At 49.9% G+C, this 273703-nt stretch overlaps 17 protein-coding genes, 4 non-coding genes and 1 pseudogene across 22 annotated transcripts in view; 11 read left to right on the top strand and 11 right to left on the bottom strand.

The window, feature by feature from the left end:
- Positions 1-223: 223 nt before the first annotated feature.
- Traf4 (TNF receptor associated factor 4) lies at positions 224-5766 on the bottom strand. Its single transcript, XM_051158037.1, has 7 exons — positions 5581-5766; positions 2681-2732; positions 1954-2058; positions 1720-1881; positions 1471-1632; positions 1229-1384; positions 224-995 (listed from the first exon to the last, which is right to left on the bottom strand). Exons 1-7 carry the CDS (start codon positions 5721-5723, stop codon positions 363-365), a joined length of 1413 nt encoding a protein of 470 aa, XP_051013994.1. The 5' UTR covers positions 5724-5766; the 3' UTR covers positions 224-362.
- A 728-nt stretch (positions 5767-6494) lies between these two features.
- Positions 6495-20249, bottom strand: Nek8 (NIMA related kinase 8). Its single transcript, XM_051158453.1, has 15 exons — positions 20158-20249; positions 14897-15102; positions 14488-14720; positions 14136-14267; positions 13415-13623; positions 13202-13281; positions 12933-13114; positions 12689-12839; positions 10730-10806; positions 10277-10394; positions 8581-8731; positions 8226-8389; positions 7962-8120; positions 7627-7836; positions 6495-6658 (listed from the first exon to the last, which is right to left on the bottom strand). The coding sequence occupies exons 1-15, from the start codon at positions 20202-20204 to the stop codon at positions 6495-6497; spliced, it is 2283 nt and encodes a 760-aa protein (XP_051014410.1). The 5' UTR covers positions 20205-20249.
- Positions 20250-22354: 2105 nt separating this feature from the next.
- Tlcd1 (TLC domain containing 1) lies at positions 22355-24513 on the top strand. Of its 2 annotated transcripts, none has more exons than XM_051158040.1 (4): positions 22355-22899; positions 23042-23124; positions 23215-23297; positions 23652-24511. In XM_051158040.1, exons 2-4 carry the CDS (start codon positions 23061-23063, stop codon positions 24030-24032), a joined length of 528 nt encoding a protein of 175 aa, XP_051013997.1. In that variant the 5' UTR covers positions 22355-22899; positions 23042-23060; the 3' UTR covers positions 24033-24511. The 2 variants fall into 2 exon arrangements, with proteins under 2 accessions (XP_051013997.1, XP_051013995.1); XM_051158038.1 differs by having other exon boundaries at positions 22396-22731; positions 23652-24513.
- Positions 24511-27687, bottom strand: Rpl23a (ribosomal protein L23a). The gene is made up of 5 exons (XM_051158041.1): positions 27607-27687; positions 26897-27080; positions 25125-25301; positions 24831-24900; positions 24511-24694 (listed from the first exon to the last, which is right to left on the bottom strand). The coding sequence occupies exons 1-5, from the start codon at positions 27629-27631 to the stop codon at positions 24680-24682; spliced, it is 471 nt and encodes a 156-aa protein (XP_051013998.1). The 5' UTR covers positions 27632-27687; the 3' UTR covers positions 24511-24679.
- Positions 24977-25041, bottom strand: LOC127200873 (small nucleolar RNA SNORD42). Its single transcript, XR_007832096.1, has one exon. It is a non-coding gene; the product is annotated as a small nucleolar RNA SNORD42 (small nucleolar RNA).
- On the bottom strand, positions 25391-25462 carry LOC127200881 (small nucleolar RNA Z17). The gene has a single exon (XR_007832101.1). It is a non-coding gene; the product is annotated as a small nucleolar RNA Z17 (small nucleolar RNA).
- On the bottom strand, positions 27154-27222 carry LOC127200872 (small nucleolar RNA SNORD42). The gene has a single exon (XR_007832095.1). It is a non-coding gene; the product is annotated as a small nucleolar RNA SNORD42 (small nucleolar RNA).
- A 5967-nt stretch (positions 27688-33654) lies between the features above and the next one.
- Positions 33655-37828, top strand: Rab34 (RAB34, member RAS oncogene family). The gene is given in 12 exon segments (XM_051158042.1): positions 33655-33756; positions 33759-33821; positions 34635-34709; positions 34911-35002; positions 35549-35614; positions 35688-35789; positions 35877-35941; positions 36124-36175; positions 36666-36747; positions 36824-36914; positions 37044-37151; positions 37243-37828. Coding segments are annotated over 12 exon segments (951 nt in total). The 5' UTR covers positions 33655-33669; the 3' UTR covers positions 37311-37828.
- Positions 37829-41401: 3573 nt separating this feature from the next.
- On the top strand, positions 41402-52670 carry Proca1 (protein interacting with cyclin A1). Its single transcript, XM_051158043.1, is given in 6 exon segments — positions 41402-41617; positions 49034-49108; positions 51332-51464; positions 51674-51741; positions 51744-51831; positions 51913-52670. Coding segments are annotated over 6 exon segments (1092 nt in total). The 5' UTR covers positions 41402-41526; the 3' UTR covers positions 52550-52670.
- Positions 52671-54174: 1504 nt separating this feature from the next.
- Supt6h (SPT6 homolog, histone chaperone and transcription elongation factor) lies at positions 54175-94156 on the bottom strand. The gene is made up of 37 exons (XM_051158052.1): positions 93995-94156; positions 80493-80631; positions 79641-79790; positions 79470-79546; positions 78992-79181; positions 78772-78856; positions 77892-78165; positions 76512-76613; positions 75976-76092; positions 75774-75863; positions 75442-75584; positions 73289-73437; positions 73073-73171; positions 72598-72727; positions 72362-72512; positions 72090-72244; positions 71623-71818; positions 70790-70929; positions 70563-70680; positions 67911-67987; positions 67546-67681; positions 67282-67419; positions 66913-67080; positions 66023-66150; positions 64781-64988; positions 64100-64247; positions 63213-63355; positions 61767-61907; positions 59750-59945; positions 59144-59382; positions 58577-58690; positions 58291-58415; positions 56097-56209; positions 55837-55914; positions 55588-55754; positions 54820-55007; positions 54175-54617 (listed from the first exon to the last, which is right to left on the bottom strand). The coding sequence occupies exons 2-37, from the start codon at positions 80599-80601 to the stop codon at positions 54431-54433; spliced, it is 5169 nt and encodes a 1722-aa protein (XP_051014009.1). The 5' UTR covers positions 80602-80631; positions 93995-94156; the 3' UTR covers positions 54175-54430.
- A 70-nt stretch (positions 94157-94226) lies between these two features.
- On the top strand, positions 94227-106776 carry Sdf2 (stromal cell derived factor 2). The gene is made up of 3 exons (XM_051158051.1): positions 94227-94628; positions 100990-101186; positions 106147-106776. The coding sequence occupies exons 1-3, from the start codon at positions 94478-94480 to the stop codon at positions 106432-106434; spliced, it is 636 nt and encodes a 211-aa protein (XP_051014008.1). The 5' UTR covers positions 94227-94477; the 3' UTR covers positions 106435-106776.
- LOC127200865 (U6 spliceosomal RNA) lies at positions 101450-101551 on the bottom strand. The gene has a single exon (XR_007832090.1). It is a non-coding gene; the product is annotated as a U6 spliceosomal RNA (small nuclear RNA).
- A 4782-nt stretch (positions 106777-111558) lies between the features above and the next one.
- On the top strand, positions 111559-118007 carry LOC127200009 (protein KIAA0100-like). The gene is made up of 11 exons (XM_051158046.1): positions 111559-111726; positions 112633-112762; positions 113838-113887; positions 114162-114309; positions 114902-115020; positions 115407-115467; positions 115942-116131; positions 116869-116992; positions 117121-117245; positions 117684-117751; positions 117842-118007. The coding sequence occupies exons 1-11, from the start codon at positions 111659-111661 to the stop codon at positions 117989-117991; spliced, it is 1233 nt and encodes a 410-aa protein (XP_051014003.1). The 5' UTR covers positions 111559-111658; the 3' UTR covers positions 117992-118007.
- Positions 118008-118337: 330 nt separating this feature from the next.
- LOC127200007 (protein KIAA0100) lies at positions 118338-142735 on the top strand. Its single transcript, XM_051158044.1, has 28 exons — positions 118338-118563; positions 118669-118832; positions 118985-119243; positions 120594-120799; positions 122605-123697; positions 124079-124270; positions 124406-124608; positions 124752-124870; positions 124999-125219; positions 126065-126255; positions 126379-126478; positions 126603-126805; positions 128728-129022; positions 130956-131113; positions 131687-131893; positions 134036-134135; positions 134539-134721; positions 135129-135250; positions 135920-136075; positions 136159-136280; positions 136960-137140; positions 138461-138547; positions 138870-138980; positions 139102-139237; positions 139334-139464; positions 141192-141293; positions 141556-141690; positions 142024-142735. Exons 1-28 carry the CDS (start codon positions 118422-118424, stop codon positions 142201-142203), a joined length of 5499 nt encoding a protein of 1832 aa, XP_051014001.1. The 5' UTR covers positions 118338-118421; the 3' UTR covers positions 142204-142735.
- Positions 142736-142940: 205 nt separating this feature from the next.
- On the top strand, positions 142941-147657 carry Rskr (ribosomal protein S6 kinase related). The gene is given in 13 exon segments (XM_051158048.1): positions 142941-143079; positions 143672-143818; positions 143820-143918; positions 144003-144086; positions 144208-144276; positions 144656-144725; positions 144965-145069; positions 145228-145268; positions 145788-145815; positions 145904-145993; positions 146067-146155; positions 146259-146369; positions 147132-147657. Coding segments are annotated over 13 exon segments (1221 nt in total). The 5' UTR covers positions 142941-143022; the 3' UTR covers positions 147363-147657.
- An 8525-nt stretch (positions 147658-156182) lies between these two features.
- On the top strand, positions 156183-172398 carry Spag5 (sperm associated antigen 5). Its single transcript, XM_051158053.1, has 24 exons — positions 156183-156317; positions 156533-156685; positions 158935-159902; positions 160008-160185; positions 162523-162597; positions 162855-162947; positions 163021-163155; positions 163316-163435; positions 163688-163780; positions 163867-163980; positions 164243-164336; positions 164569-164716; positions 164799-164901; positions 165067-165200; positions 165389-165530; positions 170112-170223; positions 170466-170552; positions 170811-170931; positions 171032-171143; positions 171492-171572; positions 171684-171839; positions 171920-171994; positions 172096-172176; positions 172326-172398. Exons 1-24 carry the CDS (start codon positions 156267-156269, stop codon positions 172395-172397), a joined length of 3498 nt encoding a protein of 1165 aa, XP_051014010.1. The 5' UTR covers positions 156183-156266; the 3' UTR covers position 172398.
- A 786-nt stretch (positions 172399-173184) lies between these two features.
- Positions 173185-177139, top strand: Aldoc (aldolase, fructose-bisphosphate C). Its single transcript, XM_051158049.1, has 9 exons — positions 173185-173350; positions 174882-175001; positions 175093-175304; positions 175403-175457; positions 175565-175725; positions 175842-175925; positions 176171-176345; positions 176465-176664; positions 176783-177139. The coding sequence occupies exons 2-9, from the start codon at positions 174890-174892 to the stop codon at positions 176873-176875; spliced, it is 1092 nt and encodes a 363-aa protein (XP_051014006.1). The 5' UTR covers positions 173185-173350; positions 174882-174889; the 3' UTR covers positions 176876-177139.
- Positions 177140-178784: 1645 nt separating this feature from the next.
- Positions 178785-193251, top strand: Pigs (phosphatidylinositol glycan anchor biosynthesis class S). Its single transcript, XM_051158045.1, has 12 exons — positions 178785-178848; positions 179091-179230; positions 179337-179448; positions 183428-183517; positions 184009-184100; positions 186755-186962; positions 187960-188102; positions 189049-189163; positions 190510-190655; positions 191158-191258; positions 192421-192631; positions 192920-193251. The coding sequence occupies exons 1-12, from the start codon at positions 178815-178817 to the stop codon at positions 193193-193195; spliced, it is 1668 nt and encodes a 555-aa protein (XP_051014002.1). The 5' UTR covers positions 178785-178814; the 3' UTR covers positions 193196-193251.
- On the bottom strand, positions 182622-182876 carry LOC127200014 (NADH dehydrogenase [ubiquinone] 1 alpha subcomplex subunit 3-like; annotated as a pseudogene).
- A 1576-nt stretch (positions 193252-194827) lies between the features above and the next one.
- On the top strand, positions 194828-200561 carry Unc119 (unc-119 lipid binding chaperone). Its single transcript, XM_051158050.1, has 5 exons — positions 194828-195140; positions 199090-199203; positions 199674-199776; positions 199932-200104; positions 200381-200561. Exons 1-5 carry the CDS (start codon positions 194921-194923, stop codon positions 200491-200493), a joined length of 723 nt encoding a protein of 240 aa, XP_051014007.1. The 5' UTR covers positions 194828-194920; the 3' UTR covers positions 200494-200561.
- Positions 200562-214059: 13498 nt separating this feature from the next.
- On the bottom strand, positions 214060-238022 carry Foxn1 (forkhead box N1). Its single transcript, XM_051158055.1, has 9 exons — positions 237629-238022; positions 229206-229337; positions 228151-228612; positions 225874-225984; positions 223803-223933; positions 222500-222596; positions 217392-217599; positions 216753-217244; positions 214060-214503 (listed from the first exon to the last, which is right to left on the bottom strand). The coding sequence occupies exons 1-9, from the start codon at positions 237671-237673 to the stop codon at positions 214184-214186; spliced, it is 1998 nt and encodes a 665-aa protein (XP_051014012.1). The 5' UTR covers positions 237674-238022; the 3' UTR covers positions 214060-214183.
- Positions 238023-256793: 18771 nt separating this feature from the next.
- The window catches only part of Slc13a2 (solute carrier family 13 member 2), a 26506-nt gene continuing 9596 nt past the window's right edge, over positions 256794-273703 (bottom strand). The window contains exons 2-12 of the mRNA XM_051158056.1: positions 267344-267472; positions 264915-265051; positions 264623-264822; positions 262696-262867; positions 262461-262583; positions 259733-259951; positions 259441-259529; positions 259037-259158; positions 258229-258390; positions 257467-257604; positions 256794-257068 (exon numbers count right to left, since the gene is read on the bottom strand). Of these exons, the coding sequence (XP_051014013.1) occupies positions 256901-257068; positions 257467-257604; positions 258229-258390; positions 259037-259158; positions 259441-259529; positions 259733-259951; positions 262461-262583; positions 262696-262867; positions 264623-264822; positions 264915-265051; positions 267344-267472 (1659 nt within the window). The 3' untranslated portion in view covers positions 256794-256900. The remainder of the gene's footprint in view (positions 257069-257466; positions 257605-258228; positions 258391-259036; positions 259159-259440; positions 259530-259732; positions 259952-262460; positions 262584-262695; positions 262868-264622; positions 264823-264914; positions 265052-267343; positions 267473-273703) is intronic.

The following is a 273703-nucleotide window of genomic DNA, read 5'->3' on the forward strand; positions in this document are numbered from 1 at the left end:
TTTCCTGTTTTCTCCCACCCCCACTATGGCTCTTGGGACACAGCACCTGAGCAGGCACCTCAGTCCAGGTAGAATGTGGCTGGCACCAAGGCATGTCTGCCCTGCCCAGGAGGAGAGACAGGCCCTGGGATCACTTGTTTCCAGCCCTTGATAACCCTGAGACCTGCTCCCCCCAGGGGCCAGGGCTGAAGCACCAGTTGGAGGCACCTAAGGGTTAGGGGTGGTGGTGGTAGGGAGCGAGTGGGATAGCAATTAGGCAAAAGAAGCCGGAAGGGGGTCCGGCCCCCAGTCCAGTTTCAGCCAGTGTCTTAGATCCTGTCCTGCCTCCCCCCCTTCCCACGTGAGCCCAAAAGGCTCTACTCTCAGCTGAGGATCTTCCGGGGCAGTTCCACAGAGGCACGGATGAAGACTGCGTCATCCCGCACGTAATTCCGCTTCCGGATGTCCTGGTGGGAGATGAATTTGGGGTAGCCAAAGCCCAGAGAGCTCTCATCCAGGGAGCCTCGCCAAGTGCCGGGCTTCTGGAAGTTCTTCCAGTTTGGATCAGGGTGGAAGGTCTCAGTGACATGCTGCGGCTTAGCTAGGCCTGGGTCGCTCTGATCCAGCAGGGAGAAGGTGACCCGACGGGCAAAGGGCCACTCGAGGAGATTGTCAAAGGCGCCCGGCAACACGCGGATGTAAATGGAGAGGTGAGTGCCCTCACCGCTGCCGTTACCGTTGAGGAACGCGGACACCTGCAGCTTGTAGCCGTACTTGTGTGTGTAGAAGGCCGGGCTGAAGCACTCCAGGTTAGGCTTGGCCTTGGCCTCCTGCAGACGCCGCCCATAGCTGCCAATCTTCCAGATGAGCACGCCATCACTGCCTATGGACAGCTCCTCCAGCTCCCTCCTCAGCTCCTGAAGCTCTTGCCGTTGCCGGCTCACCAGGGCACACATCATCGCCAGGTGTGGCTTGACACTCTCCTCCACATGACGTGCCATCGCCAGTTTAGGGCACTGTGTTGGCAAAACCCAAGGCAACGGGGGAAGGAAAAAGTTACCAAAGGAGGAAGGTCTAAGGGAAAAAAAAAAGCGAGGTAGGCAGGGGGAGCAGGCGCCCAATTCCACAGGACGGCGGCAGAGAGAGTGCTGGGAAGAAGCGTAAGTTGGCTAGTGGGACCCACTGAGGCCTCGGCTGTGGCAGCAAACTGATCTAGGACCTCAAGGGCTACAGGGAAGGGGCATCTCACCCTGTGCTTGCAGCCAGACTCTTTAAAGGGGCAGAGCACCAAGGCAGTGCTGCAGCTGTCCTTCAGGTGGCTGGGCAGGTCCTCCCGAGCCACAGTGCCCACACCACACTGGTTGGGGCAGGGAACGGGCAGCCGTGGGCACTGGTACTGGTGGCTCTAGGACCAGAGACAGAAGAGGAGTGGTCAGTAACCTGACTCCCTGCTAGCCAGTCCCACAGCCTTCTGGTCAACAAGGGCCTCACCTGGATGGTGTCAAAAACAAACTCCTTGGTGCAGTAGGCACAAGGCTGGGTGCGCTTGGGGCACTCAGTAGTGGCGTGCTGGGCCAACAGGCGCCTCATCATGCGGGCGCCACACTTGTTCTCACAGTACACACTCTCTTGGGGGCACATGCCCTCGTGACTCTGAAAACACAACAGGGGAAAAATGAAGAGATGCCCGGGCTCCCAGGTCACGCATCCTCCCTTCACTGTCAGCTTGGACCCACCTACCTCATAGGCCTCCCCACTGAAGTCACAGCCACAGAATTCACACTTGAGGCGGCGCTTAGGGCAGTCGTGCTGCAGGTGGGCAGGCAGATCGCGCCGGCTCAGCTTGGCTGGGCAGCGATTCGGGCAGGGGACCACATTGAAGCTGCAAGTGTTCAAGTGGCCCTGGTGGGGGACACCGCAAATCAGCACCCGGCCAGTAGGGGCTAGTCCCAGCTTGCCAGCCCAGAGTCTCACCTGCAGATGGCGAAGCGGCCCGCTCCAGCGGCAGCCCTCCTCACTGTGGATGCAGCGTATAGGCAAGCCTAACACCTGGACCTCCAGCTCCGGGTCTGGGTAGATCTGTGGGCAGGGAATGGGAGAGTCAGCAAGGGCCACAGCCTGCCGTAGTCACCATTCACCTCCACTTTCAGCGGAGCTGGCCATGCCTATAAGCCAGTAAGCAGTATAGCTTCTAGAGCCAACACCTCCCCCTCAGACGATGTCTCTGGGCCGTAGGATGAAGGACACAGTAGGTGTCATCTACTTTGACTTGGAACCAGCGCTGCTGACATGTCTGCACAGAACATGCTCCCCTCAGGGAGGCGGTCCATCAGCCTTCTCAGTCAAAGGCTACCCCCCGCCCCCGTGCCTTGCTTCCTTCCTTAGTGGAGGGGTCCTGGCCCCTAGCCACAGATCTAACTTGCTACAGGAAGAGGAGGGAGCACTTTCTGCAGGCACAGAGCAGCTCTGTGCACCCCTACAGGCTGGGCATTATACGTGTCCCCCAGGGCAAACACAGCCTTCGTTTGCAAACTGGCCTGGTGGACAAAGAACAGGCTACCTTTGTGGGGGCACCACGAGTTCCTGAGGCTTGGGGGTTGACATTGGCCCTGTGCCTGCTGGCTGCCAACAGCTCCAGCGTCCAAGGGCAACAGTCTATATACTATGGATCTGGTCTTCCAACCTAGCAGTGTGGACTCACCTTGGCATAGTCCAGAGGAAGCTGGTCCTCGGGGCATTTGAAGACTCCTTCACTGAAAGGGAAAAGGGCATGGGTCAAGGCTCCTCAGGCCCTGGGCCTCACCCCCTCAACCAGGAGAGAGCCCCCTTCCTAACCTGCCATTGCGGAGACAAAGGGATGAGCAGAGGTCAAGGGCACCCCACTTTTCAAGGATGCTAGACAAAGGGTATTCTAGGTCCAGTGCAGACAGACACAGCTGCCTTAGGAAACACTTTACCCAACAGGTGGCAGCTGGCATTCCCCTCCCCCCAAGGACAGCAGCTGGACTTGAAAGAAACAGGCAGCCTGCCACCCGTTCCCCCAGAATGGTTTTCATTGGCTATTCTGAAAGCTGATGGGAGGGTATACAGGGATGGGCTAAGATTAAGTGCCAGGGCTACCCAGCCCCCATGACAGTGCCAGGCTGAGAAGGGAGGCTAAGGTCATCTTGAGGCTACTTTATGCTATCCCTTCTCTTCCTTGAGGGTGTGTCTCCTAAGGAGCGGAAAGGAAACGCAAAGCCACTCACTCAGTCTTCACATTCCCACCTGGCCTCACCACTTGCCTGAGAAGGGGTTAGAATCTCCCTACTCAGAGATGGGGGGGTGGGGGGAAACAAAACACAGACTCCCCAGCGAGGCAGCACCTGGGCATGTCTGTCTGGGGTAACTCCATAGCCCAGGCTTTAACCACAGACAAGGCTTCTGAAACTTGGTGGCCCTAACCCCTGCTGCTGTCCTTCCCCCCCTTTCCCCAAATCTCCACTCAGATATTAACACTCAGCTTGGTGGCATGCTTTTTCCTGCCAGTATGCCCTAGCTGACCCCAACAAGACCTGTCACACACGACTGCCATGGCCCAGGCAAGGCAAGGGCTCACCCAGCGGGACTGAAGGCCCCTAGGCACGACATTCCTGGCAGATCTGAGTCAGGTGGGCGGGAGGCAGGCAGGCCTCAAGGCGGAAGCAGAGGCTAGGCAGCAGCCCTGTTGTGAAAGCACTTTCAAGAGGCTGGGCAGTCCATATCCCAGGTGCCCAGTCCACTCCCTAGCACCTCCTCTTGGCCCCACTACTGCTGGCCAAGTCCCCAATGCCAAGAACAGTACATGGTTGGGCACTGAAGAGGCATGTCTGCACCCATGGGGCAAGCAGCCTTCCTGGCTCAACCTGAGTAATAGCCACAGCAGGAGTGGGAAAGAGGGGTGGGTCATGGGGGAGGGGGGTCCACTTAGCTGCTTCAGGAATGTGCTGACCCAGTGGTTTTGAAGACAGCAAGGGGACTAAGGCATGTCCCTAGGCTTCAGGCATGGGAGGCTAACTCTGCAGCTTGGGGCCCAGCCAGGACAAAGGTTTGGCCAAGGCTATGGACAGCCTAACTTGTAGGGTAGGGGTGATAGTGGGGGGCAGAGCCAGCTCAACCACCTCTCCCCTCCAGAGGCCACTAAACACCACTCGGCCGATGGGGGAGGGGAGAAGACAGAGGCAACTCAACTCAAGGCTGAGCAGTGGAAGCCCGAGCCCAGGGGAGAAGACAGGATGGGGGGAGGGGGCAGAAGGAAAGGAAGAGGGGTATTTCCGGGAGGAGGATGGGCTGGGCTGGGCAGAAGCAGCCTCGAGGGGACTGAGAAGGTGAGGGAGGAGGGAACCGGCCTCCTTCCCCGAGGCAGTAAGGGTGGGTCAGCTGGAGGAGGGGGCTGGCTCAGCTGGCCTCATCTGGAAAGCAGAGGGCCGGGGAAGGGAGCTGAGGAAGACAATGGGCCCGTGTGTCAGCAGAGGAGTTAAGTGTGTACATTGCAGGGAGGGGGAGGGAGAAGGGAGGGGGGCAGCCGGAGCATATGTGAGAGCAGGAGCCCGCGGCTGCTAGGAACAAAAAAAAAAAAAAAAAGAAAGAAAAAAACCACAAAGGGCCTGCTGAGATTTCCGCCAGCCAGGAGCTTCGGCAGGGCAGGCAGTGGGGACGGAGCACTGAGGCAGAAGTCCCACATCGCTCTCCCTGCCTGTCCCCCTCGAGGGACCGCGGCAGATCTGGCCTTTCCTTGTGCTCTAGGGCACAATGCTCCACAGGCCGTCGGGGCTCCCCTATCTTCCCTCCTTACACGGCAGCCCTCAGGAGCTGGACACTCGAGACCACACAGGGTGCCCAAAAATGTGACGGATGCCCGAAGCGGCAAGGCAGGACCTGGGTCTTGGGAGTGCAGTGTACATTAGTACCGGCACGGGGCACGGGGGTACTCGAGACCCCAGGGAGAGTTCCCACTTAGGAGGCGGGGAGGGCTGCAGGTCACAGTCCAACCTCTACTGCATGACTGCGCGCAGCCCGGGCTGGACTCCCAGCTACCACTTGAATCCTGGGACCCTGGGCAAATCGCAGCCTTTCTTTGAATCTCTGTAAAATGCGAGAACAATAACGGCCGATCTCTCAACGTCAGAGAGAAGAAGAAGAAGAGGTTGGATGAGTGAAAACTCCAGGGAGGCTTGGAGTGCCGCGCGGGAGAGGCTTTGTCCTTCCCTCCCCTGAAGGATTCAAAGTTCAAGGCTGCGGCCGCCCGGGCTCCCAGGTAGCGGGGAGGGGGAAGGGCCGGCCACGGGTCGGCAAGGGCGTCTTTCCCTTCGCCGCCGCCGCCGGGCGCGGAGGCAGTTTTTGTCACCTGGAGCTGGACAGGTAGGACCTGAGACCTTACGCCTGGGTGCGTGGGGTCCTCCCCAGAGCCCTGACGTCACTGCCGCCCCTTGACATCATGGTGGGCGCTCCTGAGGTCACCGGGCGGCCGCGCAGACAAAGGCCCGACGTGTGTGTGTCTCCGACCCGAGCCCTTTCCCCATGCAGTGCCCTCGCCCCCTGCACCCCCGGCCGAGGCCCACCGCCCCCCACCCGGGGTCGCACCTGAGGAACTCCTGCAGGCAGGTGTCGCAGAAGCGGTGGCCGCAAGTAGACACCTGCACAGGCTCGCGCATGGGCTTCCCGCACAGCGGGCACAGCAGCCGCCGCTTGGGCTTCTCCAGGAACTTGTAGTCGAAGCCGGGCATGGCGGGCTGGCGGCCGGCACGGGCAGGCGGGGCCGGGCACGCGGCGGCCCCCCACAGCCCGCGCCTCACTCCGGCCGCGTTCCCCGGCTGCGGGCGGCGCCGACTGGCGGCCGCGACCGGCCCGGGTCCGCAACCCCGCCCGCCGGAAGCGGGGGCGGAGCCGCGTCCCCGTGGTCCTAGAGTCCGCCCGCGTGCCCCGCCCACTCTACAACCTCTGAAAGGCGCTCCAGCCTTCGAAAGTTTTAAGTCAGGCTCACCCCCACCCCTACTAACCACCACCCCCCCAAAAAAGAAAAAACAACTCCGGAAGCCAGGGCTTCTCTTTCCCGCTGGAACTGAGAGCGTGGCTGAGATTCTTCCAGAAGTGGGGGCCCCCTTGCGCTATGATGGTGCCTGTCGGGTCGCACCCAAAGACTTGACTCTTCAGAGGCCAACTTAAGGTCTCCTGCGACACGCGCCGCCCAGGGACCCGTGGCCCTAGCTTCCAGGTGCTAGGCAGCAGAGCCAGGCAACAGGATCCGAGAAAGCCCGGCTGGTGCAAGGAAACTGGGCTGGGCCCTGGGCCAGCGGAACCTCGGTCCCAGCCTCGGGCCTCTGGCTGCGCCTACATTCCTCCAGGCCACTGCCCTGCAACCACAGTCGGGCCCAGCCCAGTCTTGGGGTGTCTAGCGGCCACCTCCACCCCTGAAGAGACCATATGCCAAGCAGGCATTTGATATTTTTATTGGCGCTACTTTTCAAACCGTTGAGAAACTGGTCGGGTCTGGCCTGCTACCTTTCCCCCTGAGTCTCTAGGTCTGGGGAATGGCGAGGGGCAAGGGCAGCTTTCAGCAGGATCTCCTCAGTAACCATTCGACAGCTCCAGCATTCCTCTCCTCCGAGATTGTGCAAACCCGGCCTCAGGATAAACCAGAAAAAAAGGGACTGCCTCCGACCTATCAGCCACAAGCTAAGCAGAGATTAGGCCGGCCCACTGGCCAGTCCAAACAAGCCCTGGCTTGCCCTACTCAAAAGCATGGCACCTGTCTCTACCAGGACACCAGCGGGGACTTGCTTTCCAATTGCCCTGCAGGGGGGGGGAAAGGTGCTTTCTTAGCAAAGGCTTTGAAGGCCACCCTTGGTTGATTCCTGCCAGACGGGAGCCTGGGGACACTAAGATGAGGCGTATAGGGCGGGGGCTTGGGGAGAAAAGAGTAGCCTTCACCGGCCTTTCCACCCCAGTGATGACACTAGCCAGGACGCGGCAAACTGTAGTTCCTCCGGCACTTGTGCGTTTTTCCCCCCAGAACCCTCAGAGGTGGCCTCTTGGATAATCCTGTTGTCTCAGGGGGGAACTGGTTCATCTGTGACTGCTGAGGAGGATCAGAGAAAAGCTTTCTGGAGGCACTGCCTACAGCGAGCCCCGCCCACCTTTGATCTCATTGGGTCCCCGGAGCCAGGACCCTCCTGCCAGCCCAGAAATGGAGTTTTAATATCAACTGGATCCAGGAATTATTAGAAGAAAGAATTCAAGTGAGGCCTGGAGAGCAGTAGGGGCAGCTGTTGCTCAGACAGGCAGGAGGCTCGGTGCTTTACACATCCCTCCCCCCCTCCCCACAGGGTCTACTTTCACTTGTCTGGGGGGCAGGAGATTGTTTTGGGTAATCTGCGTTGTAACTACTGAGGACAGAATAAAAGAGTAAATGGGCGCTGAAGAGATGGCTCAAGGGTTAGGAGCATTGACTGCTCTTCCAAAGGTCCTGAGTTCGATTCCTAGCAACCACATGGTGGCTCACAGCCATCTATAATGAGATCTGGTACCCTTTCTGGCATGCAGGTGTACATGCAGGCAGAACATTGTATAAATAATAAATAAATCTCTTTTTAAAAAAAGGGGGGGGGAGTAAGTAAATGAGAATAGAGGAGAGTCGGGTTAGCCCCAGTGGTGTGGATGAGACAGGAAAAGAAAACTCACATCGAACAGCCAGCAGAGTGTTCCCATGGCAGCAGGACACTGAAGTCACCATGTAAGGATGAGTTTCCTCAAGCTGCACTGGCCTAGGGAGCCCAGCATCCTCATCCCTCCTTCCCAGTCGGCCTCGGGCTCCTTTACCCCAAGAATACACTTCCCCCTCTGCCAAGAATTCGAAAGAGTAGGGCACAACCTAAGCAAGCGGCCAAACACCAGACAGCAAGCAGGACTCCAAAAGGACGGGACTGAGCATAACCCACCACATGCTTGCCCTGGGCCCCCCTCACCTGCCCCAATGACTACAGTGAAGGCATCCCCACAGGCCACCATCACCATCCTGATGCCCTCTAGGCCTTGGACCCGACAGGGTGCCCTGCTGACCCGGCGGGAACTGGTGCCCAGCTGCCCATGTTGATTGCTGCCAAAAGTATAGCAGTCACCAGAGGCTGTAGGGATGGGAAGACAAGAAAGGAAAGGGCAGCACTTGAACCGAAGTGTGGAGGAAGCCTGGAAAAATCCCCCTCAGGCCTCCCATCCTGTGTCCCGCTCACCAGTCACTGCAGCCGAGTGAGCGGTGCCCAGGTCCACACACAGCAGGGGCTCCTGGTCCAGGGGTGCAGAGGCCAGCGGGGTGAAGCTCAAGGCCTCCTCCACTTGCTGGTGGGGAACAGGCTCCTCCTCTAAGGATAAGTGGTCCAAGCCTAGCTTGTTGAACCTAAGGATGGAGCCAGAAGCTTGTATAGCCCGCCTTCCCCCCCCCCCACTAGTCTCTGCGGGGATCCTGCCCTGAGCTGAACCAAATAGTAGTTCCATCGCTTTAGTTCTGAACCTTGGAAGGAGGGAGGCACTAAGGGTTGAAAGCATCCTTTGCATCCCAGCACGGCAGGGAGCCAGGCATCTATCCACCTGTTACTTCCACAGGCCAGGGCCTTGCCAGGCAAGGTGAGGATCATGGAAGTGTCAATGCCACAGGTTACTCTTTGAGCTTCCTGTCCTGGGGGCACAGGCACCTGCTGGGGGCAGTTATGAGACTCTCTGGTGCCTAGGCCCAGCCTACCTACAAGAAAAACAAAACAAAGAATGGGGTTAGTTGGAGCTTCAGGGATGGTAATACCAGAATGAAGAGTGGATGGAGCACTCGGGGAGGCAGAGGCAGGCGGATCTCTGGGAGTTCGAGGCCAGCAAGTGGAGGAGGCCTTGAGCTTCACCCCGCTGGCCTCTGCACCCCTGGACCAGGAGCCCCTGCTGTGTGTGGACCTGGGCACCGCTCACTCGGCTGCAGTGACTGGTGAGCGGGACACAGGATGGGAGGCCTGAGGGGGATTTTTCCAGGCTTCCTCCACACTTCGGTTCAAGTGCTGCCCTTTCCTTTCTTGTCTTCCCATCCCTACAGCCTCTGGTGACTGCTATACTTTTGGCAGGACAAACAAACAAAAGAAACGTGGCTGAGTCTCAGCCAGCATGCTTCTCCTGGGCCTCACTGCTGGTCAGAGTCACTTAGAGGTGCCTCATCCCAGCTGCAGCTGGGTGTGTGATGAAGCACGCCTCTAGTCAGTTAACCACAGCACTCGGTGCTGACACACGAGGATGCCATGAATAGGAGGCAAGCCTGGGCTACAGAGTGAATCCCAGGCTAGCAGAAGCCATAAAGCAGGGTTGTGTCTCACAAAAACAAAAAACAAAAACAAAACAAAGCCCGGCGTGGTGGCACAGGCCTTTAATCCCAGGACTCCAGAGGCTGAGGCAGGTGGATCACTGTGAGTTCAAGGCCAACCTGATCTACAAAGCGAGTTCAGGATAGCCAAGGCTACACAGAGAAACCCTGCCTCGAAAAACCAAAACCAACCAGCCTGGACTACAAAGCGAGTCCAGGACAGCCAAGGCTACACAGAGAAACCCTGTCTCAAAAAGCCAAACCAAAAAAAAAAAAAAAAAAAAAGAAAGAAAAACCAACCCTATCCAAAGCCACCAGCTTCCCCAGGTGGACAGTGTCCCCTTTAATTCCAGTGTTAACCTTTGCTATAGCCCTGGTGTCCTCTAGTGTCCCTCCTGTAACACACATGCTTTACCCTTGAGTCCTCCGGGACAGGAACCCATCTATGACATCACCTGTGTCATCACCTAGCCGGGTGGGCTGGGGGTATAGGTCATAGGTCACTGGTAGAGCCAAGAGCAACGTCTTGGTTCCTAGCATTGCAATAAATGGTAAGTACTGTTGGAACAAAATCTCCCTGGTGCCACAAGCCTGAGTGAATCTACCTTTTGTCTGTTTGTTTTCGCTTTGCTTTGCTTTGCTTTTAAGCAGGGTTTCAGTAGGTAGCCCTGGCTACCCTGAAACTTGCTCTGTAGACCAGGCAAGGCTTTGAGTGCTGGGTTTAAAAGCTCTATGCCATCCTATGTGGCAACATCTAAGCACCTAACTAAGGATGAGCACATGGTAAGTATGAAATAATGGTTTGTCCAATGAGTGGACAGAATTCGAGAAAAAAAGAGGAAGGAGACAACAGGCCGTGGAGAGGAGGGTGGGCATGACAAGGAACAAAGCATGACAGACACAACTGGGAGAGGGACCCTAAAGGCTGGAGCTGGGTGGTGGGCTTACCACCATCTCCTCGGCCCCAGGCAAACAGTTCTCCATCTGTAGACAGGGCCAGCACATGAGAGGCCCCACAGGCCACCTGTACCATCTCGTAGCCTAGCAGGGCTTCGACAATGGTGGGCTAGAGACGGGAAAAAAGCAAAGCATAAGTGAAGGTCCCTACCATGGTCCCGGCCCACCTCTCTTGCAAGACAAGCTGAAAATTCTCAGAAGGTAACTGTCGCTTTAACTCCAACCACACACATGCACAGCACGAAGACACAGCAACAGGTGGATGCCATGGAGGGGGATGCTTCCTGGACTTCCCCCTATCTGACCCAGAGCAGGTGCAGCCTGGGAACTATTGGGACATGTGGCTTCTGGGAACTCCCCTACCCCCAATCTGCTCTCAGCTCTCAGAAGAGGGCTCCCTGTCATCCTCTCACTTCCTCTCTCTGGGGCACATGGAACACCCACCTGGCTGATGTCAGTGACGTTGCCATGGCCTAAACAGCCGTTGCTGCCACTGCCAAAGGTCATGATGATGCCTCGGTCTGGGGAGGAGGGCGGTGAAAGGCAGGAGAGGTAAGCAGGTGTGAGACTGCATTTCAGGCAGGTGGCTCGCTTAGAGGTTGGAGGAAGAAGATCAACCCGGAACTAATGCTGGGCTGGCAGCAGGCACCAGGGCTACTGAACCTACTCAAGTTGAGGGAGACTTGTGAGTCTGGCTGGTCAAACTTAGTGAGATGCTACCTCAAAACAAACGGACCTCAAAAGAGTCAAACGCCTGTGTGGTGGCACATGCTTTTAATCCCAGCACTCAGGAGCAGGTGGATCTCTAAGAGTTCCAGGCCAGCTAAGACTACATGGCAAGACCTTGCCTCAAAAATAAATAAATAGATAGATAGATAGATAGATAGATAGATAAGGGAGCTGGAGAGGTAGCTCAGAGGTTAAGAACACTGGCTGCTCTTCCAAAGGTCCTGAGTTCAATTCCCAGCAACCACATGGTGGCCCACAACCATCTATAACAAGATCTGGTGCCCTCTTCTGGTATGCAGGTGTTCATGCAGGCAGAACACTGTATATGTGATAAATAAATAGAACTTCAAAAAAATGCCCTGGGTTGTAACTCAGTAGAATGCTTGCCCATCGTGTACAAGGCCCGAGGTTCAAGCACTAGTACTGAGGGGCGGGGGGGGGGGGGGGGGGGGGGGGGGGGGGTATTGAAGTATTGAAAAGGGCCTGGACCGTAAACTTTTTTTTTTTTTTTCGAGACAGGGTTTCTCTGTGTAGCTTTGGCCATCCTGGACTCACTTTGTAGACCAGGCTGGCCTCAAACTCACAGCGATCCGCCTGCCTCCACCTCCCGAGTGCTGGGATTAAAGGCATGCGCCACCACGCCCGGCTAAAATAAATCTTTTTCATTTTCTTTTTTTTCCCTTTTTTTTTTTTTTTTTTTTTTTTTTGGTTTTTCAAGACAAGGTCTCTCTGTGTAGACTTGGCTGTCCTGGACTCACTTTGTAGACCAGGCTGGCCTCGAACTCACAGCGATCCACCTGCCTCCCGAGTGCTGGGATTACAAGCATGCACCACCACGCCTGGCTCTGGACCGTAAACTTTAAACCCCTACCCAGATCTAGCCAATGGACAGGACATTCTCCACAGTTGAGTGGAGAGTGGGGTATGACTTTCGCACGTACTCTGGTGCCTCATATTTGACCATGTCTCCTGGGGGTGGGGGGGGGGAGACCTGGTGGCACTCAGAGGAAAGATAGCAGGTTACCAAGAAGAGACTTGATACCCTATGAGCATATACAGGAGGAGGAGATCCCCCTCAGTCACAGTCATAGGGGAGAGGAGTAAGGGGAAAATGGGAGGGAGGGAAGAATGGGAGGATACAAGGGATGGGATAACCATTGAGATGTAACAAGAATAAATTATTTAAAAAAAAAAAAAAAGGAAGCCGGGCGTGATGGCGCACGCCTTTAATCCCAGCACTCGGGAGGCAGAGGCAGGCGGATCGCTGTGAGTTCGAGGCCAGCCTGGTCTACAGAGTGAGTCCAGGATGGCCAAGGCTACACAGAGAAACCCTGTCTCGAAAAACCAAAAAAAAAAAAAAAGGAAAAATAATAAAAAGCAAGCTAACACATTAAAAAAAAGAAAGAAAAGGGCCTGGAAGGGCAGGCAGGATTGGGGGCAGTCATAGGTGGCCTCCTTACAGTCTGTGATTCTGAAGTAGTCAGAGCCTTACTTTCCCTGTCTACCAAATGAGGATGACACATGCACTGCTAGGCCTAGTGCACCAGGGAAAGGCGTTCAGCCTCTACTAGACAGAAAACAGTAACCCTTTAGGCATTGACCGATTTGGGATAAGAGAAGTTGCACTGTCTGTCTTCCTCCCGTCCCCACACAGCACTCCCCTGACAAGCTCACCAGTCAGGCAAGCCGTGAACAGGTCCCCGCAGGCCACATGCTTGATGGTCACACCCGACTGGCCCTCCAGGAAACGTGAGACAAACTGGGGCTGAGGCAGCTCTACAGCCCCCGGGAGGAGTGTGCCTCCTCCAGCGCCCAGGGGTGGAGCCTGCAGAGGAGTGAGTGGGTGGTGCCTGAGGATCCGAACTCCACTTCTGGGGTCTCACCCTGACCCAGCCAAGCCCACTGCCAACATGCTCACCTCCCACAGGATGAGGCGGCCAGAGCGTGTGACGCCAGCCTTCTGTGTGCGCCCTGCGGCCACCTGGACCACCTCAGTGTTGAGCATTGGCAGCCTCAGCGGAACGCTAAGGCCACCACCCCACGTGTACACGGAAGACAGTGGAGGTGGGATGGCCGGTCTCACAGGTCCCCGGGGGATGCCTGCGAGAACAGAGTTGGAGGCCAGTTAGACTAGTGAAAAAGGTAGGGTGTCTCCAGAGCTCCAGCCGCAGGTCCCAACCAACTCACCCCTGCATCGAGCACTGGCGGCCCTGCTCCCTGTGCCACCAGGGACCATGGGTGGTCCTGCGGTCAGTGACTTTTCTGCCCTGTGGGATACAGAGAGAGGTCTTAGCACAGTCCTATGTCAGAACTATACACAAGGAAGGCTTAGCCCTAGATCTCTCATGCTCCCACTGGGTGCCCACCCCTGCTGCCCAAGGTCCATCTCCCTTCACAAGCCTCCTCATGCAGACGCTGCCCACATCGGTGTGGAGGTTGAGGAGGGCCCGGATGCAGAGGGGTTGCGCCATGATGTGGCTGAGGGGTGGCCTCTGCGCAGGCTCCAGGCTGAGCAGACTCAGGACGAGCTGGCGCAGCTCCGGGCTGTACCGGTCAGAGATGGGTGCAAACGTACCACTCATGATTTTGAGCACCAGGGCCGGCAAGTTCTGTGAAAGAACATGGAGGGATGGCCAGGTGCTGGCTCTTAGGTAGGGTAGCTCCCCCACTGACGTCTACCCTCAGGACGGGATGCTGCAGGTTCATTAGAGATGGTAGGAGAGCCTAACACTGCTTTCAGAACTTCCTAGTCTGAAACAGAAGTTTCGTCCTTGAACCTTCCCCCCCACCCCAACCACGAGAGGAGAGGGAGGGGTTGGTTTTGGGAGACTCCAGGCTTGCTCCTGGGAATGTCTCTAATCTGATGGGAGAATCCAGGATCACATTTATACCCTCAGGAATTCTCAGACTAAAACAGGACTCCAGCCCTCCCCAGGCTGAGCTGAGCAAGGGAGAAAGGCCCAGTCCTGCCCTGGGTAACCCACCAGCAGGTGTAGAGACTGATAATGACTCAGCCAGCCACAAAAGAAGAAACAGAGAAGTGGCCAGAGCTACGGCAAAGGAACTGGAGCTCTGGGTCCCTTTGTGGTGTCTGGACTCACCTAGCGGGGTCTGTACTCACCGCAGCCTCAAAGGCTCTCTTGAGGCTGGCTAGCTCATATAAGACACAACCGAGAGCCCAGATGTCACTCTTCTGGTTGTAGGGCTTGCCCTCACACAGCTCAGGGGAGATGTAGCATGGGGTACCCACCACCTGCAGGAGGGGAACCCGTGTGTCACAGCCCTGGGAAGAAACAGGCTCTGACTGGAGACTCTCGCCTGTGGACAGCTTCTGAAAGCAGGCCGCGCAGCCAGGGACTAAGGGAAGGGGAAGAGGCAGGGATGGAGAGTAGGGTGCAGCTATGAAGAACCGCGAGGTGTCCCGTCCTCTCCGCCCCGCCCCCCCCCCCCCGCCCCACCGCCCATCCAGGCACCGTGTAGGCCTTGCTCTTGCTGCTGAGGATCTTAGAGATGCCAAAGTCACCGATCTTGACAACCATACGGTGCTTGTCGAGAAGGATGTTCTGCGTCTTGAGGTCCCGATGCAGAATGAGGTGCGTGTGCACGTGGTGCAGCGCCAGCAGGATCTGCACGAAGAAGTGGACGATGGTCTCCTCCTCCAGCAGAGAATTGCAGCGCTTCTGGATGAACTCAGCCAGGGTACCACCTGCGGCCCAGAGAACAAAGCAAGACCTGGACCTATCCCACACTGGGGTGGGGGAGGGGGGACAACCCATCGCTTTTATAGAACAGGACACTGAGACCAGAGAGGGCAAGGAATGGCATCCAGCTACCCTGGAGGGGAAAGGGCCCGCTCGGCTAAGGAACGGACATCTGGTCTACCTGGGGCGTATTCCATGGCGATCATGAGCGCCTTGTCCTCCAGGAAGTTCTCATAGTACTCGATGACATTGGGGTGGTTGAGCAGCTTGAGCACCTGGCACTCGTTCTGGGCCGCCTGCCGCTCTTCTTTGGTCATCTGTTCCACTGGGATCTGCTTGATGATCACCAGCTTCTGGTCAGCCTTTCGAAGGCACAGGTGCACGATTCTAGGGACACAGAGCGCACACACACACAGAGCGAGCACCAGCTAAGCTTCCGGCCACACGCTAGGGCGGCCCAGAGCCCACAGGTGATTACGCTGGGCATGGTGGAGGCTGAAGAAGGTCTAGCGTTCAAGGCCGGACTGACAGGACCTTGTCTCACAAACAGAAAGTGCTCTGGGGGCTGGAGAGATGGCTCAGAGGTTAAGAGCCCTGGCTGCTCTTCCAGAGGTCGTGAGTTCAATTCCCAGCAACCACATGATGGCTCACTACCCTCTACAGTGAGATCTGGTGCCCTCTGCTGGCCTGCAGACGTTATATTCAGCCCAAACACTGTATACATAATAAGTAAATATGTCTTTAAAAAAATAAAAAATAGGCTGGGTGTGGTGACACACGCCTTTAATCTCAGCACTCAGGAGGCAGAGGCAGGTGGATCGCTGTGAGTTCGAGGCCAGCCTGGTCTACAAAGCGAGTCCAGGACAGCCATGGTTAGCACAGAGAGACCCTGTCTCGAAAACCACCCCCCCCAAAAAAAGAAAGTGCTTTGGAGAGATGGCTTAGCACCCACTTCAATAAGCTCAAAACCACCTAGAACTGCAGCTTCCAAGGACCTGATGGCCTCGTCTGGCCTCCACAGGAGGCACTCGCTCACACACAAATGTAAAATAATAAAAAGTAAATCAAGAGCTGGAGAGATGGCTCAGTAGTTAAGAGCACTGACTGGCTGCTCTTCCAGAGGGTCCAGGTTTGGTTCCCAGAACCCACATGGCAGCTCACAACTATCTGTAATTCCAGTTCCAGGGGCGCCAGCTCCATCTTCTGGCCTCTACCGGCACTGCATGAACATGGTACATATGCATATATTGTATGCAAAAGACCCAGACATATGATAGAAAGTACACACACACACACACACACACACACACACACACACACACACACACACACACACACAACGTAAATAACAGTGGTGGTGCATGTCTGTAATCCTAGCACTCTGGGAGGCAGAGACAAGAAGAAATGTATTTCAGGATTTCAAGTCCATTCTTAGCCACACGGTGAGCCTGAGGCAGCCTGAGGTCCAAGAGACCCTGTTTCAAAAACAGCAAGCAGGGTGCTGGAGAGATGGCTCAGAGGTTAAGGGCACTAACTGCTCTCCCAAAGGTCATGAGTTCAGTTCCCAGCAACCACATGGTGGCTCACAGCCATCTGTAATGTGATCTGATGCCCTCTTCTGGCCTACAGGTGTACATGCAGGCAAAATACTGTATACATTAAATAAATAAATAAATCTTAAAAAAAAAAAAAAAAAAAAAAGCAAGGTCAGCAAGATGGCTCAGTGGGTGAAAAGATGCTTACTGACAAGCCTGGGAACGCAGACCCGCCCATGGGTAAGAAGGAGAGAAGCAATTCCCATAAGTTGTCTTCTGACCTTTACATGTATATGAAAGACCACACCAGCCAAGTGGTGGTGGCACACACCTTTAATCCCAGCACTTGGGAGGCAGAGGCAGGTGGATCTCCATGAAGGAGTTCCATGACAGCCCAGGCCTCACAGAGTAAACACTCCCTGGAATGCCCCGCCCCCCAAAAGGAAAGAAAAGCTGTTTTAATCTCCTTTGTGACCTACATAAAGCTAGGAATTTTACTTTTATTTTTTTAAACCTTTATGTGCATTGGTGTTTTGACTACATGTATGTCTGTGTGAGGGTATCGGATCCCCTGAAACTGGAGTTACAGACAGTTGTGAGCTGCCATGTGGTTGCTGAGAATTGAACCTAGGTCCTCTGGAAGAGCAGTCAGTGCTCTTAACTGCTGAGCCATCTCCCCAGCCCGAAATTTTACTTTTTAAATGCCTTCCCCATATGTAAATCTGTAAAATGCATTCATAAGCAGTTTGTAATCTCATTTACAATAGAAATTCCTTGTTTTTGTTTTGCTTAAGGTTTGGCATTTAAAAATACATATTTTCAGCCAGGAGGCATGGGGTCACATGCCTTTAATTCCAGCACTCAGGAGGCAGAGGCAGGTGGATCACTGTGAGTTCAAAGCCACCCTGGTCTACAAAGTGAGTCTAGGACAGCCAAGGCTACACAGAGAAACTCTTGTCTTGAAAAACCAAAAATTATTAAGCCGGGCGTGGTGGCACACACCTTTAAATCCCAGCATTCAGGAGGCAGAGGCAGGTGGATCGCAGTGAGTTCTAGGCCAGCTAGGTCTACAAAGCGAGTCCAAGGACAGCCAAGGCTAACACAGAGAGACCTCGTATCAAAAAACCCAAAATAAATAAATAAATAAAATTAAAAATTAAATAAAAGCACATACTTTATATGCATAAATGTTTTTGCTTGCGTGTATTTTTGTGCCCATAGAGGCCAAAAGAGGGTGTTGGATCCTCTGGACCTGCAGCTCCATATGGTTGGGCCACCATGTGGATACTTGGAATGGAGCCCTGTCATCTGCAAGAACAAGTGCTCTAACCACTGAACCATCTTCCCAGCTCCTGGTTTCAGGATTCTGAAAACACAGGATGGGAGGCAGAGGCAGGCGGATCGCTGTGAGTTCGAGGCCAGCCTCGTCTACAAAGTGAGTCCAGGACAGCCAAGGCTACACAGAGAAACCCTGTCTCAAAAAACAAAACAACCACAAAAAACAAAACAAAAACGAAACAAACAAACAGCCTGTCCCTTGGCCTTCTGAAGCCATCCCTGTCGCTCCCGTCGTCACTCTGAGATCTAAACTCCACATAGCAGCCATAGTGACACTTAGCTGTGTTTCCTTTTCAGTACTGCAGATCAAATCCAGGGCCCTCTACCACCGAGCTGCAGCCCCAACTGAAAATATCCTTGTAAAACCCACATGGGTCAGATTAGCTCACTCCTTTGCTTTGTTTTGTCTTCAGAGACACACTCCCACATAGCCCAGGCTGACCTTGAACTTGCTATGAAGCACGTCGATTTAGCGGAAGACCCCGGACTTCCTACCCTCACGCACTTCTCTCTACCTCCACTACCATTGCTGAGAGTCCTGGCATGGGCCACTACACCCCATCCCAGAGTTTTAAAACTCTTCCCTGGGGTGTAGCTCTGTGATACTGTGAGTTCAACCTCTGTTACAAACACAAACAAAACCCTCCTAGCCTTCAGACCTTAAATCAGCTTAACCTCTTACTTCATTTTTTCAAGATCATAATCTGGTCCCCACCCTCCAGGACAGGCTACAGCAACCCTTCTCTCAGCCTCTTGAATGCTGTAACAAGGGAGGATCTTAGCAAATGTGACTTTACCTACCAGAAGGACTCTGCCTGACCCTCATTTCTTCAAGTCTTTGGTTTCTGTTGTTGTTTTTTTTCTTTCTTTCTGTTGTTTTTCTTTCTTTTTTTTTTTAATATATATTTATTTATTATTTATCAGTATTGTGCACAACAGAAGAGGGCACTGGGCCGGGCGGTGGTGGCGCACGCCTTTAATCCCAGCACTCGGGAGGCAGAGGCAGGTGGATCGCTGTGAGTTCCAGAACAGCCTGGTCTACAAAGTGAGTCTAGGAAAGCCAAGGCTACACAGAGAAACCTTGTCTCAAAAAACCAAAAAATAAAAAAAGAAGAGGGCACCAGATCTCATTACAAATGGTTGTGAGCCACCACGTTGTTGCTGGGAATTGAACTCAGGACCTTTGGAAGAGCAGCCAGTGCTCTTAACCTCTGAGCCATCTCTCCAGCCCTTTCTTTCTTTCTTTCTTTCTTTTTTTTTCAAGACAAGGTTTCTCTATGTAGCCCTGGCTATCCTGGAACTGGCTCTGTAGACCAGGCTGGCCTAGAACTTACAGTGATCTGCCTACCTGTACCTCCCAAGTGCTGGGACTAAAGGTGTGGGCCACCCCCACCCAGCCTGCCTATGCTTTTTATTTTAAGATTTATTTATTATTATGTATACAGTCTTCTGCCTGCTTGAACACCTGCACACCAGAAGAGGACACCAGATATCATTATCTCCCTATGCTTTTAATGTTAGTTACATTAAAAAAAATTTTTAGATGTATTTTATTTTATTTTACTTTGATTTTTTGAGACAGGGTTTCTCTGTATAGCCTTGGCCATCCTGAATTCACTTTGTAGACCAGGCTGGCCTCGAACTCACAGCGATCCGCCTGCCTCTGCCTCCCGAGTGCTGGGATTAAAGGCGTGCACCACCACCGCCCGGCTAGATGTATTTATTTTATGTGTATCAGTGTTTTGCCGGCTTATATGCCTGTGTACTAGGTAGATACCTGGTGCCTGCTGAGGTCAGGAGGGGCCCAGCCTCTTGGGTGGACTCCTTAAGTTGCCTTTTGGTAGTAAGAAATTAACCCTCAAGCATGTCAGGCAGGAGCTCTACCACTAATCTACATCCTCAGTCCCCCTTTTTCTTTCTTTTTCTAAAATGTGAGATGGGTAGCGCTAAGTTGCTCAGGCTGGCCTTGAGCTAGTTATGTAGTTCAGGCCTGCCAGGCATGTACCATAAAAAAAAAAAATTGGCTTCCTGGCTTTTCTTTTGGAGACATTTCTGTGTAGGCAAGGTTGGCCTCGAATTCACAATAATCCTACTCCATCTGCTCCCAAGTACTGGACTTACAGGTTTGTACCACCCACCCCACGTGGTGCAAAGACTCTTAATAACCGTCCACATCTGCTCAGACTTCAGTGACTGCTTTACAATATTGTTTATTTGCACCAGTTTCCTATGGGCTAAGTTCGTAAAGGGGATGGTACCTCGCCTGTTTCGGTCATAACTGTATACTCCAGGCAGTCTGACCGGTGCCACCGACGCTCTTTATCAGCTATAGCAAAGAAAAAGTAATCTCAGAGAACTATCTTCCAAGGGCACAGGCTGGCCTGGTGGGCGTGGTCTCTCCGGGGGCGGAGCATCCCGCCTAGACCTAAGGACCGGATGCCTAGGCGGGGCATCCCATAGAGGTGCTCTGGCTCCAAGGCGGGGCCAACAGGACCATGATTTCTCGCTTGGAATTGGGACTTATTTTGTTTCTCCCTTAGCATTTCCTCCCCAGCGCCCTTTGGCTCACCCGAAGGCACCTCTTCCCACCACTCGGATCCGCTCGTACTTGTCCATCTCTTTTTCTCAGTTACGCTTCTGGAATTCCCCATGGTGCGCGTGCGCGGACCCTCCCACCCGGGGAGCTCCTCCTCCTAGCTGTAAGACTTTTTTTTTTTTTTTTTTTTTTTGCAGGGCGGAGCTGACGGAACAGGGGCGCCAGTCCTGCCCCCCCCCCCCCACCCCCGCCTTTTCTCTGACTGTAAACCCAACCCGGACGCTAAGTCGCGTTCCTCTAACGGTCCCGCCCCGAAAGAGGGATCGAAAGATCACGGTTTCTTGACGAGCCCCTTTTGCTCAGCACTGTACCAAGCACTTTGCACACGCGTGGTTTGGGTATAGGTAGTTTAACTGAAACGTTGAGGCGCCCACTATGCTGCCCCGCGCAAACAAGATTGTCTCCCAAAGGTCAAATACGAGTGGGAAGCGCAGAGTCCCCGCTGCGCAGGAGTGACACGACTTCAGAAAGATAAAAAGGGATTCCCTAGTGACACCTGCCACGTTAAGGATAAACCACCAAAACGGAAGCCAAGAGCGCGCTCTGTGCGGGGTTGTTAGGTGTTTGCCTAGGGAGGGACCGGGAAAACCCCAGTTGGACAAACTGATTCACGCGGAGAGTAGGTGACGTGGTCCCCAGGTTGTCACAACTACTGAACCAGCGTTCTCGGCCTTTCAGACACCCCCACCTCGCACAAAAATGCTGATTTAGGGGGACTCAATCCCTGATGCTCATCTCGAACCTCCTTGGGGGTGAGATGGAAGTGAAAGTAAACCTCTACCCGAAAGAAAGCAGCAGGTTGTGGGAAAACCCGAGAAGGTTCTATGTGACTGTCCAGAAATAGTGGGCTGTTCAGCATCACTGTTAGGGTTTCGACCAAGGCGAATTTAATCCTGATCTCTTCATGAAGCCTGCTGTTCTAAATGAGTTATAAAACTTCAGTATCCGGTCGTTAGCTAAGGGTTACTATTTCTGAATGGGTGAGGGAGACGAGGGAAGGGATGTTTATCTTTTGTCCCTGCCTCACCCCAAACTAGCCTACGTGGTGGAATGACCAGAGAAAACCTGTGGTCACTGGCTCAGGCCGGAATCGCCCAGTGGACAACGAGGAAAGAGGGAGTGCAGGAGGTAAACTGCTCACCCAGCAAATCACACCGTGCTGTCACTTAGTAACCCACTGGGGCTTTGAGTGACTCTGGAGCCCCATGGGGGTTAATGTGTAACCCTAGAACCATCAGGGAAAACAGCAAACACCCAAAAGGCTTTGGTCCCCGAGTGTCTACACATGGGTTTCTAGTCTGTTTGTTTTCTTTTTCCTATTGAAGAAACACCGTTCTCCTAGTCTCCACTTTGTGGTCGCGTCCTCTACTGCCACCTCCCTAAATGCACACGCCCCTTTACTTTCCCTCTTCGGCTCTCGGCTGCTCCTTTTCCTCCGGAACCCTTGTGGACCCCGCACCACAGTAAGGACAGGCTGACACCTAGTGGCCAGAGGCCGCAATTACTCTAGGCCATGGCCCTGGAGAGGGTCACCCCAGCTGTCTGGGCAAATCCGCAGCCTTCCCCGCCCCAGCCTCTAAGGAGCCAGAAGAGAGTTGGGACTGTCTGAGGGAGGATTGTGACAGCCGCTGGGCTCCAGGAGCCCAAGAGTGGTGGGGGCGAGAGGTGATGGTGAGTGACTCAACAGTTCCCAAGCACCACTCTTACGGGGCGCGGAAGACGCAGGTAAACACGTCGGTCTCCTTCCTCGCAGAAGAATCGAGTCTGGGAGGAGCCGTGGTCCAAGGCGGCGCTGCGGATCCCAGGACCAGGGTTTGGCAGCCCCGTTTGTATGATGGTTCCGCCCAGCTCTGTCCTGAAGAAAGTTGAGAGCGGAGGGTTCTCGCGGTACCCACCCAGAGTGTGGGAGCCGGTGGCGGCGGAGAAAGTGGGGACGTGAGCTAGTGGGGCAGTAGGCATGTGGGCACCCCAGGGCGCCTTCGGCTGTCGGGAGGCGCCAGACAGGGGTGCTCCGGCGGCGATGGCGGGGACAGCCCCTTCGCGCTCGAAGTCGGCGGGATCCGGGCGGGGCCCCGGGGGACACAGGGCTCGCGCCCTACTCGCGGCAGAGGCGCCCGAGGGGGCGGGGGCAGGCGGCGGGGCGGGGCGGGGGCGCAGGCGGCAGGGGCGGGCAGAGGCCTCGCCGGGAGCGCGGGGAGGAGCGAAGGGGCCTTGAGGGCTCCGCGAAACTGTGGGGCTGGCGGCCCGAGGCAGAGACGGTCGTGGCTCGCTGTCCAGAGACGGAGCGGTGTTCCCAGAACTGCCGGAGGAGACGGCTTAAAGGGCGGACAGACGGACGGCAAGGAGGGCCAGCATGCCCCTACTGTTGCACCCCGCCTGGCCGCTGCTCCTGGGCGCCACTCTGACCTTCCGAGCACTCCGGCGCGTGCTCTGTCGCCTGCCCCTGCCTGCACACGTGCACACCGACCCCCTGCGCACCTGGCGTTGGCACAACCTACTTGTCTCCTTCACCCACTCCATTGTATCAGGGATCTGGGCACTGCTGTGGTGAGTGAACAATCAAGGGTAGTGAGGTGGCCGTGGGATCTTTCGCGGGGTGCTCGGGCTGGTCTCCCTGTTGCTATTCCCATCACTCACGAGTGAACAGACGCCAAGGAGCTCACCTGATTGCGTTTGGAAAACTACCCAACCAAGAGCGGCTGTGGGAAACCCGAGGTACCTGGGCTTAGGCCAAGCCCCTCCTCGCTCTCCAGTCAGCCAATAGCAGGCACCTAAAAGCCCTGGGACTAGCTAGAGTGTTGGGGGAGGCAAGGGTCCTCGGGGAGGCTGCAAGCACAAGGTCCCTTTTCTGTTCCAGCATATGGCAAACCCCTGAAATGCTGGTGGAGATTGAGACGGCGTGGTCGCTTTCTGGCTACTTGCTTGTTTGCTTCTCTACAGGTAGGCTGTGCCCAAAAAGGCGGGGATTAGGAGATTGTTAAGACCACTGAGCCTGTTCAGTGATTTCCTCTTTTCCTACCCCTCCACTAGGATACTTCATCCACGACACTGTAGACATCATTGTTAGCAGACAGACTGGAGCTTCTTGGGAATACCTTGTCCATCATGTCATGGTAAGTGAGAAACTGAAGTGAATACAGGCAACATGGTCACAACTCTGAGGTTACCTAAGAGTTCTGCTTCCTCTGGAGCCAGCTGGCTGCCTGGGCTCACCTACTCTATGTAGGTAAACAGACTAGGAATGTCACCCAGAGCTAGACCGTACTGGACCAAGTCCACCTTTAATTCCAGCATTTGGGGAGGTAGAGGCAGGTGGATCTCTGTGACTTTGAGGCCAGCCTGGTTTACAAACAAGTCCAGGACAGCCAGAGACAGAGAACCCCTGTCTTGAAGGAGGGGAGAAAAAGTGCCTAGGAATGCATGGCACCTGTTTTCAAACACTCTTCTCCTGTCACTTTGCCCCTTAGGCTTTGGGCGCCTTCTTCTCTGGCATCTTTTGGAAAAGGTTCGTTGGTGGTGGCGTCTTAACACTACTGGTGGAGGTCAGCAACATCTTCCTCACCTTAAGGATGATGATGAAGATAAACAACGCCCAGGATCTCCTCCTCTACAGAGTCAACAAGTATGTGAACTTGGTCATGTACTTCCTCTTCCGCCTGGCCCCCCAGGCCTACCTCACCAAGCTCTTCCTCCAGTATGCTGGCCAGAGGACCCTGGGGACCTTCTTGCTGGCCATCCTGCTCATGCTGGACTTGATGATCCTCATCTACTTTTCTCGCCTCCTCCGCTCTGATTTCTGCCCTGAACGAGCTCCCAGACGCCAGAAAGACAAATTCTTGACTGAGTGAGAAACAACCCAGGATATGTGGCAGGGACAGCAAGCACAGCCAACAACTTTGCAACATAAACCACGGCTCTGTCCGCCCCGAGCCTGGGTGTACTCTGGAGCCAGCCTTTCCACCTTTAGCCTACACCCACACTGTTGAAACACTAATGAAAGCTCCCCTCTGAAGTCCTCTTCTTGGGCAAGGGGTGAGGGAAGCAGACCAACCGGTTAGGCACGGTAATGGGCGAGGACAAGACACTGTTAAGAGCCAGCCAACCCACACCACCCTGAAATGGATGCTGACTACTCTAAAATAACCCCTCTGCTCTTCCAGACTCTGGTATTGGTTTCACAACTGCCTCTTCCAGGGATAAAGGAAGGAAGTCTTGTAAAGCTTGTCCTCTGAACTTGTGATGGAGGCATGTCCCAGGACAACTAACACCTGCCTGAGTAATAAACACCTGTCTTGAGCTCTAGCGCGGCACAGTAACAGTGGCATCTTAGTAGATGACGTCTTTTCTGCTCAGAGCTGGGAAAGCACTGTGACCCAGCACCCACCTTCCTTTAGTATGGCCTTGTCCCCAGCCCAATCAGAAAGCGACAAAAAGACAAGCAGCCTTATTTATGGTGAAAAAAGTGTGTATTTAGAATTAGCCAGCTGGACTCAGTTTAGATGATCCCAATCTGAAAAACAAGAAAGGGAGTGAAGTTAATGGAGCTGAAGTGTTTAAAGTGAGTGGGGAGGGCAGCAAGGGGGGAGGGCTTGTTGGAGAAAGTAGTCAGACTTTGATGTGAAACGCTGACTGTGCAGGGTCCTTACCTTGTTGGCAACATCCAGAGCATCATAATCAGGAGCCAGTCGAACATATGCCTTCTTCTCTCCATCAGGCCTGAGTGGAGAAGGAAGTCTCAGAGCGGGATGCCCTCATAGCTCCAGTCCTCCCACATGCCTCCCCTAGGCCTCTGCTACATCAGTGGTTCCTTTGTTGGTGTCATTCTTTTCCAAACAGTGAGTTTTCCATCATTTGCACAGAGGGGCTAAGAGTCGCTTTGAAGCGGGCAATACTTAGGTAACCCGACCCGAGCCCTTTGGTCGCTGCCTGGTTCCACTCACCTTATCAGGGTGTTGACTTTGGCCACGTCAATGTCGTACAGTTTCTTCACGGCCTGTTTGATCTGGTGCTTGTTAGCCTTGACGTCCACAATGAACACAAGTGTGTTGTTGTCCTCTATCTTCTTCATGGCTGACTCGGTGGTCAGGGGGAATTTGATGATGGCATAGTGGTCAAGCCTAGTTGGGATGGGAGATGGAGTAAACTGCCCTGGGCCAGTATTCAATAAGGCAGGCTTTACTTTGGAACCCAAGGCTAGGAAAGAGTAGGTGCATCAGACAATAGGATAGCAATCACTGTTATCAGACTTTGGTCGCTACATGGTGTCATCACATGCACCTGAACCCCAGGGAGCTGAAATCTCCATTTAGAAACAAAGCTTGTATATTGTTGAATCAAAGGGTTCTCACCCTTTGTTTAACGAAAGAATCATGCTTAGCCAGGTGTGGTGGCCCACAGCTTAAATCCCAGCACTCAAGAGTCAGCAGCCTGAGCCGGGCGTGGTGGCGCACGCCTTTAATCCCAGCACTCAGGAGGCAGAGGCAGGCGGATCGCTGTGAGTTCGAGGCCAGCCTGGTCTACAAAGTGAGTCCAGGACAGCCAAGGCTACATAGAGAAACCCTGTCTCAAAAAACAAAAACAAAGCCGGGCGTGGTGGCGCACGCCTTTAATCCCAGCACTCGGGAGGCAGAGGCAGGCGGATCGCTGTGAGTTCGAGGCCAGCCTGGTCTACAAAGTGAGTCCAGGATGGCCAAGGCTACACAGAGAAACCCTGTCTCGAAAAAACCAAAAAAAAAAAAAAAAAAAAAAAAAAAAAAACAAAAACAAAAAAACAAAACAAAAAACAAACAAAAAAAAAAGTCAGCAGCCTGCTCCAACAGCTAGGACACAGAGAAACCCTGTTTGGACAATCTCCCCCAAAAGAATCATGCCCAACCAATGCACGCTAGTCCACTGAACTATATAATAGCACTTTCCTATGAGCTACATTCTAGGATAGTAAAAAAAGACATGGCCTGCCGGACGTGGTGGCGCACACCTTTAATCCCAGCACTCAGGAGACAGAGGCAGGCGGATGGTTGTGAGTTCGAGGCCAGCCTGGTCTACAAAGCGAGTCCAGGACAGCCAAGGCTACACAGAGACCCTGTTTTGGGCGGAGGCGGGGGAGACATGGCCCTACAATACAGCACAAGCTGGCCTAACACCCAACAGCAACCAATTTCATATACACCCCCTTCTGGTCTGAGAAAGGGCCCCATATATCCAAGACTGGCCCACCAGAGATGGCCTTGACCTTCTAGCATTACAGGTTAACCACCACACATAATTTATACAGTGCTGGAGACTGAACCCAGGCCTTCAAGACCTTTGTTGAGTAAATACATTCCGAGCCCCAGGGCCTACTGCAACTCTGTTGCCTTGAGCAGTCAGTAAACAACTTTTCTTTAAATTCTGAAAAGCTAACCGTATCCAACTATTTTCCCCGGTAAACACTTCTTACCCAAACTTACTGGTAGTTTAAAAGCTTTGTTTCATTACACCATTAGCAAGGCATCACGCCCAATGCAGATAACCCACACCACTCAACTTTCACGTGTTGCTTCCAGCAAGTGTCATGACGTTTGGAACCAAGCAGCTTCCCTTTGAAGTCAACTTCTAAACACACACGGACGACAATTAGCTTACGAAGACCTCACATCTTCACCAGAGCAGCACACTGGACCATTAGGACAGGCCACGGGTGAGAAATGACAGACACTAACTAACGCCTTACTTGTTCCTCCTGGGTGCGCTCTTTCGAGGGTATTTGGGCTGCCTCCGGAGCCGCAGGGTCTTGGGCCGCCGGAAAGTGGGTGACGTGCGGATCTTCTTCTTCTTGTGGCTGTGGACGCCTTTCAGCACTGCCTTCTTGGCTTTCAAGGCCTTCGCTTTGGCTTCGGCTTTGGGAGGGGCGGGAGCTGCGAGAGAAGGAAATAAACCTAGCACGCTAGACACATAAATCGATCCCTTCCGGCGGCCCGGCCAGCACGCGCGCATCAGTGGTTCCTTTGGAGACATCATAGGTCTCAGGAGACGTTAACTTTTTTCCATCATATGCACGACATTGCAGGCGAAGATAAGACGGTGTTAACATAAACCCCATTTAACGTGGATAAAGGGCGATGGGTAAGGCGTTCTCTTCGTCCCTTCTAAGTGGGGGGACAGGCGGCGCCACCCCGCGGATGTTAAGTAGCTTCCCAAAGCCACCGGGTTGGCTATCGGTGGTGGGTGATGCCAGGCGGGTTTGCCTACCCAACCCCGTCACTGTCACCGGCTCATGAGGCTTGGCCCACGCGGTCCTCCTACACCGCAGTGTGGGCCTAACTGCAACACGCAGCGACACAGTACGTAGCCTACGGCTTAGCCCGGCAGCCGTCTGCCCCGTGAACTCGCTCTGCGAGTATTCCCAAGCCAACCCCGCCGCAGCCCCATGCCGCAACACACCTTCCTTCTTCGCTTTCGGCGCCATCTTGGCGAAAAGGATTACCCATCCTCGTTCCCATGAGCTTATAGAATGAATTCTCATCCAAGTCTCGCGATAGTTTCTACGTAGCGCTGATTGGATAATTCATAGTTCTTGGGCTTCCTGGGAACTGCAGTTCCTTTTCATTTCCTAGTGAGTGAGATCAAGCCTGCGCCGCACCTGCCTTCGAAACGCCCTACGGCTTCTTGGGATTTGTAGTTATTTTGCTTTGGTTTGTTTTGATTTGGTTTTTCAATAAAGGGTTTTTCTTTCCTTTCTTTATTCTTCGTTTCTTTGTTTCTTTCCTTTCTTCCTTCTCCCCCCTCCCTCTCTCTGTCTTTCTCTCTGTCTCTCTTTCTCTGTAGTTAGTTAGTTAGTTAGTTAGTTAGTTAGTTAGTTAGTTAGTTTGTTTGGTTTTTCAAGACAGGGTTTCTCTGTAGCCTTGGCTGTCAAGGACTTGCTTTGTAGTAGACCAGGCTGGCCACGAACTCACAGAGATCCGCCTGCCTCTGCCTCCCGAGTGCTGGGATTAAAGGCGTGCGCCACCATGCCCTTACTGTCAGAGTTTTCCTATGGAGTTGTAGTTTTTAAAGATACATGTTTTAAAATAAATACAATAATTTTTTAAAAAGATACACGTTTAAACTGGGCGTAGTGGTACATGCCTATAGTCCCAGCATTTGGGGAGGCAGGCAGATCTCTGTGAGTTCGAGGCCAGACTGGTCTACAAATGACAGGACAGCCAGGGCTATTATTACACAAAGAAACTGTGTCTCAGTCAGGCACATTGGAGCACACCTTTAATCTCAGCACTCAGGGGGGCAGAGGCAAGCAGATGGCTGCAAGTTCAAGGCCAACCTGGTCCTCAAATTGAGTCTAGGACAGCCAAGGATACACAAAGAATCCCTACCTTGAAAAGAATAAAAGAAGCCGGGCGTGGGTGGTGGCGCACGCCTTTAATCCCAGCACTCGGGAGGCAGTGGTAGGCGGATCGCTGTGAGTTCGAAGCCAGCCTGGTCTACAAAGCGAGTCTAGGACAGTCAGCTAGGACTACAAGAGAAACCCGGTCTCGAAAAACCAATAAACAAATAAATAAATATTTTAAAAAAGAAAAGCAAGAAACCATGTCTCCAGGAAAAAGTAGATAGATAGATAGACAGACAGACTGACTGACTGGTATAGATAAATAAATAGTCTGAAGCCCTTTTTAGTCCACATCTGTTATCCCAGCACACAGAAGATAGGAAGACTGACACAAAGTCAAGGCCAACCTGCTTTACCCAGTAAATTCCAGTGCAGCCAGCGCTACATAGTGAGAATGTGGCAAACAAATAAATTTAAAACAGAATGCAGTTTGGCTAGTAGAGGTGAAACAAAGATTTGCAATGTTAGAACAGGATTTCCCATAACTTCTTCATATAACACCTGAGGAAAATTAAGGTGCCAGAGTTGAATTTGACTACCAGAGTGATTTGATGGCAGGGAGGAAAAAACAAAACAAAACAAAGGGAGCACACGCCCAGCACTCAGGAAGGCAGAGGCAGGTGTATCTCTGTGACTTTGAGGCCAGCCTTGTCTACAAATAGAGTCTAGGACAGAGAAATAATGTCTCAAGAACAAAAACGAAAAATAAGGGCTAGAGGTGTGGTTCAGCAGTTAAGAGCACAGTCTGCAGCCAAGCATGGTGGCGCATGCTTTTAATCCCAGCACTTGGGAAGCAGAGGTACGCAGATCACTGTGAGTTCGAGGCCAGCCTGGTCTACAAAGTGAGTCCAGGACAGCCAAGGCTATACAGAGAAACTCTGTCTCGAAAAAAACCAAAAACAAACAAACAAAAAAAAGCACAGTCTACGTCTGCCATTCTGAAGGTCCTGAATTCAATTCCCAGCAACCACATGATGTCTACAACCATATGTAATGGTATCTGATGCCCTTTGTGGCATGCAGGTATACATGCAGATAGGGCTCTCATATTCATTAAATAAATGAATCTTTTTTTTTTTTTTCCAAGACATCAAGACAGGGTTTCTCTGTGTATCCTTGGATGTCCTGGACTCGCTTTGTAGACCAGGCTGGCCTCGAACTCACAGCGATCCGCCTGCCTCTGCCTCCTGAGTGCTGGGATTAAAGGCGTGCGCCACCACACCCGGTTTAAATAAATGAATCTTTAAAAAATAAAATAAAAAAGGCTGGGCTTGGTGGCACACATCTGTAATCCCAGCTCTCGGGAGGCAGAGGCAGATGGATTGCTGTGAGTTCGAGGCCAGCCTGGTCTACAAAGTGAGTCCAGGACAGCCAAGGATACACAGAGAAACCCTGTCTCGAAAAGCAAGAAAAGAAAGAAAGAAAATAAAGAAAAAAAAAATTTTTTTTAAATCAAGTGTGAAATGGAAAACAGGGGCTGGAGAGATGGCTCAGAGGTTAAGAGCACTGGCTGCTCTTCCAAAGGTCCTGAGTTCAATTCCCAGCAACCATATGGTGGCTCACAACCATCTGTAATGAGATCCGGTGCCCTCTTCTGTTGTGCACAATATTGTATAAATAATAAATGAATCTGTTAAAAAAACAAACAAAGCCGGGAGTGGTGGCGCACGCCTTTAATCCCAGCACTCGGGAGGCAGAGGCAGGCGGATCGCTGTGAGTTCGAGGCCAGCCTGGTCTACAAAGTGAGTCCAGGATGGCCAAGGCTACACAGAGAAACCCTGTCTCGAAAAACCAAAAACAAACAAACAAACAAACAAACAAACAAACAAAAAGAAACGGGAAACAGTTCCAGAAGAGCTACAAAACAGCTACACACACAGACACACACAGACATACACACACACACACACACACACACACACACACAGAGAGAGAGAGAGAGAGAGAGAGAGAGAGAGAGAGAGAGAGAGAGATTTTTTTCCAAAAAATTTTTAGTGTAATTTTTCTTTTGTTTTTTGTTGTTGTTTGTCCTGGCTGTCCTGGACTCCCTTTGTAGACCAGGTTGACTTCAAACTCACAGCAATCCGCCTGCCTCTGCCTCCTGAGTGTTAGGATTAAGGGTGTACGCCACCATGCCAGGCTTCTAGTGCAATTGATAGATATTCTCCACTGATGAAATGAGCCAATTCGACCCAAAGTATATAAAGGCAAGTTTATTGGGCACAGCTCCCCATGCAGTCTGGAATATAGAAAAGTGGCAGAGTCAGAGGCAGGGGGCGGGCTGGAGAGATGGCTCAGAGGTTAAGAGTACCATCTGCTCTTCCAGAGGTCCTGAGTTCAATTCCCAGCATTCACATGGTGGCTCACAACCATCTACAATGAGATCTGGTGCCCTCTTCTGGCATGCAGCTGTACATGCAGTCAGAGCACTGTATACATAATAATAAATAAAATCTTTAAAAAGAAAAATGGAGGGGAGAGAGAGAAGAGAAATGTAGAGACAGACACAGAGAAAGCTGGAAAGTTCTGGTAGGGATTGAGGGATTCTAGCAAAACCTGAAGGCCAGGTCCACTTTGGTATGTTAAGTAGGTACCACTGCCTGGTCTATATAATAAGTAATAAACAAAATTTAAAAATTTTAAATTAGCCAGGTATGGTGGCCCATGCCTGTAATCCCAACACTTGTGAGGCAGAGGCAAGTGGATCTCTGTGAGTTCCAGGCCAGCGTGTTCTACAGACTGAGTCCAGGACAGCCAGGGCTACACACAGAAAAATCTTGTTTCAGAAAAACAACTACAAAAAGATTTTTTTTTATTTACTTATTTTTTATTTATTTTATTTTATTTTTTGGTTTTTTGAGACAGGGTCTCTCTGTGTAGCCTTGGCTGTCCTAGACTCAATTTGTAGACCAGGCTGGCCTCGGATACTCACAGGGAGTCGCCTGCCTCTGCCTCCGGAGTGCTGGGGATTAAAGGCGTGCGCCACCCCACGCCCACTTTTATTATCACTGTGTGTGTGTGTGTGGTGGTGTGTGTGTGTGTCTGCATGTGTGTAGTCAGCCACAGACACCAGAAGGGCCGGATATCCTGGAGCTGGAGTTAGTTGTGGCCCACTGGATGTGAATGCTGTGAGCTAAGCTCAGGTCCCCAGCAAGCACAGCACGCACTGTATTAACCATTCTACAGCCCTTAATATTTAAAACAATTTCATGTGTATCAGTATTTCGCCTACATGTAAGTCTGTGCACCACATCCATGCCTGGTGCTGGTGCCAGTCTCTGGAGCCCAGAGGAGGGTGTTGGATCCTCTGGAATGCAGTTGCAGACTCAGTTGTGAGCTCCTAGCTGGGAGCAAGTTGCCTTTTTTTTTTTTTTTTTTTTTTAAGTTTCGCTTGTTTTTTTTTTTTAAAGACAGGATTTCACTATGTAGCCGTGGCTGTCCTGGACTCACTTTGTGGATCAGCCTGGCCTCAAACTCACAGAGATCTGCCTACCTCTGCCTCCGGAATGCTGGGATTTAACAAGAACGCCACCATGCCCAGCCTGTTCTTAATTCTTGATCTTTCTCCAGACATAATCTGGAGACAGGACCTTGCTATACAGCTCTGGATTGCCTGGAGCTCTCTATCTCTCTTTGTAAACAAGGCAAGGTCATGCCTATGCCTCCAAGTGTGTAGGTCACCATACCCATTTGTTTGTTTGTTTTGTGTTTTCAAGACAGGGTCTCTCTGTGTAGCCTTGGCTGTCCGAGATTCACTTTGTAGCCCAGGCTGGCCTCGAACTCACAGTGATCCACTTGCAAGAGCCACCACACCCAGCTGGATTTCTTTCTTTCTTTCTTTCTTTTTTTTTTTTTAAGGCAAAGTCTCACTCTGTAGCCCAGGCTAGCTTTAAAGGAGTCCTGCCTTGGCCTCATGAGTGCTGGAATCACAGGTATGAGCCAACAGGCTAGACTTCAGTACTATTCCTTCAAGTGGCTCTAACCACAGCTGAAACAACTTAGGGTTTATCTAGAATAACCCGGTTTTTGCTGTGAATAAGTCCTCAACCCTGAACCAGTTCTTCTCTCCTAACACTGTGTTCCACTCCTTTTTGTTTTTGTATTTTTTGGGACAGGGTTTCTCTGTGTAGCCCTGGCTGTCCTGGACTTGCTTTGTAGACCAGGCTGGCCTCGAACTCACAGAGATCCGCCTGCTTCTGCTTCCCAAATGCTGGGATTAAAGGCCTTTCGAATCTTTTTTTTTTTTTTTTTAAGATTTATTTATTATTATTATGTATACAGTGCACATTAGATCACATTGTGAGCCACCATGTGGTTGATGGGAATTGAACTCAGGACCTTTGGAAGAACAGTCAGTGCTCTTAATCGCTGAGCCACCTCTCCGGTCCCTCTTTTATTTACACAGTATTCTGCCCACACGTGTGCCTGCCCACCACAAGAAGGCACCAGATCTCATTACAGGTGGCTGTGAGCCACCATGTGGTTACTGGGAATTGAACTCGGGACCTTCGGAAGTGCAGACGGTGCTCTTAACCTCTAAGCCATCTCTCCAGCCCCCACGCCTTTAGAATCTTTAACTTTAGCTCCAGGCACAGTTTTTTCCTCCTCCTCCTCTTCTGTGTGTGTGTCTGTCTGTCTGTCTGTCTGTGAATGTGTGCACACGCACAAAATGGAAAAAGTTGTTCTGGTTTAGACTTCTTTTGGGGGAAGAAAAATGAACACCCATATTAGAAGGGAGTTCTAGAGTCCCAAAGTGGTGACCACGCAAAAAGATGAAATTTCGGTCTACCTAACATTTTTTTTTTTTTTTTCTTTCTGAGACAGGGTTTTTCTGGGTAGGGCCTTGACTGTCCTGAACTCGCTTTGTAAACCAAGCTGGCCTTGGACTCATGAAGATCTACCTGCCTCTGCCTCCCAAGTGCTGGGATAAAAGGCCTGAACCGCCATGGCCACCACCAGGCTACCTAAAACTTCTCTATACTCCATGGAAGGAGGCTGGATCCGGAAAACAACAGATCTGGGACGTCTGGTCCTTGGTGGATACTTCGTTCCGATCTTGGCACCCCCTTTAGAGCTTCCTTCCACCTCTCGGGGCAGAAGGGCGAGCAGGGGCAGACTCTATGAGTCATGTGCCAGGCCTGAAGTCTTGGAGGGAAGCACCGCCTCTCCTTGGTCCCCTTCTCTCCCCCCCTTTCCCCTCGGCGTCACCGGGTCTTGCCAGATGCTGCGCTACAGTCATCGGTTCCCCATCACCAGTTCCGTTGGGTAAGGGGTCCCGGGAAAACGCAGCCCCGACAAGGAGATGAAAGGGAGAGAGACTTAGGGTATCTCAATCTGGAAATGCTCCAGCCTGGGTTGAGGCGGTGCTGGAGTAGGGTAAGGCAGCTGGCGGGCGAGCTGGAGCCCGGGCAGCGCGCGGGGAGGAGAGGAGGGGGTTGGCGAGGGCCCCGGCGAGGGCGGTTGCAAACCCGGGAGCGGCGGGGTGCGGGGCAGGGGGCGGCCCTTTTCCAGGAATTTCCGGGGATCGTGTTACAGCGTTCACAGAGTAGGAACGGAGTGGGACCGCAGGCCTCGCCGCGCGTCCAGGGTCCTGGCCCCCTCCTCTCAGCGCTCGCGGGCGTCGGCAGTGCCGCCCTTGCGCGCATTGACCCCGTGTAGCGGGGCGGCCCAGCGCCCCAAGGCCTCTCTGTTATGGTAGGGCCATCTCAGCCCCGAGTTGTCGTCGGGTCTCCGCGGCCCCGGGTTATCGTAGGAGCTATCCGACCCCGTGTCATTGTAGGGTCCGCGCGGGCCCGGGCTCCCCGGGACGGGACTGCCTGCCCACAGCTAGCGGCCGGGGCATCGCCCCGCCCCCGGGTGGTCTTCGGGACGCCCCGAGCTCGGGTGATCGTGGGCTCTCCTAGACCCGGGGTGATCGTCTCATCCCCTTGGCCCGCGGTGGTCGTAGCATCTCCGAGACCGAGGGCTCCCGCAGGCTCCCCGTGGCCTCGGGTGATTGTAGGTACCCCACGGCCGCGAGTAATCGTCGGGTCCCCACGGGCCCGGGCCGCCGGGGCGGATCAGGCCTCCGCGTCTTCTCGGGGAGCCCCGCCAAGTCGCAGACAAGATGAACATTCTGGCGCCCGTGCGGAGGGACCGCGTCCTGGCGGAGTTGCCCCAGGTAGGCAGTAGCGCCACGTCGGGCCTCTGGCTGTAGTGGAATGTGGGCGGAGAGAAGGTGGCACCGGAGCAGCAGGATTGGGCGCAGCCCTGCCGCCCAGCAAGACCCGCTGCTCCTGGGTGGTCCGCTTCCCACCCCAACCCCCACCCGGAGCTGCTTGGCCGCGGGACAAAAGCTCCATTCTCACTATGTCCCTCTCAGTGCCTGAGGAAGGAGGCCGCTTTGCACGTGCGCAAAGACTTCCACCCCCGCGTCACTTGCGCCTGCCAGGAGCACCGGACAGGCACCGTGGGGTGAGTTAGGGACACCCCTAAGCAAAAAAATACTCAAGAAACTTTGAAGTCATGACCTCTTTGAGGCTACACGGTTTTGCCTCAGTTCTGACGGCCCTTCGTCCCTTTCCTCCCTGCGAGGTTATTGTAAGCCTATAGAGAAGAAATCGAACATTAGGGGGGTCAAGGTCATACACACACCATCCATAGCTGGGGCCGGGGGTGTGTGGCTGGAGAGAGAAAGAGAGGGGGTGGGGTGGAGGGTAAGAGAAAGAGGGGTCCCGGGCCATCCCCAGCACTACAGGACCTCCCGAGCTCCCCCCTCTCAACACACACACCCCAGAGAAGGTGAGAGAAGTCTGAAAGTCCCTCCTGTTGAACACTACCCCGCCCCTCTGCTCCCTCCCTCCCCCAGCGCATCTGTGCAGGACCTTCCAGGCTCCAGGGAAGCCTGCCTGTATATCTCTAGCTCTCTGCTTAAGTGCAGCTAAGACTAGGTAAGAGTATCAACACTGCCTTAGAATGAAAAGTCGACACCCTCTGTCCATCTGTTCTTCTGCCCAACAGATTTAAGATATCCAAGGTCATCGTTGTGGGGGACCTGTCTGTGGGGAAGACCTGTCTCATTAATAGGTAACTGGGTGCTGGACCTTGGCTGGGCAAGGGCTCAGCCTGATCCATCTTTACAAGGTGGGCTGTGCTACAGGTTCTGCAAAGACACCTTTGATAAGAATTACAAGGCCACCATCGGAGTGGATTTTGAGATGGAACGATTTGAAGTCTTAGGTGTCCCCTTCAGTCTCCAACTGTGAGTGTCTCTTCCAGCCCTCCCAGCTAGCCTTGTCACCCGCTCTGCACACCGTCTTAGCTCAGGTCTCCCTCTCCTTTCTTTCAGTTGGGACACCGCTGGGCAGGAGAGGTTCAAATGCATCGCTTCCACCTACTACCGAGGAGCTCAAGGTAGGGGTGTAGTCAGTCTAAGAGTGCACCAATAGCAATAGTGGCGATGCAGGCAGCCTGAGAGCACACCAAGCTTCTGAGTAGAGCTAGTGGGGGTGGGGTGAGGGTGGGGGCGGGGATGGGGGGGGGGAGACGAGCCAAAGGCATCTTTCTATCAACCTGCTGCTGTTTCACTCTTTCAGCCATCATCATTGTCTTCAACCTGAATGACGTGGCATCCCTGGAGCACACCAAGTATGTGTGGATGTCAGGACACAGTGGGGAAGGTTCAGAAAAAGAGAGTTTATCTAAGGGCGGCTGCCTCTGGAGCTCACTGGTGGAGACTTGTCAGCAGCAATGTATAAGAAACTCCGGTTGGGCTGGAGAGATGGCTCAAGAGGTTAAAGCGCATTGGCTGCTTTTCCCAGAGGTCATGAGTTCAATTCCCAGCAACCCCATGGAGGCTCACAATCATCTATATTGAGATCTGGTGCCCTCTTCTGGCCTTCAGGTGTACATGCAGTCAGAATGCTGTATGCAAAATGAACAAATAAATATTTTAAGAAAAAAGAAAACAAACAACAACAACAAACTGGGATTAATCCTCTGGGATAACGGAGGTGGTGGTGGTGGTGATGGGGGAACCAGGAAAACAAACCAGAGCTAGTAACTGGGTATGGGAAAGCTGGTGGCTGGGGCCTGTCTGCCTCACTCAGTCCTTACGTCTGTCCACCATCTGTGGCAGGCAGTGGCTCGCTGATGCACTCAAGGAGAATGACCCGTCCAGCGTGCTTCTCTTCCTTGTGGGTTCCAAGAAGGACCTGAGTGTGAGTGTGCCAGTGGAGGAATTCCCCAGCTCGGTGAGGGGACCCACCCCCAGCCTGACTCTGGTTTTCCTCACAGACTCCTGCTCAGTACTCCCTGATGGAGAAGGATGCCCTCAAGGTGGCCCAAGACATTAAGGCTGAATACTGGGCTGTGTCCTCCCTTACTGGTGAGTCGGGGACCCTAGATGCCTGCGGTGTGCACCTGCCCATCTCTCCTACGTCATAGCTGGTTGGTCTAGTGTTCTCGGCATACTGCTCCCTCCCCCCTGAGCACCCCTCCCTGCTCCTCATGTCAGGTGAGAACGTCCGGGAATTCTTCTTCCGCGTGGCGGCATTGACCTTTGAGGCCAATGTCCTGGCTGAGCTGGAGAAATCCGGGGCTCGGCGCATTGGGGAAGTTGTCCGTAAGTGCTCACCTGGTTGGAGGTGGCAGAGAGCAAGGGTAGTGAATACACCCTTAATCCTAGGTTCATATGTTTCCTCACCCTTTTTCAGGCATCAACAGTGATGACAAAAACCTCTACCTAACTACCAGCAAGAAAAAGCCCACATGCTGTTCGTGAAAAGTGGGGGTTATCCAGAGACTTCCCATTCCTGGGGTACATGCCACCCCAACTGCTCCAGAACTCGACCCCTGGATATTTGCACTGACGATTTCCCGACCAAAGAGCTACCCCTTGGTGTCAGTGCCCCCAGAGGGTAACTAAGTCCATGCTAGTCACGTCCTGCCCCTAGGCACCATGCCAAAGACTGGATGACCCTCTGCTCCTCTGGGGGCTCTCCAGGGTGCCTGGTGGGGGTCAGTGCTATCGCTGCTTTTGCTCAGCCTGCTGGGCCCTTTATACGTAAGGATGCTTGGTGATTCTAGCCTTATACTGTGCCTTATGCATTAAAATCTGTTATTAGAATTTTCTGGGCTGGAGTTCTTTACTGCGGATAGAGACATGTAGTGATTTGGGGACAGGAACCCGTATGGGGAGTCTCTCCATTTCTGGCCCTGTGACAGGGCTCATACTGGCTGATATCTCAGAGAGCAAGTTTTAGAAAACTAAATGTATCCTCTTTGGGCTGAAATCTGAATTAACTACCTTTTTATTCCTCACCGTTGTTTTTTCCTCTCTGTCTTCGTCTCCCTCTGAGGCAGGGTCTCTTGTAGGCCAGCTTGACCTCAAAATTACTGTACGAGTATTGTGTGACAGTGTCCTCAGAGAGACAAGAACGAACATCTGTTTGTCCCAGACAGGGAGTTGATGACAGACCAAAGTTAAGCCCAACTTAGTGAACCAATGGGTTTAATCAGGTTACTTACAGGTGTATGGGTAAGGAGCTACTTACAGAAGCAAGAGGGACTCAGATACAGATGCATCACCACAAGCCACCCCAGTATGAGTGACAGCTTTTGAAAACGGGACACCTCACTCGGGAGGCAGAGGCAGGCGGATCGCTGTGAGTTCGAGGCCAGCCTGGTCAACAAAGTGAGTCCAGGATGGCCAAGGCTACACAGAGAAACCCTGTCTCGAAAAACCAAAAAAAAAAAAAAAAAAAAAAAAAGAAAACGGGAAACCCCGAGCTTGATGCATGGCCTGCAGACAGATGGACAGGTCGGAGGAACCTTCTTCCAGCCAGCTCCGTTTGAGGATGTCTCTCAAGTAGCCCTGGCTGTGTAAATATGCTTGGGTAAGGAAGAGCCTAGTCTACCTGCTTGGTTTCAGGGACATCCTGAGGCTTCTGAATTGTTTACGTCCTGAGTTTAAGGAGCTTTCCTGAAGGATGGAATGTTTGAGCTCTCTGTAAAACATCTTATGTCTTTGAAGGGCTTCCCTCTAAGATGGAAGGTTTTGGGTTGGGTTTGGTTTGGTTTTTAGTTTTTAAAGACAGGGTTTCTCTGTGTAGCCCTGACTGTCCTGGGACTCACTCTGTAGACCAGGCTAGTCTCAAACTCAGAGATTCCCCTGCCTCTGTCTCCCAAGTGCTGCTGGGCATGATTAAAGGCATGTGCCACCATGCCTGACTTAAGATGGAAAGTTTTTTGTTTGTTTGTTTGTTTTTTCCCGAGACAGGGTTTCTCTGTGTAGCCTTGGCCATCCTGGACTCACTTTGTAGACCAGGCTGGCCTTGAACTCACAGCGATCCGCCTGCCTCTGCCTCCCGAATGCTGGGATTAAAGGCGTGCGCCACCACGCCCGGTGGAAAGTTTTTTTTTTGTTCTTTTGTTTTAGTTTTTATTTATTTATTATGTATACAGTGCTCTGGCTGCATGCCAGAAGAGGGCACCAGATCTCGTTATAGATGGTTGTGAACCACCATGTGGTTGCTGGAAATTGAACTCAGGACCTCTGGAAGAGCAGTCAGTTCTAACCATTGAGCCATCTCTCCAGCCCAAGATGGAAGGCTTTATATCAGAGGAGATTGCTACGGAACACTCCTCCCCTTCCTCAGGCTCCTAAAGCTTTCCAGCCCTCTTTTGTAATGGGCACTGATCCTTGGAGGAGGTTACATAGAAGTCTGACTATGAGCCAGGCACGGTGGCTCATGCCTTTAATCCCAGCACTTGGGAGGCAGAGGCAGGTGGACTCGTTGTGAGTTTGAGACCAGCCTGGTCTACAAAGTGAGCCCAGGACAGCCAAGGCTACACAGTGAAAGCTTGTCTCAACATAAATAAATAAAATAAAATAAATTTAAATAAATTAAAAAAAAAAAAAAAAAGGCTGGAGAGATGGCTCAGAGGTTAAGAACACTGGAACACTGGCTGTTCTTCCAAACGTCCTGAGTTTAATTCCCAGCAACCACATGGTGGCTCACAGCCATCTATGATGTGATCTAATGCCCTCTTCTGGCCTGCAGGCAAAACACTGTATACTTAATAAATAAATCTTTGTTTAAACAACCAAACAAAAAACAAAAAAAGAAGTCTGACTGTGGTCATCTAACTCTGGTGGGATACTGATGTCTTTCTTTTTTTTTTTAAAGATTTATTTATTTATTATTATGTATACAGTGCTCTGCTTGCATGTACTCCGGCAAGCCAGAAGAGGGCGCCATATCACATTACAGATGGTTATGAGCCAACATGTGGTTGCTGGGAATTGAACTCAGGACCTTTGGAAGAGCAGGCGGCGCTCTTAACCACTGAGCCATCTTTCCAGGCCCCTGATGTCTTTCTTTATCGCCATTTTTTCAGAGCATAGCTAGTGGTGAGTCTTGGCAGTATTTCTTTTGCTATAAAACACAAATGAGGAAAAGGCAGAAAATGACCTGTGGTCATAAGTGGGATACTGGGGAAAAGCTTAGCTGGTTCATCATATTTTGTTTACCAAACCAATAGCTGTTGTCTTTCCACCAGGGCCTATGACTTCTCTGGCCACAGGGTTTTTGTCTAAAGCTCATATTAGATGTGAATTTTCCTTTTTGGAGGAGGCTTTAAGTACCGCCCGGCTTTAGCTTCTGCTTTTTGAGGCACACATATTCTGGCTTTGGAAACTGCTTGGAGGGAAACTGAGAGGTGCGCTGTGTGAAATATCTGCAAAGCAGTTTTCATTCACACTGTCCTCTGTTTTCCATTTCTGTTCACATAGCTCCAGATTCCGGCTTGTACAGAGCTGCCTAATTCAGTGTGCATGTGACCTCAGTACTGAGATGCTCCCGGGGAGCCGCATGTGTAGGGGCACAGGTCCATGTGTACTTCCTTTTTTTTTTTGGTTTTTTTTTTTTTGGTTTTTTTGAGACAGGGTTTCTCTGTGTAGCCTTGGCTCTGTCCTGGACTCACTTTGTAGACCAGGCTGGCCTCGAACTCACAGCGATCCGCCTGCCTCTGCCTCCCGAGTGCTGGGATTAAAGGCCTGTGCCACCGCGCCCGGCCATGTGTACTTCTTATGTTAGGTCTCTGTGCTGTCTGGAGACTTTTGGCATCATCGTGTGTGATATACAAGTGACGTGTGGCCGGGCGGTGGTGGCGCACGCCTTTAATCCCAGCACTCTGGAGGCAGAGGCAGGCGGATCTCTGTGAGTTCGAGGCCAGCCTGGTCTACAAAGTGAGTCCAGGATGGCCAAGGCTACACAGGAAAACAGTGTCTTGAAAAACCAACCAACCAACAAACAAACAAAAAACCAAGTGAAGTGTGGACGCCATGTTTGAGGATGTGAAGGGTTTGTACTGGGACGAAATTACCTAGAGTATAGGCCACCTTACTTTCTGGAGCGAACAGTGTGGCATCTAGGACAAGTGGCCTATGAGACCGGGAGGAAATCTGAAGGGTGGAGCTAGGGAAAGATGGGTCTAGGGATCTAGGGTTGGGGGTTGGAGGGGTGTACCATACATAGTGGAGGAAAGCCATCAGGCCATCAAGGCCAAGATCTGAAGCCAGGATACCGGCAGTGTCACGTTCATGAAGAGTGCTCAGGGAACTGTCAGGGGCGGACCTCTGAAGGCAGAGGGGCAGGGCCAGCACCTGCCGGGATCAGGGCTTAGTCTGGGGTTTTCCTAGAAGGACCAGCTAAGTACGAGACTGAGTGCTGGGTCCGTAAAGTAAAGGCAAAGGTAGGTACTGGCGTTAAGGGTGTGACGAAGGAGCCCCGGAGCTCCCGGATGAAGAACACGACTGACGTTTAGACCCTGGCTGGAAGACCGGAAGGGGGGAGGCGGGCGGGGGGGTTGGGCAAGCATGAGGCGGCTCTAGGGGCTGGACTGGAGTCTACAGCTGGGCGGAGGGCTCCACCCAGCTGAGGTTCAACGTTGAACTCTGCGAGGTAGAGTCCTGTGGAAGAACTGGACTGACGGCGATGTGGGTCAGGACGACACTAACGATTAAAAGATGGACTGAGGAAAAGAGCGGCTACAGAACTGAAATTTGGGACGAGAGCGAGATCACAGGTAAAGGGGCGGGGCAGAGGCACGGGGGCGTGGCCGGGCGTGGCTCTGGAAGATTGCCTGCCTTGGCTTAGAGCAGGCTGCCCCAGGGGCACTAGACTCGCCTAGAATCCCTGGCCCACCAGGGGCTGGGCGGTCAGTTCCATTGACCCTGAGCGTGGGAAACAGTCTGAGGATTCCACAAGTGACATCATAATCACCTCCAAGATGGGGCTGTGTCGGGAGACACCTCCCAGGAGAGGACTCACTGCCCCTCTCTTGCACCTTCTTCTGTTTCCTTTTTCTTCCTCACACTTTCTCCTTTTTGCTGCTCCTGTGCCCATGCTCGGGGGCCTCAGAGGAGGGGAGGGGCTTCGCAGGACAAGGAGGCTCTTCTACAAATGAGCATGACCAATGCGAAGTGAGTTTTGAGTTAGGTCCCTGCTACCTGTCCCCAGGAAGTGACCACAAGCTTTTCTCTTCCTTTCAAGCCATTGCCCGTCGTCATTCTGCTGCAGGGGCCTCTGGATGCACTTCTCGGTCCTCTGTGCCTTTTATTTTTATTTATTTATATTTATTTTTAAATATTTATTATGTATACATTGTTTTGCCTGCATGTACCCCTGCATGCCAGGAGAGGGCGTCAGATCTCATTATAGATGGTTGGGAGCCACCATGTGGTTGCTGGGAATTGAGCTCAGGACCTCGGGAAAGAGCAGGTGGCGCCCTTAACCTCTGAGCCATCTCTCCAGCCCCCTCTGTGCCTCTTAAGTCCCACTCCTCTTTGACCCTTCCTGCTTTCCCTCCTAAACAGCTACTGCTGTCAATATCTATTAAGGGTATTGGTGGAAAAGGGACAGGTTTCAACCCTGTACAAAGCCTGTGCACAGCAACAGGAGGAACCGTAACCAGCGCAGTTTGATCCTGACCTAGGCATAGGCCCTTACTGGAATAACTTTAGGATTCAAGCTGAATAGGCTATGTATCAGGGCTAAGGAAAATCAGATGTGAGGGATTAGCACTGTTGGGGATTAAAAACAAGTGTTTTGGGGGATGACAACTGGTTAGGGAGCTGACTCTAGTTTCAAAACTTGGCTTTGGAGCGTATGACATAGGGTGACCCTTAGCTTCTATGTGTCTCCTTAACCAGCAAAGCACACAGGTTCCCAGCTTTTAGCTCTGCCTCTGCTACTGCCTCTCATCTTGAGAGTTACTGAGTCTTTCTGGGCCTGGGTCCCTCCATATACAATTTAGAATCAAAGGCATACTTATTTTATTTTATTTTATTTGGGTTTTTCGAGACATGGTTTTTCTGTGTAGCCTTGGCTGTCCTGGATTCACTTTGTAGACCAGGCTGGCCTCGAACTCACAGTGATCTGGCTGCCTCTGCCTCCCAAGTGCTGGGATTAAAGGCGTGCGCCACCACACCCAGCCTCAAAGTCTTACTTTAAAAGCCCACCCTAGGGTCTAGCATTGTGAAAGTGTACATCCTGGGTGATTATCTCCCTAGTAAAAGCTCTCAGGGGGGCTGAGGGCTGGGGTTATAGTTACAGGTAAGAAAGCTTGCTCAATGCCGGGCGTGGTGGTGCACGCCTTTAATCCCAGCACTCGGGAGGCAGAGGCAGGCGGATCGCTGTGAGTTCGAGGCCAGCCTGGTCTACAAAGCGAGTCCAGGACAGCCATGGCTACACAGAGAGACCCTGTCTCAAAAAACCAAAAAAAAAAAAAAAAAAAAAAAAAAAAAAAGAAAGAAAGAAAGAAAGAAAGCTTGCTCAGTGTGCCTGAGGTCCTGGATCTGACCTCCATAGACTTCCTGCAAAAACATCCCCAGTCAAAAACATAAAAGTGAGCAGCAGGGTCCATGTTGGTCATTATCGTATTTGGCAGGTTAAGGCAGGAGAATTACTATAAATTCAAGGCCAGCCTGGGCTACATGAGGAATTCTAGGCCAGCCTGTGGCTATGTGAACCGGTCTCAGAAGTAAATACATAAAAAGATAAAAACACAGTACCCAGGATTGAACCTGAGATTTATGTATTAAAATAGGACACTGGATATATACAGTCACCCAACAATTACTGGGAAATTTCCATGGCTCTGTGCATACAGAGGCAATGAAACACAGGCATTCTTTTTTTCAAATTAAAAAAAAAAGATTTATTATTTATACAGTGTTCTGCCTGCATGTGAGCCAGCAGGCCAGATGAGGGCATCGGTTCTTGTTATAGATGGCTGCGAGCCACCATGTGGTTGCTGGGAATTGAACTCAGGACCTTTGGGAGAACTTAACCTCTGAGCCATCTCTCCAGCGCCCACAGGTATTATTCTTAAGGGACTATGGAGTAAATACAGTAATGTCACAGGCAGCAGAGCCGCAGGCACACAAGGCACACAGTTTCACTTGCACAGTGCTGTTTGCCTGAGACAAGGTCTTGCTGTGTTGCCCAGGCTAGTCCTCTGTTTCTTTCTTTTCTTTCTTTTTTATTCTTTTGAGACAAGGTTTCTCACTTTTGTAGACCAAGGAGGCCTCGAACTCACAGCAATCGCCTGCCTCTGCCTCCCGAGTGCTGGGATTAAAGGCCTGCGCCACCACGCCCAGCCTCAGGCTAGTCTTTAGCTCAGCCTACCAAGGTCTGGGATAACAGATGTGTGTGCCATAAGAACGACAGCATTCCCCACTGTGTTGAGTGGGTAGCGCTCTAGGAGAGAGTGTCATGGGGAGAAAGAATGGTAAGGTGAGGGGTGGAAAGAGCTATCAGTGAGGAAAGAACCAGGTCCTGACTCCTGAGGGACACTTCATTCTAAGGAAGGGTGTAACAGAGGCCTGGTAGCGCATGCCTGTAATCCCAGTGCATGGCAGGCAGGAGGAGAAGTATAGAAGGCCAGTTGGAATTCTACAAAACTCAACTCAACTGTATGGCGAGGAGTGAAGAAAGGTAGGACCAGAGGCAGGCAGACCAGGCAGGAAGTTACAGCAGCATCCTAGGTCAGAGGGAATGGAGGTTTAACTTGGCATATGGCACAGACCTTTAATCCCAGCACCCCGGAGCCAGAAGCAAGCAGTCCGGGCCAGCCAGGGCTATACAGTGAGCATCTTACCTCAAAAGCAACCAACAAACAAATGACAATAGGGTCTAAACCAAAGTACAGGAAGGCACAGGGGTCAATAGGGCAAGAAATGGCCTGGAAGTCAGGGAGGATGGTCCCTTGGTTGCCAGCTGACATATCTGCTGTCTGAAAAGGACCAGCAGGTGGCAGGAAGATGGCAGATGTGCATGGGGAAGCCAGCTAGACGGTGGTGGCGCACGCCTTTAGTCCCAACACTCTGGAGTTAGAGGCAGGCAGAGTCTGAGGCTATCCTGGTCTATAGAGTGAGTTCCAGGACGGTCAGAACTACACAGAGACACCTTGTCTTGAAAAACCAAAGACATGCCAGGGGATGGTGGCACACGCCTTTAATCCCAGCACTCGGGAGGCAGAGGCAGGTGGATCGCTGTGAGTTCAAGGCCAGCCTGGTCTACAGAGTAGGTCCAGGACAGCCAAGGCTACACAGAGAGACCCTGTCTCCAAAACAAAACAAAACAAAAACGAAAAACCAAAGACAGAGAGACAGACAGACAGACAGACAGACAGACAGACAGATAGACAGACAGAGGATGTTGTTGGCTGTGCATACTCAGGAAATGAGTCTGCAGTTGAGCATGTGGCTCAGTGACAGTTTTTCTAGCATGTGTGAGGTCTAGCCCCAGCACTGTGGAACATCAGGAAAGCAGCAGAGGTTAGACTCAGGTTGAGACTTAGTCTATTGTTTTGTTCTCTGGGTTTTTGTTATTGTTGTTTGCTTTGAGTCTGGGTTTTGCCATGTAGTCCAGGCAGGCCTTGAATGTCCTATGTACCCCAGGGTGGCCTCAAGCTTGTTGAGTCTCCTGCCTCAACCTCCCCAGTTTTGGGATTACAGTTACGTACCACCACACTTAACCAGATTTATGTCACTGAATTGATGGAATGTTGACACCACGGGGATGCATAGTTTTATCCAAAGCTTAGGGAGCTTTTTTGAGCAGATGACCAAAACCCAAACCCTAGTGACCACCAGTTTAAGAGGTCTAGTGGAGACAAAAAAGCCAGAGCCAGGTGGAGTGGGCCACACTGGTGGACTCTGTCATAGCTACTCAAGGCTGAGAGGAGTGGCAATACAGAGCAAGCCTACAGCCGCCATTGTGCTGACTAGAGAAAACCTTCAAGGCGTTTCACAAAGACCAAGAATAAGACAAAAGGGAGTCGAGTCTCATTTTCTCCACTCTTTTGGAGACAAGTTCTCTCTACATAGCCCTGGAACTAACTATAGAGAGCAGGCTGGCCTCTTTGAACTCATAGAGGTCTGCCTGTTTCCTGAGCGCTGGGATTAAAGGTGTGCACAACCACCCAGCACCCAACTCATAATAATAGAGCTTGAAATCTTAGCTAGAGCAATAAGACAAGAGAAGAAAATAAAAGGGACAATAATACGTATTGTTGTTTGGGGGATGACCCTAAACATAAGAGACAAGAAAGACCCCACTGGAAACCGTGTAGTACAACTGATACTTTCAACAAAGTAGCTGGTTCAAATTAATATACAAAAATTAGTGTCAAATAGTAAGATGCGCAGAAGGTAAAGGCACTTGCCACCAAGCCTGATGGCTGGGGGTTTTTTGTTTTGTTTTTCAAGACGGGGTTTCTCTGTGCAGCCTTGGCTGTCCTGGACTCCATTTGTAGACCAGGCTGGCCTGGAACTCACAGCGATCCACCTGCCTCTGCCTCCTGAGGGCTGGGATTAAAGGCGTGCGCCACCACTGCCTGGCTCTGCTGGAGGTTTTTGTTTTATGTTTTGTTTTGTTTCAGAGACAAGGTTTCTTTGTGTAACTGCCTTGGCTATCCTGCACTCTTTGTAGATCAGGCTGGCCTTAAACTCACAGAGATCCACCTGACTCTGCCACCTGAGTGCTAGGGTTGCTATCCCTAGGACCAACATTGGTGAAGGAGAGAGCTTATTCCTGTAGAGTGTCCTCTGCCCTCCATATGCACACCAAACATAGACTCACAAATAAATGTTGGGGGGAAAGGAAATAAACCCACTCATAATGACCTAAAATAGCAACAAGAAATCCTTGGAATAAGCCTGATGCATAAAGTGAAAGACCTTAACAGTTAAAAATGTTATTTATTTATTTATTTTTAGTTTTTCAAGACAGGGTTTCTCTGTGTAGCCTTGGCTTTCCTGGATTTATTTTACAGTGATCTGCCTGCCTATGCCTCCTAAGTGCTGGGATTAAAGGCATGCGCCACCACCGCCCGGCGTCATTTGAAAACTTTAAAACACTGATTAAAGAAACTAAAGATGGTTGGAGAGATGGCTCAACGGTTAAGAGCACTGTCTGCTCTAGAGGTCCTGAGTTCAATTCCCAGCAACCACATGGTGGCTCATATCCATCTATAATGAGACCTGGTGCTCTCTTCTGGCATGTGGGCAGAATAGTGTATAAATAATAAACAAATAAAGATAAATCTTTTGAAAAAAATCAAGACTAGCATGGTGGTACACACCTTCAGCCCTAGTGCACTGAGTTCAATGCCAGCCTGGTCTACATAGTGAGTTATAGGACAGCCAGAGCTACATACAGAGACCCTGTCTCAAGACAAAGATGAGGGCTTTCATGGAAGGCCAAAGAACAGTTTGCAAGTGGCTAACAGTTAAGAGGAAAAGGCTGTGGCTCTTGCTCCTTTCACTAATGCTCAGTGGAGTTGACCAGTGAATGAATAAACCTGACTTGAAAGGAAAGGGCGGGGGGGCATGCATGTGGTAGAAAGTTTTGAAGGAGTTTTCCATTGGAAAATGTTCATAGTGGGCTTAGAGAGATGGCTCAGCGGGGAAGAACACCAGCTGGTCTCTCAGAGGACCTGGGGTCGATGCTCAGTGCCCACATGACAGCTCAGTACTCTTTATAGCTCTAGTTCTAATGTCTTCTTCTGGCATTCACAGACAGTGCACACATCTGGCGCACAGACATTCATGCAGGCCACACAACCATACACATAAAAAGAAAATGAGCCGGGCGTGGTGGCACATGCCTATAATTCCGGCACTCAGGGAGGCAGAGGGTGGTGGATCTCTGTGAGTTCGAGGCCAGCCTTGACAGGACAGCCAAGGCTACACAGAGAAACCCTGTCTCAAAAACAAAACAAGAAACCCAAAAAGTTTGTAGTCTGTCACAGAGAAAAAACAGTAAAGAGGGAGGTTATATACAGGAGACAGGCTTAGGCAATAGGACACGAGGTACCTCTCCCCAGGCTGGAGATGCAGGTAGAGGCAGCCAGAGGAAGTGACTGACATTATCTGCACAGCGGGGTTAACTTTTTGAGGTTTTTGTTTTGTTTTTTTGAGACAGTGCCTTACAATGTGGCCCTGTCTGGTTTGGAATTTGGTATGCTATAGACCAGGCTGGCCTTGAATTTAGAGATCCATCTGACTTTGCCTTCCTGTGCTGGGAAGCACCATGCCTGGTGTTATTTGATGAATTTTAAGGACTTAGTGTGAAGTGTATGCCACCACACCTGGCTCTGTGTGTGTGTGTGTGTGTGTGTGTGTGAGAGAGAGAGAGAGAGAAAGAGAGAGAGAGAGAGAGAGAGAAGGTTCTCATGTAACTCAGACTGTCCTCAAACTGATGTGTAGCTCAGGATAAGCTGTGACCACCTGACACTACCTCTAGGTGCTGGGAGCACAGAAAGGCTTCACTTTCTAAGGAGGGTGTCCTGTAACCCTGTGGTAGGAGCTCAGTGGCAGAGCCACTGGTTTAGCATGCCTGAGGCTATGGGTTCCACCCTCACCCCTACAAAAAGGAGGTCTGCTGAGGTCCACCCACTGAGCAGGCTCTAGACACGTGGGACAAGTTCTGGCACTGCCTCCCTGCCTGATTACCCCACTACTGCTGCGCTTCCTCTGCATGGGCCACAGTCCTCAGCCCTCCAGTCTTAGCAGATGGCCCTTGTTCTGCAGCCTACCCCCTTCCGTCATTTTATTATGTATACAGTGCTCTGCCTGCATGTACACCTGCAGGCCAGAAGAGGGCACCAGATCTCATTACAGATGGTTGTGAGCCACCATGTGGTTGCTGGGAATTGAACTCAGGACCTCTGGAAGAGCAGACAATGCTCTTAACCTGAGCCATCTCTCCAGCCTCTTCCATCATTTTCAACACGCTGCTGCAATGATCCTCTTTGCCTCCCTCTTTTTGCCCCTCCCTCAGCCTCTGGAGGACAGTGACTTGGCTTTCCAATTCCTGCATCACCAGGATAGAGCTGTGCCCAACCCCAAAGTTTTTTTTTTTTAAGGAAATGTTTGGTGAAGGAATGATACAGGGAGGTGGCTGTTGTCACTGTTGCCATTTTGTACTCTCTCAGATATAAGCAGGTTGCCCAGCTGGAAGAGAGGAGGAAGTATGGAGTCCATCAGCGATGTGTCTTCCTTCTCTGAAGGTGGGTCCAGGGTACCTGTGCTCTCCAGGGGCCTACAATACCACTTATCTGTAAAAGCTGACACCTTGGTGGAGGGGAGGGATTTTTGATGGGATTACCCAGATGCCCCAGCAATGCAGTGAAATGGCTCAGTGGGTAAGGATGCTTGCTGATAAGCCTGGCAACCTGAGTGTGATTCCCAGGACCCACGTGGTAGAGAGAACCCAGACGCCCCTTTGTCTTCTACAATGCCAGAGAAGGCTTTTCTGCGAGGCCATGATCCCCCTTTCCTTTGTAGAATATTTTATGGCACACAATTATCTTTGAAACATGAACTGAGTTCTCCTAACCCTGCATAGTAACTACCGCTGTGGGTAAGGGAGGCTCAGAAAATGAAATTGTCTTAGGTTACTCTAGTTAAGTGACCGTCATACCTCAGGCCCCAGTGACTCCTGGTTCAGAACATAAGCCTCTATGCTGCCCTTTGCCTTGATTTAAGAGTGAAAAACAAAGCCGGGCGTGGTGGCGCACGCCTTTAATCCCAGCACTCGGGAGGCAGAGGCAGGCGGATCGCTGTGAGTTCAAGGCCAGCCTGGTCTACAAAGCGAGTCCAGGACAGCCGCGGCTACACAGAGAGACCGTTTTGAAACACAAACACACACACACACACGCACACACACACACACACACACACACACGAGTGAAAAACAAACAAAAAAACCAAAAACAACCACCACCACCACCAAGCAGGGGTGAAAGTCCAAGGTCCTGCTGCACACACCTCCCCTATTTCCCCTGGGAAGAAAAGGCACAGAGAAAGTAGGTGAGGGGTCTTATGGGAATGTGAGTCTGTCTTGTGAGTGAAAAGGAAGGAGGAATGCAGAAGAGAGCCTCAGCCTCACTACTGTCGTCTCTCTAATGCGCTTTAGTGGACCCTCGGGCTTCCATACCCTCTGCCTGGGTTAAGTCCTGCTGCCTGATGTCCTGCCCAGTTCTACCACTCCCAGGGGCTGGATAAAGGCATGATCATCATGGCCTCTTGGGCCAACCACAGCATTCACTGCCTGGATGTGGAACTCATCACTTCCTCCTACAGCAGAGCTGTCCCTGATACCCAGGAACCTTCAGTAGGGTCCCTCTGTGAGACTGGGGGGCTGTTGAGAGGCATGTCTACCTTTAAAATGGGAGTGGTGAGGAAATCAGGTTGCCCGGAGCTCCAGGCAGAGTCAGAGGAGAAGCATTGGGGGCCCTATGAGAAATCCATACAGTTCAGGAAGAAGTGGGAACCTTTGCAGCTCCACCCTGCAGCATTTCCCATGACTGGGAAAAGGGACACAGTACTGCGCTGCCTAATTTGTAAATGGGTACAGATGGGGGCAGGTTGTTCAGCATTCTGTGGTTCTGGGAGTTGAGAATATGATAATTAAAGAAAAGTTTAAAAAGGCTTATTTGGGGCTGGAGAGATCGCTCAGCGGTTAAGAGCACTGACTGCTCTTCCAGAGGTCCTGAGTTCAATTCCCAGAAACCACATTGTGGCTCACAGCCATCTATAATGTGATCTGATGCCCTCCTGTGGCCTGCAGATGTACATGCAGGCAGAGCTCTGTATACATAATGATAAATAATAAATCTTTAAAAAAATAAAAAATAAAAGGCTTATTTGTGTGAGTTGTGGACTCATGGCGTGCATGTGGAGGTCAGAGGACAGCTTGCAGGAGCCGGTTCTCTCTTTGTACCGTTACCCGCTGAGCCATCTTTCAGCCTGAGACTGGGAGGCAGAAAGGGTTTGGAGGAAAAAGCAGACACAAGAGCCAGCACGCACATGCCATCCAAGTACAGTGGAGGCCGCCGGGGCCTGTGCAGGGGCACATGCTAGCACTGAGGCTGCAGTGTGGGCTTGTCTGCCAGACAGGAGGGCACTCCCTACCTGGCACACTGTGGAGTGTGGTGGCTGGTGAGGGCATAGGCAGTGGATTCCACAGGAAAGCAGAAGTGACAAGTATTATGGGACGGCATGGGAAGCGTGGGGGTATCTTCTGTACTCCCACGTGGCATGCGGCAGCACTGTGCAGTGGATAAGGGGACAGAGCAGTACAGGGACCTGAAGTGACTACTTACTGGACTAAGTCATCACCTCTGAGGACAGTTGTTGGCGGGGGACCAGGTGGCGGATGAATTTGATGAAGCTTTCAGACTGAGGTGTGCTCGGCTGCCTTCCAGTGACCCAGACCCCTCTTCCCTCAGGTGAGTGCAAGGAGACTGACAGATGGTGCTGGGCACACCAGCAGTGTGCTGGGCATATCATCCATCCCTTCTCGGACTGTGGCCATCACAACCTGCACATGTATGCTGCCAACCACTGCGACTGTGAATCTAGGTGAGGGCCCCCTTCATGGGGACCCATTCCCTTCAGGTTTCCCTCTGGCCTGGTGCTGCCAGCCTAGCCCCAGCTTTTAATCCCTGCTCTGCTCCAAGTACAATGAATGGGCAGCCTGGGCCAAGCCCAGAAGCAGCTGGCTGTCCCCTCTGGGCCCCTGGGGAGTCGTGTAGGTACGGGGGCCAAGCTTAGAGTCTAGTGTGTGGCAGGCTGAAGAACTGCTCAGAGAAGACAAATAGTAGCAACTCCCAAGATGTAGGCCCAACCTGCTCCAGAGATGGGGCTCAGCCTGCTTCAACATCATCCATGCCCCTTGCTTTGAACTCATCCCAGAGGACGAGTGTGTGGAGCAGATCTGGTATAGCTGGTGAGTGGCAGCTGGCCAGCGGGACAACTTCAGCATGTCCTGTTTCAGCCCCATTAATTTCTTCCTGTTCCTTCCTCCCAGGTACAAAAGCTACAGGCCCATCTCTGTGGCCATCATCCATCATCCCATGCACCACAAGTGTTGGACAGATGACCTAAATGAGGATGAGGGTGATGATGAGCAAGAGAGCCCGTCTCCCATTCCAACTCAGCGGAGTCCCCCTGCCATCCCTACTGAGCCAGACACTGAGTCAGCACCCATCACCATCTGGCGTTCTGAGAGCCCCGTAGACAAGAGTCAAGAGGACAAGGCCACCAAGATAAAGAAGAAAAAGGAGGAGAAAGAGAAAGACGAGGATGAGGTGGTGGATGAAAAGGCAAAGGTGAAGAAAAAAGCCAAGCACTGCGGCAAGCTAACGAAGAAGAAAAGCCCAGTGAAGTCAGAGGCTTCCCCTCCAGACGTAAGCCGGTCACTGAGCCCAAGAGAACTAGTCAGGACATCAGGGTCCAGCCCAGAAAGCCGGGAAGAGCTGGAGAGTGAAGGCAGTTACGCACGGGGCAAAGAGAGGCCCTCCAGTGGACAGATTGTAGAGTCATCATCACCCAGGAAGAGAGAGAAGAGCACTGCCCAGGCCAAAAAGAATGGGATAAAGACCTTACAAACACGGAAAACGACCAAGAGAAAATGTCCCCCAGTGCCCAACCCCAATCTCAGTTGAGGCCTGGGCAACCAGAGTAAATAAATCAAGCCTGTAACTGACCCCTACTGCTATTCTCTCTCCCTCCAACAGGGCCTCCTCTTGGGGGAGGTGGCTAGCTCTGGGCCTGCTACAGCCAAGGGGCCAGGTACTGCTGGAATTCTCAAAGGGCAATCCTGCTTTCAAGGAGGAAGTCTATGTCTATGGGAAGTTAGGTAGGAGGGAGAGGGCACACCTCCTAGGATCAGGTGGAAGAATCCATCTGGGGAGCGGGTGGGAGGTGGGAGATTAGTGTTGTTGTCAGCCATTCTGTGGTGGGCAGCACTACCTTTAATAAACTGAACCTGCCACTCACTAGGTCTGCCTCTCCCTTCTCCAGTGGCCCCAAAGGAAGGGCTGTGGCCCCATGGAGGATTTGGTCTTCCCAGCTGGTGGAGTCCCAGTCCTCCCCCTGTGCAGCAAGACCTGTTATGCTGGAGAAAATAGAGTCCAGTACAAGGCCAGCCCTTTCCCACCAATGCATTCAAATAAAGAAGTGGCTATGAGCTCAAATGCAGGCAGCAGTGGTGCAACCCAAGCAAAACTCAAGCTCCCAATACCCGTGTCCAGCCTCAGTGCCTCCTATTATTCCAGTTTCAAGGGTCAGGGCTCTCTTTTGGTCTTGTGTGCACACATCCACATGTGCACTTAAGAACTGAAAACAAGCCCAAGCGTGGTGGCCTTTAATCCCTGCACTCGGGAGGCAGAGGCAGGTGGATCTCTGTGAGTTTGAGGCCAGCCTGGTCTACAAAGTGAGTTCAGGACAAGGAGGGCTACGCAGAGAAACCCTGTCTGGAAAAGCAAAAAGAACCCCCCCCCCAAAGTATTATTATTTTTTGTTTTTGTTTTTCTCGAGACAGGGTTTCTCTGTGTAGCCTTGGCCATCCTGGACTCACTTTGTAGACCAGGCTGGCCTCGAACTCACAGCGATCCACCTGCCTCTGCCTCCCAAGCGCTGGGATTAAAGGCGTGCGCCGCCGCCGCCGCCGCCGCCACCACCACCCGGCCCAACAATAATGCTCTTTAAGTGCAGGTGTGTGGCATTCAGGAGAGCAGGAGTGTTCTAAGTCCAAGGGAAACCTGGGCTAAAAGACTTCACCTCAACACAGCCAACAAAAGAGGTAAGAAGCCACGGAGCTCAGAGCAAGCAAGGAGGTGAGCCCAGGCCATCTGAATCCTGGCCCGTCTGATGGATTATGAGAGGAAGTGTTTGGAGTTCTGAACTGCCTTGTAGCAGCCTGTCAGACCAGGGAGCTGGACAGAGGCCCCGGCAAGTGCTCTGTAGAAACACTGTTTATTCAAATGACAGGAGAGAAGCAGGTGGCACAAGGTGAATGAGGGTAGGCAGGCAGGGGCTGGCAGGTCAGCACTGCTCCATATGTTCCCCCCGCCCCACAAGTCCTGGTTGTACAGCCACCAAGGTGTTGACATTAGGACCAGAAACACTTTCCCTCCTGTCTCAAACTGAATAAATAGCATCATTCTCCCCACAAGGCCTGGGGACATGTACAAGCTGAGCTTCATGCCTCATTAGAGCCTGTGTTAGGTGAGGGTAGAAACTCAAAATGGCATACAGGGAGATTACAGATGGCTCCGCTTTCATTTGCCTCCCTTCTGCTACGTTCTTCTCCCAGCCTGCTCTCAGGGTAGTGGTTGGCACAGGTCTGGAGTGGGAGAACTGCTGCTTGGTACACACCAGCTCACAAGGCTATCCATCCTGCCACCCATCCAGGCTGACCACTAAAGAGAATGTCATTTCACGCCACTTTATGGACAAAAAAAAAAGAGGGGCAGGGAGTGAGGCTGTGCATGGCCAGGCCTCTTGGAGCCTCAGGGGTAACCAGAGTCCGAGGAATTGACCCCCTACCGATCCATCTCATCCAGGAGTGGGGTCGCATCGCCAGCAATGGACATGGGGGTGCTTTCGATCATGGGGCTGGGAGAGGGTCGAGGGGTCAGCCGCTGTTTCTGTTTCCGTCGTTCTGCCTCTTTCTCCTGTAGCCACTGCTCGGCCATCTTGCCCCAGTCGATGGCCGCATGGCTGTTGGACCTGGAGCAGGAAAGGCGGGCCTTAGAGACTAGGATTCTTCTGGGACTTGTGAGAAGGAAGCCTTCCCACCAGGCACTGGTGAGAGGTCACCTTCCCAGAAAGAAACCTGACAGTTACGCCTCATACAGAACGAAGGCTCATGTTAGGTCTTCAGGCCACATGACCACCCATCCCTATTAGTAACCACTGTCCATGTACTTACTTTGGCTGCTGTTGCCGTTGTCGGGAGCTGGAGGAAGGCTGTGGCTGGGCCTGGGTAGACTGGGGGGTAGTGCTGGCCTGGAGCTGGTGGTATTGTGGGGTGGTAATGGGCTGGCTCGGGGTTGTGTAGGAGTAGCTGGGCGTCATTAGTGGTGTGGCCACTGGCTGCTGGGCTGGTGTTGGGAACACCTGAAGAGGGGTGGACAGAGAAACAGGTTATGTTGTGGATGACCTTGACTTCATTGTGAATCTGACAGGCTGTGGGAGCTGGCTCTGAACAGTGCTTTCTAGCTGACCCAGCTGGAAGCATCATTTTAGACAGCGGAGGGAACCCAGCATACAAAGTTGCCCACCTATCTCCAACACCCCAGGTAGCTCGAGGGTTCCAAATATCCCACAAGGCTCTGTGCAAAGGCTGACGCCAACCCCACCCCACCCCCTTTCTTTTTTTTGAGACAAGATTTCTCTGTGTAGCCCTGGCTGTTCTGGAACTCGCTCTGTAGACCAGGCTGGCCTGGAACTCAAGGATCCGCCTGCCTCTGCCTCCCAAGTGCTGGGATTAAAGGCGTGCGCCACCACTGCCCGGCCAGGCCCTTTCTTATTCCCTCCTTGTCAAATGTGCTAGAGACAAGGGGTGTCTTTTAGACGGTTGCTAGGCTCGAGCACATGAAGCTCTTGGTGGTGGTCATGGCCAGAGGCGTCTGTCTCTAGGACCTGGGTCTGTATATAGGTGTCTATAGGGTTGCTCATTCTCCTCCCAAAAACATACATGGTAGGCGCTGCTGCCTCCTCCACTACCACCATAGCCATACTGGCTGGATGCCCACTGGGCCGGGGTAGCATTGGGGTTCTGTCCTTGTCCTGTCACAGCAGCAATGGCACTGAACATCTGCGAAGTCATGTTCTGAGGTAAGGCATTCACAGCTCGGGTCAGATCTGTTAACAGAGATGTCCATGTCAGAGGAGTAAATCCCTTTAGTTCCCTCTGCACTACAAGTCTCAGCCCTAAGCATCCTACCTGCAAGGTTGATGTTGGCTGGAGTAGCATTGATAGATGCAGGGGTCCGTGTCCTGCTGCTGCTGCTGGGAGTGATGCCTGTAAAAAAGTCATGTTCCTCAAGAAAGCTACTTCTGGCTTCCTAGTTTAGAGTCAGAAGAAGAAAGGAAGAGAGAAGCTGCACAGGCCATGGATGGAGAAGCTCCGTACTGCTGCTGTTGGACCAGGGGTGAGGACCTGGTCCTCAGCACAGCCTCAAGTCAGGGGATGGCAGAGCTCACCTGGTACAGGATCCTGATAGTGATCCTTAAACCACCGGAAGAGTCCATTCACAGTTGGGAAGATCTGGCCCCGGTACCGGAATCCTTCAGGAGTCACCGTTACATACTCTATCCTGAGATTTTATAAGTAAACAAGGATTAAATGCCGCTGCCTGTGTGCCGGCTACTTTATGTCAATGTGACAGAAGCTATAGTCACCAGAGAGGAGGGAGATCAAGAGATAAAATGCCTCCATAAGATCAGGCGGTAGCCAAGCCTACAGGATGTTTTTGTTTTTGTTTTTTTTTAAATTAGTGGGGGAGAGCCATCACTGGGCTGGTGGTCCTGGGTTCTGTAAGAAAATATACTGAACAAGCCACAAGGAGCAAGCCATTAAGCAGCACCCTCCATGGCCTCTGCATCAGCTCCTGCCTTCAGGTTCCTGCCCTGCCAGAGTTCCTGTCCTGACTGCCTTCAGTGATGAATTACAATGTGGAAATGTAGCCAAATAAACCCTTTCCTCCCCAAACTGCTTTTGGTCATGATGTTTCATCACAGCAATCACAACCCTGATTAAGACACACTTGGGGCCACTGTGAGAAAGTGACCAAAGAAAAGGAACCATGTACATTATTAGCCAATGGGTGCTAGAGGAGGAGAGAACATGGAGAGGCTGCAGGTGAAAGGGCAGTCAAGGCTAAGGAGCCTGTGGCCTTGGGTGTTGAGTACAGGCTGCCAGAGGAAGCCTGCTGGAGGCAGACTGGAGGTGGGATGCCTTCACTGAAGATAGCAAGCTGCAGGTGAGAGTGAGACCAAGGTTACAGCACATAAGATGGGAAGAGGCCTCCCTGGGCAGCTCCAGATAAGCAGGGAGAATTCTTGGCACTCTAGAAGGTGGTTAGTCTGCCCTCATTCAATATTTCTGAGAGTAGCAGAGTGGCTAAAAGGTTGGGCCTAGCTTTATACTTGGTTCTAGTTCTAGTTAAGTGAGCTCTGCACTTACTACCTATGTGGTACCAAGCACCAAGCACAAGAGCCTTTAAGGCCAGTCACAAGGAAAGATGGAGCATGATCACACCTAACAGAGTGCTGTGCTCATTTGGGGAGAGCCAACAACAGCTGAGAGACACTGCGAAGCATGGGGAAGTCCTTACTTATACTCAGTCAAGACTTGCTTCCTAAATCGCCACATGAGGATGCCAGTCAGGAAGTTGGTGCTCCTTTCTGTGGGAAGCCACTGTGTTGAGTCTATTGTTTCAGTCCCTGCCTTTCTAGGGTAGCCTTCATAAGACATTGCCAGTCTCACAGGGTGCGGGCTGCCACTCGTTGGAAGGTACTGATGTGGGAGGAAGGTCAGAAAGATCATGATGGTCCAGGTGACAAGTGTGGCACAAGGGCCCCAAGGCCCCCGAGCCCCACTCAATGGTCCTAGCCAAGCATCATATGTGGCCAATACAGAGCTAGAGCACACATGCATTTCTCTGCTGGGGAAGGATGGCTGGTGGGACCACTAGAGTGTGTAGCAGACCTAAGCAGATCAGCCTAAGGAAACTGGCCACTGCCCTAGGCTCAGGGTGAGCTAGAGGGGTGCAGCCTCAGAGGCTACCATGTGTGGCAGCCTGCCAGTCACACACAGAAGGGAACAGAGTAGGTGAAACCTCTACCTTAGCCACCACTCAGTAGGGCACAAGAGATATATATTGTGGCATCGGTGAGCCACCATGTGCTGGAAGTTCTGGAAAGGTGGAAGACAGAAGCAGAAAGGCAACCAGCATGGCATTGTTGCCTTAGCCCACCCTGCAGCGCCTGGGAGAGGTGGTGAAGGAGACTCCTTTTCTAGTGTTGATGAAGGAACCTTTCTAGGCGACTCTGCTTTTTGTCTCTACCATGCATGTCCAACCTTCTGACACTGTGACACAGCACCATCATTTACAAAGTTCACACTGGAGAACAACACAATCGACAAGAAAAAAAAAAAAAAAAAAAAAAAAAAAAAAAAAAAAAAAAGCAAAAGCAAACCAAATTCTGGTGAGGTCCATCATTCTGTGCTGGCCAAAGCCTGGCCACGCATGCATCATGACCCTCTTTCCCACCGCCAACCACCACTGCTGTTCTGAACAGGTAAGAAAGCAAAGGAGGTAGAAGCAGGGTGGTGCGCCTCTTCAGGCCTGTGTGTGGACCCCAAGAGCAGCCGCAGTTCAGCACCAGTGCTCACCTGGGTTTACCCCGGGGCTGGTACCCCAGGAGGAACTTGCCAGGCAGCTCCTTGCAGGCACAGATGAAGTAAGGGATGAAGGTGGGCTTCTCCTTCTTAGTTTTGATGAGCAGCTCCTCTAATTTCTGGGGGTAGAATGAGGGGAAGAGGGCAGGATGGCGGCATGCTTCGTGTACAACGACTGGTGCACACACATATACACTTCTTTTACCACTGAGTCCTCAACACTCAATGCAAAGTGTTCACCCTTCAGAGCCTGGAAGGTTCCAGAGGGTCCCAGGCTTACCTTTCGGTCCCCACCACTACAGTCCTGGTAATACTTGTGGTTCAGAAGATCTCGAGCAAAGGAAGCCATGGGCTGGACATAGCGGGCAACAATCTCATCCAAGTCTTCAAATTCCTATAGGAAGAACATTAAGGCCTCACACGGCACATCCTGCACTAAGACCGCAGCCCTTTATCAAACCTACCCTGAAGAGACGAGACAGCAGGGCTGATGTCCTGATCCTCTTGACCTCACTGCACCACAAAGTCCCCTCAACTATCAACTGGCTTGGTTAAACCCCAGACCCTGGCATGCCGTTAAGTACTGACTGTACTGCTCCCCTGGTGTTAGGAACAACAGGGACCTTCAGATTTCTCCATCTGGAACACAGAGACCTTATGTGTGTATATTTTCTCCCCTTCCTCTTTAGGCCATTTTAAAATTTGAACTATAGAGAAAATAAAGCCAGTAATTTATTCTACAAACTACCCCACTTTGTTGCTCTGCACAACAAAAATGTGAATAATGTGTCCAAGTTACTGTCAGGTGAAAGCAAGCAGAAAGAATGTGCTTAGGCATGACTCCCACCTCACTGTTGATCCAGAGAGTGGCTCCCAGGCTGAAGGCATTTTCCTTGCCCTCCTCGCGCACATCCACATGCTGGTAGATGCCATCGCTGACTTTCCAGGTGACTGTCAGGTGGTTCTCGCCCTTGCTGCTGGGTCGAATGATAACATCCCCTTGGTCCATGGTTTCCATCATCTTTTCTGCTTGCTTGAAATTTATGTTATGGAAAGATGGGTGCGCAATCACTCGCTTGATGTATGCTGAAGAGGGCGGGAGGGATAGACCATGTGATGACAGGTTAGGGCTGATGGCAACAGGACAGACAGGGATAGGTTCTGACCCATGGCGGGACTCTGAGACTCTGTCACATTTTCTGGGCTTGGATTCTCTGGTGTGAATGAGGTGTTAGCTTCAGTTCTTAGGTTGTTTAAGGAAATGAAGTTTAGCAAAATGTAGGAGTAGGAGATCCTGGGTTCAGTGCTGCTCATGCCTGCGTTTCTTGCTTTAGGCCTCAGTGCCTTCAAACTGGGCACCCACCCTCTGGGAAACTGATACACAGCAACTGTGCAGCCTAGGCCCCTGAGTGTAAGCTGTATTCAGGTGCAAGGCCCACTGCAGGGCACTCACTGGTCCGTTGCTGCTTTCGTTTCATGTCCTCTTCCTGCTTGTGGTCAGCGGCTTCGGCATCGAAGTCGTAGTAGGTGTCCTTGGGCAGTTTCCACTCGTTGTTCCTGTCCATGAGGTCCGAGGTCCGGCAGGTCAGGTCTGCACTGAACTTTTCGATGTCGATCTTCATGATACGGCAGTGAACGGTCATTCCCACCTACATCCACAGAACATGTGAGCTAGGAGGGACAAAAACCATCTATCTAGCCCAGTGCTTTATTTCACACAACAAAAGACCAAGTCCAGACAGAAAGGTAGGACTTGTCCAAGGCCAGCCACCAAATGGCAGAGCAGGAGTGTGGGGGTGGGCGTGCGTGCCCTGTACAAATGTCTCCTGCTCTTAGGTGGGAAACAGGAGTATTATCACAGGAACTCCCCCCATGTTGCTATCTAAAGACCATGCCCTTTAGGTCGCAAAGTAACAGCAGTTTTTGGAATCTTTTACGATGAGCCCTTCCCTGTAAACATTCACTGAAGGCAGTCTGCTTGGATCCTGTTGAAAAGTCTGGCTTCATTATTAATAATGTCTTTTTTGGGGTGGGGCATGGTAGCGCACGCCTTTAATCCCAGCACTCAGGAGGCAGAGGCAGGTAGATCACTGTGAGTTCGAGGCCAGCCTGGTTTACAAAGTGAGTCCAGGATAGCCAAGGCTACACAGAGAAACCCCGTCTCGAAAAACAAATAACAAAAAACAAAACAAAAAGGATCCCACAGGCTGATATATTTATATGCTTAGTCCTCAGCTGATGGACTGTGTGGAAGGACTGGGAAGTATGGCCTTATTGGAGGAGGTCTGTTAGCTTCAAGGCTTCAAAAGCCCAGGCCAGGGCCACTATCGTCTTCTGCCTGTTGCCTGCGGATCAGGAGGTAAAGCTCTCAGCTCCTGCTCTGGAGCCACGCCTGTCTGCTTCCCACCATGGTGCTCATGGACTCACCTAAAACTGAAGTGCGTTTCCAATGAAATGCTTTCTTTTTTTTTGTTTTGTTTTGTTTTTGTTTTTTTCTGAGACAGAGTTTCTCTGTGTAGCCTTGGCTGTCCTGCTCTGTAGACCAGGCTGGCCTCGAACTCACAGAGATCCACCTGCCTCTGCCTCCCGAGTGCTGGGATTAAAGGCATGTGGCACCACGCCCGGCCCAGATATCTGAATTTGATCCTTGAAACCCACATAAAAAGCCAGATGAGGTACCATTGCAACCGAAGTAGAACTGGATATAGTAGTGCACGCCTTTACTTCCAGTACTTGGGAGACAGAGGCAGGTGGATCTCTATATGGTCTACACATCAAGTTACAGCTAGGACTACAAAACTAAACATGCCCCCGCCCCCCCCCCCCCCCGCCCAAAAAAATCCAAACCAAAAACCTAGGTGGAAAGAAAGAACCAACTCTAGAAAAATTATTCTCTGCCTGAGATACTGACACAGACACAACACACACTGTGGGACTAGAATATGGACACACACTCACTGTCTAGTGCAGCCCCAGTACATGGCATCCTCAGAAGATAGGACAGAAGGGAGCTGGGAGATTGCACTGCCAACCTTTTTTTTGGAGGTTCCTTCTGTTCAGCAGTGAAGCCCAGAGGTAGTCTAGAGGTAGTCTACAGACAGTGCTGGGCCACACAGCCATTGAAATCTCCTGAGCAACACTGACCGATGGGGAGAACAGGCAGAGCTTTCTTGTTTGTGATGTTGGGCCTCACTTCCTGACATGTGCTGGAACCACAGCTTCCCACACAGGAAGAAACCCTCTCCCAAAGGGCTGGCAAGCAGCAGAAACTGCTCTACAAAGGCAGCAGACAAAAGCCACCGCTCATTCAGATGCTCTCCCGCGTCTTCCAGTTATAAACCCTCCTCCTACTCGCACCAGCAGCAGTCGCTGGGAACAGAGCCTAACTCTGGTGGGGGCGGCTCGGAGCTAGGAAGCCCAACTAGGGCAGCGGGAAAGCACAGCACTCCTCAGGCGGCTCATTCATCTACCTTCACTCGCTCCTCTGGCCTCTTCACCACCTTGTCACTGAGGAATTTGGTGGGGATGAAGCCGGTGACACCGTTGTCTAGCCGTGTTTTCACACCAATGGCCTGGCCAGGGCACGAACCGCTGTCAAAGTGGTTCCAGACCTAAGAACAGAGAGGAAGGTGACCGTGAAGATTCTGGAGCTTGTATGTTCAGAAAAGAGTAACCAGGGCATCTGGAGAGATGGCTCAGAGGCTAAGAGTATTTATTACTCTTACAGAGGACTTGGGCTCAACTCCCAGAACGCACACAGTAGCTACGACCAACTGTTACCAGAGTCCCTCTCTTCTGACCCCTGAAGGCACTAAGTACAGCACATAGCGTACATAGACACATACAGGCAAAACATTCACGCCTAAAATAAAGTGTCTTTATATTTTTTCTCCTCTTCTTTCTTCTTTTCGAGACAGGGTCTCTCTGTGTAGCCTTGGCTGTCCTGGACTCACGTTGTAGACCAGGCTGGCCTTGAACTCACAGCGATCCACTAGCCTCTGCTTCCTGAGTGCTGGGCTTAAAAGCTGCACCACCACACCCAGCTAAAATGAAGTATCTTTAAAAAGGGAAAAGTAGCCAGGGGGTCAACAAGATGGGTCATTGGGGAAAGGCTCCTGCCACCAAGCCTGATGACCTTATCTTGATTCCTAGGATGTAGAGGGTAGGAGAGGAGAACACGCACGGTATCCTCTAGCTCCCCACTCTCTCTATTGTATGTACACACATAAAATAAACGGGGAACTTTAAAAACAAACAAACCAACAGAAAAGACTACCCAAGGCTGCTGTAATTTACTCTCCCACTGGTGCCTGGCACTGGTGTGAATGGGAACAGCCAGAGCTTCTGACTGGATACTGCCCTGAACCCTCTAGACAGCCTTTCCTGCCTAACTTACTTTCTAAGCTACTATGGCCCCTTTTGGTGTGTCGTAGTAGTGTGACAAGTATCTCTGCAGGAACTTGCTACAACAGGCCTATAGGTGGCTTTAGAAAAGAAGCTGAGGGCCAGGTGAGGTGGGCACGCCGTTAGGCTCAGCAGGAGGAGGCAGGGGCACGCACATCTCTATTCGTTCAAGGCCAACTGGTCTACACAGTTCCAGGCCAGCCAAGGCTACGAAAGAAAGAGAGAAAGAAAGACAGACAGACAGATGGACGGACAGGCACATTTTATGGAGCCTACACACTTCTTCAAACAAGTGCAAGCAAGGACACTGCTGGCCTGTGGTGAAAATGTACATTCTCACGCCCTAGCTTGCTGTAGTGACAGGCAGAAGGTGGCGCAAGGGTTAAAGGTTAACAGAACACACAGGTAACTTCTGTGGCACCTGAAGGGACTTCATGTTGATGACCCCCTCCTCCTCTGTGCACCAGACTTTTGAGCTAAAGAAACTAACTACAGGACCCTGCAGCACATACCTCACTTAGTTCAGGGAAGTTGTCCTGTTGGCAGAAGGGGCACTGCCACAGGCCTGTCTCATCGTTCCGGATGGCCTGGTCATAGCTCTCACCCTGTGGGCGTCTGTGAGCAATGCCAGTAACGTTACAGATGATGAGCTTTCCTGGAGGAAAGAAAGCAGGTTAACAGGAGGCAGGGCTGACTCCTTCCCACTACTCTTTGCTGACATGTCTTATGGCATTTCCGCCGACTTCTTTCTCATCCCAGAGTGCCAGGGAAATGATGCCGGTAAGAGGACTTCATAAAGATCTCAAAGCTAGAAGAACTTTTATTTGTATTTTGGTAGTGTTGAAGATTGAACTCAGGTCCTGACAAACAATAGGGAAGTGCTCCAACAATGAGCTACAACATGAGTCCTCATTTTCCTTTTAATTTGAGACCCATTCTCACCAAATTACTGTGAATTGACATTCACTCTGTACCTCAGGTTAACCTTAAATTTACAATCTTCCTAGCTGGGTGTGGCGGCACACGCCTTTAATCCCAGCACTCAGGAGGCATAGGCAGGCAGATCTGAGTTTGAGTCCAGTCTGGTCTATAAAGGTAGTTCCAGGACAGCCAGGGCTACACAGAGAAACCCTCTCTTGGAAAACAAAGATAGGTTTACACCACAGGTAAGGAAGACCAAGAGATCTTTTGGCCTAGTTTGCTTCCAGGCTGGCCTCGGAACTCACAGAGATCCACCTGCCTCTGCTTCCCCAGTGCTGGGAGTAAAGGCTTGTGCCACCACGCCCTGTAACCTGTCTTAACTTCATTGGAATCACTTTTCAGTTTATGCGCACATAGTAAACACCCTTGGTTCCCCAACATAGCATTCTCTGAGAATAAATGCAGCCGTATAGCTTACCAATGTAGAAGGTCTCTGGCGTCTCTTTGGTTAGCATATTGAAGATCTCCTCTGTGTTAGGAGAGCGGTAGGCTGTCCGAAGGTCCTTATACCGACAACTGAGCTCTGCTCGGATGTCATACAGTGTGATGTGCTTGTCACCATAGCCCTGGGGAGAAGGTCCATCAGGAAAAGCCTTGCAGCCCTCAACCTGACTCACTGGGAGTTTCAGTGGCAGGAGGCTGCAGCCACTGTCTGTGCTTTCCTTACTGCCGACAGTTACTAAAGGAAATTCTCCCTCCATGGTGTCTACATTGTCCAAGTTGCCCCTGGACGTGTGAGTAGCTGGGATTTCCTACTATAGGTGTGTGCTACTGCTCCTACCTCAATGAAGGAGGCTCTGAAATCACCCACGGGACCACGGTCTGTCAAGAGCATACTTTAGAAGATCCCATCTACAAAGGAGACGAAGCAAAGCCACACTGCTGGAAAGGAGGGATAGGGCCTCCCTCTGTCCTGCCCCTGACACTGTTCCTGGATCACTAATGAGTGGCTAACGCTTCCTTCAGAGACCGAGTATGGCATGGGCGGGGGAGGAGAGGAGCAAGGCATCAGGGTTTTTCTGGACTTCTGTTGTCCACGTCCCTTCCCACGAAGCTGCAGAGGCATTCCTGTGTGTCAGGACGACCTACAGTCACCCACCTGTCTCTCTAGTTCTTCTGCAAAGGCATCAAGGTCTAGATCCTTCAGTCGCTCAGGATTTTCCAAGATTTCCTCCAGGGCCCCTGCAGGATTGGCATCCTCTGCAGACTCATCGTATTCCAAGGCATCCACTGCCATCTTCCTGGCCCACTCATACGTTTCAGGGTGGACTCGAGAGCCATCAAGGACTTCAATGTATGAGTCAGTGCTGGAGGAAAGGCAGAATCAGAGCAAGATATAAAACCAGAAGTTTCAATTAACAACCCAAATGTCCACCAATGCGGAACTGGCTGGGTAAACCAGGGCACTCCATATGATGGAATACTACACAGCCATTAAAAAGAATGAAGTAAATTTATGCTTGCTGACATGGGGAGATGGCCATGACATATTGATACGTGAAAAATGCACTGCAAAACACTATGAACCATGTGATCTCATTTTTGAAGTAAATGAGTAGTTAGTAAATGCATAGCAAAAATAAAATTTAGAAAACTGTAGTATACATAAAAACTGTTATGGTAGTTTTCTCTGGGGGGTGGAATTATGGGGGACTTCCACTTTCTGTATAATAGTTCTTTCTGTTGAATTTTATATTGTGAACTTGTGAGTCATAATATAAAACAAGAAGGGGGAAAAAAACCTCTGAGAATTCGCTGGCAGCTGTTTTCCCCCATAAAGCCTTCCCAGGCTGGTCTTGCCCGTGCACTCACATGGGCCTATGTTATTCGTGGAGTGTTACAGCAAAGCTGAGTGGAAAATGAAGTTTTAGAACTTGAAGCCTATTTCCCCACTGACTTCCATTACTGAATGAGGAGCTATGTGCCCGTGGAAAAGATCCTCCAAAGACTGAGTTGATAACTTCTGGAGAGGAAGAGGTCAATAGTGAAGTCTCAGTACCATCCTAAAACAGAACAAAGCTCTCTCCCCGTCCTGAACCTCTTCACACCCATGCTCTTTTCCCATGGCCCTTTGCTGTTCCCAACCTCATCTGGCTGTGACAAACCCTGAGCACAGCTTTCTGCTTTCTCCTTGAGAGACAACGCCGGTGCTTCTGTGTTTCCCTCTCACAGCAAAGTGCCTCACGACTGATCTTTTCCATAGGTCAGGGGCAACCTCTTACCTCTTCTTTAAAACATTTCCACATTTCAATTGACTGGGACCTTACAAAGGCCTAATTCCCAGGGCCCACAATCAATTCCCAAGGCCTTGCACCTGGCCTATCTAAGCAGAGGGCATCACCTGTCCCCCAGAGAGGCAGTGTCGATCTTGAGGAAGCCAGCACAATTCATGAAGACTTTGGGACCCATGTGACACATGGTGACCAGCTGAGTCCGGCTCTCAAGTCGAGTGTTGTTCTGTTTCAAGATCTAGGGAAGAGGACTGGAAATGAGTAGGGCAGTAAATTGGGCCCTGCTTCCCTAGACTGCTTTGTGGTTTCTGGTAAACTCTCTATGGCACAAATTCTGTCACTTAGTATCTGGGACACCACCATGTTATCACATGTCTTTAATAAGCTACACCATACCTATCCAACTATGTATACCTGGGCATGGTGGCACACTCACGTAGCTAGGAGGGCAGAGACTGAAGCAGAAGGATGTGAGTTCAAGGTCAACCTCAGCTACAACATAAGCTTGAGGCCACCCTAGGCTACAGGAAACCCTGTCTCAAAGAACAAAATTAAGGCCAGCCAGTGATGGCACACGCCTTTAATTCCAGAGGCAAGTTGGTGGATTTTTGTGGGTCTGATGCCAGTCTGGTCTACAGAACAGACAAGGCTACACAGAGAAACCCTGTCTTGAAAAACCAACCAACCAACCAAAAAACAGAAATCCAAAACAAAAGACAATAACATGTAACTATGTATGGCTTCAAAGTGTGTCACAACATATCTAGAGTGAGCATCTTTCACATTAGGAAAAACAGTATTATGAATGCTGGGGGAACTCTCTCTGAAATCCCTTTTTTTCCCAGTAGAATAAGAACTCCACTTTCCTGGTTTTTCCTGTTTTCCATCATGGCTTATGGCCACTGTAGTACAGTAGTGAAGAGCAGGGCCTGGCCCCTGGAGCCTGAGGCTGGACTCTGACACTCAAAGAAATGATTATTTCTAATCAATCCAAGCCTACCTTCAGCAGGTGGGTCCCTTTTCTAGGTCCCAGGCCACAGACATATTGGATCAAGGCCTGGCTGTAAGGATGGGCAATGGCACGGTTGACATCGACCCCGACCTCATTGACCCGGTTGATGAATTCACAGTACAAGGCATCGAGCAGCTCCTCTTTCACAACATGCTCCTACAATACAGTAGCAGGTAAAGTTACTGTGCCTTTTTGTTGTTTGTTTGTTTTAAGAGACAGGATCTCTCTATGTAGCCTTGGCCGTCCTGGCCTCACTACGTAGACCAGGCTGGCCTGGAATTTAGAGAGATCCGCCTGCGTCTGCCTCCTGTTACTGTGCCTTTTCACCCACCTGGCCTGCTTGCCTATCCTACTCACCTGCAAGGGATGAAACTTGAGACACAGGATGTCTTCATCAGAGCTGCACACCTGGGCAAATTCTATCAGCGGGTCTTGGATGCGCCGGGCTAGAGAGACGGCTTGTCTCAGAACTGGTGGATAATCCCGGAACTCTGCCTAGAACCAAAGGAAGGTCACAGAACCTTAGGATGTCCTCAGTGACAAGAAAAAGAGATCCAAACCATTCTAGCTTGAAGGCACTTTCTCTGACAAGGCAAGCCTTGAGGTGAGGAGTCACATTACCTCTGATTTCTTGCTGTTCATATACAGAATGGCCAGCTCGTTGTCAACCAGCTCCACCCCAATAGAAGAGAGCTGCTGGCCTTGGTCCAGCTCATGCACTATGCGCTTCACATCCTCAATCAGCATCTGAGCATCCCTGGAAGGACGAGGAGTTCTGGTTAAAGGATGATTTCCTCAGGAACGGATAGTGTCTTGAATGAGGTGTTGTGGGGAGCTTTAAAGACAGAGAGGACCCTGGGGATTGCCAACATTACACGCAGACACAAAGCCTCTGCTCTGGGCATGTACCAGACTCAGCAACAAAACACGAGTGACCGGGTCACAGTTTCACACCAGCCTGTCCAGAGCCTCACGCCCCGCCCTACCTGTTCTCTCCTGCGACGGTGACCACATGAGGTTTCTTATTCACAAGAAACTTCTTTAAGGTTTCAATATCTTGAGCCTGAATTAAAAGGAAATTGAGGCTGAATAGCTCTGAGCATGGAAAGTTTTCAAGCAAACTGAGATTTTCTTTTTAAGACTATTTTTTCTCGGTATGGCAGCATATCTTTAATCCCAGCACTTGAGAGGCAGAGGCAGGTGGATCTCTATACATTTGAAGCCAGCCAGGGCTAAATATTAAGACCTTATCTCACAGTTTTTTGTTTTGTTTTAATTAAAACACAATTTCAAAAGGACACAGACCTATCCTTTTGTTGTTGTTTTTCAAGATAGGGTTTCTTCGTGTGGCCCTGGCTGTCCTCAAACTCAGAGATCTGCCTGCCTCTGGCTCCCGAGTGCTGGGATTCAAAGGTGTGTGTTGCCACCAACTAGCTAGCTATTCTTTCAATAAACAGATTCCTACCAGATAATGGCTGGATGCTCAGAGACATCCTGGCTTTTGAGGAGGAGCATAGGCTATGTGGCTGTCTATGGTAGTTTATTATGATGGTTGAACATGACATAAGCAGGTATGTATGTTGTTCTATAAATTTACATTTCAGTTTTAAAAACTGAATGCAGATTTGCTGAGTTAAAACATTCTTTTTCTTTTCCAAGGCAGGGTTTCTCTTGTAGTCCTGACTGACCTGGACTCACTTTGTAGAGCAAGCTGGCCCCAAACTCACAGAGATCCACCTGCCTCTGCCTCCTGAGTGCTGAGATTACAGGTGTGCGCCACCATTGCCTGGTGGGTTAAAACATTTTTATTGTTATTTTGTGTGTGTTGTCTACATGTATGTGTGTGCACCACATGTGTGCCTGAGGACAGAAGTGGGCATTGTAGCTGATACTGGAGATGCAGACGGTTGTGAGCTGCCAAGTGGGTGCTGGGATTTGAACCTGGGTTCTCTGTAAAAGCAGTCAGTGCCCTTAACTTCTGAGCCATGTGTTTAGCCCCAGTTCTTAAGATTTTATAAGCCTGGAGAAGACCTGTCCACACTGGTACCCAGGATTCACTATCACACCTGTTTCCTGAAAGACAGTTGCCGAGCCTGCTTCTGCTTTAATGGATGGACTTAAAGGATTTCAGAGGATGGACAGTCAGAAAACTTCTCTTTTGTTGTGACCCAAAATTCTTACCTCCTGAGACTCAGGGAGGCAGAGGCAGGCAAATCATTGTGAGTTCAAGGCCAGCATGATCTACAGAGTTTTCCAGGACAGCTAAGGCTACACAAAGGAAGCCTGTCTCGAAAGGAAAAAAAGAAACTCTGTCTTGAAAAAAAAACAAAAACAAAAACAAAAACCAAGCTGGGGGCTGGAGAGTTGGCTCAGTGGTTAAGAGCATTGACTGTTCTCCCAGAGGTCCTGAGTTCGATTCCCAGCAACCACATGGTAGCACACAACCATCTATAATGAGATCTAGTGTCCTCTTCCGGCGTGCAGGTTTACATGAAGGCAAAACACTGTGTATATAATAAATAAATAAATCTTTACCAAAAAAAAAAAAAAAAAAAAAAAAAAAAAGTTACAAAAAACAAACAAACAAACAAAAAACCAAGCTGGGCGTGGTGGTACATGCCTGTAATGCCAGCACTCAGGATGCAGAGGCAGGTGGATCACTGTGAGTTCGAGGCCAGCCTGGTCTGCAAAATGAGTCCAGGACAGGGCTCTGTTACACAAAGAAACCCTGTCAAAAAGAAAAAACCAAAACCAAATCCCAATGATAAAGACATTCAATATATTCAAATTCACCTTTCTTTAGAAAAGGGCTAACTGAAGGGCAGAAGCAGGGAAAAGTTGGCTCTATGCCCCAGTGGCTCTCAGCTCATGGGACAGTCTGACCCAGATGCTGGTAAAAACAGAAGCAGCCAAGGCAGATCCAGAAGAAACAAAGGCCTGGGTGCTGGCTGGATGCCAGAAGAAAACCACACCTAGTAACTCGAGTGCCACCTACTGCCTACAGAAGTGAGACTGCCTCCCCAAGGTGAGAGCATTCTAAAATAGTAAAATGGGGATCAGAGCTGGGCACAGTGACATGCCTTTGATCCTCATACTCTGGAGGCCGAGGCAGGCAGATCTCTGTGAGTTCCAGACCAGCCTGGTCTACAGATAGAGTAGACAGGACAGCCAAGGTTACACAGAGAAACCCTGTCTTGAAAAACCACCCTTCCCCCAAATAAAAGCAAACAAAAAGAAATGGCAGCCAGAATATGAGTGGAGTTTTATATAGTGTGGCTGATTAAATTAAAGGGTTGTTTGTTTGTGTGTTTGCTTGTTTGTTTGTTCTTTTGGTTTTTCTAGACACGGTTTCTCTGTGTAGCCCTGGCTGTTCTGGAACTCTCTTTGTAGTCCAGGCTGGCCTCGAACTCAGAGATCCACCTGTGTCTACCTCCCGAGTGCTGGGATTATAGGCGTGCGGCACCATGGTCAGCTGTGAATTAATCTTTTTATGTTTCTACGTCTGTTACTACTTCCTAAGGTATTACTCTTCTGGCTTCTACTTAAGATGTGATGAGCTTATTTCTGGGGATTTTCTTGATGCTTGGCTTAGACTACATCACTTGCTCTCCCCGATCGCAGTACACACTTGGATTTACCTTCTTCTCCCGCTCTTCTTCTCTCCATGCAGTTCGCCGTTTGGTAAAATGGGGCAGGCGGAGGAAATCCGTCACTTCTCCTTCACCATTGACTAGGGCACAGAAAACAGGGTGATCCCTGCCAGCCAGGCACAGAAAGAAGAGAGCAACAGTTAGCAATCTGAACCGTGAATGGGAAAAAGCAAGTGTGAAAGACAGGTGAGAGGTGGTGCGGGGCAGGCAGGTACCTGGCAGAGGAGAAGGCAATGCCTAGGACGCGAATGCCCTTCCCCTGGTTCTCATCCATGAAGTCGTCATCTTCTTCTACCTGCTGATCTGGTCGGTAGGGCGCCACCCTCAACCAGTTGTAGAGCTTTCGGCTACAGGCCTAAAGTAGAGAAAGACACAGCAGATACCACGGTCACCGGGGCTTCAAGTGTCCAAGTGCAAGCGTAAGCGCACGTATTCGTGGGAGGCACATGTCCTTGGCCAGCCGCATGCTTGCAATACAAAAGCATACTTGCATTTTGGAACAGGAAGCAACACAAGCAAGAAATACTTGGATGAACAGAGGGGGGGAAGAGGCCTGGAGAAAACTTGGACATAAACCCTGTGCCCAGTCTGTGCTGTTCCTCACCTATGCTCTGCATGCCCTCATTCTTTCTCTAGTTATAAGGCAACCACGGGGTTTCTTCACTCTCAGCTCTCCTACGGAGAATGAAAGCTAGGGCACGGTGCCATAAGCACTCAGGAGGATTAGAAGGTCAGCTTGGGCTATCTCAGTCTGTCTCAGCAGGCAAAGGCACCTGCAGCCAGTCCTGACAACCTGAATTCAAGTCTTGGGGCCCACATGGTGGAAGGGGAGGATCCACTTCTGAAAGGCATCCCCTGGCCTCCATATGTATGTGTTCATGCATACACTCACACATGTAATTAATGAATAAATATAATTAAGAAAACAATGAGTTTAGGGCTGGGGGTGTGTGGCTCAGTGGTAGAATACTTGCCTACTTGTGCAAGGCCTTGGGCTAACACCTGGCTCCACCCTCCGAGGACAGAGGCAGCACGCCATGGGCCTCACCTTTACAACACTCTCCCTGGCCTCAGCCAGCAGCTTGTGTTTGAGTTCTTTGGCCATCTGCACATACAGGAACTGCTGGAGAGCTCGCTCAATGGCCATAGTGCGCTGCCGGTTCCACTCCTGCACCTGGTGGCTGAACTCATCCCGGTAGTAAAACTGCTTGATCTCCTCAAAGTATGTCTGGTCATTGCCATACCTGAGGAGAGGCACACGGAGCTGCTGTCTGCTCTTAGGAAGTAGTAACAGACATACACACATAAAAAACACTACGGAAATAAACCACACTGTAAAGTACTCCACTGATATTCTGGTCCCCATTTTTTGTCTGTTTTTGTTTTGTTTGGGGGGCAGTTTCACGAGAACATGACACTCAGACATTCATCAGCGAACCAACACGGCTCACTTAACTCAGAAATGGGTTCCTGCTGCTGAGGGCTACCCTCCCTGCAGCCCCGGGCTCAGCTTACCCTTCCACGCCCTTCATATCTATGCTGATGTCAATGGTGAGCAGCCCTTCGTCTTCAGCCAGGCCTATCTTGAGGAACTGGTCATCTCTTAGCTCTTTAACAGGCTTGTTCTTTAAGTACTTAAAAGAATAAGCATAGTGGGCTTCATCCACATCCTGTACACACAGAGAGGGAAACCATTAGCAGGAAGGCAGGGCTTGGCCCCAGGGGAAAAGACTGCCTTTGGGTTCGAAGCAGACAGAGTTTAGAGTGTGGCCCTTTCCCCAGCTTACCTTTCTGCCTTTCTTGGTTGGGTTTATGTTTAGCTTGGCTCTCTCCTGGAAGGTTTGTCTCAGCACCTGTCTGACAAGGGGCTCCCGGGCAATCTGTAGTGCAACCATGTACCGGGCACCTTCCAGCACAGCTTCCGGTGTGGGGAACTGGCTGTGGGGACAACAGTGGAGCTGCAGGATGAGGGTGTCTCAGCCTCTGGGTCACCCCTCCTGCTGGCCGTCTGCTGCATGCCCACCTGCAAACATAATCTTTGGCCAGCTCCAAGGGCTCTGCAGGGAACTGCTCTGTCTCATGCCGCTGGTAGCTGTCACGGAGGTTCTCCCCAAATTGCTCAGGTGTCAGTCCAAACTTTTTGGCCAGGCCATCTACAGAAACAGAAGGGTGACAGGTGAGGCAGTACCCAGCCACCAGACTGCTCAGTGGTCAGAGGGACAGCACCTGTTTTGGGCACCAGAGCTTAAACAACAAATAAAACCTGACTTTAATCCCCCAGAAGACTTCTAACTACCTTAGAAATTTAAGAGACATCAGCTAACCACAGGGAAGTGAGTATAAAGATGGTTGGGGGAACAAGTGTTTTTGAGGACCATGGAGTTCAGCGCCAGGTGAGCACTAACACATTCTTCCTGGTCCTGTGCACTAGGGCACGCCTGGAAATGTTTCCTTATTCAAAGCTACAATGCCTGGGTGACAAAGAAGATGGCTTTTACCCAAGCCTGCACTCTGGCAGATGGTGTACATGTCTCGGCGGGAGGCTTGCTTGAGCTCTGGTCCCCTTTGCTCCTCATCTTCAGCTTCCTCACCTTCTCCTGGGAACAAAATTTGAGGGCAGTCAGCTCTTGTTTCTGGTTGCTTCCAAGGACCTGAGAAGGCCCCAAGGGCACCACCACGGCCATCAAGACTAGAGCTTCTGTCTCAGCGCTCACCCTCCTCGGCCCCGTCGTCCTTTATGCGGTTCAGCTTCTTACGGCTAGCCTTGGCGGCGTTCTGCATCTTGGGGATGTCACGACCATAGTAAAGTAAGAAATGGTTGTAGACATCTTTCAGTTCATCCATTGACTGTACATCTTTGAGCCTGCACGGGAGAGATGCAAGATGCCATTACTGCGGAGAAGCTTTGCTACATGTCTAACTCCCGGGAAGCAAGATCAAGTAGGATGAGCAAACAAAGGGGCGCAGCCATCCCAGACTGCCGCCTAAGCACAGCCAAGGTGTCTTAAAGGAATATATGCTGCTGTGTAACAGTGCATGCCTGAATACAAATCTAGAGATGGAAGTAAGAGGCCTGCTGCAAGTCTGAGGTCAGCCTGGCACACTCAGCAACATCCTGCTTCAAAAACACACGAGAAAGCTGGATGTGGTGTCCTGGAACTTGAGAGCTGGAGTGTTAGGAGCTTGAGGCCAGGCTGCACAATATGAGATCCTATAATATATATATACACACACACATATACGAAATATGTCCAACTGAAATGGCCAGTGGCAATTATTACAAGACAAAGTATAAAGGCCAGGTGTGGCAGCACACACCTGCAATCGCACCCTAGAGAAATGGACTGGGTTAGGAGTCTGAGGTCAGCCTGGACTGCAAAGTAAGGCTGTCTCAAGAGAAAAGAGCCGTACAAAAAAGCAGCAGACAGGGCAACATGTGATTAGTAAAGCTCGCAGTCCCTGAAAGCACATGTCAGCTTGTGAGTACTGCCCTCCGATATCACATGACCCAGGGTCCCAAAGTATGCTCCAGTTATAAATTGTTTCTTTTTCTTTTTTGTTTTTGTTCTTTTTAAGACAGGGTTTCTGGGCTGGAGAGATGGCTCAGCGGTTAAGATTACTGACTGCTCTTCCAGAGGTCATGAGTTCAATTCCCAGCAACCATATGGTGGCTCACAACCATCTATAATGTGATCTGATGTGCATTGTATACATAATAAATCTTAAAAAAAAAAAAAAAGACAGGGTTTCTCTGTGTAGCCTTGGCTGTCCTGGACTAACTTTGTAGACCAGGCTGGCCTCGAATTCACAGCAATCCGCCTGCCTCTGCCTCCCGAGTGCTGGGATTAAAGGCGTGCGCCACTACCGCCCGGCTTATATAAACTGTTTCTTATGTAGCACTCTCTACGCGGGATAAATGCACATATGTGCAATCTGAAAGCCTGGTGCTAGGGCTGGTAAGATGGCTCAGAGGCACAGCACTTGCCACTGGGTGACAGGTGTGGTGCCATGCCTGACCTGACTTCTGATGCTCTCAGTCTTCTCAGCCCTGCCTCCTGAGCTCTGGGACTACAGCAGTGGACCACCACTCGGTGACAAGCTCATTTGTAGCCAAATGTGGTGGCACATGCCTTTAGTCGCATCACTTAAGAGGCAGGGGCAGGAGGACCTCTGAGTTTAAAGGCCAGTCTGGTCTACACAGTGAGTTCTAGGACAGTCAGAACAACTTAGAGAGAAACCCTGGGGGTGGGGTGGGGGTCACAATAAACAAACAGGTAAATAGCAAAGCTTAAAAAAAAAAAAAAGATTTATTTATTTATGTATATGAGTGCTCTATCGGCATGTACATCTGCAGGCTAGAAGGAACCAGATCTCATTACAGATGGTTGCGAACCACCATGTGGTAGCTGGGAATTGAACTCATGACCTCTGGAAGGGCAGACAGTGCTCTTAACCTCTGAGCCATCTCTCCAGCCCAGGAAAGTTATTACTTATTATCTTTTTTTTTGAGACAGGGTTTCTCTGTGTAGCCTTGGCCATCCTCACTTTGTAGACCAGCGATCCGCCTGCCTCTGCCTCCCGAGTGCTGGGATTAAAGGCGTGTGCTACCACGCCCAGTTTTCTTTTGTTTTTTGATTTTCCAAGACAGGGTTTTTCTATGTGGCCTTGGCTGTCCTGGACTTGCTTTGCCTCTGCTGCCCTGAATACTGGGATTAAAAGTGTGCGCCACCACACCCAGCTCAGAAAGTTCAGCGTTGATGTACTGACCATTTGGATTCTAAGGGCTGGGGCCCCATGCTACAAATTCGGCAAAGCAACAGCGCTCCTGAGAACCTGCCTTTAGCCTGAGGCTCGCTACACATCCTACCTCTCCATATCAGTGGTATCCAAAGCCCGGATGCCATCAGCGAGTGGCTTGTCAGGGTCAGCAGAGATCTGCTCGTACTGATAAGCCTGCATCTTCTCAAACAGCCTCGTTAGGTTCTCCTTTCGGATTCTCAGCTGTGTCCACTAAAGCAGAGGAAGAGAGGAGTGAGGACTGGGGTTCAGTCCTGGAGACCCAAGTCTGCCGTTCCCCTTAGCAGAAGCCCTAGTTGGGGGAGGAGGGGTTGGCAGTTCTGGAAGTCACAGCTGTAGCACCCTGATGCAGGCTTTTCTGCGCCCAGTTCTCAGCGCCCTGTGGCCTTCTGTCCGCGTTACCTTCTCATCCCACTGCCACACCCTCCACAGGTCATTGATGTGCAACTCAGGCTCCACGTACTCCTTTCGGTAGAAGGCGATAAAAGGCACCTAAAGTAGCAAGGATACTGCTGTCATCCAGAAGAAAGGCCTGCAGGCTGTCCCCTCTGCTACAGGACAGCCATTTCCTAACTAATAGCTCCACTAGAGCTCAAGGAGCTACCTCAAAATGCTGATTTCGCATGAAGCCCAGGGCCTCTTTGACCTTCTGAATTGTGCTGGGCCCTTTCCGACTGAAGCTACTGGATGGCTGCCCACGGTCTAGGTAATCACAGCTGTCCTACAATAAGAGCAAAAACAAAACAAAAAGAGTAACTCGTGTTACCTGCTGTCGTACCACACAAGAGCGTCACAACAGCACATTTTTCTTACATATACAATACTCTTTCCTAGGCATACAGAAGATTCAAGCAGGGAATGAGTAGCTTTTCATTTCCATCAACTGGCTTCTGGTCCATGTCAGAACTTTTTAAACACTTATCTTATGTGTACAAATGCTTTGCCTGCATGTGTACATGTGTACTATGTGAGTGCCTGGTGCCCACACAAGTCAGAGTAGGAGCCACAGAACTACAGTGATAGGCAGTTGTGAACGTGCTGTGGATCGTGGAAGCCAAGCCCAGGTTCTGTGCAAGGATGACGAGAGCTCCTAACTGCCTAGCCAGCTTTCCAGCCTCTCAAGCCCAAACATCTAACTACCTGGAGGGAGATGGTTGGTGTTGCAAAGGCATTTCTGTAGATCCAGTCAGCCTCTTCTTCTAGCTCATCATCTTCAGCAGCCTTGACTGGGATGGAGCGGAGCTGTAGCAGGGAAGAGAGTGAGAAGCCTTTATCCTATCTCCTGCTTAGAAAAGAACAGTCCTCTTCTGGACAGGGGTGTGGGCCTCACCTGCACATTTCTAGTGTCCTCTGACACGAAACGAACACGTTTCAGGTCGGCTAAGGACGCCCTTTTAGGGCTATGGGTATAGCTCAGTTTGTAGAGTGACTGCCTAGCATGCACACAACCTCAGCACCACAGAACCTGGCGTGGCGGTGTATGCCTGTGACCCCAGCACTCAAGACAAGATCGAGGCCAGAACAGCAGAAAAAAAAAAACAATGTATTTCCCCTGAAACATGGTTTCTCTGTGTAGCCTTGGCTGTCCTAGACTCACTTTGTAGACCAGGCTGGCCTTGAACTCACAGCAATCCACTTGCTTCTGCCTCCTCCCGAGTGATGGGATTAAAGGCACGTGCCACCACGCCTGGCCTGAGCAGCAGAAATTTAAGGTCATCCTTGGCTACTTACTGAGCTTGAGGCCACTCTGGGCTACATGAGAGCCTGTCTCAAAAACAAATGAAACAAAAAAATAATAATAATAGTAGTAATAATAGTAGTAGTAGTAGTAATAATAATAATAATAATAATAATAATAACAACAACAACACCCAAAATAGAATGCCATTAATCCTGGCGACCCAGGAAGCAGGGAAGGAGGGAGAAGCACAAGCTTAAGCCCTGCTTGGGCTACAGTCAGCTGAAGGTCAGTCTAAGTTAGTGAGACTCTGCTTCAAAATACAAAGTAAAAAAAGGACCAAGGCACCACTCAACAGTAGTACTCTTTTTTTTAAAAAAAGATTTATTTATTATGTATACAGTGTTCTGCCTGCACACCAGAAGAGGGCATCAGATCTCATTATAGATGGTTATGAGCCACCATGTGGTTGCTGGGAATTGAACTCAGGATCTTTGGAGGAGCAGCCAGGGCTCTCAACCTGGGAGCCATCTCTCCAGCCCCCAACAGTAGCACTCTTACCCATATGTGTATGAGGCTCAAAGCTTCATTCTCAGGACTGCTAGAATAAATAAGTAGGCTAAGCTGGTCATAATCCCTGCACTGGAGGAGGCAGAGGCAGGCAAATCTCTGTGAGTTTGAGGCTAGCCTGGTGTACAGAACAAGTCCAGGACAGGCAAGGACACACAGAGAGACCCTGTCTTGAAAAACAAACAAACAAACAAACAAACAAACAAAGCCCCTGGACCTGGGTCACATGAGTTTCCGAGCCCATGATAGGGACTGCTCACGGTGTCTCCTACCTGGAACCTCTCAGGCAAGTCAGTGGCACGGATCTCGTTGTCCTGGTCTGTGAGGTGGCTGCTTTCCAGTTCACTCGGCTCATACATCTCAAAGATGCTCCTGCGGCTCACACGCTTCTTGGCCGTCTTCTTGGGGCGCGCCCGCGCCTCGCCTTCCGCCTCGTCATCCTCGTACTCGTAGTCTTCCTCCAGCTCCTCATCGTAGTCATTGTACTTCTCAAACTCATCGTAGTCAAAGTCCACCCCGAAGATCTCCTGGGCCTCCTGCAGGGCTCTGCGTGAGGGGAAGAGGGGGTGCGCTCAGGCCTAAGAGGAGAAATGCAGGCCCTGCCCACAGACTCTGCATGCCCCAGGGGAATAAGGAAGCAAAGAGAAAAAGCCAGTTGCAAAGTCACATTCAGTACAGAATAAATAGGCGCCTGGAGGTTTCAAGACAAACTATTAGCAGAAAACAAAAGGCCTATCTTTAATTATTTAAAAAAAGGGGAAAAAAAAAGCCTATTTTTTGAGACCTGCCACAGATAGAAACCAAACATCACAGGCATGGGTCCTTTATTCTGCTTGGTGAACCATCTACTGCCAAGACACTACAGTATCCCCTTAGAACAAAACCTGTCGACGCAGGGTGGTAGGCCATGCACAGGGCAGAGGAGGGGTGCTAGACTCATGCCCCTGTGGAGACTATACCAATCTTCTGAGGACTGGCGTGTGTGAGAGAGACTGGAGGAGTTGGAAATCACTGCCTAGCAGAGGTGATTTGAGGCACAGGACAAAGTAAATGAGAGTGGGGGATATTCTAATTGGCAGAAGTCCCTAGACTCCTTCCTGACCACATGCCCACTCAATGTCGTCACACCACATGGTAACAGGCTGCACTTACGCATCTGTATATCCGGGAAGCTTTTTCCGCCATTTGGGTTTTTTCAGAGGCTGTCCATCATCATCCACAATGAAATCGTCAACATCTGGGTAGAGAAGGAACAGGTTAGTACTCAGTCAGCAGATAAGCCTGGTTCTGCCCAGGGGGAAGATTAGGGAGGCTCCTAGGAAAGACCAACAGCCATGCAGTGTTGGCTTCCCTGCCCAGCATCTGCCCGTACCTGACTCTTCATCATCTTCCTCCTCCTCCTCTGGTGGAGCGATGGGGGCCTCTACAGCCTCCTGTCCTTCTTCCCCTTCTTCATCTTGGAAGATTTCCACTGCAATGGCTTCCTTTTCATGTTCTTCTTTGCCATATTCTTCATCATCATCTTCATCATCAGACATTTTTTTAACACGTCGGTATTTTTGCTAGTGTTGAGAAAAATGTGCCTTTTAGGGTGGGGTTTGTGTGTCTGGTGTAAGGATGTCTACTATCTAGGCTCATTTCTGTATTCACACCACAGTTACATTTCTCAAGTGAGATGGGCAAGAACACAGAGTGATGTTTATTCAGCCCCAAGGCCCATCCTACAAACTGACAAATCTTTTTCTAATAGACTTCAGATCTGGGCTTCACAGCATTATGTGACTGGGCATCTTTCTCTTTTCCCTGGTGAGCCCATACTACTCAGGAAAAAGGATAAGGAAAGAACTTACTCCTCGTTTGACTTTAACCCCCAAATTCTCCTCAATGAGGTCAAAATCATCATCTTCCAGGCGGTCATCAAAAGAGGCTAAAGAGAACAAAGTGCACCCACGGTGAGAGGCGGCTCTTCTCCGCTGCAACCTCTACCCCAGGCGCAGCCGACACAGGGGCGTGCTACTCACGGCGCTTCCTCTTCTTGTGGCCAACGTCGTCTTCTGAGTCGGCAGAGTCACTGCCCTCATCGTCTTCCCCTTCCTCTTCGTCGTTGATGAAGCCTTTCAGGTTGCCTCGCTCGTCCTGGTCATCCAGGTTCTCCTCCTCCTCCTCCTCATCTGAAAACACGTGTGTTTGAGGCATGGAGAGTGGGAACAGGGGGTGGCGCAGACTACCCACTTAACGTCAGCTGTCCACCTGCCCTGAGCCCAGTGACCAGGTGCCATGTTAAGTCTCTGCCCTGTGTAACGGGTGCAGTGTAGGACCTGGAGCAGCAACCCCTGCAAAGGGCACCATCTGCCTTTAGGAAAAACGATCTTCCCAATGACGTTGCCTCCTCAAATCACTGCTAGAAGCTTTACAGCTACCGGTAGCCTATTTTCCTCACACTACAAACTACATTCCTTCTTTCAGCCCTTTGCTGAAAGCTATACCTCCCTTTGCCCATTTAAAGGTATTTCACAATTCTACTCTATTGATGATCCTAAAGGCCGGACAATGGGGCACATAAACATTTATAGGGGAAGGGGAGGAGCATTACCTAGAGACTATCTATCAGCTCACTGTCCCACAGACTAATGTAACCTCACACTAGCATAAACAACAGCTGCATCGTACGCTGTCGTCCTAATCTTCTAAGCACTGTGCCCGGGACACAGCAGAGCGGTGCACTATGCATTTCTAAGAAGGACTGAACGTTCTCGAGCTGGTACCTCATGTGTGAGAACTTCTGCGCTCAGCCTGAGCCTTTCATCAGCAAGACTCCAACTATCCAAAGCTTAGGAACAGTGGGGAGAAGCTTGAGGCTGGGGCCTCCTCACCGTCATCCTCCTCCTCCACAAACTTCTTGGTGCCTCTAGGTACCACCTCGCCTTCATTATTGTATTCTTCCTCGGACTCTTCAGCCTCACTTTCCACAAAATCAGACATTGCTGCTGCTTCTCACAGCCTCCTTGAAGACTACAAAAGGAAAGGAAGTGGGGGAGGGGCACAAAAATAAGACACAAGAGCCAGGTGCAGTGATGCACACCTTAATCCCAGCACTCGGAAGGCAGGGGCAGGGAGACCTTTATGAGGTCCAAGGCCAGCCCTGTCTAAAGAGTAAGTTCTAGGACAGCCAGGGCTACATAGTAAGAGACTGTCTATCTTACAACAAACAGACAAACAAAGACACATGGTTTAATTTTATTTATTTTGATTTTTTTCAAGACAGGGTCTCTCTGTGTAGCCTCAGCTGTCCTGAACTTGCTTTGTAGACAAGGCTGTCCTCGAACTCACAGAGATCCACCTGCCTTTGCCTCCCTGCATGCTGGGATTACAGGTGTGCGCCACTGTGCTTGGCTAAGACGCATGATTTTAAAGAGAGCTCTTAAACCTCCCCACAGAAACCTTGTAGCTATCTGCCACAGCTCTGCTCACACCACCATTTCTGCTCAGTAAGAATCAGGAGGCTCAGCGTGGGAGCGACGCTCAATGTAGGGGCCACCCAGCATGCAAGAGGCCAAGACCTGATTCCCAGAACCAGAAAGCCTTCAGGTGGCTCCACAGCTCCCATTTCCCATGCTTCCCGCGGTTCCCTCTCGAGTGTATTTTAAGAAATGGCAACAATACAACACTTGCATCATTTTTCTCTTTCCCACTGTTTTTACTGAGAAAGGGCTTCATCTGCAATCCAAGTTGACCTAGAATTCACAGCAATCTTCCCGCTTCTGCCTGCCCAGTGCTGGGATTATTGGAACTAACCACTACATCTGTTTTTATTCTCTCTCTCTCTCTCTCTCTCTCTCTCTCTCTCTCTCTCTCTCTCTCTCTCTCTCTATATATATATATATATATATATATATATATATATATATATATATATATATATATATATATAAAATTTATTTATTTTTGCATTGGTGTTTTGCCTACATGTCTGTAAGAGGGTGTGGGATCCTATGGAATGGGAGCTACAGACAGTTGTGAGCTGACATGTGGTTGCTGGAAATTGAACTCAAGACCTCTGGAAGAGCAGCCAGTGCTCTCAACCGCTGAGCACCTCTCCAGCCCCTGCTGTTTTTCTTAACATATATGTATTACTTCACAATTTCCAGGGAGAATTGGGCAGATGAAGAAAGCAACTAACGTAGAGATCGTTATAGTCTATGATGACAGAGTGAAGAAGAAGTTTGGGAAGCAGTAACTGCCAAGTCTTCACAGAAGGTGCTTTTATACATACTCCATCAGACTCAAAAGAGAAATGCCTGTCTCTGAGAATCTGAGGCCAGTCTGGTCTATGTATTGAGTTCCAGGTCAGCCAGGGATACACATAAGACCTTGTCCCAAAAAAGGGAAGGGTGGGGAGACTAGAGGAATGGCTCGGTGGTTAAGAGCACTAGCTGTTCTTCCAGAGGACTTAGGTTTGATTCCCAGCACCTACATGGTTTCTCACAACCATCTGTGACTCCAGTTCCAAGGCATCCAATATCCTCTTCTGGCCTCTTTAGGCACCAGGCACATATGTAGTACAGACATACACGTAAGCAAAACATCCATACATACAAAATTGTTTTGTTTTGTTTGTTTGTTTGACTTTTTAAAAAATTAATTTATTCATATTACATCTCAATTGTGATCCCATCTCTTGTTTCCTCCCATTCCTCCCTCCCTCCCATTTTCCCCTTACTCCCCTCCCCTATGTCTGTGACTGAAGGGGACCTCCTCCCCCTCTATATGATAATAAGGTGTCAAGTCTCTTGTTGGTAGCCTGTTATCCTTCCCCTGACTGCCACCGGGCCTCCCCATCAAGAGGATGTGGTCAAATATGGGGCATCAGAGCTTGTGTGAAAATCAGTTCCCGCTCTCCACTCAATTGTGGAGAATGTGCTGTCCATTGGCCAGATCTGGGTAGGGGTTCAATGTTTACTGCACGTATTGTCCTTGGCTGGTGCCATAGTTTGAGAAGGACCCCTGGTGGTTTTTGATTTTTTGAGACAGGGTTTCTCTGTGTAGCCTTGGCTGTCCTGGACTTGCTTTGTAGAGCAGGCTGGCCTCGAACTCACATTGATCCACCTGCCTCTGCCTCACAAGTGCTGGGATTAAAGGCATTGGGTTTTTGTTTTGTTTTGTTTTTAAGAAAGAAAAAAATCCCTTTTAATAGATTAAACAACACTCTATGAAGTTATGCCTACTTGTATTGAATGCTGGTTTGGAGAATTTGGCTGAAAAAGAGCCTCTTCAGAAACATCAGGGCCACGATGAAGCCATTTGTATCATTTACCTTCTAGTTTCATTTCTGTTGCTATGATAAAACATTAACCAAAAGCAATCTAGAGGAGGAGTTTATTCACCTTATGATTCTAGGTCACAGTCCACCCCTGAAGGAAGTAAAGGCAAGAACTTGAAGAGAGGCTTGCTTGCTATTCCACACAGTATCGCCTGTGATCCAGGTACTCACTTCACCGGCAAGATACAGTAGAAACCACGGAGAATGCTGCTTTCTAGCTGGCTTGCTCACATTTAGCTTTCTTACATGGTCCAGGACCACTTGCCTAGCGATGGTACTGCCATAGTGGACTGAGCCCTCCTACATTAATTAACAATCAAGACAACCCCACAGGCCAATCTGATATAGGCAATTCTCCAACTTACTCCTCTCAGATGCCTCTAAGTTGTGTCTAATTGACAGTTAAAACTAAGCAGGGCTTCTGCCTTGCAAAAAATCTTTCTAAATCTTCCATGTCCTACAGAAAAAAATGCAAAGATTGATGAACTTTGATCAAATTCTAGCCAGGTGGTGGTGGTGGCACGTGTCTTTAATCCCAGGCAAGATAGATCTCTGTGGGTTTGTGGCCAGCTTGGTCTACAAAGCAAGTCCAGGACAGCCAGGGCTACACAGAGAAACCCTGTCTTAATAAATAAATAAATAGAAAGAAAGAAAAGAAAAGAAAAGAAAAGAAAAAAAGCTAAGTTCTTGAGAATTCAAAGATAGCCCGAGCTACCTGAGGTCCTCTGGAAAGCAAGCAAGCAAGCCAACAAACAACAACAAAAATGCAAACAAACACCCACTAAAACTACATACACCAAACAATCAAGTAATAACCCCAAGATCCTACCTCAGAACCTGGAAGCAAAACCCCTCAGCTATCCTGTACTCTCTATGCATCTCTTTCTCACACTCCAGGTTAAAAGTTTCTTAAAGACAGACAACACATACCCACCTAAAGTGCTAATAAAAACTATGACAACAAATGACCATACAAGAGACATTTTAAGGTCCTTTGTGGTTCTGTCTCAGAAAAGCTATATCCTTTTTAGGTAGGTGTTCTGCACAAATTAGAGCTGCTTAGTATCTGCTACATAAATGCAGTGGCAGTAGTTCTCCTGAAAGTCACCTGAACTGGTATCAACTCATACCATATCTAATTAAGACAAACTGAGTTAAAAATATCAACAATCAGGGGTTGGAGAGATGGCTCAGTGGTTAAGAGCACCATCTGCTCTTCCAGAGGTCCTGAGTTCAATTCCCAGCAACCATATGGTGACTCACAACCACCTATAATGAGATCTGGTGCCCTCTTCTGGTGTGCAGGTATACATGCAGGCAGAACATTGTATAATAAACAAACAAATAAATAAATCTTTTTTTAAAAATCAACAACTGTGGGGTGTGGTGGTGCATGCCTTTAATCCCAGCACTCAGGAGGCGGAGGACGGTGGATCTGTGGGCTTGAGGCCAACCTGGTCTACAAAGTGAGTTCCAGGACTATTACACAGACAAATCTGGACTCCAAAACCCAAAAGAGAAAATGAAATTAAACCACCCAACCAAACAAAAACCATCAAGAGCATGGACCAGCTGGCTGGGGATGTACTGCAAGTGGTGAGTAGTTAGCATGCAGGAGCCTTCCCTTCTATCCTCAGCAGGGCAGAAACTGAGCGTTGCGGCTTAAGCCTGTAGCTTAGAGCTGCAGAGGTAGAGGGAGATCAGACATTCAAGGTCATCCTCCAATGCATAGTGAGTTTGAGGTTAGTCATCTCAAAACAAAACAAAAGAATAAAAGATAACCCAAGTGGAAGTCTGGCGTTCAGAGGAGAAAGAAATCAAAGGCTGAGATTTCATTGTTTTTTATAAACTCTTTTAGGTGCCTGCCATGCAAGCCATGTAAAAGCTGTTGTCAAGGAGTTGACTTGTCAAGTCATGGGAGTGATGTGAAAACAAATCATTCTAATTATTAAGCTTTCTTTCTTTTCTTTTTCTTTTTCTTTCTTTCTTTCTTTTCTTTTTTTTTTCTGAGACAGGGTTTCTCTGGTAACCTTGGCTGTCCTGAACTCACTTTGTAGACTGGGCTGGCCTCAAACTCACAGTGATCACCCTGCCTCTGCCTCTCGAGTGCTTGGTTTCTAATTACTAAGCTTTCTTTCTTTTGAGACAGGGTTTCTCTGCGTGACAGCTCTGGCTGTCCTAGAACTCGCTGTGTAGACCAGGCTGGCCTTGAACTCACAAAGATCTACCTGCCTCTGCCTCCCAAGTGCTGAGATTAAAGGCGTAGGCCACCACTGGCCAGCTCTAATTACTAAGCTTTCTATCTTGATTTTTTTCATAAAAATATTATGTTCAAAGGTAATGTATTTACTACTTCAAAATGAACTATAATTTAAAGAAATACTTAGAGCAGTCACCAGAAGAGAAATGTAAAACAATCAACCAAACAACAATATATGCAAAACCCAGGCAAAGCAATATAGGTCTCCCCCAGTATGTAAGTAAACATACACACACACACACACACACACACACATACACACACACACTTATGTATATATGTATACATACACATACATGTATATATTAGTTTGTGTGCACGCACACACATATGTGCTATGTTCTATGTGTGTGTGGGGGGGGGGGCATTGGCTCTCTTCCACCTTTACATGGGTTTCAGGCATCAGCTCAGGTTGCCAGGCTTGTGCAGCAAGTGCCTAAGGCCACTGAACCATCTCCCTGGTCCCACCTTGGTACTTTAACTAAAAACACAGTTTACACTCACCTATCAAATGTGAAACACTTGTGGGGCGTGGTGGCGCACACCTTTAATCCCAGCAGTTGGGAGGCAGGGGCAAGTGGATCATTGTGAGTTAAGAGGTCAACCTGGTCTACAAAGTGAGTTCCAGGACGGCCAGAGCTATTACACAGAGAAAATCTGTCTACAAAAGGCAAACCAGCAACAACAACAAAAAACGTCAGATACTTAGCCAACAGCCTGTTAATCCCTACTTGTCCTATAAGCTATAAAACATTAAAATATCTTTCTATTCATTTAGAACAGATGGAAGTAAAATAAAAAAGGGAGGAGACACACTCAGAGGTAGTCTCTTGTTCAAAGTGATTCTGGTCTGATTTCAACATCACCTTGGTCAGACTGTATCAATAACTCCCAAAGTGTGGTCCAGGGATCACATCTTCTGTGTTGTAGTATTTTCCACATCCTATCATATGACATGTGACAGCACAACAGACTTATTGCAGAAAAAGTTATGAGAATCCAGCTGTATTCTGTAGGTAGACATCACATTGTCAAAAACAAAGATTTTATTTTTAGTGTGTGGATAGTCTATGTACATATGCACCACGTGCATACAGTGCCTGAGGAAGTGAGAAGAGGGCATCAGATGCCTTGGAACTGAAATTAGGGGTGCCTACGAGCCACCATGTGGGTGCTGGGAATTGAACCAGAGTCTTTTGCAAAACCAAAAAGTGTTCTTAACCACTGAGCCATCTCTCCAGCTCCTTGAATAATTTCTTGTTTTTGTTTTTTGAGACAGGATTTGTCTGTGTAGCCCTGGCTGTCCTAGAACCTGTTCTGTAGACCAGGCTGGCCTCTGAACTCACAGAAATATGCCTGCCTCTGCCTCCTGAGTGCTGGGATTCAAGGCGCATGCCACCACTGCCTGACACCCTTCAATGATTTTTTAAAATGTATGTCTGTGTGAGGGTGTCAGATCCATTGGAACTACAGTTACAAAACAATTGTGAGCTGCCATGTGGGTGCTGGGAATTGAACCTGCGTCCTTTGGAAGAGCAGCCAGTGCTCCTAACTGATGAACCATTCTCCAGCTTCCCTTGAATAATCTGTAAGATTATGGAATTGGGCCAGGTGAAGTGGCGCATGCCTTTAATCCCAGCACTCAGGAGGCAGAGGCAGGTGGATCACTGTGAGTTCAAGGCCAGCCTGGTCTACAAAGTGACTCTAAGACAGCCAAGGCTAACAAAGAGAGAAATTCTATCTCGAAAAACCAAAACAAAACATCATGAATTGGTCCTGAAAAGCCTGATGATTACTGTAAAGATTCTGCAGAACTGTGACAGGGAAGTCTTTGGATTAGGCAGATGTCCTCCTCTTTTTCTTTCCCAAGATCTGTATCCTTAAGGCCATTTAGCTTGAATAATGCCAAGTAAGTGTCTTTAAAATTCTGCCCAGTCTCAAAAACAAAACAAAAAATACAAACCAACCAACCAACCAAACAAAAAAACCTGCCACCGCGGGGTGTGGTGGCCCACACGTTTAATCCCAGCGCTCTGGAGGCAGAGGCAGGTGGATCGCTGTGAGTTCAAGGCCAGCCTGGTCTACAAAGCGAGTTCAGGACAACCAAGTCTACACAGAGAGACCTTGTCTCAAAAAACAAAACAAAACAAAACAAAAACAAAAAATTCTGCCATCTAAATCTGAAGCTCTGGGCTGGATGTGGTGGCTCATGTCTTTCATTCCAGGACTTAGAAGGTAGAGGCAGGGGCATTTCTGTGAATTGGGGGCCAGCCTGGTTTATATAGAGTTCTAGACCAGGGCTACACAGTGAGACCACATCTCAAAAAACCAAAGCAAAAACCAAAAACTCATCTGGACAGAAGGCCAAAGAGAGCTAGGACCCCCTCCCTATACTTGGTGTTTTTGAGGCAGGGTCTTACTCTGGGCTGTGTAACCTGAAACTTAACTCTGTAGGACTCATAGCAATTTTCCAACCTTGGCCTCCTGAGTGCTGTGATTTAAAAAGTGAGCCATCATGCCTGCTAATTTTAATATTACTCCTCCCAAGCCTTGAACTGAGACATTAAAAATAGATTTGGATACAAGTCTTCACACACAGTTAGCTTTAATTAGGTTATCATACCGTGAATTTAGTCTTTTAAGTGGTCAACATCTTCAAATTAAATGCTAGCTCTTATAGATTAGATGTCCCCAGTAAGAGCGAAATAGACAATTTACCTGAGAAAACAACAGCTTTTTCTTTTGTAGGGGGGAGGGGACTCAAGGAGGCAGCTGGTGTTCCCGGTTGCACGCAGCTTGGGAAGACAGCTGTATCCCTTCCCTCCAGCTCCCAGCCTAGGTTAGAGACAGAGCACACACTGTGCTATTGCGTGGACTGTTTCCAAACTAGCTCAATGCTAAAACTTCCAGTTAAAAGAGGTGTGCCAGAAGCCATCATGACTTTCCACTTTCCTTAGCTGGATGGGGATAGTGCTGCATCACACTGCAGGCTGAGGATGCCAAGCAGCAGCGACTCCAGAGTACAGAAAACATCACTTGTGTATATTATTATAGGTGGTATAGAGAGGATGAGTTGACCATAGTTACAAAACTACATGTAGTACCACAGTCTTCCCATTAACGATCGTAAGTTTAATCTGCATCTGGAACAGGCCTCGCAGTGTTCATAGAGCAGCAGAGGGAGGTTTCTCCAGGCAGAAGAACTGCCTGATGTGGCTCAAAGGGAGGGCGGTGGTTCCCATGACACTCTCTGGAAGGGACTAGAAGACGACCAGGTTGCCGCTGGGGAGGACTCAGCACACCCTCTTTTCAACAATAACTTGTAGGAGGCGATTAGGAGGCAACCAAGCTAAAGAGAGATCTAGCCCATTAACTCCATTTGTTTTGATGCTTTGAGGAACATTTAGATTTTGTTTGGTTTAGGGTCACTCTCTGTTCTGGGTATTGGTAGGTAAAACTGAATAAAATATGTTTCTTCCCTAGTAGAGTTCACACTTTTCATAAACTATGTTATGGTAAACCATAAATAGGGGTGAAGGTCATCTCAGTGATAGACGGAACATTTGCATATCATGTACAAGGCTCTTTGAAACAAAGGATGAGAACAGCATTCTGACAGAAGCCACGCCTATTTCAGAAAAGGTATAAGAACTGACTCCACAAAGCTATCCTTAGGCTTCTACATATAGGCATGCTCACAGCTACAAAAGAATTCACATGGGCTGGAGAGATGGCTCAGAGGTTAAGAGCACTGTCTGTTCTTCCAAAGATCTTGAGTTCAATTCGCAGCCACCACATGGTGGCTCACAACCATCTATAATGAGATCTGGTGCTGTCTTCTGGTGTGCAGGCATATATGGGGTCAGGATACTGTATAAATAATAAATAAATTCTTTAAAAAGATAAAATACAGGATATGTTGGCACACCTAAGTCTCCAGCACTTGGCGGGGTGAGGCAGAACTGGAAGTTAGAGGAAAGCATGGGCAACATACTGAGATCCTGTCACAAGCTGATGGATCTTCTAATAGAGAACCGAACCTAAAGACCTAGTCAGGGGCCAAGAATGGTGACACATGTCTTTAATCCCAGCACTCAGGAGGCAGAGGCAGGCAGATCTTTGAGTTCAAGTGTTGGCAGGATATTTTTTGTTCGTTTTCCGAGACAAAGTTTCACTGTGCAGCCTTGGCATCTCTTTGTAGAGCAGACTGGCCTGGAACTCACATCACACCCGGCCGTGCTTCAGTATATTTGATCACACTATGAACCCCAAGATTACGTTGTTTACTGGAAAAACCTGTTTCTAGTTGTGGTGTGGCTCAGCCCTAGCACACACCTTTAGTCCAAGGGCTTTTCTGTAAACAGGATTAAAGTTAACCCCAGATCAAGAAGAGGCAGAGAAAGCATCCAACTGACCTTCCTCAGTGGACGAGGTCCCAAGACAAAAGAGGCATACTCCTCCTCCACACTGGCTCAGAACCCTCTCAAACTGAATGTCCTTCCCTTCTGTTTCCTGTGCATTTCTCTAGCTGTCCTCCTGACTTCCTCTTACTGTCTATGGTTTTTTTTTCCTATGTTCACTTCACTGTCAAGTGAAGATGTAGAGGAATTTTAACTCAGAACATGGCTGCTCTGGTAAGAGATCACACCCAAAGACCTTCTAGGTCTGTGTGATCTGGCTGGAATACAGACACAACCTTAGTACACCCAAAAATGAAGGCAAAGCTGGTAGAAGGAAGCAGCAATGATTGCACGTGATGTCTAATTGAGGAGCAGACAAAGTGACAAACCAGAGAAAGGTTTGATAAAATAGGATATGCCCAACTCTCACGAGACGAGAGAGGAAAGCAGAGGAAAGAGAGAGGAAAGCAGAGCAGCGCAGAGGGAGATGGAGAGGACACACTTTTTACCAGGACAGCTGTACAGAGACAGGTTGCAGAGAGAACAGGCCAGACACAGGTGAAGACAGAATGAGCCAGAGAATGAAAAGGAGCCAGAAGATTAGAACACATTGCCAAAGTTAGTGTGAGGCCAAGCAAAGCAATTTAGAGGCTGAGAGAGAGGCCCGATTAAATCAGTCAGCTAGGAGAGGAGTCTGACCAAAACAGCTGAGTTGAACCAGCCAGCAGGAGTTCAGAAATAACTGGAAAGGCTGAGCTTATTCAATAGTTAAGTCTCAGAGGCTGAAAATATTCTAGGCCTAGATTAGACTGTACAGAGACTTGAAGTTTCCAGGGTTAGGCCTAGGTTAGCAGAAGGAGGCAGTAAGCCTCCAAGATGACAATTACATCCCACAAATAAAAGATACTTTATATTCTAGGCCAGCCTGGTTCACAGAGTGAGTCCCAGGACAGCCAAGGCTACACAAGGAAACCTTGTCTCAAGGTGGGAGTGGGGGCGGGGGAGAGGGGAGGTAGATGGACAAAACACCTTGCTGGGCATGGTAGTCAATGTCTTTACTCCCAAAGAGACAAAAGCTGGCAAGTCTGGTCTACATTTCAAGTTCCAGACCAGCAGTGAGACCTCTCAAAGTAAGTCAGTAAATTTCAAAAACACCTAAAGAGTGAGGAGTTGGGAGGAGCAAGGGATAGAAACTGTCTACTTGGGTAGGCGGTTGGAGGCGGTGCTGGAGAAGAGCCATCTCTGCAGCATGAGCTGTGGCAGCAACAGAGGTCAGTTCGAGTGGTGAGAGGAAGGGGCAGTGAAGACTGCACAGCATCTTTATAGGTAAATTAAAGGCTTCAAAGACCAAAGGGGAATTTGAGTAGAAATGGAAAACTAGAGGACCAATCTTATCACCCAGCAGAAAATGACAGTGGCTTACAACACAGAACACAGAGAAGGTATCTAAACAATTAGATGACTCAAGGTTAAACTCCAAGAGAAATCTAACATTTAGACATTAGCAAGAAGGAAAAAGTGTTGCTGGGCATGTGGCGCACACCTTTAATCCCAGCACTCAGGAGGCAGAGGCAGGGGGATCTCTGTGAGTTTGAGGCCAGCCTGGTCTACAAAGAGTCTAGGACAGCCGAGGCTACAATAGAAACCCTGTCTGGGATGTGGGGGGGTGTGGGGGAGGGAAGAGAAGGAAAGTGTCTAGTAAAGAAGACTGAAGCATTCAGGAGGCAACAGGAGGAGAACAAAAGATGGAGACCATTTATACTACATGGAAAGACAGACCCCTGGCTCCAAAAACCACAACAAAATAAATCAAGCAAAAACAAACAAACAAAAGCCCCCAAACCCCACCAGGGTGCAGTGATAGACACCTGCAGTTCCAGCTTCTTGGGTGGCTAGGAAAAGGGGGTTGCTTAGACCCAGGAGTTCTAGGCAGTAGTGTGCTATGCTGATTGGGTTCAGCATCAGTTTGATCGTATGATTACATTTTTAACTTTAACCTCTGGGGAGTGGGAACTACCAGTATGCCTAAGGAGGGGAAAGGTAGCCAAGACTAGCAAAGAAAATTGATAAACATGGACCCTTCCCCAAAACACCAGTGGGATGACTCAGCTAGCAACCTGCCACACAACCATGCACACGGATTGACTACAGAAAAATGCAGTAAAAAGTATTTTTGAAGACTAAAAACGGAGCAGCTAGCTCAACAGAGAAAATCCAAGAGCAAAGTATTAACATCAGGCAAGGGGACAAAGCTTCAACAGTAGCTAGCTGTACTGACTAGTCCAGAGACTCAGGAATGCAAACAGAGTAGCCACTGGATTTGGCAACATAGTAGCCACGGGTGACCTCATAACTTTTGATGAGCAGTGAGAAGAAAAGCCAGATTGGTACTGAATACAGCTTCAATAAGAGATAAGGAAATTGAACTGGTATAAACTGAAACCTGACTTGAAGTGAAAATTTGATAATTAGGGTGATGACACTATCTATGCCCAGAAGCGCTGGGGAGGCCAAGGGCAGAATGACAAAGAATCCTAGGTCAGCCTGGGCTACATGTCAAGAAAGATGATGGCAGGAGTGACCTTTGGAGCTATCAGGACATAATTCTGTATGCTGATGGGACGAGGTTTTTGGTTTTGTTTTATTTTTGAAATACAGGATTTGATGACTAATGGTGAGGAAGCTATGATCATACCCAACTTAGATGACCATGACATTTATTAGGAACAGAATTATTGCTGGGCAGTGGTGGCGCACGCCGTTAATCCCAGCATTAGGGAAGCAGAGGCAGGCAGATCTCTGTGAGTCAGAGGCCAGCCTTGGTCTACAGAGTTTGTTCCAGGACAGCCAGGGTTACAAAGAGAAACCTTGTCTTGACACCCCCTCCCAATTTATTTGCTTCCAAGAATGTTTCCACCACAATATAGTGTGCTTTCCTATGAAGACCAGGGGGGGATAATATAAACATGAGTGAATTTCAGCACAGGACCACTTTCTGCTGTCATTAATCATTTTGGTAAGATTAAAATCTTTTAGAGAGCACTAATACTTTGCCAATCTAATCTAATCGCCAGCCAAATAAAATGCATTTTATAGGCCTGGAAAAGGGCTATAAATTCATGGCTGAGGGGAGAGTTGTTTTTCTTTCAGAGAGGGTCTATGAATGCAGCCAAAATTCAAATTCCATGACCATCCTGGATCGACTTCTCAGTTGTTGCCATCACACTTGGTTTGTAGTTAAAACACTCAAGACTCACAAACTGTTAACTTCAGTGTTCAACAGTGGAACTGACCTTTTTGCCAAACAAAACAAAACAAAACAAAACAAAAAGAACTCAGTACCTTCCATACATTGTAGCATAATGCTCCCTTGCTGGGGAGGGGGCGAGGCCCCTCCCCTTCCTGAAGCTTTATAGACAGTTAACGGTTGCTAGGGGGCAAGAGCTCATATAGCAGCAATTCAAGGTTGCTGGGGGAGGGGCACATCTCCGTTAGGGTTGTAGCCCAGGCTTTTCTGTATAATCCCTTGCCCACGTTCCTGTAAGTAACCTTAAATTCACTAACTGAAGCACACATATAGACACAAAAATAAATGAAAAGTCACGGGGTATTGTGAAAAAGGCAATCTGCAGGAATGGAGCGTGTGCGGGGGAAATGAGAAAAAAAAAATTACCCTACTACTTTTGATATTACAGTGACTTTTCATAGAAGTACTATAGGAGACCTAAGTAAAGCAGGGAAAACTACTTTACTTAGAAACTTAAATTGAGTACCTGGTGTAAAACTAGAATTTACGTTTCTGATATAACAACCCATTCTGATATTTATGGCCAGTCTTTGGCAAGTGTTTGAGCAAATGAATTACGCAGGATGGAGGGCGTCATGTGCTTCTATACAAACTCTCGTTTTTAGAAAGGGTTAAGGGACTCAGCCATCCATGGGGGGGGGGGAGGTCAATTCTTCATCAATATGACAAGCTCTAACATTCAGCACAGCACTCCAGCCTCATGGCTGTACCACCGAAAGCCGGGTTGGATCCAAATGCCAGAAATAATTAATCCGACCACTCGATGCCAAGTAAGAAACCTACTCCCAATTTTAAGCGTGGCCCTGATACTAGAAGCCGCGGGGAGGATGGGGTCCCAGAAAGCCTGTTGATTCAACTGGCAACCCCACGTCACAGGTTCCGGATGGTACAGCGTGGGGAGAAGCCTGGAGACTCTGAGCAACCACTGCGCTTTCCTGCCCGTCTCCCCTGGCAGATGAGGGAAGGCCAGGGCCCCCTCCTTCCCGCAGTGGGCACCCCAAAGCCTCTTTCCTTACGGGACCAGGCCCCGGGAGTCTGGCTCACCACCTGCCGCACGCCGGAAACACACTCTCCAGGCTGAGGTTTACCTGCTTGAAGGCCGCTGTTTCTCCGCAGCGCTAAGCCCCCACGGAAGAAAATGGAGTCGCCGAACCGAGACTGCGAATGGGTAGTCCGGACCCACCGCAAGGGCCCTCCCCGGCCGCGGCCGCCGCCACCACCGTCGCCGCTGCTGCGTAAACGTGATACGTCACCTCCGGCTCTCTGTCACTGGAGTGGGCGGGTCGTTTCTTGGTCTCTTTTTCCCCCTCCAGTGTCTAGGGCTTTCTTCCCGAGTGCGCGAACGCTGACTGAAGGCACATAAAGAACGCAGCCGCCACACAGCACCCAGAACAAAGCGGGGTCCCGAAGGTCACCCGGGCCGGCGTGTTCCTTAAACCGCTCTAGCCAAAGGAACCATAAAGATTCAGGTTAAGGTGTCTTCACTTCCTCCTTGTGGTCGTTCCGCCCTCGGCTTCCGGTTCCGGGGACGGGCCTAATTTTCTTGGCTGATTAGGGCTTACGGATCCAGGATGGCTGTCTTGTCGCTTCTGTTGTTGGGTGGTTTGTGGAGTGCTGTGGGAGCGTCCAATATGGCTGTCGTTACTTGCGGCTCTGTGGTGAAGCTACTCAATACGCGCCACAATGTCCGACTGCACTCTCACGACGTTCGCTATGGGTCAGGTACTGAGGGGGACCAACCGGGGTTGGGTGGGCTGCCTAAAACCCTAGTGAGCCCAGAAGGGGCGGAGCCTCAAATTCTGAGGGCGTGGCCTTGGAAAGTTAAAGGTACCTTAGGGAGGTTTCTTGAAGAGGACGACCGAGTTACTAAGAAAACTCGGTCGTAATGTCAGTTTCTGTTTGATGAGCTATGTGCCAAACGCGTTACGTAAATATTTTGCAATTTTAACGTTGTATTGAGAATAGATGTAGAGTTATCTTCATAGGCGAATAAATAGACTCAGAGATATTGCTCGGAGCTTTACAGCTGGTGAATAAGGGAGACAGGGCTTAATCCAAATCTGTCTAAGATGAAAAATTTTCAGATTCAATGGGTTGCCGCTGCTGTGTGCTGGAAATAGACATACAGGGCACGGCAATATATGCTGCATCTCAGATTTTAAACTTCAAGAGCACACTCTTCAGACAGGCTCGGTGGCGCAGATCTGTAATCCAAGCATTCGGGGAAGCAGAGGCAGGTGGATCTCTAAGTTCGAGGCCAGCCTGGTCTGCAAAGCGAGTCCAGGCCAGCCAAGGGTACACAGAGAAAAACCTGTCTTGAAAAACAAAAACACATCACAACAACAGCAAAAAGAACTTACTCCTTGATAACAATTTTCTCTCTTTTTTTTTTTTTTTTTTTTTTTTTTAGCTCATACCTTTTGGTACTTTCTGACTTAACAGTAACTTCCTTGTAAAGAACTTAAGCGTTGACAGACATTGCAGAGCAAAGTCTGCTTTTTATCCTATGGGATTAACTTATTTGTGGGCTCATTCATTCGGCAGAGATTTTTTTTTCCCCTCATTCAGCAGAGATTTAAGGAGCTCCTTTTGTGTGTCTAGTATTGGTCTAGGCACAGGAAATACAGTGATGAGTCAAACAACAGAACAAGACTAAGGGCAGGTGTGGTGGCCTAGACCTGTAATCCTAAACAGGCAAAAGGCTGAGGCAGGAAGATTGTGACTTCAAGTTCAGCCTGGACCACATAGTGAGAGCTATCTCAGAACAATAAAGCATTCCGAAGGCTGGGTGACTAGCTTACTGTTTTATTTACCAAGCATACTGAAAGGCCCTGGGTCTAGTCCCCATGGAGGGGGGAGGGGAGTAAAAGTACTGTTCAACATGAGGTGTATTTGAGATAATTTGCATGACTGATGATGCTATTTGCTAGTGGGGAGATAGCTCTGAGATGGGTTAGCCTATGGCTCACACCTCTCAGAACCTGTCTGGCCAGTTCAGTGCAGGAAATGTATGCTCATCATTGGGATGTCTTTATATTCTGAGTCACTTTTTTTCAGTAAACGCCTGCATATGTCAGGCTTGTTACATTTTAATTTACTGTCTCCTGCTTTGGGTCTACTGAATTAAAACGGAGTTACAGGGAGGCCTACTAGGCTTCAAGTCTCTACAGGTAGTCCCTGTGGGTGGGGCTGTGTTCACCTGAACTATATTTTTAAACTTTTGTTGTTTGTTTTTGAGACAGTCTCTCTAGCCCTGGCTATCCTTTTTCTTGGAACTCAATATGTAGGCCAGACAGGCCTTGAACTCACCTCTGCTTCCTAATTGCTGAGATTAAAGGCTTTTTAAAATTACATTTATCCAGTGTGTGTGTGTGTGTGTGTGTGTGTGTGTGTGTGTGTTTAGATTCATGCTTGCCACAGAACAAATATGGAGATCAAGAAAAACATTGCTCTCTCTCTCCTTCTGTCATGTGAGCCCTGGGGATTGAACTCATGTTGTTAGGCTTGGTGGCAGGTGCCTTTACTACCCAGATGCAGCATTCTCCCCCAACCCCCACCCCTAGACAAGGTTTCTCTGTGGAACCCTGGCTGTGAGTCGTGGAACTCACTCTGTAGACCAGGCTGGCCTCAAAATCAGAGATTTGCCTGCCTCTCTGGAGTGGTGGTTCGTCAGACGCAGGCAGATCTCTGAATTTGAGGCCAGCCTGATCTACAAAGTTGGAGGACAGCCATGGCTACACAGAGAAACCCTGTCTTAAAACAAAACAACACTGGGCTTGGTAGCACATATCTTTAATCCCAGCACTCAGAGGCAGAGGCAAGCGGATCGCTGTGAGTTCGTGTCCAGCCTGGTCACAAAACGAGTCCAAGACAGCCAAGGCTACACAGAGAAACCCTGTCTCAAAAAACCAAAGAGAGAGAGAGAGATAAAAGACTGAGCTGAAAGGCATTAACAAGAAGTGGGAAGGGGAGCTGAGCCAGGTGCCACAGAGACAAGTGGATCTTAATGAGTTCTCGGCCATCCTAGTCTACATAGGGAGTTCCAGACCTGCCAAGGATACCCGGGTCAGACCCTGTCTCAAAAAAAAAAAAAAAAAACGGTAAGGTGTAAAAGATGTAACAAAGGGGCTGGAGAGTTGGCTCAGCAGTTAAGAGCACTGTCTGCTCTTCCAGAGGTTCTGAGTTCAATTCCCAGCAACCACATGGTGGCTCATAACCATCTATAATGTGATCTAGTGCCCTCTTCTGGCACGCAGGAGTACATACAAGTAGAGGACTGTAAAGAAGAAGAAGAAAGAAGAGAAAAGAAGAAGAAAGAAGAAGAAGAAGAAAGAAGCAGCGGCTGAAAAGATGGCTCAGAGGTTAAAAGCACTGACTGCTCTTCCAGAGGTCCTAAGTTCAGTTCCCAGCAACCACATAACCATATGGTGGCTCACAGCCATCTATAATGTGATCTGATGCCCTCTTCTGGGCTAAGGTGCACATGCAGGCAGAGTACTGTATCCATAATAATAAATCTTTAAAAAAGGAAAAAGATGTAACAAAGACATGGACTGAGTAGGATAAGTCAGGGAGAGGGGCAGATGGTTTGTTCCATTCACCAGGTAATTAGTTCAAGGCCTGAAGTTTTGTTACTTGTGAGGTCAGGTAGGGCATTGGAACTGAAAGGCTATCTAGGAGGAAAAGTATCTCTGGAGTTTGAGAGTAAGTAAGCTAGAAGAATTTGACAGAAAATAGAATGGAGAAGATGCCCTTGGGACACAATATGTTGGAATATGTGAATGTTCTAGAATCAAGTGACCTAGGGTCAACTCCTGCCTAGGCATAGCCGCACAACTTTGGGTATATTGCTCACCCTTCCTAATACTCCAGTGTAAAATGGGGACACTAACAGTACCTGTCTCAGAGTAAAGTACATCAGTTATGTAAGAATGAACACTCAAGTAGTGCAGGAGGCCTTTAGTCCTACTAGGCAGGAGGCAGAGAGGCGTGAGTCTCTGAGGACAGACGGTCTACCTAGTGAATTTCAGGCCAGCCAGTGCTATATAGTGAGACCCTGTCTCAACAAACAAAAATCCAAATTAGGGGCCAGTGGTGGTTGCATATGTCTTTAATCCCAGGACTTGGGAGGCAGAGGCAGGCAGATCTCTGTGAGTTCGAAGCTAGCCTGGTCTACAGAGTGAGTTCCAGGACAACCAAGGCTATACAGAGAAACTCTGAAAACCACCCCCTCCCAAAGAAAAAAGAAAGAACACAAATTACTCAAATGAAGAACTTGGATTAGCCCAATATCTGGTACATTTTCCTTTAAGACCTGTAGCTACATGTTTCACTCAACATTTTCAACATGCAAAGTTGTATTAGCTAAGCTATGGCTACAAATGTATATGATAATAAGAATATTTAGTTTTGACATTTGGAGATAAGGTTTTACTATACAGTCCTGACTGGACCTGCCAGGGGACAACTTGGGGCATGCTAGGGGTCGGAAGTGTAGATTTGTGTGTGTGCTGGGCATGGTGACACACATTTTTACCCCTAGCACTCAGGAGGGAGAAGTAGGTGGGTCTCTGAATTCAAGGCTAGCCTGGTCTACATATGGAGCTCCAGTACAGGTGGGACTACCTAGACCTTGTCTCAAAAAAAAAAACAAAAACAAAAACCTGTTTGTGTGAGATGTGCAGGCATGCGCTGAGTATAGGTGCCCGTGGAGGCTAGAAGTGTCGAGTCCCCTAGAACTGGAGATACAGGTAGTTATGAGCTCACTCTAGGAAAGTGCTGGGCACTGAACTCTGGCCCTCTGTAAGAGCAGTGCTCGCCCCTGTCTCTCCCACCCTTTACACTTTACCTGGGCTCTGAAGTTGGTGTTTGGTGTTAGGCTTGTGTGATGAGTGCTTTTCCACACTGAACCATCTCCCCGGCTCCACTTTGTGTTTTGGGGCATGACCTCTCATTGGGACCTGGGGTTCACCAGTTTGGCTAGGCCAGCTACTCAGTGACCTCGAGGCTGGCTGGCTCCACCTTCCCCGTGGGTTGCAAATGCAGGCACAACACCCAGCTTTTTTGTGTGGGTTCTGAAGATGGAACTCAGGTAGTCAGGCCTGGTAGCAAATGCCTTTCCCCCACAAGCCATCCTGCTGATATGACGCGTTGAAACCAATCCACGTCACATTTGTTTTGTATGGGAGGGGGTGTGTGGGTGTCACTGAGTGCATCCGGTAACCAACAGCGTGCAGGAGTCAGTCCTGCTGCTGCTCTATGGCGCTGGGGATGGCCTAGGCTGTCAGGCCGAGGTAGCAGGTGCCTTTTCCTCCTGGGGAGCTATCTTACTGGCTCTTTCACACTCACTGCGCCCCCACCCCGAGACAGGGTTTCTCTGTAGTGTTAGCTGTCCTGTACTCACTTTGTAGACCAGTGTTGGCTGTTTTTTAACAATTAAACTTTATTATACAACCCAACTAGCTTACACAAGAAGGAAAAAAGGTTAAAGGGACAAAAGAATGAACCTTCCGGTATCCGTTCCACGGGATGGGTCCTTAGGTGTCTCTCTGGCCTGCGTGCTGACCTGGCCTGTTCGCTGCTCCACATGCACCCCAGCCCGGCTGAACCTGTTGTTCTCTCCTCCCCACCTGCCTGAGTCACGTGGGAAGGGTGGTCTCCTTCTCCCGTTGAGGGTCAATTAGAAAAACAATAGCCCAGTTGGGGTTCCCAGGTCTGCTTCCTGAATTCCAGGCCCAGGATGGCTCCACTCAGTCTGCACAAGGTATTCATGGGGTGCCCCAAGGGTAAAGCCCACCAAGACTGCTTCCACCTGTGACAAAGCTTAATCTTTCCCACAGACCAGGCTGCCCTTGAACTCATAGCGATCCACCTGTGGTGGGATTACAGGCGTGCACCACCACATCTGGCTGTCCTTTCCCACACTTTAAGTGTATCTCATCTATAGTATATAGACAGATGTGGTAGGTTTTAAAATGTAATGTTGTGGGAGTAAACTATTCCCAAATGCAGTGTATTCTCTCCAGCATACCACTTTTGTGACACAGGGCACTTCCTTGGCCCTGGAAGAGGAAGGGGTTAGGTTGGACTCCCTTGTCTTTCTTTCATCATTTTAATTGGTTGTACTTACTGTTAACTATGATTAGTGCAGAAAGGGGACAGCAAGCTCACAGGCCACTCAGTTTCCCAAGACAAACTTCAGGGAAAGGAGAGTCTAATATTTGCCAACAATTTCCAGAGTCGCGGACACATTCTTGAGATGGGGGTCTCATTCCTAGAGAGGACATGCCTATGGTAGATACCCTTCAATCACAGGAAGGCCAGCTGGTGGGCCCGTGTGTCACAGGTCATGGTGGTAGGGCCCTCTGTCTTGGTAGGACCTTGGTGGGAGCCCAGGTAGTCCTGGCAGGCAAAGCAGCGGCTGCTGCAGTTCCTCTTCCTTGTGGTGTCACTCCCTACCAGGCTGGACCTCCAACTACTCCATCACAGCCTTCTGGGCTTAGGCTCATTAGCTGGTGCTCCTCTGCTCGCTGTCCCCCCCAAACCCAGGATCTCCAGCAGGAGGAGCAAGTGGCATCCAAGCAATGCCAGTATCTTTAGAAGGTAGCTTTTCCACAGCCAGCCATGCCACACTCTCCACACACGACAACACTAAGCCTGGAACCTGTTTTTCTTCATGCTCTGTTTATCATCCTGTCTCGTGATTTTTGCTGGACTCGTCACAGCCGGAGGGTCAAATTCATAGGCTTGTCCACAGCCTTAAAGGTGCAATGAAGACTCAACAAATGGCCATCTCATCCTGTGGTCAGCGTGCTGCCACATGGTGTCCTTATGTCCTTAGTCCAGTCATGGCTGCTGCTCCACAGTAGCCAGTGTTTGAGAATGAAATGTCACGGTGTCTAGGGAGGATGTAAATGAAGGTGCAGTGCAGCTTTCCGTAGAGACAATGCAAGCTCGGCAGAGGCTTCACACTGGATGAGCCCCTGCTTGCTCCCCTCAGAGTGAAAGTGGCGCATCAGGACCAGGCGTCAGGCAGCTCCAAACTGCCTCTCTTCTCTGCCTTGCCTTTGTTTCCTGCCTGCAGGTAGTGGGCAGCAGTCAGTGACAGGGGTAACCTCTGTGGATGACAGCAACAGTTACTGGAGGATACGGGGGAAGACTGCCACAGTGTGTGAGAGGGGAACCCCCATCAAATGTGGCCAGCCTATCCGGCTGACACACATCAACACGGGTCGAAACCTCCACAGCCACCATTTCACTTCACCTCTTTCTGGAAACCAGGTGAGGTAGCATGCAATGGGTCACCTCTGCTCTGCCCTCGTCAGCTGACTTGCCTGAGGCCTTGCCTCTTAACTCCTTCCCTCCTTCCTTTTTTTTTTTTTTTTTTTTTTTTTTTTTTGAGACAGGGTTTCCTCTCTGTAGCCTTGGCTGTTGTCCTGGACTGACTCGTAGACCAGGCTGGCCTCGAACTCACAGAGATCCACCTGCCTCTGCCTCCCGAGTGCTGGGATTAAAGGTGTGCACCACCACGCCTTCCTTCCTTTTTAAATAAGGGGCACTTAGCACATTTGTGTGTCCTCTTTGGGCAGGGGCCATGCTGATCTCTCTCATTCCCATTTCAGCATATGTGCCGCTCTAAGGAGCACATTAACCCTTTTCTTTTTAGGTATAGATGTTCTCTTTTCTGCCTTAGTTTAGACAAATATTACAGCATAACTAGTGTCTCCAAATTTACAATAAAGAGGCATCTTGTTTGTTTGTTTGTTTGTTTGTTTAGGTTTTTTGAGACAGGGTTTCTCTGTGTAACAGCCCTGGCTGTCCTAGACTCTCTTTGTAGACCAGGCTGGCCTTGGTCTACCCACAGAGATCTGCCTGCCTCTGCCTCTCAAGTGCTGGGATTAAAGGCGTGGGCCATAGTGCCCAGTTACAATAAAGAGTTTTGCAGGGCTGGAGAGATGGCTCAGCAGGTAGGAGCACTGGCTGCTCTTGCAGGGATCCAGCTGAATTCCCACATGGTAGCTAATATGGAACTCTAGTACCAGAGGCTCAAACACTTCTGACCTTTTTGGACACCAGACACTCAAGTGATACATCAACATAGTTGGAGGCAAATACTTGTCTGCATAAAAACAAAAAATAAGAATACTGTGTTTTGTTTTGTCCCAGAGCAGTGGTTCTCAACCAATGGGTTGTGACCTCTTTGGGAGTATCAAGTGACCCTTTCATGGGCCACCGAAGACCATCAGAAACCACAGATACTTACATTGCGATTCAGAACAGCAAAAGTACATCAATGAAAATAATGTGGGGGTCACCACAATGTGAGGGACTGTATTAAATGGTCACAACAGGAGGAAGGTTGAAAACCACCAGCCCAGATCTTGCTATGTAGACCAGACTGGTCTAGAACTCAGGTAGAGTCTCTGCCTCTGGAGTGCTAGGATTAAAGCCATTGGTCACCACACCTGCCAGACTGGGTTATATTTATTTGAGACAAGGTCTTCTGTAGCCAGGACTGGCCTCACACTCTTTCTAACAAGGCTGGTGTCCTGATCCTCCTGACTGTACCTCCCAAGTTCTGGGTTATAGGCATGTGCCACCATACCTTTGTTTAGTGCTAGGGACCAAACCCAGGGCTTCACGGATGCTAAACAAGCACTGTATCCCAGCCCCTGATTACTCTGTGTGTGCATGTGTGTCTTTGTTTGAGGCAGGATTTTGCTATGGTAGCCTTATACTCACCATGTAGCCCAGGTTGACCTTAAGCTCAGAGCATTCCTCCTGCCTCAGCCTGCTAAGTTTTGGAATTACAGGCATACCTTATGATGCCTGACTAGAATTATTACTTTTTTTTATTATTTTAGGTGTTTGTGTGTTCTGTCTGCAATGTGTTGTGTGTGCAGTGCCTTTAGAGGCGAGAAGTGGGTGTCAGGTCCCCTGGAGCTGGGGTTAGATGGCCGTGAATGCCATGTGGGTGCTGGGAACCACACCTGGGTCCTCTGCATGAGCAGCATGTGCTTTTTGTTATTCGGGTTTTATTTATTTATTTTTATTTCATGTGCGTTAGTGTTTTGCCTGTATGTATATCTGTGTGAAGGTGTTGGATCTTCTGGAACTGGAGTTACAGACAGTTGTGAGCTGCCATGTGGGTGCTTGGAAATGAGTCAGGTGTCCTCTGGAAGTGAAGCCAGAGCTCTTACTGCTGAGCCATCTCTCCAGCCTAGCATATGCTCTTAATAAGCACTGTGCAGAGGGCTAGAGAAGTGACTCAGCCAGTAAGAGAACTGGCTGCTCTTCCAGAGGCCCTGAGTTCAATTCCCAGCAACCATGTGGCCACTCACAACCATTTATAATGTGATCTGATATCCTGTTTTGGTATGCAAGCATACATGGAGACAAAGCATTTAAACATTTAAAAATAATAATAATAAAATAAACCACCAAACCATCCCTCAAGCTCCATCTCTATGTTCTTTTTGTTGTTTTTGGTTTTTTGGCTTTTGTTTTCTTAAGACAGGATTTCTCTGTATTGCCCTGGCTGTCCTGGAACTCGCTCTGTAGACCAGGCTGATCTTGAACTCACAAAGATCTGCCTTCCTCTACCTCCCCAGTTCTGGGATTAAAGGTGTGTGCCACTGCACCGGCTTGATCTTTTGGTCCCTTGTTCAGATACATGCATTTTAAAAATTGCCGTGTGTGTGTGTGTGTGTGTGTGTGTGTGTGTGTGTGTGTGTGTTCCCACACACAGCTTGCAGGAGTTACTTTTCTCCTTCCGCTATGTGGATCCCAGAGACCAAGCTTAAGTAATGAGTTACCTTCCCTACCAAGCCATCTCTCTGGCCCTATTTCCCTTTTAACTCAAGGGCATTTACCTTTACTGTCTGGGAGGAGGACTTGACGTGGGGTCAGTGTTGATTGGCTGGTTTCTCTGGGGCCTCACTTTGCATTTGCAGACCATCTGCCCCAGTTCCCCTGTAAATTAATGGAGCAAACGTGCTACAGTAATTAACAGTGTTGACACACTTCCCTAACTGGAGTCCACAGGGCATTCTTGTTCTTCAGTGTTTTAAGTGAGTGCTCTGCCTGCAGGTGTGTGTGCGCCTCACATGCATACCTGGTGCCTCAGAGGTCAGAAGAAGGTGTTGGGTCCCCTGGAGCCGGAGTTACAGCTAGTTATGAGCTGCTGTGTGGGTCCTAGGAATCCAACCTAGTCCTCTCAAAGTGCATGGAGCGCCCTTAATTGCAGAGCCATCTCTGCAGCCCTCGTTTCTTGATCCTTTTCTGTTACAGGGTACACATTTAGTTGTCATGACTCCCGAGGCTCCTCTAGCTAGTAGTTTCCAGGTCTTCCTTGTTGTCACTGACTTTAACAGTCTTGATCATGCCCACCTCTGGAATTGAATGTTTTTCTCATGATGAACGCTGTGAAGAAGAACAGTGGGATAAAGTACATTTTTACCACATCCTACCAAGGGTGCAGTCTGTCGGCATGATTTATGACAGTAATTGTGACCTGGCTCACCTTTCAAGTCATGCTTTTCATTCTGCACCTGTCTTGTTTTGTCCTCTGAAGTCACAGTCTCCAGGCCACACTTTGGTCATTATGGGATTACGTGCCTTTTTACTTGGGGGGAATAGCTACAAAAACTATTTGGATTGGGTGGGTGAGGTGTCTTTTCTCCTCCACTTATTTATTCATTCATACCAGTATGATTTCATGGATATATTTTTCATATATTGAATTGCAACCCAATATTAACTGTCTTCATTTTGTTGTTCAGATTGTTCCATCTTTGCCTTTGGGAATTTTCCAGTTGACTTATATATCATCCACTTGATGAAATCCTGCCATGTGTGTGTGTGCACATACACACATACATTTTAAAGCAGTTGCTTATTTTCTGGCACTAAAAGATGCTCAAGGCTCATCTTGTGTATATCTTGCCCCACTTCTGAAACCCTCTATTCGCCAGTGAACCTGATTCTGTTTACTGGAGGATGCTAATAGAACCAAGATGTAGGCTCTTAACAAGCATGGTGTTGCTGGATTGTTACTTCTTTTATGTCCTCTCACCTGACAGAACAACCAATATATACTAATACTATCCCCTCCCCAAAATATAATATTTAGGATGTTAAAAGACCAGATGCAATAGTGTGCATTCTTAGTCTGAGCTGCTTAAAAGGAAGAAGAACTTGAGCCCACATGGGCTCGCAGCCATCTTGGACAACTGAGCAAGACCCGTCTCTACAACAAAAAAAATCAAGGACCACCAGCAAGGTGGCTTAGTTGGTAAAAGCCCCTGATGACCTGATTTTGATCTTGTACCTACCTTGTTCTCTATAAGTTGTCATTTGACCTCCACATGCATTCCATGTCATGTGTGCACCCATACATAACATTTAAAAGGTAAACAGGAAAAAACTTAATAAAACATACGGCAGAAATAGTATTAATTTAAAAACTAGTGTTTGGGTCATAATCTAAACCAACTAATTTTCTCTTGTGCCTTTTGTGTCTTTTTATTCCCCCACAGTTTATTTCATTTTAAAATTATGTTCAACAAACTGAGTTTGTTTGAAGGTGGCACACACCTTTTAACCCCAGTGCTGGGGAGGCAGAGGCAGGTGGATCTCTGTGAGTTCAAGTCCAGCCTAGGCTACAGAGTAAGTTCCAGGACAGTCAACGCTATAGCAGAGAAACCCTGCCTCTAAAAACCAAAACAAAGCCGGGTGTGGTGGCGCACTCCTTTAATCCCAGCACTCAGGAGGTAGAGGCAGGTGCATCTCTGTGAGACCAGCCTGGTCTACAAAGTGAGTCCAGGACAGCCAGGGCTACACAGAGAGACCCTGTCTCAAAAAAACCAACAAAAAAACAATTGAGTTGCAATCTGAATAAATTAAAAAAAAAAAAAAAAACCCAAACCAAACTAAAACCAAAAATAACAACAACAAAAAAACCAAATTTGTTCAACAACACTAGAAAGTCTCAGTTTTGTTTCTTTTTTGAATAATTTTATTTTTCTTCTCAATGACTCCTTATTTACCTAAATTATTTGGAGTCAGGGGCTCCTGTAGCCTAGGCTAGCCTCCTCACACTGCCTGTGTTGCTAGATGATCTTTTACCCTTGGTGCTCCTGCCTACTTCCCAAATGTTAGGACTGTGTGCTCCACCATTCTCAGCTCCGTCCCTCCACTCTTGAGCCCTGACTGTTGACATTTTGCCATTTCTCTGTTTCAGGAAGTGAGCGCCTTTGGTGAAGATGGGGAAGGCGACCATCTAGATGACTGGACCGTGCTCTGTAATGGACCTTACTGGGTGCGAGATGGCGAAGTGAGGTTCAAACATTCTTCCACCGACGTACTCCTGTCTGTCACAGGAGAACAGTATGGTCGGCCCATAAGTGGACAGAAAGAGGTACATGGTATGGCCCAGCCAAGTCAGAACAACTACTGGAAGGCCATGGAAGGCATCTTCATGAAGCCCAGCGAGCTGCTGAAGGCAGAAGTCCATCATGCCGAGCTGTGACTCTGAGCGCTCTGAGCCACTGTCACCACACAGTGTTTGCAGACGTGTGCTGCTGCTTCCCCCTGCGACCCCTGCTCCAGGCCCTCTAAGCAGGGGCTGCATTTGGACCTGCGCCCTTCACACTTGAATTGGCTGCTCTCCCAGATGTGGTCAGTTCTCAGGAGAGGGCTGATAGTGAAGGCAGAGATGCTGTCCATTCGTACTGGTAAAGAAAGTTGAAGACCTTGCCTCTTAGCTAGGAAGTTTTACTCCACAGGAGTTTGACATCATGGATTGTTGATGTGTGATATCTCCTATTTGTCTTTCTCCAAAATGAGAAATAAAAAGATAAAAGGAACTTTAGTCACTGTGCGGTCATTTATTAGTGAGCTACTTCAGGGCCTGTCTGCTTAATCCTCAAATTCTAAGATTTAAGATTATGGGAGTCTTCACTGTGGGCCATTTTAAGAGGTTTATCTGCAAACAAACCTTTTCTCTCTATACCTCCACTACTTCCCTGAGCACATCTTTAAAAGATCGTCACAAAGGTGGGTGCTGTCCTGGACTCACTTTGTAGACCAGGCTGGCCTTGAACTCAAAGCGATCCGCCTGCCTCTGCCTCCCGAGTGCTGGATTAAAGGCATGCGCCACCATGTCTGGCTTTGCCTGCACTCTTTAAAGCAGTAAATACTTTGGGATAGGAACTATGTGTGACTTGATCTTCTGAACTGCACTATAGTTGTGTTTACCTCTTGGAAGCCAGCTTCTTTCTTTCTGACTTTCTTTTATTCTACCTTCTTCCCTCCCCCCCCCCACTGTAATCTTTTTTCAATGTTTAGTTTGTCCTCCCTCTGCCACCTCACTTCCTTTACTGTTCTAGTTCCTTCTAGAGTTTACTCCTTAAGCTTGGCAGTGGTGAACAAAGGTGACTGCCATCTGGTGGAATTTCAGTGACTACAAGCTTTTTTTTTTTTTTTTTTTTTTTTTTTTAGACAGGGTTTCTCTGTGTAGTCTTGGCTGTCCTGGACTCACTTTGTAGACCAGGCTGGCCTCGAACTCAACAGAGATCTGCCTGCCTCTACCTCCCGAGTCCTGGGATAAAAGGTGTGCGCCACCACACCCGGCTCTTTTTTTAGGTTTTTATGCATAGAAGTGTTTGCCTGAATGTACCATGTCTGTGTACCACATACCCTGGGACTGGGTGCTGGGAATTAAACTGAGTTCTCTGGAAGATCAGCCAGTGCCCCGAATCACTGAGCCATCTTTCCACCCCTGTTTTTTTGTGTGCTGTGGGGAGACAGGGTCTCACTATGTTGCTCTCTGGCTGGCCTGGAACTCCTATGAAAACCAGGCTATCCTCAAAAACCAAGAGAAATCCACGTTACTGCCTCCTGAGTGCATACCACCACATGCAGCTTATTGGTTTATTTGTTTCTGTTTTTTGAGACAGGGTTTCTCTGTGTAGCCTTGGCTGTCCTAGACTCACTTTGTAGACCAGGCTGGCCTCGAACTCACAAAGATACGCCTGCCTCTGCCTCCCGAGTGCTGGGATTATTGGTGTGCGCCACCACGTCTGGCTTTACATGCAGCTTGTTACAAGCTTTTTTAATTTTAGAAAATTATTGTTTCCTATTTGCTTTAAGTTGTTAATGCGCAATATTTGCAGATAATCAGTTCTGTATTTAGGCATGGCCCATGATGTTAACAAAAAACTTTTGTTCTCAGTAAATTCAAACCAAGAATTAAAATTTCATCTCTGCCCCTGCTCTTTCTTGCTGTAGTCTACTTTTGTTGTGTTGATTCCTTGTATCTCTTAGGAAAAAGTAGAGAAATCATAAAGTGATAGGTTTTGGTGGGGCGGGGGGAGAAAATGAAAGTTATAAACACTCCAAATGACCAACGACTTTAATCCCAGCACTTCAGAGGCAAGTGGATCTCTCTGAGTCTGAGGACAGCCAGGGCTACACAGATACCATGTCTTAAAGATTTATTTATTTGTGTAATGTGTTTAGTGTTCTGCCTGCATGTATGCCTTGTATTCCAGAAGAGGGCACCAGATCTCATTACAGATGGTTGTGAGCCACCATGTGGTTGCTGAGAATTGAACTCAGGACCTTTGGAGGAACAGACAGTGCTCTTAACCTCTGAGCCATCTCTCCAGCACCAGATACCATGTCTTGTTTGTTTGTTTTTCGAGACAGGGTCTCTCGCTGTGTAGCCTTGGCTGTCCTGCATTCACTTTGTAGACCAGGCTGGCCTTGAACTCACAGCAATCCGCCTGCCTCTGCCTCCCGAGTGCTGGGGTTAAAGGCGTGCGCCACCACACTCAGCTCAGATACCATGTCTTAAACAAACAAAAACTAATATTATTGCCAGGCGTGGTGGCACATGCCTTTAATCCCAGCACTCAGGAGGCAGAGGCAGGCAGATCGCTGTGAGTTCGAGGTCAGCCTGGTCTACAGAGCAAGTTCCAGGGCAGTCAAGATTACAGAAGACAAACCCTGTCTCCAAAAACCAAACCAAAACAATAAGAATTAGTTTGCTTAGAAACATTTTAGTTACACAGAAGTACAATTCAGCTTAAGAAGCACTGTTTTGCTGGGCAGTGAAAACAACCTCAGCTCCTTACAGCTGCCCAGTTAGGTTTTACTCCCATTATCCAAAGGTGCTTGCCTCGCCAGGTGGTGGCTCAAGCCTTTAATGGGGGTAGGGAAGGGGGGACGGAGGAGGCAACGGGATCTCTTGATTTCCTTGAGGTCCAGGCCTGCCTGGTCTAAACCTTGTCTAAGGGGGAAAAAAAGCTTGCTGTTGCTAGGCAGTTCAGAAGAGATGACCCTTGTTAACAGGGCTCACTAAGCCCTGTGCCTCTTCTCAGGAAGGGCATAAATCTGCCAGGGCAGATTCAACTCCAGTCTGGAGGTAGCTGTGATAATATCTTTAAATTGTAAATCTCCCTAATGGTTCAAAACAGCCAGACTTGGTGGTTTCTGTCTCTGTAAAACATGTTTAGTTGCTCAGTGTCTCGAACTAAAAGATTTACAACTGAAAGCAGCTCTAAAATGCAGTGTTGTAGCTCAGAACTACATAGGCACTGTGAGGAGTCCCTGCCCAAGGCTGGCCCTCCAGCTGTTACTAATCTCTGACTTCTTGCTCAGAGAAATTAATCAGTTCTTTCAGAGGCAATCCTACTACTTAAGGTGGCTGAGACTGGAGGATTATGAGTTCCAGGTCAGTTTGAGTTGCATAGGGAGACCCTTTCTCAAAAATAATGGCGTGGCGTGGTGGTGCACTCCTTTAATTCCAGCACTCGGGAGGCAGAGGCAGGTGGATCGCTGTGAGTTTGAGGCTCAGCCTGGTCTACAAAGTGAGTCCGGGACAGCCAAGGCTACACAGAGAAACCCTGTCTCAAAAAACCAAAAATAAATAAATTAATTAATTAAATTCAATAATAAATAAATAAATAAAATGGGGTCAGGGTGGAACATGCCTATAATCCCAGCACCCAGAAGGCAGTGGTACAAATTTGAAGCAAACCTGGTTTACATACCAAGTTCTTCCCGCCAGAGCTGCATAAGCTTAACTATGCCTAAAATAAACTGCCCAGTGTCAAGAGTCCAGACTCTAGAAGTTTGTACCAACACCAGTTACTAAGTCATGTTGAACCCGATTTGGATTGCTACTCTGCCAGCCCTGGTGTGTGAGCACGGAGACGCGTTGTGATGCACCTCTCCTCAACTTGGGCTGAGTTCTCGGGCCATCCCTGAGCATTGAGAACCCACACTTAGATGGAAGACTGCAGATTTTAGAGATGACAGTTGTGTGTAAATCAGAGGACAATTTGTGGGGGTTTGTGCTTTCTTTCTGTCACCTGGGTTTGGGCGGGGGGTGCAACTCAAGTCCTGTCAGCAAGTGCTTTTACACTGAGCTATCTCAGGGGCCCTGAAGTTGTTATCTGAAGGGGCCAAAAGAGAAATTCTGAATAAAATCTGGAAGAATCATATAGAGATTAGGACCTGAGAGCTAGGAAGGAACCAGCAGGGTTTCTTTTAGTGACTCATGAGAATAACCAAACAGACCTTATCTCCGTCCTTCATTTAACAATGCAGAACTCTAAATTCACTCTGGTTCTGATTTGACCTTGAAGTCTCTATTTCATGGAATTAAAATTGCTTTGCAGATAATCTATGAAGGGCAGAACAATATTCACTGCTTTTGTTATATCCCACGCTGCCCCGGGTCCAGTTCTTTTTTTCTTTTTCTTTTCTTCTTTTTCTTTCTTTCTTTCTTTCTTTTTTTGTTTGTTTGTTTGTTGTTGTTGTTGTTGTTTCGAGACAGAGTTTCTCTGTGTAACAGCCCCGGCTGTCCTGGACTCTCTTTGTAGACCAGGCTGGCCTTGAACTCAGAGATCCACCTGCCTCTGCCTCTGGAGTGCTGGGATTAAAGGTGTGCGCCACCACCGCCCGGCCTCAAGGTTCAGTTCTTGGTGGTGCTATACACATCGCACACACCTGAAACTTCAATAAATTGTACAGGATGGCTCTTTGCGCGCCAGCGCGCGCAGTATTTTAAAAGACACTAACTGACCAGAACAGTATTCAGACAGTAAACGAAGTCGACTCTGCTGGTTTCCTTGTGAGATAAGGCGATATCTGAAGTCTTTCCAATTACCTCTTGGTTTCCTCTTCCATCATTTGCAGACAGGATCACGCCTAAATTACAGACGCACAACTTTAGCGGGCTCCCATAACAAGCTCTAAGAAGCCACTTGACTGCCTGCCTTAGGGAATGCGTTTGGGAAGTGGAACTCCCGGAGGCGGAAATGAGGCACAGAGCTCACTGCCAAGTGCAGACTCCGACCCCCCGCCCCCTGCGCGAACTCCCAGCTCCGCCGCGAACTGCGCAGGCTGCGCCCTGGGCGCGGCGCCGAGCCGAAGCCAGCGGGTCCGCGCCCCGCCCCGCCCCGCCCCGCCCTCTCCCGAGCCACGCCTCCACTGCGCGCAAGCAAGGGGGTCGGCCCTCAGGGCTCGTGGGCGCGCGCGCGCGGGACGGGGCGCGGACGGAGACAGCTGGCTGGTCGGCGAGCAGCCCGGACGGAGGCGAGAGCGCGCGCGCGCACGCGCGTACCAACGCTTCCTCGCCCTGCGTGAGCGTGCGCGGCCGAGGCCCGCCGCGGCGCTGTGCGGTTCCGGCGTCCGGGCCCGGCATGGCGGGGGTCGGGGCCAGGCCGGGCCGGACCCGGACCTAAATGCCTCTATTTCTCTCCGCGCTGTTGGTCTTGCTGCTGGTTGCGCTTAGCGCACTCTTCCTAGGCCGGTGAGGGGCTTCCAGCCACAGCGGTGGGTGGGTGGGGGGTGGGTGGGGGGGCGGGCGAACGAACGAACCAGGAAGAGGGGCTGGAGGAGGCGCGGGCTGTTCGGGCGCGGTAGGCGGAGGGGAGTGGGGGCGGGAGGGGGCGCTCAGCCAGGGTTGAGGTGAGGGAGAGGCGAGGTGGGGGCGGGGACGCTGAAGCTTCGGGCGGGCCCAAAGCAATAGCAGAGTCCAGGAACTGAGTGTGTGAGTGTGTGTGTGTGTGTGTGTTATGTGTGTGTGTGTGTGTAAGGGGCCTCGCAATAGCAGAGTCCAGGAACTGAGTGTGTGTGTGTGTGTGTGTGTGTGTGTGTGTGTGTGTGTGTGTGTGTGTAAGGGGCCTCCCTCGATGGTCTCCCTTTCCTGCTCCATTCGCCCCAAAGTCCTCTTCCCAGATTGCGAAGGGCACCTGCTGCCCCGCCCTGGGGAGAGGTCAGGAGTACTTACTTGGCTGTCTAGGGCAGAGCCGTATTTTGAGCTGTCCGGAGTGTGACCTCTGCCTTCTTGCAAACGTCTGCAGGGTGGGGACGCAGACAGGGACCCTCTAGGGAGTATAGGATGACGACGTCTTTAACACGACTGCCTTCACTTGGACTGCTTCTGAGGACTTCTTTACTTTGGGTTCCTAATGATTTGAGGATTGGGTTTCCTTTTTTCTTTTTGACCTGTCTTAACGAGTTTAGTTTGTCTGGTTTTGTTTGCATTTAGGGACTCGCCGCGTTATGGCACCTACATGTTTGTGACAGAAGTGATTTAGGAAAAGCAGAAAAGTTCCCAAGAGAGATCCAGCTTGAGGATACCCCACGTTGCAGGGCCTTTCTTGCACCGAATAGGGGAGAGGGTCTTATAATTCAAACGATTTTTTTTATGCAGGTGGCTTGTGGTCCGGTTGGCCACCAGGTGGTGTCAGCGGAAGTTGCAGGCAGAGCTAAAGATTGGCTCCTTCCGATTCTTTTGGATCCAAAATGTCAGTCTTAAGTTTCAGCAGCACCAGCAGACGGTGGTGAGTTCTGGCAGTGGGCCGTGGGTGGGAAGAGCTGTTGGGAGGGGCAAGTGGTAGATTTAGTTGAATTTTAAACTTTAGCTTCTTTCTTTATTTCTTTTTAAAATTTATTTATGATGTACACGGTGTACACGCCAGAAGAGGGCGCCAGATCTCATTATAGATGGTCGTGAGCCACCATATGGTTGCTGGGAATCGAACTCAGGACCTTTGGAAGAGCAGCTAGTGCTCTTAACCTCTGAGCCATCCCTCCAGCCCCACGTCAGCTTCTTTCATGGGTGGTTTTCTTAGATGATTCGACCATTGTTTTTTCTTTGTCAAGAGGATCTTAGGAGCTACTTGGTAGACGCTGTTGAAAGTGTTTGTAGGAGTTCGAGGCCAGCCTGGTCTACAAAGCGAGTCCAGGACAGCCAAGGTTACACAGAGAAACCCTGTCTCGAAAAAAAAAAACCAAAAAAAAAAAAAAAAAAAAAAAAAAAAAAATGAGCCCAGGATGGCCAAGGCTACACAGAGAAACCCTGTCTTGGAAAAAAAAAAAAAAAGAAAGTGTCTGCAGGACTAGACCTGGTAGAATACACCCGTAGCCCTTGCTACTCAAGAGGCTGAGGCGAGAAGATTATAATATATTCAAGGCCTGCCTGGGCAACTTAGTGATGGCCTGTCTCAAAATTAAAATGAGTTGGAGTAGTGGTTCAGTAGTAGGGCCTGGAATATGCTGGGTCCATCCTAGTATCTAGTAACAAACCAACAGAGGCACAGAGTATCCAGGGTATGGGAGGAAGATAGAGAGGAAACAGGAGAAAGATAACAGGAAACAGCAAGCTTACTGTTGTAATTTAAGAGAGGAAGTAGGGTGGCAACATATCCATAAAAAGAGAACTACTAAGCAAATTCAGCTAACATCATCCCAAGGAGCAAGACGCCCAGTGTGGTCCGACCCGCCAGTGAAAGGGGACTGGTTGCACGAAGTGGGGAATAGAACTTCCTTCTCCTGTGACTCAGGATCTCTTCTGGTACATAAATCTGCCAGTAGCTGCCATCCTACCAACACAGCCTTCTTTCATATTGTTTTTAGGAAATTGACAACTTGTGGATTTCTAGCAAACTCCTTAGCCATGACCTGCCGTGAGTACTGTGTGTCCTCACTCTGCCCTTGGGGGATGTTTTGAGGTTGCGTTGTAACACTGAAACTCTTCTACAGAGACAGTTTAGTCAAGGTGGGAGGAGCGTTCTTGGGGGAGTCTCCTTTTAGTCCAAGTGCTGTTCTGTGAGACACACTGAAAACAACTTCCTCTGTTATTTGAGCTATTAAGGGACTGAGAGAGAGCGTGTGAGGGAGGAAAGCAGACTGCTCTGAAAGGGGCACACCCGGTGATAAGGAGGCTTCTCTTCTGGGCAGACACTATGTGGCACTGTGCTTTGGAGAAGTCCGCATCCGAACAGACCTACAGAAGGTTTCTAGCCTGTCTGCCCCATTCCCTCAGAAGACGGAGGCGGAGCCAAAGGAGCTGTCCCTTAGCCCATCCTTGTTGAAGATCTTCTGCCAAGTGAGACAGCTTCTACTGTTCTGTTTTGGTTTGGTTGGTTGGTTTTTCAAGACGGGGTTTCTCTGTGTAGCACTGGCTGTCCTGGAACTCACTCTGTAGACCAGGCTGGCTTCAAACTCACAAGAGATTCACCTGCCTCTGCCTCTCAAGTGCTGGGATTAAAGGTGTGTGTCCCCTACTGCCTGGCGCTACTATTCTTTTTAAAAATTAAATATTTTTATTTTTTGTGTGTGTTCTCACACATGTGCAATGACCAGAGAGGCTAGCAAAGGGTGCTGGCTCCCCTGGAGCTGGAGTTACAGGCAGTTATGAGCTGCTATGTGGGGTTTTGGGAATTGAACCCGAATTCTGAGCAAGAGTAGCCAGTGCTCCTACTCAGTGAGCCATCTTGCCGGCCCTATTTGAGCTGTTCTCAACTGTACTTAAGGGGTGGTTGGCTGATCTTGGACTGGGGTTCAGGTTTTTTGTTTTTGTTTTTGTTTGTTTGTTTTTTCACTATCTTGGGGGTATAAGAGCTAAGATCTTCCTTTCTCGACTAGAAGGGAAGGGCGGTGCATTTCTGTTGATTATTGCTTGTTCTTATTCCTTGCAGCTTTTCTCCATTCACGTAGATGCCGTAAACATCATGGTTCTTAAGGTGGCCACCTCTGAGTCCTTGTGGCATGTCCAGATCAGCAGAAGCAGACTTCTTTTGGACAGTGACGGGAAGAGGTAAGTGGTGGGTAATGGAGGGTCTGGTAGTATCCCTGTTTGGAGTTGCTTTAGGGAAACTTAGTGTGGATGCGTCCTTATGCAGGTGTCAGGTTCTCGCTCTGCGCATTCTTGATAAGCCAAGACTGGGTGTTCTGCTTTGCCGTGTCCGTTCTAGCCAACAGATTAATTAGAGATGAGTAGTGAGGAAAGGGCTCAAGACTTTTTTGGTTTTGGTATTTGAAACAGGGCCCATTATATAGCCCTGGGTGTCTTAGAACTCTCTATGTAGATCAGGCTGTCCCGGAACACACAGAAATCTAGCTGCCGTTGCTTCCGGTATGCCGAGATTAATGAGGTTTGCCACCACCCTTGGATTAAATGCTTTTGATATGTATCTTTCCCAGTCTCATCTGTGAAGTGAACCTATCAAAGATCAACAGCAAAGTTCTGAAGAGTGGTCAGCTGGTGAGTATTCATGGTTATTCTTTTTGTTTGTTTGTTGTTTTCGAGACAGGGTTTCTCTGTGTAGCTTTGGCTGTCCTGGTTTCGCTTTGTAGACCAGGCTGGCCTCTGAACTCACAGTGATCCCCATGCCTCTGTCTCTTGAGTGCTGGGATTAAAGGCATGCACCTCTTTACTCTGCTGTCATGGTTATTCTTGAGCATAGATATGAAAGAGCTTAGGGAATTTACTTTCTAGACTCTGTGCCTTGAAGGGATTATTATTTTTTTCTCCAAGGAAATGCCCAGCTAGTGTTCCTAACCATTGCAGCTTTGTTTGTTTTGGGAGGAAACTGTTTGTCATGTATAGCTATGGCTGGCTTTGAACTCATGGTGGGCCTTCTTAGTCTGAGTACTAGGAATATAGGAATGGAATGTACCACCATACTGGTTCCAGACCACTCCAGTTTGACCTAAAACTTTAACATTCCCTACATAGGAGGACACGTGCCTGGTAGAGCTCTCGCTGGCCCTGGCCCTGTGTCTCCAGGTGAGCATCAGCACTTGGCATCTGAAGGCTGTCACTGTGGATGTGTGGACACTCCATGCTGAACTACATGAGGGTCTCTTCCACAATCAGCTGCTCTGTCAGGCCCCAGCCCGGATATCCAAATCTGTTTCTTGTTCAGGTAAAGCCTCAGTTTTTGAGCCTCTGGTCTACCTTAGTCTCAGGGATTGCCTTGGAAGTAGAAAAACCAGTGCTTTCGCCACTTGTTCAGGTGTGAGTCATTAGACACCGTGACCTTTGTCTGGGTAGTTAGAGGAAATAATAGGCATTTCCTTGTTCTGGGTGACTAATGTTCAGTGGTTGCTTACCGTGAGTTAGACCTGCACTGGGTGTTTTATGTATTTGTCACTACATTTTCTTCATTTTACAAATAAGGAAACAAGCCTAGAAAGTTAGCTAGCTAACTTGGCTGGGGTCTTACAGTTGGTGAAAACAAGTGTAAATTATTTGACACTCAAGTCCACATTCTCTCCATTACCCCTAACCAACTATTCACCATACTGTTGGTGCTTTTACAGTCTGAGGAGAGACGTACATCGGGTACCTGGATCTGCGGTTCTACTTGCCTTGTGCCCTCTTAGGCATTTGTTTAGCTTATCTTTGTTTGTTTGTTTGTTTTCAAGACAGGGTTTCTCTGTGTAGCCTTGGCTGTCCTAGACTCACTTTGTAGACCAGGCTGGCCTCGAACTCACATCGATCTGCCTGCCTCTGCCTCCCGAGTGCTGGGATTATTGGTGTGCGCCACCACTCCCGACTTAGCTTATGTGTGAGGATTTGGCTAAAGAGAACAGGGCTGGGAGGATTTGAGAGTGTTAAGGATTGATGGTTATCATGTGTAGTATTCATTCTTGTTTCCAGATTTGACAGAGGACTTTGCTGAACCAACTCTGCCTGGCCTATACCTCCTGCAGCAGCTGCCAGACCAGGTCAGGGTGAAGATGGAGACCACAAGTGTGGTGCTGTCGATGAATAGTCAGAAACGGTGAGGTCTCACCTACGGCCATCTGGTAGACCTCCGTAGCTGGCCCTGGTGTCTTCGCTGAGTGTGTCTGTGGAAAGGAGGGAGGAATGGCATTCTGGGTCTCCTGATACAGACTCTCTCTGGTCCAGGCACCTGACTTGGACACTGAAGCTACTACATTTCTGGTACCACCGTGATGAGGATCAGCTGCCCCTTCGGAGCTTCACAGCCAACTATGATATGGCACAGATGAGCACTGAGCTCCTTCTAGAAGGTACATGGAAGGGGCTACTGGTGCTAAGAGAGGACTACATGTTCCGTGATTTAATATAACTAACTAGTAGGGAGGGAGAGAACATAAAGGGAAAATAACCCCAACTCACAGTGTTGACAGCAATTTATTCATCTTCTTGGCCTGCACTTGCCCATCTCATAGTTTTACTTTGTGTCTTTCCCTCATCTGTTCTTTGGCCTTTTTTTTTTTTTTTTTCTTTTTCTTTTTCTTTTTAATGTTTGATTCTATTTTGTGTGCATTGGTGTTTTTTGCTTGAATGTATGTTTGTGTGAGGGTGTCGGGTCTCCTGGAACTGGAGTTACAGCTGTGAGCAGCCATGTAGGTGCTGGGAATTGAACTGGGGTCCTCTGGAAGAGCAGCCAGTGCTCTTAGCCACTGAGCCATCTCTCCGGCCCCCTGTTCTTTGGCTTCTTACAGATGGGTTGTTGCTGTCCCAGAGTCGCCAGAGGATTGTCTGCCTGAACTCCCTGAAGGCCAATGTGCAGGTGTGCTGCCAGGATAGCCTCCTCTGCCCTCCCCACAGTGTTGCCTTGTGAGTGACGGGAGTAAAGCCCACACTTGGGTCTCATTTGCAGGTAACCACCATTGACCTCTCGGCATCTGTCGTTTTGAACACTTGTATCATTCACTACCGACACCAGGAATTCTCTCACTGGCTGCTTATGTTAGCATTGGAGACTCAGGGAACAAGTTCATCTGATAGTACGCAAAGGAAAAAAAGGTGAGTTTTAAGTCACCATCCTGTTGGGTGTATTCTTTTGACTGGGTTTGTCCTTTTTTTTTTTTTTTTTTTTTTTCTTTCTTTCTTTTCTTTTCTTTGTTTGAGACAGGGTTTCTCTGTGTAGCCTTGTCTGTCCTAGACTCACTTTGTAGACCAGGATGGCCTCGAACTCACGGCGATCTGCCTGCCTCTGCCTCTGCCTCCGCCTCCCGAGTACTGGGATTAAAGGCTTGCGCCACCACCGCCTGGCTTTGACTGGGTTTGTCTTATTTCATGTCTTTCTGGAGTTCCTTCAGATTTCCACTGGGGGTGACAGCAGTCTGACAAACCTAGCCTTTTACTTTGTAGCTGTGGCTAGTCCTGAGAGTCACAACAAAACTAATTGTCAACAACTTTGAGGACTCTGTTCCCTGACAGGAAGCTCAGCTATAGTGATGTCATTCTTATCCCTGTGTAGAACCTTCCCTCAGATCCTGGCTCCCATTATCTTCAGCACCTCGGTCTCTAACGTCAGCATTTCCATTCAGCTTGGAGATACACCACCTTTCGCTTTGGGGTTCAATTCTATCTCCCTAGGTAAGGCTTGGACGGGAAGGGAACAAGCATTTGCCCTTTGGTTATAGCTGTCCTGTGTCGTAGCCACAGCAGCCTAATAGACCACCTCTTTGTCACCTGTTTCAGATTACCAGCACCTCCGGCCACAAAGTATCCATCAGCGGGCTGTGCTAACTGTGGATCATCTCTGCTGGCGAGTGGGCAGTGACTCCCACATTCAGCGGGCACCGCATCCGCCTAATATGCATGTTTGGGGTGAAGCGCTTGTCCTGGACTCCTTCACACTACAGGTAGGTGGCTGCTGTGTGGTGAGTGGGAGCCCAGAGAGCTCCTGCTGTGCTCACACTGCTTCTGAGCGTCGAGTGTGCTCTTGCTGGGCTGACGCAGAGAGGCACTCCAACTTCGCATCTGATCGGCCTCAGTGGGTTCCTCTCTTTTCTAGGGCAGCTATAACCAGCCCTTGGGCTTGTCCAGCACCCAATCCAATACTCTCTTTCTTGACTGTACTATTCGAGGACTTCAGGTAGAAATATCAGACATCTGTGCCCAGTGTCTGTCTCGAATCCTATCCTTGGTGATTCCACAATCTGAAAAGCCAGCTGTCTCTAGGAAATCTTCATTTGGGGAATCTGTGACCTTACTGTGGAAGGTGGACTTGAAGGTGGAGGACGTGAACCTGTTCACTCTCTCTGCACTGGTTGGTAAGTGGAACCGGAGGCCTGCTAAAGTGGGTGTGTGTAAACTCACCGGATTAGGCTGATCCAGTTGGCTTCTTCTCATTAAGGAAGTTGAGTAACTGGGAAGTTTCCATCTTAGAGGCACAAAACAATAGAAAGGCTTGGGTGACAGGCTTTGTGCTACTCCTTAATATCTATTGAAGGAAAACATTAAAAAAGACACAGGTGGGGAAGACTTAGTCTTGATGTGGTCAAGAAAATGAGACCCTTGTAGGGTTTTTCTTGGTTTCCCTCCCACCGCCTCTCCTGAGATATGATCTTGCTAAGTAGCCCAGGGTGCCCTCTAGTTTGGAGTCCTCCAGTTCAACCTAAGAAATGACAGCATTATAGGTGTATCTGGCTCTTGCATAGCTTTGTCCCTTCTTTCTTTCCTTCCTTTTGGTTTTGGTTTTTTGAGACAGGGCTTCTCTGTGTAGCCCTGGCTGTCCTGGACTCACTTTGTGGACCAGGCTAGCCTTAACTCACAGATCTTCCTGCCTCTGCTTCACAAGTGCTGAGATTGAAAGTGTGCACCAAGGGCTGGAGAGAGATAGCTCCGTGGTTAAGAGCACTGGCTGCTCTTCTAGAGATCCTGAGTTCAATTCCCGGCAACCGCATGGTGGCTCACAACCATCTGTAGTGGAATCTAATGCCCTCTTCTGGTGTGCATGCAAACAGAGCACTTGTATAAATAAAGAAATCTTTAAAAAGAAGAAGAAGAGGAGGAGGAGAAGGAAGAAGGGGCTAGGATGCAGTGGTTAAAAAAAGAAAAAGGAGCCAGGCGTGGTGGCGCACGCCTTTAATCCCAGCACGCGGGAGGCAGAGGCAGGCGGATCGCTGTGAGTTCAAGGTCAGCTTGATCTACAAAGTGAGTCCAGGATGGCCAAGGCTACACAGAGAAACCCTGTCTCGAAAAACCAAAGAAAAAGGAAAGTGTGCACCAAGCTGGGCATGATGGCACACGCCTTCAATCCCAGCACGTGGGAGGCAGAGGCAGGCAGAATGCTGTGAGTTTGAGGCCAGCCTGGTCCACAAAGCAGTCCAGGACAGCCAAGGTTACACAGAAACTCTGCTTTAAAAAGATAAAGCAAACAAACAGAAATGTGTGCACTAGCTTTTTATTTTCTTGTGTGCAGTTCTGGGAGTAAGTGATAGACGGATAGTTTCTAGCCATTAGGAAAGTTCTTTGACCTTGCCAGATCCAGGTAAGTAAAAAGAAGGGGGAAGTTTCTACACTATTAGGAATCACTTAGGGGAAGACAGTAAAGGAGTAAGAAAGAAGAAAGGACAGGCTGTCATTTCTGAACTTGGAATGTCTTGATTTCCTGATGCTAGGTGCTTCAGAGATTCGACTGGATACACTGACTGTCTTGGGCAGTGCTGAGACTTCCACTGTGGGGATTCAAGGGCTTGTGCTTGCCTTAGTAAAGTCAGTCACAGAGAAGATGCAGCCCTGTTGCAAGGCTCCCGACATCCCCACACCAGTGCTCGGCCTCTCCATGCTCTCCCTCACCTATCACAGCAGCATCCGCTCTCTGGAGGTAATGCTTGGAGCCAGGGGGCCAGACTAGATTCTCCTTTCACTTAGAGCATTTTTTGGTCTTTTTGATTAATGTTCTGAAACTTAAAAGAAAAATGACAGCTGGTGTCCATATTCCCTTCCTTCTTAGATTTTTTTTTTTTTTTAAATTTATTTATTTTTTTTGGTTTTTTGAGACAGGGTTTCTCTGTGTAGCCTTGGCCATCCTGGACTCACTCTGTAGACCAGGCTGGCCTCGAACTCACAACGATCCGCCTGCCTCTGCCTCCCGAGTGCTGGGATTAAAGGCGTGTGCCACCACGCCCGGCTTCCTTCTTAGATTTTTAAAAAATATTTTTTAAATTTAATTTTATGTTATGTACATTGGTGTTTTGACTGCATGTATGTCTGTTTGAGAGTGTCAGATCTCCTGGAACAGGAGTTATAGACAGTTGTGAGCTGCCATGTGGGTGGTGGGAATTGCACCCAGGTACTCTGGGAAAGTAGTCTGAGCTCTTAATCGCTGAGCCCATCTCTCCAGCCTCTCCTTAGATTTTTAACATTTTACTATATTATTATAAACACATGCAAATAGAGAAAGGATATCCGAACTTCATATCTTCAGCTTCAATACTTAACCATTTGTAAGTGTCTTGTTGCAGCTGTGCTTGTTCCAGCCTCCCCTACCCCAAGCTCTGGGGTCTTTTGAAAGGAGATAATAGATAAATCATTATGCAAAACCAAAAATAACTGGGGCTGGGGAAGATGGCTCAGTTATTAAGAGCACTTACCTTCGTTCTTGTAGAGGAGTTGTAGGTTCAGTTCCCAGCACCCACTTGGCGGTTCATAATCACCCATAGCTCCAGTAATGGGGGACCTGACTCTCACTTGAGCAGGCATGTGATGCACATACATAGACACAGGCAGAACATTCATAAACATAAATCTGAAGGAAAAAAGAGCCTGAGAGACGGGGCTTTGAGTAAACATGTTTGCTGTCAGGCCTGATATTCCCCGGGACTTTGGAAAGAACCAGCTCTGGAAAGTTACCTCTAATATCCGTGCATGCATTGTGATGCCTGTGTGTGCATTATGGTGCCTGTGTGTGCCAGCATGCACACGCACACACATAGTATACAGAAGCACTCAGCTCCTTAGAAGGCTAGGTGGGATCTGAAGATGGAGGCCTTCCACTGTCTTTCTCTATAGGCTATCAGGTGGACATGCGGTCTTCACAGGAGGAGACAGGCCTTGAGCTCACTTTCCTTTGGAAACTGAGGAGGTTGTTTTTCAGAGACTGGACTAGAGGGAGCTTTTTCATCTTGGTGTTTCAATTGCTCATCCCTTGAGCTATTCAGAATTGACTCTGTCTTTCGGGGTGACAAGGACTTTCATTCATAAGTCAGTTGCTGTGTTATACTGTGTGGCCAGGACTTTACATTGTGTTTTAGGAACCAAGTCTTTTAATCCATTAATGAAACATTTTAAGTTGTACTTGTTTCTAGACAGTGCTCATTGAACAGTAACTTGTGAGTGGAAACATAAAGCCAAATGATTGTTAGGTACCTTCTGTGTATGCTAGGCAGAATGTTGTAACTAACCAAAGAATCCACTAGAGGGCAACTCAAAAGCATAAGTGTGAGGTCAGTGACAACTGTTAATTTAGCATTAGTGCTAAGGGGAGCCAAGCAAGGCAGTAATTAATGTGGTTTCTTAGGAAAGAATTATGGGTGGAAAAAATTCTTAAGTCAGGTCGGCATGTGTGTAGTTGTTCTGAGGCATAGTGATTGACAGGTGATTGACAGGTTCTTTCCTTACACCCTAAAGGTTCAGTGTGGTGCGGGGCTGACTTTACTCTGGAGCCCCCCAGATCACATGTACCTGTACCAGCATGTCTTGGCCACTCTCCAGTGCCGAGACATGTTACGAGCTATTGTGTTTCCTGAGAGTGTCCAGTCCCATGCACTGGAGACTCCACAGTCCACTTCTGAGCCAGAAGACCATCTCCCTGAGCCATCCCTACCTAGGCGGCTGCTAAACCTGACACTGGAGGTCAGCACTGCCAAACTGACAGCCTTCGTAGCTGAGGACAAGTTCATTACCCTGGCTACAGAGAGTGTGTCACTGAACCGACATGGAGGTTCGCTGCAGGCTTACTGCCCAGAGCTGGCTGCCGGCTTTGATGGCAATAGCATCTTCAACTTCAAGGAGGTGGAGGTGCAGCTTCTGCCTGAGCTAGAAGAGATGATCCTCCACAGGAACCCTTTCCCTGTGCTGCAGACCCTCCGAAATCGGGTTTGGCTCCTTTCTCTTGGATCAGTCTCCGTGGAATTTCCTTATCAGTATGACTTCTCGAGAACTTTAGATGAGGCTGTGGGAGTTCAGAAATGGCTAAAGGGGCTGCATCGAGGGACTCCTGCTCTGGCCTCTCCAGGCCCTGCCCCTCTCCCGCCCGATCTACTCCTCAAGGTTCAGCACTTCTCTTGGGTTTTCCTGGATGACATCTTTGAAGTGAAACTTCATGATAACTATGAACTGATGAAGGATGAGAGTAAGGAGAGTGCCAAAAGGCTGCAGCTGCTGGATGCCAAGGTGGCCGCCCTGCGGAAGCAGCACGGGGAGTTGTTGCCAGCTCGAAAAATTGAGGAGCTTTATGCCTCTTTGGAACGCAAAAACATTGAAATCTACATCCAGCGCTCTCGTCGTCTCTATGGCAACACACCCATGCGCCGTGCATTGCTCACTTGGAGCCTGGCAGGGCTAGAGCTGGTGGCTCTGGCAGATGCATCCTTCCATGGGCCTGAGCATGTGCTAGAGCAGGTTCGAGAGCTCGATCCTGGCAGCCCTTTCCCTGCTGAGGGAATAGATCTTGCCATTCAGTGGTGTCGCATGCTCAAGTGCAGTGTCAAAACTTTCCTGGGTGAGTGCATCTCCTATTTGTGGAGCCTGGTGTTTGCCCTGTGAGTGCCAGGGAGCTCTGGGTGATTGCAAAGGAGCTAGGTTGAAGTGGGAGCTCTGGTTGGTTTGGGTGGATAGGCTCTGCTTCCCTTTCCTTGTTCCTGATTTCACCCTGAAACTGCTCAGCTGATGTGATGTCTGTGAGCACAGCTGTCTCTAATGGTATTGCGGCTCTTGAATTTCATGCTCTCTTTGCCCCCTCGAATCTGCTTTATGGCTGTCTTAGCTTTGCTAAATTGCCAGCCTTGTTCTCTCGATTGATTATAGATGGGTAAAAGGGACAGCAAGGGGAAAAAAATGTGTGAAACTGAGTAACCAGTGTGTATCTGCTGTCCAATAATAGTTCGCATCAGAGACTATCCACGGTACCTGTTTGAGATCCGTGACTGGCGGCTAATGGGACGACTTGCGGGCACTGAGCAGAGTGGCCAGCCTTGCTCCCGTCGACGTCAAATCCTGCAGTTGGGGCTTCCCTGGGGTAACGTGGCAGTAGAGAGGAACATGCCCCCACTCAAGTTCTACCATGACTTCCACTGTGAGTAAAGGAGGCGCTTGGTTTGGCTGAGGGGTATTTGTGGGCCTTGGTAGAAATTAAGCTGAGACCCTTTTGGAGAAAAGGAGGAACAGAGGTATTTTGTAGTAAGCTGAAGCCTGCATTCCTTTACCCTAGCGGAAATCTTCCAGTACACAGTGGTGTGGGGCCCATGCTGGGATCCAGCCTGGACACTGATTGGTCAGTGTGTGGACCTCTTAACCAAGCCCTCAGCTGATCCCAGCCCACCTTTGCCCTGGTGGGATAAGAGCCGTCTTCTGTTCCATGGGGACTGGCACATGGATATTGAACAAGCAAACCTGCATCAGCTGGCCACTGAGGTGAGGGGCTCCAGAGTCATTTCCTTGTTAGGACAGTGTAGTTGGGACCTGTACAGCATGTGGGACACAGAGAGAAAGGTACTGGGAGACTGTTCTCTTATTCGTAACTCACTTTGTTCTTGGGGATGGGGGGGTCATTATAGGATCCATACAATACAACTGAAAACATGCACTGGGAATGGAGCCACCTTTCTTTTCATTGGAAACCTGGTCAGTTTGTGTTCAAAGGGGACCTGGATGTCAACGTAAGAACAGCTTCTAAGTGAGTAGAGTGAAGGATGGGGCCTTACCTAGAGGGGGGAGTCTGGGTGGAGGGAGAGGGGGAGAGGGGAAGAGCCCAGGGAAGCTGGCGACCAAGTCACCGAGGGCTGGGGCTCCGTTGTGAGGCAGGTATGACGATTGCTGCTTCCTTCACCTGCCTGAGCTCTGCATGACACTGGACCTGCAGTGGCTGTGCCATGGGAACCCTCATGATCATCACAGTGTCACTCTGAGGGCCCCAGAGTTCCTGCCTGAGGTGCCCTTGGGCCAGCTCCATGACTCCTACCGGGCCTTCCGCTCTGAGAACCTCAATCTCTCCATCAAGATGGATTTGACTCGCCATAGTGGGAGTGAGACTTGGGCCTGGGACAACGGGGAGGACGGGCATGGGATACTGATCACTTTAGAGTGAAAGATGGGTGGGATAGAGGGACAGGCAGAATGTAGGCTGGGGCCTTTGTTTGTAGGAGGATTAGTGTCTTTTAGGACTGCTGTTAACAGTAGTACCATAAATTGTGTAGCTTACATGGGTAATGGATAGTCTCAGAGTTGTATAGTCTAGGAAGGTAAAGACGGAAGTACTGTCAGACTCAGTGTCTGCTGAAGGCCCATTCTTCACATGCCATTGCCTTCTTGCTATGTCCTCAAGTGGTGGAAAGAGTCAATAAACTCCTTTGGGTCTTTTTGTTTGTTTTTTGTTTTTTGAGACAGGGTCTCTCTGTGTAGCCGTGGCTGTCCTAGACTAACTTTGTAGACCAGGCTGGCCTACAGCCAGCGATCCACCTGCCTCTGCCTCTGGAGTGCTGGAATTAAAGGCATATGCCGCCACCACACCCAGCATCCTTTGGGTCTTTTGACCCAGTTTTCAGCTAACTCAGCCCACCTTTGTCATTAATCTCATTCATTAGGTCTCTGTCCTCGTTATCAGTCAGTTTCCCTCATCAATTGCATTACCTTCGTGTTGACGACCATAACCTAAAAGTCTGGCTGGTGTAGTGAGGAAGGGGGTGAACACAAACATTTAGACCATAGCACGAGGTGAAAGCGAAGAGCTTAGATCCTTGGGATGTGCTGGGGACACTGAATATGAGGATGATATTTGGGTTTTTCAGTCTCTAAAAATGAAGCTAGGAATAGCACTTTCCTCCCCTCTGTTTAAACCACAGCTTGGATATGTCCTTCCTTTCCTTTGCAGCAATGTCCCAGCCCCGAATTCTGTTGTATAGTAGTACCCTACGCTGGATGCAAAATTTCTGGGCCACTTGGACTAGCGTCACAAGGCCTATCTGTAGAGGAAAACTCTTCAATAACCTGAAGCCCAGCAAGAAGAAACTTGGCCAGCACTACAAGCAGCTTTCCTATACCGCACTCTTTCCCCAGCTGCAGGTGAGACTTGCCATCTGGCACTGAGTCGTGCCTGCCGCTCCCAGGCTCTGTATACTGCCTGTATATTGAGTCTCGTACTCATCCCTTCTGCCATCCCGTCTTAGGTTTTTGCCCTCGTTCCAGGTCCATTATTGGGCTTCGTTTGCCCAGCAGCGGGGCATCCAGACTGAGTGCAGTCAAGGCCATGTCTTCACTCGGGGCACTCAGCGGCTCATACCTCAAGGTCAGGCCACAGTTCCTCCTCCTCCTAGTCTGCTCTGAGGGGTTTTTCTTAGTTCCGTTCTCTTCTCTAATGACTCCCACACTTTCACACTGCTCTGCATGGACTTGTGTGCTCCTTTTCTCAGCTGGCACAGTGATGCGGCGCCTTATTTCTGAGTGGAGTGTGACACAGATGGTGAGTGACTTGAGTCAGGTGACTGTCCACCTGATGGCTTCACCCACTGAAGAGAATGCGGACCACTGCCTTGATCCCATCATAACAAAGACTCACCTTCTGAGCCTGTCTTCCCTCACTTACCAACGGCACAGTACTCGCACCATTGAAGAGGTACTGTTAGACGTGGGCTCTGTTATGTTAGCAGGCATCTTAAGTTTAAGTGGGCAAAAGAGACTACTGGGGCTTAAAGAACAGACATCTCTAGTAGTTTAGGAGACTTGAGAAGTCTAACAGTGAAGTGACAGGCCCAGTTGCTGTCGTGTGTGCTCTACCCTCCTGTCCTCCGCCACACCTGTTATCTCCTGTGTGCTGTCTCGTTAGGGGTGAGAGTTTAGTTATGGTAAGGTTCCTAACTGTATTTATAGCGTGTATGTCATTACTTTATGATATACTAACTTGCTGTACTTGTGTTAGCTGCTCCTCTTTTTCAAAATGCGTTTACCGGGTGGGTAGTTGTGTATGTACATAGGGATGTACACAGGCCAGAGGACAGCTAGTGGGAGGCAGTGGTTCTCCCTCCATGTTAGTCCAGAAGATCCAACTCAAGCCATTAGGCTTGGTGGCAAGTACTGAGCCATCTCACCAGCTTGTTTGTTTGTTTGTTTTTCAAAACAGGGTTTCTCTGTGTAGCCCTGGCTATCCTGGACTCATTTTGTAGATAAGTCTGACCTTGAACTTACAGAGCTCCACTTGCCTCTGCCTCCTGAGTGCTGGGATTAAAGGCGTGCGCGCCTCCACGCCTGGCTCACCAGCTGCTTTTTTAAAATTTATTTTCATTACATTAGTAATGTTTTTTTTAAAAATGTGTTTGAGTGTCTGTGTGTGTACACAGGAATACAACTAAAGTCTCAGCTTGGCAGCAAGTACCTTTAAGCTGCTAAATCATATCACTGGCCCCTAGCTGCTGCTGCTATTTCTTCTTTTTTCTGTTTGTTTTTTAGTTTGTTTTGTTTTGTTTTTTGAGAGATAGCCTCGCTATGTAGCCCAAGCTTGACTTCACTTTTCTGTCCTGTTGCCGCTGCCTTGCAAGCTGGGGTTGTAGGTGTCTGCTACCATGTGCAGATAATCGTCCTCTTGGAAATTCCTGAGCTGGGTGTGCAGTTCAGTGGCAGGGTGTTAGAGTTCACCACCATTCTCCACAAAAAAGAAAGTTCCTTTTCTTCTTCCACCTCTCTAACAAGGCTTTTGGTCTTCAGGAACTAGAATAAAAGTTCTTTCTTTTTCTTTCTTTCTTTCTTTCTTTTTTTTTTGTGGGGGGGGTTTGGTTTTTCAAGACAGGGTCTCCTCTGCAAAGCCTTGGCTGTCCTGGACTCGCTTTGTAAACCAGGCTAGCCTCGAACTCACAGAGATCCACCTGCCTCTGCCTCCCAAGCGCTGGGATTAAAGGCGTGCGCCACCACGCCCGGCTTTTTTTCCTTTTCTTTCTTTCTTTCTTTTTGGTTTTTCAAGACAGGGTTTCTTTGTGTAGCCTTGCCTGGATCTCACTCTCTAGACCAGGCTGGCCTCGAACTCAGAGAGGTCTACTCGCTTCTGCCTCCCGAAGTGCTGGGATTACAGGCATGTGCCACTGCACTAGGTGTGAGTAAAAGTTATTTTTTATTTGTCTACTTTCATTTTTTGTACAAAGGTGTCTTGACTACATGTATTTCTATGTGAGGGTGTCCATCCCCTGGAACAGGAGTTACATACAGACAGTTGTGAGCTGCCATATGGGTGCTGGGAATTGAACCCAGGTCCTGTGTAAGATCAGTTAATGCTCTTTAACTGCTGAGCCATCTCTCCAGCCCTGAGTAAAAGGTCTTAACACTTCATTAGTTAGTGCTGGCTTTCTCCCTCTCTCCCAATTATGGGTGGCTTTTGATATTACCTGACTCATTCAAGTGCATTAGGTATAAGTTAAGGTGTGTAAAGTAATGGGCAAACTAAGACCTCTTAGTATTTCTTTCTTCAGGGTCTTCCCATCTCTCCTCTAGAGCCGCTTTCTTGTTTAGTAAGTGACTGTGTGGCCCTGGTTTCCTTTTCCTGTTGCTCAGGAGCTCTCTGCTCGAGACAGTGACCCTGCCTTTCATACACACCGGCTGTACTTGGTGGATCTACGGATCTCCTGGACAACCACCAACAGGGACATTGCCTTTGGCTTATACGATGGCTACAAAAAGGCAGCTGTACTCAAACGGAATCTCTCTACTGAGGCCCTGAAAGGTTTGAAGATTGATCCTCAGATGTCAGCCAAAAAGCCAAAGCGGGGTATCCCACCCAGTGCCCAGGTCCCACCTCACGTCAGCACCCCTAGCTTCAGTGGACGGCCGGATAAGGGGTCATCAGGAGGTAGGCTGGGGCAGATGAGACGGTGGGTTAGGGTTAGAGCATGAAGGTGGGCTTGGACACCAGGCCCACAGCCTTGTTTTGTTCTGATAAATGACTTTGTTCAGACAACAAAGACTTAAGTACTTGGATGGCATAAAATTAAAACACTACAGCTGGGCGAGGTGGCGCACGCCTTTAATCCCAGCACTCGGGAGGCAGAGGCAGGCGGATCGCTGTGAGTTCAAGGCCAGCCTGGTCTACAAAGTGAGTCCAGGATGGCCAAGGCTACACAGAGAAACCCTGTCTCGAAAAACAAAAAAAAAAAAAAAAAAAAAAAAGAGCACTGGCTGTTCTTCCAGAGGTCCTGAGTTCAATTCCCAACAACCACATGGTGGCTCACAGCTATTTAGAATGAGATCTGATGCCCTCTTCTGGCATGCAAGCACATATGCCAGCAGAATACTGTACAAATAAAATAAATAAATTAAAAAAAAGAAAAAAGAAAAAAAGAAAACGAGATCATTGGAAACCTTCCACACAGGTCCTTTTTCATTAGGGATGAAGAACCGCTGAAGTCTTTGAATAGACTGTCATAATTAGATTTTGACAGGAAAATAACTGGAGGTAGAGAGACAGATGAGGAAAATATCACTATATCAACAGGCAGCAAGGACTGCAAAGAGATGGAGCAGCTAGGGTGGTGAGATAGAAGGAATGCTACTGTGCATAGAGGAAACTTGGCTACTGGGAGGAGTTCAATGGGAAAATATAAGCACTGTGAAGGCAGAGACAAGCAAATCTCTTGAGTTCAAGGCCTGCCTGGTCTGCATAGCATATGCATATATACCGTAGAGTACACGTATGTTCTAAATGTATTCCAGGGTAGCCTGGACGACATAATGAGAAGCTAGTCCCTCCCCCACAAAGAAGAGAGGCTGAAAAATGACTCAGTGGTTAAGAGTACTGGCTGCTCTTTTAGAGGATTCAGGTTCAACTCCCAGCACCTAGATGGTGGCTCACAACCCAGTTCCAGGAAATCCAACGCCTTCTTCTGCACCTTTGGATGCTGCACACTTCATGTACAGGCAAAACACCATACACTTAAAACTCTTAAAGTGGGGAGGCTGATGATGTCCAAAGTCTTGTGCCTGGTGGTTTGCTGGCATACTGTTAACAGCAGTATCAGGAATAGAAGAGCCATAGGCTGCAGGTTAGACATGATGAGCCTATGGCAGTGGTAGAGTATATAGGTAAGGCTGACAGCATCTGGAAATTAGTCTAGCTTTACACTTGAGATAAGCATTTCACACATTGCTTCACAGAGCTAAAAAAAAAAAAAAAATTTTTTTTTAAAAAGATTTATTTGTTTATTTAAAGTATATGAGTACTCTATCTGCACGTACACCTGCATGGCAGAAGAGGGCACCAGACCATGTTATAGATGGTTGTGAGCCACCATGTGGTTGCTGGGAATTGAACTCAGGACTGCTTGTTTTGTTTTTGGTTGTTTTTTTGTTTTTGTTTTTTTTTGGGGGGGGGGTTGAGACAAGGTTTCTCTGTGTAGCCTTGGCTGTCCTAGACTCGCTTTGTAGACCAGGCTGGCCTCGAACTCAGAAGATCCGCCTGCCTCTGCCTCCCGAGTGCTAGGATTAAAGGCGTGCGCCGCCACGCCCGGCTGAACTCAGGACCTCTTGAAAGAGCAGGCTGCTCTTAACCTTATGTCTCCAGCCCCTTGATGTTCCAATTTCTATCACTGAGGGGTAAACTCAGTAGCTTTTATTTTATCCTTTTGGGTCAAGAGTCGGGTAGAGTGAACTGGACCAGTGTTCTAGGTTGAAGATGTATCTCAGCCTTTACCTAGACAGGAATTATGTAAGATCAGTATGGCCCTGAATGCGCGTTCTCATTCTCATTGAGATGGTGACCTTTCTCCCACTTCTTATTTCCTTGCCAGGTGCTTACATGTTGCAGAAACTGATTGAAGAAACAGATAGATTTGTAGTATTCACAGAAGAGGAGTCGGGTATGAGTGACCAATTGTGTGGCATTGCTGCCTGCCAGACGGATGACATATACAACCGAAATTGCCTTATTGAGCTAGTTAACTGCCAGGTATCTTTTCTGTACGGGACACTCGTATTAGGCCAGATCCCAGTCATATAATGTTTACTTTCCTCCAATTTTTAAAAGAATTAAAGATAGGGTTCCACAAGCTGGGTATAGTGGCATACACCTTTAACCGCCTGCCTCTGTCTCCCGAGTCCTGGGATTAAAGGCGTGTGCTACCATGCCTGGCACAATTTCTTTTTGTTTTGTTTTGTTTTGTTTTGTTTTTTGAGACAGGGTTTCTCTGTGTAGCCTTGGCTGTTCTAGACTTGCTTTATAGACCAGGCTGGCCTCGAACTCACATAGATCCTCCTGCCTCTGCCTTCCGAGTGCTGGGTTTAAAGGCGTGCGCCACCAGGCCTGGTGCCTGGGTTTCTTGAATGCTGAGGCTATGGGCATATATCACCAACCTTAGTACTTCACATGTGAATGAAGAATGGGTAGCCAGAGCTGTGTGTGCGTTTCTGCAGTCATCCCAAGTAGTCCCTCCCCGTATAAAACCCAGCGAGGCGCACTCTGGTCTGAAGGCCCTTCCTAGCCTCCTTCACGGTTACACCTCTGCATTTCTTTTTGACATAGATGGTTCTTCGTGGAGCAGAGACAGAAGGCTGTGTCATTGTGTCAGCTGCCAAAGCCCAGTTGCTGCAGTGCCAACACCATCCCGCTTGGTATGGTGACACACTGAAACAAAAGACTTCCTGGACCTGCCTGTTGGACGGCATGCAATATTTTGCCACCACTGAAAGCAGCCCTACTGAACAGGATGGCCGACAGCTCTGGCTGGAGGTTAGTCAGCATGGGTGAGAAGCCCGTTATGTCTAGCTTTCTGTAGTTAGCCCCTGCAACTGGAACCACGGGGAGAGTCTTCATAGTACCTGCCTTCTGCTGGTGGAAAAGGAAGCTGCGGACCCTGAATGTGAGCAGCCTGTGGGCTGTTGGAACATAGTGCTGTTCTCTCCCACAGGACTGTTTTATTTACCAGGACTAGAGTAAATGGGCAGGAACTTCTAAGTTTGTAGTCCCTCAATAAATGGCACACCAACAGGAAACTAAGAAAATAAGAGAGTGGGTCTGAAAACTTTGTTATGTTTGTTTGAGACAAGTCTTTGTATGTAGTCTGGTCTTAAGCTCTGTGTAGCCCAAGTGGCCTAGAACTGGAGGTCCTTCTGCCTTAGTATCTGTAGTGTGGGGAACACGTGCCACATGGCTAGCCAAGTCTTTCCATGGCCTTTCATGAAGATGATTGTTTCCCCAGCACTTGGGAGGCAGAGGCAGGCAGATCACTGTGAGCTCGAGGCCAGCCTGGTCTACAAAGGGAGTCCAGGACAACCAAGGCTACACAGAGAAACCTTGTCTCAAAAAAACAAAACAAAAAAAAAGATGATGATGATTGTTTCAGCATAAAGTAGAGGGTTTTTGTTTTTGTTTTCTTTTGGTTTTTTGGTTTTCTTTTTTGAGGCAAGGCTTCTCTATGTAGTCCTGGAACTTGCTCTGAAGATCAGGCTGGCCTTGAACTCAGAGATCCGCCTGTCTCACCACCCCAGTGCTAGGATTAAAGGTGTGCACCACTGCTGCCTGGCTAAGGTAGACATTTAAACTGTAATTTCTAGGATATGCCCTCAGACTTACTGGAGGGTTGACGGTCATGAGTTATATCTGATTAGTATTGTATATTATCATTTGCATATTTGGCAGGTGGTTAAGTGTCCACACTGTACTGCACACTTAGTTGTATGATTCAGCTACGTCTGATAAGAACCAAAATAAGAAGCATGAAGAAGATAAAACAACCAAAGTGATAGCCCTTTTTGCTGATCTCCTTGTCCCTCGCAGTACTTCTGCAAGGGACCATCTGGTTCAGTCAAGGGAGCTTCAAGTGTAATGATGCAGGTACAGATGAACATTTAGTTCAGGTGTCAAGAGGCCGGGTATGGTGGCGCACGCCTTTCATCCCAGTGCTTGGGGGCAGGGGCCGGCAGATCTCCATGCGTTCAAGGCCAGCCTAGTCTACAGAGAAAGTTCCAGGACAGCCAAGGCTACACAAAGAAACCCTGTCTCAAAAAACAAACAAAAACAGATGTCAAGCCAAGTAAGACCAGGTTCCTGGTGACACAGGAGGTTAGCAAACAGTGTTTGTTACCAGTAGTCTTGGGAGTAGTCACAGAAGATACCTTCGCTGGAGTTCTGTCTCAGTGGTAACACTTAGCTAAGGTTCACAAGGCCCTGGGTTTGATCCCCACAACCACCAAAAGAAATAGGGATGTAGGACGTAGGAGTGGAAATTATCCATGTAAAGGTGGGCCTATCATTTTTAGGCATGCCACCTTTTACAGTTGAAGGCTTTTTTTTCTTCCTTTAGTTGCATTAGCATTAAAATGGAAATCCTTGGAGTTAAAAAGAATAACATTTTTTTCTTTCCTATATGACTTTGTGATTCATATTAATGAATATTGTCATCTGAAGCCTTGGTCTCAGAGAGCACGCAAGCACACGCACACGTGCATATAGAGAGAGATTAGATAGATAGGTAGATCGATCTCTAAAATATATAGAGATAGATATTTGTCTTGTTTTTAACTTTTGTGTTTATGGGTCTGCCATGTATGTATGGGTACTCTCAAAGACCAAAAGCGGGTATTGGGTATGGAACTGGAATTAAGGTGATTGTGAGAGCTGCCATGTGCATGCTGAGGACTGACCCTGGGTCCTCTGCAAGAACAGCAAGTGCTCCTAACTGCTGAGCCATCTCCAGCCCCTGAAGCCTCGATCTTTTTCTTTTTCTTCTTTTTTTCTTTCTTTCTTTTTTTTTTTAAACATGTATGGGTGCTTTACCTGCATGTATGTCTACATCAGGTGTGTGCTTGGTGCCTGCAGAGGCTAAAAGAGAGGGTTGGATCCCCTGAGATTGGTCCCTGAATTTGTTTTCAGGTGAAGAATATTGAGGAGCACCGGGAACGCAGTCTGGACTCTGTGCAGGAGCTGATGGAGAGTGGGCAGGCAGTGGGAGGCATGGTCACCACCACCACAGGTCAGCACTCTCCCTCTCCCAGAGAAAATATGCATCTCAAAGGGCCTCGTGGACTTAGCTAACCTACTTTGCATTTGTTTTTTATGTGCATTGGTGATTTGCTTTCATATATGTCTGTGAGGGTGTCCAATTCTATGAAGGTGGAGTTACTGAAAGCTGTGAGCTGCCACGTGGGTGCTGGGAATTGAAGCCCAGGTCCACTGGAAGAGCAGCCAGTGCTCCCAACATTGAGCCATTCTCCAGCCCCAATTTGTCTATTCTTAACGTCAGTGTATATGGAAGTAGTCGTATTTTTTTGCTATCTAGACTGAAAGCAACATTTCTGGAGTTCCTTAGACACAATATACAGGTAGGAGCTCTCACCCTCACCTTTTATGCAGAATCTCCTTTTGCTCCTTCCCAGATTGGAACCAGCCAGCTGAAGCCCAGCAAGCCCAGCAAGTCCAGCGCATCATCTCGCGCTGCAGCTGCAGAATGTACTATATTAGCTATAGTCATGACATAGATCCTGAGCTAGCGACTCAGATCAAGCCACCTGAGGTGCATGAGAACCAGGAAAAGGAGGATCTCCTCAAGAAGCAGGAAGGTACCCAGGCTTTGTGTGTTTGAGTCATTAAGGGACTCCTGCTCACTATTGGTACTAACATTTATTTGGCTCTGAATTTTGTAATTCCAGCCATTAGAACAACCTGTACTCTCAGAGGAAACTGGGACCATGATATTACTTACAATTCTGAAATAAGCATGTTCCTATTCCTGGGTGTGTCTCTTTCTCCTTTTCTGTTGGATTGACCAACAGGGGTGGTTCCAGGTGTTTGTTAGGGTGGTTGTGGTGGTGCACAACTTTAATCTCCACATCCAGAAGGCAGAGGCAGTTGGAATTCCAGGCCACCCAGTGCTATGTAGTGAAACCTTATCTGAAAAAACAAAACAACCTGGGTAAGAGACTGACTAGGGAGCCACTTGGGCCTTTTACCTGCTCACCATGTCTAGGGGCTGTGGACACCTTCACTCTCATCCACCACGAACTGGAAATCTCCACCAATCCAGCGCAGTATGCTATGATTCTGGACATTGTCAACAACTTGCTGCTCCACGTGGAACCTAAGCGGAAGGTGAGCACCTGAGCTCCTCTGGAATTCAGCATAGCCTCACCTGAATTTTAACCTTGCCCATGCTGGCTGGAGAGATGGCTCAGTAGATAAGAAAGAAAGAAGCTAATACCGCACCCTAACAAGGGGACTTGTGGTCAGTACATCTGCTTGATCAGTTGCAGCTATTATATCTCTAAGGCTGTAAAGCTTGTTCTAGCCAGGTCTCCACTCAGTCATCTAAACATCTCTAACAATGATAAGTACACTTTGGCTTCCATCTGTGCCTTGTAGACCTGTGTTACGAAATCCACACTGCACATCTTTTGTTCTGACCTACCCCTTAATGCTTGCTACTGATCATGACCATAAAGGTCAGCTTTCCAGAAGAGAGCACTGTTCACTTTCCTACAAGACTTAACCTTTTTAAAAAATGTTAATTCAGCGAGGTGTAGTGGTGCGTGCCTTTAATCCCAGCACATAGGGAGGCAGAAGCAGGTGGATCTCTTAAGTTCGAGGCCAGCCTGGTCTATGAAGCAATTCCAGGACAGCCAAGGCTACACAGAGAAACCCTGTCTCAAAAAACAAAACACAAACATTAGCAAAGCGTGGACTTAGCATGTAGGAAGCTGTGCGTTTTATTCACAGCACCATACAAAACAAAAAAGTACACTTGTCCTTTTTCCCTCTTAGGAGCACAGTGAAAAGAAGCAGCGTGTCAGGTTCCAGCTGGAGATCTCCAGCCACCCTGAGGAGCAGCGTAGCAGCATCCTGCACCTGCAGGAGGCTGTGCGGCAGCACGTGGCCCAGATCCGGCACCTGGAGAAGCAGATGTACTCTATCATGAAGGTAGTCACCCAGGTAGTCTGAGAACAGAGAGTTCCGCGGTAAATATACACGGTCTCTTAAACTCTCCTTTCCTGGCTCCCTAGTCTTTACAGGACGACAGCAAGAATGAGAACTTGCTTGACCTGAACCAAAAACTTCAGTTACAGCTAAATCAGGAAAAGACCAACCTACAGCTGGAAAGTGAAGAACTCAACATCCTCATCAGGTACCCAGCAGCCTTTCCCAGCCTCAGTTGAGAGCTGGTTTCCCTTTGTTGCTGGTGCTCTGACAGTCTTTAGATTTAGTGTGTTAGACTGTGTTAGCAGTAGATGAGACACATTTTTCTGAGTAAGCCTTGCTGAGGTTGGCCAGAAAGGTGAGTGGAAATGGTACAGTCCCTCCTTTGGGTTCTCACTGCTGTATTTCCTGGAAAAGGCTCTGCTGCAAAACTGGGTAGTTGAGAAATACCACTTTTGTGGCCTTAGCAGTGTGTATCTGAACTACAAATACATTAAAACTGATCAGTAGCTGGGCGTGGTGGTACACACCTTTAATCCCAAGACGGGAGGCAGAGGCAGGTGGATCTCTGTGAGTTCGAGGGCAACCTGGTCTACAAAGTGAGTCCAGGACATCCAGGGCTACCCAGAAACCCTGTCTCGAAAAAACCAACAAAACAAAACTGATTAGTAAAGAAAAAAATTGAAGATATAGTGGGAAGTCAGTGCTTTATTAAGAAGCTATAGAGCTAAAATATAGCTCGGGGTATCAGAAAGAGTACATCAGTAAAAAGAAGTAGGCATTGGCTAAGCAGAGTAAGCCGGGCTCTGGGCCTACTGCTGTAGCACTGTGGGGCACTGCAGCCGTGCTCTTTCCCTCACTCCTTTGGCTCTCCTGTTCATGCGTAGATGCTTTAAGGATTTCCAACTGCAACGAGCCAACAAAATGGAGCTGCGAAAACAACAGGAAGATGTGAGTGTGGTCCGTCGCACTGAGTTTTACTTTGCTCAGGCACGTTGGCGTCTGACAGAGGAAGATGGACAGCTGGGAATCGCTGAGCTGGAGCTACAGAGGTTCCTCTACAGCAAGGTATTGAGGTGCACAGTCACACAGCAACAGCCGAGTCTGAGGCATAACCTATTCCAAAAGTTGGATCCGAGGCATGGTGGCACACGCCTTTAATCCCAGCACTCTGGAGGCAGAAGCAGGCAGAGCTCTGTGAGTTCGAGGCCAGCCTGGTCTACAGAGTGAGTCTAGGACAGGCAGGGCTACACAGAGAAACCCCGTCTCCAAAAACAAACAAAAAAGTATTTGATCCACAGAGGGGAAAAGGGCTAATTGTTTGATAATTAATGATGGTCACAATTAGAGACACATCAGCTTGTAATAAGTGATGTTGGTGTGTAGCTAAGGTTAACCAAATGCTCTTTCATTAAGAAAACTATTCTTAGCTGGGCACAGTGGCACACACCTGTAATCTCAGCACTTGGAGAGGCAGAAGTAAGGGGATCACTGTGAGTTCAAGGCCAGCCTGGTCCTCAAAGGGAGTCCAGGACAGCCAAGGCTACAGAAAAAAGAGAGAAAATTGTTCTATTATTATTTATTAATACAGTGATCTGAGAGAAGCCCTGTCTCGGGGAAGAAAACAAAAAACAAAAAAGTGATCTGTCTGCATGTACACCCGCAAGCCAGAAGAGGGCATCAGATCACATTATAGATGAACTCAGGCCCTCTGGAAGAGCAGTCAGTGCTCTTAACCTCTGAGCCATCTCTCCAGCCCGAAAATTACTCTTAAAACTAAGGCCCATAGTGAAGTAATCTTCCAAATCAAGTTGGAATAGTGCCATTCTGATACTGACAGCATTTCTACAGTTATTCTATAAGGGGAAAGGGTATTACAAGGGCTGTTTGGAAATGAATGGGAAATTTAAATATCACAGTAATTAGGAAGTACCAGTGTTTAGTGGTTTAGCTAGTATTACCAGAAGCATTGGGCTAGAGGGTATGTTGATTACATATAAGAGTGAAAGAAGCTGGGTGTGGTAGAGCATACCTGTAATTCCAGCACTAGGGGAGGCGGAGGCAGGTGGATTTCTGTGAGTTCGAGGCCAGCTTGGTCTACAAAGTGAGTCTAGGACAGCCAAGGCTATACAGAGAAAACTCTGTCTTGAAAAACCAAAAAAAAAAAAAAAAAAAAAAAAAATCAAAGATTGGCAGGTGTGACGGTGCACGTGTACTGCCGCAGCACCCAGATGTACAGGTAAGGAGGGTGAGGGGCACAAAGCTAGCAACTGGCACAGCTTGAGGTTAGTCTGAGCTTTATGAAGTCCTGGCTTACAGAGGAAAGAGAAAAGTGAAACCAGGGGTTTTGATTAGTGTATAGTGAACCAGGCAAACTATTTCTTGCAGGTGAATAAGTCTGATGACACAGCAGAACATCTCCTGGAGTTAGGCTGGTTCACTATGAACAACCTTCTCCCCAATGCTATCTATAAGGCAAGTCTTTTTTGGGGTGGTGGAAGGGGTGGGTTTAAGCAGGGCCTTATACATGGCAAGCACTCTCTGCTAATTTACATCCCCACATCTATGTAGCAAATCTTAATTCCCCATTCCTTGACCACTTGTGTAATCTTGAGTGCAAGGGGCATTTGTGATGGTTGTTTCATACCAACCTTGAATGGGAAGTAATGTGATCTGAGATGGTGCAGCTGCCCAGCTTAGCGAGGTCATCGCTTCAGTTCTCCTACAGAAGATTTGGGCATTGTGTTTTAAGTCAAGTTTTAGGACAATTAGAGTTATTATTTGCTCTGTCCTGTAGGTGGTTCTGCGGCCCCAGAGTTCCTGCCAGTCGGGGAGACAGCTAGCCCTCCGCCTCTTCAGTAAAGTCCGGCCACCTGTTGGGGGTATCTCTGTTAAGGAACACTTTGAGGTTAGTAAGCAGTTGTTTGGGAACCCAGGATCAAAGGGCAGCTCAAAACTATTAGTAGTTAGTAATAAAAGATAAGGGTAGTACCTGAGCGCAGTGGCTTCCTCACCGCTTTCCCTCTCAGGTAAATGTGGTGCCTCTCACAATCCAGCTGTCCCACCAGTTCTTCCATAGAATGATGGGCTTTTTCTTTCCTGGTCGAAATGTGGATGATGATGAAGTTGGCGATGAAGAGGATAAGTCCAAACTTGTGACTACTGGTAAGAGTTGCTGTGCTCAAATGCCAGAAGAGTGGAGTGGCAGCCCAAAGCAGCTTCAGCAGAAGGGTCACTGTTAGTGTGCTTGCGTTGTCATAGGAATACCTGTCGTGAAGCCCCGGCAGCTGATAGCAACAGATGATGCAGTGCCACTAGGCCCTGGGAAGGGCGTGGCTCAGGGCTTGACCCGCAGCTCTGGAGTCAGAAGATCATTTCGAAAATTACCTGAGGTATGGCGCATGTCCCTAAGGATGGAAAACTCAGAGGCGCTAAATGTGGCAGTCCACTCTGTATAGTCTCAGCACTGCGGACAGGAGCTGCAAGATATGAGTTCAGGTGCAGGCGGCACTCTTGTGAGATCCTGTCTCAATTAAGCAAAAGAAATCCTCCAAAACGGGCTGGAGAGATGGCTCAGTGGTTAAGAGCACTGCCTGCTCTTCCTAAAGGACCCAGGTTCAATTCCCAGCACCCACATGGCAGCTCACAACTGTCTGTAACTCCAAGATCTGACACCCTCACACCAATGCACATAATAAAATTAAATAAAATATTTTTTTAAAAGTCCTCCAAAAGTAAAATATTTTTAAATGGTTATTTAATGTTTAAAAAATACCTCTTTATAGCCAGGCGTGGTGGCACACACCTTTAGTCCTAGCACTAAGGAGGCAGCGGGAGGCAGATCTCTGAGTTCGAGGCCAGCCTGGTCTACAAAGGGAGTCCAGGACAGCCAAGGCTACACAGAGAAACCCTGTCTCGAAAAACCAAAAACCAAAAAACAAACAAAAAAAGTTTTTGTATGTATCTCTATATATTGGCTGGAAGTGGTGGCGCACGCCTTTAATCCCAGCACTCGGGAGGCAGAGGCAGGAGGATCTTTGTGAGTTCGAGGCCAGCCTGGTCTACAAAGTGAGTTTAGGACAGCCAAGGCTACACAGAGAGACCCTGTCTCAAAAAACCAACAAAACAAAAATCTCTATATATCTTTATCTTAAAGACTTTTGGTTTTGGTGAAGGTTTTTGTTTTTTTGTTTTCAAGATGTCCCTGTCTCCCGCCCCCCATGCCCCCCGCAGGACAGGGGGGATTTACTTTGTAGACCAAGTTGGCCTCGAACTCACGGCGATCTGCCTGCCTCTGCCTCCCAGAGTGCTAGGATTAAAGGCATGCACCACCATGCCTGGCAAGACAGGGTTTTTGGTTTTGGTTTTTTAGCATTTATTTATATTCTGTCTTCCTGTACATCTGCATTACAGAAGAGGGCGCCAGATCTCATTACAGATGGCTGTGAGCCACCATGTGGCTGCTGGGAATTGAACTCAGGACCTCTGTTAGAGCAACCAGTGTTCTTAACCACTGAGCCATCTCTCCAGCCCAAGACAGGGTATTTTTATGTAGCCTTGGCTGTCCTGGACTTTGTAGACCAGGCTGGCCTTGAACCACACCCAGTTTAAAGGATTTTTTAAAAAATGGGTATTAATAGTCCAATTGGGGAGCTCAAGAGATAGCTCAGAGGTTAAGAGCACTGTCTGCTCTTCCAAAGATCCTGAGTTCAATTCCCAGCAACTACATGGTGGCTCACAACCATCTATAATGAGATCTAATGTCCTCTTTTGGAGTGCAGAATATGTATAAATAATTAAATAAATCTTTTTTAAAAATAGTCCAATTGGAGGCCGGGCATGGTGGTGCACGCATGCCTTTAATTTCAGCAACTCGGGGAGGCACAGGTAGGTGGATCTCTCTGAGTTCGAGGCCAGCCTGATCTACATAGCAAGTTCCAGGACAGCCAAAGCTGTTACACAGAGAAACCCTGTCTCAAAAAAACAAAAAAAAAAATCCACTTGGGCCTGCTTGGGTCTCTCCTTTTTTCATTAGTCTGCTCCAAGATTGAGTAATGTTTAGGGTCTTGGGTTTCTCCTGGTGACTCTAGGGCTTATGATCTTTTCCTGTCTTTCCTAGCACCCAGTTGATGATATTGACAAGATGAAAGAGCGAGCTGCCATGAACAACTCCTTCATATATATAAAAATCCCACAAGTTCCACTGTGTGTCAGTTATAAGGTATGTCCCATCTTAGCACTTGGTGTAGGAATGGAACCAAATATTAGAAACAGGGTGACAGTCAGGCCACCCTGTTTGGACCATGGTGACAAGCCTGTTCCTTCTGCTTCCTGTGGGAGTCAGTGCCATTACCAGACAGAGATAGGAGGAAACCAAATCTGTATCTGTAGGTTGCTATTGTGGGAATGCAATAAGCCAAGTACTAGCTTAGATTCAAAATGGCAGCTGGTGTAATTTTTCCTCCTCTTTTCCTCTTTTGCAGGGTGAGAAGAACAGTGTGGACTGGGGTGACCTTAACTTGGTGCTACCCTGTCTGGAATACCACAACAACACGTGGACATGGCTGGACTTTGCCATGGCTGTCAAAAGGGACAGCCGGAAAGCTCTGGTTGCCCAGGTATCCCGCCAGGGCTCATGGCCGTTCCGTCAGCAGGGACTAGCAAGCAAATCGCCTTCTTAGGAGCTGTTAGCTTTATGCTATATTAAGAGTTCTCCAAGGACGGCACAGATAATAAAGTGACTACCTTGAGGGCATTCGGGCTTCTTCATGAGCTCTGTGATGGGTTCTGGTTAGACTGTAAGCTTCTTGGAAGCAGAGCCCGTTATCCTAATACTTCAAGCTGCCCATTGTGCTTCGCATGTAAACTTAATAAATCTGAGTTTGTTCACTTTGAATTGTGCAGCCTGTTCCACTAATATTTTTGCCTTTTATTTCTTTCCACTTTGCCAGGTAATCAAAGAAAAGCTAAGGCTGAAACCTGCAACAGCATATGAAGTCCGGGGAAAGCTAGAAACCAAGTCTGAGCTGAACATGCAACAGCAGGAAGAAGAGAAAGCTCGCCTCCTTATAGGTTTAAGTGTGGGTGACAAGAACCCTGGCAAGAAGTCCATCTTCGGCAGGCGCAAGTGATATGGAGATCCAACTGTGCAGGATACAGTCTGACTCTAGCTCAGGATCTGGGGACTTAAGGGTGGGCAGAGCTTCCCTTCCTCCCACAGGATTTGTGGGGCTTATGGGAACTGAGAGATGCTGGTCTTCAACAGCTGGCCTGTCCCTGCAGGGCATGGTGGACAAAAGTGCCGAATTCCCTCTCAGCTTGTTAGGCCCAGGGCCAGAGGGGCAAGAGAACCAGGAGACCCAGGGACCCTGCTCCTCGGGGGTAGCAGAAAGGGTGGGGGGATAGTTTTGATCAAGCATGATAAATTTTATAAAGACATATATATATATAAAGTGTATATATATATATTTCTAAGTGTAATTGCTCTCCCTTTGTGCCAGTAAGCTGAGGGGAAGGGTCTGATCCTCTGTGCCTCACTCCACTGCCTTGTTGTAAAAGAGGTGTTAGTGTTGGGGGTCAGCTTCCCAATCTGTGCTCCACCTGAGAGGATGGCATCAGGAGCCAGGGCTGGGTACCTTACTTTCCCCCCCGGGGCATGCCATGGAGAAAAAAAATGAATTAAAGAAAAATATTTTAAATTTGATGCTGGTCTTTTTTAGTAATTGTATTAAGAGCTATCAAGTTGTCTTGTGTCCTCCCCTCCTCAGTAACCCAGCACATTTAACGGCCACTGTAATGACTGTGGCCTCTCTCCTCACAACCCGGGTATGATGCTGACCTAACTCTGATGCAGCTGTGTACACTGGAGGAGGTGGGGCTCATGGGTACTACAGCAGCAGAGGCAGGAACTGCTTATGTAACTGGGACAGCAGATTGAGCAGAGGCTGGGGATGGGAGCAGTGAGCTGTCGGCAGGGGCAACACACCGGGGTGTCTGCTCCTCAAAAGGTAGGGTATGGGGCTCTGGCTGCCTTTGGAAGGGAAGAGAAGGAAATAAGTGCCTGAGGATAGGAAGTGCTTAGTTAGGGGCCTGTCGCTATCACCCAGTGTGGGGGTGGGTACAGAGGCTACAATGTGAATAGCCCCACTCCTGCTCGGGTTATATTTCTGTTTTGTCCTTGGAAAAAAAAAAACACAACTGTTATTGTCAGAGAGAATTTGAATTATGTCAAGGAAATCTAGGTGACATCACAGAGCCTGGGAATTCTTTTCTCTAGGGCAGTGGCCTGCAACCTGTGGGCTGCAACCCTTTTGGAGGTGGAATGACCTTTCACAGGGTTGCATATCAGATATTTACATGATGGTTCATAAAAGCAAAACTGTAGTTATGAAGTAGCACTGAAAATAATTATATGGCTGGGGGTTCCACCACATGGATCACAGGAGGAGGAAGGTTGGTTGCTGTAAAGGTTAAGACTTCAGAGAAAGGAGTCCCTGTGAAGATGGACAGAACCTCAAAAAAACAAACAAACAAACAAACAAAAACCCCAGATGGACGGGCGGAACCTACAGCACTACAGAGTGGCTCCCTTCTCAGCAGGGCGCCAACATCCAGGGGCCCTGGGCCCGAGGCTGGAAGAGCCTCTGGTATGGCATGGGGACCATCAGGTCAGGTGTGGGAGAACTGTGGGAGCTACAGTGGCATCAGCGCCCACATCAGGAGCCACTCCAGCCAGCCCTGCGGGCCACTAGAGAAGCCTCTGTCTGAGTGGCCGGTGCCTCAATTCATGAGCGTCTTTCTGCCAGAGTTTCCCATGAGGCCCGTCGGGGGGCAACAGGAGCTGAAGGTAGGCCACTGCAAAGTGTCTGTCTTTGGGGGGAATCTAGAAACAACCACTTCCAGTTGCCCTCTTCTCCATTTCTTTGTTCAGATTTTAGGCCTTGTGGCTAAAGGCTCTTTTGGAACTGTCCTGAAAGTGCTAGATTGTGCCCAGAAAGCTGTATTTGCAGTGAAGGTAGGAGTCTAGGTATTTCACTCACTCAGTAGTTACTGCTTACAATCTTAGTTGCAGAGATTAAGGAGAATAAATTAAACAGCATTAGTTTCCGTTAGTTACCATGCCTCTCCACTTGTAGGTGGTGCCCAAAGTCAAAGTCCTCCAGCGGGAGACCCTGAGGCAGTGCAAAGAGGAGGTTAGCATTCAGGTACGAAGAGTTCGGAAGGCCCGGCCGGACGAACTGAACTGTCGGAGAAAGCACCTCTCCTTGTCCAAGCTCCCTGCTTTCTTGGTTCTACCTTCCCGTATGTTTCTATCTTGGTGTAGTGTAGCACCAAAGTAAATCCTAGGAAACGTAGTTATTAGCTGTGGACACACTCCACATTCTGCCAGGGAACGCTCACCACCGTCCTGGTGTGCTCCGAAGCAGTGTGCTGGCCCCATGGCTCTCAGGAAGGTAGAGTCCCAAATGAGCTCTGGGTCTGAGAGGGAAGCAGCAGCTCATGTGCACATAAGGCAACACCTGATTTCTTGGCTATTTTTATCAATAAACCTGTCCTTTCCTAACTTGCTGTTTTTGTCCCTAGCGGCAGATCAGCCATCCTTTCGTACACAGCTTGGGGGACAGCTGGCAGGGGAAGCGACACCTCTTCATTAGTGAGTGGCTGGGTTTTGTTTCTACCCACAAAGGTCCATATACTATTATCCCCGCCCCCTGCTCCCCCCCCCCCCCGCCATTCTGCCTTTGCTTGGCTCCACTCCTCATAGCATTTCTGTATTCCGAAAGAGGGAAACAGCTGGTGGTACTGGTTTGGGCAAGAGGTCTATGATGCTTTGAGGCCAGGCATTATAGACCCCAAGTATTGCCCAATTGCCCAGACTGTGGTGCTTTGCAGTGTGTAGCTACTGCAGCATGGATCTCTACTCCCTGTGGTCTGCTGTTGGTTGTTTTCCAGAGGCTTCTATCCGTCTCTTTGCAGCCGAACTGGTCCTTGTGCTGTGTAAGTGAAAGAGCCATAAAGGAAATGGGAAAGGGAGAATTAAGCTAGTGGGGAGGAGAAAACAGAAGTGATATTTACTTCTGTAAGTCAGGGCAGAGATGGGATAGAAGCTACCAAGAAGCTGGCATGGCCACACCCGTGCTCACTGTCCTCCACAGGCTATCTCCATGACTTGGGCATCGTCCATCGGGATGTAAAGGTAGAGTGAAGTCTTTTTTCTTAGTTTGAGGAAGGATCTCAAGACGTTCCAACATGTCTGAGAAGGCACTAGGGAGGAGAGACAGTTGAGTTGGGTCTGGGTCCTCCAAGGATAGGTTTGAATGCTGAGTGAACTAACTACCTTCTGGTATGGTTGTACATGTCTGTACTCCAGAACTGTTGGGGGTGGGGGCAGAAGGGACACCACAAATTTGAGACTAGCCTGGTATACATAATAAGACCCTATGTCAAAAAGTAACAATGAAAAACCAAATCAGAATCGGGCGTGGTGGCACACACACGCCTTTAATCCCAGCCCTGGGGAGGCAGAGGCAGGAAGATCGCTGTGAGTTCGAGGCCAGCCTGGTATACAGAGTGAATCCAGAACAGCCAAGGCTACACAGAGAAACCTTGTCTCGAAAAACCAAAAAGAAAAGGAAAAAAACAAAAAAAACAAAAAACCCAAATCAGAGCCAAGGGAAGGGTAAGGTAATGTCCTCTCGCTCGCCCATGGTTTCAGATGGAGAATATTCTTCTGGATGAACGAGGTATGTCTATCCTTCCCCAGCCTCAGCATGACTGGCGGGGTGGGGGTGGGCAAGACACGGGTTGAAACACAGTTTCCGTACTTCATAGGCCATCTGAAACTGACAGACTTTGGTCTGTCTCGACGCCTCGCCCAGGGAGCAAGGGCCTATACTATCTGTGGCACTCTTCAATACATGGGTGAGAGAGAAGCTAAAGGTGAGGGGGAGGGACGGCTTAGGGGTGTGACTGACCAGCACCTTTCATGCCATAGCCCCAGAGGTCCTGAGTGGTGGGCCTTACAACCACACTGCTGACTGGTGGTCCCTAGGAGTATTGCTGTTCTCTCTGGCAACTGGTAAGGTGAGAAGATGGTTGGTTGGTGGTGTCGACGGAAGAGCTTTGCTTTGCAGTGGAAAAGACCTTATAGAAAGTTGTCTTCCCACTCCCTACCTCTTTAACTCAGTTCCCAGTGGCTGCAGAGAGAGATCATCTGACCATGCTGGCAAGTGTGACCCACTGTGAAGCTGAGACCCCAGCTTCTCTTAGTCAGGAGCTCTCACTCCTGCTCCATGAGGTAAGGGTGGACACTGCTCTCCTTTTTCACTCCCAAGCTATTCATCTTTTCACTCAAATGCTATTTCCCACCCACCTCCTCTTTTTGATAAGGGATGAGCTATTTTAACTACCCATTTCCCCTCTAGCTGGTACTGCAGTTTGCATCCCTGAGCATCTGCTGCCCTAAATCCCTCCTAATCCAGGACAGCATGGGCCATTGCTACCTTATCGTCTGTAAATCCAAATCCATTTCCTGTGTCTTCACCAGTCCTCCCAGTCTCTCCAGTCACCATGTTTCTCTTTCACAAATCTATGCTGTGGGATTTTCCTGCCTTCCACAGATCCATCAACTATTTACTCCCCTCTCATCGTCTCTGTTCAGTCTCTTTGTTTTGGTTTTGTTGTTGTTGTTTTGTTTTTCCAGACAGGGTCTCTGTGTTTTAGGCTTGGCTGTCCTGGACTCACTTTGTTGACCAGGCTAGCCTCGAACTCACAGAGATCCCTGCCTCCCCGAGTGCTGGGATTAGAGGCTCACACCACAGTGTCCAAGCTTCAGTCTCTTTCTTTTTCTCTTTTTTCTTTTCTTTCTTTCTTTCTTTCTTTTCCTAGACAGGGTTTCTCTGTTATCTTGACTGTCCTGGACTCGCTTTGTAGACCAGGCTGGCCTCGAACTCACAGCGATCTGCCTGCCTCTGCCTCCCGAGTGCTGGGGTTAAGGGTGTGCGCCACCACGCCTGGCTCAGTTTCTTTCTTATCCCAGTCTCATACTGTTTTCCTTCAGCTCTTATGCCAGAACCCTCTGCACCGGCTACGATATCTGCATCACTTCCAGGCCCACCCCTTCTTACGGGGTGTGGCCTTTGACCCTGAGCTCCTACAGAAGCAGCCAGTGAAGTTTGTCATGGAGACACAAGATACCTGGCCCAGTCCATTGGGGTCTATGCCCTTCAAGGACTTTGACTGTGATCTGGAGTCCTTGGGTCACTCCATCTCTGCAGATTCTCTACTGTAGATAGGTGCCCAGGTGGAAACTACCAACTCAGTATGACCACTCTGATGATCCAATGTTTACTTTGTTGTTCCTTGCTAGTCTCTTTGTAGGTACTGGTCCAGAGTTTAAATATTTGGCATTCTGCAGTTGATAGCCAAAACTGCCCCTAATGCTTTCCTACAACCCACCTCTCAACTGCAGGTCACTTCTTCAGTACTTTCACTTAAGATGCCAACCAAAGGCTTCTTGAACTTTATCTTCTCCATATTTTTCTACCATAATTCCTTTCTTGGGCAATAATGACACTCTGTGGGTTCCCAAGGTGCTATTTATATGTTTAACAAGCTAGTCAGGGGCCAAGTGGCAGTGGTAGTGTTGGCTATGGTGGCTCATCCCTTTAATCCCAGCACTGGGGAGGCAGAGGCAGGCAGATCTCTGCTTGAGGCCAACCTGGTCTACAGAGTGAGTTCCAGAACAGCCAGGGCTAACAGAGAAGCCCTGTACCAAAACAAACAAACAAAACACAAAAAACAAAACAACAACAAAAACCCAAGCAAGTCAGAAGCAATATAAATGTTTAAAGGTTGCAAAAGCTGGCATTTCAATACCTACATAAATATGACCTAAATCAGGTATACTGCTTTACACCTTTAATCCCAGCCAGCGCTTGAGAGGCAGGAGAATCTCTAGTGAGTTCAAGGTCATCACAAGTTGCAAGGTGAGCTCCACAGCAGCAAGCCTGCATAGTGAGACACTGTTTCAAAAAAAAAAAAAAAAAAAAAAAATCCCAGCAGTCAGGAGGCAGAGGCAGGTCCATCCCTGTTAGTTCAAGGCCAGCCTGCCTGGTCTACAAAGTGAGTCCAGGACAGCCAAGGCTACACGGAGAAACCCTGTCTCAAAAAAACAAAACAAAACAAAAAATGACTTAAGTGACTTAGGAGTTGGAGAGATGGTTCAGTGGGTAAGAGCGATCATTGCTTGCAGAGGACTCAGGTTAGGATTTTAGCACCCACAAAGGCTCATCACAAGTACCTGTAAATCCAGCTCAAAGGAGATCCCACACCTCTGCCTTCATCAGATATGCATAGCCACATACATGTGCTTATCCACATAGACACACATAGAAATAATTTAACTTTTTAAATGCCAGGCTTGATGACACGTGCCTTTAATTCCAGTCCCAGTGAGGCAGGTGAGTCTCTGTGACTTTAGCCTGGTCTACATAGTGACTTCCAGGCCAGCCAGAGCCAGATACTGAAACCCTGTCTCAAAGAAAATATAGAACAAAATAATCCAGCAGGTAAAGAGACCCAGAGCAGGTAAAGTTACCTAGAGAAGACATAATCCACCCAAGTTGAAGTTTCTATTTTCTTCCTCACATCAGGCAATTATTAGGTTCACTTTCAATTTTTTATTTTTTTTATTTTGGTTGTTTTCAAGACAGGGTTTCTCTGTGTGGCCTTGGCTGTCCTAGACTCACTTTGTAGACCAGGCTGACCTTGAACTCACAGTGATCCACCTGCCTCTGCCTCAAGTGCTGGAATTAAAAGTGTGCACCAACGCACCTGGCTCACTTTCAATTTTTAAAAATTAAATTTATTGAAAATTAGCTTTGGCTGTATGTGGTGGCACACACCTTTAATCTCAGCACTTGGGAGGCAGAGAGAGGCAGGCGGATCTCTGTGAGTTGAAAGCCATTTTGGTCTACAGAGTGAGTTCCAGGACAGTCAGGGCTACACAGAGAAACCCTGTCTCAAAAACCTAAAAATAAATAAATAAATAAATAAATAAATAAAACAAAAACAAGAAACCCCACAAGGATTATTAAACTAATAATTTTCTCTCACATAGATTTAGAATTGTTTTTGTTTGTTTTCCCTTTTGGCCTGAACAAGTAGAGCACCAGTGGGATCAGATAATAAAGAAGGAAAATTTGGGGCTGGAGAGATTCAATGGTTAAGAGCCCTGCCTGCTCATCCAAAGGACCCGGGTTCAATTCCCAGCACCCACATGGCAGCTCACAATTGTCTGTAACTCCAAGATCTGATTCACACCAATGCACATAGATTTAAAAAAAAAAAGGAAAATTTGAGATCCTGTCTTATACATCCACACCAAACAAGCTTACTAAGTACAGCATCTTGCTGGGCATGATGGCACACACTTTTAATCCCAGCACTCGAGGGGCAGAGGCAGGCAGATTGCTGTGAGTTCAAGGCCAGCCTGGTCTACAAAGTGAGTCCAGGACAGCCAAGGCTACACAGAGAAACCTTGTCTCGGAAAAACAAAAAACAAAAAAACAACCAACCGACTAACCAACCAAAACAAAAAACAAAAACAAACAAAACAAAAAAAAAAAACCAAACAAAGCTAGTCCAGGACAGCCAAGGCTAACACAGAGAGACCCTGTCTCGCAAAACAGCCAAGATAACACAAAGAAACCCTGTCTCAAAACAAAAACAAAAAACAAAAACAAAAACAAACTTAAAAAAAATAAAAAAGGAGACCTGGCTGGCCTCAACTCATAAAGAAGTCTGCCCCTGTCTCCTGGTGCTGGGATTAAAGGCGTGTGCCACCATGTCCAACTAAGTACAGAATCTTATATACAGTTTTTAGGGGAAAATGGGACAGAATCAGCAGAAAATTACCTTACAATGGAATGAAGTCAGCAGGAAGCTGATCTGGCAATGTTTAGCAGCCTTGGGACTATCAGCCCTTTAGGGGCAGGAGTTGGTTTCTCAGGGTACAAAGCTCCCCTAGGGCCCTGGCCCCAAGCCACTATTGGCTCTGCTAAGCATATTCCTAGTTTTAGACAAGGAACTTCATTCTTCCTCTCCATATCCAGCCTCGGGAATCCTTACGTTAGATCTGCTTGGCTTCTAACACCTTTAGTTTTAAGATTCAGGGATCTTGGCTGGGCTGTGGTGGTGTATGCTTTTAATTTTAGCACTCAGGAGGCAGAGGCAAGCTGATCTCTCTGAGTTCCAGGCCACCCTGGTCTACAGAGTGAGTTCCAGGCCAGCCAAGGCTACACAGAGAAGCCCCATCTCAAAAACTGAAAAAAAAAAAAAGCTAGATGTGTTGGTTGGTACATGCCTGTAATTCCAGCACTCTTGGAGGCAGAGGCAGGCAGATCTCTGTAGATTGGAGGCCAAAGGGAATCCAGGACAGCCACGGCTACATTTGTCCGGGGACTTAGAAAAAGATTCAGGGGTGGGGGCTGGAGAGATGGCTCAGAGGTTAAGAACACTGCCTGTTCTTCCAGAGGTTCTGAGTTCAATTCCCAATTCCCAGCAACCCCATGGAGGCTCACAACTATCTGTAGTGAAATCTTGTGCCCTCTTCTGGCCTGCGAGTGTACATGCCGGCAGAACACTGTATACATAAGTAAATAAATCTTTAAAAAAAAAATGCAGTGATGTTGTGTTGTTACTGTTTTATTTTGGGATCCTACAGATCAAACCAAGAGCCCTGTGTGTGCAAGGCTAGTATCTATTGACTTACATTCTCAGGGTTATTCATGCAGGGTTTCCCAGTCCCCAGAAACCATCTCTTTAAGTTGCAAAAGCTGGTGCATTCAATTCACTTAGGCAGACCTTGAATTTGTGATCTTTCAATTTTCCAAACGGCTGAGATTATAAGCCTACACTATTAGACCTATACTAAGGTTAGATTTTGATGGATAGATGAAAGGATTGAGAGCCATAGCATCAACTTTAGGATTTCAGGTTACGGATGTAGCTCAAGAACATTTACCTGTTGTAAAGAAAATCATCCAGGGCTGGAGAGATGGCTCAGAGGGCAAGAGCACTGCCTGCTCTTCCAAAGGTCCTGAGTTCAATTCCCAGCAACCACATGGTGGCTCACAACCATCTATAATGTGATCTCAGTCCTCTTCTGGTGTGCAGGCAGAACATTGTATAAATAATTAATAAAAATCATCTAGGCCTTTTATGTACATTTCTGGCCTTTGACTTCATTTTCTTTTTTTTTTTTCTTTTTTTCCGTTTTTGAGACAGGGTTTCTCTGTGTAGGCTTGACTGTACTGGACTCGCTTTTGTAGACTAGACTGGCCTTGAACTCACAGGGATCCACCTGCTTCTGTCTCTCAAGTGCTGGGATTAAAGGCATGCGCCACCACGCCCGGCTCGAAAGTCCCATTTTTATTCTGTTTTTAAAAAATTTAAAACCTCAATGAGTATTTTGCCTGTAGGTATGTTTCTCCAGCCCCTTTATTCTGATGTTTAAGGGAAAATCTGCTTTAACCCAGGCTATTATTTTAGTTATGGCTGATCTCTTTTTCAGGACCAAAAAACCTGAAGAGTATTCTGTATGCTCACGCTTATTAATCTCTCTGGATTAGGCAGGTTTCCATTTAAAAAAAAAAAAAAGATTTATTTATTCATTATATATACAGTGTTCTGCCTGTATGTATGCCTGACCGCCAGAAGAGGGCACCAGATCTCAATACAGATTGTTGTGAGCCACCATGTGGTTGCTGGGAATTGAACTCAGGAACTTTGGTAAAACAGACAGTGCTCTTAACTTCTGAGCCATCTCCCCAGCCCCGAGGTTTCCATTTTTATTAGCCTCTGTAAAATTGTCTTTTCTGGTTTGTGCTTTGGCAGTCCCTATGAATCTCCATGAGTTTGATGCTCTGTGTGTTATTGGGTTAGCGGGATGTTCAGTGATGAAGAGCACTTGCTGCTCTTGTAGAGGACCGGTATTTGGTTCCCAGCACCCACATGGTAGTGCACAACCATCTATAACTCCAGTTCCAGGGGACCTGATGCCCTCTTCTGACCTCTGCGTGCAGGCACACAACTAGTGCGTGTAGACATATGCAGACAAGACACTCACACATAAAATAATAAAAGTGCTAAGGGGTCCTATGACTAGAGGTCATAATGTTCTGTGTAAGCATGCTCAGGGCATTCCTGGCAGACCGTGTTATGCGCAAAGAGGGGAACTGGCTTCACAAGGCCTGAGGATGCTGGCCTTTGTCTAATCGCCAGATTTTGGCAATTTGGAATTTCCTTTGGACTTGAAAGAACCATGTGGTGAAGGAGAGAATCAAGCCCTGCAAGTTGTCCTCTTACCTCTACACACACACACACACACACACACACACACACACACACACACACACGTGTAGTGTGTATATGTATAGCGCACACTTAATGAAAAACAAATAAGCTATTAGTGACATATACATGGGGGAGGACTAGGGATATATATAGTTCAGTTGGTAGAGTGCTTACTTAGCATTCACGAACCCTGAGTTTGATCCAAGCGTGATGTCAAAATTCTGTGATCCCAATATTGTGGAGGTGTGCCTGTGCGTGCGCATGTGTGTGTGTGTGTGTGTGTGTCAGAAATTCAAAGTCATCCTTAGCTACATAGTTTGAGGCCAGCTTCAACTTGAACTCACAGTGACGCCCTATCACACACACACACACAAAGTAAAGACAAATAAGGATGAAGGTAGTCGATTTCATGATGCCATCTTAATATTAATTATCGGATCACTGAGGCAACGGTGAGTGTGTCACCAAGTCCCTTTTGTAGGTCAATATTAATATAGCTTGGAGACAATTATCATGTAAGTGTTGTCTGGATTCTTTCTTAGAAAATGAGAGGCAGGTGTGCTGCCTCACTCCTGTGAGCCCTTGGGAGATAAAGGCAGAAGGATAACTGAGGGTTTTGAGGCCAGCCTATGCTGCCTCGTGTGTTCCAGTGCAAAACTCAAGAAATGGAGAAAGAAGTATGGCATGGTGGTGCACACTTTTAAATCCCAGCCCACAAGAGGCAGATGCAGGTGGATCTCTGTGAGGCCAGCCTGGTCTACATATCAGTTCCAGGACAGTAGAAAAAGATCCAGTGTCAAAAACCAGAAGAAGAAAGAAACAATAACTAAAAAGAAAGGAAAGCTAAAAGGCCAGCTATGGTGGCACATGACCAGTAACTCCAGCATGTAGGGTTTGGAGGCAGGAGGCACACTTGGAGGTCAAGACCAGCTCAGGGCAACATAGTGGATTTGAGGCCATTTTTTTTCTCCTGAGACTCAGGAGGCAGAGACAGGTGGATCACTGTGAGTTTGAGGCCAACCTGGTCTACAAAGTGAGTCTAGGACAGCCAAGGCTACACAAAGAAACCCTGTCTCGAAAAAACCAAAAACCAAAACCAAACAAAAAAAAAAAAGATTTAGTATTTATTTCTTTTATGTACATGAGTGTTCTATCTTCATGTACACCTGCAAGCCAGAAGAGGGCATCAGATCACATTATAGATGGTTGTGAGTCACCATGTGGTTGCTGGGAATTGAACTCAGGACCCCTCCAACAGCAGATAGTGCTGAGCCATCTCTCCAACTCACCCTGGACCTTTCTGTCTGGTGCTGGTGAGCCCCTCTGTCTCTGTCTCTGTCTCTGTCTCTGTCTCTGTCTCTCTCTCTCTCTGCACCCACCCCCCTCTCTGCCCAAGAAAGGGTTTCTCTGTGTAGCCTTGGCTGTCCTGGGCTCACTTTGTAGACCAGGCTGGCCATAGAGATTCACCTGCCTCTGCCTCCCAGATTGCTGGGATTACAGGTGTGTGCCACCTTGCCTGGCAAATCTGGGTATCTTTTTTTATTGTTGTTGTTTTGTTTTGTTTTCCAGATAGGGTTTCTCTTGTAGTCCTGGCTCCTAGAACTGCTCTGTAGACCAGGCTACCCTTGAATTCACAGAGATCATCTTGCCTCTGCCTCCTGAGAGCTGGGATTAAAGGTGTTCGCCACCACGCCCAGCTCTTTCCTTTTTTCTTTAATGTATACTAGTGTTTTGCCTGCATGTATGTCTCTGCGCCATCTGTGTGCCTGCCTGGTGCCCACATAAGCCAAAAGAAAGCACTAGAACTGGGGTTATAGTTGTGAGCTGCCATGTGGACACTGGGAATATGAACCTGGGTCTTCTGGAAAAGCAACAAGTACTCTTAACCACTGAGCCATCTCTCCAGCCCAAACCTGGAACACACTCTCTCTCTCTCTCTTATTTTTTTATTATTTTTGGCCACCCTGGACTCGTTCTGTAGACCAGGCTGGCCTCGAACTCACAGAGATCTGCCTGCCTCTGCCTCCTGAGCGCTGCGATTACAGGCGTGCGCCACCACACCTGTAATGGAGAATTTTTTTTTTTTTTTTTTTTTGGAGAACGTTTTTTATAAGTTTGAAGTCAGCCTCAGCACCTTAGCAAGAGCCTGTCACAGTAAAAAGAAGAAGGAAGAAAGAAAGAACTAATCCTAGACACCTATGTCACGCATCAAACTATCTGTATGAAAAAAAAAATCTACATATGTATAAACAAAACCAGTATGCACGTTTATACGTGTGTTTATACAAAAGAGTACATATAATTGGTCATTACATGAGGGTGGTAGACTTATGAGACAGTCTGCCTTTAGTTCATCTTTACATTTTATTGTTTTACTTATTTTTTAAAGATTATTTATTATGTATATGAGTACACTGTCTTTGTGCACACCAGAAGAGGGCACCAGATCACATTATAGATGGCTGTGAGCCACCATGTGGATGCTGGGAATTGAACTCAGGACCTCTGGAAGAGCAGCCAGTGCTCTTAACCACTGAGCCATCTCTCCAGCCCCTGTTTTACTTATAACTACAATTTTGATACCAAGCTGTTAATGTTCTTTCCCTTTTTATCTGCCCCTTCCTACCCATAATTGCTACTGGGAGCACCCTATCTTTGTATGAATATATCTGGGGTCTGCTCTACCAACTGCCACAAGTACTGAGCATCCCACACACATTTGTGTAACGCAAGCTTTTGCTAACAGTTACCTGCCTGGATTTTCCTGCCACCGCCTACTATTTATTTCCTGGATCTTTTTTGATGGACTATAAATACTTCTTGAGATATACCTTCTGCTAAACCTAGGCCAATTGCAAGCTCAAAAGCATTCTCATGACTCAAGAACCTGAGGCAGAAGAATTGCTGGAAAAAGTGCTTTCTCCATGTAGCCTTGGCTGTCTTGGAACCAGCTCTGTAGACCAGGCTGCCTTTGAGCTCTGAGATTTGCCTGCCTCTGCTTCCCAAATTCTGGGATTAAAGGTCTGTGCCACCACAGGCCCTCAAAAGGTTTTAAAACATGAGGTTTTAACATATTTTATGTACCCTAGCATATCTAAAATGTTTCAATATGTAATATTAATATTTCTCTATGAGGTCTGAAATGTGGTGTGCATTTTACACCTGTATTACATTCCCATGTGAAGAATTCAAGCCGTACAAGGAACGCATATGCTTACGGGCTTTAATCCCAACACTCGGGAGGCAGGCGGATCGCTGTGAGTTCGAGGCCAGCCTGGTCTACAAAGCGAGTCCAGGACAGCCAAGGCTATACAGAGAAACCCTGTCAAGAAAAACCAAAACAAACAAAAACAAAACCAAGAGAGAATGAGTTAATAAGGCTCATCATAAATGTGCAGTACAGTACATGTCTGTCATTACTTTAGTCATCTTACTGCAAGAAAGGTCAGAAATTCTGAAGGGGCATTTATTTACCTGAAGGCCTAAGTTGGGCACTTAGGGACTCTCTCAGACCGTTATGAAACTGGCACCTGCGCCTGGACAGCCGAACCCTGGGTGAAGTGCGGCTCACTCGGGTACTGAGGGAAAAGGAACCACTGAAACAGGACTCCTTACTTCCCAGTTTCCCCGCAGAGTCCACGGAGATGGATGTGCCTGCTGAAACCCCAAACGGTGGCGTTAGGCTTAGCGCTCAGAGGCCGGCGGGGGCGTGGCGGACGCAGGTCCCGCCCACCATACGTTGTCTGGCCCCGCAGCCAATCAGGAGGCGCGTATTGGGTTCAAATAGAGGCGGCGGGTGAATGTGGCAATTTCGACTTGGTCTGAAAAGTGATTGAAGATGTGGAGGGTGAAAACACTGAATCTAGGCTTGTCGCCTTCGCCCCAACCGGTGAGGAGAGGACTCCTGCGGACAGGACGTTACCAGGGCCGGGCACCAGCTGTGCCGAGGCCGATGACGTCCGGGTCCCCCCCCCCACCCCGAATGGGGCCGCGGAAGGCATTGTTAGCCTCGCGGCCTGGTCGTTTGCAGGAAAACACTCCCGGAGGGAGGAGGGGTGCACTTTGGCTGAGCCCCGGTTTTCTCACACTTGCTTTCTCTCTCAGGAAAAACCAGCCATGGGAACTTCTCTCCGAGAACAAGCTATGAGAACTCCTCTCCGAGAGCTTAAACTGCAGCCCGAGGTCCACACGGATTCAGGGAAAGGACCCCCCGTGTTCTCCTCGCTGACCCCATTCCTACGCAAGCTGGAGCTGAAGGTGAGATGCGCCGGGGCAGCTTCCCAACTGGGCTATTTGCCCAGGCTGAGTGCTCAGGGGAACAAAAGGCCAGGGCTGGAACGTAATTAATAACGATAATGAAGCCTTCTACTTGTGCGACATCCATTTACAGCTATTCAGGCCAACAGAGAGGTGCCCTGGGGTGGTTAAAAACGAATCCACTGAGAACCCGCGCTTCTATTTAGCTGTTGGTTTTTATTACCTCTTTTCCCGTTTGACCTTTACCAAATTCCTGAGAAATACTTAAACTGACTCATTTATGGAGAGAGATCTGTTTGACAGAAGTCTAAGACAGTGTCCATGCAGCCTAGAAGGTAGTTAGAATTTTCCTGTAGTCAGTACTTTAAAATATTACCTTACATAGCCGGGCATGGTGGCGCACGCCTTTAATCCCAGCACTCGGGAGGCAGAGGCAGGTGGATCGCTGTGAGTTCGAGGCCAGCTTGGTCTACAAAGCGAGTCCAGGATGGCCAAGGCTACACAGAGAAACCCGCTTCTCGAAAAACCAAAAAAAAAAAAAAAAGAAAGAAAAAAAAAATTACCTTGCAGAATTGCCTGTACAGAGCTGTACTTTAGTCAGAAGTATTTTCTATTATTATTGTTGTTGTTGTTATAATTACATTACTACTACTACCTACCACCACCACTACTACTAGCCAGTACTTTAAACTATTACTTTGTAGAATTGACTATGTGGAGCTATCCTTTATTTTTATTTATTTTTAAAGATTTATTTATTATTATGTATATAGGGTGCTCTGCTTACATGCACTCCTGCAAGCCAGAAGAGGGCGCCATATCACGTTACAGATGGTTAGGAGCCACCATGTGGTTGCTGGGAATTGAACTCAGGACCTTTGGAAGAGCAGGTGGCGCTCTTAACCACTGAGCCATCTCTCCAGCCCCTGGAGCTATACTTTAGTCAGAAGTGTTTTCTGTTATTATTACTGTTGTTGTTGGCCTTTCTGCTTGGATGGAAGGGTATCCTGGGACATGGAAGCCCAGGGACTACACAGCTCTGAGGTGGGACGGTGTCCTAATGGAAGGACATCCTGCAACACGGGAGCCCAAGAACTGCACAGCTCTGAGCGGAAGCTTCCTCAGGAGAGGTGTTGCAGCTCCCAGGGGAGGGTGTCCCCCAGCTGAGCTGTGCAGCTCAGGAGCCGCAGCCCCAACTCCACTTCTTCTCCTCTCTTCGTTGTTTCTTGGCGTCTTCTGAAGAAACAGTCATACCAGGCAGCAAATCTCTTTAAAGAGAATTATTAGAGGCATGACCCCAGGACTGGCTGCCTCTGCTCCTGGGAGAAGACAGGAGGGAACTGAGCAGACACAGCCTTTATCTAGGGTTTCTTGGGGGAGGAACTTCCTTGGGCAGAGATTTCCAGATAGAGGATTGGTGGCATTTCAGGGATTTGTGGGTTTTGGGGGAAGCTCAGGGATTGGTGGGGTTTGGTTGGGAGTTTTCATGTAAAGTTAGGATAATCTGGTATGGGTCCTATTGACAGAGAGGTCTGTTGGAGGGGCCTGGCCTCTGGAGCGCCTCAGGCAGGTGCCTGGCCACTTTACTGCCTTGAGAGTTTACAAAGTATGCAAAGTGTATAAAGGGAATCCAGGGCAGCTTGAGTCAGCCAACAGAGACAAGAGAGGAGGTGCTGCCACCACTGACAACTCCTGCTGAGGATGCATCACCTCTTTGACAGGAGCCGCCATTTTGACTTCTCCTGTGCAGTAGACTGGGGCAGGAAGGAGGGACTCTTGACAGCTCTTGGGTGGGAGGGTGGGATTGCTTTGGCCACTCAGGAACTATAAGAATTATTTTGGGGAGCCGGGCGGTGGTGGTGCACGCCTTTAATCCCAGCACTCGGGAGGCAGAGGCAGGCGGATCGCTGTGAGTTCGAGGCCAGCCTGGTCTACAGAGTGAGTCCAGGATGGCCAAGGCTACACAGAGAAAAACCCTGTCTCGAAAAAAAAAGAAAAAAGTGTTGTCTGCATCACCATATGTGTATGGGATGCGTAAGGATCCAAAGTGGCTTCCTAGCTTTCTTTTCCTCCTGGTGGTTCTGTGTAGTAACCAACAAGTAACTTCTTACTTCAGAAGAGATAATAAGGACCCTTTTTTTTTTTCTGAGTTTAGATATTACGATGTAACCACAATTAATATGTTGAGAATTGAATTGACTGCCTTAGTCAATTCCTTTTGGTTTTTTTTTGTTTTTTTTTTTTGGCAGGAAAGGCACGACAAGTCATCTCCAGTGGCTTTTATCAACCCCGAGAACTCACCTCCAGTGGATTTTATCAATACTGAGAACAGCTTCCTTTCAGAACATTTCAGCCATCCTTCAAAGCACATAGACACTTGTCAGCATGACTCAGATCCAATTCCTGAAAGCAGCTCTCCTCTCAGTACATCTGAGAAGGCGGTGGAAGCAGTGGATGACTTTGTAGGAGAACCAGTTGATGAAAGTGTAGTTAATACCATGGTTCTTTTACCCTTCCCATTGGAGCAGCCGCAAGACCTGATGCTTGAGGCTCCCTTAGATGCCGTAGGAGAGGCGGCACCTTGTATGGAAGACAGCTCTGCAGAAGTTGTTGCTCTTAAGCCTGAGCAACCTACATCTCAGGACCCTCCCTTAAGAAACAGTAACACTGAAGCACCTGAGGACCTAGAACCTTCTAAAAGTGTGATGAATTCCTCTGTGGCTTGGCTTTCTCCTTCAGCTATCTTGAGCAAAAACCTCCCCGTTGATCATGTAGATCCAGGGGAGGAAACTGTAGAGAGCAGAGTTATACAGGAAACAGAAGAGAGCTTTCCCACACTCCCTGAGGTGGTTGGATTGGGAGAGCAAGCACTTGGTGCAAGTGCAGAAGATGTCCCATCCTTCTCTCTGGCATCAAGTCTGGTAGAAATGGTACCCCAGGGAGCTCCAGGACCCACAATAGAAGATGCTGGTAGGACTCCTGGCTCAGATGCAGAGGCTTGGATGTCCCCATTGGCCTGGCTAGAAAAAGGTGTGACTATGTCGGTCATGCTGCAAAATCTGCGCCAGAGATTATCCTTTCCTCCTGTGGTTCAGGATGCTGCCGTTGGCAACACACCCCTCTCTACTTGTTCTGTGGCAACTTCCTTTACTCCTCCAGTACCGCCGGAAGTCGGCTCCAAAGACAGTACTTCAGAGGCAGAGCGCCTCCTCTTGGGGTAAGTGTCAACCTCCAGGCTTGTGCCTCCGGAGCTCCAACACTCTGGACCTGCCACTCGCATCTCTTCCCCTTGCTGTTGCCTTTTCTTCTTTTCCTGCGGTAGCTGTGGTCCTCCGGATCTGACTGCCTTATCCCGGCATGACTTAGAAGCGAACCTGTTGAACTCCATTGTCTTGCTGGAAGCTCTTTCTCACCAGCTACAAACCTGGAAGAGCCAGCTGACTGCCCCTTCCTGGGAAGCTCAAGACAGCAGCACTCAGACCGACAGCTCTCCTTGCAGGGTAAGACTCTTCTTCACAGAGCCTGGAGGATCCCAGTGGATCTTCTGCCTCAGAAATTAAGCTGGGAAGCTTCCAGAGGGAAAAGAGGGTGCCTTAAGCAGAGGCTCAGTCATAGAATATCTGTAAAAATTGAGGTCTTGAGCACCTGCTCAAGGTGCTCCCAGGATTTAGAAGGCTGAGGCAGGATGGCCTTAAATTGAAGGCCAGTCTGACCTACAGAGAGGATTTGAGGATAGCCTATCTTTTTAAAAAAGCTACAGATTGCTGGGTAGTGGTGGTACATGCCTTTAATTGTAAAAGTAACTCCCTCCCACCCCCCCACCCTAAGACAAGGTTTCTCTGTGTAATAGCCCTGGCTGTCCTGGAATTCGCTTTTAGTCCTGGCTGGCCTGGAACTCATAGAGATCCACCTGCCTCTGCCTCCCAAGTGCTGGCGTTAAAGGTGTCTACAAAGCGAGTCCAGGACAGCCAATGCTACACAGAGAACGAAAAACCAAACCAACCAACCAAACAAACAAATTAATTCTGTCGGTGGTGGTGCAGGCCTTTAATCCCAGCACTCCAGAGGCAGAGGCAGGCAGATCTTTTGTTTTGGTTCTTGCTGTTGTAAAATAGTGATAAAGAGCACTGTCCTAGAGTTCGCAAGCTGTGGCGTCACAGGTGTAGGAAGGAAGAGAGCAGTGTTGGGGAAAGGATGGAAAGTCTCAGCACGTGGCTGCAGTAACTAGTGACTGTATTGGAAGCGATGGGGCCCAAACCCTCTCTTCAGTTGCAAGGACTGTCGGCATAACTTTGCCTCCCTCTCCTCCCGCCCCAATCTGGAAACCATGGGCTCCTTGTTTCTCTAGCTGGCCAGTTTCTCTCCTGAAATTTCTTTGTATCTTTTTTCTTGTCCTTGGCCTCATTTCATGTCCCCAGATCTGCCCTCTATCCTTTTCCCCTGAAGCTGCCAGGTCCTTTGGGAGGTCACTGAAGCAGAAGCAGAGAAAGGAAATGACATCCCTTCAGCCATTTGCCATTACACTGCGTATCCTTACCACTTGGCTGCCTCTTCACATTAATTTCATCACCTGCCTGACTGCCCAGCTCTGAGCAGTGTGTGTGGCCTATGCAGGACTTGTGGGTACTCTGTGCTTTCCATACAATGCCCTAAGTAATGATTGCTTTGCTAGAGAAGAGAGCCGGAGCCATGAACTCCAAGAAACCTGACCTGAGGGTGGCTGGGCATGGTGGCACACGTCTTTAATTTCAGCACTCGGAGGCAGATCGCTGTGAGTTTTGAGGCCAGCCTGGTCTACAGAGTGAGTCCAGGACAGCCAAGGCTCCACAGAGAAACCCTGTCTCGAAAAACAAAGCAAAACAAACAAACAAACAAACAAACAAAAAAGCCAAAAGAACCCTGAGGGTGATATGGCTGCCTACTAAAATCTGAATGCCACTCAGTGCTTGGTGATCCAGCATTGCTGTTTCTGCGGTTACCCTGTTCTAATGTCTTCCTTTCTGCTGTAATGAAAGTTCCCAGCTGGGCGGTGGTGGCGCACGCCTTTTATCCCAGCACTCGGGTGGCAGAGGCAGGTGGATCGTTGTTGAATTTGAGGCCAGCCTGCTACCACACCCAGCTGCATCCAACTTTTTTTTTTTTTAAAGATTTATGATTTATACAGTGCTCTGTACACCTGCAGGCCAGAAGAGGGCACCAGATCATTATAGGTGGTTGTGAGCCACTGTGTGGTTGCTGGGAATTGAACTCAGGTCCTTTGGAAGAGCAGGCAGTGCTCTTAAGCTCTCAGCTATCTCTCTAGCCCTTTATCCAGCTCTTTTTTTTTTTTTAAAAAGATGATTTTATGTGTATGTGTGTGTGTGTGTGTGTGTATGGTACACCATATGTATGCAAGTACCTGCAGAGGCCAGAAGAAAGCATTTGATCAAGTGGAACTGGAGTTACAGATGGTTGTGAGCCACCTGATTTCAGTGTTGGGTACCAAACCCAGAGAAACTGAACCCGTGTCTTCCGGAAGGCAACAAGTGCTCTCAGCCACTGAGCCATCTCTCTAGCTTCACACCCAGGGTTTTTTTGTTGTTGTTGTTCTTCTTTTTTTAAAGGCTTATTTATTGGGTTGGAGAGATTAAGAACACTGTCTGAGCTGGGCGTGGTGGTCCTTATGTTTGTAAGGTATTCGGCCCTCTCTAGGGTCTCCTTTCTCCCTTGGCTTTATCTGGTTGGAGGTAATTTTCCCATCTCATATGAATGGTTCTTGTAACTCACTGGCTTGAAGGGATATGAGAGGCTGCTGGTGTATGTTATCCATCTAAAAAGAGGATTTATTCTTTGGCTAGGTCACTAAGACACCTCAACACCTTCAGGACAGCAAGGAGGTTAAACAGGCCCTGCTGCAAGCCAGGGATGTCATGGCAAGTATTGATTGAACTTATACCACTGCTGGGGGCCCTTGTGAAGATAAAAATTGGAGGATCCTGGGTGGTTAGGAGGTTAGTGGTACACAGCTGTGGCTGTGAAGGGAGCATCCCAAACGTTTACAAAAACATCTCACTATTAGAAACTTGGAATTTGGGGCATGGGGTAGTCAATGGCTTTTCCCTGCAGTGCTCCTTCATCTTGCTTGATGAATCTGTTTGATCTAGCCTTGCTACCTTCCCTCCCTCTCCAGCACTCATGGGTGCTAGTTTCTAGAGAACTGCTATCCTTGCTTCACCTGTCCCTGGCACACATGAAAGAAGACAGAAATGCAGTGAGTCGAGAGGTAAAGCATGGTGACAATGGGACCATAAGCAAGGAAGAAGGCACAAGCATAACGTCTCGTTCTTCCCTTGCAGTCTCGGCGTGCAGAAACCCTGGTTTCCTCCTGTTCTCATGTACTGAAGAGACTGAAGGCAAAGCTCCAGAGCCTCAGAACAGAAAGGGAGGAGGCAAGACGCCGAGAGGAAATGGCCCTGAAAGGGAAAGATGCGGTAAGGTGGCCAGCTGTTCCGGAATGTTCTGTAGGAATGGCTTGAGCTGTAGAACTGCCTGCCTTGGGGAACTCAGAGCTACCGAGGTCTCTAAGGTTATGGCTTTCTGTGCCATCTCTTCTGTTACATACCATGTCCTTGCAACCTTTTCCCTAAACAGGCAGAGGCAGTCCTGGAGGCTTTCCGTGCACATGCTAGCCAGCGCATCAACCGACTGGAACAGGATTTGACATCTATGCAGGAGTTCAGAAGCCTTCTACAGGAGGCCCAGACCCAACTGGTAATTGTGTTTTCCTTTTTTGAGACAGGATCTCACTGTATAGTTGAGAAGCTGCTATGTAGACCAGTCTGGCATTAAACTCACAGAGATCTGCCTATCTCTGTCTCCTGAGCACTGGGATTAAAGGTGTGTGCTACCACTCCCAACTCAACTTGTAATTTAAGGGCATTTTTGTTCTTGGGGGCTCATGATGGCACTAAGAAGATGGTTACATACTCGCACTTAGCTGCCTCCATAACTCTTCCCTTCCAGAGAGGGCTTCACACAGAGCAAGAGGAGCTGACTCAGCAGGCAGTGAGTCTGACTTCTGCCTTGCAGCAGGACTGGACATCCATCCAGCTGGATGTGAGTATTTGGGGCCATCACCACCACTCCCTTAGAGGCAAGTTCCTGTCCCTGAGTGTGCTCTACTGATCTGATTACTTCCGCAGTATAGGACATGGGCAGCTTTGCTGGGTCGGTCTCAAGAACTCACCAAGAAACTCACAGCCAAGAGCCGGCAGGCCCTTCATGATCGGGATGCTGCAGTTGAGGGGAAGAAGCAGGTGACTTGCAGTGGGGGGGTGCTTAGGCCTGCTTTCTCTCACTTCGCTTAGCTGTAAGATGGCGAGAACCCAGTTGTTTCCTTTGAGCCCAGCACCTTCACTTCAATAATTTGTCTTGTCCCCAGCTGTTCCTGGGGATCAGCTTCATTCTCTGCAGTGTTGCTGTTCTGGAAGTTTGCTTTATTATCCATAGTAAATGCTGCACTGAGTCCCGGGGTTCTTGACTCAGGAGGAAGTATAGCAAGGAAACTGTCTTTTCTAGGTTTCGAAGGAACTGGAACAAGTCTCTGCCTGTTTAGAGGACTGTAAAGGCCAAATAGAACAACTGAAGATGGAAAACAGTCGCCTTGTTGCAGGTGTGTGTGTGTGTGTGTGTGTGTGTGTAGGGGCATACAGTTAACCTGCTTGGTGTGTGTATGGCAGGAGAGTAAGGAGGTGCTATAAAACACTTGATTTGGGGCAAAATTGTAAGAGAGAGAGAGAGAGTGTGTGTGTGTGTGTGTGTGTGTGTGTGTGTGTGTGTGTATGTGTGTGTGTTGGGTTCTGGCTTAGTGACCACCAGGTGTCATTAGGATATTTTTGATCTAGATCTCTCGGCTCAGCTGCAGATCCTGACTAGCACAGACAGCCAACTAAAGGAACTACAGAGTCAGCATTCCCATTGTGTCCAGGACCTGGCCGTGAAGGAAGAGTTGCTGTGTCAACTTACCCAGAGCAACAAGGAGCAGGCTGCTCAGTGAGTTCCTGTCGGGTAATTATGGCAATAGAGAGACCCAGCACGAAGGCCTGAGTGGGATCTAATAGATGGTCTTTGGCAGATGGCAAAAGGAAGAAATGGAACTGAAACACACACAAGCAAAGCTGCAGCATCAGCAGGCTGTGCTGGCTAAGGAGGTACAGGACCTAAAGGAGACCCTGGAGGTAAGCAAGCCAGCCTGGAGCCGAGCTCAGGGCGAGACCCTCGCCTGCTGGGGTGAGACTGCACTGGAGAAAACCTCTGTCCCAGGTGCTAAAGTTCCCTCTCCTTTCCCTCCCTCCCTCCTTCCCTTCCTCCTTCCCTCCATTCTCCTTCTCTCATCTTTCCAGTTTGCAGATCAAGAGAGTCAAGTTGTTCACCTAGAGCTGGGCCAGATGGAGTGTCAGTTGAAAAGCACACTACAAGTGCTGCGGGAACGCAGCCTGCAGTGCGAGACCCTCAAGGACACTGTGGAGAGCCTCAAGTAAGAGTGCTGCCTCTCTGTGCTCTGCACAGTGCTGCTTTCCCCCACTAACCCTTCTAGAAGCCAGAGGCTCCCTGAAGAGAGAATCATGGGAGTGTTGAGCCTCTTTCCTAGAGCATGAGGGGCCTGGGAGGAGTGTTCCGAGGACGTACCTCATCTTTGTTCACCTTTGGGATCCCAAATTTCAGGGCTGAGCTGGCCAGCACCATCACAGAGCATGAGAAACAGGCCCAGGCGAAGACACACAAGCAGTCTCAAGAGCTGCAGCTGCTGACGGAGCAGCTGCAGAGTCTCACCCTCTTCTTAAAGGCAAAACTAAAGGACAACAGGGTAGGACACTGGGTTTCCTTCCCATACCATTCTCTCTTGTTTCCTTTTTCTTTGCCTTTTTAGTTCTGCAAATTGAACTTAGGGCCTCACACATTCAAGCAGACAGTCTATCGCTGAGCCTTATTTTTTCTTTTTTAAGATTTTGTTGTCTTTTTATTCGTGGTTATGTGTATGTCCAGGCGAATGTATGCTGCATGTATGCAGGTGCCTGTGGGCATTGGATTCCCTGGAACTGGAGTTACTGGGCCTTGTGAAGTGTGCATGTGGGTGCCAGTAACTGTATGAGCTAGGGTCCTCTGGGAGAGCAGAAAAACTTTTGGTTTTTCCAGACAGGGTTTCTCTGTGTAGCCTTGGCCATCCTGGACTCACTTTGTAGACCAGGCTGTCCTCGAACTCACAGAGATCCACCTGCCTCTGCCTCCCGAGTGCTGGGATTAAAGGCGTGCACCACCACGCCCGGCTCACCCTCAGGAACTCTTTAGCCTGTCACCTTCTCCTGCCCTCTAATGGTAAGCCTATTTCTCTAGCTATGCTACTTATGTTGGGGTGTACTTTCTTATCTATTTTATTTGGGTTCTTTTACCCATCACCCTTCTAACCCCCAGCACTCGGTAGGGAGAGAAAGAAGGTTGGGAGGGAAAGGGGGTGCAGACCTATAGCCTGCTTCCTGCTGATTACCTCGAGGTAATATCCAGCGGTCCAGCAAACCAGCAATCCAGCAATAGCAAACACAGCAGCAGGAGAGACCAGCAGCAACAGGGGAAGTAGCAGCTGCCACAGGCCCTCTGGGGCTCTCCAATTTATCCCTTCTCCAGGATGCCCAGCATTAATAAACTGCCTGCAGCTGGCAAAGATCACCCCCTGCTAGTACATGAGGCAAATCATAATCACCTGCTGTGGAGCAGCCTCTTATCCCTCACCTGGGATTAAAACAAAAACTTAGTCACATGACATAACTGGATTTTTTTTTTTTTTAAAATAACCTTTTTTTTTTTATTCTTATTTTATGTACGTTGGTGTTCTGCCTGTATGTATGTCTGTGTGAAGGTGTCAAATCCCCTGGAACAGGAGTTACAGACAGTTGTGAGCTGCTTTGTGGGTGCCGGGATTTGAACCTAGGTCCTTTGGAAGAGCAGCCAGTGCTCTCAACAGCTGAGCCATCACTCCAGCTCCCCTGGATTTTTAAAGAAACCAAAATTCCCCCTCTTCAGATCTAGCCAGTGCTCAGCACATTCTCCACAGTTGTGTGGAGAGCGGGGACTGACTCTGACATGAACTCTGGTCTCTGGTGTCCCCTATTTGACCACTTCCCTTGATGGGGAGGCCTGGTGCCACTCAGGAAGGGGAAGCAGGCTACCAGGATGAGACCTGATAAGCTGTGACCATATGGTGGGGGAGGAGGTCTCTTTCTGTCACAGGTCTAGGGGAGGGAAATAGGGTAAGAGAGAGGGAGGGAGGAACGGGAAGATAAAAGTGAGGGGACAACAATTGAGATATAATCTAAATAAATTACTTAAATTATTAAAAAAAAAAAAAAAGGAGAAGAAAGCACAGTTCTCACTACACGCTTAGATATAACACACATCTCATTTCCATTCACACCTGGCCTCTGGACTTTTCTATATCCATTCTCTTCTTTTTTTAATTGGAAATCCTTTCTTCTTTTCTATGAAAATTCTCCCAAATTCACCTACCAGAGAACGTCTGAGATCATGTGGACTCCATGGTTTCCTCTTATGTTCCTGACACACTTTTCTCTTTAGGTGCTTGTATTAACTTTCCTTCGGTATCAGTGTTTAAAGAAAGAAATTTAGCCTTGCTTTCTTTGGCTTCTCCATGGTATACACTAAACAATAAGTCGTTGATACTATTCAGTATTTAGAATTAATTAGTTTATTCAATAGTTACAACCAAGATCATCTTCTCTAGCTGGGGGCTGAGCACAGAAAATGCTCAAAGTCCTGCAGTGTTGCAGGAAAGACAGAGTTGTAAAGTTGTCATTGTGACTTACGATCTGCATGGACTACTGTGCGAACTTAAAGGAGGGCCATTATTACCTTTGAGAATTAGGGTGTCTCCTCAAAGCAGGTGGCTGACCCTGGCAGTCAAGGTTTAGAAGGGTGGGCACGTAAGAAAACCCACCACCCAGAGGTACCATAAAAACTACATGTAGAAAGTTATGCACAAAGTTATGTGTACTTTTTTTTTTTGGTAGTGTCTAACTCAGCAAGACTTGGTTGAGTTCTGAGATTATAGGGTGAACAAGGCCTTCTTTATTGAGACTGTGGCTGTTTGGGGGCATAGGTAGTCAGTTTTTATGACTGAGTGTAGGAAGTAAATGGGGCAAGGCTGGAGATAAGTCTGGGAAAGTGGATGGGCCACATTTTGAAGGCTTGAACTAATAATAATGCTAGGCATAGCAGAGTATAGAGGAGGCAATGAATTGCATGAGTGCAGACAATGCTTAAGGACTTGGAGTTGGAGAGATGGGTCCATTAGTAAAATGTTTGCCATGCAGGCAAGATGGGGGGGAGCTTGGCTCAGCAGACTTAACTGTGTTTATGAACTCGTTGTTGTTGTTGAGACAGCCTTGAACTCATGTCGATTCGCCTGCCTTTGCCTCCCAAGTGCTGGGATTAAAGGCATGTGCCACCATGCCTGGCTTATTTATGAACTCTTAAATAAGAGAGCTTGCCTCAGCCACATGTGATGGTGTATGCCTTTAATTGCAGCACTTGGGAGGCAGAGCTAGGTGGGTCTCTGAGACCAGGCCAGCCTGGTCCACAAAAGGAGCCCAAGATAGCCAAAGCCATACAGAGAAACCCTGCCTCAAAAAACAAAAAACAACCCCCCCACCCCCACAAAAAAAGGAAAGTGGGGAAGAGGGTGTAGAAGAAACTGAACTTGATGACTGATGTAGAAGCAGAAGAGTGACTGACTGAAAGTCATAAAATTATTAGAAAGTGACTCTGGCATCTAGAAGTGGCCTGGCTAACTTTTCCCATATCATAAATGTTTTGCCTTTGTGGGCATATGGCGCTGTCTCAACTACTCAGCTCTGCCATACAGCTTAAGAGCACACTAAAGGAATGAGTCCTCCTGAAACATTGCAGAAGCCACTGGCAGGCTACCATCTGCTGCCTGCAATGATCTAGAACAGCAAATACTGAACTGGAAACAAGTTTTCAAGAGAGTAAAACAGAAAATGTTGAACTTAACTTTATACATGCTAGGGTTTTTGTTTTTGTTTTTTTGAGACAGGGTTTCCCTGTATAGCCTTGGTTGCCCTGGACTCTCTTTGTAGACTAAGATGTATACACTAGTTTTTAATGTAGAACATTCTGGTGCATTTCTGTTTTCTTTGGGCCTAGAGACTGGGAAGAAGTCCAGTTGAGTGAAAGGGATTAAAGAGCCATTCATGTGGAAATGATGGTCTGAAGGGAATGTTTTTGTAGAGTTCTAGAAGCAACGCAGTCTGGGTGGACATAGAGGCTTTGTTTTGTTTTTTGTTTTTTTAAAAAGGGCGGAGGACTGAACCCTAAGTGGTGCGTGAAATTCAAGTGTTAAGGAGAGACCTGTGAGTTGAGAAGAGAAACATCTCTAGGGGCCTGTCCCTGGAGGAAGGTCATGATCCAAGGTCATGACTCAGAAGGAAAAGTTTCCAGAAGTGCCTGATGATCAGTATCAAACAGGCCCAGTAGAGTAGAAGCTAGGGAGTCCCCGCTGCATTTGACAGTAAGGATGCCAGCTTGGAGAGACCGCTCCGTGGTTAAGAGCACAACTATTCTTGCAAAGGGCGTGAGCTGCTTATTCCCAGCACCCACTTCTGACAGCTCACAGCTGCCTGTAATCCAGCTTCAGGGGAGCTGGCATCCCTCTGTCCTCACTCTTACGCACGGACACACATGCGCAGAAATTAGTAATAATAATAAAAATGTTTTGCAGCTGGGCGTGGTGGCGCACCCCTTTAATCCCAGCACTCAGGAGGCAGAGGCAAGAGGATCACTGTGAGTTTGAGGACAGCCTGGTCTACACAGAGAGACCCTGTCTCGAAAAACCAGAAAAACCCAAACAAACAAAAATGTTTTAGGGCTGGGTGTGGTGGCGCATGCCTTTAATCCCAGCACTCAGGAGATAGAGGCTGTGAGTTTGAGGCCAGCCTGGTCTACAAATCAAGTCTAGGACAGCCAAGGCTACTACACAGAGAGACTTTGTCTCAAAAAACCAAACAAACAAAAAAAGAGAATGTTTTAAAAAAGAAAGTAAGGATGCCAGTGGTGAACTACTGACAAGAACTTTGGCTGCCAAGTCATAGGTAGTTAGGAAAGGATTACAAGCCTTTTCCTTCCTTCCTCCCTCTTCATTAAATATAAGAGAAAGGACAATAATGATAGCTAAAAGACTTAAAGGTTTGGTTCTTTTATTTTCAAATTATTGCTGTTTTGGTGGGAGCATGTTCAGGGAAAGGCTGGAGACCCGTAAGGTAGAGTGGAAGCTCTCCCATCTCACCCTGTGAGAGTCGGGGCACCTAAGGGACAGCCAGACAGTTGATTATTATTATTTTTTCTCCTTTGTCTTTAGGCTGAATCAGAGATTGTTCTGCCCAGCACAGCCTGTGCTCCAACCCAGGAACACCCTCTGCCTGATGACTGTGCCATTTCAGAACAGGTCCTGACAGCAGCAGCAGACAAAGGTTAATGACCTTGGGGTCTAAGAGAAGGGAAAATGACCCTGATGCTGATCTCAGCTGGCTCAGATGTACACTGCTGACATGTCTGTCTGACCCCATTCTGATGTGGCAGACCCCTGATTGAGTCACCAGAGAGACCCTTCCTGTGGTTGTGGTTTTGTTTTTTTAGAGGTGGGGTGTCACGTAGCTCAGGACAGCCTTGAATTTCTGTGTGGCTGAACATACCTGGTTTGTTTTTGCTTCAGCACCGGAACCAGCTCCTGTGCCGCTGCTTGGAAGTGCTAAGAGTGCTTTCACCCGGGTAGCCTCGGCAGCTTCCCTTCAGCCTGCAGGTTAGGATGGGCCCCAGGGACCGTGCCTCATTTCTCAGAGATCTGGTAATGATGATCAGAGACAAAGGCAGTGAGGAGCGCTTTGCTCTAAAAACCTCAATTCCACTTGGGCTCATTTTATTTCTGTCTCTTGGGATCTGCAATGTTCCGGATATTTCAACTTTGTGGGTGGGGAAGATAAAGTTGTGGAAATGGTGGTTGCCTACCCTGTCCTTCTAGGCAGAAAGGCTGGTACTTCTATCGAGGACTCTGTTTCAGAGACCCCAGACCTGGAGACGAGCCTGGCAGAAATGAGGGCTATGCTACAGGACCTTCGGAGTCTGTGCTCCCTGCTGCAAGAGTCTAAAGAAGAAGCCGTCGGGGTCCTGCAGAGAAAGATGTGAGTGGTGCACGGTGTTCATGGCGGCGGTGATGAGACAGCCCCTCATGCCAAGGGCAGACAGCATACAGGAATGATGCCAGATCCTTCCCTCCCACAGCTGTGAACTGCAGACTAGACTACAGGCCCAAGAAGAAGAGCATCAGGAAGCCCAGAAGGCAAAGGATGCAGACATGGAGAAGCTGAACCAGGCCTTGTGCTTGTGCTACAAAGTGAAGGAGGGATCTAAAAGTGGGGCGATAAAGAACTGGGGCAGCTCCCGGCCCACTGGGACCCACTGTCTAGGAATCTAGGCAGTGGGGGGGGGTTTCCAACTTCTGCCCTAGTTCTACCCTTTTGGGGTCAGACATTTCATATCTGAGAGTTAGCTCTGGGTTGACCAAGCAGACCCAGAAGAAAAGCCCAGAACTGAAACCAAGATGTGCTATGCTTGACTTGGTCCTGAATAAGGATAGGAGCTAGTCCCCAGGGCTGAGCGTGGCTCAGGCATCTGTCGTGCCCTATGACAAGGGCTGAAAACAAGTTAGCCCTTCTTCAGTGCGCCTCTCTTTTCTTCACAGAATGAAAAGGAGCTCCAGGAAGTGATTCAGAAGCAGAATGAGAAAATCCTGGGGCAGATAGACAAGAGTGGCGAGCTCATAGTATGTCGCTCATGATGTTATGATGTGGCCTCTGCTTCTCTCACATGATGGGGGAAGGAGAGAAAGGATCCCCCAGTGGTGCTGTTGGGTTACCTCTGCTCTTGTTCCCAGAGTCTCAGGGAGGAGGTGACCCAGCTCACACGTTTACTTCGGCATGCGGAGACAGAGACTAAAGTGCTCCAGGAAGCCCTGGAAGGCCAGCTGGACGGCAGCTGTCAGCCGATGGCCACTAGCTGGATCCAGGAAAAAGTGTCTCTCTCACAGGAGGTAAGTCAGAGTTAACAAAGAATGTGTGCAAATAAAGGGGACCCCAGGCCACGACCCTATTAATGTGGACATATTTATAGGTGGACAAGCTGAGGGCCATGTTCCTGGAGATGAAAAATGAGAACGCAAAGCTGGTAGCCAAGTATCAGAGCCATGTAAGGAACTGTGTTTTCTCCCACAACAAGCAAGCACCTTGCCTGTCGGCTTTAGCTACGTGCTTTTAATTTGGGGTTTATGAAGCCTATTTGCATTTTAGAGGACCATCCTGGAGGAGAACCTTCGGCGATCTGACACAGAGCTCAAGAAACTCGACGACACTATTCAGCATATCTACAAGGTAAGAGTGAGGGAGGTACCAGGGCCCAGCCACAGGAGGAGCCAAGGACCACAGCTCTGGTCCTCAGCTTGTGCGACTTCTTACAGCAGCTTCTGTTTTTCTCTCCTCCAGGCCTATAACTCAGAACTGTTTTCTCTGTCTCTTCCCAGATTCTACTGTCTGTCCCAGAGGTAGTGAAGAGCTGCAAGGAGCTACACGGATTGCTAGACTTTCTGAGCTAAGAAACTGGAAAGAATGGAATGTAGTGGTGTGTACCTGTAGTTGCAGCTACTCCTGAGACCAAGACAGGAGGACTGTGTAATCCCAGGGGTTCAAGACTGATGTGGACAACACAGCAAAGCCCTGAAAGCTGAATTCCATTTTACTCCTGTTTCCTTCAGGACCCCTCACCCCCAATAACAGGACCAATTGGCATATGTTTTATGCTATTTAAATAAAGTGCATTTAATGTAGTGTTTCCAGTCCACTGAATCTTGTTTTCGGGGTAGGAGTGGGCAGATGAACTCAGGGAGGCAGCTCAGCCCTGCAGTTTAGGCACCCTTCACCACCTCCTGCTGTAGCTAGAGCCAGGGCTGTCTGCTTTTTCTTTGCTTGATTCTCTTGCTTCCACAAAAAATGCGCAGTGGACTGCCTGTTCCCTGGATCACTGCCTGGGGGTAACAGAAAAGACTCCATTCACTTACTTTTCCCATCCCCCTAGGGCCTGGCACTGGTAAATATGGGGCAGAGAACAGAAACTCACTTCCATTTTTCCATGCCTTGAACTAGAGCACACTGTTAGGAGGGCCTCTGTCCCCCTTCCCACCTGCTGGTCGGTTAGACGTCTCTCTAGACCAAGCTTAATGCCCAACATTCCGCAGAACGCCTTTCACAGCAAAAGACTGATCATGGGTTCTTGTGGGCGGGGCATCGACTCTAATAACCTTGGGGACCCTGGCAGAGGAGTCACTCCACCTCACTGCTCCACCTCTGAGGGCGTGGCCTTACCCTAGACCAGTCCTGGGGAGAGGGCGGGACCAGGACGGGAGGTGTCTGACCCGCCCCCAGGGAGTCACGTAGTTCTGCGGCAACCGCTGCCTTATTTACTCCAGCTTGGACTGAGCTGGTGTCTGTTGCTAACCAGACCGAAAGTGAGGTGTGCCTGTGGCTCCTGCCACCGACTGGCTGAGTACAGGTAAGGTCTCAGGCGAGTTGGGGATGCTCAGCATCCCTGGTTCCTCTCACTGGCTCTTCCTCTGCTTGCTGTCTTTGCCCTGCTCTTGGGGACCTGGTGTACCTTTCCAACTCTAGTCTCATCCTCTGCTTTCTGTGCGCTTGAAACCCCATGGCTCAGAAACACCCTACTACTCTCCTCCGACCTAGCCTTCCCAACTGGAACTCAGCATTTCCAGTTCCAAGTCTTCCTTCCTCTGTCTCCGGGATTTTTCACTGGGGCATCCAGAATCGCAGTCGGTGTCTGCTCCTTCTGGACCAGTCCCCAGGAAGAGAGCATCGGGACTGGTTAGCCTGCGTCACCATGACCTGTCCCACCTACCCCTAAGTCCTTTCCTGCTTTTCCTGCATCTCTCCCTGTTTTCCATACTCCACTCACTCAACCTTAATCCCATGCCTCTGGATGCTCCTCTAGGAGCCCCCCACTGAACTGTGGGGAGCCAAGCCTATTTCCTGTGCCTCCTTGCATGGGGGAGGGGGCGGGTATACTTCTGGGTAGTGGAGATGATCTGGTGGTGGCCCTTTCCTGTGTATATTAATGTACATAAATATAGCTAGCTTGTTTGCCCTTTTTCCTGCTATACCTGCAGCTCCTACCGCTAATGTCCAACATGCATAAGCAGTCAGGTTGTCATTATGTCTGGGCTGTTGTCTGCACCACTATTAGTCTTTAATCTGCCCCCTGCCTTCCACTAGAAATGGGAAAGGATGCTGGGGTTAAATATCTCATTCACAAATCTTGGGGAAAAGTGTTTGTGTTTTAGGGACCCTATTAAAGAAAAGGGAAGCAAGAAAAGGCAGGTCCCTTTTTGTTTGTTTGCTTGCTTGCTTTTCAAGACAGGGTTTCTCTGGGTAGCCTTGGCAGTCCTGGACTTGCTTTGTAGACCAGGCTGGCCTGGAACTCACAGTGATCCACCTGCCTCTGCCTCCCGAGTGCTGGGATTACAGGTGTGTCACCAGAAAGCAGGTCTTATGTCTGCCTCGAGTAGGGGCCAGAGTCAGTGAAAGAAGAGTTGGCATTCTCAGCTGGGCAGCAGTTTCCAGGAAGACCTGTAGCTTCAGGGCTGCTATCTCCCATCCCCCATTCTGCATCGCTCATGGAGCTTGGAAGGGTGCCCACTAGGGACAAAAGGAGATGTGGGAACTAGGCCCCTAACCCTGTTAGCTGTCAAAGAGATTGGTGCCACTTTGATGCCCAGGACCCAGGCCAAGGACTGCAATTCAGCTCCTGGCCCTGTGCTGGGAAGGGTATTTGGCCTGTTTGGTCAGGAGAGGAGCAGAGGAGTTAGAGGTTGGTCTTTTTTTTTTTTTTTTTTGAGACAGAGTCTCTCTGTGTTAGCCTTGGCTGTCCTGGACTTGCTTTGTAGACTAGGCTGGCCTCAAACTCACAGCGATCTACCTGCCTCTGCCTCCTGAGTGCTGAGATTAAAGGCGCGTGCCACCACGCCCGGCAGAAGTTGGACTCATATCTATCTTGTCTCCATTCCAGACAGCTGTCACCATGCCCCACGCGTACCCGGCTCTTTCTGCTGAGCAGAAAAAGGAGTTGTCTGATATTGCCCTACGGATCGTGGCCCCAGGCAAAGGCATTCTGGCTGCAGATGAGTCCGTAGGTAAGTTAGGAGCTTGTGGTCAGGGTTTAGGAGAAGTTGCCAGTGAGTTCCAGCTGAGGAACAAGGCTGTCTTCCCTTTATTTGCTCCTAGGCAGCATGGCCAAAAGGCTGAGCCAAATCGGGGTAGAGAACACCGAGGAGAATCGCCGGCTATACCGCCAGGTCCTATTCAGTGCTGATGACCGTGTGAAAAAGTGCATTGGCGGTGTCATCTTTTTCCATGAGACACTCTACCAGAAAGATGATAATGGTGTCCCCTTTGTCCGGACCATCCAGGATAAGGGCATCCTCGTAGGCATCAAGGTATATAGCCCCCGGCCCTGCCTGGAGTCTAGGTGTGGAAACTGGTGTATGTGGGAGTGGGTGGCAAGGCCAGCCCTCTATCTATGTCTCCCTTGCAGGTTGACAAGGGTGTAGTGCCTCTAGCTGGAACTGATGGGGAAACCACCACTCAAGGTACATGGTGGGTGGGCTTCAAGTCCCGCGGAGCTGTGAGTGACAACGGCTGATGCTGGGCAAGATAGGGGCAGGGCGGTGCGGTGAGGTTGGTACTTCATTTTCAGGGCTGGACGGACTCTTGGAACGCTGTGCTCAGTATAAAAAGGATGGTGCCGATTTTGCCAAATGGCGCTGCGTCCTGAAAATCAGTGACCGTACACCCTCGGCGCTGGCCATTCTGGAGAATGCTAATGTGCTGGCCCGCTATGCCAGCATCTGCCAGCAGGTGTGCTGGGGCTCGGGTGGTTGGATGGGTGCCCCGTGCCTGGTGGAGGTGTGCTTTCGTAGCTTTCTCCAGTCCTGTCTTCTGCTTCTCTCAATTAACCCTGCCTATGCCTGCAGAACGGTATTGTGCCGATTGTGGAGCCTGAAATCCTGCCTGATGGAGACCATCACCTCAAACGCTGCCAGTATGTTACAGAGAAGGTAAGGCCACAGATGAGCTCAAACCTGTCAGGGACAGCCTAGCAGGGGTGCCTATACCCCATCCCTGCATCTTAGATCCAGGCACACTGCCACTTAAGGATCTTTGCTGACTCCAAAACAAGCTTCAGAGAATGGACCTATATGGGACCCTCACATTCCCGTACCCACCCACCCACCCCTGGATGGGGACCGCCCCACACTAAAGCAGTGGTCCCGGCCCAACATAAACCGTCTCTGATCGCCAGGTCCTGGCTGCTGTGTACAAGGCCCTGAGCGATCATCATGTCTACCTGGAAGGGACGCTGCTCAAGCCCAACATGGTGACCCCTGGCCATGCCTGTCCCATCAAATATAGCCCAGAAGAGATCGCCATGGCGACTGTCACCGCCCTGCGCCGTACCGTGCCCCCAGCTGTCCCAGGTACTGCATTGTTCCTGTCCCTTCAGGTTCCGACTTCCGGTTCTTCTACGGCACTGGGATCCTTTACCGTGGAAAGAACGGAGAATGACCAGTCGGTTTGTCTTCTCCCTCCACTCCAGGGGTGACTTTCCTGTCTGGGGGTCAGAGCGAAGAGGAGGCATCACTCAACCTCAATGCCATCAATCGCTGCCCACTTCCCCGGCCCTGGGCCCTCACCTTCTCCTATGGACGTGCCCTGCAGGCATCTGCACTCAATGCGTGGAGAGGACAAAGGGACAATGCTGGGGCTGCTACTGAGGAGTTTATCAAGCGGGCAGAGGTAGGGGGTGGGGGGGGACGACACTGTGTATACCAGCCAGAGGCCCCAAACTGGCCAGGGTTCCACCCCTGTGGGCTGGCTTAGCCGTGCCCTCACTTACCCCCATTCCCTTTTGCAGATCAATGGACTTGCAGCCCAGGGCAGATATGAAGGCAGTGGAGATGGTGGAACAGCAGCACAGTCCCTCTACGTGGCCAACCATGCCTACTGAGGCGTGCCTACTCGACCTGCAGCCCTCGGCCTAGCAACGTATACCCTATTTTGCCTGTAGTCACAGCCAGGGCCAAATAGTCATGTACAACAGAGGTGTCTTCGTGCAGCACTTTTTCTCCCACCTTTTCTCCTCTTTCTGTCTCACACTGCTGTACCCGAGACCACAGGATGGGAGGGTAGGGAGCCCCCAACCCCCAATGTCTGAGGCAGGGGAACATTCTAGAAGTCAGAACAGAACACGTAGGTCTTTCTCCCAGCCCAACAGCCCTTACAGTTTCCCCATGAGGGTGTCGCTTGTCCTCGGGCCCTGCTTGCTGCCCTTCTCTCTTGGGGCCAGGGGGAAGCACACCAGTTCCTGAGGCCCGCTCTGGGTACCCAGCAAATAAATGGGAGCAAAACACACTACTCTGTCTGTCTGTCTGTTGCACACACTCAAAAGTCCTGCCTCCCTGTGTGTGATCTCTTGCTGGTCCTATCTTGGAACCCCTCTGACTATGGTGGTGGTGGGGGTGGTGAGAGCTGAGTTTTCCTGGGCTTCAAGTGTGTGGAGGAGGGGTTCACCTGGTTCACCATCCCCAGCTCAGGCTCCTCCCTGCTGATCTCCAAAGCGGGAGTTGTAGGGGGGTGGGGGAGGGGGCAGGGAGTGGGGCTACAAGTTGTTCAGGGCCTGACACATCGAAGGATACTGGACTGCAAGGCTCAAAGCTGGGAGGGAGTCAACAGGGCGAGCAGGGATCCTAGTGGGCCAGTTCTCTCTCAGCATTGTTGACCCCTGCTGGCGCCTGACACATTTAGGGAAGAACGTGCACTCAGGCCCTTTCCCATAAGGAAACCTTCCAAGACTCTGGGCCACCAGAGTTAAGTAGGGTGTCAAGGAGCTTGCCAAGGGCTCTGCCCCACTTCCAGGCCAGAGAAGGGATCCGTTTCAAGGGTCTGGACAGTGTTAGAATCTGTAGGGCTTTGTGCTGAATGATGACCCCTGGGCTAGAGTGTAGAGTAACACCAGACTGTTGTGAACTGGAGAGATCATTGATGCTCTGTTCTGTGTGGCCTGACCTTATAACAAATGCAGCTAACTCAGCAGTTTCTCTGCGCCTCTCCCAACAGCGTTCTAATCGCTATTATATGCAGTAACACAGCTTTGTAAAGTAGGCACTGTTGTCCTTTTCATTCGAGGTAACAGGCCTAGAGAGAGAGGCTGGGAGGCTGTTCAGGTAATAAATGAAACCAGGATTTGAACCAGAGTCATTACGATACAGAGTCTATGCTCAGGAAATTTCAATTAAGCATCCTGCCTCGTTCAAATTGGAACCGGTTTCTATATCCTAGAAGCTTGGATGTGGTGACCTGGGCCTATAGTCTCAGCTACTTGGGAGGCTGAAGACATTGGAGGCATGATCACTTTAGTCCTCTGGGTCATATAGGGAGATATCTCAAAAGCAACTGAAATAAAATTAATCCCAGAATAGCCAATCATGCTAAAACGTTACGGTTTTGTCAGTCTGTCTTTAAGCTTGGAAGAGTCGGTGCCCCGAAGAGAAGCCCTATGTTAGGGATGACATTAGAAGGCTTTTCGGAGTCAGGCTCTTGCCTTCATTGAAGTAAATATTCCCCTTGCGCTGAGCGTGGTGGTGCATGCCCGTGATCCTCTGCAGTGGGGAGGGCCAGTCAGGGCTATGTAGTCAGCGAGTCGCCCCTTCTCTGTGAGCTGGCGCTGTGGAGCTAAGCTGTGCCGGGTGCGTTCGCAGGAAAGCAAGGTTCTTGCCCAGCAAGATACCGGCTCACCGGCTCCTCCTGCGCACTCGCGTGCGTCGGCTGTCTGGCTCGCGATTGGCAGTGGTCGCGCGCTGGGGTCCCTCCCCTTCACGCTGGGGCTTCCAATTGGAGGAAACTCACGGAGACCCGCCCCTCGGCGACCTGGGCAGCCGGAAGGGAGCATGGCGGCCGCGGGGGCCGCGGCTACGGACCTAGGTGCGTTGGATTTCGGGTGGAGGGCGCGGTGGGAAGGTCTCGCGGGCGGAATGTGTGTGTGGCGGGGGGCGGGGGGTTCCCGCGAGAGAAGCCTGACAGGTCCCTCCAGCCTGGGGTCGGGGGCACGCCACGCGGGAGCGGCTCGCTCGGGGAATCCCTGCTGCCTGTGCTCCTCCGGGATCGCGGTGTGGCGGGCATCGCACCCTGGGTCCCGCGCCTTAGTCCGCCCTCTGTGCCCTCAGAGGTGATCCGGGGCAAGCGTGCCGCGCTGTTCTTCGCCGCGGTGGCCATCCTCCTGGGACTGCCGCTCTGGTGGAAGACCACGGAGACCTACCGTGCCCCGTTGCCTTACTCGGAGATCAGTGGGCTGAACGCCCTGCAGGTAAGACTTGGGTTGGAAGCACTCGGGCGGGTGTGTTGGCGGCAACAGCCCGCTCACAAAGTGCAGACGCTACTAAAGGCCCCATGTCCCCTTAACCCCCGCGCAGCTCCGGCTCATGGTGCCAGTCACAGTTGTGTTTACTCGGGACTCTGTGCCCCTGGACGACCAGGAGAAGCTACCCTTCACCGTTGTCCACGAGAGAGAGATCCCTCTGAAATGTGAGTTCCCTTGAGAAGGTGTCAGGGCTGGTTGGGTTTTTTGTTGTTGTTGTTGTTTTGTTTTGTTTTCCATCTGAGCCAGACCCAAAACCCAGAGTTGGATTGCATAGGAGGAGCATGGGCGCCTCATAAACTTACTTTAAAATGTTTTATTATTAAATTGACTTAGTGTACATGTGCGTGTGTGAGCACATGCATGCATGTGTGGATGCGTTTGTGCTATGGAGCACCGTGTGGAGGTCAGAGGACCACTTATGGGGAGCCTTTACTCCTTCCACTATTTGAGCCCTGGTCTTGAGTCAACTCAGGCCATCAGGCTTGGTAACAAGTGCCTTTATTCATGGAGCAGCCATCTCCCTGTGCCCCGCCCCCCCCCCCCCCCCCCCCGCCAAAAACCCAGTGTGTTTATTTAGGGAGGGGGCAGCTAGCCTTAAGTTTAGTGTCTGTGGTTATGATGGTAATTTAATTCATAAGGTAAATTATGCTACCTTATCAGTAGCAATAGATTTCCCATCAGTGTATAGAGATAGGATGTTCCTGAAAGAAAGCGGGAATTTGAAGTTACACCAGATGTGTGTGTGTTCAGATCCTTGTCATTTTAACATCACACACTTTGTTGTTAGGTGCCAAGAACTTGAGAGTGAATAATAAATTGGTAAAGTTTCTAAGTTGTTTATAGTTGTATTAGGGAGAAGAGACAGGCAAAGCACTGTAAGGCTGGAGGTTTGATTTAGTAGTAGAGTCACAGGAGAGCCTGGGTTCTATCATCTGCCGCAGACGAAAGGTGGAAAAGAGCTTGAGGGATGTGACTTTTGAAGTTGGACTTTTTGTTTTTGTATTTTTTGAGACAGACTTCTCTGTGTAACAACTCTGGCTGTCCCAGCACTTGCTCTGTAGACTAGGCTGGCCTTGAACTCACAAAGATCTGTCCGCCTCTGCCTCCCAAATGCTGAGATTAAAGGTGTGTGCACCACTGCCTGGCTTTTTGTTTTGGCTTTTTGGTTGTCCCCCACCTTCCCCCGAGACAGGGTTACTCTGTGTAGCCTTGACTGTCCTGGATTCAGTTGTAGACCAGGCTGCCCTCTCACAGAGATCCACCTGCCTCTGCCTCCCAAGTGCTGGGATTAAAGGTGTGCGCCACCATTGCCCAGCTTTTTTTTTTTTTTTTAGACAGGGTTTCTTTGTATAGCCTTGGCTATCCTGGAACTCTGTAGAGCAAGCTGGCCTGTGGTAGCCCTGGCTACGGTGGCTGCCCTGGGGTTGCTATGTAAACTAGACATGCTCCACCATGTCTGGCAAGGGCTCTGATCTTCACTGTATAATCTCATGGTCAGGTTTTTTGTTTTTGTTTTTGTTTTTTTTCCCATCAGCCAGTATTTTCTTTGAGAATGATCTTCGGTTCTAGAATTAAAAGAACGATTTGAGAGTCACCAGAGACCTTTCATAATTCCTTTGCCTGTTCCTCAGCAACAGCTTCTGACAGAGGACTCACCTTTCTCTGAGCTCCTTCAAACACTCTTCTTTTGTAAGCAGCAGCCCCTGCTGTTTAGTACTATCACTTCCTTATTTTACTCTGTAATTTACTTTAGCCGTCTTTATGGTGGTGCATTCCTTCAGAAGACAGGCAGGTGGGTCTGAGTATCAGGCCAATGTGGTCTACATTGCAGGCTAGCCAGCACTCGTAGCGAAGCCCGTCTCAACATGAAATAAAATGAAGTGAAATATTAACGACATCTGAATTATTTTAGTATTCCTCAAATCTCCAGGCTTCACTCAAATAGTCCTGTCCACATTTCCATACCAAATGCATTTACAATAGTTATTTCTAACGATTTCTTCTGGCTCGCTTTTCGTTGATGTGTTTATTGAGACCGTATCTTGCTGTGTGTATCTCCAGCTGGGCTCAGCCTTGTATCCATTCCCCCGCCTCGGCCTCTTGAGTGTAGGGATTACAGATCTGTGCTGCTGTGGCTGGTTAGCTCCTTGCTCATAGTGCTCAGAGGCCATCAGTTGGTGCAGCGGTGGGTTCTTGGGTCATTTGGTGTGTGGTCATCTTGCTGAACTGTTCCTAGCTCTAGCAAATTTTCAGTTGGTCCTCTTTAAAAAAACGGGGGGGGGGCGCAAAAGTGGGAGGGGGCGTGGAGAGATGGCTCAGGGCTTAAGAGCACTGACTGCTCTTCCAGAGGACCCAGGTTCAAGCCCCAGCACCCACATGGCAGTTCATAACTGTCTGTAAGATCTGACACCCTCGCACAGACATACATGCAGGCAGAACACCAATGCATATAAAATAAAAATAAATACAAAGAAATTTTTTTTTTACTTTTTTTTTTGAGATAGGGTTTCTCTGTGTGGCCTTGGCTGTCCTAGACTCACTTTGTAGACTAAGCTGGCTTTGAACTCACAGTGATCTGCCTGCCTCTGCCTCCCGAGTGCTAAGATTAAAGGCATGCGCCATCATACCCGGGCTTAATTTTTATTTTATGTGTATGTATGAGTGTTTGCCTGACTGTGCGTCTGTGTACCATGTGTGTGGAGGCCAGAAGAGGAAAGCAGATCCTCTGGGACTGAAGTAAATGCTATGTGGGTGCTGGGGACCGAAGCCTGATCCTCTAGAAGAACAGCCAGTGCTCTTAACTGCTGAGCCTTCTCTCCAGCCCCTGTTCGTGTGTGTGTGTGTGTGTGTGTGTGTGTGTAATAATTATAGTACTTCAAAAATAGCTATTTTGTTTCTTTCCTCCCTCCCTCCCTCCCTCCTTCCCTCCCCCCCCCCTCTCTCTCTCTCTGTGTGTGTGTGTGTAAGCATGGATGCAGTATTGTGTTCATACAAATATGGAAACCCAAGGCCAATATCGGGTATCTTCCTTTATTGCTTTCCGCCTTAGGTTTCCTTTTTTTCCTTCCTGAGAAAGGGTCTCTCTGTGTAGCCCTGGCTGTCCTGGACTCACTTTGTAGACCAGGCTGGCCTCCAACTCACAGCGATCCGCCTGCCTCTGCCTCCCGAGTGCTGGGATTAAAAGGTGTGCACCACCACCGCCCAGCTGTGCATCACACTCTTTATCCACCGAATCATCTCTGTAGCTCACTTCTGATTTTTTTTTTTTTTTTTTTTTGGTTTTCACATTTTTATCAGAGGGCAGCAGGGAAGGGGCCTCTTCCATTAGCAAGAGTATTCACAGGTTCTTCAGCCATTCCAAGCTTGAGCCCTGAGGGTCCTGGGGGTGGCTGGGGAAATCGGGCATGTTCCCATCATCTCGCACAAGCACTGGGTAGTTATAGGGTGTGGCCTGGTTTATCATTTCTGCATACTTGGTGTAGGGGCTGATCATGGGCATAATTATAGCGAGGCCCTAGACAGAGAAGGACACCACCAGCACTGGCTCCTTCGCCCGGGCATTCTTGAGGAAGGCGGAGATTCTCCCTGCCATCTTGGTCTTGGAGGTGACAAGGCCCTCTTCTGAAATTTTTCTTTTTTTGGTTTGGTTTGGTTTTTCAAGACAGGGTCTCTCTGTGTAGCCTTGGCTGTCCTGGACTTGCTTTGTAGACCAGGCTGGCCTCAAACTCATAGTGATCTGCCTGCCTCTGCCTCTGCCTCTGCCTCTGCCTCTTGAGTGCTGGGATTAAAGGCGTGCGCCACCAGGCCTGGCTCTTTGACTAGTTACTTGGCGTAGCAGTTGGAGTGACCATATCGTCTTTTCTCTTCTCTCCAATTAACATGATGTACTCTGAAATAAACTCCCCCGGTTTGCGGATTTCTGGCTAGAGGACCAGTGAGCTCACAGGTAGAGGCAGGAGCTGGGGCAAAGGGTGAAGTAAATGTCATGAGTCTTGGGTCATCTTTGCAGAAATGATTGGAGGGGCTGTCACTGCCTGGAACGTGCTCTTTCTCTGAAAAGCCATCCTGCTGGCCTTAGTGCTGGAGGTGCTCAGCTGGGCAGGTCAGTTAGGTCTAATGCCATCCATGTGTTCTTCCTTCCAGACAAAATGAAAATCAAGTGCCGATTCCAGAAGGCCTACCGGAGAGCCTTGGACCATGAGGAGGAGGCACTGTCGCTGGGCAGTGTGCATGGTATGACAGTTTTGATGAGGTTCCCTCTTTTCCTTCTGGTCTCCTGTGCTGGCTAGTTTTATGTCAACTTGACTCAAGCTAGAGTTATGTGAAAGGAAGGAACCTCAATTGAGAAAATGCATCCATACCATCCAGGAAGGCATTTTTTAAATTAGTGGTTGACGGGGGAGGGCCCAGACCATTGTGGGCGGTGCTATCCCTGGGCTGGTGGTCCTGGGTTTCTATAAGGAAGCAGGCTGAGCAAGCCATGAGGAGCAAGGAGTAAGCAGCACCCCTCCACGGCCTCTGCATCAGCTCCTTCCTCCAGCTTCCTGCCGGGTTCAGTTCCTGCCCTGACTTCCCTCAGTGGTGACCCTGTGGGCAGAAGACTGGCTTGCTCACACCTGGCTATGGTATTTGCTGAGTGCGAGTGGAGGGTTGGCTCAAGCACCCCAGGGACCTGGGAAAGCTGGAATAACATTGCTTGTGGTGTGTCACTACTGTGTCCTCAGAGGCAGAAGCCATGTTAGCCGAGCCGGAGAAGCAAGCAGAGGGCTCCCTGACTGTGTACGTGATCTCAGAACACTCCTCCCTTCTTCCCCAGGTAGGGTGCGCAGAGCCGCTGGTGACTTGCCTTTTTCTGTATCTTCGCCCGGCCACCTTCTTGCCTGTAACTCCCACATGCTACAAAAAATTCCACATTTTACCACAAGCCTACCAGTGGGCTTTAGTCACTTACAATGATTTGGGTCTTTCTAAACCCAAGACTAGTGTGTGATTAAAGTGCTAGTGATTACTTGGCTTTTTAGAGACAGAGTCTCATGTAACCAGGGCTGGCTTCAACTTGTAGCCAGACATGGCCTTGAATTTCCCATCTTCCTCGATCCAGGTACTGACAAGTGCTGGAAGTACCAGCGTGCACTACTGTGCCTGTTTGATGCAGAGCCAAGGCTTGACCTCCAGGCTTCCTGCAGACTAAGCAAGCACTCTGCCAACTGAGTGATGTCTTCAGTCCAATTCCCCCATTCCCACCCCACCCTAGCCTTTTTTTTTTTTTTTTTTGAGAGAGGGTCTCTCTGTGATGTAGTTGTGGCTGTCCTTGAACTTGCTATGTAGACCAGGCTGTCCTGAACCTCCAGAAATCTACCCGCTTCTGCCTCCCAAGTTCTAGAATTGAAGGTGTGCACCACCATCACCATCCCCAACCAGTTTTACATAGATTTATTTATTTATTTATTTATTTATTTATTTATTATTTGAGACAGGGTCTCTCTGTGTTAGCTTTGGCTGTCCTGGACTCGCTTTGTACACCAGGCTAGCCTCAAACTCACAGAGATCTACCTGCCTCTGCCTCCCGAGTGCTGGGATTAAGGGCGTGTACCACCACACCCAGCTTTGTTCAGTATTTTAAAGAACCATTTGTGATGACATGTATAGCTGAATCTGTGTCTCATTAGATGATGAAACCTAATGTCTGTCCTGTCGCTGGTGGGCCGCTGGGTCACTTCCAGCTCTTCACCCTTAGGTGTAACACTGCATACTTGCCTTGGCCCACGTGTCTTTTTCAGAGACCACACTCTCATTTGTTTGTTGAATCTGCTCCCCCCCCCTTTGTTTTTTTGGCTTTTTTGAGACAGGGTTTCTCTGTGTAGCCTTGGCTGTCCTGGACTCGCTTTGTAGACCAGGCTGACCTTGAACTCAAAGCGATCTACCTGCCTCTGCCTCCCCAGTGCTGGGATTAAAGGCGTGCGCCACCTGAATCTGCTTTTCTTGCTTAGCATGTCATCTCTTGGTTCCTAGCTCACCGTCTTGCCAATTCCTAAAGACTTAAATGTTGCGGGGACCTGTACTACTGGGAAGGAGAAAGGAATGAAAACTCATACAAACTTAATGCTCAGGAATGCCAAATTAGTGATGAAAAAAAAGCAGGCCTTGTGGCACGTGCCTGGAACTGGGGAGGAGGAGGCAAGATCAGGGGTTCAATTTCATCCTCAGCTGCAGAGCTCAAGGCCAACCTGGGTTACACGACTGGCCATCCTGGACTCACATTGTAGACCAGGCTGGCCTCAAACTCACAGCGATCCACCTGCCTCTGCCTCCTGAGTGCTCGGATTAAAGGTGTGCGCACAAAACAAAACAACTAATGAAAAAGGAGCTAGAGGACTCACAGTGAAGAGCACCTGCTGTTTTTGCAGAGGACCTAGGTTCAGTTCCCAGCACCCACATGGTGGGCTCTGACTCCAGCTCCAGGGGATCCAATGCCCTTCCTCTTCAGGCCTCCATGAGCACCAGGTACCCAGACGGTGCGCGTCCACATATGTATGGGCACACTCATACATACAAAATAAAAAGAAATAAGCCTTTGTTTCCTAAATTTCATTTTTATGTTTTGCCCGTGTGTGTGTGTGTGTGTGTGTGTGTGTGTGTGTATGTGTGTATGTGTGTGTCTGTGCAGGTGAAGGCATCAGATCCCCGGAGCTTGGGTTACTGATAAATGGTGGTGAGCGCCATACGGGTGCTGGGAATGGAGCCTGGGCCCCCTGGACGCGCAGCCAGTGCACCTAACCTTTGAGCTACATCTCCAGCCCAAACTATATCTTAAAAAACACAGCAGAACTAACAAAGAGAGAAAGGGAGAGAAGAAAAACACAACTGGGTACCAGTGGCGCACGCCTTTAATCCCAGCACCAAGGTTGTTGAGGCAGGTGGATCTCTGTAAATTAAAGGCCAGCCTGATCTACAGGGCAAGTTCCAGGGCAGCCAGGACTACACAGAGAAACCATGTCTCTAAAAATAAAAATAAAAATAAAACTGAAAAACAGCTTACTGTTATGCGTGGTGGCGCACGCCTTTAATCCCAGCACTCAGGAGGCAGAGGCAGGCGGATCGCTGTGAGTTCGAGGCCAGCCTGGTCTACAAAGCCAGTCCAGGACAGCCAAGGCTAATAATACAGAGAGACCCTGTCTCGAAAAACCAAAAAAGAGAAAACAGCTCTCTGTGAGTGTAGAGAGTGCTGCAACCTTTTGGCTGGTGGCCATAGGCCAAATTCTTTAAGACAGGAACCAGAGCTGGGTATAATTATGTATGCTTGCAATCCCAGCTTTGAAAAGCTGAGGCAGGAGAGTCTCTATTGCAGGCCAGCCTGGGTTATGTAAAGAGGCTTTCTGGAAGGATGGAAGGAAGGAAGGAAGGACGGAAGGAGACAGTGCCGCTGTGTTCTTCACTGATCATGGCGCCTCATCCCTTTTCTCTGCACAGGACATGATGAGCTACATTGGGCCTGAGAGGACCGCTGTTGTACGGGGCATAATGCACCGGGAAGCCTTCAACATCATTGGCCGACGCATAATCCAAGTAGCCCAGGCCATGTCTTTGACAGAAGATGTGCTTGCTGCTGCTCTGGCTGACCACCTCCCAGAGGACAAGTGGAGCTCTGATAAGAGGCGGCCTCTCAAGTCCAGCTTAGGTAGAGCTTTGGGCTTTGTTACGGGAAGGGAGAAGAAACGAGTCAGGTGGAATCCATGAAAACCGCTTATCCTTTCTTTGGTCTCTATTTTCAAACAATGTCTTAGATTTATTTGTTTTATGTGTGTGAGTGTGTCGTGTGTGTTGTCTGCATGAATGTATGCGTACAGTGTGCATGCTTGCAGGTCAAGAGAGGGCGTCAGTTAAGATGGTTGCGAGCCACCGCATGGGTGCTGGGAATTGAACCTGGGTCCTCTGCCAGAGCAACAAGTACTTTAAAGCTCTGAACCACTTCTCCTTCCTCTCTTTCTTTCTTTCTTTTTGTTTTTTGAGACAATTTCTTTGTGTAGCCCTGGCTGTCCTGGAACTTGCTCTGTAGACCAGGCTGGGCTCAAACTTAGAGATCTGCCTGCCTCTGCCTTCAAGTGCTGAGACTGAAGGTGTGTACCACCACCACCATTTTTTTGTTTGTTTGTGTGGTTTTGTTTGTTTTGAGACAGCTCTGTAGACTAGGCTGTCCTTGAGCTCACAGATCCTCCTGCCTCTGGAATGCTCCATTTTTTTCTTTCTTTTTATTTTTTTTATTTTTTTGAGGTGGGGTTTCTCTGTAACCCTGGCTGTCCCAGAACTCACTCTGTAGATTAGGCTGGCCTGGAACTCATTGCTGGGATCGATGGTACCACCACAGTCTAGCTCCATTTTTTTCTCTTTCTTTTTCTTTTTCTTTTTTTTTCTGAGACAGGGTTTCTCTGTGTGGCCTTGGCTGTCCTGGACTCACTTTTAGAATAGGCTGTCCTTGAACTCACAGCGATCCACCTGCCTCTGCCTCCCGAGTGCTGGGATTAAAGGCATGCGCCACCACGCCTGCTTCTGTAGCTTTCTTACTATTTTCTCTTCAGTTCCTCATTGCCATCCCTACCCCACCCAGATGAGGTGAGGGTTAGGCTGCCTCTTTTTCCTTGATGTACCTTTAAATCCCACAACTCCTCTTTCTATAGGCTATGAGATCACTTTCAGCTTACTCAACCCAGACCCCAAGTCCCACGATGTCCACTGGGACATTGAGGGGGCTGTCCAGCGATATGTGCAGCCTTTCCTGAATGGCCTCAGTGCTGCTGGCAATTTCTCTGTGGACTCTCAGGTAAGGCTGGGAGTGGGTTAGAGTCTTTTTCAACGTCTATGCATATTTAATGCTTACATGGGCGTCTGTGCTTCCATCTCTTAGTGTGTGATGATTTGCTTATGTGCAGGGCCGTGTCACGTGAGCGGATGTAGGTGTGTAGCTTGTGGGGAGCACTGTGTGCGCCTGTTTATTTCCGTCAGTCCATTGATCCCTTGAGGGCAGGTTCCGGGGTCCTTTCCTTGGTGCCCAGCTCAGGGATTCCCGTCAGAAGCCTTAACAAAGCCCTTCCCTAGGATTGCCTCTAGACCTGTCGGCAGTCGCACGGAGATGTTAAAGCCATCAGCCACCCTTAAGGAATTTATTATTTATTTTTAAATATATTTTATTAATTTATTCACATTACATCTCAATGGTTATCCCATTCCTCCCTCCCTCCCATTTTCCCCTTACTCCCCTCCCCTATGACTGTGACTGAGGGGGACTTCCTCCCCCTGTATATGCTCATAGGGTATCAAGTCTCTTCTTGGTAGCAGAATTTATTATTTTTAAAAAAATCTTTCTGAAATATGTGGACATAGTAACAGTAACACCATAGAGAATGCTGCTCGCTTTCTGTATCACATCCTGTCCTTGAAGGGAAAATGTAGGAGACTGTTCATCCGGTCCTGCTAGTGGGAGGGTTGTCTCTGAATAGCGGGCTTGATTGGGTCCTAGGGACACTGAGTTATGCTTTCTTTTTGTGTCCCTCTTGGCTGTTTGGAAACCTGGTAAAACAATGTGGTTTTCTAATTATGTATTCAGTGCGTTAACCTTACCTTGGTTTGGTTATTTCCTTTCATACATGTACTTTGTCTTACATGTTTTGTCTTGTCTTGAGTGTGTCTGTACATGGTACCTCCACTCTTCTTAGAGAACCTAGACACAGAGTGCATGTATGAAACAGCCTGTTCTCCCTGCTCCCCAGATCCTTTACTACGCCGTGTTGGGAGTGAACCCCCGCTTTAACCCAGCCTCAGCCAGCTACTACTTGGCCATGCACAGCCTCCCCCATGTCATCAACCCAGTGGAGTCCCGGCTGGGTGAGTTCCTGCAGAGGCCTTCCGCTAGGCCAGGGAGGAGCGCTGCAGGCTCGGGGTGGGGGTGCGGGTGGGGGTGGGCTGTGTGTGTCTGTGGTTTTTGTTTTTTGAGACAGGGTTTCTCTGCATAGCCTGGTTATCCTGGAACTCACCCTATAGACCTGGCTGGCCTCGAACTCACAGTGAAGCCTCCCAGAGTGCTGGGATCACAGGCCTGTGCCACCACACCCAGCTTGATTTGTTTATTTTTCTTTCATGTGCGCTGATGTTTTGCCTGCATGTATATCTGTGAGAGGGTGTCAGATCCCCTGAAACTGGAGTTACAGACAGTTGTGAGCTGCCATGTGGGTACTGAGAATTGAACCCAGGTTCTCTGGAAGAGCAGCCAGTGCTCTTAACCACTGAGCCATCTCTCCAGCCCCTTCATTTATTTATTTAGTGGGTGCTGGGGAGAGTGCTGTGATATACATGTGGAGGTCAGTGCATCTCTTGTGGGAGTCCGTCTTCTCTTCCCTTTATGTAGGTCCTGGGGATCAGACAGGTCATCAGGCTTGGTAGCAAGCACCTTGACTCACTGAGCTATCTCACCAGCCCAAAGGCCAAACCTGAATGAATAGTTGTGCTCTTTGAATTAGGGGAACCTTGAAGCTAGGATTATAACCTTTCATCTGGAGGGAAGCAGCCAGGGGGAGGGTGGCCAAGAACTATAATACAGGCAGAGTTGACTGTACAGCTAAGTATGGACCAAGGATTGTGAGAGGAGTGGCACATGTGTCCTCTACAAATTCCTCCTTCCTTCATGACTTCCTTCATCCCTCCAGCGTTAGCTTCAAGATGCTCTGTGGCAGTGTGAGGACAGAGGCAGAAAGGCTGTTCCGGCAGTGGGAACGAACGGGCCCAGATAACCAAGAGGGAGAGCGTGGACACTGAGGGGGTGGGTGACACAGCCGAGGCTGGGAAGGCAGGGAAGGCAGGTACAGACCCGCAAGGACCACGGTAAGAAGCCTGAGCCTCAGCCTGGGGTGCGGGGCTTTGAAGGCTGATGGGAGTCAGGGTTGTGCAGACAGCCAGTCACAGAACTGAAGGAAGAAGGTCCTTTGCTCAGGGTCCGAGCGAGCTGCCAGGCAGTGGAGGGTAGGCTTTCCAATGGGAGGACACCAGGGACGTTTGGTGCTTTAGGATTCTGTCCCATCCATGTGGTGCACGTGGGAAGTTAGGGACGGGTAGAGAGTGTCCTAGTGAGTGTCGTTTGGGGGAACTGAGTCCTGCCAGCCAAGGAGAGGCTGAGCCTGGAGCTACAATCTAGGAGCCCCATGTTTTGGTGTTCCAACTCTCTGTTTGTACCACAGGGTCCAGCGCTGCCTCCCTGTACCCTGTGCTCCACTTTCTCCTCTACGTGCCGGAGCTCGCCCACTCGCCCCTATACATTCAGGACAAGGATGGGGCTCCAGTGGCCACCAATGCCTTCCACAGTCCCCGATGGGGTGGCATCATGGTAATGCTCCATCTGTGCAGGCCCCAGAGTCCACATTTATTTCCAGGAAACTCCTTTCAGCTTGTCTCTGTGGCCCCTGTGGGGAGGTGACAGGGCTGTGCTTGTGTCCCTCTGCCAGCCCAGCTGTTTCTCCCTTTTGTCCATGCTTTTGTACGGTGATTCTTTGAACTTAACAGTTTGTACTGGAGACTAGTCTCTGTCCATCTTAGCTCTTTGCTTCCCTGGAGGAGTCTTGCAGTGGCGGGACCCTCTTTTCCTCTCTCCTCTGGTCCATGGGTAGGAATTCTAAAACAGGATAACTGTTTTGAATTTGATACGACTTTTGAGGGGACAATTAGAGTAATGTACATAAAGCTTCTTTAGTACTTAAAAAAAAAAAGTTTGCTACGCCCTGGGGTCTATATCAGAAGCCACGTCCTCCTTTTCTTTCCTGGCCTCTGGATACTGAGCAGAGATCCGCAGTTCGGTGTGGTGCTGAGGTAGCCTCATCCCCTATTTTCAGGTATACAACGTCGATCCCAAGATCTATAACGCGTCAGAGCTGCCGGTGAGAGTTGAGGTGGACATGGCGCAGGTGATGGAGGTGTTCCTGGCTCAGCTGAGGTAAGATCCCTCGCGATTCTCTTGGGGCTGTGGCTGCCGTGGCCATAGTATGGATATAGACAGGGTGGCCGGGAGAATGCACTCTCACTTGGTGGGGTGCTGTGGCTGTGCCCAGAGCCCCGGCGAGACCAAGAAACACTTCCAAGTGGTCCTCTCGGAAGGAGGATGAGCAGCTGTAAACCTTGTCTTCAGAGGAATCAGAGCCAGCGTCCCAGCTGTGTCTCAAACTCACACATTCCCCTGACGTTGCCTCCAAATGCTACAAGTAAAACCATGTGCCTCCTCATCTGGCCTTGTTTTTTCTTTTCTTTTCCTTTTTTTTTTTTTTTACTTTACGTGTATGGATGATTTGCCTGCATGTATGCCTGTGTCCACAGAGGCCAGAAGAGGGCATAGGATCCCCTGGAACTAGAGTTACAGAGAGTTGTGAGCCATCAAGTGGGTGCTGGAAATCGGACCCAAGTCCTCTCTGGCTGAGCCATCCTTCCAGCTGCTGCTGCTGCTGTTTCTTCTCTTCTCTCCTCTTCTTCTTTCCTTCCTTCCTTCCTTCCTTTGTTTTTAAGAAAACGGCTATTAATCCCAGCACTGGGGAGGCAGAGGCAGGTGGATCGCAGTGAGGCCAGCCTGGTCTACAAAGTGAGTCCAGGACAGCCAGGGCTACACAGAGAAACCCTGTCTCGAAAAAACAAAAAGAGAAAAAAAAAAAAGAAAAAGAAAACAGCTATTTACTTTGTGCTAACCCATGAATTGAGGGTAGTAACCTGATGTTCTATATTGCTAAGGAGGTGCCTGGGCTAATTAGGGAGTGTTTTCTGATAATTAGCAGTACCTGGGTGTATACATGCCTCGTCAAAGGTGGGCCTATCGTCTTTGTCCCATGGAATCCATTTGCTCAAAGGAAGAGTGAAGACAGGGCGCTATTGGAAACTCTTTAGTCACAGCACCTTTTTCAGAGAAGATCTTGGCACGCCAGTGTGGAAATGAGAAATCCGTGGTTGAGGCAGGGTTTGGGGAGCTGGGTTGCTTATCTGTCTCCATCCCCCCCCCCCTCCATGGTTCTCAGTAAAACTGAAAGTGACTGGGCTGGGGCAGAGACTGTGGGAATCTTAGCATTGATATGCCTGTTCACAGCAATTTTGGTCTCCCTGTGCCATTTCTACAGGCTGCTCTTCGGGATTGCTCAGCCCCAGGTGCCTCCAAAATGCCTGCTTTCAGGACCAAAGAGTGAAGGATTCATGACCTGGGAACTGGACCGACTGCTCTGGGCTCGCTCAGTGGAGAACCTGGCCACGGCCACCACTACCCTCACCTCCCTGGCCCAGCTTCTGGGCAAGATCAGCAACATTGTCATCAAGGATGGTGTGGCTTCTGAGGTAAGTGGGCCGGGGCGCCTGTGAGCGTGACATCGTTAAACAAATGCCTCAGGTGCCCCTGGACGCCATGCCGGCTCCCAGTGGGAGTCCAGGTGAATGAAAGTTTAAACTGGCCCTCAGAAAATAAACACAGCCCTTTTTTTTTTTTTTTTTTAAACTAACTTCCACATGGCTTGGCGTGGGCTCCAGGAAACTTCCCTGGGAGAAAGAGGATACTGAAAGGCCAGCACCCTTTCTCTGTCCCATGCCTAGGACATACTGGTAACCCCCATCCCTTCACCTCCCTAGGTATATAGGGCTGTGGCTGCAGTCCAGAAGGCCACGGAGGAGTTAGCCCTTGGGCACCTGTCATCTGCCTTTGTGGCCAGCCAGGAAGCCGTGACGTCCTCCGAGCGTGCCTTTTTTGATCCCTCCCTCCTCCACCTCTTGTATTTCCCTGATGACCAGAAGTTTGCTATCTACATCCCACTCTTTCTGCCTATGGCTGTGCCCATCCTCCTGTCTCTGGTCAAGATCTTTCTGGAAACTCACAAGTCCTGGAAAAAGCCTGAGAAAATAGACTAAGCCAGGCATCATGTCAGAGGAAGCCTTCCTGTCTGGCCAAGCTGGGAGATGTCTCAGGCTGAGAGGCCAGGGCGAGGTCTGCTGGCAGTGGCTTGTCTCCACTCTCCTCTGTTGGCTCTCCAGCAGCCAAGGGATGGCACTCCACAATGGACTCGTTTTTCCTTCTTCCCTTCCTAGTGCACTGGCTCTGGTCCTCCACGCCTAGGAGCCTCGGAAGGCACTCACTGGATCTCCATCTCTGACTTGAACCTAACGGCCTTTGCCTGCCTACCCCTGGCCAGGGCAACCTTGTCCTTCCAGCCTGTCAGCACAGACACTAGGCAGAGAGGGAGGGAGACCATCGGGTTGAATGGTAGCCCCCTCCTCTCTACTTCTGAGACCCTCTCCCTCCTTCCTCAGCTTCCTCGCTGGTGTCACCCACTGGGGACAGCGTGGTCTCAGAGGCAGCAGCTTAGGACCTGCTTCTGCCTTGTGGCTAAGGTTCCCCTCTGCCCTTTCAGAAAGGTGGTGTGGTACGCAGGGAAACTTTGTTTTTGTTTGTTTGTTTTTTTTTTTTTTGGTTTTTCAAGACAGGGTTTCTCTGTCATGGACTCACTTTGTAGACCAGGCTGGCTTTGAACTCACAGTGATCCACCTGCCTCTGCCTCCCAAGTGCTGGGATTAAAGGCGTGTGCCACCACCATCTGTCTACAGAGGGAAACATTTATGACCTGGAATCTAACGGCTTGAATCAGACCTTCACACTGGAGAGCTTTAGCTAAGCCGCTGTGCTCACTGAGCCTCAGGATTTCATCTGTCGGATGGCACTGGTGACATCACTCTCAGAAGGGGGTTGGGTTAAATATGATAAGCAACTAAGAGTGTTCTGTGTATTGGGCTCTTTGAAAATACAACAGGCTCCTAATAAACATTGGTTGAATGTGAGTTGATACAACATACAAGCATAACTTTTGTTCATGTGTGAGAAGCAGACTGATCTGCCCTGAGCTCACAGGCCATTCATGTCCCACTTGGCTGTGTCCTTACTACCTCAGTCTGGTGGAGCCTGAAGCTGGCTAGACACCTGGGCTGTGGTGTCTTTCTGCTGTGAATACCTGCTTCTGCCTTTTAGCAGGAGTTCTAGGGGGGAATGGCTTGGGCCAGCGACAGCCCTGGCATACCGACTGATCTGTTCAACAAAGGAAAATACTGGATCCTGGCTTCGAGGAGCCCTGGGCTAGTGCTGGGATGTTACAGAGAATAGTGTCTCTGTTTTCATAGAGCTGGCCTTTGAGGAGGAAAGGTCAGGGAACAAACACAAATCATTTCACTTAATGTATTACGGAAAAAAAAACCAGGCTGGTTAGCTGGAAATTGAGAGGAAGTGCTTTAGAACTTAGCGAGTGTCGGGAGGTTGAGACTTGAGCTGGAATCAGGACAAAGCTATCAAGGAAAGACCTTGAGGCTGGAACCCAGAGAGAAAGGGGAGAGGTATTCGGTATCTACATTATCAAAAAGGACCGTGAACCTCAGGGGGATCCCCCAGGATCCTAGCTCCACAGCTGGAAATGCCAGACGGTGGGTGGGGCATGTGTGGTCCACCCCCTGTGGGCGTGGCGAAGGCGGGACGGCACCTGGGGCCCGGCCGGGGGTGGGGCGGCGGACGCTCCCCCTTCCCCCTGGCTCCAGCCGGCGCAGGCAGCAGTGGCGGTGGCAGCAGGCGAGGTTCTGCGGCCCTGCGAGGCCATGAAGGTGAAGAAGGGCGCCAGCGGGACCGGGCCGGGGGCGGAGCCCGTTCCAGGGGCCTCCAACCGGAGTGTGGAGCCCACGCGGGAACCTGGAGCGGAAACCGAGTCTGGGTCCGAGTCGGAGCCGGAGCCAGGCCCGGGGCCCAGGCTGGGGCCGCTGCAGGGCAAGCAACCCATCGGGCCGGACGACGTGCTGGGGCTGCAGCGGATCACTGGTGGTGAGCACCGGCGGGGGAGCGCCACCCTTGGGCTGGAGGGAGAGCGCGGGAGGGGGCCCACGAGGCTCAGAGTCCAGCCCCCGCCCCACCCCTCCCCCATGCAGCGCCCCTCCTCTGTGTCCCCTTACTCTCTCCCTCTGCCTCCAAGCCGGAGATCTTTATGTTCTTTCTCTTGGTCTTTTGGTGCGCCCCTCCTCTCCTCGTAGTGGCTTATTTTCACCCCACTCCTTCCTTTTCAAAGGGCCCACCCCTTTTCCCATAGTGGAGGTTGGGGCAGTAGCTGCATCGTAACCCTTTCCCCCTTTGGAGGCTTGGGACCCCTTTGAGGCTGGTCACCCAGAGAAGTGTACCTCATTAAAATCTGTCTTCAGCAGCCACCCCAGGCTAAGTGGAGGCAAGGAAACCCCTCAGGCTCCCTGACTGTTATTGCCCTAACCCTGCTTCCCCGATGAGGGCTGGTGCTATATATGCTCTCCCCAGGAACATTAGTGATCAGGTCTATTGGCTGTAGGCCGTGGCATAGAAGCAAGTGCTTGCCACTCGAGCCTGGTCTTGTTCTTTTTCCAGGGCGCTCTCATCAAGAGAAGCCTAGTCTCTCCTGGAGCCGAGTTTCTGAGTATGCTACCTGGATTAGACTTCCAGTTTTGCCCCATAATTGGCTATACGACCTTGGCATGTAATTTCATTTGCAGGGGCATTTTTTTCCCCATCTGTAAAATGGGAGCAATGTTACTTCCCTCAAGGTTATTGTGAAAATAAAGCCAGTCTTGTGATTCCGGGGCAGTGCTTGACATGCTGTGGTGTGTGCTATGTCAACAGGGCTCTTTTATCAGCTGTGTTGGAGGCTACATAGGGCTTGTTCAGAGTGATTGCCTGCAGGCAGATAAGGCAGGTATCACCACAGACAGTGAACAAGGAATAGCGTCTTCTGGCAGGAGGTTTTCTGAGCCTGGAGGAATGGGAGGTATTTGGAGTGATGGTGGCACGCTGCCTTGGATGGGTGGGTCATCAGCAACCTGCTCTGGCTCCCTTTGTGAGCCTGGATTCCCTTTCTATGGGGTGGACACAGGTGCTAGCGTGGCTGTAAACTCTTAAGCTGCAGCAGCAGCAGGGCCCAGGCCTCCTAGACAGCTGTGGAGGGGACCAGGATGGCAGGCCTGAGCTTGTGTGTCTGGGTCCCTGGGGGCTCTCCCTCCCCACCTCTTCCAGAGCTAGGCAGCAGCATTCTTGGCTAGACTACCAGAGCGCTTGCTCCCTTGGCCAAGCAGGCATCAGTGGAGGGAGGGGCCTGGACCAGGCTGATGTTGAAGCCGGTGGGCTGCATTTTGTAATAGCAGCCCTTACGGTTAGCCTTACAGCTTCACCTGCCTCGGTCCTGGATAACTGGAGGCTAATTTTGCAACTAAGGAAGCTTCCAGGCCAAGTCGCATCTGGAGGGAATTCATAGCCTGTAGAGGATGAGCAAAGGCTAGTGCCTCGTGAGAGCGTGATTTCCTGTTCAGGATTTGAAAACAGGGTTCCAGGCCTCTCTACCTTGCCTGCTGTCTTCTGACCCTAATCACATAGGTCTGAGGTTTGCTGTTCCTGGATTACCAGACCCAGAATCCAGCTTAGGGAGCTATTTGTGGCTATAAGGAAGAGAGCGGTTGGGTTCTGAGCCAGTCTGCTCATTGCTGTGGCCTGACCTTGGGTCCCAGGCCTCGGTTTTTTTCTTGGCAGAGTGGAGGAAGTAGCTGCAAGGCCCTAGGCACCCCTGATTCTCACTCCCTGTAGGGAGAGAGGGTCTGACAGATGGGGTTTGCAGGGTAAGAGACAGGTCTGTGTGAGAAGTCATTCTTAGTGAGAGGAGAGGCTCCCAAGCTGGGCCTAGGGCAGGTGGGAAGAGAGAGGCTTTTCCTGGGAGCTGGGCCACTGGGATCCTGCTTCCTGTTCTGTCCCCTTCTCCTTCGCTCTGCAGCATCTTCCTATAGCTTTGTCGTAGACCTTAGTGAGCTGTGGCGCACAAGGCAGGGCTCAGGACCCTCTCTAAAACTTTACGTCATTTCTGCCAGGCTCCAAGGTGTTCAAGAGCTATCAGGAGGGCTTCCTGGAGGGGACTACCCCAGGCTTAGGGAGGAGACAGGCCTAGGGAAGAGAGAATGGCTTTTTATTCACTTCCCTTTTTTAACCACAGAAGAATACAAGGTCGCCCAGGGGCCTAGAGGGTGACTTCCGGGGCCTCTGTGGGTCAGCGGGGAGGATGTGGCATGCTGGAGGCTGACAGCACCCACGCCCCCATAGAATTTTGCTGCTCCTTCCTATTTCTTGCCAGGGCCTCCCCTAGGACGCGTTGTAAGAACAGTAAGTTGTGCCGGGCGTGGTGGCGCACGCCTTTAATCCCAGCACCTGGGAGGCAGAGGCAGGCGGATCGCTGTGAGTTCGAGGCCAGCCTGGTCTACAAAGTGAGTCCAGGACAGCTAGGGATACATGGATAAACCCTGTCTCGGAAAAACAAAACAACAACAACAATGAAAGAACAATAAGTTGCATGAAGCAGAAAAACCAGGAGTTCAAGGCCAGCGTCTGCCACATAGTGAATTTGAGGTTAGTTTAGGATACATGAAACCCTGACTTTAAAACAGCAATGATGGTGCTGGAGAGATGGCTCAGAGGTTAAGAGTATTGGCTGCTCTTCCAAAGGTCCTGAGTTCAATTCCCAGCAACCACAGGTAGCTCATAGCCATCTATAATGAGTTCTGCTGCCCTCTTCTGGCATGCAGGCACACATGCAGGCAGAGTACTATATGAATAATAAATAAATAAATAAATCTAAACCAAACAAAGAAACAGCAATGACAAAAGAGTAGTAAGGGTGAGACCAAGAGCCTCCCCAGGCAATGCCTGGCCTTCCTGGTTTCCTTCTGAGCCAAGGGCTCTCCTATACTCTGCTGTGCCTGCTGCACCCACCACACCCTTTTCTGCCTTGGCCTGTGTTCTTCTCTCTAAGGACCAGAGAGTGCTTTATTCCTGAGGGTGGCTCCTGGCCAAGGCTGGAAAGCTGACCTCTAAGGCTTCCCTGTATCTGCTAAGACTTCCTCCCATTGGGAGATAGGCGGAGGATCTGTTCAGCAAAGTCCATCTCTTCTGCCCCAGTGGCCTAGGCTCTGAGCTTGAGTCAGCAGAGCTCCCGTAAGCTGCTTAAGGGAGCTGGCCTGGAATAAGCTGCTTACATGGGGAGGAGGGGCCCGGGAAGGGCTACCAACCTGCCCCAATACAGTCCACGCCAGGGAAAGTCCCTTCGAGATCAGCCTTGCCTGATGCATCCAGGTGTCATGCCACAGGGTGTGTGTGTGCTCGGGGTGGGGCACCCTCCATGGAAGCACTCTTTTTTAAAAAAAATTTTTTTTATTAATTTATTCATATTACATCTAAATGGTTATCCCATCCCTTCTATCCTCCCATTCCTCCCTCCCTCCCATTTTCCCCTTACTCCCCTCCCCTATGACTGTGACTGAGGGGGACTTCCTTCCCCTGTATATGCTCAGAGGGCATGGAAGCACTCTTAAGTTCCCTCCCCCCCGCAAGAGGCAGAGCTGCACACTCTCTTTGGAGTGAGGTCCTCCTCGTGCTGGAAGCTTCCACTAGGCAGGAGGAGGTCTAATTGTCCAAAGGATACATGCCAGCTTGCCAGAGCAGATGTTGAAATAAGGACCCCTAGCTGGAGGGCGGGAAGGTGAGGGATGGTGGTCTCTCCCTTGCCTGGTCCTGTGAGGCCACTAGGATGGGACTGTTCATCGCTGACTAGGTCCCCATAGCAAAATTCTGTCCCTGAACGGTGCGGACTTCTCCCAGTTCTGTTTCTGGAGGGCAGTGGCCAGAGGGATGAGAGCGAGCCATGGGGTCCCACAGAAACAGAATTGGCAGTGGGTGTTTTGGGGAACCTCTTTGCTCAGCTTCCTGTCTCCCCTAGATTACCTGTGCTCCCCTGAGGAAAATATCTACAAGATTGACTTCGTCAGGTTCAAGATCCGGGACATGGACTCAGGGACTGTCCTCTTTGAAATCAAGAAACCCCCTGTCTCGGGTGAGTGGGCTAAATAGGCCATTGACAGGAAGAGGTGAGCAAGTGTGGTATAGTGGGCTACCTGGGTTCCTTGAGCCACAGGAGGGTCTGGGCAGAGTCCAGGCTTGGACCGCAGCATACTCAGGTGTGTCTGTAGGCAGCCAGGCCTCTTCTTTTTCTGCCACTGTTTCTCAGGGTGGACATCACCAGAGAACAGGCCTGTTTAATATTGGTCATCCTGCCCTCTGCTGGCCTCTCTGGGAACTTCAGTCCCAAAGGCCTCCCATAATCCTATGCACATCCTGTGTCTCTGAGAACCCCTGAGTGACTTGTTGACCTAGAACCTTCCAGGTACCACTGTTCAACAGAAGTGTACCAGAATCTTCTAGAGAGTTTGGGGGGGAAAATGTAAACAGAGGCCTCTGGGGGAGGGTGGAGTAGGCAAGGGCCCCAGCCTGAAGCCCACTGAGCCCAGCCGGGGTACATTGCAGAACGGTTGCCCATCAACTGGCGGGACCTGGACCCCAATGCAGGGCGCTTTGTTCGGTACCAGTTCACACCTGCCTTCCTCCGCCTAAGGCAGGTGGGAGCCACGTGAGTCACTGGGATGGGGGGGCGGGGCGGGAGCGCGAGGGTGGGAGCAGCCTTCCAGGGCCTCAGTGGTGGTCTGCCCCGGAGCCCCAGTCCCTTGGCTGCGTGGCTGGTTGGCCCGGAGGCTCCTCTCAGCTCTGCTGCTTCTCTTGACTCAGGGTGGAGTTCACAGTGGGCGACAAGCCGGTCAACAACTTCCGCATGATCGAGAGGCACTACTTTCGAAACCAGCTCCTCAAAAGCTTTGACTTCCACTTTGGCTTCTGCATTCCCAGCAGCAAAAATACCTGCGAGCACATTTATGACTTCCCGCCTCTCTCAGAGGAACTGAGTGAGTAGGGGATGTGTCAAGCCTAAGCTCGGAGTCTGGGGGATTCGGGGTGGGGGGGTGGGGGGAGGTGGGACCCGTGGGACACCCCTTTTGCCCATCCTGGGTCACTTCCCTACCTGGCACCGCCCCCTATGTCACCAGGAGGGAAACAGGCTCAGAGAGGCTGAGGCATTCCCTGTCCCTGCCTTCCCCCTATCCCAGTCAGTTAGCCCTGAGGTCCCTACAGTGGCCTGGTTCAGGTTCCTGACCTTTGCCCTCACCCGGCCTCTCTTGCAGTCAGCGAGATGATCCGCCACCCATATGAGACACAGTCTGACAGCTTCTACTTTGTGGATGACCGGCTGGTGATGCATAATAAAGCAGACTATTCCTACAGTGGGACACCCTGACACCTTCCCCCCCCCATCCCCCACTGCCCCTGCCTATGAGGCTCTGGCCTGGACCTTGTGCTGTGACTTCTCCACTTGGGGATGGCTCCGGTGGCTCTGGACCGTGAGTCCGTGTTGTGAGGAAGGGGTGCCCCGCATTCCTAGGCAAGCATCTGAAGCTCGTGGGGGCCTCTGGGACACGTGGGAGGAACGACTGTAGAGGCTGTCCGCCCTCACATTCCGGAAGGCCTCCTGCAAGAAAAGGACTTCTGGGCACCTCACTAGGTCCACTGGGCCTGAGTTTCAGAATAGCGTTCCCTTCTTGAGGCTGTGACTAGATCAGGTTAGGGATCCCTTCTGCTCCCTGCAGGCTATTTATAGTTGTCAGATCATAGGCAAAAAAAAAAAAAAAATCCACAGTGGGTACCCTGGTCCCAGCCCTGGCCTCCTCCATCAGAGGCCAAGACACTGCACAAGGTGTGAGAGGGACGGGTCCAGATTGCAGCCTGTAGGTCCTGGACAAACTGTATATAGTTTTCAATAAACCTCCTTTTCTGTTCTTGGGTGCAGCCAGCCTGTGTGTCTATAGGGAAAGACGAGGGTGGGGTGGGGGTGGGGCTGGAGAGATGGCTGAGAGGTTAAAAGCACTGGCTGTTCTTCCAAAGGTCCTGAGTTCAATTCCCAGCCAACCACATGGTGGCTCACAACCATCTATAATGAGATCTGGTGCCCTCTTCTGGGCAGTATACTATATAAATAAATAAATCTTTAAAAAAAAAAAAAAAAAGAAAAAGAAAAGTACATGAGCAAATCAACTAAAGGAGGCAAGATTTACTTTGGTTCAGAGGCCTCAATTCATGGCTGCCACATGGCCACATCACTGTGGGCCTCTGGTGAGACAGCATCACCCTAGAGAAGAGGCGTCCTGGGGCAGAACTGCTCTCCTGGTGGCAGAGGCAGAGAGCATAAGAGGAATGCGCCAAGAACAAGACACTTCCCGCTAAAGTCTCATCCGTCTCCTCTATGTGGCCCCTCATGAGCATCTCAATATTACTGCTAGCTGGGGGGGACTAAGCCTTTGGGGGAATGCTCATACCCAACGGCTATGGCTCATACCCAACGGTTATACGGAATAAAACCACCCGCTTCCCAGGGCCCTCTGGCCAGTGGATCTTCCTGTCCTCAGCTTCTCAACATCTAAGCCAGCATTTAGGACGTGTTAAAAGCTAGGATTCCTACTATGATAGAGGCCCAGGGTCTGGGAGGGGACGCTTTGGTGTAAAGGTAATGGCTTGGCAGAGCAGAGGAGGGAGGTGGCTTTATTTTCCACTTCCTCTGACCCCCAGAAGCTGCTCTTAAAGTGTGCTTTCAAGCCCTCATCAGAGAAGGGCAGGACTTCCGCTAGGCCATCTTTCTGCCCTCTGCTGCCTGGCCACACCCCTAGCCCGGCCAGTCCTGTGCATAATACTTGTTAGCCCCTGGCCCTGCCCAGGCCCCTCTACCAATGGCTGGAACTCAAGAACTGAACGTAGAGGTTAATGTCTTGCCTTTGCGGGTCCTCTTTTGCACATACCTAATGCCAGCCTACTCTCCAGGCTGAGGGAGGGCTGGAATGCCAGGCTTCTACTGGTTCTACTGGTCTGGCTGAAGACCTGGATCTACACTGAAATTTGGGGATCCTGTTTGTATGTGTATGTATGTTCATGTGTAGAGGTGGGGAATGCATGTCTGTAGAGGACACGGGTCAACACTGTGTGTCTTGCTCAGTCACTCTTCACCTGTCTCTCTACCTGCGTCCCACCACTCTGCGACTAGAGAGGCACACTACACTAACAAGCGTCTTCACGGACCAAGCTATTGCCCCAGCCCACAACTTTGGAATTTCTTAAATGAGCAGATACTGTTGTCTCTGGAACAAGATAGGCTGCTGGACACTCATCGGGAAAGAGAGTCATTCTTCATTCTTGGAGATTTCTCAGGGGAGTTAGTGAAGGAGGCGGCTTTGGAGCATCCTGTAAAGTCAGCATGCCTCTGATAGGAAGAGATGCAGAGAGAGAGGGAGAGAGAGAGAGAGAGAGAGAGAGAGAGAGAGAGAGAGAGAGAGAGAGAGAGAGAGATGGCGGGGGGGGGCGGGCCCAGGGGATGGAGCATTAGGACAGAGGAGGGAACCAGCTAAGCAAGGACTCAGAAACAAGCTTTATCAGGGCATTTGAGAGACAGTGGTCATGATGTGAAAAGCATATCCATCCACTGAGCTTAGGAGCTGCAGCTGTTTCCGAGGGGAGCTGAGTGAGCAGGAATGACCTGTTATCGGTGGATGGAAGGCAGACTGGGGAGAAGACTGATGACTACAATAGAGGCTTACTGAGTGCCTGGCCAGGGGCTTAACGCTTTACAAGTCTTACATATGGCTGCGGAAGGCGCTACCTTCATGCCTTTTTTTTTTTTTTTTTAAAGATTTATTTATTTATTATTATGTATACAGTGCTCTGCCTGCATGTACTCCTGCAAGCCAGAAGAGGGTGCCATATCGCATTACAGATGGTTATGAGCCACCATGTGGTTGCTGGGAATTGAACTCAGAACTTTTGGAGGAGCAGGCGGTGCTCTTAACCACTGAGCCATCTCTCCAGCCCCGCCCCCTTTCATGCCTATTTTACAGAAGCAGTAAGCCCAGTGTGGTTAGCTTACCCAACCAAAATTGCACAGCCTTCATGTGTCAGTGCCAGGATTTAAATCCAGGCTGCCTGGCTCGGTGCACTCCCCATCCAGGAGAGAAGGGACTGCGAGGAATTAGGATGAGGGACAAAGGGAGCCTCCCTGAGATCAGTATCCACAGATAGGGAGAAGCAGATGAAATCCAGATTTTTGTTTGAGATACTGTCATACTGTGTAGCTCAGGCTAGCCTCATACTTGCAGTGATCCTCCTGCCTCTGCCTCTGGAGTGCTGGGGCTACAGGGGTGCATTATCACTCTTTACCTGGTTGAGATGTGTGTGCGTGCATGCTCATATGTGTGCAGGTGTACACAAATGTGTGTGTACACATGTCTACATGTGTGTGTGTGTGTGTGTGTGTGTGTGTGTGTGTGTTTGTTTGAGACAAGGTTTCTCTGTGTAACAGTCCTGCCTGTCCTGGACTTGATTTTGTAGACCAGGCTGGCCTCGAACTCACAGTGATCTGCCTGCTTCTGCCTCTCTGTCAGACATGGTAGTATAGTATGCATCTCTAGTCCCAGAGTGGTGGAATTCAGGTAGAGACAAGGATTAAAGGCGTGTGCCACTCACCATGTCCAGCTTTGGTTGTTACTCTTTTTTCTTTTGTTTTGTTTTTTCAAGACAGGGTTTCACTGCGTAGCCTTGGCTGTCCTGGACTCATCTTTTAGACCAGGCTGGCCTTGAACTCACAGTGATCCACCTGCCTCAGCCCCCCAAGTGCTGGGATTAAAGGTGTGTGCCACCATGCCCAGCTTGGTTGTTATTCTTTTTTACTTACTTTTATTTTTATTTTTCTCGAGACAAGGTTTCTGTATGTAGCCTTGGCTATCCTGGACTCACTTTGTAGACCAGGTTGGCCTTGAACTCACAGCGATCTGCCTGCCTCTGTCTCCCAAGTGCTAGGATTAAAGGCGTGCGCCACCACGCCCGGCTGGTTGTTATTCTTAAAGAAACATCTACCTTGTGTTTTTAAAAATATTATATTTATTTATTCATTATTATGTATACACAATCTGGCTGCACATAAACATCCAGGCCAGAAGAGGGCATCAGATCACATTATAGATGGTTGTGAGCCACCATGTGGTTGCTGGGAATTGAACTCGGGACCTCTGGAAGAGCAGGCAGTGCTTTTAATTGCTGGGCCATCTCTCCAGCTCCCTACCTTGTTTTTTAAGACAAGAGTTGGAGAGATGACTCAGTGGTTAAAAGTACTCACTGCTCTTCAAGAAGACCTGAGTTTGGTCCTCAGCACGCATGGCGGTGACTCAACATTCTATATCTCCAGCGTCTGCTACTTTCAACTTCCCGATGTTAGGATTATAAATGTTGCTACACCCAGTTTTTACATGGTTGCTAAGTATCAAACTTAGGTTGTCTGGGGGTTGGGAAGATGGCTCAGATGTTAAGAGCTCGCTCTTCTAGAAGACCTGGGTTCGCTTCCTAGAACCTACATGGCAGCTCACAACTGTCTGCTAGTTCAGTTCCAAAGCATTAGATGGTCTCTGAGACCATACATGCAGACAACACACACACACACACGCAAAATAAATAAAAATTAAAAATCTCTGGTCCTAGCTGGGTGAGGCGGTGCACGCCTGTAGTTGCCACACTCTGGAAAGCAGAGGCAGGTGGATCGCTGTGAGTTCGAGGCCAGCCTGGTCTACAAAGTGAGTCCAGGACAGCCAAGGCTACACAGAGAAACCCTGTCTGGAAAAAAAACAAACTAACAAAAAACAAAAACAAAATCTCAGGTCCTCTTGCTTGAGTGGCAAACACTATTCTGAGCTCTCTCCATACCCCTCAACTGAGAAGTTTTTTGTATGCATATATGTGTTGTGTGCGTACCTGTGTGTGTGTGTGTGTGTGTGTGTGTGTGTGTGTGTGTATTCACATGTGCATATGTGATATACGTGTCTGTGGAGGCCAGAGGCTGACATCAGGTGTCTTCCTCAGGAATCTGCATAAGGGTGAAAGGAGAGACAGGTCTGGGACTGCCTGCCTTTAATCCCAGCACTCAGGAGGCAGAGGCAGGCGGATCTCTGTGAGTTCAAGGTCAGCCTGGTCTACAAAGTGAGTCCAGGACAGACAAGGCTGCATAGAGAAACCCTGTCTCGAAAGCAGCAAACAAACAAACAAACAAAAATTAATTGCCAAAGCTGTGTGGTGGCTGCCATTATAAGGTCCTCAACTGGCACTGCAGAGGGTCAGCGAGCGGGGAAGAGGATACCAAATGAAGCCGTTGTCCTTCACCCCGTAACAGAAGTCTCTAAATGAAAGTGAGACCCTGGGTATCTTGGTCCCGGCTACATTTATATTAACTTGACACAAGCTAGTGTCGTGCGAAAGGAGGGAACCTCAGTTGAGAAAATGCTTCTGTAAGATGCAGCTGGAAGGCATTTTCTTATTAGTGATTGATGGGGGAGGGCCCAGCCCATTGTGGGTGGTGCCATCCCTGGGCTGCTGGTCCTGGGTTCTGTAAGAAAGCAGGCTGAGGGAGCTGGAGAGATGGCTCAGAGGTTAAGAGCACTGTCCGTTCTCCCAAAGGTCCTGAGTTCAATTCCCAGCAACCATATGGTGGCTCAGAACCAGATCTGGTGCCCTCTGCTGGTCTGCAGGGGCACATGCAGGCAGAATACTGTATAAATAAACACATCTTGAAAGAAAGAAAGCCAGCTGAGCAGGCCATGGCCTCTGCATCAGTTCCTGCCCTGTTGGAGTTCCTGTTCTGACTTCCTGTTCTGACTTCCTTCAGTGGTAAGAAAGGTGAGATTAAACCCTTCCTCCCTTCCTCTCCGGGTGCTTTGCTTTGGATGCTTTGGTTGTGCGTTTGACCCAGTGCTGACCCAGTGCTGACCCAGTGCTTTAGCACTGGGGAAAATGGGGGAAGTGAGAATTTGAGGGCAGGGTAGGAGGGGAGTTCACCGTGGAGAGAGTAGGAGCCTGTTCTGAGTTGAACCCAGGCCTCGGCTATGCTAGGCCAGTGCTCCTTCGCCTGAGGCAACAAGCATTGCACCTGGAATCCAGATCTCAGGAATCCTTAGTGGTCACAAAAGTGAAGGCTTGTGGCTGAATCTATAATTAGTCTGGGCATGGTGCCATACCCTTTTGTGTATGTGTGTGTGTGTGTGTGTGCGCGCGCGCGCGCGTGCGCGTGTGCATATGCTTTTCTTTCCTTTTTTTCTCCCCCTGAGATAGTTTCTTTGTGTAGACTTGGCTGTCCTGGACTCTTTGTAGACGAGACTGGCCTCAAACTCACAGAGATCAGCCGGGCGTGGTGGTGCACCCCTTTAATCCCAGCACTCGGGAGGCAGAGGCAGGCGGATTGCTGTGAGTTGAAGGTCAGCCTGGTCTACAAAGTGAGTCAGCCAGGGTGACACAGAGAAACCCTGTCTCGAAAAACCAAAACCAACCAACCAAACAAACAAAAACAAAAACAAAAAAACAAACTCAAACTTAAGAAATTTTCCTGCCTCTGCCTCCCAGCACACAGGAGGATCTCGGGGAATGGGGCCAGCCTGGTCTACATAGCAAATTCCAAGACAGCTAGAGCTACATAGAGGGACTCTTAAAAAAAAAGTTGTAATTGATGTGGAGGGGATTTTGTCAATGAGGCCGTACAGATATACAGGTGTGGGGGGAGGGGCTTGTTCTTGTGGTTGTAGTTTGTGGGGGTTCCCAATCATCATAGAAAAGTGGGGACTTCAACTTGGGTCAGAAGGAAGACTTTCCTCCACTGGTCTGATAGTAAAGGACACCCCACACCCTCCCTAATCTTCCCAAGGCCCCCTAACTTCCTAAGCCTCCCCAACGCATCCCCTCACTCCCCCCATCTCACCCCACCTTCGCTCCGAGGGAACATCAAGTAAAAAGTCTGGCTGAGCTTCCAGAATGCGTTTGTTGCACTTCTGCATTCAGACCACAAGGGGTCTCCATATCTGCATGCCTCATCCCTGTAGCTGGGTACCAGGTTGGCTAGCTCCATCCTTTGAGTCTAGAGGAGGCAAGGCTGGAGGGGGGGGGGGGGGGGGGGGGGGAGGGGCAGGCCAGGCCCTGGACGTTTCCTTCCTTAGCGTCTTCACACCTCTCACATGGGTCTTGCTGCCAATGGTGTGACTTGCTGCATGTGGTTCCTGGCACCATCCCTTGGAAGGAGGGAGTGAGGTGTTTAGTGCTGCTCCGTTGTTCATCTTGAAAGAACAATTTGAGCTGGGTGTGGTGGAGCACACCTTTAATCCCAGCACTTGGGAGGCGGAGGCAGGCGGATCACTGTGAGTTCAAGGCCAGCCTGGTCTACAAAGGGAGTCCAAGATGGTCAAGATAACATAAAGAAACCCTGTCTCGAAAATAAAAAAGAAAATTAAAAAAAAAAAAAGAAAGAAAGAAAGAAAAGAAAAAGGAAGAAAGGACAATTCTCTTGGTCTTGCCAAGTCTCAGATAATCTCTCTGAGGTGGACCAGTTTTTTAAGCTTTGAGTCTTTAGTCTTTAGGGGTATCATGAGGGTCACTAATGGATAGAGCAGGAAACCCAGACAATGCAGTGGCATCACAGTGGGTACCCTTCTGGCCTGCCAGCCCAGGTGTGTTAGAACATGGAGATGCCTTATCTAGTTGGTGAAGAGCAGCTGTCTAAGGCTCCATGTCCTCTCCCCTAAGTGTCACCATCCACATCCCCACCCTGTAGCACCTAAAGCCAGTTACGCTTTATTTAAGATATATATTTGAGACAAGGTCTCTCTCTATAGCTTCTAGAGCTATATAGTGTCCTAGAGTTGTATAGACTTGACTTGTCTTGAACTCACAGAGCTCCATCTGCCTCTGCCTCCCCAAGTGCTGGGATTACAGGTGTGCATCATCACGCCTCGCTGAATATTTTTATTTTATGTATATGAGTATTTGGCTGCACAAAAGGGCACCACAGACATGCCTGGTACCTGAAAGGGGCACCAGATCCCTGGAACTGGAGTTAAAGACAGTTGTTAGTTACCATGGAGATGCTGGAATCTGAACCCAGGTTCTCTGCAAGAGCTCCTAACTGCTGAGTCAACTTAATTTTTCAATATACTGTGGACCCTGCTGGTGGTTTTTTTTTTTTAATTTATTTATTTTATTATTTATTTATTTTGGTTTTTTGAAACAGGGTTTCTTTGTGTAGCCTTGGCTGTCCTGGACTCATTTTGTAGACCAGGGTGTCCTCGAACTCACAGAGATCCTCTTGCCTCTGCCTCCGAAGTGCTGGGATTACAGGTGTGTGCCACCACACCCAGCTTTATTGTCTCCTTTTTTTCTCCCCCCCCCCTTTTTTTTTTTGTTTCCCCCAAGACAGAGTTTCTCTGTGTAACAGCTCTGGCTGTCCTGGAACTCGCTCTGTAGACCAGGCTGGTCTGGAACTCACAGAGATCCGCCTGCCCCAGCAACAGCAGGAGGAACAGCCACACCCCTCTCTTGGTGCTGTGGTCTTTTTCTACTCTCTGTAGAGTTCCCAGAATTAAACTATCTTCAGCTGGCAGAATCACACCCCTGCCAGAGCATGCAGGAGGCAAACAATCAGCTGCTGTGGACAATCTGAAGCAGCTGCATACCCCACACCTGGGGTTAAACAAGAAATCATGTTTACAGCTGGGCGCAATCCTAGCACTCAGGAGGCAGAGGCAGGAGGATTGCTGTGAGTTCAAGGCCAGCCTGGTCTACAAAGCAAGTCCAGGACAGCCAAGGCTAATACAGAGAGACCCTGTCTCGAAAACCTAAAAAACAAAACAAACAAACAAACAAACAAACAAAAAACAAACTAAACCAAACCAAACAAAAAAACATGTTTACAACCAGGCGCTGTGGTGCATGCCTTTGATCCCAGCACTCAGGAGGCAGAGACATGAGGATCTCTGTGAGTTCCAGGCCAGCCTGGTCTACAAGGGAAGTTTAGGACAGCCCGGGCTGTTACACAGAGAGACTCTGTCTCGAAAACAAAAACAAAAACAAAAAACCCAAACAACAACAACAACAACAAAACATGTTTATATAATATAACTGGATTTTTAAAGACACCAAAATTCTCACTACAGGACCCCTTTGTTACCAGTCTGTTTTGTTTTTGTTTGTTCTTTGTTTTTCAAGACAGGGTTTCTCCGTGTATCCCTGGCTGTCGTGGACTCGCTTTGTAGACCAGGCTGGCCTCAAACTCACAGTGATCCTCCTGCCTCTGCTTCCCAAGTGCTGGGATCAAAGGTGGCACCACTACACCTGGCTATCGGTCTGTTAAAGTCCTGGGCAATATGAGTTTTTTTTCCGCCAACGTACAATATGTTACAATCATATAAATATTTATGTTTTTTAAAATGACATATTCTTGTGTGTGTGTTTTAATTTATTTACTTTTATGTAAATTTGGTGTTTGGCCTACACATATGTTTGTGTGAGGGAGTTGGGTCCACTGGGATTTAAGTTACAGACATTTGTGAGCAGTCATGTGGGTGCTGGGAATTGAACAAGGTTATCTGGAAGAACAGACAGTATTCCTAACCTCTGAGCCATCTCTCCAGCGCCCCCAACCCTGTGTGTGTTTTGCAATGCTTATAATATACTATGAAGATATTAGTTTCTTTTTTTTTTAATTAGTTTTTTGGTTTTTTGTTTTGATTTGTTTTGGTAGCACCGGGGCTTGGAACCCAGGTCTTCGCAAACACAAAGCGAGAACCCAACCACTGTTTTAGAGCCTCTTCCTTAGACCATATTTGTGTTTTCTTTTTCCTCCTCTTTTGTCTTGTTTTGTTTTCGAGTCAGGATTTCTCTTTGTAGCTTTGGCTGTCCTGGAACTCTCTCTGTAGACCAGGCTGGCCTTGAACTCAGAGATCCGCCTGCCTCAGCCTCCCTAGTGCTGGGATTAAAGGCGTGCACAAGCACTGCCAGGCTTTCCTTTGTTTTAAGAGATAGCATTTCATTATGGCTGTCTTGGAAATCCTGCCCCCAAGTGATCTTCTTCCTTTCGCCTCCGTGGTTTGGGGTGAGCCTGCAACAACACACATGACGTGGGAAGATCCTTGGAACTGTGAAACTTGTGATTTGTTGTCAGCATTGCTAAATTCCAAGTGAAGATGAGAATGATGATGTAATTGTGTGTGTGTGTGTGTGTGTGTGTGTGTGTGTGTGTGTGTGTGTAAGGCCTTGCTCTATCACTCTGTCTTAGTCCTTTGAGGCGGAACTTGGAACAGGGCTGGTGGCCAGTAAGCTCCAGTGGTCCCTTGTTTCTGCCCCTCACTCCCAATGCTAGAGGGACAAACACATGTGGCTTTTTACGTGTGTGCTAGCACCTGAACTTGGGCTTTCATCCTGCGCAGCAAACACTCTTACCCACTGGTTCATCTTTCCAGCTCTTGATTATGGTGAGGTTTTTTTTTTTCCCCCCTCCAGCCTTTGGATTCTTTTCTTTTCTTTCTTTTTTTAAAGTTTTATTTATTTGCCTGCATATATACCAGAAGAGGGCACCAGATCTCATTATAGATGGTTGTAAGCCACTATGTGGTTTCTGGGAATTGAACTCAGGACCTTTGGAAGAGCAGCCAGTGCTCTTAACCTCTGAGCCATCTCTCCAGCCTGAATTATTTTCTTCTTGAACTGGCTATGTATCTGAAGCTTGACTTCACGCTCCTGCCTCCACACTCCAAGAGCCTGGATTACAGATGTGCACTTCTACGTCGTGGTAGTTTGAGGATTTTTGTGGAACCTCTAAACAAAAGGGCTAATTTCCCCCATAAAGTAGAGGATTTATAGATGCTCAGGCCAGTCCCAGCTGAAACCAGGGGCTGGCCAGCAGGGAGCAGCATAGGAGCAAGAGTGTGGGACTCATTTTCACTATGGAGTTGGGCCCAGTTTTAAAATCTGAGGAACGGTCTAGAGACAAAGAACCCAAACAATGACACCCAAAGTTTTATTTGTTTGCCACTCACTGTCACTGCTCTGGCAGCCAGCTCACACTCGATGTGGTGAATGGGCCCACAGGGACAGATGTGATTGAAGACCCCCTGTAGATACCTTGTTGTCTCCTAGATTAGGGTACATGGGAGTTGGGGAGAAGGGGAAGCTTGCTTGCACTCCCAGGTCCCAAGAATCAAGAGCCAAGGAAGTAAGTCCCAGAACAGTTCTACGAAACACTTGTCCTGTGCCCGAGGCCCAGCACTGGCCAGAGCTGGGTACCACATACTCTGGGATTTGGCAGATAGCTGTATTCCTCGTCCACTGTGGTAAAGGTTCTTTTTCTTAGATGTGCCAGCTGGCAATGCCTCTCCCATGTCCTACGCCACCCCTAGCTCCTTCCTAGAGACTTAGGAGGGGCGGGGGAGGGTGCTAATGTGGGGTGAAGTTCTATTCTGGGATTCTTTGTAGAACTCTGTGGGTGTTGGCTGGCCTCTGGGCCTGACCCCAAGAACAGCTTAAGTTAAAGACCGGCCTGTGGTTGCTCTGAGTGGTGAGGGTCACACACACGTGCTTTTGGCTCCTGAGCCTGGCAATTCTTCTGGGGGAGGAACAATAGGGCTGCCCCCGTTGACCTCCCTACAGGGTGGGCTGAATGAGGCTAACTGAGCTGCTGACCCTCCAGAGTCCATCCTCCACTGCCAACCGCATTCCCGGCGCCAGGTTATGCTGTATCTTGTCACCCATAGAACCCAGAGACCCAAACAGACTTGGTATCTCTCCCGGCTTGTGACAAGAAGATACAGCCTCGACATGGAAGGGACCCTTTCTCTTCGTAGAAAAAGAAAATTGGGCTGGAAAGATGGCTCAGTGGTTAAGAGCACTGTCAGCTCTTCCAGAGGTTCTGAAGTTCAATTCCCAGCAACCACATGGTGGCTCACAGCCATCTGTAATGAGATCTGGTGCCCTCTTCTGGCCTGCAGGTCTAATGCAGGCAAAGCATTGTATATACATGATAAATAAATAAATCTTAAAAAAAAAAAAGAAAGAAAAGAAAATCAAATGTAGGTGTGAACGCCTGCATATGCATATGTGCATGTGAGCGCAGGGCCATCAGAGGCCAGGAGCATCAGATCTCCTGGCCCTGGAATTGCAGAGGTTATAAAGCAGTTGATATGGCGCTGGGAACTGAACTCAGGTCCTATGGAAGAGAACCGAGTGCCCTTAACCACCAAGTTGTCTCTCCAGCCACAGCAGTGACTCTTTCTTGTGAAATTGGGGCCAGGCATGGCAGCAGTGGACAGGTGTCAGAAGAAGAGGTATTGAAAGAAGTCACCCCCTTTCACTGGACAGGCAACCCCAGACTCCAGTTTTTCAAGTTCCTATGAGAAGAGGCCTTGCCTGGCTGCTCGCTCAGCTTGGTCTAGAGCGGTGGCTCTCAACCTTCCGAATGCTGTGACCCTTTAATACAGTTCCTCGTGTTGAGGTGGCCTCCCCAAAACCATAATACGTATTTCGTTGCTACTTCATAACCATAACTTTGCTATGGTTCTGAACTGTGATATAAATTATGACATGCAGAACATCGGATATGTGACCCCTGTGAAAAAAGGTCATTTGATCCAAACAGGCCGTGGCCCACAGCTTGAGAACCCTGGTCTAGAAACCTTAATAGGCTTGGAGAGATGGCTCAGCACTTAAGAGTGCTTGTTGCTCTGCCAGAGAACCCAAGTTTGATTTCCAGCATCCACACCAGGAGGCTCACAGCGGCCTATAACTCCAGCTCCACGGGATCCGACTCTCCTTTTGGCCAGCATATACATGCACAGACATGCACAACACACATTTGTCAACACACACACACACACACACACACACACACACGTGCGTGCACACACACATACACCACATACATTTTAAAAATTATTTTTAAAGTCCTTCTAGATGCCTAGTGGCCTGGCCCTTCTGCTTGGGGAGTGAAGATCCCATAATGAACGCTCAGTAGCTGTGACCGTCAGGCACTTACTTTATTATTCCAGGACACAGGATGATGGTAGATGACTTGAGGGGATCTGCTCAACCTACAGAGGTACATGTCACCCTCAGGCCCAGGGAAGGCTGAGGATCCCACTTGGTGGGCCACGATGAATATTGGACAGCCCAGCTCCACAGACATCCTGCCTGCTTGCTGGGTGTCTCAGGTCACCTATGCAGGTATGTGTGGCCATCCCGGAGCAGCAGGCTGCACTCTTTGGTCACCCAGGATACTTGAGACAGGTGGCGGTAACTAGTAAGCTGGGGCCTGTACTATGTACGTGAAGCTGTCTTTGAGGAAGAATGACCCTTCCTGTAGCTGAGTCGGAGAGAGGAGGCCAACAAGTTCAAGTTTCCGAAGACGAGGGTTTTTCCAAACACTTTGTGTTGGATTTGGGCTCAGTTTGGTCCCAGGGTCAATGCTGTCCCTTCTATGTGTCACCCTGGAGGTGGCCAGCCAGAGTATATACTTGAGGATGGATGGGGACAAGCCTGCAGAGGAAGTAGCAGGTCCCCCTAAGGGGTTCACAGGCCACATAGGAGAATAAATACAGAGACTTCTGGGAGAGCGCATGGCTGGAATGGGACAGGCCTGCAGAGCGCATGGCAATTCGGACGGGTTTGGGGAGGAAATCTTTCATCAGTCGCACCAGCCCTGAGCTTTGCTAACCAAAGCTTTTAGCTCTCTCGGCTGTCCTAGACGTCTAAGGCTTCTTCTGAGTTTCAGATCAGGCACGGGAGCAGGTGTGTTGAGCTTGCAGGCACACTGGAGGGCTGACATTCGAGTGAGCTGGCGCTAGGGGGCGCTCTGTCGCTTCCTTCCTGACACTTTCCCTGCTGGGGGCCCTGCGTGAGGAGCAGGTCCACCAGGTAGGTAGACCCTCCTGGGTGGATCTCCCCCCTCCCCCAGCTTCCGGCTAACAAATAAATTGGCTGAGTGGCATAGGAGACAGGTAGTGTTTTCCTTCTTTGACCTCTAAGATGAGGCCGATATGGGCAGCCAGCGGGGACTTCAGTCCAGGCAAAGGCTGGAGCTGATGGTTGCGTTCAGCTCAAGCCAGAGCCATTGGCTTGGAGCCCGGGCTGAGGTACACAGCAGGGCTGGCAGCAGCTGAGGAAGGCGTGGGTTCCAGTTCCACAAAGGCCGAGTAGAGGGTGCTGAGGTGCAGGTCTCCTAGGGCACCAGAGTCCCCACTGCCTGGAGGCACCAGTTCACCTGCCTCACTGCCTGTTTCTGCCAGACAGGGCCCTGCGGGGAAGCAATGGGCTGCTGGTGGGGGTGGCAACATGGAGGTTGATGTCGGGGAAGAGGTCACCAGTACCAGGGGGTCCAGGGCCAAGCTGTCATCCTTCAGCTGCTCCCACAAGTTTCCTAGTTGGGGAGGAACAAAGAAGCATCATCATTGGCGGCCCGCAGAGAGTTAAGTCCAGTATGACGCCCACTCAAGCTTCTGAGGAGCCTCAGAAAACAGGATTTGCATGACGCTGAGGGGAAGCCTACCCTGGCAGGGTCAGTCCTGGCTGGCCTGACCTTGCTGTGTAGACCAGGCTGGCCTCAAACTCACAGAGATCCGCATGCCTCTGCCTCTGGAGTGCTGAGATTAAAGGTGTGCACCACCACACCCGGCGCCACTGATTTTCCCTCCTGAGCCTCAGAGTCCAGCTCCCAGGTAGCGTAGTGTGAAGGATTTTTTTGACCTTCAGAGAGGTCGCAACCCACAGATTGAGAACCACTGCCACGGTTGCAGAGGTTACCTCTGTGCTGGGGTGGGGTGGCGAAGCACTGGAGAAGATTAAGGATTTACCCATCCTGAAGGGTTGATGCAAAGACCTACTTGGGGGTGCCCTAGGGGTCCCCTGAAACTCTTGACTCAGGCTTCTGCCTAGGATCCCGAAGAAGGTGGATTTGCAACCTGCAGTCTTCCCACAGTCCGCCACTGGACCTGATGAGGCACACAGACCTGACTCCCCAGGCCTCCCCTCTCACAGAGCCCAACGTACAGGGATAGAACCAGAAACGATGCTTGCTCTGAGGAACAAACAACGCTACCATGGATTCCCCTCTGGGCCATGTGACCTGCCTCGCAGCAGGCCAGGGACCAGAGTACCCGCCTGGGACATATAACCCTGCAGGGTGGAGAAAAGGACCTGACAACTCTGACTGCTTTTGGCCACCTGGGTTCCAATCCTAACTCCTCCTTTCCCGGCAGCTGACCTGGGGTGGGTTTCTGTGGGTAGCATCCCTTGCTAGTCCACAGGCCTGGATGAGGAGAACACAGGTAGAGCTCTTTGCAAGATGCCTGATACTAAGTAGGAGCTTAAGTAGGAATTAAGTAAGGGTCTTCTTGTTTTGGTTTTGCGATGCTGGGGTATTGAGCCCAACTAAGGCCTGGTGCATGCTGGGCAAACACTTTGCCCCTTAGCCACATCTCCAGCCTTCTAATAGATGTTTACAGTATCGCACAGGTCCATGGCCTCCTCTGTAGAGGCCTGCTCTCTGCATCCACAGCAGGTCCGGAATGAAGATCTATGTGAAATTATTTCTTTTTTTTCTTTTTTCTTTTTTTTTGGTTTTTCGAGACAGGGTTTCTCTGTGTAGCCTTGGCTATCCTAGACTCACTTTGTAGACCAGGCTGGCCTTGAACTCACAGCAATCGCCTGCTTCTGCCTCCCAAGTGCTGGGATTAAAGGCGTGCGCCACCACGCCCGGCGTGAATTATTTTTAATAGCCTATGGTACAGGTCAACCAATGGCCTACTCCAAACTTCCTAAGGTCAGTGGCAGCACCTGGGGGCACACTGTAGGTTAGATGGGAAGGGGTGGGGCTTAAGAGGGAAGGGATGGGGCTTAGGAGGGAAGAGGGTGGGGCTTGGCTGCCTGTAGGTTGGCGCTGGCAAGACGGAGGGGAATAGATAGGTGCCGCTCTCTGGGCTTCTAGACTCAAATCTCTCTAGGACATGCCTAGCTCTGAGATCTTACATTCCACAGAGGGTCTGTCTCCTTCAGTGAAGGGTGGATTCTGATAAAATGCAAATGCTTTTGGAATGTTCAGCCTCCCAGCCTCTCTCTCATAATCAAGTATGCCATGGGACTTCTAGCTTTTCCCAGCTGTGTCAGGGATGAACGCTTTGTTAATGAGGTCATTTGGAACATGCTCAGGGTACCAGGAGGAGGAAGATGGGGCAAGAACAGTTCACCCCATGTGTGGGAGGGCTTCAAGCCGGGCGTGGTGGCGGACATCTTTAATCCCAGGACTCAGGAGGCAGAGGCAGGCGGATCACTGTGAGTTTGAGGCCAGCCTGGTCTACAAAGCGAGTCCAGGACAGCCAGGACAGAGAGACCCTGTCTCGGCAAACAAACAAACAAACAAACAAACAAAAAAACCAAACAAACCAAAAGATGAAAATAAATGAAAAGCATAGCTTCAATACTTACTCCTAGGCATCTGCCTCAGGTGACCAGAAACTCAGGAGCCAGCAGGTGGCAGCCTGGAGACATAGCTAGGCTAGGCCAAATAGCCAAAAGCAGCATCTCTCTCTCTCTCTCTCTTTCTCTCTCCCCCTCTCCCTCTCTCTCTCCCTTAGTCCCTTCCCACCCTTCCATTCCCTGCTCCCAGCTCACCCTGGAAGTCAAAGTCGGTGAGAGAGGGATTGATGGCATCCAGGTCAGTACCAAGGTCTCCATCTGGCAGTAGAGGGTCGTGCACTGTCCTGGCTGGGGAAGGCTCAGCCAGCAGCTTGGCACTGTGGCTGGGTGGTGTGTGGGCAGGTAGGGGTGAGTCCTGGGGGGTGCCTGGTTGGGCCTGCAGCTCAAGATGCCCATCCGGCTGTGGGAACAATGGCTGCTGGTGGCCAGAAGGGGCCAGGTTGGGAGAAAGGTGTGGGTAGGTCTGCCCGTAGCAGGAGGGTACATGACCACCCAGTAGGTCTTGCAGGGGGTTCTTGCCAGGCATAGGACCTGGAGCTGGGTGCATTGGGTGCAGAGGCTGGGAAAGACCAGCAGAAGATGCCAGGGGCCGGATAGGGCCTGGTCCTGCCAGCCCAGGGGGTGGACAGCCCAGCAGTGGAGAGCCCAGTTTCTCCCTTTTGTCTCCAATGAGGCTGTCCAGCTCTTCTGCAAAGGCCCAAAAGGAAACTTCGTGAGGCTTCCCTCATTACAGCCGCCCGACCTGGGACCCTCCCGCAGGCTGTTGCTCCACTCCCATCCATCTATTCGGTGCATGGGTCCCTGGCCTTTCTCATTCGGGCCTGCCAGCCTCACCTGGTTTGGCCATGCTTTTGCGCACAGCGATGGGGTCTTTCCTCTTCCATTTCTGTAGCTCTTCCTGCATCTTGTCGATTTTGGAAGGATTAAGGGCCCATAGACAGCCCTTTCGAGAGGAACTCCCAGATTTGTTTTCCACCTTCTCGAAGCATTTGTTGAGAGACAGGTTGTGGCGAACAGAATTCTTCCAACCATCAGGCGCAGTCTGCGAGAGCAGGGCAAGAATTCAGGTTGGGCTCAGGCAACAAGAGATGGCTCCAGGGCCGGGCGGTGGTGGCCCACGCCTGTAATCCCAGCACTCGGGAGGCAGAGGCAGGTGTGAGTTCGAGGCCAGCCTGGTCTACAAAGTGAATCCAGGACAGCCAAGGCTACACAGAGAAACCCTGTCACAACCTCCTACCCCCACCCCCTAAAAAAAAAGAAAAGAAAGAAAAACTAAAAAAAGAAATGGCTTTAGGTCTGGGTTTTAGAACATTCCTTCACCATCTCTGGACACGGGATTTCTACATACTCTGTGATTTGACATCCTCAGAACCAAAAAAAAAAAAAAAAAAAAAAAAAGATGCTTAGAACTCTTTAGTTGTGGGGAAGTCTTGGGCAGGAACTTTGATTGTAAGTTAAATTTTCAGCAAAAATCTAAAACTGCCTTCATCCTACCTAGCTCTTAGCCCAGAACCTTTAGAGGGCTATGATCCTTTGTATATTTCTTTACGTGTTTTATGTGTGCTTGTGGGGTCCTGCCTGTGTGTCTATGTACCACATGCCTACAGGAGCCCGTCAGAAGAGGGCATGGAATCTCCTGAAACTGGAGTTACAGATGGTTGTGAGTCACCAACCCAAGTCTTCAGCATTCTTGACCACTGAGCCATCTCTGGTGCTCTTTTGTGTGTGTGGCTTTTTAAATTTCATTATTTTTTTTTGAGACAGGGTTTCTCTGTATAGCCCTGGCTGTCCTGGAACTCACTCTGTAGGTGAGGTTGGCCTTAAATTCAGAGATCCGCCTGCCTCTGCCTCTCAAGTGCTGGGATTAAAGGCGTACGCCGCCGTCGCTGCCACCATCACCCAGCTCTCTCCAGCACATCACTACTGCCCCTCCTTTTTGAGATGAGATCTCATTTGTAGCCCAGGCTGGCCTCAAGCTCACAGTGATCCTGCTCAGAGTATGGCAGGCATGAGCTAAGATGTCTGACTCGTGGTCCCTCTTTAAGGGACAGCTGCTAAATACCCCCCAGGCCTCTGGTCTATGTCCCTGTTGAAGCAGAAAGTGCCCAATGGACCTTCTGGCCTGTGTACCCCCTTGTAGAAAGGGGAGATCACTGTTTTAAAGTCTCTGGGTCCGGCTTTAAAGGGGAGACAGCAGAACACCCGTCCTCTGGGTAGGCCTCATCCCTCCGGGACAGGCTGGGCAGAGGAGGACTGGTGGTAGGTGGGGCTTAGAGCACCTGTTGCCTATATGTTTGGTGGCAGATGTGATGTTGGCGAAGACAGAGGTAGCAGTATGTGGGTGAATATGTACCAAAGGCCTTAGACATCTCTCGGGGTGAGTGGAATCTCCTACCACAGGTCTCTGAACTCCTGAGGGAGGATGGCTTGTGTGTGAGAAAGTGTCTCAGAGTACATGTGTATCCATGATTGAGTGTGTGGGTGTGAGTTCACATGAGTGTGCCCTGGAGGTGTGCCCTGGTGGGGAGGCCAGCCCTCAGGCAGGGGGTGCTCGTGCCAACAGAATAAACACCCATTAGGAGGCCTGGTCATGCCACCAGTGCAGTAATTGTGCCCAAGGAGGGTTGTAAAAACCATTAAGCTGACTCAGTTGGTGAGAGGTGGTGGGGGTGGGGAGGGGAGTGTGGGACATGGGCCTCCTGCCTTCCCACCCCTCATCTCTGGCTCAGTTGCAGGCTCTGTGACCACCCTGTGCCCACCAGGGGCCTGACTGTGGGTAGAACCACCATCCTGGCTGACGGTACTCCCTCACTCCCAGGCTCCTCTCTCCTTTTCAGCCCCTCTTCTCTGGTTAATGAGAGATGGTCACGCCCTCCTCCCTAGCTCACTTGCCCCAGGGTGCAGCCAAGCTGAATCATGCCTAGCAGAACTGGGCCCTGATGCCAGCGTCACTAACTGAGAGCTGCTGGCAGCAGGCGCTGGAGCTTTCCTTGGGGACAGCTAGCCTGTCATGGGATTGATCCTGTTGACCCCCCCCCCCAAGGTTCATCAGGGGTCACCAGGGAGGATCTTGAGCCACTGGACCTTCTTTGACTCCCACAGCTGTCGCTGCTAATAGTCAAAGCTCTGTCGCCCCATCGGCAGACTTTAATGGGTACCGGGAACATTTATGGTCCCATAAACCTGTGACTTTGGGATGCCAGGGCAGCCCCCACCCCAGCCACTTCCTGTTTGGAAGAGGGATGGTCAGCACTAACAATTATGCACAGTGGCCGGACACTTCCTTAGTCCCACATCCCTGACTCATGGGACTGTGGGACGCCCACAGCAGCCGCCCTGGATATGAGTACTGTCCACTTCAGAGTCCACTCTGTCCTTTGAGTACCGTCCCCGTGAGCATCCATTCTTTCCTTGCCCTGGAAAATAACCTCCAAGTGAGGATTGAGAGGTTTTAGAGCCTTTGAACTCTCTTTAGGGATCAGAGATAACCTGTTGGCTTGGAAGGAGTCTTAAGTACCAACTGGTCCAAACAGACATGTTACAGAACGGGGAAACTGAGGCTGGAGAGAGAAGAGGCTGGCCTTGGATCACACAAGGAAATGATAAGTGGCCTTGTCTCCAGCTCTGTTTCCCAGCTAAGGGCCCTGCCCAGGTCATCCCATGGGGCCTGCGGGCCTTGTCTCCAGCTCTGTTTCCCATCATCCCATGGGGCCTGCCTTGCTAATGGGGCCGGTCCCATCTTCACACATTCTCTCTGAAGCCAAATGTAAACTCAGGCATGCGGGGGTGATGCAACCGGCTAAGAAAAACAACCAAACCAAAAAAGCTGTCAGACCTCTTCACTCCTCAGCCCCATAAAACAGGGATTACACGGCTCCCAGGAAAAATAATTAAGCCAGGAAGATGAGATGCAGGGAGGGGCTGGGGGTAAGGCCAGGAGTGGGCAGGGAAGATGGCCCAGAGGAGTCGGGAGGGGCCTTGCCTCCCTTTCTCTGGTCAGCTCTTGGAGGCTTTTGCTGCCACTTTAGGAGGAAGGGGTGCGTCTATCTCTACTCGGAGATTCTGGGGTTCAGGAGCAGCCCATACAGACTATAGGGTGTTTCTCTCTCCTTGAACCTCAAGCCAGTGGACTTTCCCAGTCTAGTTGAAGCCGTGCTGAAAGACATTTTTGCCCACTCCCTGTCTGGCGGGAGCACAGCAGGCACAGAGCTGTCTGCACACCAGGCAGAGAGTGTCCCCAGGCAGGACTATGGTGCAGATAGTGGGGCCAGGAAACTCTGCTCTGCTTTGCCAGGGCCTCAGCTTCTGTCCTGTCTGGCTTGCGGGATGAGACAACATCCACCAGGTGTTAAGTCCTGGGGGCTGTACTCCCCAACAGAAGCTCTTGTCTCTCCTGCACCTACCTCAGGAGAAGGTGTCTGTGTAAGAGGGTCTCAGGGAACGTGTGTCAAGGCTAAGGGGGCTGTGTGTGAACCAAATGTGTATGTGCTTGACCCAGCAGCTGATTCATCTGCTGTGTGATGGTAGATCACCCTCTCTGATAAATTTGCTCACCTAGAAAGAAAGGTACCTGTCATGTCCCCAGGAGGTTGGACCTCAGCAGTCTCACTCAAGGCACCAGCTTTGCCAAGTCAACCGAGAGACAGACATGACCCCCTCCGCCCCCCTGCCACACAGGGTTAGGCCAAGGGCCAGGGCTGATCTAGTCTACACCCCCCCCACCCCCCCGCCATGCCAGGTCCATGTAGGAATCTTGTTGGAGAACATTTGAAAATCCGCTGGGTTGCTGGGTGGTGGTGGCTCACGCCTTTAATCCCAGCACTCGGGAGGCAGAGGCAGGTAGATCGCTGTGAGTTTGAGGCCAGGAACCCTGTCTCGAAAAACCCAAAAGAAAAAAAGAAAAAGAAAAAGAAAAAGAAAGAAAGAAAGAAAATCTGCTGGGTGGGACCTCCACCTCATGCCACCCAAACTGTTACACACGGAGAAATCCCATGACTCAGTTTCCCCAGGGTCCCTCTTAGCCCTCCTCCTATCCCAGCAGTTCTGGGAAGAAATTACTGGGCGTTTCCTGAAGTCTCTTCTGAGGGGAATAGGGACTAATGCTACACATGGGTTTGGGGGAGAGCCCGCTGGATCCTCGGGATGGCCCATGACTGTGAGCTCCACTAAGGCTACAAGTGAAGCTCAGCATTGCTACTCATAGAGACAGATGCCAGTCTTACTCTGAAAGGTGGTACTCCTGTCACCTTAGCAACCAACTTGGAATTCCTCCAGACGCACAGCACCCTGGCTGAGGCTGGAGACACTTCCATTAACTTGTCTTCCTTTCTCAGTTTGGGGCTAGGTAGCTGATTCCTAAAGCCTGTCAGGATTGACATCACCCCCTTCTCCACCTTCTCCTGCCACTGCGGGTGATTCAGTCTCTCTCTGTGTCTCTCTGTCTCTCTCTCTGTCTCTGTCTCTATCTGTCTCTCTCTCTCTCTTTGCCATGTGCAACCTTCAAAGTGCGCTTCCTTGGGAGCTTTGCACTTCACTGTGGACACAGGGGAAGCACCTTAGGGTCACACTCATCCTGCTTTCATGTGGTGGGGGTGGAGGGGTGGGGGATGGGGGTGGAGAGTGGGAATGGAGAGGGGATGGGGGTTGGGGAGTAAGGGATGGGGTGGGGGATGGGGTTGGGGATGGAGGGGTGGGTTATGGGGGTGGGGTGGGAGAGGGGTGGGGTGGGAATGGTGGCAGGGGGTGGGGAGGGTAGGAGATGGCTTCCCTCTCCCCCTCTCCCCCCAGACAGGGTTTCTCTGCGTAGTCTTGGCTGCCCTGGACTTGCTTTGTAGACCAGGCTGGCCTTGAACTCACAGTGATCCACCTGCCTCTACCTCCCGAGTGCTGGGATTAAAGGCGTGCATCACCACGCCTGGCTCAGAGATGGCTTTTAGACTCACCTTGAAATAAGGGAAGTGCTCTGTCATGAAATTGTAGATCTCACTGACTGGAAGGCTTCCGGTCTTACTGTTCTTAAGGGCCATGAAGATGAGGATGCTGCAAAAGAGAGCTGCTGAGACTCTGGTCCTCTGACCAGGTCCCCATCCTCTCCGACTTCCTCGCTGACAGGCTCTGGGAGGCTGAGCCTGAACTAATGGGCATTTTGTGGAATCTGGGTAACTGACTGCTATCTGACTTCGCCACCAGATAGGTGTGTGAGCTTGTCTGAACCTCTCTGAGCCTGTTTCCTTAGTTTTGAAACAAGTGCAATAGCCAGCTTGACCTCTCAGTCCTTAGCTCCTCATGCCCGTGTGGGAAGGGAGAGAGGCTTTCTGTGTGTGCCAGACAGAATGTTCTGCCCCATTCTCATATATAAAACTTCACATAGCCTGAATTGTCTCCCCCTTTCCCTTCCAGACAACCAAACAGTTTCACAGGTAGTAAGTAGCAGGACTGTTTATTGTTTGTTTTGTTTGTTTGTTTGTTTGTTTGTTTGCAACAGGGTCTCTCTGTGTAGCCTTGACTGTCCTGGACTCACTTTTTAGATCAGCTGGTCTCGAACTCACAGCGATCCGCCTGCCTCTGCCTCCTGAGTGCTGGGATTAAAGCATGCGCCACCACACCTGGCTTATTGATTGTTTTGTTTATTTTGCTTTGTTTTTTGTTCAAGACAGGGTCTCTCTGTGTAGCCTTGGCTTTCCTGAACTCGCTTTGCAGACTAGACTGGCCTCAAACTCACAGCGATCCGCCTGTGCCACATACTGTTGTTGCTGTTGTTGGTTTTTGTTTTTCAAGACAGAGCCTCTCTGTGTAGCTTTGGCTGTCCTGGACTTGCCTTGTAGACCAGGCTGGCCTCAAACTCACAACAATCTGCCTGCCTCTGCCTCCTGAGTGCTGGGATTAAATAAAGGTATGTGCCACCACACCTGGCTTATTGGTTTTTTAATATTGAAGGTGTGGGGGGGAGGCAGTCAGCATCCTTAATCTTCCACCTAAACTCTACAAACCAGGTACTGGGCCCCAGGATGGGACCTCACAGATCCACTACCCAAGTCAGCAGCATCCAGAGTTAAGACTCCTTGGGTCAGATGAAAGGTCAAAGGTCATGTCTCTACTACCTGCCCACCTGCAGGGACCATTTCTCCAGTGCCGTTGGAAGTTAGCGGGTATGATTTCTACCCCCTGAAATCACCTTTACGTCTTGAGAGTCATGATGCCTTAGTCTCCCCAGGGCCCTCTTTGCTCCTAGCTCTGCCCCAGTACCTGTAGGAGTAGATGGGCTTGGGGAAGAGTGGTTGGTGCCCATCACCGCTGGCCTGGGGTGCGATCCTCTGGTAGGGATAGTGAGCGGAGCCCAGGTAGGGCACAGGGTAGCTGCTTCCCCCTGGGGAGTACTGTAGAGGCCAAAGGGGACAGAGCAATCACCATGATATCAAAGCCTTCCCAAGTGAGGCAGCCCTCATTCATACATCCTGGGAGCTGAGGCCAGATTCTCTTCCTATTGGTCATGGACCCTACACTATAGGGCACTGGGATGGACAGTTTGGGCTTGGGTAAAGATCCAAACTCCAGAACTCAAACTCTCAAAGGTCTCAGCTGTCTTCCTCCAGCTCTTTCCTCTCAACCTTTGAGGTACCCTGGTTGCCATGGTGATTGGATGAGGAGCAGCCCACTGGTCCTGCACTTTCCAGGCAGGCACTCCCGGGCCCCTGGGCCTTTCCTGGAGCACTGGGCCGGAAGTGGGATGTCCAGCCTGGGTGTGTTCTAGGCATGGCCACCTTTACGAGTTTCAGTGGCTCTTTGAAAGAGCAGGTCATGATGGTGGGCAGGTGGGGGTAGGAGGCAGTTTTACGGTGAAGGGAGTGGCTGCGGTGCCAGGAATGGTGTTTTATAGGGGCTGGGGGTTGGAGACTCTGACTCCCCCAGCTGCTCCAGGCTGAAGTGTTCTTTCCAGGTCACCGAAAGACACTTAGTGCCTTAGTCACCCTCTCTCGGGGCTCCATAAAGCCCTGGGTGCGGCCATCTTGTTCAAGGATGTTGAAGACTTGCAGAGGGCTTCAAAGCAGGGCAAGGCCACTTAGGGTCTGCTGGTCACCTTCATCCTGTGGTGGCTTGGTCCCTGATGTGGCAGACTGCCTCAGGGACATCCTCTGCCCTGAGTCATCTTAGAAAAGCTTTGGCCTCGGTAGCTATGCCCTCTCCTGAAGGGGAGGATGTCCCTTAATGCCATGTGTTTCTTTGTCCCTCTCTGTTACTTTCTGTACCCACAACAGGCACCATGACCACCCCCACCCCCAGCCTGCCTCCTGGCTTGGCCAGGATCAGGGCCAGTGCTAACTGGAGTAGAACCTGCTCCACAGGCAGGGCCTGTCTGAGTGCCAGACTGCAGGTGGATAGAGCTGGGCGCTGGGCAGCCACTTGCTCTGTCTTGCCCGGTGACTCCAAGGGAGCTGCCTGGCTGCTCTGGGCTCTTTTCTGTCTCTCTCTCTCTCTCTCTCTCTCTCTCTCTCTCTCTCTCTCTCTCTCTTTTAAAGTCCTCCATCCCTTGCCAGTGTGGTACAATTCTTTTAGTATCTCGTCCATTCTGGAGAGGCTAAACTGGGCAGTGGGGTGAGGATGGGTAAGGATGGTAGGTACTATAGGGAGGACCCCAGCCTCACACTTGTGCCCACATACTCTAGGCCAAAGGGAAATTTTAAGGACAGGGTCACACAGCAAGGTGTGACCTAGATGGGAGCCCTTTGTTCCCTTCCCTGCTCAGCCTGTGTGTCACACCACACACCCCTTTCGTCTTTGCTCCCGTCTGTCTGCAATGGCTCTCCTCCCTCTCCCCTTGGTTCACGGCATGACTCTACCTTAGTTTTGGTTGTTTTTCTTTTTTCTTTTCTTTTTTTCTGTTTGAGGAGGAGCCTCCTATCAGCCTCCTCCAGGAGTTCAGAAAATCCTGAGGGTCCCCAGAAAAGGGCAACTGTTTCTCTTCCCACTAGCCACTGTTCTTCACCTGGGATGGCCCAGTGTAAGGTTTCAGGACCCTGAATGTATCTATATATATATACACAGCAACACTTACACACACACACAGCCACACTCATATACACAGCAACAGTAACACCTTTTCACAGATATGCGCGCGCACACACACACACATATACACATATATTGCACACAGCAACACTTCCACACAAAGGAATATTTGCACACACAGCAACATCCACATCCACACACACACACACACACACACACACAGCAACACACACAGGAACACACACACACAGCAACACACACATAACCTCCTGAGAGCTCCAAGAACTATATCCACTTGCTGTAGGGTTACCTGATGGAAGGCTGGCTGAGAAGAACAGTACATATGCTGTAAGGGAGGCTGGTAGCAATACATCCCAGGACCATTGTCCAGAGCTTGGGGCTTGACCTTGACCTCTGACCCCTGCTGGAAAAGAAAGATTTTCTTTTAACCCCTTCTTTTTTGTCTTGTCTTGAACCTCACACTTAAAAGAATCCTTTCTCTGACTCTCTCAAAGCTGACTCTTTGGGAAGGGACAGAGAACAGAGGTGGATAGGGGTTTTCCTGAGGGCAATCAGCAATTTAGTGGAGAGGCTAGGCTGGAAAAAAACAGTGTTTCCTACATCCCACTTCACTGCAGGTGACAGGTTAGGCTAGGTCACCAGAGAAGTGGAGGAGACCTGTCAGTGGTCACATAGACTTGAGTGGGACCAGAGATCTTTTTTTTTTTTTTTTTTTGGTTTTTCTAGACAGGGTTTCTCTGTGTAGCCTTGACTGTCCTGGACTCGCTTTGTAGACCAGGCAGGCCTCGAACTAACAGCGATCTGCCTGCCTCTGCCACCACCGCCCAGCTAGGACTAGAGATCTTTTAGAGGCCCATGTGAAATAATCCTCAGGGTCTGTCCTGAGTAGAGACAGTCAGGGTGTGCAGCTAGGACCTACCTAGCAGATAGGCAAGCCAGGATCAGACTGCTCTTGCTAGGATTCCCAAGGGCCTTTGGGAAGCCAGTTGTTTGGATCCAGAGGGGTGAAAGCTTAGCCCTGACCACTTTCTGGGGGGTGCCCCAGGGCAGCTGATGCAGAGATTGCCATAATGGCAGGACCTTGGGCCTGGAAGGGCCACAAACACTATGTCCAACCCCTCATTTCACAGATGATAGAGCTGATCCCAAGGAGAAGAAACTATGTGGCATCAGTCACCCAGAGAGTAAACTGGGCAGCTGTGGGCCCCTGGGTATGACTTGTCTCCATGGTGCCAGGTAGATTTCCGTTGACAGGTTGGGGACGTCTCGGCAAGTCCTGAGGCCACAGGCCTGGAAAGCCAGGTCCTGGCTCACAAAATGGAGATAGTAAGAACGCTTTAGGCCATTGTTGGCGAGATCAAATGGAACCCTGGGAAGGAAGGAAGCTCTTGGCTGAATGACCAGGGGCTGCACTGAGTGGACAGTGGGGGACAAACTTCCGTTTGCTGGGTGCCTCGCTGTGGCTGCCGCTGCCACATTCTACAGGCTTGGGGGAAAGCTGCATGCCTCCAGAACCAGCCTAAGATCATGTCTTGGCCACATCTGCTGGGTGTTCGCTTGTTTTCCTGTCTTCCTGTTAGGAGTGGCTAAGGATTAGAACAGGCCTACTTGGAAGCAGGAGATGCAGAAGGTTAGTGGGCCCTTGGAGGAGCCAGAGCCCAGGCTGAGCCTCGGGGTGCCTTGGGATTACAGATAGGGAGCAAGAAGCAAGCCCCACTTGGCTTCTCAAAGCCACACTCCTGACACAGGAACCCTCAGCACGGCTTTTCCCACGAGGCTGGGTGAGATTAAATGGCTTGCCCCATGGGTAAGTCCCAGGGCTTCCAGATCTGGCTGTGGAAACACTCCCCAACCTTCTAAAGTATTTCCACTTCGAGGCCTTCTCTGGCGTGAGAACAGGTCTAGGAGCTCGCCTGTAATTCCAACACCAGTGACGCTGAGGCAGGAAAATCTCCAGTTCATGACTGGCCTTGGGCAACATAGCTATTTTCTGTTTCACACACAAAAATTTAAAAAAAAAAAAAAATGAAAGTAGGCTGTGGAAGGGGTAGGAGATGCTAATGAAGTCCCCGAGCCCACATTTGGTGGGGTTTGCTTTCCGGATGCTCTAGCCAGAACCTTCTCTCTCCGGAATGTGTTTTTTTGTTTTTTTTAATTCTCCTTACATTTGCATAGGGGTGTGTGTGTTGGTCTGCCTGGACATTCCTGACACTTAAACAGAGAAGTCACTCTCTGGAATCTTGACTCAGCTGCTTCTGAGGAGCTGCCAACTTCCCTCCCCGTGTGCTTCGCTTCCTCCATGCCTGCTAGCATCCCCCTCCTCAGGGGACCAGTATGGAGCCAGGAGGCCCCTATCCTCTGTGCTTGTTGTTTCTGTGGCCCTTTGATTTTAAGACAGGGTCTCCTCCATACATAGCCATGGGCTGGCCTTTGTCTCAGGCAATCCTCCTGCCTCAGCCTCCTGAGTACTATGATTGCAGGCATGTGCCACCACGCCTGACTTTGAGGGTTCTTTCTAGGTAGCCAGGAGAGAGGAAATAGAAAGTCCTTGTCCATTGGTACTCACCAGAACTTGGCTGTGTTCTTGGCTGGGGTACGGGAGTCCATTGCACCAAGCCTCTGCCGGGAAGCCAGGCAGGAAGGCCTCGGCATCCCCCACATCCACAGGGATCTCCTCAAAGCCTTCCAGTGTTCCCGGAGTCTTAAAGGAGTGTCCATCAAGGGCCATGGCTGTCTGGGCCTCAGGGAAGATGTCCTCGTGGAAATGCCTCTTGTAGGGGTGGAAAGGCACATGGTTGCCCTTGAGGAAGCGCCCTGGGCTGCCTGCTGGGCCCTCCTCAAAGCCAAAGCCAGGATACTTGTCTGAAGGAGAAAGGCGGAAGGGGCCCGGGGCAGGTCCGGCTGTGCAGTGGCCCTGGATCTGCTCTGGGCCTGGAGACACAGTGCTTGGGCTGTGGGGGGGCAGTGAGGGTGCCCTTTCTGGAGGGCCGTCAGGCACAAAGGATGAACAGCTGAAGTTGCCATGCTTCTGGGTAGACAGAGTAGACAGAACTTGTAAACAGAGGTTGGACCAGGGGACCTGCCAGGACCCTACTCTGTGTTGAGCTAATGGAGTCTGTGGCTGAACTCACAGGAGTCCTGACATGATGGAAAGATGTGAGCTAATCTTGGGGTTCCAATCTGATACAAGCATACTTTTTTTTTTAAGATGTATTTATTATTATGTATACAGTGTTCCACCTGCATATACACCTGCAGGCCAGAAGAGGGCATCTGATCACATTACAGGTGGTTGTGAGCCACCATGTGGTTACTGGGAATTGAACTTAGGACCTTTGGAAGAACAGGCAGCGCTCTTAACCACTGAGCCATCTCTCCAGCCCCACAAGCATACTTCTTTTAAACCTGGGGTGCCCCGAGGCTGATGGGGCTCCACACCTTGCCTTGGGAAACACCAAACCAAGGAATGAACAGAGATCTGTGCCTGCACCCTGTGGGGTCTAGAGTCATCCTGTTTGTTGGTGTAAGGGGCAAAGTAGACCCTGGAGGTCCTTGTGTGGGACAGTGACTACACCTATCCGCTGCTCATACAGCTGCCAGGCCTAGGTAGCAGATACTTACGGTCTGTGGGGCAGGGGAGCCTGGGAGGCCCGAAGCCTGCATGAGGTCCCCTTGGGGTTCGCCCTCCAGTCGGGTGGAGCCTGGCAGCGTGACGTCAGACTGCGGAGGGAGTAGCGACACCATCACCCAGTCCTGGCCTCGAAGAAAGCCGGCTACGATGAGAATGAGGACCAAGTCTAGGGGTGGCTGACCCCCAGGTCCACTACCTCCGTTCCCACCCTTTCTCTAGGCTGGGAGCCTGTCTGCAGCTAGCCACCTGATTGGGGAAATAGGGAGAGAAGGGAAGAGAAGAGAGAGAGAGAGAGAGAGAGAGAGAGAGAGAGAAGAGAGAGGGAGGGAGGGAGAGAGGGAGGGAGAGAGACAGAGAGATAGATAGATAGATAGACAGACAGACAGACAGACAGAAATAGGTAGACAGACAGACAGACAGCCATGGTGATGCACTGGTACATGCTGGCAGGCAAATGCTGAAGAGGATAAAACAGGAGGATCATGAGAAAGAAATGAGCCAGATAGACTACTCAGAGAATGGGGGCGGGGTCCTGTCTATTCTCATCTTTGCTGGTTCAAGTGAGTCAGTGAGCTACTGCTTCCCAGGGAGCCCTGGCTACTGGGTCTCCTATGTCTATGCTAGGTGACCTTACCAGTGGCTGGGTAGGCCCTGAGAGTGGGGGAAGCTAGAAGGTGTGTCATGCCTAGGCTTCATGTGACAGCAATTCCAATGATACAGAGGAGTGGTCTTGCAGGGTCCAAAGGGCCTTGCTGGTGGGGCCCATGAGATGTTTGATGTTTGTTGTTGTTGTTGTTTTGAGACATGGTCTCTCCGTGTAGCCTTGACTGTCCTGTACTCCCTTTGTAGACCAGGCTGGCCTGGAACTCACAGCAATCCACCTGCCTCTGCCTCCCAAGAGCTGGGACTAAAGGCGTGCACCACCACTGCCCAGCATAGTAAGTGTTATTTTTTACCTCCATCCTTCAAACTGTTATCTGTAACCTTGTGCGGAACAGGTCTCTTTTCCTTATCCCCACTCTTTTCCCCTCCCCTTCTGTTTTGTGTGGGTCCCCCAGCTGCCCCCTCCATCCCCCTGCTCGCCCCCCCCACCATCCTCCATCACTGCCCTCTTTCTGAACTCTTCAGCTTGCCCATGAAAAGCTGAGGCTGGAATCAGATCTGAGAGGTGGCCGCCTCTGAACTATTCCAGAGCCCTGACCCAGCACCATACATAGAGAGGCTTGGAGGCCTAGGGGCTCGGCGCCAGGTGAGGCCCCTCCATCCCAGGCTGTGTCAGCATCTGCAAGCAAGGCGAGTGACAGAACCTCGCACAGGGCGCCGAGAGTGAAATGAAATCATGCATAGAAAGCGTGGAGCACAGTGCAAGCACACCAGGCTTTGACCCACACCAGCTAGGGTTGTCGCTAGGGCTTTTCCCCTGTCCTGTTGGCTATTTGGCTTCCTTGACCTCTGCAGAGGGCAACAGCCTTTGAACTCAGGACGCTGAGTTTATCTCTGACCGACAGGGCTGTTTACTGAGGGTCTCCTCTGTGATGGCTACTGTGTAGCACTTTGGATAGTTTTCCATACAAGGAGGAGGACCTTAGGCTCCACCTTCCTCCATCACCCCAGTGCTGGGATTATGGACATGCACCTTCCAGCCCAGTTTTGTGTTCAGACCTAGGGTTTCCTGCATGAGAGACAATTAGTTTACTGACTGACTTGTATCTATATCCCCTGTTGTTGTTATTATTTTGGTTTTTCAAGACAAGGTCTCTCTGTGTAGCCTTGGCTGTCTTGGACTTGCTGTGTAGACCAGGCCGGCCTTGAACTCACAGCGATCCGCCTGCCTCTGCCTCCCGAGTGCTGGGACTAAAGGCCTGCGCCACCATGCCTGGCCCCTGTTATTTTTTAACACAGGCTATCACCATACAGTCCATGCTGGCCTCTAACTCACTCTGTAGGCCAGGCTAACTCTGAACTATTGGCAAACTATTGCCATCAGCCTTCCAAGGCTTGGCATTACAAGCGTGAGCCACCATGCCCAAACTCATTGCTTCGCTGCGGGGAAGGCACCTTATTAGGCCCATCTTTCAAACGAGGCCCAGAGAGATTTTGTGACTTTTCCAGTCTCACAGGCAACCCTTGACAGCCAGAACCTGAACAAAGCTTTAGCTAGCTTTTCTCCCCACTTCGGTATTTGCTGGGAGTCAGAGCTGGGATGTTCCGGGAGCCAAGCAGCAAGAAAAGCCAGAATTTTAAGCTGGGCATGGTGGTGGCACGCCTTTAATCTCAGCACCGGGGAGGCAGAGGCAGGCGGATCGCTGTGAGTTCGAGGCCAGCCTGGTCTACAGCATGAGTCCAGGATAGCGAAGACTACACAGAGAAACCCTGTCTTGAAAAACAAAAAAACCAAACCAAACCAAAACAAACAAACAAACAAACAAACAACAAAAAAACAAAAAAGAAAGAAAGAAAGAAAAGCCAGAGTTTTGCATTTATTTCTTCTATTCAAGACGCCTCAAGCCACAGCGGAGTAGCTGTGCAGTCCTGGGAATTCTGGGAGAGAGGGCAGGCCTCATCTTTCCGAATTGCCCTAGTCAGCGGTTGACACATCTTTGATGAATTAGCCATCTCAGGGGCGGCTAATGGTGACAAAGAGGGAAGGGAACCTGTCCAGAGTTCCACTTAGGAGTCGGCTGGGAGGCAGCTGGTAGCTGGAACAGAGCTAGGTTTGAGGGTGGGGAGGTCCCACCCCTCAGAGTCCCCACCCCCACCTCTTCTCTATATCCCAGTGCAGGCTCACTCTCAGCAGTGCTAAATGTGGCATGACCGGGAAGCGTGGAGCTGGCTGTAACTGGACACTTGAAGGGAGCAAGCAGGGGTGAGGACACCCCATCCCTGGCTTTGCGTGACTGCCTGCCCTAGCCCCTGCTCCCTAGATAGCTTGGGCCTGCCAGCCATGCCTCACTCTGGCTCAGAGCTGCCTTTCCCGGAGGAGGTGGTGTCTGGTGAACTTGGTGCCTTCCAAATACGGTCCCATCCCCCTGCAGGTGTGAGACCGGAGGTTTTGCCTTTCCCATCTTAGGCTCCGCAGTCCCAGGAGGGGAGGACACTAGTGATTCATCTGGCAGCAGAGCCTTGTCACCTCCTGGCTCTGTGATTTCGAACACGCTGTGTAAGTCTGTATCTCCCTTTCTTCATCTGAGAAGTGGGGCGTGTGGACCTACCTCACTAGGGCCTCTTGAAGACTAAGTGGTGTGGTGCACACGAGCTGTGATGTGCACCACGTGGTGCACCAGAAAGTGGCCAGGGACACATGTTAAACCTCTGGCTTTGGGGCAGGAGAGATGGCTCAGTGGTTAAGAGCACTGACTGCTCTTCCAGAGGTCCTGAGTTCAATTCCCAGCAACCACATGGTGGCTCACAACCATCTGTAATATGATCTGATCATACTGTATTCATAATAAATAAATCTTAAAACACACACACAAAACAAAAACAACAACAACAAAAAAAAACCAACCAAAAAACCACCTCTGGCTTCAGTTGGCCAACCGTGCCTGGATCTAAGGGCCTCTAATCCCAGGCTCTACAGTTTCCCTGAGGGTTTTGCTCCTTCAGGCACAGTGGAGGTGATGCTGCTGCTGTGCCCAGCTGCCGGCTGCCTTTCCCTGCTTGCCTGGCCTTTATTTATCATGACTTCAGAAGACGCAGACACCAGCCCTGACGCTTTAGAGGCTTGAATCTGGGGTAGGGGCGCCTGAACTCCAGCTGAGCTTTCCCTTCCTGAAGATCCGCCTTGTTTAGAAGCACGCTGGCCTGCTCCTCAATCCCACCTCCCCAGTTGGAGCTCTATCTGTATAATCCCTGGCAGAGACCCTGGGTATCAGAGGCCTTCTGGTCCTACCCAAGACTATCACACTCTGGTGTTGCAAACCACCATGCCTGTTCTGGGATTTGAGTTGGTCTCTGCACAATTCAGAGGCCAGCCCCTTAATTTGCATTGAGGATGCAGATGTCCCAGAGTGGTCCTCACCCAGGCTTTCTTCTGAGTGGCTTCTATAAGTACTGACTTCCAGCCTAGTGACCATGGTGCATCCTTGGTGCCTGGAGCTGAGGCCCTGTTCTGAGTCCCTTAAGGAAATTAACTGACTCTTCTAAGGCCACAGTACGTGGGAAAGATGAGCCTTCAGTTAACATCCTAAAGGAGTCACCTGCTTCAGAGGATGGACAAAGGGACCCTAGTTGGTGTTTGGGAAAGATCTTTTCAGCACAGAGAGGGGAGGGGGAGGTATCCTAGCCTCAGCCTTTCCCCAAAGCAGTGGTAGCTTTCTTTTCTTTTCTTTCTTTCTTTTTTTTTGGAAGGGCGGTTTCAAGACAGGGTTTCTCTGTGTAGCCCTGGCTGTCCTGGACTCACTTTGTAGACCAGGCTGGCCTCAAACTCACAGAGATCCGTCTGCCTCTGCCTCCTGAGTACTGGGATTATAGGTGTGTGCCACTGCACCGGGCTAGTGGTAGCTTTCTTAAAGCTGTTGACTTGGAGTCAGATCTGGGTCTGCATCCTAATCAGGGTGAGAATTTGCTTGGACACATTGCTCAACTTCCTTCCCTGGGCCTCAGTTTCCTCCTCTGTAAAATAGAGTATATAATACATACCTCTTTGGAGGGCTGCCTGAAATACTCCTTGTAAATAGCTTAACACACAGTACATACTCAATAAATGATAGCTATTATTAATAATTAGCAGTGGGGCAGAGTTAATTTAAGGCATGAGCTCTGGTGTGGGGGAGGGAACTCCCTTTTTTCACCCTTTCCTGTCTCCCACCATTGTCTCCCTGACAGCATCTTCCTGCCGTGGACAGACACTGAACTTCCTCTTGACTCTGGCCTCTGAGGTCATTTTGTTCATTCTCCTGTGGTAGAGCCAGTGGGTACAGAAGCTCACCAGTGGGTACAGAAGCTCCAGTGGTCTTTAATGGAACGGATAGGATGTTCCTGCTTCTTTGGAACCCCCAGGAGACATCCACGGTGGCCCCAGTGTCCTAATAGTGGCCTATGAATTTTTAAAAAAATATTTATTTATTTATTTATTATGTATACATTGCTCTGCCTGCTTGTACCCCTGCAGGCCAGAAGAGGGCATCAGATCACATTATAGATGGTTGTGAGCCACCAAGTGGTTGCTGGGAATTGAACTCAGGATCTCTGGAAGAGCAGACAGTGCTCTTAACCTCTGAGCCATCTCTCCAGCCCCCGTGGCCTATGAATTTGAAGGAATCTTTTGTTGCTGCCAAACCTTGGTCCTACACACAATAGGATGTGCCAGCAAACTGACTTCTCTCCTTTCCCTTCTTCCTCTCTCCCAAATCCAGAATCCCAGGAGCTGGTCCCAAGCACTTATCGCCACCACTTAGAACCATCTTCTGCCCACTGTATGTCTCCTTCATGGGCTGGAGGCTACAGCGCAAGATGTGGTCCAAGTTCCCCTCCACTGTACAAGTATGACCACCATAGACCCGCATCCTTAGAGCACTCAGAAGTTCATGTGGCATGATTTTTTTTTTTTTTTTTCCTTTTGGTTTTTCGAAACAGAGTTTCTCTGTGTAGCCTTGGCTGTCCTGGACTCTCTTTGTTGACCAGGCTGGCCTCGAACTCACAGAGATCTGCCTGCCTCTGCCTCCCGAGTGCTGGCATTAAAGGCGTGTGCCACGATGCCCGGCTCGTGTTGGATGATTTTATGATCACATCACCACTTTCTCTTTCTGTCTCCAAGAACAGTGAGCATAGCACACTGGAGCCAGGGCTTTGGGGGAGCAAATTAGACCCATCACTTCCAATTCCACATTCAGCAAAATAAGGACAAATTGACCATGGCCACATAGCTGCTCATGCAAATTTACAAACATTATAATAAACCAGAGTGCTGCCTGTTGTGTTGGCACACCTCTAAGCGCAGTACTAGGGAGGCAAATGGACTTCTGTGAATTCCAGGCCAGCCTGGTCTACATAGTGAGTTCCAGGACAGCTAGGGCTGCACAGTGAGACACTGTCAAAACAACAACAACCCCAAATATCAAACCAAATAAAGCAAAACCAAATCAGGATCTTCCCTCCCCCCCCCCCCCGCTTTTTTTTTTTTTTTTTTTTTTTTTTTGGTTTTTTTGAGACAGGGTTTCTCTGTGTAGCCTTGGCCATCCTGGACTCACTTTGTAGACCAGACTGGCCTCAAACTCACAGGGATCCGCCTGCCTCTGCCTCCCGAGTGCTGGGATTAAAGGCGTGCGCCACCACGCCCGGCCCCTCCCCCTTTTGATAGCTGATATTTGGTGAAAAATTACCAGCACACCCCAGGAAGGAAAGCAAGGGCATTAGGTCAGGGATGAGTGGGGAAGAGAAGAAATACCATGCCTAGTTCTCTACACAGAAAGATTGGAAAATCCTCTCTCGTGCCTCAAGAGCTCCAGATGCACTTATCCAGGGCTGCAGCTTTCGCAAGTCATGTTAAAGACCCTCTCAGGGTCTGGGCATCCTTGGTACCCTCTGCCCTCTGAGCTCCTTCCATCATCCTCAGAGAGGAGAAGAAAAGTTTGGGGACAGAAACAAATAGACTCAATGGCCTTAGAATCAAAGGAAGAGAGACATGACCCTCTGGCCTGAGTAGGGAGGTTAGGAGGAAGCCCCTCTAGAACGCTGAGAGCTGGAGGGACAGTGACTGAATGGCAGCCATTGTTGCATGGCTACCCTGTATCCCCTGATGTCTGGCATCCCCACCTTGTACCCTGCCCTTAATCAGTCAGTTCTGCACTGCCTCTAATCACTGGTACCTCTGCTTCCTAGGCTCTGTCCTCAGCACACAGGCAGAAGGGGGCGGGGGAAACACCTAATTTGCTGGTTTTGTGACCTTGGACAAGTTATTTTCTCATCAGCAGTTCAGTCCTTCTATCGGCAAAATGAAGCCCAGGCCTCATTTGAATCTTAGGATGCTGGTGTTGGTCCTATGGATGTGTATGCAGTCTATGGGGTGGTCTGTTACTCTTATACCAGGAATTCTGGTTATGTTCCATGAGGAAGGCACTGCATTGTCACCCCCTTTTATGGATCAGGAAACTGAGGCTCAGAGAGATTAACCTGACTCGCCCAAGTCCCCCAGCTAGTAAACCGTGCACCCCAGGATTCAGACCCAGGCTTCAAAGCTAATCTCTCCTTAACCACTATACCACACAGCCCCGCCTCAGCAAGGTGGAGGGTTCCCTGGGAGGGTCTATCCCTGGAGCCCCTGCCTACAGCTGAGTCACAGAGGCCAGGCGGGCACTCCTGCCTGACCAAGAACACTTATAAGGGGCTCTGCACCCCCCCACCCCACCTGTCGGCGCCCTCCTGCTCACCCTTTACGAGCAGGCGGAGCCGGCTCAGTTCCACCTTAATGGTTTCTGTTGCTGGCTGCGGCAGCATGTTTTACGAGGGGTGGGGCTGTGCCCAGTGTTCGCCTGCAGCCCCACCCGGGGCTCCACCTGCCTGGCTGCTGGGAGGGGTTCCCTGGAGCAGGTCCCTAATTACCTTGTGTGTGTGTGTGTGTGTGGGGGGGGTGCCGGTGGTAGAGAAAGACCTGGGGACTATGCCTTAGGCTTGCATCTCTCAGGATTCTGGGAGTCTAGGGGTGTCGAGAAGAAAAGGGGGTTCCTAGCTGCTTTCCTTCCACCCACCTGGGGTCCTGAAGGCAGCCCTCCAGACTCTGGCTCTGGATACTGCCTGGCTTTGTAAAGAGTGATGGGTGAAAAGCAACCACAGGCAGGTGAGATGGCTTAGCAGGAGTTTGAGTCCTAGGGCCTCCAAGGTGGCTGAAGAGAATCAACTACAGCAAAAATTTCCCCTGGTCTCCACACTCTGGTTGTGGCACGCGCGCGCACACACACACACACACACACACACTGTAGTTAGAAAAGCAACCATTGCAATGTTCTATGAGCTACTGATACCTGCAGTCAAGTCATTCCAATCTCTTATCAGGTCTTTTATAGAGACACCATAGCCATCACCCAGGTCTCTTCAAGGACGCCGGTCAGAAAGCACCCTTCAATATACTCATCCTGAAAAAGCACTAGAGCTGCCATCTCTGCCGACCTGGGAGCTCTTCTAGATATTTGGTCTTAATTCCTACAATCTTGTCCGCTCACCTTATGCACCAAGGACCACCTCCCACTAGCTAAGGGACGTAGCCTCGGCCCATCTCCACGGAAGATCCCAGACGTTCTTGCTGAGAGTGTCTGATGCTGGCAGCAGCCTCCTATTCTCTCTCGAACCTCTGCCTCACGTGCTTTTCTTTCCCATAGGCCTTAGCCACCTCTGGGCAGCTCCCCCACTCCCCAGGCCCTCCCCATCTTCTTCCACCCAGCCCTGACCCCCAAAGAAACCAAATCTAAACACTCACGGTGGGCTCTGTGCCGTGGACACCATCCCGGCTTTGGGGAGTCATCTAGCCTGCAGCTTCAGGGGAGTCTCCAACCAGGTATAAATACTCCCACATTCCAAGACCGGCCCCCTCCCCGAGGGCAGGGGTGGGACTGGCTCCCCAGGCCAAACAGGCAGGTCACATGCCCCATAAATGCCACAGGACCACAGGCCCTTCCCAGTAGTTCTGACCTCTCTAGGTAGGTGGATGTATAAATGAGTGGACGGTTGGAGGAAGGATGGATGGACAGACAGAAGAACGGATGAACAGATAGATGGACCATGGTTAGACAGGTGGATGGATTGATGTCTTTGACATACCTATGGATGCCTGTCTTGTAAATGGTCAGGAAGAGATTTTAAAGAAACAAGAAAGGCTGTCCCTCAAAGCTACTATTTACGCCTAGACTTGTAAGTCTCTCTTCTCCCTTGCTAGGGCCGCCTAGGTTAAGAGATGGCCTTACTGCAGTCTGCCTCCTTAGATACCTCTTTCTGGAGACCTCTTATTTCCACCTGACTATCCTCGCTCACAGGAGCTTTTGTTTTTCTTCTTAGGGGCTATTTATGACCCACCTTTTCCTCCCTCCACTGGAGCCCCTGCTCTGGGACCAGGAGCCTACCCCTAGATCTTATTTCCAGGAGCAAGGTGGCTTCCCCTTCGGGGCTAGCATGCATTCTCATATTCAAGAACATGACACCCTTGGATAGACAGATAGGGAAAAGCCCCCAGCTCCACCTTTCCAGGGGATTTTTGAAGCCCTGAGAGGTGAGGACAGGACAGAACTATTGGCCTAGTTGGGCTGGTAGTATGTAATCTTAGTAGTCAGGAGGCGGAGGCAGGGGGATCACAAATTTAAGGTCAGCCTGAGCTGCATGATGAGACCCCCCCCCTCTTACACACACACACACACACACACACACACACACACACACACACACACACACACACGGCCAGGCAGTGGTGCCACAATGCCTTTAATCCCAGCACTCCAGAGGTAGAGGCAGGCAGATCTCTGAGTTCGAAACCAGCCTGGTCTACAAAGAGAGCTCAGGACAGTCAGGGCTGTTACATAGAGAAACCTTGTCTTGGAAAATAACAATGACAGCCACCACCACCACCACCACCACCACCATCATCATCTAAAAAGAAATATGAGGTCTAAATGGAGAGCTGGGTGGAGCCATCTATTAATCCTCTGGATGCACCTTACAGAGAACAGGGATCTGAGGCCTTAGACATTGATTTCCAGAAAGGAGGAAGTTTCCCTCAGACCCTCAGTTTGCCTAGCCATGAAAGGGGCCAAGGCTGGGGGAAGTCGATGGGGGATGGCCTGAAGGGACAGGAGGGGTTTTCACCTTCATCCTTCCTGTGGCAAGCCACATCTGCTGAAGAGATTGGGGGACAAGCTAAAGGGCGGAAGCAGGTATGCTGCTGGCTTCTGAGCGCCCATTAGAGGCCAAGAAACCCTGCACCACAATGACATCATTTGGAACTAAGCACCCCCCCCACCAACTCCCACCCCACCCCCTAAATTGGGTGTTGAGCCAATTGGCTATGTCAGTAACTGGCAGCTGAGGATTTGATCTGTAAATTCAGCACGGATGATGGGATGATGGGACCTCGTGTCATCTCCTCCCCTAACCTGGCTCCTTTCCCGAAGGCTTCACCAAGCTTGGACTCTCCTAGCTTCCTAGAGTGCCCCTCTTTCCCTCTCAGGGACTATGGGAGGACCTTCTCCTGGCTCTGTCGTCAGCATGGGCTAGTGACTAGGATGAAACTTACTTCCTCCTTCATGAAATAGGAACTTCATTCTGGCCTTGCATTCTTCCCCTGATGTCCTGTCCCTAGGAGCAGATGAGAACCAGGAGGAAGGTTTTAAGGGTTGAGCCAACATTCTGCCTCCTCTCCTGGGATCCCAGGGAGCCACAGCACTGCACCCCACTGGGGTGTTCCCTATACAAGTAGGGGTATGTCGGCAGGCTGCCCTCTGCCTGCTCATCTTAGTAGGGGCCTCAGGTGGCCCAGGATTCCACTGTCCCTTGGTCAGAGGCCTCTCTCTGTACATATTATTACCAGCACTGCTCATTACCACCAATCTATTATTAGGAATATTAATTCTGCCATCACTGCTAATAATACTGATTCAGCACAAGATGAATACCTGCAGCTGCACTTCCTGCCTACCCTCTCCACCCCCTCCCCACCCCCCCCCCCCCCCCCCCCCCCCCCCCGTGTCCAGGCAAAAGGCAGGCAGTCAGTCATTGGTTCCGAAGCAGGAACCATGGAGGAAGACGTGCGTTGGGAGATGCTACGTGACAGATGGGAGAACTGAAGCCCAAGCGAGGAGAAGGACGGCTGTGTTTGGTTTTGTGGTGCTGAGGACTGGCCAGTCTGGCCCATGCTAGGCAAGTGCGTTACAAACAATGAGCTTTAGCCAGGCTGTTGGTGGCGCACGCCTTTAATCCCAGCACTTGGGAGGCAGAGGCAAGAGGATCGCTGTGGGTTCGAGGCCAGCCTGGTCTACAAAGCGAGTCCAGGACAGCCAAGGCTAACACAGAGAGAGACTCTGTCTCAACAAACAAACAAACAAACAGCTCTTTTTTTGAAACATTGAAACAAGGTCTTAGTCACTACATAGGTTATGCTGGCTTTGAACTCACTATGTCTCCCAGGCAGGCCTTGAACATGTTATCCACCTGCCTTGGCCTCTTGAGTAGCTGGGATTAGAGACCTGCACGGCCATGCCAGGCTAGGCATGGTTTCCTAGGCAAGTGTGCTGTACAAACCACTTCTTCCTCTGCGCGCCTGGGTCGTGTTGAGCTGGCTCTGAGGTCCCCGCATGTCCTTGGAGAAGGGACAGACTCGGAGGCTCTTTCTGAGCTGCTCTGGCTGCTTGGCTCCAGCCTCCACCTGTCTCCCTTGAAACTCGCTCTCTACATGCTTCTGGCTTTCCTATCACCCCAAATTTCCTTGCAGCTCCTCCCACACAAGGCCTCTTGCATATAGGTATAGAAAGACCCATCAAAGTATTCATATCCTCTTGCTCTCTTTTCTTTCTCCCCCTCCCACCCCACCCCACCCCCGCCCCGATCTTCATTTTTACCATACAGGGTCTCTCTGTGTAGCCTTAGCTGTCCTGGACTGCTTTGTAGACCAGGCTGGCTTTGAACTCACAGAGGTCTGCGTGCCTCTCTGCCTCCCCGAGTGCTGCGACTACAGGAGTGCGCCACCACATCTGGCTTTCTTTTGTCTTTTAGACAGTCTCACTGTGGGTTTCAGGCTGACTTTAAACTCAGTATGTAGCCTGGATTACCCGTGCTAGTTTCAAACTCTTAGCAAGCCCCCTGCCTCAGCCTGCCTACTGCTGGGATTATAAGACACACCTGTCTATGTCATTTACTCTGTAGGGGTCCAGGGTAGATTCTAGAACCATTTCTAGAGAGGGTCAGGGTACCACTGACCAAACATTGTTATAGTTCTTCCGGCTGTGTGTGCGCACAGAGAGGGTTGATAATGGTTGACGAATGTGATAACTGGGTCTTCACATCACACTGGTGTGTGTGTGTGTGTGTGTGTGTGTGTGTGTGTGTGTGTGTGTGTGTGTGTGTGTGCGTGTGTTCATTCTTGTTCACATCCTATGCCTCTGAACCCGATAGGCTGCTGCAGTCTGGGACATGGCTGTGGAATTTACAAGTGTAGGCGGGACTTCCATCTGTCTGCAGGCGATCCGGTTCCAGGGACACGCCCTGTTCTGGGTGTCTGCGTGTATACTGACCGAGTGTGTGATGGTGCCACGTAAACTGACTATGTGTTGGTGCCTAGGCCTAGTGCCCGCAGTTTGTCAGAAGTAGTGGTTTCAGGCTGGGGGAGTGCCGAAGGCCCTGGGATGGTTTTTTGAGGCCGTGGTTGGCAGCTGGCAACTCACATTATCATTTTGTAAGCGTGGGGTGGAGGGTCAGGGCTGTGCCTCCCAGCAGGCTCTGGGTAGCATCTCAGAGAGGTCTTGAGGAGTAACTCCCCCCCCCCCCCCCCACATACCTAGGGAGCTTCCAGAATATTCCTGAGCTCTCAGGCTCCCCTTCCCTGTGACTCACAGCAGGCTCTGGTTCCCCGAGAGAGATCACGATTCAGCTAATTCTTTTCCCTAGTCCCATTAATCTGAGCTGACTAAGCAAGAGACACAGGCAGGGTAGGGACTGGGGGATACTCATGACAGTGGCAGTCACTCCTAAAGAGCCCAGCCTTGCTTTGGCTTCTGTCCTTCCTCCTGCCTTGGCCTGGCCGGGCCTGATTGGTTCAGTCATTCCTCCAGCCCTCCTGCCCCCCCGCTTTGCTTGCCACACAGCTGTAGCACCCAGACTCCAGACCGTCCACTCATCCTGCAGGTGAACTCATTTGGGTGGTTTCGTTTTTATTTTGGGAGCCGAGGCTGGGACCCAGGACCTCAGTCCTAGAAAGCACCAGCTTTCCTCTTGAACTGTACTCCAGCTGAGCCCCTATTTGACTATCTGCCAGCACCCAGCTTTTTAAGGCCCCTATGGGATCAGGGAGCTGAGAGCTTCTCTAGGGACGATCCCACACTATCTATCCATTTGTCCCTGCGGCATAGTTCTGAGCTTCTCAGCCCTACAAGAATAAATTAGGGAACACTGGGAGAGGTTGCAGATCCCCAGGGGATTGTGCACAAGGGTGCCCATCCATCCTGTGGGGGTGCTGATGGGATCATAGGGCTAGGAGGGAGGGTAAGAAATTAAGGAGTCGGGGGTAGGAGGGAGACGGCATTGTAGAGACCCTGGTAAAGTTGAGGATGAGGAGAAAAGGTAGATTAAAGATGGGGTAGAAAAAAAGGGGGGAGGCTGAGCTGTGGCTGCAAGCAGAAATAAGGGAGGCCCAGGTGTCATGGCTGTACCTGCAACCTCAGCAGGCAGGAGCCTCACACAGCAGAAGCTCCAGCTCAAATCAGGGGTGCATGAGGAGAGCTGGTAGGAGGGAGTGGCTTAGGGCTGGGATGGTAAAGGAGCCGGGACTAAGGCTGGCTAGAAGGGATAGGGGTCCAGCCTACTGGGGGGGGTGTCAATTGATGTGCACTTTTGGGGTGCAGTCTCTCTGAGGTCAGCTAATCTTTCCCCTGCTCCTTGCCAGCCCCTTTCCACCCGACTCATCCCAGATCAATGCTGGCCTGGGGTTACATGGGCTGAGATAACTAAATTAAGAATGCTGAGCTCTCTCCCCCACGATCCGCCACTGTGGAAGCCTGGCAGACTTCGACAGGTTGTGGTCTCTGTCCTCTATCCTCTCTGTCCCTTTGGTATGGGGACCCAGAAGTGGCCTACAAGGTGGGGGGTGGGCGTGGTGCACACCTTTAATTCCAGCACCGAGGCAGGAGGATCACTGTGAGTTCAAAGCCAGCCTGGGCTAGATAGGGAGATCATGTCTAAAGCAACAAAACAAAACAGAACAAAAATGGACAAAGAAGTGGCCCCCATCTCATCAGAATACGGCGCTGGAGAGAATGACAGGTCAGCAGGCTCACAAGTTCCCAGGACTTTCATGTTACTAAGGAACAGGCTCTAGCTCTGTGTGCAGACTTAGGGCAGGCAGTGGGGTGGCTCTCTCTCTCTCTCTCTCTCTCTCTCTGTGTGTGTGTGTGTGTGTGTGGTGTGTGTGTGCTGATCCATGAAAACCAGGCTCAACTCAAGCTAGGAGAAGGGAGGTTAGATAGCAGAAAAGACTCCCTGGCTGGGAGCTGGAGAGTCCAAGTGATGCCCTGTGACTTTCTTAAAGGGCAGAGGGACTTTCCATGGGGGCCAAAGGATGGCATGTGGCAGAAAGCATGTGCCACGAGGGGCTTTTTCTTTTGTCTTGAACTGTCCCCAGGCTTCCTTCTCATGAAAAGTCCGTTGGAGAAAGTGTGAGATTTGTGTGGCTGGACGCAGGTGACAAGAGCAATGGGCCCTTGTGCCCCCTAATCTTTCCATCCTCCTACTTTCCATGGCTCCCTAGCTGGTCCAGAGGATTTCTGAGCTCCCTAAACCCCTGGGAACTAAAGTCCTCTGAGAACTCCCCAGCATTCCCGGGAGAACAGGTTCCTGGCCCGTGGTGAGGTGAGAGGCCTGGGGGTGCAGCGTGCCTCAGCAGGCCTCACAGCAGCCGGGAGCTGAGCTCGGCATAGGCTGCCCGGGCGGGGCTGGGCAGAAAGCTGGGAGGGCAAGTGCCCCTCCCGATGGATGGCATCTTCACCCCTGAGGATCCTCAACCAAGGGCAGCGCTCAGCCCCTCTGTTCTTCCCCAGGACCCAGCTCAGCTCTGTCTTAGCCCATCACCGAGCCAGGCAAGACGGGCTGCCCTCCTCACCAGCCTGGGATGCCCTTCTACTTCCGGCATTGTGTTCTGTTCAATAGGTCAGGGTGGGGGGAAAAGCTCTCCCCAAGCCCAGTGGGGGATAGGACCAGAGCTCACTGCTACCTTCTCTACCCCCCCCAGGCTCCTCAGTCAGTTCAGGGGAAGTGTGCTTCACTGCGGAAGAAAGAGGACATGGGACAGGCAGGCATGGACCCTACATCAGTAGAGACTTCAGAGAGGCTGTGAGAAACTCATGAAATCTCTTCTTAAAGGGTTTAGAAACAGAGAGGACCAAACTCTGTCTGGTGTGGGACCTGGCCCAACACAAAGGTAGGGGACAGATGAGATGACATTGTGTCCCGAGGGGAGGCATCTCCTCCATCTGGTCCTTTCTTGCCGAACAGCTGTGCCCTGCCACTACACATACCCAGACATGTCCCCTGCGCTTGTAGGTGCGGAGTGAAGAGGCAAACACGCCCACTTATTACTTTAGCCTTAACCCAAGGTGCTTCTTTGAATACTAAAGGAGGGCTTGGGGGGGGGCTCCACAGCAAATTCCAGGGTTTTGCCTGGTCAGGTAGGGGGCAGAGGGGAGTCTCAGTAGCTAAAGGGGGGTACTGGCTACTCCCTGAGGGACCTCACTTCCCTAGTTCCCCCAATTCTAGGTTGGCATGGGGTGGGTGGGGGGAAATCTGTGAGTGCTCTGCCTATCTCTGGTCTGTTCGCCACTCCTCTCTACTGCGAGGATCCTGAGGAAGAGAAACCTCTCCTCAGAGCTGTGTGCCTCTACCACTGCATCGGCTCCTAGCCGCAGCACCTGTTGCCACCTGTCTGCTCCTGCACCAGGTGCACCATTCTTCTTTCAGCAAGTCAAGCCTCCTCCATGGCATCTGGGACGTGTAGACCCCAGCCCAGGTATCCCAGAGACGCACAGGTCACCAGACCTGGGTGCCTCATGTTCCTACCAAACAACCACTCAGTCCCTGGCTGGGGATTCATCTGTCTGTCTGTCCAGCTAGAAAGCTGGAGCCACCGCACATAGCCACCATGCACAGCGGGATAGAGTCCTACGTTATATAGCAAGGAGAATCAAAGCTGGAAGACCTGAGCCAGGAAAGAGAGAGAGAGAGAGGAGCGTGGAGGAGGGGGTCCCCTGGCCTCCAGGCACTCACCCTGATCCTGAGCCTCTCGTGAGAGACAGTGAGACGCTGAGGAGCACCCAGTACCTCTTGGGGCCCATTAAAAAGCCAAGCCCCCCTCCCCTGTTGGCCTCCACGGCTGACTTGGGTCAGAGCTCTTCTTACCTGCTCAGCGAAGCAGGTCAGCGTGGGGGCCCGGGTCTGGGGGGCCAGGAGCTCCGACCGTCTGTCAGTCCGTCAGCCCGGCTGTCCTGGGTCTGCGCTGACATCAGGTGAGGGGAGGCAGCTGCTGGGTGAGCCAATAATTATGATATCAGCTTCCCCTTGCCCCGAGGGGTTGCTGCCAAAAACGGGGAGAAGAGAAAGGTGACTAAGAACCTAGTTTGCTCCTTGGCTCTTGTTTGACAGGTACTGGCTCCTGTGCCCGCCCTGGCCGCGCCCGGCCCCCCGAGCCCTCCCCTCCTGCACCAGCCCGGGCCCCCAGTCCCTGCCAGCGGGCACAGCCTGTGGCTTGCGGGGGAGGGGTGGCTCTGTGGCCCCCACCTGCACCCCGGAACAGAGATGTCAGCCCCCATGGGTGGGGCCCAGGCCTGTCGGGACATGCACCTGTGTGTCAGGAGAGCCTAGCTGCCACATGTGTGTTCATGGAGCTAGTGAGGGGGTTCCGGGAAGCAGCACGTGGTTGCACGACCCAGTCCCCTGAGGTATAGTGTGGACCAGCAGTGACTGGGACCCCTCAGGGACCCAATGCATTGTGGGAGATGCCCACAGCATTGGTTGGCCCATCTGCCTGTTATGTTACCTCTGACTCCTTTTGTGCAGGGGTATGTGCACCCTAAAATCCACTCGTGACTTCCCCTGTATGTCTGTGGGCATGCCTGTTTCTTGGATTGTCTGTTTGCATCTATGTCTTCCCTAATGTCTCTGCATCTGTGATGCTTGTTCCTGGACCCAGGCCTGTATCACTCTGCTATGTGTTGTCTTTGAATTTATATCCATGTGCCTCTGCTCTGGATCATCCTGCCCCATGTATGCGTGTGGGTGGGGATGGAGGCTGCCTTGTTCTGTGTCATTACTCCCATAGTCACTCTTTGTGACCTACAGGATGGAAATATCGGAGTGGCTGCTGGGTTCCACAGTGGGGGTGCAATGTCTGGGGGCGGGGGGCGCTAGGAACTGGCCACCATGGGTCTTACCTGGATTAGGCCTGGGGCCCGTCTTTGCTTTTCCACGGCCGTTTCATGTCTCTAGATTCTCTCTCCCTCCTCTTGCCCAGCCTCTCTGCCTGCCTGTGCCTCTTCCTGGAGCTAAGGGCTGCTTTGGGATGGTAAAGGTTCTGCTTAGCAGAGCCTAGGACATAGCCTCTGGCCCGAGGGTGTAGCAAGCTCTCTCTTTTTACAGTATCTCCCTCTAAAGACAATGTGATTGTGGTTGGAGGATGATTCAGGTCTTTGGCACAAGCGTGGAATAAGCTAAAAACACTTGAAAGCATCTTGGGCTGGAGAGATGGCTCAATGAGTGAAGTGGAGGCAGGAGGATGTGAGTTTGGATCCGTAGCACCTATGTAAAAGCCTGGCAGGATACATAACCTGGGAAGACAGGATGACCAGTCAGTTTAGCCCAAATGGCAAGTTCTAGGGCCACTGAGAGACTTCGTCTCAAACAATAAGGTAGAGAGTGAACGAGGAAGACTTAACTTTGACCTCTGGCTCCCACATACAAATGCACAGGTGAGCGCATCCATGCACAAGTGTGTGTGCGTGTGTGCGTGTGTGCGCGTGCGCGCGCGTGTGTGTGTGTACAGAACATTTGGAGCTGTCTTGGTCTAGGAAGACTCAGTAGAAAGGTGGGTGCTGGTTGCTGACAATATAGCCATCTGGCTGTTTTTTTGTTTTTTGTTTTGTTGTTTTTGAGACAGAGTCTCACAACCTAGAACTCTCTACAATCCTCCTGCCTCAGCTTCCTGAGCTGTGGAGTTACACGCACGCTCTACCACATTTGCCTCCCGGACCCATTTGTACATGGTGGTTAGCTATGTGATCCTCCACACCTGGCCCTCAAGTCTCCCCTTCCTCGTTTGAGGAAATCAACTACAGGGTTGTTGGAAGGATTAAAAACAAAAATGTAGCCAGGCGGTGGTGGCGCACGCCTTTAATCCCAGCACTCGGGAGGCAGGGGCAGGCGGATCGCTTTGAGTTCGAGGCCAGCCTGGTCTACCTCGTGAGTTCCAGGATAGCCAGGGCTGCACAGAGAAACCCTGCTTGAAAACAATACCGGAGAGGAGAGAGCGATGAGCGAGAGAGAGAGGACAGAGAGAGAGAGGAGCGAGAGGAGGAGAGAGAGGGAGAGAGAGAGAGAGAGGAGAGAGGAGAGGCGAGGAGGGAGAGGGGAGGAGAAGGGAGGGATAGAAGGAGGAAGAGAGAGGAAGAGAAAGAAGAGAGGAGAGGGGAGGAGGAGGGAGAAAGGGGAGAGGGAGAGAGAGAGAGATAGATAGAGAGAGAGAGAGAGAGAGAGAGAGAGAGAGAGAGAGAGAGAGAGAGAGAAGAAAGGAAGAGAATTTGAGGGAAGACTGTTAGAGGTGGTGGGTGAATCTCGAATCTCACGGGGTAACCCAATAGCAGTCAGGTTGGTAAAAGTCAAAATCATTTCTATGTAACTGAAACCAAACTAGAGACCTTGGCCATGCTTGGTGTGCTACAGATCCTGTAACCCCAGGCTGGGAACTGGAGGATTTAATTCACAACCAGCCTAGAGTACTTAGCCACACCTGGTATTAGGATACAAAGACAGACACAGAAGACCCTGGCCTCCACTGTAGTGACACTGCAGAATGCCTGTGGGTAAGTATAATAAGAATCATGAATCCGCATGAGAAAAACAATAGGCTTTTATCAGCTGATGTAAAAATAAGACCCTCAGAGCCGGGCCTGGTGGCGCACACCTTTAATCCCAGCACTCAGGAGGCAGAGGCAGGCGGGTCGCTGTGAGTTCAGGGCCAGCCTGGTCTACAAAGCAAGTCCAGGACAGAAAAGCCCTGTCTTGAGAAACAAAACAAATGCCAGGGAGTGGTGGAGGTGGTGCAGGCCTTTAATCCCAGCACTCGAGAGGCAGAGGCAGGCGAGTCTTTGTGAGTTCGAGGTCAGCCTGGTCTACAAAGTGAGTCCAGGACAGCCAAGGCAACACAGAGAAACTCTGTCTTGAAAAACCAAAAAAAAAAAAAAAAAAAAAAAAAAAAGAAAGAAAGAAAGAAAAAAGAAAAACAACACAATTCAAAACCTAACTTCCTTAGCCCTTAGAGCTTAGTCTAGGGGAAAAATAAATACATGCAAATGACTTAAGAGTTTTTGAAATTGGCCTCAACGTTCTTCAGAACTCCCAATGGGACCTCATGGATGAGGGCGTGCCAGCTTTAGAGCCAGGTATGCCAGCATGCAGGTGGGAAACCCAAGCGTTCAGGAGCTTCAGTCAGAGGCTAACCTGGCCTACACGGCAAGACTTTGATTCAAAAATAAATAAAAACAAGCCTGGCCTGGTGGGAAGGCTCATGGGATATACATACTTGCTATCTAAGTTTGATCCCCAGAATAAATAATAAATAAATAAATAAATAAATAAATCCCATATAGTTGTCTTCTGAGCTCCACACGTGTACTATGGCACACATGCCGCTCCCCGTAGTAATAAATAGGTAAGTAAAATTGTGCCAGGTGCGGTGGCACATACCTGAAATCCCAGCAATCAGGGAGGCAGAGGCAGATGGATCTATCTCTGTGAGTTCGAGGCCAGCCTGGTCTACAAAGCCTAGGACAGCCAGGGGTACACAGAAAAACCCTGTCTCAAAAAACCAAAATAAATAAATAAATAAAGTTGATGCAAAAAAATCCACCCCCAATTTTTAAAAAAATGTGATTTCGACATCAAACTAAATAAATGAATTAATTAATGGAAATGAGCCTGGGATAAAGTGGAATATTTCTGAGAATTGGGCATATGACAATACATCGACAAAGAGAAGCAGGGGAAACACATAAAGTACAATAAATGGGGTTGAGATAATAGACTTGAACTAGTTAAGAAAGCTCACTCCTGTATGTTAACAGTGATGGGATGTGGAGGCAAGAAAGTCAACAGCTTGTGGTCGCATAGTCTCCTGTCTCAAGGAAACAGAACAAAACAAAACAGTGATGGAGGATGGGCATGGTGGCACACACCTGGAATCCTAGCATTTGGGTGGCTGAGGCAGGAGGATTGTCATGCGTTCAATGCCAGACTGAATTACACAGTGAGTTCTAGGTCAGCCTGGGCTACAGAGTGAGATTCAAATAAAATGAACAGGCCAATTGCGTACCCCCCAAACCCACAATAATGGAAAACCATGTGAATCAGCAGAAAAATATAGAAAATATTTTACTAAAGTATGAAGTGGTTCTACGGGAGCTCAAAGAAACTGAACTACCAACCAAGAAGGATGCACGGGCTGGACCTAGACGCCCCCCCCCCCCACGTATGAAGCAGATGTGCAGCTTCGTCATCGTGTGGGTCCCCTAACGATGGGCGTAGAGGCTGTCTCTGACTCTGCTGCCTGACTCTGGAGCCCTTTCCCCTGGCTGGGCTGCCTTGCCTGGCCTCAGTATGAGAGATGTACTTAGTCCTGCTGTGACTTGATGTGCCAGGGTGGGGCCTTCCCAGGGAAGGGAGGTGTAAGGGCAGGGCTGAAAGGAAAGGAGGGAGGGGGCTGCAACCAGGCTGTAAGGTGATTAAATAATTAAATGGAAAAAATTATGAAGTAGTGAAGACATGCCATCAAATCAGGAAGCCATACAGGAATATATTGACAGATTTTACTAAGTAAAAACTCAAAATTGAGGGCTGGAGAGATGGCTCCGAGGTTAAGAGCACTGGCTGTTCTTCCGAAGGTCATGAGTTCAATTCCCAGCAAGCACATGGTGGTTCACAGCCATCTATAACAAGATCCAGTGCTCTCTTCTGGCCTGCAGGCACACGTGGGGGAAGAATACTGTATAAATAATAAATAAATCTTTTTTTTTAAAACCCCCAAAAAACTCAAAATTGAGCTGAGCATGGTGGTGCACGCCTTTAATCCCAGCACTCTGGGAGGCAGAGGCAGGTGGATATCCATGAGTTTGAGGCTAGTCTGCTCTACAAGGTGAGTCCAGGACAGCCAAGTCTATACAAAAAAAAAAACCCTGTCTTGAAAAACCAAACCAAGCCAGGTGGTAGTGGTGCACGCCTTTAATCTCAGCACTTGGGAGGCAGAGGCAAGCAGATTGCTGTGAGTTCGAGGCTAGCCTGGTCTACAAAATGAGTCCAGGATGAGCAAGGCTACACAGAGAAACCCTGTCTAACAAAACCAAAAACAACCCCCCCAAAACCAAACCAAACCAAAACCAAAAACAAACAAAAAACCCCAAAAAACAAAATTAAAAAAAACAACTCAAAATTGATTTAGAGCAAAAAAAAATAATATAAACAAAGTTAAAAGAAAAAGTTAGCTGGGCATGGTGGCACACACCTTTAATCCCAGCACTCAGGAGGCAGAGGCAGGTGGATTGCAGTGAGTTTGAGGCCATCGTGGCCTACAAAGCAAGTCCAGGACAGCCAGGGCTACACAGAGAAACCCTGCCTTGGGGGAGAGGGGAAAAGACAAAAGTTAACACCTAAAAGAAACTGTCACTATATACATGACAAAGGATCAGTATGCATACTATATAAAGAACTCCTCCAAATAAATTAAAGACCATCTCTTAGGAAAAAATGACAATAAACATGAATTTGCATACAAACTACCAATGGCCAAAACACAAGTGGAAAGACTTTCAACATCATTAAAAAATCAAGAAGTTGGAAGTTAATTCAACTCTGGGGAGGCCCTAGTGGAATCCCAGGAGACTGTGGCAGTCCCCACAGTGGGATTCTATTTTAAGACTTTAAAGCTACATCTATCTATCTATCTATCTATCTATCTATCTATCTATCTATCTATCTATCAATCATCTATCTATCTATGTATTTATTTAATGTGTGTGTGTATACACACAGGTGCATGCTTATGTGTGCCTCAGTGTCCCTGTGGAGATCAGAGGACAACTTGTTCTCTCTTCCCACTCCGTGGGTCCCAGGATGAAACTCAGGTTTTCAGAGTTGGTGACAAAAGTCTTAACCTGCTGAGCTATCTTTCTGACTTTGCTTCTCTTATTTGTTTGTTTGTTTTTAGATTTTGTTTTTGTTTTTTAAGACAGGGTTTCTTTGTGTAACAGCCCTGGCTGTCCTTGACTTACTTTGTAGACCAGGCTGGCCTCAAACTCAGAGTGATCCGCCTGCCTCTGCCTCCCGAGTGCTGGGATTACAGGCGTGTTGCTTTGTCTTTTAAAGATAAGGTCTCCATATGCAGCCAGGATTGCGCTGAGGCTCACTGTGCAGTCCAGACTGCCCTCAAGCCTACAATCCCCCTGCCTCAGCATCTCTTGGGGTTTGCAGGTGTGCATCACCATTCCTGTCAATATTCTTCTGTTGGATATGAGAAGCTGGTGAGAGAGGTCTCTGCCTCTACCCCACCCCTTGTCCTTCGGAAGGTTTCTTCTTCATCGCTGTAGCCTGGGAGATGGAGGAGGTGGGAATCCTGGGAGATGGGGGAGGTGGGAATCCTGGGAGATGAAGGAGGTGGGAATCCTAGGAGAAGTGGGAGGTGGGAATCCTGGGAGATGGGGGAGGTGGGAATCCTGGGAGATGGAGGAGGTGGGACTCCTGGGAGATGTGGGAGGTGGGACTCCTGGGAGATGGAGGAGGTGGGACTCCTGGGAGATGTGGGAGGTGGGAATCCTGGGAGATGGAGGAGGTGGGAATCCTGGGAGATGGAGGAGGTGGGAATCCTAGGAGAAGTGGGAGGTGGGAATCCTGGGAGATGTGGGAGGTGGGAATCCTGGGAGATGTGGGAGGTGGGACTCCTGGGAGATGTGGGAGGTGGGAATCCTGGCAGAGCTTGGCTATTCACTCCTCTCATCAAACCAGGCCCTCAGGTCTCTCTCCCAGGTCCAGAAGGCCTAGTCCAACACTCACCTGGAGGAGTCTAGCATCCGCAGCGTTGACTGGAGAGCCCTCCCGCCCTCCAGCACACAGAGCGGAGCTGGCGTTGGTCCAGGTGGCCACAGCTAGTGTTTGAGCAGGCCTGGGAAGCTGAGGGATTAGAACTATGACCCTGCCTGCCAAGCTCCGCCCAGTGCTGGCCAGGAGTGGAAGTCCCTGGAGCGGGGGCTGCCAGGTTCCCTTCTAGAGAAAGACTCTAGAGACCCAAGCAGGAGGAGCAGCGTCCATACTTGGAACCTCTGGGACTTGGAGTAGGGATGGCCATCAGAATAGACCATGTCTCTCAAGTTATGCGTGTATGCGAAGAGTTGGGGTGGGGTTGGGGGGGGTGTATGCTTGTGGTTGTGTGAGTGTGTGTGGGTGCGTGGTGTGTGGGTGCGTGAACGGAGGCCAGAGGTCAATGTATGACGTCTTCCTCACTCTCTCCTGGCCTCATTTTCTGGGATAGTGTCTTATAGAATCTAGAGCTGATTTGGCTGCAGTGACTGGGCTGGAAGACTCCAAAGACCAACCTGTGCCTGGCTTCAGGCGGCTGGAGGCTGCACATGGGCTTTTAAATGGATGTTGAGACTCTTGCTTGTATTGATGAGCACTTTACTGCCTGAGTCTCCTTTCCACCCCTGGTCTCCTCCTCTGTCTGTCTCTCTCTTTCACTTTAGACAGAGTGTCACTTTGTGGCCCTAGTTGGCCTACAACTCTCTGTGTAGACTAGACAGGCCTTGAATTTGCATCAATTCCCCTGCAGGATTATAGGTACAGTTCACAGTGCCTGACACATCTGTCCAACTCTGCTCCTGTAGGCTGGACTCTTTCTTTCTTTCTTTCTCTTTCTTTCTTTCTCTTTCTTTCTTTCTTTCTTTCTCTCTCTCTCTTTCTTTCTTTCTTTCTTTCTTTCTTTCTTTCTTTCTTTCTTTCTTTCTGAGACAGGGTTTCTCTTAAGGTCCTGGCTGTTCTGGCCTCACTCTGTAGACCAGGCTGGCCTCAAACTCACAGATATCCGCCTGCCTCTGCCTCCTGAGTGCTGGGATTAAAGCCGTGCACCACCACCGCCCAGCTGTCAGCTATGCTTTTCAAAGTGAGTTCTTAAGATGGAGCCTGCCCTTCCAGTCACTCGGCTCACTGTGTTGATGGAAGGCTCTGAGGAAGGTCTGCAGAGGGGTCCCTGCAGCAGGGCCTCTTAGCATAACTTGAGGCCTTGTGTTTAGGCTCCAGCACGCTGCACTGCCCCCTGCAGACTACCGCAGCATGAAATGCTGAAGACCAGGCCTCACGGCAGAGGTTGGCTGGAGGGATCAGGTCACAGGGTGGGTATATGGGGTGCTATAGGTCCTTGGCTGGGTGGCTGAACAATTTGATCAGAGCCTCAGGGGAACTGGCCAGGGAGGTCCGCCCCTTTTCTGGTTGGCTGACCCTTGGGAAGTACAGGGAGTTTCCAAGCTTGAAGGGTGGTGGTGGTGGTGGTGGTGGTGGTGGTGGAGGAGCGGGGCAGAGTCCTCCAGGCCTTGTATGGCTTCCGTACTCAGGTCCTAACCCTCCCCACTGGGATCAGAGGAGGTGAGAAATATCTATGAACAGTGGGTTTTTCTGCTGCAGAACGCACAGGCACCCCCTCTCTCCACAGGCTTGGCCAAGGCTATGGTGGGGATATGGAGCTACTGTGTGTGGGGCTGGGTGTGTCTGCCAGAGGCCTGTGTGAGCCTTTGCACACTTGTAAGGACACAAGAGTCTGAGCAGCACCGATGTCTGTGACTGTGTGTGCTAAGGAGCTGTGAAAGCCGGTGCACAGGATTGTGGGTGAAGGCAGTGCAGGGCTCTTCCAGGGTTCTGAGCACCGGGGTCACCTACCTTTAAGGGGTCACCCACTCTTGTCACAGCCTTGCTCCCATCCCTTTTTCCTTTGTAACACACACTTGTGTTGCAGGTTGGGGTTGGCTCCCCCTCCAGCCAGCCAAGGATCCTTCTACCCCTTTAGTCAGCTGCCTTGCCAGGAGGAGGACCTGGCTCTCTCTATTCTCCCCTCCCTTTCTCCCTCAGAAACCGGGAGACAGAGGCCCTCACAGAGGTCTAATTGGAGGGCCTGACCTCAAACCCTAGAGTGCTTCAAGCGAAAATGAACGTGACAACGGGGTGACCTGGCCTGGTTCCATCTACCCATCAAACTCTTTTCTGACTTGCAGGTGTCTCTGACAGGCTGGGGAGCTCCTGCCTCCGTGGTCCAGCTGCTATGACTGCCCATGTGGACTCTTGCTAGCTGGCATGGGGAGGAGGAGGAAACGGGGACTCCCCCCAAGCCAGGGTCTCAGGGCACAGGAATGGGGAAACATCTAAAGTTGGCTCAGAAATCAGGGCATATTTGCTGAGACTGAAGTGAGGTTGGGCCAGAGAGATGAAGACACTGCCTCACAATCACAAAGCATGGCTCACTTTGGAAAGGGGCTTTGAGGACAGTGTGGCCTAATGGCCTCCAGAGGAAGATGGCCCCTCTGTGCTCCTGATACATTCATTGCTTTATATAATATTCTCTGTACCAGGCTGCATGAAGAAACTAGGGACACGGCTCCATTTGGCAGGCCATGGTGAGGTGTCCCAGTCTCTTGATTTTCCACAGGATTGGGGAGCTCATGTTTTGAGTTTCGGCTGCCAGGAGACACCCAAAACCTTTTGCTACACTGTCCCCAAATGCAGCAGTGATGGGGTGTGCTTGCCTAGCAGGGTGGTCCAGGAGCCTAGGCTAGCAGGCCTGATCTACTTGCTGCTGTTATGGCCCTGACCCAGGCTGACAGGCCCTTCCCTCAAAGGCCAGCTGGGTCCACATGCTTTATTACCCAGCTAATGATGGTGATTAGGCCAAGTGCTGCCTGCAGCCCGGCCCTCCTCAACCCAGCTTGTGGCAGAGGGCAGTGTCTGAGCAGTTGGGGGAGGCTCCGACCACACCTGTGTGGTCCAACTCTGGGCCTATCCTGGCTGGTGTCCATCTGCCCTAAAAAGGACAGGGTCAGTAAGGCCACCAGCTCCAGCAAAGGCACTGTGACCTCAGTCTGCACCTGTCCCTCTGAGCAGGGCTAACAAGGGGTAGAGTTGAGTGGGCCGCAGTTGGATTTGGTGGCACTCAAAAGGCAGAGGCAGGGGGATCACCATGAGCTCAAGGCCAGCTTAGTCTACATAGTGAGTTCCAGGCCAGAAATAAATGAGTCTCAAAAATAAATGAGCAGGCAGTTGTTGGTGCCCTGTGAAGCCTTCCCCAGTGCTGGGCTTCTAGAACTCACAGTAGCAGAGAAAATCTTTCCCACTGCCCTCCTAGAAGCCCACTGCATTGTGGGGGACTGTCCCCCGAGGCCTTGGGGGGGCCCTCACCTGGTTTATGACTGTACTTCATATGTAAGGAATGCAGGGGGGGCAGTGTGGGGGCAGAGCCACTCTCCTGACACACCTCACTCCCCCTAGATGCCTGGCATGTCCTGTCAGGATCCACGTCCCCTAGAGACAGCCATGTTCCTCCCAGCTGCTCTCCCCTGAGATACCCAGGTCTGTAAGGATGGTCAATTCCAGCTAGGAGACAAGAATAAAATATTTTCTGTTATCACAGCTGGTACCCCTTTTCAGTTGATATATCTCGGCCTCGCCCCCCTCTTTCTGCTGCAGAGGAGAACTGGATAAAGCGCTGGGAAACTCTCCCAATGAATCCCAGGCTTACACGGCACCATCCACACAGAGTTAGGGCAGACATGAAGATGGATTTCCAGACAGGAAATGGATTTCCAGGAAGGAGAGGTGTTAATGCTCGAATGCATGGTGATGTGGTGTCATCCGTCTCTCCCAGTCCCTTGCGAGGTACACGAGTATCTGGGCTTCTATGAAAGTGTGTCATGCGATGGGTAGGGAGGCCACGGCACGTTTGAGCCTGTTTTTCTGTGTCTGACCCTCATTTAGCTTGCTGCGTGCTGCCATTTTGGATGAGGGTCCATCTTTCTGAGCACTCCGCATGGGTCAGCCTGTCTCCTCTGGTCTGGTGGGACCGGTTTTTCCAGCTGGAGGAAGGGTCGGTGAAGAATTGGCAGGGGGCAGAGGGTTTTATGTAAATGTCCAGGGAGTGCTCTGGGAACGGGGAGGCCGGTTTTCCCAAAGACACGCAGGGACTGGCAGCTCCCAATTAGCCGCTGGTGAAGTCACTGCAACTTTGCTGGGTGGCTGCGCCCACTCTAAACGGCCTGGCAGGGGTGCCCAACCTCTGCTTCTGAGCACCGGCAAACACACTGGGACTCTACTGAAAAAAGCTTTAATGAACCTTGGAGTTCCCGCTCCCAGGCACCTCCAGCCCAGAGTTTCAATAAATACAGTGCAAAGAAGTCTGGAGGCTTAGTTGGGAGACAGAGGGTGGGCGCTGTAACCATGCATACAACCACTGAGGCGCCCTCTGGCCACACCACACACGCGCGTCCCTGCACAACACCACACGGAGACACAAGCATCTTCCTTGGCATCCTAGAGCGATAAACACACACACACACACACACACACACACACACACACACACACACGATCTTATGCAGACACACGAATACACGATTGCGCACGCGCTGGTCCACTGCACCTCGACCCGGCTTGGTATCATTTGGGGCGCCCTCTCCTGGCTCTGAGGAGTGGCAGAGCTAGGTTGTACCCTAGTTTAGAGGCCTGGTTTGGTTGAATTGGGTGTGTTGAGAAGGCACTGGCTTGCGTTGGAGTGGGCCCAGGAGGGAAACGTGTTCAGGTCGAAGATGGAGATACTCCAACTGTTGATGGATAATGTGATAACCAGCACCCCCAAGATATTGAGCAGGAATCCGGCACGGGCCTAGGGTGAGGCAAGGCAACGTGAATCAGAGGCACACTCTTCAGCTATCGGGGTGCTCAGGACCCTTCTCATCAGCAAAGCCCTCCTTGGGAAGTTCTGCCTTCAGTCTAACCTGCAGTGTTAGGCCATGTCTTTGTCTCTTATTGGACTATCTATCCTAACATGAAAAGTAGGGGCTCCTTATACACTCTTGGGGTTCTGGGCCTTGTTTTCTCTAAGGTCATTTCATTTCATTAAGTGGGGATTCTGGGTCCCCTCCTGGACCTTCCGAATGTCCCCTCCCTTTGTAAAGCACAAAGATGCCAGAGCTCCTGCTGGGCCTCCCCCGCGGCTGGAGCCAGCTCTTCTCTCCTTGGACAGGTGGAAGGTGGAGACATGCCGACCTCCCTGCCACTCACCATGTCGGACACTTTGAGGCCTCCGAAGGAGAAGACAATGGCGTTGGGCGGGGTGGCCACAGGGAGCATGAAAGCCAGGGAGGCAGCCAAGGTGCATGGTAGCATGACATACAGGGGATGCAGGCAGATGGCCTGTGCCTGGAGGATGACGGTGGACAGCACTGAGCCTGGTCCAGGCTCCGCAGGAAGGCCAGACACCCCCCACCCCAACCCCCCCCCGTTCTTCTCCTTCTCCCCTGGAGGACCTGCCCCCCCCCCCCCGGTCATTAACCCAGTCCCTCGGCAGAATACTGTGGGGTGACCTGGACAGGGCCCCTTGACCTCTCACAGATGAATGTACTGCCCTGCCCTGTGGGGTGTAGTGAGGGGAGTGGCCCATAAAACTGATCTCAAAGGGGCTCAGGAGGTGTCATCAAAGGCTGTGGGGACACGCCTGAGGAGGAAGGGGCTGGGGACGCTCCAGGGAGCAATTTTACCCCCCCCTCATCACTTCTGGAATGACCAGAACAGGAGATTGGGTGGGGAGGTGGGTGAGGCCTCCAGCCAGCCCCGCTGGGATACTCAAAGAGTGATGTCACCTGAAACAGGTGACTCAGGGGCCAGAAGGCCTTGCGACCTAAGAGTTCAACACGTCTGGAGAAGAAGGAAACCGAGGCAGTCCCCTCCATGTAGGAGAGGAGGCTTAGACCAGCCACTCTGACCAGTGGGGGCATAGAGAGCATTCAGAAGAACTGCCTGGAGGTGACTGCAGTGCCAGCTCACCATGGAGGCCAGGATGGGCAGGAACAGCGTCGTGGTGGCCACGTTGCTGGTGCACTCGGTGAAGATGGCGATCAACAGGCAAAGGATGACTACGGTGGCTGCCGGCGGCACGTGCTGCAGGGGCGTCAGTTTGTCTCCCAGCCACTCAGACAAACCTGATTTCTGAAGGGCAGAAGGAGGCAATAGAAAGGAAGCAGAACGGCCTGGGGTCCCCAGATCCTCAGCTGGAACTCTGGGAGTTCCTGTCCCTGCCCACACTTTGTGGCCATTCAGCTCTGAAGGAAGTCAGTACCCAGCTTGGACCAAAGAGGCTCCCTGCTGTTCCTTGGGACCAACGGATGAGTGGGGAGGACCTAAGTGGAAAACCTGGCTGTTTGTGGGTCTGATCACCTTACTCTCTTGACCAAGCAAAGTGACTGGCCCAAAGTGTCGATACACTGATCACAGTCCCAGAAATCTCCAACATCAACCCTTGCCTCAGCTCTGCCAGAACCTGGAGGTCCAGGCCTGCAGTGTCCGGAATCTCAGCTCTTTTGAACGGCTGGTCTAGAGAAAGACGCTCCAGTCCTTGGAAGGCTGTTATTTGGCGCCCCCTGGAGGCTTCATATGGCACTGCATTAAACCGATGCTAGCCCTTGTGGGGTGCTCAGGCTTCTTGCATTGGCTTCAGGAATACGTGGCTGGTGTGGGGGTGGGGCTCCTCGCTGAGAGAGGCCTACTCTCCTTTGGGTTTCAAGAACCCAGGTAGGGAAAGGGACCTAAGGCTAGCGTGGGACTATCCCAGGGTCTCCCTCAGACAGGCTCTCACCTCACTGCCTTTGGCCAGGGCAAAGCCCCCACCCAGCAAGATCACGATATTCCAGGGCATCTTATCGGTCACTGTCTTCCAGGTGAGGATGGCAGGAGGAGCCTTCAGCTTGCCTGGTTTTTCTACTCCCCAAGCAGACAAGGATGGTCACCAAAAATGCATAGGCCTCCCGCCCGCCCGCTCAAGGCCTTCCTAAGTGGGTTCCTATCAAAGCTTAGAGCAGGTGGAAGGGAGCCCCTCAGTCTCCCTTCGCTATAGGATTCCAACTCTGTCCCTAAGTCCCCGTGTCCTTGGCAGGTCACCCTAACCTCTAGGCTTTGCTGGTTCCTGCCAGATGTGGTAGGAGGCTATAGGCCTGCAGGCAGGGGCTGCTACAGACCCTTCCCTGCAGGCCGGGTGCTTACTTGGGTCCTGGGTCAGTCCTGGGATCTTGGAGGGTATAAGAAACATAATGAGGCTGATGAAGATGGCCACTGTCCCATCCGACACCATGCTGTGGAAGGGGGGGAAGGGCGGCTGAGTAGGGGACAGAGAAGAGGCCCGCCCATCGGCATGCCCGGCGAGCGCCCCAAGAGAGACATCCTGTCGCCTCCCTAAGTCCCTCCCCTCCTTCCGCCTCACCCCTCCCCCGCCCCCCTCCCCAGTGAGGAGTCCTAGGCATCGTCCCCTCCTGCTCCCGCTCCTGGCGGGTCTCACCTTTGCCCGTTTTCGTTGGCGAAAGCCGTGTCACCCCAACCTGGGAAGAAGCCTGGCTCTCTGGTGAACCAGAGCACCACCAGAAGAACAAAAAGGGCAGTGACCGTCTTCTCGGCAAAGCTCATGGAGCCCAGCAGCCTGTGCTGGGTCTTGATGACCTGGAAGGCCGCCTGCTTTCGGTCCTCTTCTTCTTCCCCAAAGCCAAAGTTCTTCCGGAAGCTGCAGGCAGAGGCAGGGGCTGTGGGTCAAGGGTCTGCACCAGGCATGGGCAAACCGCTCTAGAAAAGAGCCCAAGACCCACAGAGGCACCATGGCATGGCTCCCCTACCCCAGACAGGCTCTCATATACCCCATGCTGACCTTCAGTCTCAGGCATGCATTATCATGTCCAGACTATGTGGGACTGAGAACTGAACCCACGGTTTCATACATGCTAGGTAAGCTCTCCACTAACTGACACATACACACACACACACACACACACACACACACACACACACACACACATACATATTGGTTGTTTGTTTTTTGTTTTTGTTTTTGTTTTTTTTTTTGAGACAGGGTTTCTCTGTGTAGCCTTGGCTGTCCTGGACTCACTTTGTAGACCAGGTTGTCCTCGAACTCACATTGATCCGCCTGCCTCTGCCTCCCGAGTGCTGGGATTAAAGGCGTGCACCACCACCACCCGGCTACTAACTGATATTTTTAACCCTTTGTTTTTTTAGCCTAAGCTGTTCTCCGTCTGCTGGTCCTCCTGCCTCAGCATCCTGGGATTATAGGTGTGCACCGCCATGCCTGGCTTGGGGCTGTGGCTTTTTCTTCAACAAGAGCAGTACATTTCCCTCAACTTCCTTACTGCCGCCCTTCCTCTAGAGCGTCTTGTGCAGCGCCCTTTCTGCCCAGGGTGAGAGGGATGAGTGACCTCCGGTCCTGACTCTGAGCTCCTATTTTCATTAGTGTTCCAGGAACTCCTGCCTAGTCCCGGGCATCGCTGCCAGCCTCAGCAATGCCATCACAGTCCTCAGCCATTTGAAGGCTTTGGCTGCCTCCTTACCCTGTCTCTTTAACTCATACTGCCATTTAACTTTACACTTGGGTAAATCTTATTTCTTGCTGGCCTGTGAGTTTCTAGGGGCAAAGACCATGTATTACACATCTTTCACTCCCCTCACAGAATCCAAATGCTGTGCTGACCTCATCAACTGCTCCCTTGCCTTGTACCGGCTCCCAACCTTAACCCAGCCTCCTTGTACCTTCCCAAGTGATTTGTTCAAAGTACAGCTTAACAACCTGCTGCCTCTGCCTGAAAAGGATGGACGGATAATGATGACTCACACCCCAGTAATACTCAGACCACTGCTCGGATCTGTGTGCCAGTAGACATCACTAATCGATTACAGACTTGAGTTCAACTGAAGCCTTAGCAAGGCATCAGACTATGTCATTTCATTCTAGGTTTTTAAAGACAGGGACTTGCAGCCAGGGTTTCTCTGTGTTAGCCTTGGCTGCCACGGACTCGCTTTGTAGACCAGGCTGGCCTTGAACTCACAGCGATCTTCCTGCCTCCGCCTCCCGTGTGCTGGGATTAAAGGTATGCGCCACCATGCCTGGCCCTAATACTTCTTAACATAGATCTGCAAACTGCAGTGAGGAGTAACTTGGGATTGCATGTAGGATGAAATTTACCTCCTCATCCTGGCCTCAAGGACAAGGTCCCAACTCTGCGTGATAAAGTCCACTGTGATTGTTCCCTGACGGCCTCTTTGCACTTCAGTGTCCTCTTTATAGGCTTTCCAGACACACCCAGATCTTTCTGGCTCTGTGCTTCAGGGCCCTCCTGCCTGGGCGCCTTCCCTCATGTCTATGTCGTGCTTACTATCAGTCCTGCATGAATCAACGCAGATATCATATCCAGGAACTTTCTGGAATGGCCACTTCCTGTGCTCGCTTCTCTTATGGCTCTCCCATTCATTCTATCATCACCCATCGGATGGAGAATGGCAAGGATAGGATTTCGCCTAAGGTCTAGGAGTCCCAGTGTCCAGTACATAGATAGGGAAACAGAAAGGTTTGCTTCAGATGCTTTCCTAACGAACTATGCTCCCTGTGGGGATCCCCAAGTGCTCATCCAAGGACCATGGACCATTATGGGAGGGTGCCTGACCAGGGCATTGGAGAGATGGTTTGGTCAGTAAGATGCTTGCCATGTAAGCATCAAGATCTGAGTTCAGTCCCCAACACGTATATAAAAAATGGCTCCAGGGATGCAGAGATGAAAGAATCCCTGGGTCCCATTGGCTAGTCAATATAACCTGGGTGAGTTCCGGGTTCATTGAGAGACGCTGTATGAAAAAATAAGGGGAAAAATGGTTGAGCGGAAAACAGCTCATGTCAACCTCTGGCCTTCACACACACACTCATATAAACATGTGCACACGCGCCTGTCCATAAACATGCATACACATGAATGTGTGTGTGCGCACACAGACACACATGCACACATACAGGAGACATGGTTTTCAATCCCAGAATTCACTATTTCATCTTGCCCATCTGTTAACAAGGGCAGCACTCCGCACCCAGTAATTCTTTCATGTGGGAGGCCAAGCACCTAAAAAAGGAGAAGGCTTCTAGTAGCATGGTCCCCCACCATGTTTGGATGAAACTGAGGCTCTTGACAGGGGTACAGGCGGGAAACCGGGCTTCTCTTCTCTATTGCACCACTTACTTGAAACCCAGGAAGAGGACCTGCAGCCACAGCCAAGCCAGCAGCAGCAAGATGATCATGGTGGGGAAGGCAAAACCAAACCAGGAAGCAAAGTTCACCACGTTGTCATTTCCGGGGAAGAGCCTGATGAAGGGGACACCAGGCTGTTGTGTGACATTGTCCCTGGAAACGGCCTGCCCCTCAGTGAGAGTGCAAGTCCCGGTTCATCATGCCCCTCCCCCTCCCCCTGACTCACGAGTTGACCTGGCCTTGGAGCACCAGGTTGGGTGTGGTGCCTGTCAGGGTGGCAATGCCCCCGATGCTGGCTGAATAACAGATGCAGAGGCTCAGGCCCTGGCGAAAGCGTTGATTCTCTTGAGCCTTCTGTTCTCTCGGCTCTGAAGAGGCAGATACAGCCTGTCCGTTATCTGTAAGCAAGGAAAAGCATGTGGGGTCAGGGAAAAGAGTAACTGTGGCCATCTTGCCTGGGTCCTGAGGCTGCTGGGGCCTCTTGTCAGTGACAAGGGAGCAGAGATTGTCTCTAGATGCCAGCATTCTTTGGAGCTTTGTGCCTCTCAGACACAATCTGGTTCAACACGTCTTGCAAAACCGAGGCAAAGAGAAGTAAAGAGGGTTACCTAGACCGAGCAGGCAGAAGGAAGGCAGAGAACACTTCCTGTTCCCCCAGACTTCAGCTCACGTCTCACCAAACTCTTGCACTGCTAGGGCTGAGGGATCCTAGCACAGGATGCTTAGCTTTGTCATCAGTGTTTATCACTGCTGTTGTTGTTATTGCTATTATTTTGTGATGCTGGGGATGGAAGCCAGGGCCCCACACATGCTAGGCAAGTGCCCTACCCTTGAGCTATATCCTTAGCCCATGGACCTTGGCATTTAATGTAGTGGATATAAACATGTTTTTGTTTTGATCCCAAGTGTGAGATGGGGAACAGACTTGTGAGATCAGGTGATGTTTATCCACTAGAAAATCTACCTTGTGCGGGGCTTGGTTTTTGCCAGCTGAAACACATCTTAGTACAGACTCTGAGAGGAGATCTATCTGTCTGTCTGTCTATCTATCTATCTATCTATCTATCTATCTATGAGACGCTCCTAGAGAGAACCGCTCTAGAAAAGGCTTCAGGGCTCCAGGTTCCGGCTGATGTTCCAGGTTCCAGCAGCAACTTTGGTTGAATTGCTGGGCTGCTGAAATCCTGCCGACTACACCAGGGGAATCGTTCCCAGGAATTGAGTCCAAAAGGTCTACTTCTCCTGTTCCCATCAACCTCTTTTCTCTCCTAGCTAGGGTAGCTGGGTTGGAAGGGGGGTATAAGCATTAAAGAACCTCAAATAAAATAGGTTTGAAAAAGTTCAAAGCCTACAATTTAATATTTTTTAAACGATTTATTTATTTAATGTATGAATGTGCGTGTACACTTGCAGGCCAGAAGAGGGCATCAGATCATCTTATAGATGACTGTGAGCCTCCATGTGGTTGCTGGGAATTGAACTCAGGACCTCTGGAAGAACAGCCAGTGCTCTTAACCACTGAGCCATCTCTCCAGCCCCCAATTTAATATTTTTGAAACAGAATTCTTCTCCTCCTCCTCCTCCTCTTCCTCCTTCCTACTACTGCACACATGCATGCAAATGCACACACACACACACACACACACACACACACACACACACGCCACAGTGCACATATGGAACTCAGAGAACAGTTTGCAGGAGTCAGTTCTCTCCTTCCATCATGTAGGTACCAGGGTTTGAACTCAGGCTTTTTTTTTTTTTTTTTTTTTTTTTCAAGACAAGGTTTCTCTGTGTAGCCTTATCTGTCCTAGACTTGCTTTATAGATCAGGCTGGCCTCAAACTCACAGTGATCCACCTGCCTCTGCCTCTGCCTCCCTCCTTTCCTGCTGGAATCAAAGGTGTGTTCCACTACGCCCAGCTTTGAACTCAGGTCTTTAGGCTTGCTGGCAGGCACCTTTACCTCCTAAGTTATCCCACTATCCTCTACTGGAATTTTAAACCTGGGAAAGCCTCAGGAAGACCAGGATGGGCTTGTCTCTCTCTCCTGTCCCCATGGCCCCACAATGACTAACCTTGGGAATAGCAGCCATGTCAGGGCTTCCCCCAAGCAGTGAGGGGCTGGGGACAGGGTCTGTTTCATGTCTCTTACCAAGCTTGACCTCATCCTTCTGGGAAATTGTTTCCTGGAGCTCAAAGGTGGTGTTATCACAGCCTTCCTCCACATTCTTCTGTGAGCCCTGCAGCTGCTCCAGGACGGCATGGCCGATGGGCAACATCATGGCTGTGGTGGCCGTGTTGCTTATCCACATAGAGAGAAAGGCCGTGACCAACATGAAGCCCAGAAGCAGCCTAGAGGCAAACAGACAGACTGCCACTCCATCATTCTTTCAGCCCTGGGATACCTGCATGTTGTTCCTCCCACCCTCCCACCTCAGACTCACAGGGCAGGCCGCACTCCGATGATAAGGAGCACTCGGAGGGCGATGCGTTTGTGTAGGTTCCAGTGTTCCACAGCAATGGCTACCATCAGCCCCCCAAAAAACAGTATGTTGGTGTCCTTGAAGTACTCTATGCAGACCTGGGGAGCAGGGATGTATCTGAGATCTTGGGGTCCCCTCTTCATACCACTGAGCTTGTGGGGGAACAGTCAAGACATCTCCACAAGTTGGTATTCCCTCGGGACCTCGGAACCAACTGGAAATGGCCTCTGAGAGAGCAACCACTGATGAGAGCCAGGCTCCCTGTTCCTTCCTGCTGAACTCACTGCTTTTCTCCTCTCAAAGTATGGGAGGCTGTAGCCTGAGGCCAGTTGTGTTTCAAGCCAATTTCTGGGAGAAAGCTAATTCCTTGCTCTTTATAGAAAATGTGTGTGGTTCCTGAGCCAGTATCAACATCTCCTGAGACTTGTTACAAACAAAATGCTCAGCTTGGCCTGGTAGCTCTGCCGAAACCCCAGGAGCAAGAAAGTTGTGGTCTACACAGTGAGACCCTGTGTTAAAGTGAAGGAGAGGGAAGAGGAAGAAGAAAAGGAAGGAGAGAAGGAGGGAGGAAGAGAAAAAGGAGAAAGAGAGGAGGAGGAGGGGAAGAGGAGGAAGAGAAAGAGGAGGATGAGATGGAAATGAAAGCCCTTTGGATCTGTCAGCTCAGGGCCAGGGGTCATCTCTCTGCTTTGCGCCTCAGTCCAGGTAGTTCTGGTGCCGTTCAGATTCAAGCATCAGCCGGGCAGTGGTGGCGCACGCCTTTAATCCCAGCACTTGGGAGGCAGAGGCAGGCAGATGGCTGTGAGTTCGAGGCCAGCCTGGTCTACAAAGTGAGTTCAGGACAGCCAAGGCTACACAGAGAAACCTTGTCTAGACAAAAACAAAACAAAAAGAAAAGAAAAAAAAAGAAAAACCAAATTCAAGAGCATCATATGAGAAGTGACTAGTCAGGGGCTGGGGAGATGGCTGAGCAGTTAAGAGCACGTGCTGCTCCTTCCAGAGGGCCTGGGCTCTGTTTTCAGTGTCCGTGTGAAGGTTCACATATCTTTAAAGCCTGGTTCCATGGGACTCAATGCTCTCTTCTGATCTCTGAGGGTACCAGGCACAAATGTGATGCAGGCAGAGGAAACACACGCATCAAATAAATAAATCTTTTAAAAAAGAATGTGCAGCCAGCCCTCTGTCAGATTTTCCTACTGAAGTCTGAGCTCATGGGTAAGGCAATGTTGTGTAGAAAACACTCAGGCAAAAAAAAAAAAAAAAAAAAAAAAAGAAAAGAAAAGAAAACACTCAGGCAGAAATCGCATCTGTACTGAAGTGTATAGAGGTCAGAGGACAACTCACAGGGTCGGTTTCTTCTTCCACTACTCAGATCCCAGGAATTGAACTCAGGGTTAAGACTTGGCAGCAAATGCTTTTATCTGCTGAGCCATCTCCCAGGCCTATTTTCTAAAGAACACATTACAGCTCTATAAAATCACCATACATCTTGTGTGAGGGAACTGAGCATTCTGGCATCTTGGAATCCAAAGGGTGTCTTAGAACAAACTTTGGAGCCGGGCATGGTGGTGGTGGTGGTGGTGGTGGTGCACACCTTTAATCCCCATACTTGGGAGTCAGAGGAAGGTGGATCTCTGTGAGTCTGAGGCCAGCCTCATCTACAAAGTGAGTCTAGGCCAGCTAAGGCTGTTACACAGAGAAACCCTGTCTTCAAAAACCAACCAACCAACCAAAAAAAAAAAAAAAAAAAAAAAAAAAAAAAAAAAACCAAAAGCCAAAAAAACCAAAAAACCAAACTTTGGGCTCCTGGAGAGATGGCTCAGAGGTTAAGTGCACTGACTACTCTTCCAGAGGTCCTGAGTTCAATTCCCAGCAACTACATGGTGGCTCACAACCATCTATAATGGGATCCAATGCCCTCTTCTGGCCTGCAGGCAGAACACTGCATACGTAATAAATAAATTATTTTAAAAAAAGACAAATTTTAGTTCTGTGGATAGAGAGAGATGACAGTTGATCCTTTTGTTTGTTTGTTTTTGACAGGGCCTATCTGTGTAGCCTAGGTTGGCCTTGAATTTAGGATCCTCTTGTCCCAGGCTCTCGGTGCCAGACTTACAGTAATGCGAGACCAGGACTAGCTGTTGGGTGAGCTCTTTAGTGGCTGCCATCCCCTTCTTCTTGGTGTGGGCCTTGCACTCTCTGGCAAGGCTCATTCCTCCCACTATGGTGAGCTCTCCCAACAGCTACACGTGTTTCTAGGATGCTCTCTGCTTTCTGGCTGATCCCCTGCCACGCCCTCTGCTTCCTCAAGGACCTTCCTTGGCTCCAAAGTTCTAGGGAAGACTCCCTCTGTCCTGGTAGTTTTCCTCCGTGTGGATGGGGGTGCTCACCTCCGAGGCTTCCATGATACCCATTAGGGGGAAGAGGACGACGGGAAACAGGGCGGTGATAGCCAGGGGCAGGGCCTCGGTACACCACAGCAGCGCCATAAGGATGATGGCATAAGCGCAGTAGGCTTCCTGGGGGCAGGAGGAGAGAAGCGGAGTGGTTGGAAGGTGCGGATGCAATCCCTTCTGCCCTCAAGGGAAACCAGGCCACTGGTCCCCGCACGAGGAGGACCTGCGAATGCTTGACCGAGGTCCAAGGTCCCATCTTGAAATGGAAATGAACAAAGAAGCGCTGGGGGTACGGCTCAGCTGGTGGAGTGTCCTGGCATGCGGTTCCTTGTATAGAATCCCAAGCATCACACAGCCTGTACGCCTAGCATTCAGGAGGGAGGGGCAGGCTGTTCGGGGGTTCAAAGTCGTCTTTGGCTACACATGAAAACACTACCCCAAGCTTCTCTTTATTTATTTGTTTGTTTTGAGACAGAGCCCTGGCTAGCCTGGAGCTCACTATGTAGACAAAGTTGGCCTTAAACTCATAGAGGTTTGCTTGCCTCTGCTTCCTAAATGCCATCAGTGAGACTTTATCCCAAACAAAAGGTGTTCACCTCTTGGCTTTGACCTTGGGGCCAAGACTTGCTTGCTGTTGGTTTTGTTTATTTGTTTCAGGCAGAGTTTCTCTGTGTAACAGCCCTGGCTGTCCTAGAACTCACTCTGTAGACCAGGCTGGCCTTGAAATCACAAGAGGTCCCCCTGCCTCTGCCTTCTGAGTGCTGGGATTAAAGAGGTGTGCCACCACTGCCTGGTGGGGCCAAGACATTGCAACAGGCCCCACCCAGCTCAAGAAGAAGCTCCAGGGTCCCCCGGGAGGTAGCTGGGAGGAGGGTTGCGGGAGGAACCCTGCTCAAGGCCCTAAGCCTTTTCCTCTTATGTGTGTTTATATCCGGTTCTAGGGTAGGGCCTCGTGCATGCTGGGCAAGGCTTTTCCACTGAGCTCTATCCCAGGACAGGGTCAACTTGGTGGCATCTGGATCCTTGAAGCCTAGAATCTCTGGGTCTCAGGGCATTTTGTGTTCTCAGTGTAGCCCCAGCTGTCCTGGACTTGCTTTGTAGACCAGGCTAGCCTTGAACTCACAGAGATCCGCCTGCCTCTGCTGGGATTACAGGCGTGCTCTACCAGGTCCGACGGGTCTCAGTTTTTTTTTTTTTCCCCCGAGACAGAGTTTCTCTCTGTAGCCTTGGCCATCCTGGACTCACTTTGTAGACCAGGCTGGCCTCGAACTCACAGCGATCTGCCTGCCTCTGCCTCCCGAGTGCTGGGATTAAAGGTGTGCGCCACCACGCCCGGCCTCAGTTTTTATCTTGTCTTAGAGAAGAGTTCCCTAGAGATCTGGGAGGGGGAAGATCTACCCACCTCCCTCCCCCTCCCCTTTCCCTCTCCCCCCATCCCATCCCCCTCCCCTCCCTTTCCCTCCCCCCCCTCCGCGCTAGAACCACTCAGCACACAAACCAAGGCATGGTTCACTTTCTTTTACAGACTATGTGAGAGCTTCTTCCAGCCTCGTGTTATGCAAGGGATTTGGGGCAACTCTGAGGCATGGACTTTGGGTAACCAGAGATCCTCCCTTTTCTTTCTTCCGGGCCCACAGATCCTGACCTTAAGCCTAGAAATAGAGGCCAGATGTGGGCACAAGACAACTTGGGTCCAGCCTCCTTAGAGGGGCCTCTCCCAAGGCCAGGGAGCTGATTAGCCAGAGGGAGACCTCTGGGCAGCAACACCTACCTGCCCAGACTGTTTGCTAAGAAAGGAAGAGCAGGCAGGGGCTTTGTTGGCTGTGGGATGGGACCCTTATCCATCAGTTCTTCCTTTTCTCCTTGAACCACTCTTTGAGGATTAGGCTCACCCTTAACACTCAGCAGTCTTAGATGCTGGGAGAGAGCTTCTTGGAGAATGAGGAGGAGAGAGAGGCCCCAGGGAAGAGGAAGCTGAGCAACTTTTAGGACTTCTGCACTGAAAACATAAGCGCCATTAAGGTGGGTGTGCTGGTCTCACTTTATGGATATGCCCAGAGAGCAAGAGGCTTGCTCAAGGTCTCAGGAGAGCCAGGGAGTGGCAGGATTGTATAAAGCCAAGGGCTCCAGAGAACACACCCTTGGAAAGAGATGTGTGCTCCACAGTCTCTTGGCTGTCTCCCGGCAAGCTCTCGTTTATTTAGTGATGTCAGGAATTGATGGAGCACACTCAACCCCTACCCCTGGCATCAGCCCAGGGAAGGGCCCCCATGACCCTTGACCAGAGATCCACCTCCTTCCTCGACCAGCTGGTTTCTGCTGATGCCAGTTTTTTTTTTTTTTTTTTTTTTTTCTCTTGCTCCTCTGTGCTTGCCCTGGTTAGACAGACAACGGCTTACCCGCCCCTAGGAATAAGGGCAGGCCATCCCTCTGGACCCTTGTGCCCCCAACCCTAGAACTGTATGGCCAGAGACAGAAGGAGGTCAGTTGTCAGCAGTGTTGATTCCAAAAGACAGCTCCCCAGGGCATCCCAAGCTGTCTCCCTGGGAGGCCCCATGCCCTGTGGACTTGAAATGCTTTTCAGCCACATTGACTTATTCCTAAGGTCCCGACTGTGTTGCCCACAGTTAACAGATGAAAAGAGAAAGGTGAAAAGAGAAAGATTGATTTGGTCAACATATCAAAGCCATATAAATAGTAGATAGACAAACCAGGCCATCTGGCTCCTGCGCCATGAACTTTACCTTCCACCTTTGTTCAATTCTTCCCCCTTGGCAAAGGACTGGAGCGATGGAGAACTGGAGTCCTGAAGGCAAGCAACCAACTGCCCTAGGGCCTGCCACTTCCTGTGGCCTGGATTCATCAAGGGGCTTTGTTTTATTTATTTATGATCCTGTGTGTGTGTGTGAATGTGTGTATGTTTGTGTGAATGTGTGTGTGTGAATGTGTGTATGTTTGTGTGAATACGTATGTGTATGTGTGTGTGTGTGTGTGTGTAAGGCTAGAGGTCAACATCAAGTGTTGTTCCTCAGGAGCCGTCAACCAGATTTTTTTCTCTCTGGCCTGCAGCTTACCTGTTCGGGGTCCTGTCTCTGCCTCCTCAGCACTGGGCTTATGGACAAATGCCACGATGCTTGAATTTTTATGTGGGTGTTGGGATCAGATTTGTGTCCTTGTGTTTGTGTGGGAGAGCCTTACCAACTGAACAATTGCCCAAGCCCCTCACACAGTATGGTAGCTCACGCCAGCATTCAGGAGGCTGAGGCAAACCCTGGGGTTCCCGCCTAGGCCTTTTGGTGTGTGCCGCCACGCCCAGTTAAGGTGCTTCATTTTTGAGACCCTATTATCCCATGGTCAAGGTAGGTGCCTGGAGCATTGACAGCTCCTGTATGTTTAGCGTGTGGGTCCCCTGCTCACCCACTTGATAACATGCCCAGCTCCACCAACGTGTCTCAAAGCCACTGTAGCCAACTTGACTCTGGTGGCTTTAGCTCTGTGTCCCTGTTCCACCTTCCCAGCAGTCTGCCAAAGCATGGTGAATCCTGCTTGCTTGTTCTTCTTGAATTATGGGTTCTCAGGCAGGCCATAGAGTCCTGGGATGTGTGAACTTAGATGGGAGAGCCACGCTATCTCTTTAGGCGCCTGAGCTCGCCAGCGGAGGTCAGCACAGCCTGTTCCGGCTCACAGATGGCGCCACTGTGAGTCGGGCTACATCATGATGTCCAAACTGACAAGCATTCGCCAGAAAGCATAACTCACTACACCAGAGCACACTTTGCCACATCTTACCATAGTTTGCCACACTTTGCCACATCTTACCATACTTAGCCACACCTTCCCATACCAACACACCTTACCACAGCTTTCCATATCTTGCCATATTTCGTTCTCAATATATGACCAGTCTGTGGGTTCAGTGTTCAATGAATAACAGATATTTAACCCATTATTTTAAAGTAGGCTTTGTGCCAGTAGCATGGTGCATGAGTGTAAGCCTAGTACTTGGGAAGCAGACAGAAGGGTCAGGATTTAAAGGCTATACTCAGCCACATAGGGAGTTCTAGGCCATCCTGGGCTATGTGAGTCCTTTACTCACATAACCAACCCAATCAAAAAAAAAGGGGGGGGGGGGACTGGAGAGATGGCTCAGAGGTTAAGAGCGCTGTTTGTTCTTCCAAAAGTCCTGAGTTCAATTCCCAGCAACCACATGGTGGCTCACACCATCTACAGTGAGATCTAGTGCCCTCTTCTGGTGTGTGGGCACACATGCAGCAAAATACTGTATAAATAATAAATAAATAAATCTTATTTAAAATTAAAAAAAAAAAAAAAAAAAAAGGAGGGCCAGAAAGATGGCCCAGCAGGTAAAGGAGCTTGCCGTCAAGCTTGCCAACCTGAGTTCGAATCCTAGAATCCACATGGTGGAAAGAGAGATCCAATTCCCACAAGTCATCTTCTGACCTCCACATGTACCATGACACACGTGCATACACATGATAAACAAACACACGAATATAAAATAACTCTAAGTCCAATGACAAAAATGTAGACTTCAGTGGCCTGGTGTGGTGGCACACACCCGTAATCCCAGCACTCAGGAGTCAGAGGCAGGTGGATCTTTGTGAGTTCGAGGCCAGCCTGGTCTACAAAGCTAGTCCAGGACAGCCAAGGCTACAGAGAGAAATCCTGTCTCGAAACAAAACAAAACAAAACAACAGGCATAGGAAGCTAAGGCTCATCTGTACTGTTGTCACTTTTTGTGTGCATATGCTTGTGTGTGCATGCATGCATGCTTGAGTGTGTGTGTGTGTGTGTGTGTGTGTGTGTGTGAGAGAGAGAGAGAGAGAGAAAGAGAGAGAGAGAGAGAGAGAGAGAGAGAGAGAGAGAGAGAGAGAGAGAAGGGGGTGGCGCGGGAGAGAGATTGGATGTTTTCCTCAGTTGCTCTCCACCTTAGTTTTGTGAGACAAGGTCTCTTACTGAACCTGGCTCCTGCTGACTAGGCTCGCCTGGCCAGCCACCAAGCCTCGGGGAAGCCTCCGGTGGACAGTGCCACACAGCTGGAATCACAGGTGTGTGCCAACTGCACTCATTTTTGAAACTCTGGGCATCTAAGTCATGTTTATGCTGCAATCCCTTTGCCCACTGAGCTGTCTCCCCAGCTCCCTGCTGTCATTATTATTGGTGACTTTGTCACTAAGTTGTCCATACTGACCTCAAATCCTGGGACTCAAATGACCCTCTTACTTCAGCCTCTTGAGTATCTGTGACTATAGGCATGTGCCAGTAGGCCTGGCTCTGTTACAGACATTAGATGGTAGCTATCAGATACTGGACACTTGCCCACATCGGTTCTGGCAGTTACCTCCCAATCCATCAGTATACTGTTTACGCCACCGCTGTTTGAAAACGACAGTAGTTTCCACATCGTGTGCCTATCTGAGGCACCCACAAGGAAACACCGATTTCTAAACTGCAGTGTGGTTTTCCTGGAAACCACGATTCAGAACTGCTTTCCTTTGCAAGTCTGCAATGTTTGTTTCATGCATTTTCAAGGAATAGTCCAGGGAGAGTAAAAATGAGGGAGGTCTGGCAATAATGCCTTCACGCACTGTGTGAAGATGGGAGGGTCCACCTCGGAGTTGGGGTGCTGCCAGGGTTCTGTGAGGTTCTGTGGTTAGGTGCCACTCTCCGGGCATTGCTAGTGGGCATTCTTCTCTGCCCCACTCGATTTTAATTCCAGGTTGGCACCCCCAGCTCTAGGAATGAGGAATTGAGGAACTTCAGGTCACATGAGGACTCCCTGCCTCCCAGCTGCTGGCAGCCCTGGCATGCAGCCCCAATAGCTTACATGCTGGCCTCTGGCAGCGTCCTAGGACCACTATGATGTAGCACAGATCTCAGGGGCACGGTTTCCATGTGGAGCAAGGGCAGGGCCTGTGCCAGGCTTGTCAGTGGGTCTAGAGCTCAGACAACCGCGGCAGAGTTTTGTCTTGAGTTCTTTCTGCCTCCTCCTTCCTCAGGAGGGGAGCTGCTCCCAGCTCTGGGTCCTCACTAAAACAATGTATTTTAGTTTAGTCACTACTTTTTGTTGTTTGGGGGGCGGGGTTCAGTGCTAGGGGGCATGCTCTGCCCAAATTCTCTACCACTGCCTCCCACACCTGGACCTGCGTGCCTTGCACTCAACAGTCCATCCTTGTGGCTCTGCGCCAGACATTGGTTCCTCAAGCACTCTGCTCTCCCTCTTGCCACAGAGGCCTTTGCACAGAAGTGCCTCTCTACACCCCATTTGACCCCCCATTTTGCCTCATTGATACCCACTCATTCCCAGATCTTAGCTGGGTATACCTTTTTCAG

This window comes from Acomys russatus, chromosome 16 (assembly GCF_903995435.1).
Source record: "Acomys russatus chromosome 16, mAcoRus1.1, whole genome shotgun sequence".
Taxonomy (NCBI): domain Eukaryota; kingdom Metazoa; phylum Chordata; class Mammalia; order Rodentia; family Muridae; genus Acomys; species Acomys russatus.

What these genes read in the sequence shown, in the direction of transcription:
- Traf4 (XM_051158037.1), bottom strand. Translation starts at nt 5,723, where the DNA reads ATGCCCGGCTTCGACTACAAGTTCCTGGAGAAGCCCAAGCGGCGGCTG. An exon ending in TTCCTCTGGACTATGCCAAG is followed by an intron (nt 2,059 to 2,680) that starts GTGAGTCCACAC and finishes CCCTGCCCACAG; the next exon opens with ATCTACCCAGACCCGGAGCT. An exon ending in AGTCTGGCTGCAAGCACAGG is followed by an intron (nt 996 to 1,228) that starts GTGAGATGCCCC and finishes TTGCCAACACAG; the next exon opens with TGCCCTAAACTGGCGATGGC.
- Nek8 (XM_051158453.1), bottom strand. Translation starts at nt 20,204, where the DNA reads ATGGACAAGTACGAGCGGATCCGAGTGGTGGGAAGAGGTGCCTTCGG. An exon ending in GCAAGAGCAAGGCCTACACG is followed by an intron (nt 14,268 to 14,487) that starts GTGCCTGGATGG and finishes CCCCTCCTGCAG; the next exon opens with GTGGTGGGTACCCCATGCTA. An exon ending in TCACTCGGCTGCAGTGACTG is followed by an intron (nt 8,121 to 8,225) that starts GTGAGCGGGACA and finishes CCATCCCTACAG; the next exon opens with CCTCTGGTGACTGCTATACT.
- Tlcd1 (XM_051158038.1), top strand. Translation starts at nt 22,538, where the DNA reads ATGCCCCTACTGTTGCACCCCGCCTGGCCGCTGCTCCTGGGCGCCACT. An exon ending in GGGATCTGGGCACTGCTGTG is followed by an intron (nt 22,732 to 23,041) that starts GTGAGTGAACAA and finishes TTTCTGTTCCAG; the next exon opens with CATATGGCAAACCCCTGAAA. An exon ending in GCTTGTTTGCTTCTCTACAG is followed by an intron (nt 23,125 to 23,214) that starts GTAGGCTGTGCC and finishes CCCCTCCACTAG; the next exon opens with GATACTTCATCCACGACACT.
- Rpl23a (XM_051158041.1), bottom strand. Translation starts at nt 27,631, where the DNA reads ATGGCGCCGAAAGCGAAGAAGGAAG. An exon ending in GCCGAAAGCGAAGAAGGAAG is followed by an intron (nt 27,081 to 27,606) that starts GTGTGTTGCGGC and finishes CTTCTCTCGCAG; the next exon opens with CTCCCGCCCCTCCCAAAGCC. An exon ending in AGCGCACCCAGGAGGAACAA is followed by an intron (nt 25,302 to 26,896) that starts GTAAGGCGTTAG and finishes CATCCCAACTAG; the next exon opens with GCTTGACCACTATGCCATCA.
- Supt6h (XM_051158052.1), bottom strand. Translation starts at nt 80,601, where the DNA reads ATGTCTGATTTTGTGGAAAGTGAGGCTGAAGAGTCCGAGGAAGAATAC. An exon ending in CCAGGGAGAGTGTTGTAAAG is followed by an intron (nt 70,930 to 71,622) that starts GTGAGGCCCATG and finishes TCTCTACTTTAG; the next exon opens with GCCTGTAGCCGAAAGCTCTA. An exon ending in CAGAAGAACTAGAGAGACAG is followed by an intron (nt 64,248 to 64,780) that starts GTGGGTGACTGT and finishes CCTTCTCCCCAG; the next exon opens with GGCTATGGTGACAAGCACAT.
- Sdf2 (XM_051158051.1), top strand. Translation starts at nt 94,478, where the DNA reads ATGGCTGTCTTGTCGCTTCTGTTGTTGGGTGGTTTGTGGAGTGCTGTG. An exon ending in CGACGTTCGCTATGGGTCAG is followed by an intron (nt 94,629 to 100,989) that starts GTACTGAGGGGG and finishes TCCTGCCTGCAG; the next exon opens with GTAGTGGGCAGCAGTCAGTG. An exon ending in CACCTCTTTCTGGAAACCAG is followed by an intron (nt 101,187 to 106,146) that starts GTGAGGTAGCAT and finishes TCTCTGTTTCAG; the next exon opens with GAAGTGAGCGCCTTTGGTGA.
- LOC127200009 (XM_051158046.1), top strand. Translation starts at nt 111,659, where the DNA reads ATGCCTCTATTTCTCTCCGCGCTGTTGGTCTTGCTGCTGGTTGCGCTT. An exon ending in CTCCTTAGCCATGACCTGCC is followed by an intron (nt 113,888 to 114,161) that starts GTGAGTACTGTG and finishes TCTTCTGGGCAG; the next exon opens with ACACTATGTGGCACTGTGCT. An exon ending in CAAATCTGTTTCTTGTTCAG is followed by an intron (nt 116,132 to 116,868) that starts GTAAAGCCTCAG and finishes TCTTGTTTCCAG; the next exon opens with ATTTGACAGAGGACTTTGCT.
- LOC127200007 (XM_051158044.1), top strand. Translation starts at nt 118,422, where the DNA reads ATGTCATTCTTATCCCTGTGTAGAACCTTCCCTCAGATCCTGGCTCCC. An exon ending in GAACTCAACATCCTCATCAG is followed by an intron (nt 136,281 to 136,959) that starts GTACCCAGCAGC and finishes GTTCATGCGTAG; the next exon opens with ATGCTTTAAGGATTTCCAAC. An exon ending in AGAGGTTCCTCTACAGCAAG is followed by an intron (nt 137,141 to 138,460) that starts GTATTGAGGTGC and finishes TATTTCTTGCAG; the next exon opens with GTGAATAAGTCTGATGACAC.
- Spag5 (XM_051158053.1), top strand. Translation starts at nt 156,267, where the DNA reads ATGTGGAGGGTGAAAACACTGAATCTAGGCTTGTCGCCTTCGCCCCAA. An exon ending in AGGAGGCCCAGACCCAACTG is followed by an intron (nt 163,436 to 163,687) that starts GTAATTGTGTTT and finishes CTTCCCTTCCAG; the next exon opens with AGAGGGCTTCACACAGAGCA. An exon ending in CCTTGTGCTTGTGCTACAAA is followed by an intron (nt 171,144 to 171,491) that starts GTGAAGGAGGGA and finishes TTTTCTTCACAG; the next exon opens with AATGAAAAGGAGCTCCAGGA.
- Aldoc (XM_051158049.1), top strand. Translation starts at nt 174,890, where the DNA reads ATGCCCCACGCGTACCCGGCTCTTTCTGCTGAGCAGAAAAAGGAGTTG. An exon ending in CGTGCCCCCAGCTGTCCCAG is followed by an intron (nt 176,346 to 176,464) that starts GTACTGCATTGT and finishes CCTCCACTCCAG; the next exon opens with GGGTGACTTTCCTGTCTGGG. An exon ending in AGTTTATCAAGCGGGCAGAG is followed by an intron (nt 176,665 to 176,782) that starts GTAGGGGGTGGG and finishes TCCCTTTTGCAG; the next exon opens with ATCAATGGACTTGCAGCCCA.
- Pigs (XM_051158045.1), top strand. Translation starts at nt 178,815, where the DNA reads ATGGCGGCCGCGGGGGCCGCGGCTACGGACCTAG. An exon ending in GTGTTCCTGGCTCAGCTGAG is followed by an intron (nt 191,259 to 192,420) that starts GTAAGATCCCTC and finishes CCATTTCTACAG; the next exon opens with GCTGCTCTTCGGGATTGCTC. An exon ending in AGGATGGTGTGGCTTCTGAG is followed by an intron (nt 192,632 to 192,919) that starts GTAAGTGGGCCG and finishes TCACCTCCCTAG; the next exon opens with GTATATAGGGCTGTGGCTGC.
- Unc119 (XM_051158050.1), top strand. Translation starts at nt 194,921, where the DNA reads ATGAAGGTGAAGAAGGGCGCCAGCGGGACCGGGCCGGGGGCGGAGCCC. An exon ending in CAAGAAACCCCCTGTCTCGG is followed by an intron (nt 199,204 to 199,673) that starts GTGAGTGGGCTA and finishes GGTACATTGCAG; the next exon opens with AACGGTTGCCCATCAACTGG. An exon ending in CTAAGGCAGGTGGGAGCCAC is followed by an intron (nt 199,777 to 199,931) that starts GTGAGTCACTGG and finishes CTCTTGACTCAG; the next exon opens with GGTGGAGTTCACAGTGGGCG.
- Foxn1 (XM_051158055.1), bottom strand. Translation starts at nt 237,673, where the DNA reads ATGACTCCCCAAAGCCGGGATGGTGTCCACGGCACAGAGCCCACC. An exon ending in TCCACGGCACAGAGCCCACC is followed by an intron (nt 229,338 to 237,628) that starts GTGAGTGTTTAG and finishes CTTCGAGGCCAG; the next exon opens with GACTGGGTGATGGTGTCGCT. An exon ending in AAGAACACAGCCAAGTTCTG is followed by an intron (nt 225,985 to 228,150) that starts GTGAGTACCAAT and finishes CTTTTCCAGCAG; the next exon opens with GGGTCAGAGGTCAAGGTCAA.